This window comes from Balaenoptera borealis (genome assembly GCF_965194805.1).
Source record: "Balaenoptera borealis genome assembly, chromosome: 6".
NCBI classification, from domain to species: Eukaryota; Metazoa; Chordata; class Mammalia; order Artiodactyla; family Balaenopteridae; genus Balaenoptera; species Balaenoptera borealis.
Genome location: NC_138863.1, coordinates 66,126,145 through 66,332,499, shown reverse-complemented (window position 1 = coordinate 66,332,499; position 206,355 = coordinate 66,126,145). Strand labels below are relative to the sequence as shown.

At 36.2% G+C, this 206,355-nt stretch overlaps 2 protein-coding genes across 3 annotated transcripts; both read right to left on the bottom strand.

Annotated features, from left to right (window-relative positions):
* Positions 1–4,958: 4,958 nt before the first annotated feature.
* Positions 4,959–75,074, bottom strand: LOC309630242 (sodium channel protein type 1 subunit alpha; the record flags this gene model as incomplete). Of its 2 annotated transcripts, XM_082395216.1 has the most annotated exons (24): positions 4,959–8,211; positions 10,411–10,681; positions 12,255–12,359; positions 14,291–14,428; positions 15,967–16,020; positions 18,588–18,869; positions 25,743–25,865; positions 29,289–29,462; positions 31,219–31,373; positions 33,497–33,617; positions 53,924–54,406; positions 55,943–56,299; positions 57,882–58,055; positions 59,452–59,690; positions 60,499–60,631; positions 61,919–62,266; positions 63,235–63,519; positions 65,060–65,266; positions 65,929–66,070; positions 66,607–66,670; positions 69,911–70,180; positions 71,226–71,317; positions 73,344–73,472; positions 74,995–75,074. In XM_082395216.1, 24 exons carry the CDS (start codon positions 75,072–75,074, stop codon positions 7,034–7,036), a joined length of 5,604 nt encoding a protein of 1,867 aa, XP_082251342.1. In that variant the 3' UTR covers positions 4,959–7,033. The 2 variants fall into 2 exon arrangements, with proteins under 2 accessions (XP_082251342.1, XP_082251343.1); XM_082395217.1 differs by lacking the exon at positions 18,588–18,869.
* A 2,089-nt stretch (positions 75,075–77,163) lies between these two features.
* Positions 77,164–172,883, bottom strand: LOC309630280 (sodium channel protein type 1 subunit alpha-like). The gene is made up of 3 exons (XM_082395380.1): positions 159,118–172,883; positions 90,960–91,272; positions 77,164–77,319 (listed from the first exon to the last, which is right to left on the bottom strand). Exons 2-3 carry the CDS (start codon positions 91,221–91,223, stop codon positions 77,167–77,169), a joined length of 417 nt encoding a protein of 138 aa, XP_082251506.1. The 5' UTR covers positions 91,224–91,272; positions 159,118–172,883; the 3' UTR covers positions 77,164–77,166.
* Between the last annotated feature and the right edge of the window lie 33,472 nt (positions 172,884–206,355).

Below are 206,355 nucleotides of genomic sequence, written 5' to 3'. Positions count from 1 at the left end.
TCTATAACAACATATTTTTAATGAAGAATTTATACTTCAAAATATAATTGAAATATAATTTCCTATAAATTTATTTTAAGAACTTTCTGGTCTCCACACCGTCATAAATAAAAGCTACATTCCTGGAAGACAAACAAACAAAATGCTGCAGTTAACAATTGAATAGCTCTGTGAACATCTTACCCTTCTAAGTAAACATTAAACAGAGGAGGTATTCATGATAACCAGATACAGAGTATATACAGCTCTCCTCCACATGGTTAATGTTCCTTGTTCCTATATTCACCGTTTGAAAATATTTTCCAGTCTTTTCCTCATAATGTTATTGAGAAGAATAATAGCCAGCACAGTATTTTGAAAACACAATGTGCTTATATCAACAAGATTATTTACAGCCAAGTTTTCTCATCAATATCATTGAGACCTATATTTCATTTAATTTTAACCAAGAGTGAAAGTGTTGAGTACAGAACCCTGATTTTAGAAGGTAATTTTTATTTATTTTTTTAAAGATTTTGTTATGATGTGGACCATTTTTAAAGTCTTTATTGAATTTGTTACAATATTGCTTCTGTTTTATGTTTTCTGGTTTTTGTCCACGAGGTATGTGGGATCTTAGCTCCCCAACCAGGGATTGAACCCGACCCCCTGCGTTGGAAGGTGAAGTCTCAACCACTGGACTGCCAGCGAAGTCCCTAGAAGGTAATTTTTAAAAGGAAAGAGATAATGGGACAGTGAACAAAGATGCATCACAGTTGAGAAAAGTTAATTTTCAAAATTAGAAGAAACAATTTTGAAAGTGTGAAGCTGGACAGAAAGAATCAATCATGAAGGAGAGAATAAAGACACAAGAGAAGGTGAATAACTCATGGAGCAAGGTATCAGAGTATGTAGAAATGAATGCGGGAAAATGATCCCTGGAAAGATATGAAGGTAGGGAATAGAGGGAGGTAGAGGGGGAAAGGGAAAGGGAGAAAAGCAAAGAGGGGGCAAGGCAGGAAAGGGGAGGGAAGCAGAGGGGAGGGAAGCAGAGGGAAGGGAAGGAAGACATTTTTCATTGCAGAGGAAAGAAGCTGAGGAAGTTCATGATAATGTCCTCATGTTTCTTGGTGGGGTAAGAGGCAGCGTTATTTGCAAATATGAGTGTTCTGAGAAGGTAGTAAGGGACTTGAGCAACACTGAGTACTCAGTGGACACTGAAGATTATCTACTAGTGATGTCAAGAATTTCTTGGTGATGCATCTTCCCCAACAATACTTGACTGCCTGTAATATTTTTCTCCTCTAGTGCCTTTGCTGCCACACTGGTTGAATCAATGTTAATTGACAACCTTGGAGAATATTCCCATGTTCCAGGAAGGACAGTACTATGAGTAGTATAGTACATGATAGAAGCAATAATATTTCTTGACTATGAACATTTTGATAAATTTGTAGTGACTCAGAAACATTTATCTTCTTACATAATAATATGAAATTCTAATGCACACATGATAGAATACACAATTACAGGACAAATTTGTAGACTTTAATACAGGTTATACAGTTCTAATGTCTGAACCTGTTGGTACACACATACAAACATATTAACCTATAAGGTTAAGTAGTGATTGTCTATCCCACTGGTTCCTGGACTCTTGATTTCATGTACCAGTTAAATAAAATGAGAGGACCAACACAGGGTCACCAATTTTTTTTTTTTTTTTTTTTGGCCACGTTGGGTCATCGTTGCTGCATGTGGGCTTTCTCTAGTTGCGGTGAGCAGGGGCTACTCTTCTTTGTGGTGCGCGGACTTCTCATTGCGGTGGCTTCTCTTGTTGTGGAGCACAGGCTCTGGGCGCAGGGGCTTCAGTAGTTGTGGCACACGGGCTTAGTTGCTCCTCAGCATGTGGGATCTTCCCGGACCAGGGCTCGAATCCGTGTCCCCTGAACTGGCAGGTGGATTCTTAACCACTGCGCCACCAGGGAAGTCCAGGGTCGCCAATTTTTAATTTGGCCAAATAAAGTATTAAAACAACCCATTATCATTTATTCCCACCATCATTTCAAAAAGAGGATGTTAACATAAAATGCTTTTAGTCTTTGGAATTAAAAAAAAAATAAAGTCACACTTTTACAATAAAGTTCTTTAAATTGAATATGTTTAGCTTTATAAATATTTGTGACATTATTCTTAATTTCCTAGGTTAACTGCAAGCATATGAAACCCTTGCCATGTGGGTGCTGGTCTGTGGAAATATGTTTGGGGTTATTGATTGACACAATGTTCGTACCCAAACTCATATAGCCAATAAGCCACCTTCTGTTATGATATGGGCAGAATCCCCAGAGTTTAGATCAAAAGGCCCCGATTTAGATCTGTCTAGCTTCAAATACTGAGGTCTTAACCACTAAGCCACAGATCTCTCCTAAAATATTCTCATTTTTAGTACTATAAGGATTATCATGAAGGGCAAGGAATGTAATCATTTGTCTCTTCAGAAAGATGACTTCCAGGGAACAAGAATAGTAGTTAAAATACAGGGTTCTTTGAAGTAATTAGAGCTAGTACACCTAATTTTAAGGGTAGAATCATAAATTCCAGGACACAAAAAACAGGTGATACAATGAATACACACACACACACACACACTTCAATAACACAAGGGCAAAAAAAACCCTTCCCATCCCCAAAGACACACACACATATCTATATCAACCTTTATATACACATATAATTTATTTTCCTTTGATCTCATTCAAAAGTCAGTTGCAGACATCATCGCACTCATCCCTAAATACTTTAATGTGCATTTTCCGAGAACAAGGGTATTACCTTTAATTATGTAATAGTCACATTTAGACTTTCTAAAATTAAGGAAATTAATACTTTTATAATGCTAATAATCAACAGTCTATATTCAAATTTAGCCAGTTTTCCCAGTAATATCCATAATTATTACTATTTTCCCAGTCTAGTATTCAATCCAGAATCACACATTGTGTTTAGTTTTCATAGCTCTTCAACTTCAAGCCATTCCTTAGCCTCTTTGTTTTTCATGATATTTTTGAAGAGTTCAGTCCAGTTATTTCATAGAAAGTCCTCAATTTGATTTTCGTTATGATTAAGTTCTGGTTATGCCATTTTGACTGGATACCAAGAAGTGATGTGTCTCCTTCAGTAAAGTTGTTCCCATAATTGATGATGTTATCTTTGAAGGTAGTGTCTGCTAGTTTTCTCCACTGTAAGCTTTCTTATTTAAAAAAAATTTTTAATTAATACAGAATACTTTGAGACAATGTAAATGTCCTATTCCTCATCAAACTTTCACCCATGAGTTTTAGTATTCGTTGATTATTCTTGCATGAATCAGTTGTAATTATGATGGTTGCCAAGTGATAATTTTCTAACTTCATTATTTCTTCTACATTTGTTCGTTAACATTCAACTGTAAGGAAGAGATTTTTCCTTTTCTCCATTTATTTATGTCAGTATATACTTGTGAATTCTTATTTTATTCAATGGGTTAAAGCTGTAACTATCATTATTTGCTATGCAAAAAATACCAAAATGAACATGGTGATTTATATGATTATGTTTTGTATTTGGAAAGGTACCAGTGAGTACTGGTATGGATGTGGAATACAAAAAAAAATCTGTAGGGATTATCCTATAACCCTTATTTTTGTTGGTTAGAGATGGGAAATTCTTTTCACACACTAGTAAATCAGAATTAGTTGTTGTGGTGTTTTAGGGAGATGATGTCATGAAGAGACAAGGTCAGGAAGTTGAAGGATGGGGAGAAGCACTGTGTGTGACCTCTCCTCTTTCCATCAAGTTCACGTTCCTGTTTCAGGCTTCAAAACTGATGTTGTGCTACTCTGATGACAAGTGAGGGCTTCTCTTTACTCATAAATTTAGATGTTTCTTTAACTGTCACTTTCACTGTCTGGACCACTGCAGTAACCTCTCCATGGTCTCTGTGAATTCTGTGCTTGACTTCACTGTATTTTCGTCAGTTCCTGTTTATCTACCAAAGCTGGTTAGATTAAGCCTCCAAGCTAACCCAAGGCAAATCTTTGCCTTGTGCCCACTTTCACGAGATATTTAATCACTGTATCATCCAGGCAGGAGACAGATGGCATGCTGAAATGAGGCAACAGAGAATGTTTTTATGAAGGGGCCATTTAAAAAGTTGTCAGCAAGGTAAGGGGAAAATGACAAGGAATAGGGAAGTCCAGCCACAGGTCTTAAGGAGCAAGGTGGAGAGTGATGACCGGACCCTCAACAAAGTAGCTCGCATTGTAGGAGGGGGCTATCTGACTGCAAGTATGACTATGTTGATGAATGGAGCACTGCCAACCCAGAGCAACCTAGCAAAGAAGACACTGGGAAATAAACACCCAATTTCACTGTTCTCCCACTGGTGTTTTCCTGATGGTATTTTCCTTCTGGGGCTGCCCACTGGCCAAACCGATTGTGATCTAGAGGGTAAGAGAGCCCACTGATGCAATTTATAAGACCACCCTCACACAGAGCAGGATGGAGGAGCATGAAGAGTGGTTCTGGAGGAGCAAACAAAATACCGGACTCACACATTGCAACTTTTACTATTTTAATACAGTTCTGAGGGATTCTCTTTGTACCTCAAGGGGCCATCCACCATAGCTCCGGTTCCCATATCCTTCTTTTCCTTCTGGAGCCACCAGCTTATGCTCTAGCATCAGTCCTTTCTCCTAACAGAGACCACACCCTACTGCCTGTAACCCCTGGTAGGTCACTTCCCCCAGTCCCATTCCTACCACAGATTTTCTTGCTGTCAGCCCAGGTATACCTCTGTGTGTGTGTGTGTGTGTGTGTGTGTGTGTGTGTGTGTGTGTGTGTGTGTGTGTGTGTTTAGCTCCCCTTCTACCCCAATTTGTACAATAAAAACATCTTCATCTTGTTACGCAACACCGTTAACTAAAAGTAACTGGGCAAACAATAAAATAAAAAATGTAATCTTTATTAGTTTTGCATATTTTTAATGTTGGTTAGCATCATTTAGGGTAATAGTAGCATTTTCCAGCATGCAGTTCACGAATACAGTTTAAGTAGTTTTAAGAAAAAGTGTTGCCTATAGTTTGCTTCTGTAAGAAACACAAAATGTCCTGATATAACTGACTACGTAAGTTCACTACTCTCTGTTCTTCCAGAAAAAAAAAAGTTGTGAAACCCACATTATATTTAGAGCAATCTAGAGCGGCATGACTCCAAAGAAATGAAAACATAAACAGAAGTTAAGAAAAAGAGGACAAAAATGAAAAATAAGCACTATCTTCAATCAGTTAATGTAGGAACTACCAAAAATGTAAATAAAAATTTATACCTTTTTCCAATTGCAAAGCATAATTTGGATGTGAGTTGTGAACCTATTTTTGCCCCTTAAAATTATGAAATAATCTAAAAGTAGCAAATGTAATAAAAAAGCAGAAATCTACAACTACCCCATCTTGTTTTCATTTCTTATTTAGCAAATTTCTTCCCTGAAAAAGTACGGTGGACAGAAAGTAAGAAAGTGATTGTGATATCAATCTTAAGATAATTTCCTCTTCATATTTATGTACATAATGCTGAAAAATAAAATAAAAATGACTTTTTACAGTACTTATATTTGCTTATAAAACTCTAAACACATTTTAACAGGTTAAGCAGTGCTTTTTTTTAAAACATGTCTGTACAGTCAGGCTATACAACATATGTTATCCACTTAAAATTTAAAAATAACCAAAAAGCTGTTAAAGTGCTGCAAACTATTGCTTAATGACTTAAAGAAATGAGATCTGTTGAGCAATTTCTTTGACTTTACCAGTGACATACGGTTTCTCATAAATGAGATTCTGAGCAGTGGGAGAAACCAGATACAGCAGCATGGTAATAGAAACATGCATTCATAGTATCCAAACTATCTATAATGGTACAGAATACATTATGTTACCTGTGTAAAGCTTGCACTCTACATTTCTTGTGGTACATATTTGATGCAATAAATACTGTGCTTAGGTCATTATTTGTTTGCTCAAACGTGCACCACCGGGTAAAATGACTATTTACATAATAAATAGCATTTCATTAACATATACATTGTCAACCTTGCTGAGCTGAAGATGGCTAAACAAAGTGCAGGATTAAGCAGAAATTCATAAAGCGTTCTTTTTGTCAATTCCGTCTTTAGGGGGGAAGCAATACTTATTCAGTTTTTTAAATACAATAAACAGAAACATAACACTTATGACTCCAGACATTTGAGTGAAGTTTTCCCCTGCTAAGATTTCATGGGCTATCCCCCCAAAATGATATAATTGGTCTAGGGGCTGGATTTGACAAGGTCAGCAAAGCACCTCCAATTTTCACCTAATTACCCCTCCCAGAAACATGGATGGAATTTAAGAATTCATTGTTTTCCTCGTGACTTTTTTCATGCATGATCTCTGAGTGTAGCATGCCCTCATGCAAACCACATCTCTGTGCAGATGGGAGGCCGTGCAATTACCATAACCTCTGGTGGCATACCTGTTAGAGAGGTCCTTTAGTCTATTTCCCAACAGAAACCCCGTTTACAAAAATAGTCACATATAATAAACAACATATGGACTAAAAAAAAGATGAATCCACTAACAGATTTTGTAAAAATGTGACAAATGTGGCAGTCGAAATGCAAAGAGTGGATACAATTACTACACTAAAGTGTTTCATGTTAAACAACCCCCGAATTATAGGTTTGCACCCCTTTGAACTGGTCCCTACAGTCTGAGTAGCCATTTTGTCTCTTGTCTTCAGCAGTGTCAGCTGGTAGTGAGAACAGTAATCTCCTGTCAAGGTCATCTCCCCTTTTCACAGAGTCACAGTTTTCCGACAAGGGGTCACTGTCTGATTGTAGGCACTGACCTTAAGTAGATTTGTGTAAAAACAGTCAGTTTGTCATTGACCTCCTAAAGGAGTCCTGTTGACCAGAATACATCACCTTCACAGGCTGTAAACAATTTGTCACCCAGTGATTTTGATTTATTTTTGTTTATTTCCCTTTGGCTTTCTCATCTTTGCCTTCTTGCTCGTGTTTTTCCACGATTGGCTTTGTTACCCGATCGTAGGAGGGTGGACAAGCTGCTGTGGACATGGTCAGATCAGTTTTTTCTGTAACTGAGTTTTCATGTATTCTGTCAATTACCATGTCTTCTTTTATAAGAAGATTAGCCCCACCTTTGATTTTATTTTTGTTATATGTAAATGAGGCTTGCTTTACAGTTCGCTTTAAAAGGTGGCGCCTGTACGCACGCTGAATAATAATAGCAGACACCTCCTCTTGTTTTCGTTTTAAAGTCGTAGTTATTGGCTGATAGGAGACCTTTGATGGGTTGGAAGCCATGAATCGCTCTTCCATCTGTATTCGGAGAGCATCCATCTCTCCACTCTCCCCCAGAACCCGCTTCGTAAAAGCAAATAAGATGTCAAGACAGTGGATCCGGTCCCCACTGACCATGGGCAGATCCATGGCAATGAGCTGGATTTTGTTCGGTTGTGGCAAATTGAGGGGAGGTTCAAGAGCAGCTGCAAACTGAGAGAGTTTTTCAAATTCCATGAACTGGGTGGCATTGGGATCAAACTTCTCCCAAACCTCGTAGAACATCTCAAAGTCATCCTCGCTCAGGGGCTCTGCACTTTCTTCAGTAGCAACACTGAAGTTCTCCAGGATGACAGCAATGTACATGTTCACCACGACCAGAAATGATATGATGATGTAACTGACAAAAAAGAAGATCCCCACAGATGGGTTCCCACAGTCTCCCTTAACTGAGCTGCCAGGGTTAACTTTATTAGGGTCACAATCGGGTGGTTTACTGTTGAGAATAGGTGCTAGCAATCCATCCCAGCCACCAGAGGTGGTAATCTGGAACAGGCAGATCATGCTGTTGCCAAAGGTCTCAAAGTTGAACATGTCATCAATTCCAACCTCCCTCTTAACATAGGCGAAGTTGGACATTCCAAAGATGGCGTAGATGAACATGACCAGGAAGAGCAGGAGGCCGATGTTAAACAACGCAGGAAGGGACATCATCAAAGCAAAGAGCAGCGTGCGGATCCCCTTGGCCCCTTTGATCAGACGCAGGATTCGGCCAATCCTGGCAAGACGGATCACTCGGAACAGGGTAGGGGACACAAAATATTTCTCTATCAGCTCAGCCAGAAACATACCTATGGATAAAAGATCAGAGTATCGACCAGTGAAGAAGTTATCCATTAAAATAATATTTAAATTTCTGTTAAGGCTCCCAGGTAAAGTTCACAGTACTGAAATTCAGTTACTTAATCTTCAATGTTACATACAGACAATACATACATATATTATAGATAAACCTTAATTTCGGCATTCAGCATTAAATTCAACTCAGTATTTGCTGTGGACTAAATTCTGTCCTACCCCCCACACACCCACCACCCTACCAACAAATTCATACATTACAGCCCTAACCCCCCAAGGTGGTGGTATTTGAAGATAGGGCCTTTGGGAGATAATTAAGTTTAGATGACGTCATAAGGTTGGAACCCTCATGATAGGATTAGTGCCTTTATGAGAACAGACAATAGAGAGCTTGCTCTCTCTTTCTCCCTGCCACCTGAGGACACAGTGAGAAGACAGCCATCTACCAGCCTGGAAGAGAGCTCTCACCAGAAACCCATCATGCTGGCACCTTGACTTGGACTTCTGGCTTCCAGAACTCTGAGAAAATAAGTTTCTCTTGTTTAAGCCACCCAGTCTGTGGTAATTATTATGGCAGTCCAAGGTGACTATGACAATATTCAGTTCAATAAGGATTTTATAGCACCTTTTGTCTTTGAGGGATATCTATAGACCAGTTTTAGCTTATACAAAATCCCAAGACTGAATCTAAAAAATCAAATTAAAAATTCTCAAGTCCATCTTAAGAGCAGTAGCCAACAGTATACGTACACGTTTATAAGAATCCAATGATTTTTTTCTGAAAATGCCAAATCATATATACCCTCTATTCAGTCCTTCCCCATCTAAAAGTATCTGCAGTTTTTTTTTTTTATCTGCAGTTTTTAATGCTGTTTTCATCTCTCCATGAACTTGATGTTTCCCTAAGTTTCTACTATAATATTCATATATATATATATATATATATATATATATATATATATATATATATATATATATATATGATCTGGCACATTTCTAAAACGGTTTAAGCTGATGCTCTTTCTGGTTTCCTGTGTCTGACACTGGTCTCTCAGCTCTCTTCCTTAAAGCTTCTTTCTCCATTTGCCTTTTAAATAATGAAATAGTGATTGAGCTGAAGAGGAGCTCAAGAAATTAAGTACCTTTGAGTTACACTACCTCATTCTGTAAAGAGTAAGTAAGCATGTGTGTGTGTGTGTGTGTGTGTGTGTGTGTGTGTGTGTGTGTATGTATATGAGTGAGAGAGAGGGAAAGAGAGAAAGAGAGGTAAATACAACTAAGTACCCTATCCACAACTAATTACACCACAGATTACTGTGGGAATCAAAGGCTACATACAACATATGAGTTGGATAGAAGATCAACTTCTTCAGAGCGGGGAATGGCATAAAAATCTGCCCAACGGAGGCGCCCCCTATTGGATCATAAAATATTGACCCAATCATATTATTATCTGGTTTAGGAAAGAATGAATACTTCAGGCCCACAGGCAGACTTCTTCACTTTACTGGAGCTAGAGTTGTATCTTGAATGAGATGAGCTATTGGTCACGTGACCTGTTTAACATTCCAGGCTTTGAAGTGTATGACTGATGAAATGATGTTCCATGCCACATCACTTCTTTTGTGCATCATTACTGTAAATTTCAAGGTAATCTACAAAATATCCCATACCCTGCATTAAAGAACTTACCATCTGCAATTGCTGACATTTTGTTCTTAGCTTTATTCTCTTTTCACTCTATGTTCTTCCTTATTTGCCACCAGCTTCCACTCCTGTATACATGCTAATGACTCTGTGTCTATGTCTCTGATGCACTGTCTCTCCTGAGTACCAGACTAAATTTCTAGTCCTCTCTTCAACAGAGTTATTTATATATTGTATAGACTATTCAATCTCAACAAGTCAAAAACATTTCAATCTTAGTTAACAGCACATTTCTGGTTCAAATGAATGAGACTTTGCTATATTGACAAATAATATACCTAGTCTAAAATGGACAGAATAGGATACAATACTCTATGCATAGTAGGAGCCTCATTTTGTAAGAAAGAGAAACACAGCAGTATGAAATACATCAAAATTTTCACAGTGGTTTTCTCTGAGTGGTCAGATGACCTCTAATTGAAACTTGATTAGTCTAACTTTTACTTTTATTGAGCTGAACTTTAGAGACCTGAAATAATTCTTACCTACAATGGAGAGAATGACAACCACAAAATCAAAAATATTCCAGCCTATGGTAAAATAATAATGGCGGAGGGAGACGAGCTTCAGCACACATTCTCCAGTGAACAGCACAATGAACACCAGGTTGATACGTGACAAAATGTTAGTCACATATTCACTCTGATCGTCAGTTTCCACCATCATTGTGACCATGTTGAGACAGATGAGAATCATGATGCTTATGTCAAAAACTTGTCTGGTTACGAAGTCAAAGACCATTCCTTGAAATTTGTTCTGTAGAGAATCAGAAATGATTTTAGCAACAGAGGAGTTTTCCTGTACACATTAGTTTCTACATAAGTACTTTCTGCACTAACTGACTGTCTAGTATTATACCTAGGAACCACTGGCCCTGAATTTTGTAAAAGATGGTTTATAGCACATTGTTTTTTAATTTAGTTACCTAAATTGCTATTTACCAAAATGTATTCCACAGAATAACAATCCCTTGTCAAAAGGGGATTTCTGATAAGAAACACTGCATACTATACACTTCTCTGAGAGGCACAAAATGCGTATTGATGTATTAAAATTATGAGACGTTAAGAAACCTGCTTAATTTTGTTATACCAGAATTTCCCATGATCAGTTGGACCATGAAGCAGTTTCAAAATATAGTATCTATTAACATTCCACTTGCCTTATTCTCAAAGAATTGTTAGAGGGAACTTGTCATTTTCATGACACACCTATAACATTATGCATTTAAAGTCCACGTGTGGCAATACTGATGCTCTTCCACCAAACAGTCTTTGCTGACATTGTCACACACAGAATGCTGAGTCTACACAGGGATAATCAGGCCAGAATGACATTCCTTATGGTTTGATGTCACAAATTCATGTCTCTTGTCACTGATCCATAGATCTGCTCCCTGGTTCTGCCACTGTCATTCACTACAGGCTATTGTCTGGCCCATTTTCCTAGGCCACTGAGGAACTTCGAGGACATCGTCTATCTTACATTTTTCCTACACATAGTTGACTCATTTTTACTTCCAGTGTTAAGGCTTAACAGAGGACAGTATATGTTTTTCATCATTCTCAAGAAGGCACGTTTTGGCTAGCACAATATGAATATGAATGTTCACTAGCATTTTATTCCCTAAAGCACCCCAGGAGTTGTTTTAACCTCACAGATCATCATCATAAAAATCAGTACAATGTGGGATAAGGCTCCTCCATTTCACGGCAGTTGTTTCATTGGTTCATCATGGAAACATGACATTTGGTTATTTATCATCATGAATTGTACTTATTGACTCTGACTTCTGTAGACATTAGTAATTTCTAACTTTATAGCCTTATATATGAATATTAGATACTAGAGTCTTTCCTTCTCCAAAACACCTGGTACCTCTAATGAAAAATAAAATGGAAGTAAGGTGTTATTTCACTCAACAATTCATCAACTTGTTAATCTATCAGAAAACTGCATGTTTTTTAACCCCATCCAAGATTACTCTTCTCTCTAACATTACTTGGCAATTATTCTTGAGTTATATGATCAAATTCCTTGTACATATCACACTGCCTATGTGTCCTTTGCCATTTTGTTTGGATTCTAGTTGTGTAATTCTAAATGCCTTGAAGATAAGGGTGCATTTTCTGTTTCTTCTTTTTCCTTTTGGTCTCTCCCTTTAAAAAATCATTTTTACCATTACCATAAAAGGTATGAATTAATGATGCTCTAAAAGTGGGAGAAATCTTTGCTGCTGGAAATGTTAGCTTCTATCTCTTCTGTGAGAAAACCCATGAAAGTTTTTGTTTTTGTATTTTTTTCCCCCATATCATTTGGTATTTCTTACCCTTGGTCGAGGTATAGGCTTTTGAGGCTTTTTTGATCCTAATTTTTTCATTGCATTATAGTATTTCTTCTGTTCTTCTGTCATAAAGATGTCTTGACCTCCAAAGTATAGAAAAGAAAAATCAAAACTGGTTAAAACTGTGTCCCTCTGTACATAGTTTTTTAATGTTAAACTTAAAATAGGAAAGGGGCAATTAAAAAAGGAAATGCAAAATTCAACCAATTAGCATAATTATGCCTGGGATTTTAAATTTGAAAAATTAAAATTAGTTTTTAGATACTATAGTCTTATTTATTTCTCACAATCATACAAAATTGACTTTATTATTTTCACTATTATTTTATGGAGGAAAAATTCCCAGAATCTGAGAGGTTAAGTATTTTACCCAAGACCGTAAACTCAGGAAGTAGTACAATTTGGTTCACTGAGACACTAAATACGTGGTTCCGTTCACTACACACACTGCCTTTCAGAAGTTAAAGACAATGATTTTCTTATTCATATGTAGCAAAGTGTTAGAGTAGGTATATTGCATGATGGTTTAGAGTTACTCATAAAAAGCCACTTTCACTCTGCCAAGAATTGGAGCAAAAGGATAGAAAGGAAACTGGCCAAATCGGTAGATGACTTAGGGGAAAAGTCAGAGGTCATATGTATGGCAGGTATGTGATATGATAGGCCAGTAGGTACAGAGGATTAGAGCTCAGGCTAATAAGTGAAACGAAATAGCTTGATAATGATAACAGAGTAATATCAGTAATAATAAAGGGGGCTAAGGGACAGAAATGTTCCATAAGTGAAAGAGTCTCATACAATGAAAGCACTCATATAATAAGAAAACAGACTGAGCAAGTGAGGTGAAGGATCAGTACACAAAGGAAGAAAAATAAATGGCAAAAAAAAGGCCTCGAAAACATATTCAAACCTACTAGTCATAAAAGACATGAAAATTAAAATTAAATACAATTTTTACTTTTCAAATATCAAGTACCAAAAAACAGAGAGAATGTCTGATGCCAGTGAAACAGCAGTGACCTGAGCACATCCATACGCTATTATTGGGAGTATGAGTGGGCATGTTATCTGGGGAAAGCAAAACACTTTACTCTGGGAATTTATCTTAAAGAAATCATTAAAGGCTCAAATTTTTTTGGCACAAAGACTTTTGACCAGGCACTATTTAAATTATTAAAGATTAGAAACAACCTAAATCATTAATCTATTGGAAAATGGTTAAGAAAATTATGATAATATATATATGAAGACTTAACAAAATGGGGAAATACTTATGTTAAGTCAAAAAAATTTTATAATTATAGATCAAATAATTTCAGTAACAAGGATATGTGTAGAAAAAGTCTGAACAGAAAAACATAAAATGTGAATAGTGGTTACTCCTGAGTAATGATATTTCTTCACTTTCTGTGTTTTTGATAACATGCATATATAACTGGGATGATAAAATGGGCTTCATAAGTGATAATAATTAATAAAGAACTGTTCAATTCAAGGCTGGAACTGATAGTTTGTAATTAACATCAGGGAGAATGAAGTGGGAATACATAAAATGAGCCAAAAAAGAATTTTAAAATGTGAAAAGAAACACTAGAAGAAGCTTACCTCTCATGCCTAATTTACTGCAAAGATTTTAAACGTTTTTGCTGGAAAATATATTTCAAGGAGGGAAGTTGTAAAGATAAAACAACAGGTTGACTCTGGGAAACAGGTATATGCCTGGGTTCTCTTCTAGTTCTTTTTTTAATTATTTTTCAAAAGAGAAAATGTGGTACCTGAGTATTTTTTCTTTAAAGAGGAGAGAGATTTTGTGAACCTATGCACAGGAGAATGGAATACAGTCATTCTTGGCTTTTTATACCATGAAAGATATGGGCAGTGAATGGCAGAGGGGGAGGATGCAAAAATAGATTTTAATATATAATCCCATTTGGTTTCTGAGTTAAAGTACTCATTTGGTGTTGAAAACCCTTCAAATAATTTATTATCTCAGTGGGAGAGAAAATATTAGAAATACTTATCTTCTTCTTTTGCTGGTTGAAATTATCTATGATGACACCAATAAACAGGTTCAAGGTGAAGAAGGACCCAAAGATGATGAAAATAACAAAGTAAAGATACATGTATAGACTTTCCTCATACTTAGGCTGGAGTTCCACCTACAAAAGGAGAATATTTTGTAAGATATTACAATACATTTGATGCTGGTAGTCACTGGTGTTTTTCATGAGAATAGGAAAGAAAATTTCTAGTAACACTTAAGCAGTACTTTTCTTTATTTCCTCTAAATCAGCTACCTCTAAAAAAAAAATCTCTGAAATTAGCCTTTAGGATAATTTTTTATGTGAAAAACAGAGTGTTCTCATGTGAAAAATACAGTATGATGATTTTGAAATGTATTTTTTTCTAACTATAAATACAACTAATATCTTGCCATTTGGACAGTAGTGTACTAAATTTGGGGATTTTTTAAGGTATTGTATTTTAATAATTTTAAAATTAATAGTGAAAAAAATTTTACATCAGTAAATATGCATAGACTATGTTTAGAAATAATCATTCCTGATGCATGAATTTATTTAGCAAACAAGAATTGAGTTACTTATTTCGATGTTTGGCATCCTGCCTATAACATTATAACATTCATTGAATTTTTCAGATTGAGTAGACATAACTGGACATGCCATCTGCTAAATCCTCAACTGATAATTTAATCTCTAGATTGTACTCATAATAAATAAGCATTTGAGCTTTTACTTAGCACTTAGTAAAGAGGTAAAGGAGTCACTATAGATAGTGCCCTAATAGATTCATGTCCTCCTAAAGATAACAGAGTTAAAAACCAACCAAACACACAACACAAAAATAATAAGTAACAAAGTGAAATAACTCATCTCTGGAGGATATCAGGAAAGTACTCAACACAAAACTAAAGCCACTTATGGGAAATGCACATCAAGAAAGATAAAAGTGTGCTTATCAGATCAGTTTAAAGATTACAGGGGCAAAGTTCATTCTTCATGATTATAGAAGATGGGACTTCAGAATGGAAAGATAAAGAGAAAATACTAAATTTTACAAATTTTGAAGAGCAGAGTTGGAATGGGCATGGATTTCAATTCTCTTCTTGAAGCCTGAAAAAGACTATTATAGGAGAAATCAAAAAAGTAGGTCTTAGGTGATAGAAACTTAAAGGAAACTGTTGATCACAGAAATGATAACAGTATCTGTAAAGGTTCCAGTAAATTTATGGATGCTATAATCATATAAAAGAATGGATTTTAAAGTGACTATTACAGAAATCTAAGGCTACCTAGGCAACATCCCTAACTTGTCTAATATGGAGGGTAAACTACTGATAGTAACCATGTATTTCTTCATATTTGCTCCAGCATGCCAAACTTATTATTGATTATATAATTGGTAGATAAAAAGGAAACAAAATAGAAAAATAGTTAATAGACGGATATTTGTTAGTTATGAAATATACTCATGTGTTACTTTAGCTTGACTTCCATTTTGATATATCTTACTAAGATCTTTCTGATAAATACTACTATACTTGAGTATTAACTTGAGTCATACTTTTCCCTTTTTAAAAATTCATTGTAGAATCATTCCATTTAGCTGCTATGCTCTGTTAATTTTAGTGCCTAATCAATATTGTGAAAAGACTTAGGATGTAAAGAATACTTACATTTCTGGAATCAACTGCTGCATACATTATATTCATCCATCCCTTAAATGTGGCCTATTAAAAAGGACATGCATGTTTTACTTTGGAGTAAAAATAATTCAGACCTGATGTTTAATAAATATTCTTCCTGATATATTTCTTTAAAAGGAACATTTTTAAAAGACATCTCAAAACAAATTTTACATGGATTTTGGACCAACAATATCTCAGTAAGTCTCTTCATTTCTAGACCATATAATAAACAGAATGGTCATTTGATATATCTTCCTGCTTGATAACCAACTCACAAATACTTCTCAGTTCTTTAGAGTTAATGGAACCATGCAATATAAAGTCCTATCAAGATTTGGTGGAATACTTTTAGAAAGCTTTACAAATGCCAACACATTTGTCAATGTTTGTAGCAGCAAAACAACTACAACTTAGACCTGACGATCATCCACTAAACTCTATCTACAAGGTGATCAAAGCGACTGAAATTTTATGATTTCTCTTGATTGTAACTCTCTAAGGATCATACAGGTATACAAAAAGTCAGTTGCAACTAACATTTTAAGAATTTTAAAGCATAACATCTAGAAATAATGCTATATTCCACTTTCCTCTCTGTAATTTTTTAAAAATAATACTCCTTGTTTTTTTTTTTTTTCTGTTCATTTGTTTTGTTTTGTTTTTTGGGGGTTTTTTTGGCCATGCCTTGTGGCATGTGGGATCTTAGTTCCCCAACCAGGGACTGAACCCTCGCCACCTGCGTTGGAAGCGTGGAGTCTTAACCACTGGACCGCCAGGGAGTCCCTCTTCTCTGTAATTTTTGATGAGAGTGAGTTAATTTGGGTAAGAAAAGTGAAAAAGAGTACACTTGGTATTCCAAGTGTCATAACTTACAGTAATTTGTTACTTGCCCTAGGACATGAATTTTGAGCCCTATGGGCCTGAGAGGATTATTCCTTAGTGAGCAAGTCTAGCAAAAAGCTTTCAGCATCTGTATCTCAACACATCTTTGTTTTTATAACACTAACACTTGTGAAGTGGTAGATGTCATGGGAAGAAAGCCAAGTAAGGGTGCTTGTGATGGCAGTGAAGAGAAAGTAAAGATTCTTAGCTAGAAAATAGAACTTATTTGTCTATCAAAGAGGGAAATGTTGAATGTGTCAATGGCTGAGGTCAATGATAGAACAAGTTCCTCACACACTAGGTACAGGAACAGAAAAAAGTGATTCAAGGAACCATTTCAATGAATTGCTAATCAACAGAGAGATGATTCTGTATAAAGCCAAGTATAAATCAGTACTTCAGTAGCAGAGTTTATTTAATGGCTTCATACAGGATCTTTACCCCTTGTTTAGCATTTTAAGGGATTGCTTGAAATTTTCCATTTTTCTTTCTCAATTTTATGGAGGAAGTGATATAAATTAGTGATATTTATAAGTGTGGTTATTAGTTAAGCGTTAGGATAAGGGCCCAAGGAAATATCATCATGTGTCTACTATAATATTTAAAGAAATCATACTTGCCAGATTATAAAAATCTCTATTTTAATTGCATAAGCATTCAGAGTAAGTCAGAAACATCTACAAGAGAAATAAGAATTTCTAACAAGAAGGTGGAAAGAACTTGTAAAAGAATCACAGTACTGACACCTCTGAAAGAGATGCAGAAGGATTTTGACCAGTCCAGGTTTGTTTGCTTGCTTAATCTCCTGGCTGAACAATTGAAAACACAACCCTGGTGAAACAAAATAGATTTCTTCCCTAAAGATTCTGCAGAACCACAGGAAAGAACTTATGCAGTTTTTTTTTTTTAAGATGAGTTTTCAGTGGCCAAAATAGAAATTTTTTTTTTACAATGTTTTTCAAACGATCTAGACTCTGTTTTTACCCACTGCTCTCTTGTGATGCAGCTGCAGTCAGAAGCAGCATCAAATGAAAATGTTTAAGAGGCCACCATCTTTTACATTTTTATAAATTGTGAACTATTTTTCAGTCTTAAAGACCCAGTAGTGAAAACATCAATATTTAGAGAAAAAAAAAAAGACTTAAGTAATTGTACTGAAGGCCATTTGGGGTGAGACAACAGCTGCTTGTGTTCGATTTCTGTGTCTGAGTGTTACCTGGCATTATTTCATTTCGCTCTGAGGATCTAAACCTAAAACCTAAATATCATTCCCCAATCTTCAATCCAAATGATACAACTCAGTAGCAGTTAATTTAATTCCCACCAATTTGTTACAATCCAATCAGGTGTGTTAAGGGTGTATGTTTGGGGGGAGGGGGTGATCTATCAGTGAAACAAGCTTTCCAATTGCAATAGGAAAAATAATAGCAAATTTATTGATTTATTAATCAACTTGTTCACATGGGACGAGAGAGTAATATGAGAAGAAAGAAAAGACCTTTGGAATGAACTAAAATACCTGGCCACTATCAACTATGTCTGCACTGTTTAAATATACTGACATTTCCACCCATCTGGGCTCATGAACTTGTACTAATAAATCAAAATTAGAAAAAAGGAAATATGTTATAAACTTTCTTCTTAGTAACTAAATAATAGCTGTATGTCATTACTTTGTTATTATTCCAAACAATAAACACATTTCAGAGAAAAGAGTGTTCACTTACAACTTGAAGCAAAGAGAGATACCCAAATCCTACATTATCAAAGTTTACTTTCACATTTTTCCATCGGGCAGTCTCATTTCTTTCTATTAGTATTAGGCAATCAGAATGATTATTCACTTCGCTGATGTCAAACATGTCACCAGTTGTGGTGTTAACACAGTGGTAGAATTTGCCAGCAAACAAATTTACGCCCATGATGCTGAAAATTAGCCAGAATATAAGACAAACCAGAAGCACATTCATGATGGATGGAATTGCTCCTAAAAGGGCATTCACAACCACCTAATACACAAATGGAAAAAAAGAAAAGTCAGAATTCTTGTTGGTTAAAAGAAAAGACATTCCCTTAGTAATCTTTAGTCATTCTTTTTTTTTTTTTTTTTACTATCAAAATTATTCTAAGATATTTAAAAGCAAAGTAAAAATGTCTTAAAACGAAATGCATTCTTTCATAAGCAATACATTTAGGGAAATGAATTTAGATAATATATCAAAGATAAAAAAATTTTTAAAAAGAGAGGAGAAAGTACTGAAAGTTTAAAGGGAAAACAAAATCAGAGGAATTTGCTGTCAGATGAAGTCAGAAAATTTTTTATTAGAAAAAGTAAGAATTCCTAACAGAAAATTAACTCATTAAAAAAGGCAATATATTAAAGAATGAAACTAAAATGTTGGGACAAGAGTTGATTTGACTGATATATTTTAGTAAACTAAAAATTCAGATGTATAAATATAAAAAATTATTAAATACCTAATATAATTTTGTCCTTAATTATTCATGCATTGCTATGACTAATAATAATTTTTGCATAAGAAGCAAGACAATTTAGCATTATGTATTTCATTAGATCATCACATCGTTTATTTCAAGCTCCAGTCATATCAGTTGTTTCATTTACTGAGTTTAATTTGATAAACTTATTTTAAATGAAACATAGTAGAAATCAGTTTCTTAGGAAAATAAGAAAAGGAGGGATGCCATTTTGGGGATGATAGCTCCTAAATCTGATGTGATTATATCAAGTTCTGTGCTAAATAATTATCTACTTTTTTTTTTTAATGGAACCATTTTTGCCCCTCTTATCTTTATTCCTGGACCACAAATTAAAACTCTGAGTTTTTATATTTAGCAACACTGGAGGGAGAACTGTCCTTGCTTCCTTCTCTACAGTTCCCATTGGAGATGCACATGAGTAGCTAAGAGAGAGATAAAGACAGGCCCTAAAATGTTCCTAAGTGGCAGATGATGCCTCAGACTTGAACATTCATAGCTAAGTTGAATTCTACCTTTGTACCTCTATGATTCTTGTCAATCTGAAAGTGGGCCAAAGGAAATAATAAAACCATTAATGACAAAGAGGGGAATGAGAATGAAAAAATGAAGTCAGTTGAATTATCTAGGCAGATCCAGATGATGTGAGCTATGCAGCCTACCAAGCTGACACATGGCACCTCACCTTTATCTCATGTGGCCGTCTGCATTAATACAACTGAATGAATAAGTCTTTATTTTATACTTCATTTTAAATGTGTGGATACACTTAGATTTCTTTGGATTCAAGATATGAAAGCTGAAATCAAGTTATTATTTATTTCCCTCCTTTTCCAAACATTTTGCCTACCATCCAGATTAAAAAGCTGTTTCTACTGTGTATACACAAAGCACATGGTAAAATGCGTTTATTTGTTTGTTTTTTTACCTACAACACTCAATTTAGCCCATGAGCAGAACACTGGCTACCTACGCCTATTTCTTGAATTCTTTTCACATCAATCTGTAGGTCTCACACTTTTTTCCTCAAAGCCTTTCTCACCTCTATCACTTCTCCATTTTCATGATCGCCACCCTAGTTCTGACATCTGTTAGTACATACTTGTACCATTTTCAGAGTCTTCCAATTTCCTCCTTCCTTTAATTCGTATAAGATGAATTAATCTCCAACTCTCATTTAAAATTATTCAATGGATTCCCACTGATTATCAAACATTTCCCTTACCTTGATGTTCAAACCACTCCTCAATCTACATTTCTAGTTTTAACTTCCCTAGCCACCTAGCCTTCATGCCAATCCAACTAATGTAATTACCATGTGCTAATAACATTACCAGAGAATTGAGATGCCCTTTCCTTTGAAATTCCTTGTCCAATACCTCCCCTTCTGAAACACTCTCTCTTCTCACAAGCTGTAGTTCAAGCAGCACTTCTGTCATGGAGCCTCACTTCACCTCTCAGTTTAGCCTCCAAAATAGAGATGAGTGTTTCCTCTTTTGAATTCAAAAATCAGAATTCCAGCACTGGACAGGACTATAGAGGTACTTTACTACTGCATTCCCATTTGGCAAATGAGAAAAATGAGCTAAGCTAGGTTAAGTTCAGAACGTAGACTAGAAATGGCATCTCGTGTTCCTTCTACTCGACCTCACTAATTTTCCTTAGAGTCACTCGTACTTATCCGGTACCCAGATTGCTCTGTATTAGAGTTAATGAATGGCATTCCCGTAATCTTGACAGATGGTAGCCTTTTTATTTTTTTTTAATTAAAGATGAAAAAATATATTTGTGAATTCTCCAAGCCTTTGAGTGCCTTGAATACAGGAATATAGCAGGTGCTTTGAATACAGGACTACAAAAATGGTGATTGAATGAATGAATGAAGTAAAGGTTAGCTTAGCATTTATTGATCAAAACATAATTTTTAAATGCTATTTCTGGATATGGGATGAGAATAAAGAGCTGAACACAAAATAATTTGGGGTTAGCTAATAAGTCTGAGGGGTTTCTTTTGAAACTGGGGATTGGATTTGCACTAAAATTAACTCTATGTAATTCATGATATAAGCAGCAGTGCCTTTCAAGATACATTTACAATGTTGGCATACATTTGGCCCAGAGAAAACGTTTATTTTTATGAAGGTAAAAGGATTTACTATACAAAGGTCCATTCATATTTAAAATCTCATTAAATTAGGCAATAAAGGATGAGAGAAACGATTGTCTTTTCCCATGAGCCCCAAGCCCTTCCTTGGTTCAGCACAGAGCGAGGGGTATTAACTCCTTTCTGGCTCTAGGGAACTGCAGTAATTGGTTCCCAGGTTGTGAAGGCACTAGACAGAACTGGACTAAACAAGTTGGAAAGAACAAATTGAGGTTTCAGGCTGCATAAAAGGAAGTTCTAAGAAAGGAACTATCTTAATGAATTAATACTAGAGGTTGCTTCTCACAAATGTTTTGCAAAACGTCATCAAAATAGAATTTCTGTATTCTAGCACACAACTCACTCTTACAGAAACTCTTTCTGTCTCTGGTTCATTATCTGCTTCTTAAGTAAATCAACATGAAATGAGGGATTGACAATTAAATATGCAAATTAATGTTGGGAATTTTGATACATGCAGAAATGTCCTCTTGTCTGAATGAATTGTCTTTGAACTTCAAATCAATACTACTCATGGATTGCAATGTTTCTTTAATCAAAATACTGAAAAACTATGTGAATAAAAATCAAAAGTAGGCAAAGTAGAAATCACACATTTTAAAGTATGAAGAAGAGTAATAGAATCTTTTTAAAATCTAATGTCTGCATTTGTGTTGTGGGATTTAATTACGGTAATTATTTTTGAAAGATATGATACATTAATTATCCAAACAAAAATTCCAACTTTTTCTCTCCCTCAAAAATAAAAACTGTCCTCCTTGCACATGATTCCCAAACTTTAAGAATAAACAAAATGTAGATTCATTTTTATTTATGTTTTCACTATGATATCTTCTAAGATACTAAGAGGTTAGTTGGGAGTGATGTAGTCTACAAAGTAAGTTTATACATTAAATTCTATCTTAATACACATAATAAGATGTTTTATTTCTAGGTGGGTGTTCTAGTCTGTATAATTCAAATAAGTGGATCCTTTCATATTTACTTTTCTTTATTTAAAACACAGATCACATATGCTCACTCAACTCTATCTTAATATATTTTTGCTTTGTTATATTTGAAGAATAACCCCTATAAACTTACACTTAATAAAACATGAGAATGATCACACAATCAATACCAGTTTTATGAAACCTGGAATACTGCACCCTAGCATCTGCTCACACATGCCAACAAGGCAAGGAAGCCACTGCTGGTATCTTGATGTCAATTTTCAGGCCCCAGACCAAAGTAGAAAATAGCAAGTGTTCTTTTAAATGCCTCAAACAGCATCATCATCTTGATAAGTTAAAAACTTCACGCAACCATTCTAAACCAGGGTCCCCCACCCTCACCAATCAGATAACCTCCCCATAAATGGATAACTCAGTATACACACATCTAAATCATATTGAGTGAAACTTAATAAAGATATCAGCAGTTGAGGTTCAAATCCACAGAGTGTAAATTCACAAAAGGTATTTTTCTCAAAAGAAAATTTAAGACAATTGAAAATAGGGGATTAGAATGTAAATACTGTATTTTCCTTACTGTGGTGTGATAGTACCCTTCCCAAGCCCTCCCTCATCCCACTAACACAAAGTCACAGTGAAAGGATGAAAGGAAGCAAAAGGGGTAATACAGTACCCATAATAAAGGGCTGAGGGGCGGAACCAGCGCTCCACCCCATCCAAGTTGGAGCAAGATTATCCTATATAAAATAGAAATATATAGTTTGTTATTAGTTAGAAATCTGATATGACAGAACATTTGGCGTTACTTTTTGTATATGATGCTCTCTGTCTGTTTACCTATCAATCAAGGCTTGAGTTCTTTTGAAAAAGAAGGTATTTAAGATTTCCTAGACAAGGAAATTAAAAATACAAAATTTATTTTACTTAAGTTATCCATGACATCAATTCACTCAGTTCAGTTTTACAAGTTGAAAATTTGGACTGGAAATTTGAAATACAATAAATGTTTCAAAGCTGTCAGCCAGAAATGTGCATAAAACATGCAAAACATAAAGGGCAAAGTGATGATAATTTATTTCTTACTTTCTAACTTCTTATCAAGCACTGTACAACATGCTTTATTTGGTAATGTTGCACTAAAGCACATGCTTTGAAAAAGTGACAAAACAAAAATAAAATGAGCCTGATTTACGCTTTGACATAGCTATTGTGATTTTATGCTGCTAAGGAAGAGAATAAAATGAGAGTTTCTGAATATATTCAAAGCTAACTTCCCAAATATAATCATCATTATTATTTCCATCCTCACCATCATCCATGATTATATTGTTTACAAAGTCAAAAATTCCAAATACCAGAAACAAAGAAACAAAAATAGAATCAGTAATCAGGTTATTTTGTCTCTACAATGCCAAATACATGTTGAAATCACCAGCCGTTTTAGGGTTGTATATATGCTGTCATTAAGAGGCAAGGACCATATTCATAGATCTGACAATTTAAACGATTAGTTCATCTCCTATCAGCATCTATAAGGATTTTGATTTTAAAACTCCAAGTTTCAAAAATTAGTCTCTCCTTATAATATAAAAAGCATTATTGATCAAAATTATAGATAAGGTTATTTCTGTAAAAATTAAAGGCCCACAGGGTCAATATTATTATGGAAATAAGGTGTTAAATATGAAAATATCTGGCCATTTGACTCATGGATTTAATAAACTTCCAAAAGGTCAAATTTGAAATAATTACAATAGCTTCAAATGTTTAGCATTGTTCAGATTTCAGAAAACTTTTCGAATGTATTACTTTGATTCAGCAGAATCAATCAAATGTTTTCCAAAAAAATCAAAAAATGTTTAAGTAGAATGTATAAAAATTATATTTTTCTCCAGAACTGAAACTACCAGTCTAAAACAAAAGTGACATTTTTATTGGAAAATAAACTTAATTTTCACATATCCTGAAGAGAATTTCCAATAACATTTTAGTAAACTGTGAGGATCTCTGTGAGAAATAAAATAAGACCATATTATATTGTGTTAAATTGTTTTCTAGTGAGGAAACATTTTTTATATATGTTAGGGAAATTGCAGAAGTCTTCAATTGAAGATTTCATAAGAAAGTCTTATGTTCTTAAAAGGTGACATTTATAACAAATTTTATTTTAGAAGAACACATAAGGCTATCAACAAACTAGAAAACGCAAATGTAAGTCTACAATACAGCTTGGTTTCTATAAACATAACGAAATCTTAGGCAGCAAAAGAGCAATGTTTTTTCTGTTGGAACCACACTTAGTTCAGCAGCTTTGTTTTAGTAAAAGGAAATTTGATTAAAACAAAGAAACTAAATTTTTATGTTATACATCTTATACATTAATACTTCATATTTTTAAAAAGGCATGGAAAGTAACAAGTCAATAATGGCAAATTTTTTAACCTGTTATGAATCATAGGGAATGCCTTAATATTTCCTTAAAAGGAGTAATATAAAATTTTCTGTGACTCATATAAATGATATTTAAGTTATGGTTAATTTATGAATCATCTATGGTAATGAGTCAAAATTATATTTTCTATTCATTATGTTATAAAAGTTTAAATTCATTTTCATGAAAAATTGTGTAGATTTATATATAGTCTTTAAGTTGATATTGCTATTTATATAAATTAAGAAGATTAATGCAGTTATAAATGGAAGCTATATTAACATAACTTTAAAAAAATTTTAAATTCACTTAATATTTAATATCTACCCTTTAATACATTCAAATAATGCAAACTTTGGCATTGTACAGACAAAATTTTGACAATTAAAAATTTTTTTCCTTTACACTTATATTTAGGCACATGTATGATTCATATTGTTTTCAATAAAACTCATTAAGTACAGTTTAGACTACCACAAATGAGAAGCACATGATGTAGAATTCACTTTAGTTGATTATTATCATCATCATTACACATAGTACTTTAATAGCGCATCTGTTTTTTTGTGTACAGGTTTGTAAGGAAACTCCCAAAATGGATTAGGAAATAAGGTCATTTTAATGAGCACTGCAGATAAATGATATTATATCATTTCAAGGGAGGCCTAAGTTCTCTTGCATATCACCTAGAAGTAAATATGCAACAGATAAAAGGAAAAAGTAGCAATTTGCAAGGATTTGCCATTCCTTTTGCATGCATGAGTTTTCCTTTTTTAAAATTTACTTTAATAATTTTGGCTCTATACAATACTTCAGGTTCTTTCATTTTCCTTACCCTCATCCCTTCAAAACGTGATAAGGCTCTTAGAGGTCTCAGAGCTCTTAGTGTCCTGAGAGATTTGATGGCGCCAAGTTCTGAGTAACCCAAGGCATTTGCTGTTAAACTGACCAATGAAACCTGCACACACACAAAAGTAAATAAATAGAATCATTTTCATTCAATTTGCAGTTACTATGTAATACAATAATTACAATTTTAAAAAATTTTATTTTATTGAAGTATAGTTATTTACAACATTGTGGTAATTACAATTTTTGTTTATAATTACTCAGAAGATGAATGGCTACATATTTTCAGTAAACCTTTTAAAATTTTAAGGAAATATTTTTAGTTGGATGCAAAGAAAGTAGCTTTCATGATGTTAATTAAAAACTAGTTGAATAAAAAAATTAAATGTCATGTGATTTATTAATTATTCAGTTAGCTAGAAAACTTAAGTAAAAATTGATTTTAAAAAGGAAGAAGTCCAGGTATAGGAAAATGTCATTGATTATTCTTCCTTTATTTTATTAAATTGCTGCTGAATTTAGGGCTTTGCCAATGGTTAGTAATAAAATATAAAAACTGCTATTGTACCAGAAAAAGCAAGAAATATCTATCCTGTGTTGGTATTTTCAACTAATTATAATTGATACCCACAGAAATTAATGCGCTGTCATATTAATTTTGAGGTTGATTTTTTAGAAGATGAATTTTTGTTGTCTTGCTAATACTTTGTGTTTTCACTTATCTAAAGTTTATTCCTATGTAAATAATGTAACTAAAAAGTAATTCCATCATGAAACTTACTCAAAATTTTTATACTAATCTAGAGCTTCTGCCATGGTACCTGGCCCAAAATCGCCAGTCAATAAATGTTTACCAAATAAAGAAATAAATAAACTAACTTCATTTGCATGAAATATGCAACTAAAACTAAGAAATAAAAATTTTAGATGTGTAATTCTCTAAATAAAGACCAAAACTCTGTATCCAGAGTTAGAATTTCTTTGGTTTGAGAATAGCTGGTATTGGATAGTTCCAAATACACTGGATACTACTTTTGCAAAATTTTCTATGTTTAAGTGTATTAAGTTGGCTTATGTTTAATATGCTTTTTAGTTTACTTGAGATGTGCTATAATTCCTTTTGTCCTTTTTAGAGTGATACGCTGATCCTTATGACATAATTAAAATAGAACCGTGAAAAATAAAAGTATTATTGCAAAACTATAAAATTCCCTTCAGAATTATTTTCCTAAAATATTTCGGAAATGGCTATTAAAAACCAACTCGTAATAATAAATAAAATCATCATTCTTCCACTAAAAAATTCAGACATGGAATAAGCATAATAGAGAAAAGCAAAGCTCAGGAATTTTCAAAAGGATTAAATTATATTTAGATTTAAAGCCTAGTGTGAAAAATTATGAGCAGTTGAAATATGATATAACTTCTAATGCTTGAAATCTCAAATATTAGAAACTTTTTCTCTTTGTGACATGCTGAAGCAATTATTCTTTTGAGGTTTCTTTCTTTTTTTTATTGAGGTATATTTGATTTACAATATTATATTAGTTTTAGCTGTACAACATAATAGTTCAAAATTTTTATAGATTATACTCCATTTAAAGTTATTATAAATATTGGCTATATTCCCTGTGTTGTATAATACATCCCTGTAGCTTATTTATTTCATACATAGTAGTTTGTACCTTTTAGTCCCCTACCTCTATTGTGTCCCTCCCCCATTCCCTCTCCTCACTGATAAGCACTAGTGTGTTCTCTATATCTGTGAGTCTGTTTCTGTTTTGTTATATTGACTAGTTTGCTTTACTCTTAGATTCCACATATAAGTGATAACATACAGTATTTGTCTTTTCCTGCCTGACTTATTTCAGGTCCATCTGTGTTGTTGCATATGGGAAAATTTCATTCTTTTCTATGGCTGAGTAGCATTCTATTGTGTATATATGTGTATATATATATATATATACACATATATATCACATCTTCTTTACCCATTCATCTGTTGATGGACACTTAGGTTGCTTCCATATCTTGGCTTCCATATCTTTATATTATTATTAATAATACTGCTGTGAACATTGGGGTGCATGTACCTTTTCAAATTAGTGTTTTCATTTTCTCCGGATATATACCCAGGAGCGGAATTGCTGGATCATATGATAGTTCTATTTTTAGCTTTTTTAGAAACCTCCATACTGTTTTCCATAGTGGCTGCACCAATTTATATTCCCACCAACAGTGTACAATGGTTCCCTTTTCTCTACATCCTCACCAATATTTGTTATTTGTGGTCTTTTTGAAGATAGCCATTCTGAAAGGTGTGAGGTGATACTTCATTGTGGTTTTGATTTTCATTTCCCTGATGATTAGCAATGTTGAGCATCTTTTCATGTGCCTATTGGCCATCTGCATTTTCTCCTTGGAAAAATTTCTATTCAGTTCTGCCCATTTTTAATTTAGCTGCTTGTTTGTTTGATGCTGAGTTGTATGAGCTGTTTGTATATGTTGGATATGAACCCCTTATCACTCTTTTGAGGCTTTTTTCAATTCACTCATTTCATAGTAACACTGTTAAGCTTTTCAAATATCTCTGGGTTTGCCTTTTTTCAGAATTAAAGAGATATAATATATATGCATGACCCTTAGTTCTAGAAATACTTTCCATAAGAAATCTGCATAGTTCTGCTGGATTATCATCTTTGGGTAATAAAACTGTTGCCTATGAAGTTTGTAATATTTTGAACACACTTTTCCAAAACTGAAATTATGCCAAACTTATAACATATAACATGATGTTTACCTTTAACAAATCTCAAAGGCAGCCACTTGTTTTGGGTAGAAGAAATATTAATCATTAGGTTTACAAACTCTGTGAAGGGCTGTTGGTACATTACGGGCTTGCTGCAAATCTATAGTTACACTGGGGAAACTCCCCATCACAGGATGAAGTAGAGTTTTTCACTACACCCCGTACATCTTACTTCCTATAATGGAGTTATAATCTATATAATCTACTCTTTAAACATATCCTTTAAAAACTTTGAGAAGATCAAAAAGAATTTTTAAAAATTGACATTAGCTTCCACCATCATCACTGTTTATTGAATGTCTTTAACTCTGTATGCACTAACATCATCATTTTACAGAGCCAAAAGTCAAGTAAGTTACTCAGTGGCACACAACCAATCAGTGGTGGGGCTGGGATTCAAACTCGATTCTGTCTGATTCACAACGGTAAGTAATTTAAACAACATACCCTATTTCACCACTCTCCCTACAAAGTTCTGATACGTTTTTTCCCAGCTTTTTATTCTAGATAACCACCACAAATCCCATCTCCCCATGCTAAATCAGTACTAAATTAGCTTATTTCTTACAAAAACTACACTATTATTCAGTGAATTAGTTTAGTGTCTATTAAGTAGCATATCCTGTCAACATAACAGAGTGATCAAAGATTCACTATTTTAGAATTAGTTTATAGATAAGACAAATTACCTTGAATGGAAGACGAAGATAGGAGGATACTTACATCAACAATTAAGAAGTCTAGCCAACACCAGGCATTGGTGAAATATGTCTGATAGCCATATGCCACCCATTTTAGAAGCATTTCCAGAATGAAAATGTAAGTGAAAACCTTATCAGCATATTCCAACATTGTCTTGATCGTCTTTCGCTGATCAATATATATATCCTCAAATGCCTATAAAGAAAAGTTATGTATTTTAGCTTTCTGAAACTATTATAATATTACAACTATTATAAGCTATTTTTTCTGACCACATATAAATATCTTTTCCTGATTTTATATATATGACACTTCATTGGAATAGGAGGGCAGAGGAAGAGCAGCTATCGCTGTCTTTTCTTTCTCTCAAAGATCTTTTAATGAATCAGGAGAAAAGTTATGCTCTCTATTGATATAACTGGAAGGAAGAAGTAAAAGCATAACTCTAATGAATTAATTTGACTTGTTCAGGAAATAGTTCTTGATGTCACATCTTGATGCTGCTACCCTAACTTGAAGTTATTTATTCCTTTTGTTTCATATCTTTTGCTTCCTCCTGTTGGCTTTTTTTATTTTTATTTTTTGCCATAGAAAGGAGGTTGAAGAAATAAAAAGTGAAGGCTTATATTTTTCATAAAGCAGAAATTGTAATTGATCATCACATTGCCTAATTTTACTATACAGTTGAGTTCATTTGTCCCCTTCATTTTGTTGATAGTTTATATTTCTCAGCAAAGATATGGTGTGACAAGGATGGTAAGATGAAATTACTTCTCATTTAGACTCTAATACGTATTCTTCTTCTAATATGAACCTCACTTGCTATTTTATATCTAAGTATATATTCATTTAAATGGTGAAAAACTATTTCTAGTCTAAAGTGGCATGTAGATAAAATTTATTTCATCAGAGAAATATGCAGAAAAATATAGGCCTGTGTTAGAATTATACACTTTTAAGTTAAAGAAACCTAAGCAATTGCGTTTCAATCAGGCAAGTTCTATCATCTTTCCATCCTTTATCTACCTATCTATCTATCTATCTATCTACCTATCTATCTATCTATCTACATCTATCTTATGGCTTAAGTAGTCTATTTGTGTCAGCATTTTTCTAAAATGCTATCTATATGCTATCATTTATATTTTTGTAAACGATTTTCATATAAATAGAAATTGATTCTGATGAACACTTTTATATAGAGAGAAACCAGTCCTTAAATGATCCCTTAGGCACGCTGCCCAATATTTATTGTTACCAATATCCATTGTTCTCTGAGTAGCATGAGAACAGTGGACACAATTCAAAACGGACAGAGAAGTGGTTCCTAAGGACTTATTGACTGTCCATAAAGAGATAATAATAATATCATTCATAAACAAAATTCATCAGAACTTAGAAGTTATATCCCCCAATCACAGGACTTTACTGTAGTTGCCATGCTTACTTTCTTGTTAAAATATGAGTAATAAAATACTCATGTTCTTTGGTTATAATGAATAAACTAGAGAGACAAATTTGGGGGGTTACTTAATAATAAGCAAAAATTAATAAATAGCTTGTTAGAAGTATATGTATACATAATAAAAGTAAATCCAGAACTGCATAGTTATACATTGTATATAGTCTGTAAGAATGAAGTGGGGTAATTAAAGATACAATGGAGATGGGTAGAAGGGTGGGTGTGTGGGTATATGGGTGTATGGGTGTATGGATGGATGGATATAGCAAACCACGTATGTTTAAGGAAGAAGTCATAAATGGAGATAACAGTTTGGGGGTTATCAAACAGAGGTGATGGCTGATTCCATGGAAATGGATGTAGAATGAGGGTTCAGGAAAAATAATGCATTGGATAATAAAACAATGCTACAGAAAGGATTAATAAGTCATTAGTATTAGGTGATTCTAAGACTTGGCATTATAGCACGTTTGCTTAATATTCACTCACCAGAGCACCACTACTAAGGAGAATCATGAAAACAATGAAGGTCTCAAACCAGTTATGTTCAACTATTCGGAAACACGTTCTTCTCAGGTTCCACCATTGTTTTCCTCTCCCTTCCTCCACGCTAATTTGACAACATTTGAATCTTTGTACACAGCCTGCAAGTATAATGTTCAAACAGGAGGAGGTAAATAACTTCTGCTGCTTCAATGATACCCTTTGGCGTGTCCCGGATTCATCTTCTCATTGCTACTGCCATCTCTATCTTGCTAGGATAACTCTCTAAGCCTGGAGTAGTAAGAGCACATCCATTAGCAGATTGAAGTTGTGAATATTATTCAGCCTCTTTAAACGGTTCCCTGGATAATACCTGTTTTTTCTGACCCAACTGCTATTGTCCAAGAAAGAACGTTGTAAAGTACAAGTACATGTTAAGTAGCTTTGCCTTGTACTATATCATCCTATTGCACTTTGTTGAAGTCACTCTAGGAAAGGACTTCAAAGTGAAAATTAATAATAAGCAGAAAACGTCCCTTTTAAAGAGGATGCAGAGTAATAATAAAGTTCTCAGCCAACAATGCTGCTTATTACTGTTTAGGTTCTCTTGTGGTGCTTCTAGAAGAGCTTATATAATTTTCAAGATTAATTTAGTCCACTAAAATGTGATTTGCATAGTCCTGCTTTGATTTGGTGTTGCCTTCCCTATACTGCTTTCACTCACTCTAACAAGAATTAAATCAACAGGAACCATAATGGAAAAGAATATAAAAAAGAATGTATATATATAAAGCTGAATCACTTTGTTGTACAGCAGAAATTAACACAACATTGTAAATCAACTATACTCCAATAAAAAAAATAAAATCAAAAAAATAATTAAATCAACAGAAATTTGTGAGCACCTTTGTAATCACCATAGAGGATATTAAAAAAAAGAAAAGAAAAAGAGAAAAAAAGTAAAAAGGTACAGAACATGGACTTGCCCCCAAGAAACCTACAATCTGGTTTAAGAACAGATATAAACAAAAGAACCCTGCCTCAAGTCAAAAAAGAATCAGGTATGCTTGAAGAAAAGGGAGAAAGGAGGGGAAGGGAAAGAAGGCAAGGAAGGAAGGAAAGGAGGAAGGGAGGAAGAAAGCCAGTAAAGATACATATAACGGTTCAAAAGAGAAAGAGAAGAACCCTCATAAGATAATATATGATTAGTTATCAGGTGAATTAAAGAATATCTTTATTTATAGCTATTCAGAGGAATAAGAAGTTTTTTCCACCATGGTCAGATGAAGGTAGTTTTGAGGACTTTGAGTGATGTGTATAATTTATACAGGAAAAGAGGGAGAAAATATATATCAGGCCTATGAGGAAAAAAAATCACAAAATAGAGAATATGCAAGTATATTCATATCTTCAAAACTCAAATTCCCAAGAAACTCAGACCATGGGAAATATTAATCATGGAGAAAACAAAGCTCTTAGACTATTGTCCATATTGTGTCAGACTCAACTAGATACTGTGCAAGGATCAGGTATCGGGCAGTGCTTATTTCCTGTTTCACCCAGCAAGCATTGGAAAATAATGATTTTGTTAAAAAAATACATTTGAGCATTTGCAACTCATTTGACTTTAACAGTTAAAAAATTATTTTTAAAGTAACTTTTGTGTATGAGAATTTTGACTAGTGTTTAAGATGCCAACTTATTCCGAAATCACCATTTTATTTGAAATATTATAAATTAGTCATTAGTTTTGGTTACATTAAAACATCTTTTCTCCATGTTCATGGTCCCTCACACATAATGGGCAGATATAACCAAAACATAACATGAGATTTTAAATCTGTTAGCATATAAGAGGTAATTGAAATAGATTGACTACCAAGTTCTATTCTGAGTGGTCCATTTTGGGTGATCAACAGCTAAAAAAAAACTGCACGGGGGTGGGGTGAGATGTGACAGGGTAAGAGAGTGTCATGGACATATATACACTACCAAATGTAAAATAGATAGCTAGTGGGAAGCAGCCGCATAGCACAGGGAGATCAGCTCGGTGCTTTGTGACCACCTAGAGGGGTGGGATGGGGAGGGTGGGAGGGAGGGAGATGCAAGAGGGAAGAGATATGGGAACATATTGTATATGTATAACTGATTCACTTTGTTATAAAGCAGAAGCTAACACACCATTGTAAGGCAATTATACTTCAATAAAGATGTTTAAAAAAAAAAACAAAAAAAAAACTGCACTCTATAAATGGAAGATTAACATGAAGATCATGTTCTTTACCTTCAGTGAAACAGGCTTCAGGTTCAAGGGTTTCCTCAGGTTCCACTACAGGCTGTTCCTCGGCAGGTGTTCCAATGTCTACAGTGCTGCCTTCGGATGAGCTACTGCTTTCATTAAGTTTCTGAGCATGAGATGGACATAAAAAGTAAATCACTTTAATTTTGGTACCTAAGAAATAGCCTAGCGAGAAAGGATTAGTACAATGAACTGATTCTGGATTCTCCTTGAAATGAAGAGATTTTAAGATTAGAGCAAAAGAATGATTGAATTAGAAGGGGAAATAAGGAAATCATCTATGGAAACTCCTTTACCATAATTTGCAATGTATGTAGTCAGATTGCTATGTTATGAAGTTACAAACGGCCATCAAAAACATGTACTAAGCAAACCACTGTCCTATGAATTAGAGAAGCCCCAGAGGGAGGGGTGGGAGAGGGGAAGTTAGTGATAATCGTTATCACTTTACAAATGATAAAATTAAGGTTTAGACAGGTTAAGTAACTTGTCTAATGTCATATAACCAACAAGTGAGAAAGCCAAGATTTGAGAGAATTATTCCTGAGCCCAAAGCCCATGCTCTAACTTCTGTGCAACCACCCTGTTTCTGAAATAAAAGAAACAGTGTATTCACATGCTTATCATTCTTCCATCAATTTAAAAGCAGAAATAATCCATAGAAAAACTATCAAGATGAGTCTAACAGATGAAGAGACTCTACCATTCAATCTTGAAGTGAAACACAAAAACAAAAACAAAGACACCTTGTTTATAACGTAAACCAATAATGGAATTTTACATAATACATATATTCAGTGTCTTCATGAAATTCTTTCATCAGATGCAAAAAACTAACTTTTGGGTAGGTGTAGACATGAGTTCTATTTAACCTTTGTTTACAGTAATTATGCCAAACTAATTATATACTTGTTATAAAACAAATGTCATAATAGTAACTTAAGCACCAGCAATAATAAAACATTTTGGTATAATATTACTTTAACTCACAGAGAAATTTTTTTAAAATACTGTTTGAAATGTCTTTAAAATTTCTGGACAAATCCAGCTTTTGCTTATCACAGTTGTTCACACATAGTGCTAAATATCAGGCTCCATATCAAACTTTGTATCCATTACTAAACAACATTATTGGTCACCCAGATTTCAGTTTTCCAGTTAGCAACTGTGAGTACTGATGTGAACCTAAAATAATATAAAATTAATTTGTTTATGTCTACTTATTTCCTCCCTAAATATCCTCCCCTGATGTGGCTTGCCTAGATGATGATAAAATAATGTATAGTTACTCCAGGTCTTACTGGGTCAGACTTTCTCCAGATGAGAGCTGTTGCCAATATATCCAACTTTATTCTTAAGAATATTCTTTAAAATTATCTATTCTCGTCTTATAACCCAACTTTGTAATAGGTTACCAGTTACTATACTTCTAAGCATATTTTCCCTTTAATGCATACAGTTGGGAGTCAATCTACATTTTAGAAATTTTAAAAGGATATAAAAGATGATTAAATGCCCATTATTAGTACTCAGTTGGAAGATGTGCTCCTGGAAAGTTCCCAGGTATAGACAAGTGATCCTCTAGATGTTTACAAATTAATTTCCAAACACATCTTAAGCAATGTAAGTATATTCCATGATCTGCCTGGACTATGGCAGGACAGTAGAAGTGTGCCTAGTGTCACTTAAACTCAGCATGCTCTTAATTAAAGACATGTCTTTTTGTTTTGTTTTTTTTTTCTATCCTAAACCTACTTTTTAAACCAAGTTCCTGATTCCGATTCTTTGCAATATCATTCTTTCAGCACCTAGACTCAAATCTCCTTGTCTTATTCACTTCAAATATTGACAGTGAAGTCATTTAATTCTACCTTTGAAATAACTCTTCTCTCAGTTTCATCTTCCAAATTCTTATGAACTCTCTGTTCACTACTGTCACTTCTTTTTTGGACAGCTATAAATAATAAGTTCATCCTTATTCTAGCCTCACCTAATTCTAGACCTTTGTGGACCACAAAGCCTGACTTATGCTACATGCCCAATAAATGTTTGGTGAATGAATGAATACCTCTGTTTCAGATATTACTACCAAATGAAATTTCTGTCTCCAACTTAGCTTTCTAACCAAATTTCCCAAATCTATCTTTCACAGAAGCTGTCCTTTAGTCAAGGTGAACTTCTTAATGTTCTCTGGCTTTTGCTTATAGTGGTTTTTGCCCATCATTGTGGAAGAAGAATAATTACTCTCTCATCTTCACCACTTTATCTGCACAATTCTTTCGGCACATACTTCTTTTTATTTAGCCCACCTCCATACTAACTGACTTACCAAGCTAACGATGCTTGGCATTTTCTCTGTAGAACACAATGACTGATGCCGGTGGTGTGCTGATATTTTCTCAGGAGGTTGGCTACACTCTAGTACACCTGTGCATCTCTGCTTCTGCCTGGTGAGTTGTGTACTTATCAAGAATAAGTTATGTTTGTGTTCAAATCAACCTGTACTATTGTAAATTAATGTAATTATAGAATTTACTCTTGCATAATTTGATAAAAGGTGTTTGAAAACAAAGTTAGTTATTGTATTCATAAAAACTAAGTTGAAATCATTGCATAAACTTAATAAAGACAAATCTCTCATACATATACAAACATATAAAAAAAACATTGTAAAATTAGCCGTGAATAATTATTTTTAAAAAGGGGTATCTAGGGACTTCCCTGGTGGTCTAGTGGGGGGCACAGGTTCAATCCCTGGTTGGGGAGCTAAGATTCCGCATGCCCTGGGCATGGCCAAAAAATGGGGGCGGTATCTGGGATATAAATTTCTGGAAGGATGCTAAATTCAGGTTGCCTTATAAGGTTCTTTAAAATCTTTGTCCTCTTTGAAAAACCTAAACTGGACTCATAGATGATGAATTACAGGTGTGGCTCATGCTAAAGTGATGATGCAGAACTGCAAACAATGAACCCGGACTGGAACAAGAGGCCCAAAGGCACATTTTAATGTAGGTATGTATCAGTTTTCAAAATGAAGCAGTTTAATGTTTGGGATTGGAAGGAGTTTGTATACATTTCAGGAATGGTACATGATTACAGATTCGATTTTTAAATTTAGTATTCATATCTGGTTTAAATAACTCCCTAAAGCAACATTTTGCAAAAGAAGCCTGGTAAACCACATCCTGGCTGACCCCCTTGCTGGACCCTGATTCTCACACTAGCGAGGGAAACTTGCCTCACCTTTGTCATACTGACATCAGATAAAATGACAAGTGAATGTTAGAAAGACCAAACCACAGGGCTTCCCTGGTGGCACAGTGGTTGAGAATCCGCCTGCCAATGCAGGGGACACGGGTTCGAGCCCTGGTCTGGGAAGATCCCACATGCCGCGGAGCAACTAAGCCCGTGAGCCACAACTACTGAGCCTGCGCGTCTGGAGCCTGTGCTCCGCAACGGGAGAGGCCGCGAGGAGAGGCCCGCGCACCGCGATGAAGAGTGGCCCCCGCTCGCTACAGCTGGAGAAAGCCCTCTCACAGAAACGAAGACCCAACACAGCCAAAAATAAATAAGTAAATTTATAAAAAAAAAAAAAAAAAAAAAAAAAAGACCAAACCACAGGCAAGTAGGCTCAGGCCAGTTAATATACTCTAGATAAATTATGCTAACCAGAGAAAAAAGTTAGTGTTTTTTCTATAAGTTCATACATAATGTAAATAAATAGCATTAGTGTGAAAAAGAAAAAAAAAAACACACAAAATGAAACAGATACAGAAGTGACTGAGCTGAAGTGTTCCTAGGCAATGCACAGGAGGCAACAAGGGTTTTGACTGATGAGCTAAATAAAGAACATTAATAAGTAAATTTAAAATTGAATAATAAATGTATTAAATAAAATAGATTAAAATACATAAAAAATTAATAAATTGAACTCTAGCTTATTGAGTCATTGGCATCATCTTAGGATTCTGCTGACAACACTAAAGTTTGTGTGTTTTATTGATTTTTTTTCCCTAAGAACCACGTGCTATACTAATATCATCTGCTACATTGATAATTCATTAATTTCTCTTTATTTATGTTCCCTTTGTTTTGTTGTTCTTTTTCTAATTTCTCAAACTAAGTTCTTTATCATGTTCTTTCATCCTTTCTTGATCATCCTTGTTAATAGTAAGACATTCAATGACTGCTTGGTCCAATTTCATAGATTTTGGAAGAAAAAGTTCTTATTGTTTGGGAGGATATTTTAAATTTTTCAAGTGGTTATATTTTTTCTATCATTTTGTTATTAATTTCTCATTTAACTGCATTGTGATTAGCTAATAACCCTATATGATATCTTCTATCTTGAATTTATTGGTATAATAGCCCTACAATGTCTGCTTGTTTGAATTTATTGAGACTTACTTTGAAATTTGTATAAATATGTCAATATCATGGGCCATTGAAAATAAGAATTCTCTGTACATATAATTTTTGAGATAACATACATTTATAACATTTTTGCTATTTATATTATTCAAATTATCAATGTCCTTATTTAATTTTTCTTTGATTCATCACAGACTAAAAGAATTGTATTAAAACTCTCACAACCAATATACTTTCATTAATATATTCTTATATTTCTCATTGTTGAAATCAAAGATGATGCGGTTCTGAGTTCTTTATTTGGTTGGAGTAATAACACTATTACTCAAAATGGGAAGAATTTTTGGATGTATGGAAAGAGTCCATCTCTATATTAGCACATGAGATATGAATTCAGATAAAATACTAAATAAATTGGATAACAGCAAAACTAAAACATTCTCAAATAAGTACTTGTATTGATTTAAAAACCAATAAGGACAATTAGTTTTTCCTTCTTTTGTTCTTACATTGAAATTTAATTTTATTTTGAAATTCACCATTCACATAATAAAGCAATTGGTTCTCATGGTCTTTGAGATTAATAGACTATTTAAATATCTATTTTAATGTTTATTAAGCCATTAATCAACCTTTAATTTACTAATTTCCAAACAAGCTAGTTCATTTAAAAATATGTATATTTTCACATGTAAATCTCAATAGCTCAATTTCTGTAAGGACTTACATTGTCCGTGTAATTTTGGCAGGCTGACAATAAGTGAGCAGAGAGAATGCAGGAACCACAGCGTATCTGCAGCATCCGCTTTGCCTTGTACATCAGGGCATTCAATAACCACTTAATAACTACAACCCTGATGGGAAGAGCATTTTTCCTCCTCAATGGATTTGTGCAACATTTCGTGCTTTTAAAAAATGTTCTGTACTATAGTAAATGATTTTGACCTTGAGGGTGAAGCAAAACAAAGGAAAGCAAAGAGTACACTCCACAATATTTCTGAGTAAGTGATTAAATGGTTTTTTTTGTTGTTGCTCTCTGACTTGATCTTAGGATGCTTATGCTTTTATTTTAGACTTGGTTTGTTACAGGGAGCTTATTTATAGGGTTTACTAGAAGTTCAATTTATAATGTGATAAAAATATATTAAAAATACATCTGGAATTTAAGGGTCAAAAGGATACAGAATATGTGTGTATATATATGTGTATACACATATATATTTTTTATTTCTGAAAAAATACATATTTTAAAAGCTAGGCATATACTATTTTAAAGGTGGAAATTTTACTGTTGTTATATATATATACCTATTAACATATATGTTTAAGATATATATCTTAAATCATACATAGTTGAGATGCTCAACAACCTTAAAAATATTAGTATTAATATTTCATTGTGTACACTGTGCATTAGTAAATATTTCTAGTGTACACTAAGCATATTAAAAATTAAAATGACTTCTATTAAAAACTCTCAGCAAGGCAACAATATAATATCAAAGGAACAGACTCTGTATTGAGATTTAGCATTTCCACAGAGCAGTTAGAAAAGTCAAATATTAACTCATTAATTCCCATATCATCCCTACAACTCAGATGATTTCTTCATCGAGCTTTACATTGGAAGGACAATCTTTGGTGGATTATTCATATTTAATAAATATAAAATCTTCTTATTAATTGTGAAATCTACTGTTATTCAAACACTTGCCTAAGGTAGGGGTAAAGGTGAAGAAATACAGCTCTGATATACTCTGAATTCTGCTTTAAAGTATGTCAAAAGTGAATTTTTATATAGGTGATTAGCTATAAAGGAACAAAGGAGGTATAACCTCTCATCACATAATGGGCCAAGAGAAAATTATTGTGATTGCAAATGAATTAGAAGCAAAAAATTGCAAAATTGCATTTATAATTCCCAAGCTAGAAAGCAAAATTGTAAACCAAATAATTTCCATTGTTAAATTTATTTTGCTGAATGAGTGCAGAATCTCTAATATTCTTTTGACATTAATTTTTAATGTTAAATGATAACATATTTAACAAATATTTTTTACATGTCTACTGGATAGGGGAACTGTATAACTACAGTGAAAGGGTGAAGAGTTCTCTTTTGAGTCAGACAAGCTTGGGTTTGAATCACAATGACTGGTTTTATGGACTTTAGGCAATTATCTTGACCTCCATAAGCTGTAGTTTCTAATTTGTAAAATGATCCCTACTTTACATGGTTGTCATAAGGACTGAACAAGATAACACATGGAATAACTCAGTCTAAGAAGAACAGGGTAGAAAAAAGTGACATTTGAGGCCAGAAGGATGAGTTGGGGTGGGAGTGATTCAGGTGAAGAAATATGGGGTAGGAGAATATCCCAGATAGAGGGAACAGGAATGAAGATCAGAACCTGATAAAGCATGAGGAGTTTTAGGAAACAAAAGATCAGTGTAGTTGGCTGGGGAGGGGTGGGAAGTACTATTACATGAGGCAGGAAAGGTCAGTAATGGTCACTTTTGCAGAGACTTGTAGGCCATGTTAAGAAGTATAGACTGGGAGCAATGGGCAGCTCCTGAAAGGTTAGAAAGCCGAAAGAGCTATGGCCAGATTTACCTTTTAGAAAGACCACTTATCATTATGTGGGAACTGGACTAGTGAGGAGAATATGAATGTGGGAGCCCTTTTTGGAGGCTGTAGCAGTAAAACTGAGAGATGATGGAGGTCTGACATTGGGTGGAGGTGGTGGGGATGCAGAGTAGACAAAGACAAGGTAGAATTGGTGATACCTGGTGATCAATTAGGTGTAATAAGGGAGAGGGAGTTTGGGTATCCGTTGGCTAGATGGTAGTACTCTTCATGGAGAGTAGTTGCCATCTCATAGGGATCATGGTCCTGAGGAACTATATAGCTCAAGACAAGGAAATAGGCAAGGGCTGAAGGGACACTCCCAGTCAATACCCAGATGGGACTCTACAAAGTGTTCCCTGAGCATCTGTCAGGCAATGATACGAAAATTCTGACTGTTTTCTTTTCTCCTCCATCTTCCTTCCTCCCTGCCCTCTCCCCAGGGAGGAGAAGCTTCATTAAAGAGTAAGCTGCTAACTTAATTTGACTTAGGAATAGTCTTGCTTAGTTTATTCTATCTGTACACTTTCAAAAAATATAACTGATAAAAATGTATTCAGGAAAAGTGAGATTAACTTACATGATGCCAATTAACATTGATCAAGCACCTCATTTGTGCCAGGTACAGTGCTAGTTACTAGAAATACAAAGGTGTATATGACCACAGTTCTTGTTCTCAAGTTGCTCACAAGATTAGTAAGTAGGATAGACAGATACACAACAGAGAAATAGAGTGCAGTATAGACATTTCATGTTATGCAGGTAGTAATTCTACTTAGGGGAGTCTCAGAGCCTTGCCCAGAATAAGAATTGCTAGGTATCATGAGCAACAAACAACAATATGTTTGAGTGAATAAATTGACAGTGTCTTGAAAGACAACTCAAAGTTCCTTTTTTTGTTTTGCTAGATTTTGCAGAGAATGACAGGGATAAGAAGAGAATTTCTAATAAGAAATTATGGAGTCAAAAGGTATAATCTTCATGGAACTATGTGACTAGAACTGAAATAAGTCATGAGATATTAGACTGGTGAAATAGATCTTCTCAAGACCATCAAGTTGCTCATGATAAAGACTGCCCTTCTCCCCCCCCATGGAAATGTGTTTCAGATGGTAATTCTATTGATATTGGTGAAATAATAGGATGAGGAGTGGGGGGATGGTCAAGATTGGAGACGGATTTAAGAGATAAAATCTACAGGATTTGGCAGTAAATTTGATGAGGGGCTTCCAATTAGAGAAGTTGAGAAGGACTTCAGGCTTCTTGTAATCTATTTGAGAAGGAGATCATATGGTTGGGAGGAAAGTAGCTTGGACTTTTGTAAGCCAGGGAATGACGACTCTTAAAGAATTAGGAAATGATGCAGATATCAAGTAAAATAGAGCCACTGAACTTGGCAATTAAGAGAACACTGGTGATTTTTGAGAGAGAAAAGTAAAGGTGGATACCAGAGATGATGCTTTAAGATGACTGAGCAGTGGAAATGGGAGACAGCGAGCACAAGTTATCTCTTTTTTTTTTTAAGTTATCTTTTAAAGAAGATCAGCAATGAATTCAAGGAAGAAATTACAAAAGAAACTTAAGAAAGGGAAAAAAATCAAAGGAATAACTTTTAAAATTTACATGATTTTATTTTATTTTAGAATGAGAGAGTCTTGACCATTTAAACAAGCTTGTGGTAAGGGCCTAGAAAGAAGAAGAAACTGTAATACAAGATGGAGGCAAAACGTGCTGTATCAGAGACCATGAGGTAAAGAGACAGTATAGATAAAAAAGTGTGGAGGCATATATACCTATCTCCCAGTAGATTCTTAATATCCCCAGATATGTTGTCTGACATTTTTCTACAGGGAAAATTGTTATCGTGATGTTCGTAAATTTGGATATTTGCAAAAGTCTCGGTATATATCCATTTGATTCCAGATTAATCAAAGACTTCCTATTCTTATTTCTTTATTTAACACACATTTACTTACTATATGCTAGGCACTGTGATGAATGTGGGCCATACTGTGTTATATGAAATAAGCTTAATTCCTGCTCTTATGCACATTTTAAAACTGACTATTGTTCACATAAGGCATTCACTGTAGACCTTTATGTGGTAGCACAAATTTAATTTGCTGATATTCAGCAATGTACAACAGGTTGAAAGTTATCATGTGTTCTTCAATCTATATCATGTTCAGTAAAGATAACAGTATTAAATGAGAAAATATCGGCAAAGCAGTAAGTAAATATTATTTTAACACAGGTAATATCATTGGGAGGACAAATGGGATCTAGAATTAACTGTTCGTTACGCATTTATTCATTCATTTAATAAACATTTTTTATGTGCTGTGGACTTAAGGTGAGTAAGACATGTTTGGTGTTTCCCCTGTTCTCAAAGACTTTATAAGCTAATGATGTAACCACAGAAGTGCTTCCTAATTATTTGGAAGATTCTTATAGGTAGAATTAAACTCAGAAGGGTATCTTCCTAAAGTACAACTTTGAGTAACCATAGTTTCTGAGAATAAGCGCTCTGTAATTAGGAGAACTCCACAGGTCAGAAGCAGATCAGTCTAAATTACAGGCCAGCAGAGGAGGGAAAGGTCCCTCCAGGACTGAGGGAGACTGAAATCCTCCTGGCTATATTATTAACCTGTGTCCAGTGATGAGGGCTTGGTAGTCAACACCAACTCTACAGTGGGTACCTATTCTTAGGTCTTCAATAAACAGTGTCATTCATTTCAAATAGAGGTCAGAGATAGTACCTTTTTAGACATTGTTAAGGAAATTTAATGTAATGGTTCAGAACATAGACTGTAACTGACAGCCTGGATTCTAGGTCAGGATCAATCCTTAATATTTGTGTGACTTTGGCAAGCTACTTAAACTCTTTGAGTTCAATTTCCTTATCTGTAAGTTTGGAATAATAGTATCTGTCTCATGGTGTGAAGATTGAATGACATAACACTACATGTAAAGCCCTATAAACAGTGCTTTGTCCATGGTAAGCATCCAACAAATGACACCTGTTACTAACAAGAACTGTATACAAAGACTCGAATGACATTTTTACTCACTCTGCAGCTCACTCATTGCAAAGACATGCGTACTTTTTCCTAACTACTTTAATAATATGTTGTTTTTATTCCAAAGAGGCCTAAGTTTAATAATTCATTTTAAAAGTATTTATTTAAACAGATTAGAATAGTAATTTTGCTATCAGTAGCTATCACTACCTTATGTTTTTTGAGTCCTTTTAACTTCTAAACGGCTTTTAGATCCTCATAACATTCCTATAAGCACCACAGAACAGATGTACTCCTATTATAAATTAGGAAACTGGATAATATAGAGTTAGTGATTGCCCATAATAGAGTTAAGGCCACCAGACTCTTAGTCTAGTATTCATAAAAATCAGCCCAAACTCAAAAAGATATTGAGCCCTTATTATGCACCCAACATTACAGGAGGTGCTTCAGAGGATTAAAATTATATAAAACACAATTCATTGCCAAAACAACTTACTTTCTAATTGGGGAGATATGACTTTATTTGTCTTTTGAATAGTCTCAGCGATTTTGCCCAGCTTTCAAAACTCCTCAAAATCTGTCCAAGCCTCCATTCTTTACTATTATTTTTCAGTAAAAACCCATATTTCTAGCTATTTATTTCCATGAGTCAAGAAACTTTCTGAGGTTTTAAAAACAATGCTTTAGGTTATTTGAATGTTCTTTGAAGGTTGAGGTCCATTGGGACTTAAAAAGGTGAGGAAATGTGACCCATGCTATGCCTTTTCTGCTTTTGGGGACCAAAAGGGGGAAAGTATAGAAAAGATAGTTCTCAAATTTGTCCTGGAATGGGGGACAGTGATGCATGAGTATGTACATTATGGAGGAAGTAAAACAAGTACCAGCCTCCATTTTACAGTGTTTCTTCATATCAGTCTATTTTTGGTTTCCTGGAAACAGAATATCCGCTCCTTGCTTATGCCTCTACTTTCATCTAGATTTTATGTCCCAGCAACAGCAAACTGCTAATTATTTCTAAACACACTCTATGCTTCATAGCTCTAGGTTTTTGCTCATTTATTCTTTCTTACTGGAATGCCCTTCAGAAAAATAGTTTTTTAAAAATATTTTAAATGAGTTAACCATTATCAAGAATTTAATGAAAACAGTTTAAAAATTAGACAGAAAATACAAAATTTATCACTCTCTCCAGATAAACATGTAAAACAGTTTATGACAGAGGGCAGAAGGCAAACAATAAAAAAGGACAAAGAGTAGAATATGTTACTAGTAATTCTTAATAGAAAACTTACCAGGAACAGAGTGTTGAGAATGCTACTAGTAATAATAATAATAATTTATTGAATACGTACAATTTGCTAGACACTGTACTAAGTCCTTTACATTTACTATCTCATTTAATAATATTCCCCCAAAAGTAGGTGATTTTATTCCCATTTTTTTTTTATCCCCATTTTTGAGATGAGGAAATTGAGGATTGGATAGTCAAGTAAGGTCACACAGTATGTGGCTAAAATAGAATTATATAACCCAGTATTTGACTTCAGAGAATACTCCATTACCAACAACTTTATAATTACAGCCTCACATGTCTAAAAACAAATGCTTCAAAAATGGATAATAAACTATGAGCACCAGTAATTTTAACCCAAGGCACTAATGTAATTTCAATAATGCCCATTGTAGATAAGACTCATTATTGAAATTCAGGAATGGAAACATTAATATATTAAAATGGAATAGGTCAAACAGAGGTCATGAAAGGTAATATTTGTAGTCAATAAGGTATGTCCCAGTATGGAAATGCATATTTAAAGGTTGAAAGTTATCTTTCTAAAATGCAAATGTATGTATATGTGTGGATACGTGTATATATGTATTTGTATACATATATATTTACAAAGAGAGTCATGTTTCTAAATGCATATATGTATATATATATAAGCAGAATCATGGCTCATTTGTATCCTTCATTATCTAATACATTCCTTAGCACATGGTAACTGTTGAATAAATTAAGGTAGGCAAAAGAATAAAGACCAAAACAGAAAAATCAAAATGGCAAAGTTACTTTAACGTATTATAGGCTGCATTCCTAATGTAGAATAAAGAATCTTCATCTTTTGAGGTATCTATTTTCAGTTTAATTCCACTAAAAGCAGAGCATCTCATGATTTGTGCCTTGCTTTGATGAAGCGAGTACTATTTAAGACTAGGGGAGCAATGAAGAGAAACAATTTTGTATGGGTTTATTTCTAACCAAAAAGGAAGACATGGTAAAGAAAAGTGCATGGTAAAGGAAAATTGGGACAATATAGTAATCTATAAAAGAATATTTATAGAAAGCCAGATTCAAAAATGAATGAAAGAAATTGAAATGTAATGGGGATGAATAGAAGTTTCAGTATTTAATATAAAAATATCAACTGGATGAGAAACAACTGTATTTCAACAGCAATTCATGGGAAAAAGATAAGGGATTATTACTTTCCTTGAAGCCCAATATAAATTGACAAGGTGAAATGTTTAACAAAGATAAAAACAACGAAGTTCAATATTGGATTGAATCAAGAGAAAAATGGAGTCTGGATGATGGGAAATAAAACTATATTTTCAAGAATGCTCTCATCAGAGTAACTGTGATGAATACCTTCAAACTGCTTCTATTAAAAAGAGTTAAATGAGCTGGAAAATTTTGATTTGAGTGCCTACTTCTTACCAAAAATGTACAAGTATATACGTCGCAACATAAAAGGAGAGACATACATGCATATCAGTGGTTATAATAAAATAATATGATACTTTGTAAGATGCATGAGCCTAGAGCATGAGTTGTTTATTACCCACACTTTGTGCCTTATATCTCTGGGAACCAAAAAAGAAGCCACACATTCTGCCTAGGGTCAGGAAGGCTCCATGATCACTACCTTTAAAGAGCTGAAACAGTGTTTCCTCACACTTAAGAACTCCTGAACTTCAGGCCCTACACCCATGGACCTAGTGGTTATACTCTATTAGAAAAGCAGTGCATTATAGTTCAGCACAGGCAACAAAAGCTTCACTCACTAGTTCTTCCTAAATGTGCAATGTGCTCTGATATCATTATTTTATTAAATTAAAAAAATTTTTAAATTAGTGGTACAATAAATTTGTTTATCAACTCTTACTGGGTTATGACTCATAATTTGAGAAATAGTGCATTAAATTATCTCTAAAGTTTCTACTAAACATTAAATTTTCAATTAATGCAGTGTTTGAAGATATAAAATGACAGAGTATGAAGAAATAGAACTTTCTCCAGTGGTTCAGTGGATGATCACTGCTTAATAAAGAGATCAGTGTTCTTGTTAGCCCTGATCAATACAAATAAAAATGTATGAGTATAAATTATGTCAAATTTTTGCAGAAAAGTATTCATTATGGATGGTTTTTGTAATAAAATAGTTTTGAGTAATGAAAATCTCGCAACAAACAAAAGTCCAGGACCAGATGACTTCACAGGTGAATTCTACCAAACATTTAGAGGAGAGTTTACATCTATCCTTTTCAAACTATTCCAAAATATTGCAGAAGAAGGAACACTTCCAAACTCATTCTATGAGGCTAGCGTCACCCTGCTACCAAAACCAGACAAAGATATTACTGATGAACATAGATGTAAAAATCCTCAACAAAATACTAGCAAACCAAATCTAACAATACATTAAAAGGATCACACACCATGCAAGTGGGATTTATCCCAGGGATGCAAGGATTTTTCAATATCTGCAAATCAATCAATGTGATACACTACATTAACAAATTGAAGAGTAAAAACAATATGATCATCTCAGTAGATGAAGAAAAAGCTTTTGATAAAATTCAACATCTATTTATGATAAACCCACTTTGTGGAGAGTTAACACATCTCAACATAATAAAGGCCATATATGACAAACCCACCGCTGACATCATACTTAATGGTGAAAAGCTGAAAGCATTTCCTTTAAGATCAGGAACAAGACAATGATGTCCACTCTTACCACTTTTATTTAACACAGTTTTGGAAGTCCTAACCACGGTAATCAAAGAAGAAAAAGAAATAAAAAGAATCCAAATTGGAAAGAAGTGAAATTGTCACTGTTTGCAGATGACATGATACAATACATAGAAAATCCTAAAGACACCACCAGAAAACTACTAGAGCTCATCAATGAATTTGGTACAGTTGCAGGATACAAAATTAATATACAGAAATCTGTTGCATTCCTATACACTAACAACAAACTATCAGGAAGAGAAATTAAGAAAACAATCCCATTTACCATTGCATCAAAAAGTATAAAATACTTAGGAATAAATCTACCTAAGGAGGCAAAAGACCTGTACTTGGAAAAATAAACTGAAGAAATTGAAGATAACATAAACAGATGGAAATATATACCATGTTCTTGGATTGGAAGAATCGATATTATTAAAATGATCATCTTACACAAGGCAACCTACAGATTCAATGCAATCCCTATCAAAATACCAATGGCATTTTTCACAGAACTAGAACAAATAATTTTAAAATTTATATGGAAACCCAAAAGATCCCAAATAGACAAAACAATCTTGAGAAAGAAAAATGGAGCTGGAGGAATCATGCTTCCTGATTTCAGATTATACTACAAAGTTACAGTAATCAAAAAGTATGGTACTGGCACAAAAGCAGACACATAGATCAATGGATAGAGAGCCCAGAAATAAACCCACACACTTATGGTCAATTAATCTATGACAAAGGAGGCAAGAATATACAATGGAGAAAAGACAGTCTCTCCAATAAGTGATGCTGTGAAAACTGGACAGCTACATGTAAAGAATGAAATTAGAAGATTCTCTAACACCATATACAAAAACAAACTCAAAATGGATTAAAGAGCTGAATGTAAGACCGGATACTATAAAACTCCTAGAGGAAAACATAGGCAGAACACTCTTTGACATAAATTATAGCAATATTTTTTTGGATCTGTCTCCTAAAGCAAAGGAAATAAAAGCAAAAGTGAACAAATGGGACCTAATTAAACTTAAAAGCTTTTGCACAGCAAAGGATACCATTGACAAAATAAAAAGACAACCTACTGAATGGGAGAAAATATTTGCAAATGATATGACCAGTAAGGGGTTACTATCTAACATATATAAACAGGTCATGTAACTCAACATCAAAAAATACAAAAACAAAAAACAAAAAACCAACCAGATTAAAAAATGGGCAGAAGAGCTGAATAGACATTTTCCAAAGAGGAAATGCAAATGGCCAATAGGCACATGAAAAGATGCTCAACATCACTAAATCATCAGCGAAATGCAAATCAAAACCACAATGAGATATCACCTCACATCTGTCAGAATGGCTATCATCAAAAAGAATACACATAACAAATGTTGGTGAGGATGTGGAGAAAAGGGAACCCTTGTACACTGTTGGTGGGTATATAAATTGGTGCAGCCATGTGGTATGGAGGTATGGAGGTTCCTCAAAAAACTAACATTAGAACTACCATATGACCCAGCAATTCCATTCCCAGGAATATATCTGAAAACAACAACAACAAAAAACTAATTTGAAAAGATACATGCACCCCAATGTTCATAGTAGCATTATTTACAATTGCCAAGATATGGAAGCAACCTAAGTGTCTGTCAACAGATGAACGGATAAAGAAGATGTGGCATATACATACAATGGAGTACTACTCAGTCATAAAAAAGAATGAAATTTTGCCATTTGCAGCAACATGGATGGACTTGGAGGGCATTATGCTAAGTGAAATAAGTCAGACAGAGAAAGACAAATACTGTATTTTATCACTTATATGTGGTATCTAAAAAATACAAAAAAACTAGTGAATAAATGAAAAAGAAGCAGACTCACAGATATAAAGAACAAACTAGTGGTTACCAGCGAGGAGAGGGAAGAGGGGAGGGGCAATATAGGGGTAAGGGAGTAAGAAGTACAAACTATTAGTCAGAAAATAAGCTACAAGGAAATACTGGACAATACAGGAAATACAGCCAATATTTTATAATAACTATAAATGTAGTATAACCATTAACAATTGCGAATCACTATTATATTGTACACCTGTAACTTATATAATATTGTCCATCAACTATACTTCAGTAGAAAAAGAAAAACATGTTCTAATGCAACAGATAGCATGTAGTAGTTATTAGTCTTCATCAAATATTAAATAAAGGTATGAAGATTCAAGACAAAGAAAATCAGACTAGGAAGAATACTGCCAAATTTAACAGAACTTCAGAACCAATTCTGTAAATATAAAGATAACAACTTAAAAAATCAGCCTCCATCAGATTCTTTAGCAAAACTCAAGTTTTTAATGAACAAAGTTTGAACTGAAATAATATTCAAATTAAAAATCCTGAAAAAATTTCACAATGCTTTGCAAAAATGATCTGTAATTTTTATCTCCCAAATCCATTTCCATAGACATGTGAAATGTAATGAGGATCTACCCACAATTACATCTCTACATGCTTTCTCTCCCCCTATCATTACACAAATCTGATTTACCTAAGGAAGCCCACAGGCTGGGGTCAAGGCAGCAGCTTCCAGCTCTGATATTAGCTCCACTCTGAAGAGTAGTGGATGACTTAGCCTATTCAGAGACTTATTATAAAAGCTCAAAACATCTTTAAAGGGACATAAGCAATAATTCACATGCTTATGATATCTTACTTGAACAACTGTCAAAATGCATTACCTTGGACATGGTAATATTCTAGTAGAACTTAATCCCTAATAAAATATCGTTGATAGTATTTGATCCTCTGAATATTTTAAATATTTAGTATTTAAAGTATTTTAAAATATTTAGACTATATGAATTAATGTAATCCATCACATCAATAGTCTAAAGAAGAAACATCACACGATGATATCAGTGGACGCAGAGGAAACATTTGACAACAAATAGCACCCATTCATGATAAAAATCTCTCAGTAAACTAGGAATAGAGAGAAACTTTCTTAACTTGATAAAGACCATCTACAAAAAACCTACAGCTAACATTGTACTTAATAATGAGAAACTAAAAGCTTTCCTACTAAGATCAGGAACAAGACAAGTATATCCCTTCTCACCACTCCTTTTCAACACTGTACTGGAAGTCATAACTAATGCAATTAGACAAGAAAAGGAAACAAAAAGTATACTGATTAGGAAGCAAGAAGTAAAACTGTCTTTGTTGGCAGATGACATTATTGTTTATGTAGAAAATCCAAAGAATATACAAAACATAAAAAAACAAAAACAAAAACCAAAACCTCCTGGAACTAATAAGTGATTATAACAAGGTTGCAGATTACAAAGTTAATACACAAAAGTTCATCACTTTCTTATGGACTAACATTTAACAAGTGGGGTTTGAAATGAAAAAATACCGTTATGTTAGTACCCCATAAATAAAATACTTAGGTATAAATCTAATGTGTACAAGATCTATATGAGGAAAACTATAAAACTCTAATGAAAGAAACAACTAAATAAAGTGGGAGATATTCTATGTTCATGAATAGGAAGACTCAATATTGTCAAGATGTCAGTTTTTCCCAACTTTATCTATATTGATCTATTGATCAATGCAATCTGAATCAAACTCCTAACAAGTTATTTTGGCAATATCTACAAACTTATTCTAAAGTGTATATGAAGAGGCAAAAGACCTAGAATAGCTAACACAATACCAAAGGAAAAGGACAAAGTCAGGATTGCCACTACCTGACTTCAAGACATACTATAAAGCTATATTAATCAAGACAGTGCAGTATGGGTGAAAGAACAGACAAACAGATCAACAGAATAGAATAGAAACCCCAGAAATATACCCACATGAATATAGTCAACAGATCTTTGGTAAAGGAGCAAAGGCAATATTATGGAGCAAAGAGAGTCTTTTCCAACAAATGGTACTGGAACTACTGGACATCTACAGGCAAAAAATGAATCTAGACACAGACCTTATACCCTTCACAGAAATTAATTCAAAATGGATCACAGATCTAAATGTAAACATGCAAAGCTATAAATCTCCTAGAAGATAACAGGAGAAAATATAATGATCTTGGACAAGGTGATGACTTTTTAGATACGATACCAAAAGCACAATACATGACAGAGAGAGTTAATAAACTGGATTTAATTAAAATTAAAAATATCTGCTCTGTGAAAGACATTGTCAAGAGAATAAGAAGACAAGCCACATTAGGAGAAAATATTTGCAAAAACAAAGCTGATAAAGGACTGTTATTCAAAATGTACAAAGAATTCTCAAAACTTAACAATAAGAAAGCAAACAACTTGATCAAAAAACAGGTCAAAGCTCTTAAAAGATACCTCATCAAAGAAGACATACAGATGACAAAGAAGCATATAAAAAGATGCTCCACATCATATGTCATCATAAAATGTAAATTAAAAAACAATGGGGTACCACTATACATCTATTAGAATGGCCAAAATCCAGAACACTGCTAACACCAAATGCTGTCAGGCAACAGGAGCTCTCATTCATTGCTAGTGGCTGTACAAAACTATACAGCCACTTTGGAACACAGTTTGGCAATTTCTTACAAAACAAAACACTTAGCATACCATCCAGAAATTGCCATCCCTGGTACTTAACCAAATGAGCTGAAAACTTATACCCACACAGAAACCTGCACATGGATGTTTACAGCAGCTTTATTCACATTTGCCAAAACTTGGAAGCAACCAAGATGTCCTTCAGTGGGTGAATGGATAATTAAACATCCAGACGACAAAATATTACTTAGCACTGAAAGAAATGAACTATCAAGCCATAAAAAGGCACAGAAGAAACTTAAATGTGTATTACTAAATAAAGGAAGCCAGTGTGAAAAGGCTACATATTATTTGACTCCAACTATATAACATTCTGGAAAAGGCAAAAACAGTTACAGATCAGTGACTGTCAGGGGTTAGCGTAGAGGGAAGGATGAATAGGCATAGCACAGAGTGTTTATAGACCCATGAAACTTCTCTGTGTGATACTATAAGGGTGGATAAATGTCTTTATACGTTTGTCCAAACTCATAAAATGGACAATACCAAGAGTGAACCCAAATGTAAACTATGGACTTTGGGTGATAATGACACATCAATGTAGATTCTGCAACTGTAACAAATATACCACTCTGGTAGGGTATGGTGATAATGGGGGAGGTTATATATGTGTGGGGGGCAGGGAGTATGTGGAAATTTTTCTGCCTTCCTCTCAATTTTTATGTAAACCTAAAACTGTTCTAAAACATAGTCTTTAAATAAATATTTAAAAATTTGGACTGTGTAACCTAAGGCACCTTACCATTTTGGGGACTTCCACACAATAAGTGGGAAATGAAGGTGGTTTGTTCTAGACTTCTTTGGAATTATCTTTTATATCCATTAGAGTTTTAGCTTAATATTTCTAAGTCAGTTGCTATGGACTGAATTGTGTTCCCTCAAAATTAATATTTTGAAGCCCTAACTCCCAATGTGACTCTATTTGGAGATATGGCCTGTGAAGTAGTGATAAAGGTTAAGTGAGGTCATAAGGGTGCAATCCTAATCCAGCAGGGCTGGTGCTCTTATAAGAAGAAGAGAGACCAGAGCTATTTATCCATGCCCATGCATTGAGGAACGGCCAAATGAGGACACAGAAGGCAGCTATCCGCACCCCAAGGTGAGAGCTCTCCCCAGACACTGACCCTCCTAGCACCATAACCTTGGACTTTCCAGTCTCCAGAAATGTGAGAAAATACATTTTGATTGTTTCAGCCACCCAGTGTGTGGTACATTGTTATGGCAGCCTGGAAGATTAATATGCAGATCAGTGTAATTTTAATCGGAGGAATGACATAGACTATTTCTTGTTGCTCAGTTCTCTTCCATGTAAGTGAGCTAATGAGTATGGTGTCAGATAAACAGAATGCATAAACAAAGATTATGAATTCAATTCTCAGCTATACCCCTCGTTAGCTACATGATCTTGAACTTCCTAAGCTAGTTTTCTTATCCGAAAAGTTAGAAAAATAACACATACTTTTGAGGTTATTACAAGGATTAAATCTGATGATGTTTGTTCATTTCTTGGATCATTCATTCATTCATTATCTAACAAATATCCATTACTTAGGATGAGAAAACTTACGCATATACTATATTATTCTTCAATTTATTAATCACCTCACTGAGCTTAAACCTTTGGTTCTTCAATGAAAAAGTATTTTATATGATGGCAAAAATATTCTACATGGAGAATATATAATCATAAATACAGGCAATACAATACAAGTATACACATATACATTTATACCCACCCACATCTATAAAATCTTACCTCTTTGCTTTCTTCCAGATCTGATTCACTACTAAAGTCCTCTGTGTTTAAATTTTCAAAGTCAGACTCTCCTACAGCAATCGGTACAGTCACAGTAAGACTGGGATTGTTTATGAACGACATGTAATCACTTTCATCGATAATGTATTTTTCAACACTGCTGCCAGTTCCTATTCCACTTGTGGTTCCATTTACATCTTTAAGATAGTCAAGATCTTTCCCAATTTCTGTTGTATGATTGGACATACAGCTGTCTTTCTTGTTGTTTAGATCATCAAGTGGTTTAATTTCATCTAAAATCTTTTGTTTTCTAATGAAGGACTGTTGAATAAATTCATATATTTTTCTCTTCACATAAGCTATTCCCTTGTGCATCCTATCCACAGCAATTTGGAGATTGTTCATTTCATTATCATCATCAGTGGCTGCAAGGTTGTCTGCACTAAATGAGCTCAGGAGCAAGGCCAAAAAGAGGTTCAGGACCTTAAAAATAATACAAACATCATTATAATCTCACCCCAATGTGAAGAAGAGCAGATTGAGATCACTTATTTCTCGAAGTGTGGAGGAAACTATAAATTCTAACAACTAGACAAGAAAGAAACACCACAGCATAGTGATCAGAAGTTGGGTGATCTAGGGACTTCCCTGGTGGCGCAGTGATTAAGAATCTGCCTGCCAATGCAGGGGACATGGGTTCGATCCCTGGTCCGGGAAGATCCCACATGCCGTGGAGCAACTAAGCCCGTGTGCCACAACTACTGAAGCCCGTGTGCCTAGAGCCCATGCTCCGCAACAAGAGAAGCCACTGCAAGGAGAAGCTCGTGCACTGCAACGAAGAGTAGCCCCCGTTAGCTGCAACTATAGAAAGCCTGTGCACAGAAACGAAGACCCAACGCAGCCAAAATAAATAAATTAATTAATTAAAAAAAAAAAAAAAAGAAATTGGGTGATCTGAGTTTGTGGTCTGGCTCGATAGCTACTTCACTATTCATCCATGGGCAAAGACATGATTTCTGTTGGTCTCAAGTTCCCCTACTTATAAAATGAAGATGCTAAATGAGCTGACCTATGGTTTTACTAAATTTAAAATTGTATGATTATAAGAGACAAGATTTATACGTGTTCTATATAAGAGTTCTAAACTTAAAATTCATTTGTGTTTAAAATTATGCATTTAAATGCATTTTATAGTTTCTTTTTTGATGAAGAGAGGTATTAAATTGGATATTAATTGAAAAATAACCATTATGACCCAGAATGAGAATTATGAGCTTAACATAGGCATCAACATATGTTTTCTTGATCTACTGTATTTCTCATACCCCACTGTTCACTAATTAGGCAACTGTTCATAATCAGTCGCTAATATTTCCATGAGACTGTAATATAAATGTACATATCCTTTGGAGTATATTATATATTTCTATACTATAACAGTAATGTTCCAAACTTAAGAGAGAGGATTGATCAGTTACTCCATTTAGGTAATCTCAGGCATCATTAGCCAACTTTTGTTTGGTTAATAGAGCCACTAAAGGATTGGTTAATCCAGGTTGGTTCATGCATCTGCCATATGACATAGAGTGACTGAATGCTATCTACCATGAATGGGCAAGGAAAAGGTGAAATAACTAGGAACATTTAAAGGCACCACTTTTTAGTCCTATACTGGCAAGTAAGATTGGGCTTTCTCTAAGTTTATTCTTCAGACTTCTCCCTTCCTTGGATCTGAATTTATGAAATGTTCCCAACATTTCCTACTAGACCTGTCTTCAATATGATACTCTATTGGAATTCACATAATAAACGTGATAAAATGATTGACAAAATGGAGTTGAGTATAAATATTGTATGGTCACTGCTATATGGTTGTGTTGTCAAAGTGAGGCTGTAAGTGTATCAAAGGTAAGAGACTTTTAAAATTAATGATCATAGTCTTTGTTTTGGACAAAATGGTCATCATTTCATTATGCTCTTAATGTATTTCTGAAACACACTTCTTAAATGGGTACATACCACCAGGTTTCCAATGACCATGACCATCATGAAGACAGTAAGGCACATGGCTTGACCGGCGACCTCCATGCAGTCCCACATGGTCTCTATCCACTCTCCACACAGCACTCGGAACACAATCAGGAAGGAGTGGAAGAAGTCATTCATGTGCCAGCGTGGGAGTTCACAATCACTGGAAATCTTGCAGACACAATCTTTGTAGCTTTTACCAAAGAGTTGCATGCCGACCACAGCAAAAATGAAGACGATGATGGCCAACACCAAGGTTAGATTTCCCAGAGCCCCCACTGAATTGCCGATGATCTTTATTAGCATATTTAACGTTGGCCAAGATTTTGCCAACTTGAAAACTCGAAGCTGGAAAATAAAAAAAATAATGTATATTATTATGATCAATCTTTAAAAGCATTACATATATTGAGGTTTACTAAGAAGTGATTAAAATTGAATTTCTTACAACATCTGCTATGCAGATGTTATAACTAAGCATGGTGATGGATGTTAACTGGACTTACTGTAGTGATCATTTTGCAATATATACAAATATTGGATCATATGTTGTATACCTGAAACTAATATAACGTTATATCAATTATACCTCAATAAGAAAGATATATCTATAACAAAAGACATTAAAAAAAAAAAGCTAGTGGATATCCTGGACCACTACTGATTGCAGAACTTACAATCTACCAATCTTCACTGGGGAAATATGCAAGAGCCACCTTGCATTCTTGCACTTTGCTTTCCAAACTTTTAAATCTGTCCACCTCTGGACCTTAACCAATTAGAAATGACCTGGGGCCACTGCACTGTCATAGCACCACTCTCCTAAGCAAAAGGCATGGAGAGCAGGCTGTCTGGATGTCTTTGTGGCAGTGCTTGTCTTAACTCCAAGACACATTTCCTAATCTATCAAGGACAGAGAGCTGTGAGCAAATGTTGCACTTTACCAAATAAGAAGTAAAGGTTGTCCCATAGGGAGCTTCTTATCTAAAAACAAAACAAAACAAACAAAAAAACCAAAACAAAAAGACTCTCTTACAACATCTGCCCTGCCCTTGATCACTTTCAGGTGCATGGCTAATTTTTGGACCCCCCTAGGAAGAATCTGATTCTTCCATATTTTAACCCTGAGATCATTTTCCCTGAGAGTGAATTTTTAATGATTACTTGGGGACCAACTGTCCTTAATTTGTTTTGTGAAGGTGGTTGTAAGGCATACCAGGTCTGAAACTAATACTAACATCTGATCTCGATGATCTCTGCTCAAAGATACTCATTTGTCAATAGCATGCAAAGTAACATCACATTGAGCCCTGCTATAAGTAGAGAAAAGTGTTTATTATTCATAATGTTCCTTTGGAGCACTGACATAGCTAGATGCACCTGCATTTAAAACCCTGGAATACTTCCCATGACTTTATAATTCTTTCCCTGATTTGCAAGGACATATATGTGAATCAGTGGACATAGCAAGTAATCCTACAGATTTCTCTTGTCTGATTTTGGGAAGGAGCATATTTTCCAGAGGTAGAATTAGGAAGAATTTCTACATGCACATCTTATATCTGATTGCCATCCACCACTATAAAAGGGTGTTTATATTTTCAAAGCACTATTAAAATGTGGTACATTTTCATTAAAATATTTTCTTAGATCCAGAAATATTAACTGTAGTCATCTCTAGAAATAATACTTAGTCAGAATGGTAACTAAGCAATATATGAAACTTTATGTGACTAGGATTTTTGCAATAAAGTTTTTTCTAAATAAGTGGGAACAATTTTTTTTCCATTTAGGGACTGTTTTTGACAATGCAAATGTTACACAAAAACTTTAAATGTTAATGGTGTGTGGTAAAACCTATGATGCAAAACCTATGATGCTTGTTGGAAAGGTTTTTGTCTTTGTGCTGTTTTGTTTTGTTTTGCTTTACCAATCGGAATGAACGGAGAACTGATAATCCTTCCACGTTGGCCAGGCCAAGTTCTACCAGGCTAAGCGTTACAATAAAACCATCAAAGATATTCCAGCCTTCTTGGAAATAATAGTAAGGATCCATGGCAATAATTTTCAGAAACATTTCTGCTGTAAAGATCCCAGTGAAAACCTAAGATCAAAACAAAGTTACTCTAATTCCATCAGATAATGATAAAGTAGAATGACATAATATTTGCTCTTAGAACAAAATGTTTATACTAGTAATGATTATATTACTAGCTTACATTTGCATAGTAATTTATAGTTGATGAAAAGCTCTCATATAAGTTATTTCATTTTATCCTCAACAGAAACGCTATTAAACACGTAATGCAGGTATTATAACCATGACTTTACAGATGAGGAAACAGGTCTTCAGATGGGTGCAATGACTTGCCGAATATCAGCTAGAAAACGGCAAAACTAGGATCGAGAGCAAATCTATTTTTAACCACTGTTCTTTCCATCACATCAAACTGCATTTTCCTTCAGACTTCATACAGCACAGCTACTGACAAGATTTTCCCATAAACAGTTTTACGTATCTATAAGCTTATTCACATTTCCCTCTAATCAGATAGTTGTCATTATACATATGTATCTATATTATAATATGTGCATTACTATTATCAGTATTTGTTATACACATGAAAAAAATTAATTTACTTCCATAGTATTGGGTTGGCCAATCCTCTTACGTAACATCTTACGGAAAAATCCGAACAAACTTTTTGGTTAAACTTATATAAATACTAAAGCTTAAAAAATAGAAATACTGTAATTCAGGATGCTTTACATGATTTGCTTTCCACCATCAAAAACCTTAAACCCTAAAACAAATATTATGGAAAATGCATACATTATTTTAGAGACCATTCTTTCAGCAAATAAAAGCTAATATTCCTATGTTGAGTCAACAGACAAACACTTTATGTTTTTTAAGCACAGAAGAGAAAGAATTTAGTGGCAACCTTCACCAAAAGTGGCGCTGTTAATCATATAATACACAAAATGTACTGGACGTTTTCAATATTTTATGGTTTTGATCTAAAATAGATGGATTAAACAATGCATGGTCTACCTAGATCCTGGAAGCGGAAAAGCTGGAGACATTTTTGAGTTGTTAAACTATTGCTTATAATGATGATGACTAAGCAAGATAAAAAGATCTGCAATTTTATTTTAGCCTTCTACAGGTAGGGAAACTGTGATAACATCATTTCAGAAAGTGTGTCCTTAAACTATGGACTGCTTCTGTACCTTGAAATAGTTATAAATATCAATATTGACTTTTCAAGTAGTACTGCAGGCCTGTGCCTATTACTCTCTTTCTCAGTTTCTGCTTTGATCTTAAGGGCTGTTATTTTTGGCAAAAGTAGGATATATCCAGCTAGATATAATTCCCATCTTTTGGGAGCCAGGAAGTAGAAAGGGTGGTGGAAAGACTGCTATAAGCTATTAAATGTAAAGAGTTTCTCAAACAGAAAGTTTGAAGACTGAACACATTTACCTTCCAATATGCTTACCAAGTTTCCTACTGTAAGCACATTATTGAAATGGTCCGTCATGGGATAGTGCTCCATGGCCATGAACAGAGTATTTAAGACAATACAGATGGTGATGGCCAGGTCAACAAATGGGTCCATCACAACCAGGTTGACAATATGTTTCACTTTTAACCAATATGGCGAACAGTCCCAGATTAAGAACATGTTGGAAAATTTATACCAACAGGGTGGGCATTTCTGCCTGGATTCTTCAAGTTCTAGATTTAAAAAAAATAAATTAAAAACAACCACCAAAAGATATTTTTACACACATATATTCCTTTCAAATCCACTAGACTTCTTTTTAGTAACCAACGCATTTCCATTTGTGACAGTCAACCTCTTTTATACTTGATTTTTAAAAAACTATACAATTTAATCTTTAGACGGCCCAAAATATTTCTTCACACATAAACATAGAACAGAGGTAGCAAAGAATGGTTTTCTTCTCTTATGCATTGATACTGTGGTTCCACACTTTGCCTTAAGTTAAGTGAATGGTCTTTTAAATAAAGTCTCAATAGGAATATGGGTTGGAGTAGTGTAGACAGTGTGTAATCCTATGTTAATGTCTGGCTATGGTGTCATCCTCAGGCTATAAGAGATAGGACAGAGAGATAGGGTAGAGCCAAGAATCATCTTTTTAATTTGTTTTTATTTTGTGAGAATGACCCACTCCTCCCCTCCAATCTTGAGAGTATTTAGGAAGTCCTACGCTAAGTGGAACAGAAGAGAGGAACACCATGGCTAATGGGATTAGAAACCCCTAACAGAAATGCTTTAGTCTGCATTTTCAAGGAGTTGCCACACACAGGATACATTCTTTAGTTTCAATCTCACAGAATTTAAGTAACTTTTTAAAAAGCTTCTAGAATACAGGAGTAGGTATAACAAATAACTCTTAAATAAGACCTATTATGTTCTCTTTAGAATACACTGCTTCCAACTCACAGAGACATTCGTTTCGAATGAGACGATATAAGCTCAGTGAAAACAACTGAAACGGAAATGGAATTTGTTACAAACCTTCTACTGTATTTGTTAAAATGCTGGCTATGCTCATTGCTCTTTGCCTTTGAGTAGGATCTTCTAGAAAGTCCATGGAAACATGAAAAGAACTTGACCTTCTCTTTCTCATTTCAGTTTCAGTGGTTGTTCCCTGTAAAGAAAATGCTAATGTATTAAATGATTAACTTGAGCAATATGATAAGTGAACAACCAATGTGACACTGTGAAATTCATGAAACACATGCGACATGCACGTTCATATTTAATTGGTGATGGCAGATATTGCTGACTTATTGTATCATTAGCCTGGAATGTCCAAACTGTTAACCATTTACTCATACAGCAAAAACTGAGGGGTTTTTTTTTAACCCTCTGATTTCATAATTTTATGAGACATAATGTAATTTGTATATGATTGATAAATTTGTGAGAGACATATTTAACAATTTCCTTATTTCTGAACTAATAGTAAAAAGTAGTAACTTGAAATGACATCTAAATGATCAAGGCATTTTATGTTGAGAAGGTAGCCCTTTATTTTTAAAGAAATACAAATAATTACGACACTCGTAGCTGCCATCTCATTTTCTGGACACAAGACATAGATGATCATTGACAACACAAACTGTAGGTTAAAAAAACAACAACACATGCTGCATGGACAACAGTTTCATCCAGGGTACCAAAGCAATAAGTCACCTAATTCTGACTTAGTCATGCCTCACCATGCTGATATATTTCCAAGTCTAATAAGAGGCAGCATGTGTTTAGAAATTCCTCATCTGGGTATACATTCACAAACACATAACTTACCTTTGTACACAGACAATTCTTTTATCTGCCTGTATTAATATTTTTTTGTGTCTCTTCATTTAGATTAGTTTTGAGAAGACCTATATCAGCATTTTTCTTTTAGTAAGACAAATATGAGTACTAGAAATTTTAAGATAATATTGAAGCTATCTATTCAGGCACAGTGTTCTTGAAAATCTTCTAAACTAAAGCAGAGCTATATTGAAGAATTCGTTTGAAAGATTTATTATACACCCGTTACAGTTAAACATAAGAATCGTTCATTTACTCTTACACCAGAGCTTTAGAGGATGTCCTGCTGTCTAAGTTCAGCATGGGTATATAGCAAATCCTCCAACTGGAAGCAGTCATTTCCTATTGTGTTTAATTTATCCTTAGCACGTTTAATAAGTAAATGCATTCAGGTGTTATGCAAGAAGGTGCTGAGGCCTTAAGTTTTAGGTGGATACTCTCTTAAAGATATTAAAAGATGCAGGTGCATTCACAGCTTGACCAACCAGGAATCATTCTCAAGGGGTTCCCTTCTGTAGAAACACTGGCTGGGGCAGCAATAATGGGCCAGCCATGCCTGAACTATTTAAAACTTCCTTACATTGTCATCAGTAGCTGGCTTATCTATTATCACCTCTGGTAGAAGCTGTCCAACAGGCGATGTAGGAACTGAAGGTCCACCAACCAAGGAAACCACACCATTGCAATCCACAGTGCTGTGCATCTTCCCATTGGCTGGAAACACGGCCAGCATCCGGGATGACCTACTGGTCTGACTCAGGTTACTGTTGCGTCGCTCTCCATGTCGTCGGGGCACAAATAAGGAGTCTCTGCGGCTTTCATTATCCTCGAAGGTGCTGTGTTCGTCATCAGCAAAGTCATTCTCTGATCCCACATCCTTTGCTCGCCCTCTGAAGCTGAAAAGGCTTGTTCTGCTATTTCGCCTTGGAGAAAATAAGGAGCCACGGATGCTCAACAAAGACTAAAAGTTTGAAACCAAAAAAAATAAAATAAAATAAAATCATATTAATATGGCCATTTGGAATGTGCTTTTATTTTGCAAGATTAAGTTGAAGGGGACTTCAGCATTCAAAACAGAATGTGACTCATTCTTTTTTGATTAACATTCTCATTTTATGTGCATTCGGATTAAATTAAATTACTTTTCTAAGAGACGGTTTCTAGCCCTTGAGATTAATGACTGGGGAGACAGATCGCAACTTAAAGATATTGAAAAACAAAACCCTGAACCACCATATTTCATATTCAAAAGCAAGCATCTTTAGTACCTTACTATGGACATTGTAAACACTCAATAAATATCAGTAGCATGACCTTAACAGGGGCACATTTGTTTCCGTTGCTCTTTCCCTTCAAGAAATTCTAACACTTTTCACAAATTGTTTTAGTCCGTCTTTCTAAAATCACTTTAAATTAATTATTGTTCTTGTTGCAGCTAAAAGGCACAGTGTTGTTGGAACTTGAAGACTTCTGAAATTCAGAGTGATGTGCTTTTTGATAAAGTATACCGTGACTAATATTTTCAGAAGCATGCATGATAGTTTATAAAGTAGTCAGAGGTAAAAAAATATATAAAATAACCAAAAAGACATTACTGATCAGTTATCTACATTTTTTTTTCTCATTAAAAAGGCTGCAAACCAGAAAGATGAAATGTCATTAGTTACAACAAGTACCAGCAGACAGGTTCAGGTGAGAATCCGGGTCTCCTGACTTTCAATGCAGTGTTATCTCAACTACACCCCGCTGTAGATTTACGTGTGCAAACTAAGATTTTCTCATAACTATGTACAGAAAGGATAGGTTTAAATATAATAAACACAGCAGTCAATTCAGTTGATAAAAATTCATAAGTTGTGTTTAATTCCTCCCCCTCTCTTCCGTGTTCTAATTTCCATCCATGCATCATTTAACTCAGCAGTGCCATACCTGGTGTGGGGAGGAGTACCTCTTTTCGTACGTCAACCGATTCCCTTCTATGGAGAAGCGAAACCCTTTCCTCCTGATGCTGTCTTCGGATTCAGATTTATGGAATTCATCGTCATCTTTCTCTTCTCCACCAGACTGCTCTTTCTGTTTTCTTTTCTTTCTCCGATTTCTTCTTTCCTTTGCACTCTTGGAACTCAACTTGGAGGCTTCAGAGGAGCTGTCTGAGAGCCCGCCTGCTGCACTAGGGTCCCTGGAACGCACTGAGGCAGTTACAGCCGCTGCCTGCTACATTGAGGAGAAATGGTCTTAGCATGGAGCTAGAGAAGACTTCACCTTTAAAAAAATAGCTAAAGCATTTGCAAAGCATTTTAAAAATAATTTAGCTGACTCCAGCTAATCTTACATCGAAGAAACTCTGCAAGTATAAAAGAGAATTTTTTTTCTTTCCATCTAATAAAGGCTTTTAGAGTTAATTTGGTTTCCTTTGTGCTAACATTGATTACATTTGTATGATGTTTTACAGACTGCGTATTCAAAAGGATCCATCAGACAATGACAAGAACACAAATTCATATTACTTTTGGGATTTGATTTACTCTAAAAATTGGTATCTAATTAGCACTGTTTTTTTTTTTTTTTTTTTCACTGAAAAAAAACTGGAGCATGGAAGAAAAGCTGATCAGTAACTTGGGGTCTAATCCAAAGATAGGAGGAATGAGATAAAGAGCTGAGATCCTCTTTCCAGTTATTGAAACAGGGTTGTCCAATACTCTCACAATATTATCAATCAAATTTATGGAAGGTGATAAAATCCCTTCCTTACCCCCTCCACAATACTCTATTCAGAAGACTGGAGAAGGGAGGGTCAGAAGTTTCGGCTAAGCAAGACAAGACGTTCAGTTCTCCAAAGACCATCCCCAGCTTCTTTAAGTCGGCACTGGTTCTTGCTGGCCACATGGTCATGGGATGAAAGCAATGCTTTTTGATCACAACTTGTACTAGCCCTAGGCTGGCACTTTTTGATTATTGTCATTGTTCCAAGAGTACTCTCAATACAAGGACTCTTGCAAATAAATTAATACTCCCCAAACAACTTTCTTCTTTAGTAAAGACAGTGAGTTTCGATGCTGAACGGAAAGAGTAAGGAAAGATGGAAGTGATAAGAAGGGCATTTTGTTGTACTGTGAGTACTGACACCTCACGACAAGAACAAGTAATTCTTAGGTTCCCTGATCTCCATAAAATTGGTGACTTTCATATGCCTATTGGATACTGCTGTATCAGAGAACATTACATTATTTGATCACTTTCTTATTTATGTAAGAAAGGCAATTAAGCAACCACATTACAAGACAATATATTTTTGGTTAAAGAAAGTAATAGACAATCTTCTAAGAACCACATGAACATCTTTTTATATAATAACCAATAAAATTTTTTCTAAGAAAAGATGATTTCTTAGGATTTTCTTCTAATGCCAGTATACTCATTCAGTAAGTGTCTCACCTGAGAAGACCCCAAAATCACATTTTCCCTTGTATTCTAAAATTTTAAGATGATTAAAATAGCATGAGAGAGTTCTATTGTGGTCCATATCGTAAACATCTTAGAATAATTAAACTAAATGACTTAAAGATGATCAAAACAATGTAGAAATCCTTACTAATCCCCTATACTACCAGCTTCTCTTAAGTACAAACAATTATCTGTCTCTCACTTTCTCTCCAGTATTTTTGTAACAACCAAAACAATAAAGAAGGTTTGTACCATGAGACAGGACATATTTGATTTGGTGAATTTACCTGAGTTGATTTGGTGAATTTACCTGAGCTGCTTCCTGTTGCTTTTTAAGCTGTTCAAGCATCTGCTGAAATTCAGCCTCTTTCTGTTCTGCCTCTTCTAAGGTGGCCTGATTCTGTTCCTCATAGGCCATGGCTACCACAGCCAGGATCAAATTTATTAGATAGAATGAGCCCAAGAAAATGACCAGCACAAAAAATATCATGTATGTTTTTCCAGCAGCACGTAATGTCTGAAAATAAGAACACCAGAATTATTTTTTTCAATATTATTTCACTAACGGGTGGCTTTACCTGTCTCCAACTTACTGTGTGTCTTATAGGACTCTGATATAAATAATAATTATGACGTTCACAGCCCCTCCTACCTCGTTGACTGTCTGTTTCTTTAACATCATCCTCTTCCTTCTCCCCTAACTCATGCATTCAACATTCTGATGTGTAGGAGGGAATTCTTGGATTTATCAGGAATAAAGCAGAGTCAAATAAAGTACCATGGAGATCTCCATCAAAGAGCTGAGGCTTTGAATAAAGTTAAGGAAGAGACCAAAGTTATCCTTCTACATCTGCTTATTCATTTTCATCACCTGCCACCTGAAGGATGATACTTGAGCGGGTAAACAGAGTTGAGGGGAATATATGCCTTCTGTTTAGGAGGATCTGTGTCTGGGAAGGGTGGGAAATAGGTTTTGAGCCAAGGGGAACTGAGAGAGAATTGCTGCTCCTGGCATTGCTATGCTTAATGTGTGTTATAATCAATAGGGTAAAGAAAGTCAAATCTGATTTTAAGCTCCGCTCTTTCCATTATATTATGGTGTGGTTTGGATTTCATAACTAAGCTGGTTTTCTTATATACTTCCAATTAAACACAATATGTGTCTCTTTAGGTTCTCACCAGTTGGTAAAGATTTTCCCAGAAGTCCTGAGTCATCAGTCGAAACAGGGACAAAAAAGCCCAACTGAAGGTATCGAAGCTTGTGTAGCCGTAATTGGGATTTCTACCAGCTTTCACACACATGTATCCTTCTGGACATTGGCTGTAAACGTGGCAAAAGAAAGTATTATAAGAAGTTCTGCTGTCTTTTTATTCTGGTAGCGTGCTATACTTATGATATTGTCTAGCCAGGAAGATTTGCTATTTCAAGGGATAAAAGTATGATAAATAAGCAATTAATACATTTCCCAACTTTTGACTTAACATAATTTTACTATCCACTTGACATCATCATTAAAATATTGCATAGCATTTCTAGTGATATTTTACAAAACTATTTTCTGTTGGTAATTAGTGTGTTAACATATGTCTAGTTCATTTTCCTACCGTGGATAATCCAGAGTCATCTCATAGCTCAAACGTACTCATCTAAGGGAAACAGCATTAGAGCTAAAGTATAACTTCTTGTTTTATGAAACATGAAAGCTTGTCTAATATCTAAATAATCCCTCACCTTATAAATAACTTTAATTATAGCAAATTAGTATGAATAAAGTTAGTTGGCTGTTACCTGTCAGTTTGTACAAAAAAAGAGAAAATATATATACACACACACACACACACAAATGATTGTCTTACCCAGCATCTGAGCTATTGCCACACAGTAGTGCATCTGAAAAACCCTCCAGAAAATAATGATATCCTGTTTAGGAAAAAAAGTCACATGATGAATATTTGCATGACGTTGCAAAATGAGAATAAGATCAGGCCGCTCTTTTAAAGTTCATAATTTAAGTACATTATTATAATTTTAAATACATTATTATAGTTTTAAATACATTATATAATTTATTCAAAGGCACAAGTATTATTCCCTCTAAATATTAGATATTATATTAAGGAGATTGGATACTTAGTTAATAGTACAAAGCATTTGTTCTTTATGAATGTAAAATTAGTGATAATCACAGGTACTAACATAGTATTTTAAAAGGTATCAGTGTTTTTTTTACCCTCCTCAGGAAAAATAAAAATTTCATTCTGTAAAAGTAGATAAGAATGGCAGGGATTTCTTTGCTTTCTCAAAACAGCTACATATTTCAAAATAAAGGGATTTTAACTTTTCTGAACTGTCTTCTGTATTTTTTAACACTTTATAAATGACTAATAATTAATTATAATTTACATTCTACCAACTTATAGAATATATCATAGGCAGCTTATAGTAAAAGATGCATAAATCATGTCAACTGCTAAAACAAGTGAAATAAAAAATAATTTTAAATATTGTACTAAAGCTAAAATAATTATTATAGGCGAATATTTCACTATCTCAAAGTTTTCTGTCTCTGGCAAATTCGTTAGATTCTTTCAATGTCCTGTTGAAGTGTCACTTCCTCTGTGAATTATTTCTTGATAGCTTCTACTTTCTTCCCACTTAAAGATTGGCAAAATTAAGAAATCCTCTCACTGTGCTACCAGTAACATGTACAGCCATTATTATTACATTCACTGTCTTATATTGTGATTATTTGCTTACAAATACTGTTCCTCCTTGAAAAAAATGTCTAATCATTAATTATTTCCATATTACTAGTGTTTGGGACCTAGTAGCCTTTCAATAAAGTTTATTGAATGAATAAGTAAAGGGATGACAAAAAGAGAAACACATGGAATTAAAGAGTCATTTTGTAAAAAGGACAATTTTGGATTTTGTAGGAAAAATATTTTCTAGATGCTAAATCTTCTGAGAAATTTACATATAGTTCTGTAAGAGATACAAAAATACATAATGGAACTATTTTAATTTTCAATGTCTTTACTTCTCTGAACATAAGAAAATTAAGATACAATTTCTTAACTTTTAAATGAAATTAAACAATGTGAAAGGAATATGACAGTTTCTGGATAAATTTTTTTTTAATTTATTTATTTTTGGCTGTGTTGGGTCTTCGTTGCTGCACGCAGGCTTTCTCTAGTTGCGGCTAGCGGGGGCTACACTTTGTTGAGGTGCGCAGGCTTCTCATTGCGGTGGCTTCTCTTGTTGCAGAGCACGGGCTCTAGATGTGTGGGCTTCAGTAGTTGTGGCTCGCTGGCTTCAGCAGTTGTGGCTCGGGGGCTCTAGAGCACAGGCTCAGTAGTTGTGGTGCACGGGCTTAGTTACTCCTCAGCATGTGGGATCTTCCCGGACCAGGGCTCGAACCCGTGTCCCCTGCATTGGCAGGCGGATTCTTAACCACTGCGTCACCAGGGAAGCCTTGGACAAATTTTTGGTACCAGATATTTATAAGTGAAGTTTTGTCCATTAAACTCACTGATCTAGAAGTTTAATCTGGAGAAAATATAACTTTCAGTCATAATGTTTATCTTTAATTTTAATAAATTTAATTTTCTATTACTTTCAAAAGTAAACCATTTTATTTATATTTGCATTTAGTTTAAAATAATCTTTGTTCAACAAATGGAATATTATTAGAGAAAATGATAAGAAACAGATTTTTAGGGCTGAAAATAGCCTCAGATATTCTTGACTTCTTTTATTTTGAATGTAACAAAAATGGAGTCCAATAAATTTTCCCTAGAGTGAATAAATCCTAAGTGACATCCTCATAATCAGTTCCTTGATCTTAGATTAAAACAACAACAACAAAAAAAGCAGATTTCAGGGAGTTGGTGACAGCAGTGGGCTTATAAGGATCATGTGAAGTGAATAAGGGACATTTCATGTATTCCTCTGACATGTATTTTTCTTAAGGCATTTCTCTTAATCCAGCGATTTACAATTATTTGCAAATTATTTGTTGGCATGTCACTAACATCATGGAAGTGTTCATCTGTATCAACCAAGGTATTTTCCAGATCTATAACTATAAAAAGACACTGATTAGTTTTTTTTATTATGCTATCATTACTTTAAGAATTATCAAACCACCAGTAAGTAAACTTTATGACTAATCCTACTTCTTCCACATAACCAGTCACTAAGACTTTCTTTCTTCTTTGATTTTTTTCTAAGAATTACTCATCACCTTAAAATAATAGATACAGCTATATTTAAGCACATCTAGAGTCTAAGTCTTACATATTTAATATTTTCCTTTAAAAGGACATTCCCTTTCATGAGTCATGTTCTTTCTCTGTGCTTTTGAAATATTGCTACTGGCAGATACTAAAATTATATGATAGAAAAAGAAATTGTTAATTTTATTGTCACTTTAAAAAGAGGATATCAGACCAATTATTTTTTCAACCTTCTAGAGTAGACTATTTAAACGTTTGACTATTTCGTCTAAACTCTTGAAATAAAGATAAACTGATTCTCATAACTTCACAGTTTTATGACATTTTAAATTTCTCTCTCCTAAATGTTGACTCTCATTTTCTTCTCTTTGATGTAGTACTACTTTTAACTCTTATTCTACAAATGTAAGAATAACGTTAACCTTTAGGTCTCACTTGCTTTCCATAACACAACAATAAAAATAACCTGGTAAACTATAAGCACCCTGGAATCATGTGCCATCACCATTATTTTCCCAGCATCCTGTGCACTTTCTGGTACATAAAACACATTCTGCAATTAGTGTTTAATGGGTTACATTTGCGTAATACTTTGGAGTTTACAAAGGGTTTTCAAATACTTTATGTCATTTGATTGTCTCAAGTGAGACAATATACAGCATTGTACACTGTGAAGAGAAGAATGTACAGCAATCCAATATCCTAAGAAAATTTCTTTCTAGCTGAATTTTTCAGCCTCCCATAGGGTTATCAATAAAATAGTTATCATAGTTATCAATAAAATAATTAAATGTATGTGCAAACCATTATAAGGTGATTAAGAGATCACAACCTGTTATGCAATCATTTAAAAAATTTTCCATGCCTAGATGGAAAGACGATCAACAATGAAAAAATAAACCTACATCACAGTAATTCTTACTTGAATCTTGAATATATGACTTCCAGTCAAACTCAATGAGAGTTTCATTTACAAGTGTGCCATTGTAATTCACAGTTATATTCTTCTCTACACTATGTTCCTCCAGGGAAGCATTGGTGGGAGGCCATTGTACACATTTATTCCGCAGGTTGCCCATAAAGAGCTGCAGCCCAATCAGTGCAAACACGCTCAGACAGAACACAGTCAGGATCATGACATCTGAGAGCTTCTTCACAGACTGGATCAGGGCCCCTACGATGGTCTTCAGGCCTGAAAGAAAGAAGGTTATTACTATGAAGACTTAGAATGTCTGAAATACCAAAAGCTTCACACAATTTTCTTGAAAACATACACTCCATGAATAAGTCTGAAAATGATTGCAATGCTAGTGGGAGAGCAACACTTCATGGAAGGCTGAAGTGCTTATGGAAATAAACTCTGGAAATGTAAAAAAATCTAAACCATGAAATGAAGATCCACATCCCATTAGGTTGGGAGAAAATAGCTGGAAGTTCATGGTCTTCACAAAGCCTATATTAAGGTCTTGTATTTCTCCATTTTGCTAATGAAACTTGCCCCATACTTTCTTTCATTGGGGTCAGTTGTCAGTTTTATAACAAATTACGTGAATAAAAATATTTTAAAATTCCTATTCATAAGTAGGAAAGGTTTTGCTATAAAACTGGAAGTGGTTTGGAGTATAATTGCACTTTAGGATAATAACTCCTTGGGGAGTTCCCTGGCTGTCCAGTGGTTAGGACTAGGCGCTTTCACTGCCGTGGCCCAAGTTCAATCCTTGGTTGGAGAACTAAGATCCTGCAAGCTGCATGGCACGGCCAAAAAAAAAAAATGATAATAATAATAATAATCCTCCATGCAGACCCATGCTACTCTTTATTATCTTATTCCCTTGTCTTTTTAAGCAATATTAAGATTTACATTGTATATACATTGTCACCAATGCCTAAAATGAACAAGAAATTACAGATCGGTACATTTGATATGGAACAAATCCTTGGTATGACTGATGTGGAGAAAAAACCCAGCACATCTCTAAGTGCAAATCACATAGACTGTATATTACAGTGTCTCATGCAAGAAGTTGTTAAGCTCCAAGGATGATGAAAAATGTGAAAACATAAAATTTTATGTTCAAATAATAAGAGTCATTTTCTGAATAATACCCAATTTTGATAGTTACGATTTTGATGATTTTAATGATGATGACCCCTGATTTTCTGTAATGCTGAATGTCAAGAAAAGAGACAGTTGCTGAAAAAAACATGATGGGTGAGCCTCAGTGTTTAACCCTCACCTGGAATGACTGAAATTGTTTTCAGTGCTCGGAGAACTCTGAATGTTCTCAAGGCGGAGACATTGCCCAGGTCCACAAACTCTGTCACATATCTGTAATAGGGAGTTCACATACAAACACAATAACAGAATACAAAGAAAGAGCTGTAGGTGCAAGGATCCTTATGCTTTACACTGATCACTTCTTACCTGGAATTACAGAAATAGTTTTCAAAGCTCTCAAGACTCTGAAAGTGCGAAGAGCTGAAAAATTGCCTAGGCTTACAAATTCAGTTACATACCTGTAGAATTAAATAAGAGTTATTCAAGATTTAAGCAGGATTTATATTATTTGCTTGGGTCTTTTATAAAGACCTTCTTGGTGATTTTGAATGATAATATTGTAAGTAACAATTTAGAAATTAGGGTCTATCACTATGGTTTTCTTTACTCAGATAATTTAAGGCTGTTAACTAGATGTAAACTTCATAACGCACACAATCCTGTTGCCATTTCAAAAAGCAATACAATCAATATCATGTGTAATTTAGGAGAATTAAGTAGAAAGAAAATAATCATGAAATCATGAAATCAGGGCTTCCCTGGTGGTGCAGTGGTTGAGAATCTGCCTGCCAATGCAGGGGACACGGGTTCGAGCCCTGGTCTGGGAAGATCTCACATGCCGCGGAGCAACTGGGCCCGTGAGCCACAGTTACTGAGCCTGCGCGTCTGGAGCCTGTGCTCCGCAACAAGAGAGGCCGCGATAGTGAGAGGCCCGTGCACCGCGATGAAGAGTGGCCCCCCTTCGCCGCAACTAGAGAAAGCCCTCGCACAGAAACGAAGACCCAACACAGCCATAAATAAATAAATAAAATAAAAAAAAACAAAAACCAAATGGGTAATAGCATAAAATATTCTTATAAAAAAAAAATCATGAAATCATCCAAGAGAAATTTAGACAGATTGACTTACTGCCTATCTGTATGTGATCAGGATTTCCTAGTGTAACTCTTAAGTGAAAGCTAGGCAAATTAAGAACAATATTTTATGGGGGCCCAATGGTTACTCCTGCCATTACTGCTATTTTATTCTCAAGAAACAGTAGCCCCAATATGCCTTCTTCTGAGCTGTGGCCAGAGGGAATGGTGAAGAATCATCCTGACTAGATATGGAATTAAGATGAGATAGGCAACATCCGGAGCTGTGAGAATATCAGCACCATTTCTCCTCTGCCCATCCATCCACCTCCTTACACCTGTAAGAGGCCAAGAATGTCAGCTCCTGAAGGATGAGAGTGAACTGTATTGGTCCACCTTCCTCCACACTCTAATTTTACCTACTGCTGAGTGGCCTTCTGTTACTTTTCTGAGTGTCTTCTTCTTCGGGGAAGTATATCACTAGACCAAAAAAAAAAAAAAAAAGCAGGACTGCAGAAATTGTGCATAATACTGAGTGTATCTGGATGGGAAATAAGGATAAGAAGGTTAATATAAAGAAAAAGATGAAGAAAATTATAAAGGGAAAGAAGAGAGGAAGAAAGGAAAAGGATCAGGTAAGATATAGGAAGAGGCAGAGAGAGTGTGTTTGTTTATATGTCTTAATTATCAATTGACTGATGAAATAACAATTTAATATTAAATACATAATATATTAACTACCTTATTTTTTCTATTAGTGTGATTTGTCAGAATGTTTTGATGTTTATTTTCTATTATTCTACCAAAGAAGCTGGGGAGAGTGTGTGACGTGGGTAAGGTCAATGGAAATCTGTAGGGTCAGCCGAATTGTTTCTGGCTGTAATTTTAAAAAGCCGTTTTCACAGATGTATTATGAATACATTTATGCTTTCATATTAGGGTGTGTGTGTGTGTGTGTGCACCTGTTGAAAAAGCAGCATGTATGAAATTTGCTGACAGATGTTTGTTACATGTGAAAATTGTAATTTCAATTACTGCAAAGCCTTTATGCCAAAGTGAAATGCCACTTTGACCTCTGTTGCGCTAAATTAAAATCCAGAGCTTAAATATATAAATCACACTGAAATATTCTACAGTTAAAGCAAGCTTATTCTTCAAAAGCATGAGCACTTATAGAAGACAAAATATAGTTCTCTTTTGAAGCTTCCAAGAAAGGCACTTACGCAAATGTAATGACAGTGAAGTCGAGCCAGTTCCATGGGTCCCGAAGGAAGGTAAAATCTTCTAAACAGAAGCCCCTTGCAATAATTTTTATAAGTGATTCAAAAGTATATATTCCTGTGAAAGTGTACCTGGAGACAAGTATCCAAAAAGAATGGATAAACTAATCATTTTCTTTCACAGCAATTTCAATTACTTGTCACTCCATTAAGGGAATAGACGAATATTATAAAACGAATCTAAGCAAGTTAATATTATTTTCAGGGAAATAAAACATAGCTGTAAATTTAAATTCAACTCCTTAACACATGAAGAGTTGGCTTTAAGTTGTCCTAAGAGTAGGGTGAGAACCATATACTGTATAAAGTGTATCTGAAATGTCTTAGTATTGACATACATGAAGAGATCCTCTGAGAATTACCCAGTACATTCACATGACGGAGTAGCTGATCAACAATATTGCAGAAGCATAAAATGATTTTCCTTTAGAAAGTAAAAAAACTCAATTTCAACCATGTTTTATGAATGAGGGAACATTGACAAATTAGTCTCAAGTTTTTCTCTTTCTTTAAGATAAGCTAGATTAACTTACTTGGAAAAAAGAATTTTGTTAACATCAAAAGTGGGTAAGTTTAAGGTCACAAGAGGTGAAAATTTAGAATAAAATACTGAGTCTTAGACTGGAAACTTAGATGTTTCCAAAATTTAAATCTTCTACTCAGTTTAAATGAGCAGAAATTTAGATATTTCTGAGTAGAAACTTAGATGTTTCCAAAGTTTTAATCTTCGACTCAGAAGTTGGAGAATGAAATCACGGCAACTAGGGCAACTTGAGACCTGTGGGCCTCACATGGTAGCTTTAATACTTTAGAAATCCTTTGTATATAAATTTTTTATTTTCTTCAGAATCTTTATCCCTTTTTTGATTGGGTCCAACCTGGAAGTTTCCAGGAAGGGAAAAAGCCCTTGGAAACACCCCCGTGGTGGTTGTTTTAAGGGTCAGCAGGCACAGAGCAATACTGGCTACCACGCCGGCCATGCAAGCGGACCCAGCAGCACTTATCACACATCTGGCCTCTCTGTCCTCAAAAGTATCCCAGAACAGAGCCCATCAATACAACTAGTAACGCATCTGGTTTCTGAAAATCCTACCCTAACTTTCCCTTCGGTTAGCTTAGCCCTCAGTCAATTAAATTTTCAAGTTTGAAAATCTCAAATTTTGTGGGCTTTTTTTTTTTTCAGCGAATTTTTTGGTGACCACATTTGAAACTGATATAGGCCTGGCATGGAGTGGATGTGTCTGATGGAAGTGAAAACTTTGTGAGGCTCTATATTATCCTTTTAGGGCAAGTGTAAGACTCACTGAATTCATCTGGAAATGAACTGGAACCAAGGTCTACCATATTGGTTCCTTTCTGTGAGTACTTTCATCACATTTGCTTTGGTCACTGTAGATCCTACAGGAAAAGTGGCGAGTGTCCAAGAATGATGGGCTTCTGGTAACCACCAAGTACACGTGAAGGAGAGAGATTAAATACTAAATACATATATATAGATATAGATATATGTCTATATGTCTGTATGGCTATTCATCTATACACACACACATATACATACTCACGTAGGTCGCTTAAAACGTTAAGTTGAACTTACTCTACATTCTTTGTCCAGTCAGGAGGGTTACTCATTGTCATAAACACACAGTTCGTCAAAATAGTGCACATAATTAGCATGCTGAATAATGTAGGTCATTGTTAAGGAACACACAAAAGAAAACCCAAATCCATGTATCATATTACATAAAACTAACATTGAAAAGCTCAATCTGCAGTTTGGCCAGGACTCAGGGCCAAATACCCTATGGGCAAGTCATCTAATCTCTTTAAATTTCATTTTTGTTATCCATAAAACTTGGATAATAATATCACCCTCACAGAGTAGTTGTATAGATTAAGTGAGATAATGTATGAGAAAGCTTTATAAGAGTATAAAGTGCGGCTTTTGTTACTATTATTAAATCAATCTATTTACCTCCCAGAAGACTTTAGGGGGAAAACAGTGGGCACTTTGGAGTGGTCCAGTTTTTGAGCAGAGAGCACTGACTTGAACTAATTTAGTTGATTAAAATAGTAAATTGTTGAGGAAGGCACATCCCTGCAGAATTGTAATTTCTTAAATACATGTGATACAATATAGTTGAATACATTAAAATTTATATAGTTAAAGTACAGCATGGTGTTAAGGGTCGGGTTGCTCTATTTCAACTGAGTTTGTAAACATGTAGCAGCATTGGATAAGACTGAAAGTGAATATTCTTCAAGGCCATGACTTAACATGATGTGAATGTAATTAAAATTCAACATAAAGGTGATCTTAGCAACATAAAAGTGACTTGGGCAAGTCACTCAGCCTCTCTGTGCCACGGAAGCTTCTTGTGTCTCTACTGAATTTTATGCAGTGGAGCTAATCAGGTATGGAACTCATCAGTTTGAGGTACAGATTAAATGGGTTAATATGTGTGAAGTACTTGGAACAGGTCTGTATGTTAGTAGACATGATCTAAGTGTTAGCTAAAACCAATGACTAACTATGACATAACAGAATTATGGAGCTGAAAGGGACCTTAAAAAACAACTGTTTAATCCCTATATTTTAGAAATCAGAGAAATAATGCGTAAGCTCTAAAGAAATTAGATAACTTGGCCACAGATTAAAACACAGGTTTCTTACTTTCACATCCAATATTCTTTCCACCACGGTTTACTGCCAAAGCAAAAATTTTCCGTATGTGAAAAAGAAAGTTTTCATCAAATGACCACATGATGGCACTAGGAACACAAACTAGGATGAGGAAACCTCCATAAATGTAAAAACTCTGAACATATAAATTTTGTGTTTCAAATCTTTGATTTTTAATAATGCCGTATTTATACCATAAGGAATCTCTTGTTATCAGTTTAGAAATAGAACGGATTTTTAGGTTTTAAAATCTTTTTTCAAAAAATCAGGTAGTGTAAGTTTATGATCATTATAACAGTATTTCTATATTTATTATTGCCAAAGCCACCAAATGAGACATAATCAGAAGTGAAGGTTTTTGCCAATGAATATGAACAGATGAATTTAGTTGCAGAATCCTTTTTTAACACCAATGAGAATCTCAAAGCCAAATCCCTAAAGACCACTTGGAAATACAATCTCAGCGTCTTTCATTAACTTCCAAAGCCCTTACTAAGCAATCAGTTTTGCATGGCAGAGTCATAATTCAATGACTTAAATTTGCAATTAAGCCAATATTCCAGTACTTCCTCACAGATTTCATTAGGAAAGTTCAAAAACTAGCTAAATATTGGCCAAAGCCCCCTGATCTTCTCCCATGGAAAATATGCTTAAAGGTTAATTCTAAGGTACACTAAAATGCTTTGTATTATAGACAGCTCTATATTGGCTCTGGATGTAAATTTTTTGCTATTATATCATTATTCACTGCAAATTCTAGAAAATCAGAAACTTTGTACAATATCTTAAAAATAAATATGGCTATTTTACACTAGATTTGTAGGACTTGATACATATAAGTGTTTTTAGAAAGATATGTATAATGTTAAAGACTTTGATGTATAATATATATTTGAAAGATATATATATATAGTATATATATAATATTAAAGATGATGTAAGTTTCAGTGACATCTATGTAATAAATTTTAAGAATAAGGCTTTTATGACCAAAGAAAATACAAAATGAGAGTGATAAAACCACAGAATATGGACATTTCCCAAGTTAATTTTACATTTAGCTACAAAGCATTTATAGATTATGTACTAATAGCTAATACTGATCGCATGAAAAGGATATGAATGTACCAAAATCTTAATAGCTATTTTCCTAAGAGGATTGAAGGGAGTTAAAATGTACAGGGCAGAGGTGGCACTGAACCGGAAGATGGCCTTCCCTTTATTCAATACTATAAAAGTCTGTAAGATAGGAACACATAGAAGCATAAAAGTATAAACCATTTAAACTCTATTACCCACCTTCTATCACTTGTCAAAATGAATTATTCCAATGTTGCAACTTTGGATTCGCACTGTGAAGACCAACTGTTACTGGATCTCTTCTTAACTAGAGACAACATCCAATGGTATAACTCACCTTTAACCTGATACTTACCTGCAATTTTATCGTATATAAGACAGTTAGCCAAGGTAATTTATTTATTTTCTTAATATTTTAAATATCTGAGTTAAAGGAAAAAGTCTCAAATGGGTGCACGTTATCATTTCATTCTACAGATCTTAGGACACTACATTCCTTTTACAGCGATTTCAGCTTTTCCATTTCAAATATCTTGAAAATTAATGCTCTGGAATGCAAAATCATTCAGTAAAACAAATAATATTTTTGAAATAAATATTCTTTTACCATTTCTGCTTATAAAATAAACATTATCACTCTATTTGTAATAGGAAATAAAAACAGCCACCATCAGACCCAGTCTTGGGTTAGATGGATGTAATCCAATAATTGATTTCTGGAGGCCAAGCTCCCTGGAGAGTATCCGTTGGCCAGGAGTGCTAAATTCTGTATTGGGATTTCTGAGTTAGCTGACACACTGAATTCTAGTCCCAACTGGCTGCCTGTTTCATGTAGTGCTTTCTTAGAGGAAAAGCTCAAAGCCCCTGCAGAATCTAGGATCCATGGATGTGAATGGAACTGGCATTCTAAAAATTAGACATATTTGAGCACAATTAGCAGTGTGTAGAAACAAACAAACAAACAAACAAACAACAACAAAAAACAAAGCAGCAACATACAATCGTGTATCAAGGATTCTGACTCAGTGTTTCCTAAGACCTTTATGTACATTCAGACTGGGGGGAGTGGAACCTATTTCTCTATGAAGAACATATCTTGAGAAGGGAACTCCAAATCTTTTAAATTTAAACCTCATTCTTCAAAAATACTGTTTTTCTGACTAAGGACACGTATCTGGGTAGATCACATTACGACATAGCAAGCATTAACCTTATGTTTACTTTCTACTAAAAATCTTTGACAAGGGTTTATTCTCTACATTTAGTCTTCAGGTCATTTATAGATTTCTCATTTCTTTTCTCCTCTACCTTCAGGGTTTTCTAAATTGAAATAGAGTAATTACTCCAAAACATTTACTGAGTTGCTGTTTGAAAATAGCACTTCCTGGCTGGTATATGTAAGAGTGCCCTAAATCAGGGCTGTGAAAATGGTCCCCCAACCAGTGCTGGTCTCCAAGTTGTTCCTGATCTGTGACAAGATTTGAGAATAAGTATTTAGAAACTTGTAAGGCAATTCGACAGACTAATTTTACATCTGTTGAATGTAATAATAAAAAGACAGGGTGTATTTTGCAGGTCTGTTTTTCATTTCAACTTTCTGGAAATTAATTTTATTGTATTTTATAGAATAGCAACCTCACCTTCACAACAGAGAGTTTGAGATGCATTGCTCTACGTCTAACTTTGACTCCATATTTCCACTTTCATCTTTGATGGACTGTGGGTCCAGAGTACAAAGAAAACTGTGTCACAATGTCCATTTGTAGGAGGGGAGAGTTTCACCTGTGCCTATTGGAGGAGCAGTCACCCGTGTCTACAAGACTTAGTGCTCTTTTGCTCTGATTCATTCAGTGCCCCTGTCCCTAAATGGCATTGTGAGATCATCATAAAATGTGCACAGACTTGTGCAATGCAAATGCCTTTGCCCTAGGGAGTACACACATGCAAGGACACAGAAAGGCTCTGAGTGAGCTAAATCAGGACTGAATATGGTCCACCTTGCAAACCAACTGCCTATGCTTCCTTTCCCCAAAATTATGCTGAGTAAAACCTGATGGAAATATTGTGGTCTGGGAGTGGGAGAGCCAGTAAAAACATAACATAGAATATATCTTTTTAAAATAAGAATTCCCTCATTTCAAATAATATTACAAACCTAATTTTGGAAAAGAAGTTACAGCCCATACGGGGCCTAAATCATGGGCTGGAGGAAGAGGGGGATGAAGATGGTACTGATTGTCGCTCAGTGGATAAGAATAATAATCCAGCTCATCCTGAGGAGATGAGACCACGTGCAGAAGAGATCACCTGTGTCTTTGACTCTGTGGCCACCCCCCAACCCAAACCATGAGCAAACCTAACAAAAAAAGAAGTAGAAGAGATGGAGGAAGAGGGTGATGAAACCAAAGGCAAAGCTGCAGAGGCCAAAAGAAAGGGGTGGAGAGAGAAAGAAATTCTGCCCTAAAGACCAAGAAGAAAAAGAAACAAGACTCAGAAGCTGAACCAAGAGGAACCCAAAAAGGCAGGGCAAAGGGCCAGAACTCAGCAGGGTAAAGCTAACGAAAGCCACGGCACCCTGATGCTGATAAATAATCCTCAATCTAAAAGTCCTTTCACATAGAGGAATTAATATTTTGATACAAAAGTTAAAGGCAAAAGGACAAAATTCCCAATTGTTCAAGCCTTAGATGGAAACTTTTACTGATTTTAGGGTATATTCTCTTTATTTATTTAAAAAATTCAAAGAATGTATTTTAACTTCATATTTATAAGAAGTATGTGTACAGTGTGTAAGTGCTTACAATTAGAATGTATAATGGAATTAATGAGGTTTTCCTGTACAGCAATATTTGTTCTCCTTTAATTTTTCACAAGCCGTATAGATAGATAAGACATCTTTGATAGAGCTCCTGGGAAGCTGATGATAACACCGGCACTAAGGGACTATTTCAGAGGGTTTCTTCTGTGAGGACTTTGCTGTTCCCAGGTTGAAACATATATTTACATACAAACTACACAAATGTTGCTTTAAAGTGTTTATGGATTCATTTTAAACAGCTGAATTATAGAGCAATCCAATATTAGAATCTTGACTCTGTTACCATTTTTATGTCAGTAAGTTCCATTTAGAACTTCAAATTTGCTATTTGTAACTGATCTTGTATCTATTTCCTCATCTATCTGTATCCATCCTCCTTATATTTACTTGCACAGAGAAGAAGCCAAACATTTAGTTTCTAAGTGTTGAGGATTAATGAAAGGATACTTGCCCCTAAAGACTCTCAAATACATGTTTCCCCAAATAATGGTATTGATAGTATTGAAGGGAGAAGAGAGTCAGAAGGGAACACTGTTTACTTACAAGTGGTCAAGTAACTTTAGAATTTTCAAACATAAAGATATTTGCCTTCCTCATTTCACAGATAAGAGAGGGATCAAAAAGGAAAGAATTAAAAGACTAGCCAAGATGTTACTATTACCCCTGCCCCATTTTTTTTTTATTGTGGTAGAATACACATAACATAAAATTTACCATCTGGTCCATTCTAAGTGTACAAGTTCAGTGTTGACATTTTCAAAGAATGTACTGAATGGCTTATTAGAGGAAAGTATTTTAGCATCCTTTAAATCTAACTAGTTTAATACAAATTTCATTAACATAACTACTCAGGACAATTTTTATTGCATTAAGTCACTTCAATAGAAAAGAAAAACTTCAAAATTGATGGTGGAGGAGAAATGGCTGATATAGTAGTATCCAGCTTGAAAAAGGCTTTTTTTTTTTTTTTTTTTTTTTTTAACAGCTCAAGGCTGTAGGAAACTCATGAAATCATTTTAACCTGAGAATAATACTGTGCCTCAGAACCAATTTCAAAACAGCATTTTGACTGAATTAGAGATGAGATTCTATATATAAAATATCACTTTAAAGACACATTTGTAGGAATGTAACTCTCTTCACATACTAGATGTTGATCAGGCTTGTCACTTATCTCTTCATGTATAGCTACCAAACTCAAGTAGCATTTATGAAGTCCCTATATGATAAGCTGTTAATATGTATGAGCGTGGTGGACACCTGGAAAGCAGCCTGGACCTCATTCTCAGTTCAATCGTTAATTCAACTGACTTCAATGCAGAAGATTTGTGTTAGTTGTTTAGCACAATATTTGCAAAGCTCTGTGCTAAAGTTTATAGGGAAAACAAAGACCCCAAGTAGTTTGGGGTAAATAGTAAGTTATGACCCCAAGAAGCTTGAAAACTAGTAAATGTTCAACTATCTATACTAACAGAAATCTAGAAGGGTAAGTGAAGGTTTACTTAGACCGGAGCTGCCCAATAGAAATATCACATGAACTACAAATCTAAGCCACACATGTGATTTTAAATATTCTAGTAGCCATGTTTAGAAAAAGAAAAAGAAGCAGATGAAATTAATTTGAATAATGTTTTCTTTAACCCAATATATCCCGTAAATTATCATTTGGGGATGAAGTCAGTATTAAAAATTATTGAGATAGTTTACATCCTCTTGTCATACCAACTGTATGTCTTCAGAAACTTGAACTCGCCACATTTCAAGTACATTTCAAGTATAATAGCCATACATGACTTATGTCCACTGAATTGGGCAGCGCAGACCTAGGCGTAAACCATTCATTGTACTGCTAGTTTATACTGTCTTCAGCAAGACTTGCCAGGTAAAAGTCAATTCTAGCTTTAAAGAAAACAACAACAACGAAAACCCAAACAGGTAAACACCCCTGATAATCAAAGCTTAATAGTCTGGAAAGCAAATTAGAAAAACATAAGTAGGATTTGTTTTAACTTACGTATTTATTGAGTGCAGACTCTGGAGTTGGATGCCTGGCTCAAAATCTGGCTGTGTTGCCTTCCAGCACTGAGATCCTGGACAAGTTACTAACTTTTCTGTGACTCATTTGCCTCTTTTGAAAAATGGGAATAAGTACACTAAGTTCACAGAGGTGTTGTGATTCCAATTCAGTAGGTCAGATTCTGATGCCTAGTATTCTGTACTTTTAATAAGTAACTCAGGTGAGTCTGCAATAGGAGAGCTGTGAATCTGTTTTTATTAACAGTTCTCATGTTGTGTACCTGGAGTAAAATCCTTCCCCATTATCTAACTGCATAGTCAATAAGGAAACACTTAGGTTATAACAGTTTGGTAGGATTGCTATTTATGAATCTGTACCCGTTACTATTTAGTAGTCTTTTTTTGTCTCTGGGTTTTTAGAAAGTGTTTGCTTATTATTTTACTCAGGTTGGACACTGAATTTAACAAGCCATAGTTTTCCAGTTCCCTTTTAAAAATATGTCCATTATCTTAACTTTTCTTTCACTCTAGGGGTCTTGTTCCTTAAATAGTTTAAACCTAATGCTCAGCTTTGTGTTTATCTAAACATTATTGAAAAATTGCTAAATCACAGGATTGACTCCAAATTTACTGCAATTTTACTGCTCTAAAAGTAAATGTATTGGCAAAAGCAAGAAATAACAGAGGAAGGTGAGCAATGATCATGAACAATAGAAAAATGCAGAATATACTATTGGTTGATTCCACTTATGCCTTAGCCTCAAAATTTAAAGAGGCAATTTTCAACTTGTACTTACACTGTGATCCAAAAATGTGTTTGGAGGTCAATTGTTTGGAACTTCGAACATATTTTCCCAAAGAAAGGAGATACATATATATATATGTATTTTTTTTTTTACACATAGATTCAAAAACCTACATAATTCCTAATTAAATAGAATTCTGTATAATGACAATGTGAAACTTTATCCCTGTGTATAAGCAAGTGTGACTCTGAAAATGGTAACAGACTTCTAAGTTGGGTTGCAAGGTATACCTCTCTCCCCTTGATGTTGCCCTGGCATTCAAACTAGGGAAATTCCCTGACGCTATCTTCTGCCAGAAGTGGGGTCAACTTTTTCTAGCTCTAAGCTGCTGGCTTGAGAAGAGGTTCCATCGGGAAAAGGCAGAATGAGACCACATGGCAGGAGGAGGGATGCTGCAGAGCTTTGGGTGTAAAGAATTGCATAGACAGTCAAGAGATTCCGATTAGTACACATCTCTGGGGACATCTCTTGTTCTGGGCCAATTCCAAGGCATCTAATTCTTTTTTCTTTTTTTTCCTGTGAGCTCTCTAAATGGTCTCACCTACTTCCTTGCCTATCTTTTTTTTTTAGTAACCTGTGGATTCAGGCCAAGATTTTCCTCCTTTTCTGGCTCACTGAGGGATGGAAAGCTTTCTCACAGGTTCTTTACCTGACTCTGAAGTTAGTGTGCAATATTTTTAAAAATGTTTTCTCTCCCAATCTCATTCTGTCTTACCCCTTATATGCGGGATAATCATCCTAAAGAACAACTTGTGGACTTGTGCCTCCTGTGGCCCACCAAGCGTTAATATCCAGCCCTCATCTAATTGCACAGGGGTCTTGAAGCCAGGGATCACAAACCAAAACCCCCCACAGAGGCTAGGCAGTGTGAGAGACCTGCCAATTTTGGGCATGCAAATCAGTGATGCCAGATCTGATACTGTATGAGAAATCCTAAATATGCAAAATTATACATGTGTGTGTGCAATCTTCTGCTTTATAAATCTCAGACACTAATTCAGAATTGTAAACAATATTGCATGAGGCAAACAAAAATGTGTCTGGGGGCTCAAGGCATTATAGTTTTTTTCTCTTTGCTTTAAGTTCATGCAAAAGAGAAAAATTTGTACCCAGAAAAGAGTCTGTAAAATTGCTTGTCCCTAGGCTTTAGCTGGGTAGAACAGTTGCAGTGGGGCCAGTGCTGGAGAGTTCCCAGCTGGGCTCCTATCAGCCAGGGTTACAGATGCTTCTGCCTCTATCTCAGACAGAGAGAAAAAATTATGACCACAGGGTGAAATGATAAAATCTGGGGGTCAAATATTTCTCATCCCTGTTATCTTCAGTCCATAGCATGGGTGTGGTACACTATTATATGCTCAGCTAATTTTTCATTGACAGAAAAGGACTAATTGGCCCAGTTTTATTGCAGCCTTTTCTGTGTGAGAACTTTGGGCAAACTCTTCCATGTCAATTTCTACATCTGAATGAAGATTATAATAATACTAACCTCAGGGTTGTTTAAAGAATGAAATGAAACAAAATGAAATAAAACATGTGAATCCCCTTAATGAATTCAAAGTGCCATATACACTCAAGGATTAAAGGATTAAAAATGTGTGTCTCTCTGGTTCTCAAATATATACACATACAAACACTTGTGTACTTGAAAGCAATGCCAATTCTCACATTGGAACTTTGCCGCTCATTTTCCTTCCTCCCAAATTTCATATTCAGAAAACAATGCCATCCATTTGTTCCCATCTGTTAAGCATTACACCTCCAAAATAGATTCTGATCCCATCCATTATTGTCTTCATTGTCAAAAATCTAGACCAAGCCTCCATAAAGACTCCCAGTTTGATCTTTAAAAATGTGAAGCGGGGACTTTCCTGGTGGTGTAGTGGTTAAGAATCTGCCTGCCAACGCAGGGGACACGGGTTCGAGCCCTAGCCCGGGAAGATCCCACATGCCGTGGAGCAACTAATCCCGTGCGCGCCAGCTACTGAGCCCGCGTGCCACAACTACTGAAGCCCACGCACCTAGAGCCCGTGCTCCGCAACAAGAGAAGCCACCACAATAAGAAGTCCATGCACCGCAATGAAGAGTAGCCCCCGCTCGCTGCAACTAGAGAAAGCCCGGGTGCAGCAACGAAGACCCAACACAGCCAAAAATAAATAAATTTATTAAAAAAGAAAAAATGTGAAGTGGACATTGTCACTTCTCTACCCAAAGTCTTCGGAGAATTCATTTTGCCCTTAAACTTCGAACTCTTTAAGATGTCGTAAAAGGTGCCTTGATCTAGCCCCAGGCCCACCTCCCCAATCACATCTTACTCGCCTTTTACTTATTACAGTCCTGCTATATTACATGTCTTCTTATGGGCTATTCCCTTTCCCTGGAAGTCTTCTCTCCCTTCTTTCTACCTTTGAGATCCCAATATAAATGCCATTTCTTTACAGAGGCATACAACTTAAGTTTCCTGAATCTGTCCTCTTTGAAAAAAAGGTGCTTATCACCCTATTAGAATCTGGTGGGAAATGTACTTCTCTAATTATTTTAGAAGCTGATCCAGACCCCCTGAGTCTCAAAGATTTTAGTTTTTATAAAGGCAGGGGATGCCCCTGATTGAGCAGAAGTAGTAAAGCAATAAGTCAGGTTTGGGAAATATTGCCAGCCTAAGAGATGAGGAGTACAGCTGGCAAAGTGGCATAAGTGGAGGGGCAGGAAAAGCAGTGACAGGCTTATTTAGAGTCTATCAATCACTGACTTCTCTTCTCCACTGGTATCATTAGTGTGACAACTGCAAACCCAGAGTAGCATGGTGATGAGCCACGGAAGCTGATGGATCTGTTACTTAATAGCTTTATGATCTTAGGAAAATTAACTTTATCTCAGTTTCATCATTTTATTTTATTTTATTTTTTTAGTCATCAATTTTATACACATCAGTGTATACACGTCAATCCCAATCGCCCAATTCATCACACCACCTTCCCCACCCCCCTGTGGCTTTCCTCCCTTGGCAGCCATACGTTTGTTCTCTACATCTGTGTCTCAATTTCTGCCCTGTAAACCGGTTCATCTGTACCATTTTTCTACGTTCCACATACATGCATTAATATACGATATTTGTTTTTCTCTTTCTGACTTCCTTCACTCTGTATGACAGTCTCTAGATCCATCCACGTCTCAACAAATGACCCAGTTTCGTTCCTTTTTATGGCTGAGTAATATTGCATTGTAGATATGTACCACATCTTCTTTCATCATTTTAAAACAAAGATAAGAATTATCTTGGAAGGACATGTCAGTTAATTAAGAACTGTAAATTTCCTAATGCACAGTGCATAGGGCAGAGCTACTGTTTTTGCTTGCCTAGCACACCTTCTTCAAAGTCTCCATCTCTTCCTTTTAGAGAAAACCTCTGCCTCATTGTCTGGCCATGTGGCTTGGATGGAGCTGACCCACCCCTTGGCAACACTGGTCAACATATGATGCTGATCTGGCCAATGAGAGCATCACAAACCCTTGGTTACAGTGATTGGTTCAGAAGCGGCCATGTGACCTAATTAGACTGAATTTCAGGACTTTTGCAAGAAATTTTGAAGAAAAAGAGAGCTCTTTTTCTTGGGGTTACTAGGCTGTAGGATGTTAGTTTCATGCTACTGGTGGCTATTTCTATCATCTTGTGGGAAGAGCCAGCCTGTGAATGCAGCCAGCATAGGTGAAAGTAGAACCAAAAATGGAAAAGGACTGTGTCCTGATGATGTTGTTTTAGGTACTGGATCCTTTGATATTAAGACCAGATTTACCCCACACATACATTTACTTGTTTGTTGCTTAGTTTGTTTTCAAAAACTAGTTTCTGTTGGTTTTTGGTCACTTTCACTTGAAGGGAAACTTATTAATATGGCAGGTACTTAATAAATGCAGTCATTATTTTACTACCATCCTCATCACTTTGGGATTGTTTCTGAGGCAGAGAAGGGGAGGTGACAAAGAAGAAAGGAACATAAGGAAGAAATAATGAATGGGTAAGAGAAAGATTTGGAAGTAAACTGTAGTGCCTTGCAAGTAAGGGAGAGCCTGGGTGACTGGTAATTCTAGAAGAGCTAATGATATACAAAGAAAAATCATGAATATGACAATTCATGGAATCCTGAGCTTTTACCATCTACTTTTATGATTTTCTTTTAAACTCCTTTTCCAAGAAAAACTCCCTAATCCCAATTAAAAACAAAACAAACAACTCTCCCTACCCCATGTAACAATTAAAAACTCCTGTGGAATGACAAACCAGGCATGAATTTAAAATCACAAGTTCCTGTATGATTCTTCATGCAGCCCCAGTAAAGAGGGAGCATGCATCTCTTTAGAAGAGCTGATAAAAAGGGAGAATAAATTGTCTTTAAACGTCGAAGAGACAATCAAGGAAAGAGCACATTTTTAAATGGATACATTTCTACATTCCATAATTAACAAACATGCATTTTCACTACAGATCTAACATACCTCATTCTATTTCCAGTACCCTGTCACACTGTCAAAAGGATATTTTCTTCCATGGTACTAATGAGTCATCTGTAATTTTAAGAGAACATGAGAAGGAAGAAGTTTTCTGCAATAAAGAGTGGGTGAAGAATTTGAATGTATAGCCAAATGGTGCAAAATCAACCAAAGCTATGAAAGGAAACTGTGAAAAAAAAAATCCCATGAGGAAATAAAGGTGTGTTCACAAGCTAAAATGTGCCTTGTCACACTGCTAAAGTAAATAAACAAACAAAGGAACCCAACCTGGAATCATGTTCTGAAGATCACGGGACTAGAGCTAACATCGTATGGAAAATTCTGTGACTCTCCTCTGATAGCACTGTTATTTTACTCCTTAGTTCTTACCTCAGACTCCTGAAGGCTTAAAACATCTGAGGGTCTGGAAGTGCTTCTATGAACCACGAGTGTTCACGAGATGGTTGCTACTATTTCTCGAGTTACTACCACAATATCACTGACCATGGATTAAATTATTTTAACAATTTCAACAGAAAATTTGAACATTATATAATTTGTACATTTTAAGCTAGGGCAAAGAAGATAAAAATATGTGGGCATGTGCCATCTGAAAATATACCATCAGCAGTGACATTTTCATAAGCTCACTGACATTGTCTTCGCAGAAGATCACAGAGAGCTTCACTGGGGTTGGCATCCTTTCTATTCCTTACATGTAGATTCGTTATATATATGCACCACTGTACTTTAACCTAAAACTTAACATAGATTCTGCAACCATTTTTTGTAATAAGCTTGCTTTGTTTATTCTATATATTTTTAAGAAAGAAACCAGAGACTTGGTATATACATACAAAGGACATATTAAGTATTGTGCTTGAGTTAAGCCTTAGGGGAGTCACTAGTCTGATTAATATTTGCATATTACAACCCACTCAGGCAATAAAATGCACATCCCCAATATCAGTGATGGTGGGAAATTTCATCCTAAGAAGCATTTTCCCCAGTGACATTTCCATCATTAGACCCTTTATCTATGCTGGGAGTACTGTGCATGTGTACTGCCATCCTCAGATACTCAAGTCACTAAAGTGAAATTGGTCATCAAGTAGCAAAAGAAATATTCATTATTTTTAAAAGGTTATTATTTTTCTAAGGATTCCAGCTTCAATCAGAGGAAGCTAATTCAGAATTTAAGACTATTCCTCCATACTGAAATAATCCAATTATGAAGGAAAATTTAAGACTAGAAAGAGTGTACACACAACCATAGAAAGTTATAAAACATGAAAATGCAAAAGAAGGAAATTTCCAACACATAGCTCAATCATGTCCTAAGCATGCCATGTTAGTTTTTAAGGATTTCAGTCCTGCAAAAAGTTTCACTTGTATTTCTGTTGAATGACTTACATTTGGAGACTTGCTGGATGTCAGCTCAATGTGAAAGCAATGGATGTGCCTCACTTTGGGGAAACCTCCTTCCTGATAACAATATTTCTCTTATCAGGTTGTGCTACTTTCACTCTGTGATTTGTTCCAAAATACCAAAATATTTTTCCTTCCTCACACAATGTGCATTTGAAGATAAGGACAGAAGATGCTAAAGGCAAGTTTGAATGTGAAGCTAACAAAGTTTATAAGGGTTACTTCAGCACAAGAATCTGAATAGTCATTCCTTCAGGATTGGTCTTTTACCCTCAGTTTTAAGACCTTTCTTTTAACTATTTGGATGGGTTTGCATCATTTTGTTTTCCATCTGCCTTTATATCCTTTGTTATATCTCATTCATTATAAACCAATTGTGGACGGCTTTGTTTGGGAACATTCCCTCTAGATGACAACTTTTATCAGTCTAAAAACTCTTTAATTTAAAGGAAAAGATTAATTGGATGATCTCGTTTCTACTTGAAGAATAGCTGCCCTTGTCAACACGCATCAGTTTGGTCTTTCTCAATGTATGCATTTATTGTTTTATAGATAAGGACACAGCACAGGAGATGGGATGCTAGACTTCAGCCCTGTTTGATGAAGTGGTAGACTCTGGGTGGCTTTAATAATTTTTAGATGGTGATTACTACTGGAGAGGTGGGGGCTGGATATCTGGGGGCAGTAAAATGCCTGCTGAGCATGGAGCCCACTAACCCACTGTAATAGCAGCTCTAAATAGATTGGCTATGTCCAATGGCTATAAATAAAGTAACATACTTTAGTGTTAATGAATTTCTGCCTAGAACACATCAGAGTCATTATTCAATAATAGAGTAATTTTAAATAAGTTAAAACGTATGAATAGTTGGATTATCCACATTTTTACTTTTTTTATACAAATAAACCCCTCGTAGTCTGCTTAATTTGGGTTTTAGCTTTTCAGATATCATATTAAATTAATTTCCAAAGGAGTGATTTAATGATAAAATTCAATTTTTCTCATAACTTAAATGGAAGTTATAAAACAGATAATGGCTTACCTACTAAGATTTAATAATACAATGTTAATAAGCAAAGTTAAATAAAAGATAATGAATCTATGGAAAATTATTAATCTCTTCCTTCACAGTAAAATGGTCAAATCAGTTTTTAAAAAGGAAAAGTGTGTTACACTTAAGCTGGCTATATCCTGAAAAGTTTTTTAAAAAAATCTGAACATAATGAGGTTTTTACCTCTGAAAGTTGTAGTAGTCAATGAGAATGTATTTACAAAACTGTCTCGAATCCAAATACTAAAATTCCAAACTTATGCACTTGATAAAAACTAACACGATAACTGTGCCAGCAACCAAAAACATCCCTAAACGTTTTGGGGGTATTTTTAAGGCCCATGTTTAACTAAAAGATTTCATTTGCTTAATTACAATCTTTGTGCTGTACCTTTCCACCGAGTTCACAAACATATTGTTCTAGGTGAAAAGGATAATAAAATATTGCAAATTAACTAGTCATAAATTTAATCTAAAATCAATACAGTAATCTTTTTTGATTTTATCTTTTTCTACACTTTTCTTCTTGGTTTGGTGAAATCATGGTCATAATGAAAGGCTGGGTGCTTACTATTTTCATTTCAAGCATGGATATTCAAATATCATTTATATGCTCTTCAGAATACTACACTTTTGGTCATCCTTACCAATATCAATATATTTCCACCAAAAGATTAAATAAATTTTTAAACTATAGTTTGTATAGGAATGTTTTTTCCCAATGAAAAAAAGTTTATTCAGGAAGTTAACTGATATATTATATATAACATAGTATTTATATATAATATAGAAACTGAAAACGCTTGTGGCATCAAATTTCGTTCCATGAGAAATGAATACCAATATTTTTGAGGTCTTTATAATTTGTGATAATTTCAAGATTTTCAAGTACAGAAAACCCATAAACTGTAAATACAATCTCTGGGGAGAAGTTTTTAATTTGTTAAGTTAGCTGCCTACAACATACATTTATTTTTAGGTATCTATCGTGGTGCATTTGGGACAGCTCCATCTGTTATGATATAATCAACTTATTTGTCATGTATATGCATAAAACATATGCAAATGTGTTTTATTTCCTAAACAGAAGGATACTTAGGCTTTGTGCTAACTTAGCATGTGTTGGTGCTATAACAGTCCAAGGTATACTGTAAGGCAATTAGCAGCAAAATATGCCAGATAAAACACACTCACTTTTTTATTGATATAGTACGGGTCCAGGTCCTCCAGCGGCTCTGACACCATCCCTGGAGGGATGTCTCCATAAATAAAAGGAAGGTTCTTTCCAGCTTCCAAGTCACTATTTGGCTTTGGGCCATGTTCGTGATCATCTTTCTTGTCTGGTTTGGGATTCTTAGCCTTTTCTTCTGCAATGCGTCTTTCAATAGCTGCAAGAGATTCTCTGGTGAAGAAGCTGAAGCTGTCAGGTCCTGGTGGTACAAGCACTGTTTGCTCCATCTTGTCATCCTGCACATTTTAATCACCATTTACTCTGCATATGAAAGTCCTAAAAAAAAAATACAGATATTTTAAGGAGATTAAGAGATCTTAATATCTACAAACTCCTGTCATGAAATAAGAGCTAGAGGATTGAAATGTTCGTTTCCAATTAAATCCAAATGGAATTACTAAATATAAATTCTTTTTTTGTAGTAAGAACATTTAACTTGAGATCCTTAACATGACACTTTTAACAAATTTTTAAGTATGCAAGACAGTATTGTCAACTATAGGCACGAAGTCGTACAGCAGCTCTCTAGAATTTATTCATCTTACATAACTGAAACTTTATGCCCAATAAATAGCAACTCTCCATTTCCCCCTTCCCCAGCTTCTGGCAAACACCATTCTACTTTCTGCCTCTATGAGTTTGGCTTAACAAACATGTTTTCTATCTCGGGTTTGTTAAATGTCCCATGTTTATTAATTCTTGTGCTTTGCCGAGACAGGAACTGTGCCATAACTTAAGAAAGTAGTTCAAGTATAGCCTTAATTAAAGTACATTAGCTAAATACCACCCTGTCCCAAATGGGCTGTTCACTCTGTGAGCCACCCAGAAGATGAGGATGTAGCCCCACAGAGACCATGGTTAGCTCATCAACAGGCTGAAGTGGAAAGGGAGTTGTCTCTGAGAGGATATAAAATCCAACCCTCTAATCCGCACAAATGGCTCCTGGCCAAGCCGGTCAGAACAGTTTGCTGCAGCCAGACTTAATGACCAGTCAAACAGCCACTGCTGTCCTGATTGAGCCTTCATCTATTCTGAGATACAGACAACTGGAACTGTGACCTGTCACATCATCAGCCATGCTAGGGTTGGCTTACTTAAACGCGTACAGAAAGAGACGGTCCAAGGTTAGACAGATGCCATTTAGATGACTAAGAATGAGAGAAAGGCGAGGCTGGGAAGAAATTACTAGATTGGGCTGCAGGTGGGAGAAGATAGCTGTAGGTGCAGGAGATAGCAGGATTCTCTTATTTCAGGAAAATAAAATAATCGGAAAGAAGACAGTTCCGTAAGTTAAATAGGAACTGAGGTTTTCCTTCACTAAAGCAATAATGATATTCTTGCTGATTCTATAGTCCTATAGTGAGAAACATATGAGGACCCGAGGCAAAACACTCGACTCTGTGTAGCAGTCAGACTTGATCTGATGCCCGAGGCCAAATCCCAAATGTATTGTTTTAAGGCATATTTAATATCAGCTCAAATTTCACAGATATTACTGAGCCAAAACTTCTCAGAGCCTAAGCTATCATTTGGCCACACGTTTTATTTGGACACTGCATTAACTCATTAAAGTCAGCAAGCTGGGACTTCCCTGGTGGCGCAGTGGTTAAGAATCCGCCTGCCAATGCAGGGGACACAGGTTCGATGCCTGGTCCGGGAAGATCCCACGTGCTGTGGAGCAACTAAGCCTGCATGCCACAATTACTGAGCCTGTGCGCCTAGAGGCCGTGCTCTGCAACAAGAGAAGCCACTGCAGTGAGAAGCCACTGCAATGAGAAGCCCGAGCACCGCAACAAAGAGTAGTCCCCACTCACCACAACTAGAGAAAGCTGCACAGCAACGAAGACCCAAAGCAGCCAAAAAATAATAATAATAATAATAAAGTCAGCAAGCTATGATACAGTTAATTGCAGCTTTGGTGTATATGAACTGCAATAATAAAACTGCTGCCATAACTATCTTTTGAGAGGTCTTATAGGTATCTCAAATTTCAATGAAGGAGATTCCCATTGCTGTGAGGTTTATGACCATATTTTTTAGGGGGTGACCAGAAACAAGGAGGTATGGAAGTCTAAATTTGTATTCTCCATCCATTAAGTGAACTAATAAAACTTTCAGAGTTTCTTACAATCTACCTGCAATTCGGCTTAGGGCCTAGAAGAATAGAAAAATTAAACCAGTAAATTTAAGTCAATGGAAAAAGAATATTTTGCCTTAAAATTTTACTGCTCCCATAAGGCATCAGAAAAATACTGGCATTTATTTATTTGGAAGTAAAAGTTTAGGGATAACAAGCATGGTGCATTTTCTAAGGGAAGTTTTATAACATCAATGTATGTATGTTTTTATTTTTAACTAATTAGTTTTTTGATAAAAAGCATGTGTAAATGATATAAATTCAAAACATTAAAAAAAAAGCAGTGTAAATTTTCCCTTCCATGTTGTTCTCCAACAATCAATTCTTGGTCCCAGCGGTAACCACTGTTATCTGTCTACATATATTTTTCCAGATATGTAATAGGTATGTGCTAATCACATGGGTGTATGTATACTCACACATTTTCTGTTTAAAAACACATATATAGGGCTTCCCTGGTGGCGCAGTGGTTAAGAATCCACCTGCCAATGCAGGCAACATGGGTTAGAGCCCTGGTCTGGGAAGATCCCACATGCCGCGGAGCAACTAGGCCCGTGAGCCACAACTACTGAGCCTGCGCGTCTGGAGCCTGTGCTCCACAACAAGAGAGGCCACGACAGTGAGGCCCGCGCACCGCGATGAAGAGTGGTCCCCGCTCGCCGCAACTAGAGAAAGCCCTCGCACAGATACGAAGACCCAACACAGCCAAAAATAAATAAAGAAAGAAAGAAAGAAGCTTTAAAAAACAAAAACAAAAACAAAAAAGCACATACATAGAATATCTTGCAATACAAACTTTTCTGCACCCTGCATTTTTCACTTAAAATATATATTAGAGTTCATTCCTTATCAGTTTTCATAGATTCAACTCTTTTTATCAGCTGCATGGTTTTCCATTTTTTGTACATACTATAATTTATTGAATCAATTACCTAGTTATGGGTATTCAGGTTGTTTTCAGTCTTTTGTTATTATAAATAGAGCTGCAATTAATATATTTTAAACACATACTTTCACATATATGTGAATATATTTACGTTATCAATTTCTAAAGTTGGAATTTGTGCAAAAAGTGAATCTTTAATTTTGATATTATCACAAAATAACTCTCTCTGAAGGTTGAACCAATTGATTCTCCTGACAACAATGTAACACAGTGCCTGCTCATCTCCATTCTCACCACATAATGTGTTATCATACTTTCAATACGTTCAACCTGACTGAGGCAAAAATGAGGTCATATAATTGTTTTAATTTGCATTTGTCTTAAAATGAGAAAAGTTGAACTTATATGGGCATATGTTTAAGAGCTATATTTTCTTTTCTGTGACTGCCTAGTTAAATAACGGTCCATGTTTTCATTTTCATTTTCTTTTCCTTTTTAATCTATAGCACCTTTTAAATACAACATGAACCATTTAATTTTGGGATATGGGGGCTTTTAAAAAACATACAGTGTATGTATTTTGACTTTATGGTGTTTTATGCTACAGATTAAAAACATTTTAATTAAAAAATGTTTAATGTTATGTGATGATCAAACTCTAATTCTTCTTTGGTTTCTAGATTTTGTGTCATGCTCAGGAAAGCATCCATGTCCCTGGAAGTGTGGAGGGACATATCACATATCATGTTTTCTTCTTGAATTTTTGTCATTTTTATGGCTTAGTTTTATAAATTTAAATCTTTGATCTATTTGGAATTTGTTTTCTATCTGGAGTGAGGTAGAGATGCATTTTTTCTAGTTGTCCAAACATTAATTACTGAATAAGCTAACTTCTCCACTAATGCACTATATATATATATATATATATATATATATATATATATATATATAAAACCCCCAAAATCAACAACAAACTTTACAAACCCTAGATATATTTTCATTAAAGTTAAGAAAAAAATCAACACTATACAAACAAATCCAATTAGATATGAGAAACAATTATACTATTTAATAAGGATGAAGGAAGTAAAATACAGTTATTTGCATATTATATGATTGTATGCCTAGAAAACTCAATAGAAACATATGAAAAATTCCTAAAAGTGGTGAAAGAATTGAGGTGTTTGAGTTCAAAGGTAACAAAAAACTCAATAGATTTTCTTTATAGGAAAAACACAAGTTTAAAAATACAATAGAAGAAACTAGAAGCTTTCCCACTCAGATTAGAAACATGGCAAGGATGTACCCTCTCACCACTTTTCAACATCATACTGGAAGTCCTAGTTAATGCAATAAGCCAAGAAAAGGAAGTAAAAGGTATACAGATTGAGAAGAAAGAAATAAAAATGTCTTTGTTTGCTGATCACACAATTGTCTATATAGAAAAATCCAAAAGAATTAACAAAAGAACTCCTAGAACTAATAAGCAATTATAGCAAGGTTGCAGGATAGAAGGTTAATATACAAAAGTCAATCACTTTCCTATATACCAGCAATGAACAAGTGGAATTAGAAATTAAAAACACAAAACCATTCAGATTAGCACTCCCCTCAAAGAAATACTTAGGTATAAATTTAACAGATTACGTTCAAGGTCTAGATGAGGAAAAATATAAAACTGGTCAAAGAAATCACAGTACTAACTAGATAAATGGAGATATTCCTGTTCATGAGTAGAAAGATTCAATATTATAAAGATGTCAATTCTTCCCAAATTGATCTCTATTTGTCCATTGATCTACTGATCAATGAAATCTCAGTCAAATTATTTTGTGGATACTGACAAACTGATTCGCAAATTTATATGGAGAAGCAAAAGACCCAAAATAGACAATAAAATAGTGAAGGAGAACAAAAATGTTGGATAATTGACAGTATCTGACTTCAAGAAGCTACAGCTTCACATCAAGAAAGTGTGGTATTGGTTAAAGACTAGATAAATAGATCAACAGAACAGAACAGAAAGCCCAGAAATAGACCAACATGAATACAGTCAACTGATCTTTGATAAAGGAGCAAAGGCAATACAATGGAGAAAAGATAATTATTTCCAACAAATGGTGCTGGAACAATTGGACATCCACATGCAAAAAAAAAAAAAAAAGAATCTAGACACAGACCATATACCCTTCACAAAAATTAACCTAAAATGGATCACAGACCTAAATGTAAAATGCAAAACTATACAATGCCTAGCAGATAACATAGAAGAAAAAGTAGATAATCTTGGGCAAGGTAATGACTTTTTAAATAAACACAAAAAGCATGATCTATGAAAAAAATAATTGATAAGCTGTACTTCCTTAGAATTAAAAACTTCTGCTCTATGAAAGACAATATCAAGAAAATGAGAAGGCAATCCACAGACTGGGAGAAAATATCTGCAAAAGACAAAAGCTGATAAAGGACTGTTATCCACAATATACAAAGAACTCTTAAAGCTCAACAATAAGAAAACAAGCAACTTAATTTAAAAATGGGTCAAAGACCTTAACAAACACCTCACTAAAGAAGGAATACGGATGGCAAATAAGCATATGAAAAGATGCTCCATATCATGTATCATCAGGGAAGTGTAAATTAAAACAATGATGAGATACAACTACCTACCTATTAGAATGGCCAAAATCCAGAACACTGACAACACAAAATGCTGGCAAGGATGTGGAATGACAGGAACTCTCAGTCATTGCTATTTGGAATGCCAAATTGTACAGTTTGGAAGAAATTTTGTCAATTTATTACAAAACAAAACTTACTCTTCGCATATGATCCAGCAGTTGTCTTCCTTGGTGTTTACCCAAATGAGCTGAAATCTTACGTCCATACAAATGCCTACACATGGCTGCTTAGAGCAGCTCTATTCATACTTGCCAAAATGTGGACACAACCAGTAGGTGAACGAATAAATAAACTGTGGTACATCTAGACAATGGAATATCATTTAGCACTGAAAAGAAATGAGCTATCAAGCCATGAAATAACATGGAAGAAACTTAAATGCATGTATTATTAAGTGGAAGAAGCCAGTCTGAAAAGGTTACATACTGTATGATTCCAAATATATAGCAATTTGGAAAAGGCAAAACTATGAAGACAGTAAAAAGCTCAGTGGTTGCCAGGGGTTAGAGGGAAAGGAAAGTTGAATAGGTAGAGCACAGAGGATTTTTAGGGTAGCGAAACTGCTCTGTATGATATTATAATGATGGGTAAATGTCATTATACATTTGTCCAAACTCATAGAATTTTCAACACCAAGGGTGAAGCCTAATGTAAACTAGACTTTGGGTGATAATGATGTGTCAATGTAGGCTCATCAATTGTAACAAATGTACCACTCTGGTGTGGGATGTTGCTAGTGAACAGTGCTTGTGTGGGAGCTGGGCATATATAGGAACTCTACTTCCTGCTCAGTTTTGCTGTGGACCTAAAAAATAGTCTATTTAAAAGGAGGAAAATACAATTGATGAAAATTTCCTAAGTACTGTGTAAGAATTTCTTAAAAACTTTGAATAAACCTAGAAAGAAATACAAATGGGTAGGAAAGCATATCCTATTCTTGGATAGGAATACTATATAATAAAGATACAAAAATTCCCTAAATTAATAAGGTAAATGCAACCCCCACAAAAATAACAAGAAAATTTTAGAATTATACAAATTTCTTTGAAAATTTATATGGAAAAATAAACACACAAAAATAACCAGAAAATTCTTAAAATGAACTTCAGTTTCAAATTCCTCTTTACTGTGAGAGCTGTGGAAGATAAAGTGCTTAAAATTTCCAAATGATAGATTTTTTTCAGTAATTTGTTTATTTGTGTTTAGTTTAATTGCATTATAATCCAATAATGTAGCTTGTATCATTTTTGTCTGTTGGAATATATGAGATTTCCTTTTTGTTGTAATAAAGGTTATTTTTTAAGTGACTTCACCAAGAACACAGAAAACAAGCTTATTCTTTGTTTTAAAGCTATAGAGTTCAACATATCTCAGTTAAGTTTACCTTTATTCTTACTTATTTAGACTTTCTATATGCACATGTTTTTGTTCTAGTTGATCTATTAAGAGTTGTGAAAGGTGAATTAAAGTCTATTTTTAATGTGTTTCTATTCTGCTTATAGTTCCTGTAATTTTTGTTCTATGAATTTTAATGCTATATTATTTGATGTGTAGACATTGGTTATAATCCAATCTTTGCAGTGGGTTGAAGCCTTTATTACCTTAAATAGTCCTCATCTCACTTGAATTTCTTTCCCTCTGAAGACATCTTTGTCTGATATCATGTCATGGCTCCTACTTTTTTCTCATCTGCATTTATCTGGTATGTCTTTGCCCATACATTTGGTTTCATCCATTTCACTGCTTTAACACTTTCCTTAATGTGTATATGTTTAGGTTTTGTCTATAGATGTATTTTAAATATATATGACCATTTTGGCCAACCACTGCCTTTCAGAGGGAGTGCCATATTAGAGATCATTGTCCGTGAAGTGTGTGGATAGAACAAAACAGTGACTAAAACCTTCCTCTTCTCCAGAAATAGTCCATTTGAGAAAAGCCCTCCAGGAAAATCTCCCTGATTACTGGCTGTTAGTGCTAACCGGAGAAGTAAACAACCAGGAAGATAGAAGAAAAGCATTTTACACTGACAAATATGATCACTTCAAATGCATTACATAAAATTACAAATTAGCTTAGACACTGGAATTACATTTATATATGAGCAATTTAACCCATATTATAATGACATCATGCTGAGGTTAATGAAATTGTTTCTTCAACTCTAAGTAGACCTTATATTCAAATATTATCTTAAAAATTTTTATATTACATTAATTACAAGAATAAAAGACATTTTAAAAATTATAATCTATCCCATAAGTTTACTTATGGAATATCTAAAAACTGCCAAATATAATTAAATATTAATATTTTATCAGTAACATTATAGAAAAAGTTCTAAATCATATTTGGAATCTGTACATACTTTACTAAAAAATAGAGAAATAAATCATGAGTTTTTCATTTACCCTTGAAAGGGAACTTCACTCTTCAGTGTAAACATTTATAACTGAATACTTCAAATGGTCCTAATTTATGAAATTATACCTCATCAGATATGGGGGTGGGAACTCACAAAATCTGTGGTTGTAGTTTTAGCTTACACTTTTCTCTTTACATGAGAACCAGCATTTAAATACGTCTTTGGGTTGACAGAGGAGCTCTTTCTCCTTTCAAAGGAGACAAAACAATATAACTTTCTTGGTGAGAAAAGACTTTGAAGAGACATAAATATTTTCAAAATGAATATGAATATGCATTTAGACAAAATGAAAAAGAGAACTAAAGAAGAGAGAGAGAAATAACTAAGTAACCACAGCTGGGAACAAAAACAACCAGGAAGTGTATTACAACAGATAGCAAATCTGAAAGAATTTTTTAAAAGTTGGGAATAAGTAGTGTAGCGGGCAATAGAAAAATGGAAGAAGAAGAATTCTTTAGGAAGACAAGCAAAACAAAAGTAGAAGCCAATTAGATATGAAATCCTAAAGAAGATAAGAAAAAAAAAATCCAAAAGAAAATAAATGGAAACCAGAGGCTGTGAAACAAAAAAGGTTGTAAAAAAGCAAAGTAGAATTTGTGAGTGGAAAGAAATAGTCAAGTAATAGCAATAGCATAAATGATATTAATTAATGTGGGCGAAAGAAGAATAAGGGGAAAATTTATTAGAATGTACAAGTATAAATGAAAGAAATGATACATCCTGATGACTCCAAACTGATATAAAAATCCAAACTGATATAAAAAGGGGGAGCTAAATCAAAAGCATTAGAATTACATTTTAGTGAAATATTACACATTCTTGGAGGCCTTTGTAAGATTAGAGAGTTAATGATGATAATATTCTGTACTGTTTCTAAGATTTTCCTAATTCATTACATATATTATTATAATAAGTTTTATTACCAGATGAGGTTTTGCTTCTTGACGCTTCATATCTCTCTTCCCCTTAGAAGATTACACATGCATTGCATATTGGACTTGAGTAAGCATTTATCACAGCCAACATATTTTCCTGAGATAGCTTGGACTGGTGACCAATATGGTTTTGGTTAGCTGCATAGTACAGATAGAGGAGCTTCAATTAAAATAAACTTAACTCATGACGTCTCACAGTTCAGACATCTTTGGGCATCTGAATTTTTCCACCCAAAGAGAAATATCTACAATAACTCATATCAAGCATTTCATTTTCAGTGTGGCATTTCACATAAAAGTCTTAAACATGAAGGCAACCTTATCAATGCTTTGTACTTGAAGAAATTTGGCCTTTTATAAGTTAATTACTATGCAACTTCTTTTGGGGAGCACCTCTGTCCGTGACTACACAGCTATGCCCTCCAAACAAACTTCTATGAAGCTATAAGGTGATATTTTATCACTTATCTTTCTTAGTCCACTGCTAATTTTTCTCTTTGGTTCAGAATCTGGGTGAGAAAAAGAGATGTTATTTAATGTTCCCCTTAAAAGATTCCCAACTTCCACAACTTTTCATTCTGATGCGATTGTGGATTTAGGTGAGGAATAATATAAATGAGGTAACTTCTCATGGAATTTTTTTGGTTCAACAACGGCCTTAAATTCCATGTTGTTTTTAACGCCTAAAAATAATTCGCCTCTCCACTTGCTGTGCCCCCTCGCCCCAACGTGGTAAGAAAATTTTCTCACCTTTTCCTCCAAATTTCTACTGCTGCCATTATGATCTATTAGAATAATTACTATTATTTTATACCTTATCTGACCCTGGAAGAGATTTACAGGGGAAAAAAATCAATTGACTAATTGATAAGTAAACTAAACATACAGTCTGATGTTTTCTCAGGTTGTCACTTTTAAGTTTTTCCTGACAGACAAGTGTACATACTATATGTAATCCTTCATATAATCATATTTTAATGTTGATGTGGAAGAGGTCCCTCGAGTTTACAGGACAGGCTTTCAGGCAGAGGAGAATTAGTTTGCCTCAACCTCTGAACTTCTGAAAGGTTAAGTAAGTTACTTTAAGACAATCAAAGACAAGTAAATCATAAAATCAAGAAATAGCAAACGTTGAAAGGAAAGTTAGAAATCATCTAATCCATCCCTCTCATTTAATAGAAAACAAACTGCATCAAAGGCAAATTGACATTTCTTTGTTTAGATTTTGCGTGCTTCTTACTTCCAAAATAAATATATGATTTGTCCAGGGTCACTAGGTTATTAATGAACTGGATTCAGAAGTTTATTTCCTGATTTCCAAACCAGTGCCTGCCCATTTCTAATAGTTACGAGATGATTTTCAAGAATATACATGATTTTAAACTTAAATAAAATGTATGCAAATATAATACAAGTAGCCATGTTAAACTAGTATTCATTCAATGAATTACATTTCTTGGAAAAACCCAAAACAAATCTAGTAAATGAAGTATTTTGGCAGAAATGGAAACTGTCTTTAAAAATCTGAAAAACACAAGACACCAAAAAAAGGTGATCATAATATTTAAATTTAGAAATTGTATTATGCAGGTTTGAAACCTGATGAATTATCTTTCCACAGTCAATTTATATTTTACTTCTGTAACTTTTTTATGTTTTGCTAAACCTATATCTATTTACCACTGAGCAGATCACTTTGTGTAATTCATCAGCCCCAATCAAAGGTTTTCTAACCAAAATTATAACATAACTATCCAACATTATGTGGATAGTTGATGTGCCTTGACCACCTTACACTATATAATATGAAGTGGGGAAAATTCATATATTTGCAATTCTGTCTTTAAAATGGTTTGATTCTCAAACTGAGGAGAAACCAAACAGACGCTTGCCAAAATTACTGCCAGCTCCTTACAGCGTCCCATTACTATTCTGGGGACATAATCCATCTGGGCGTGGCAGTTCGTGAGGAAGTGTTTCAGTTGATTTTTGTGGTGTTTCTGCCACCCACTTTACAAGAGAATGTTACTGCCAATAATAATAAAAATAACTAGGCAAAATGTTATTCTTATGGTTGTGATCTCACATCATTATTTCTTAACACCCAAGAAAGAAACTGCTTTTACATAGAATTTCACAAGCCTAGGAAATATTGTTTTATGAATTTATTTTCTAGAAATAATTGGGTTTGGTATGTTTATAATTAAAGTCTTTATTTCATGTGTTTTTTAATAAGACCAATTTTTAGTATTACAACTGGGATTAACTACACAACATATTTCATCTGCGTGTTTAAAACATTTACATTCTTTCAAAACTTTATTAACCACCCCTAAATTTTCATGCTATATGCAGATTACATTTAAAACAAGGTCACATACCTAACATATGTCTACATGTACATTCATTCATTTCAAGAGTATTTTTCAGAACACCCTAATAATGAACTACAAGCTACAAAATTCAGTAAATTCCCTAGTGCCTTTGTTGATCCAATATCAATAAACTACTTTGTTCAAACTGACAACATCATTTCTTGCTGTGTTGAATATTTTCTATGTTTCTATCTTTACTTCAGATGCTAATGCAAAGTTAACACAAAGAGTGCAATTAACATGTGCTATATGTTGAACTAAAATAAAACACTGTATTCTAGGCATGTTTGGAATCAAGAAATAGATAACCATCACTTTTTATTAATAAAATTGTGCAATTATTGGGCATCTTTTGCCTTGAATTAACATTGAATTAAACATTGTTTAATTAATTAATGTTTAATTCTAAACATTTAATTAAATGTTTAGAAAAACAAAAAACAAGACCTCATATCACATCAGTTGGAGTTAACTTTGAATGTAATACCAGTTTGGCAATATGTGTGAAGCAGCATTTGATAAATTTAAAAAAATACATAGACTCATTCGTGTCAGTTCCCATAATGTGCTTGACCATGCATATACTCCTGTAGCCCCCAGGCTTATGCTCTTGCCCCACAGAGAACTCACCTACTCAAATTTAGCTCTAATAGACATCATCCTGTCTTTAATCCTATCTTTCTTTGCTCAGTGGAAAATTTTATTTGGCAAAATAATTAATTGGGTCTAGTCTCATAAGCAATTGCTATTTCTGGACTATGCCTTTATACCATTAATTTGTTTCCTGAACTCCAGAAACCACTACCTAGTATAAGACATATCTTGCACTTAGTGGATTCCTGAGTAACAAGATGCTTTAACAGTACGAAGTGCTGAAATGTATGTGTCCTAGACTTGGGCTGAGAGCCTTAGTCCTTAGAAAACTCATTATGTGATGGCATAGTTTAGTGAAATATAAGTTTGTGTGTTCTGTTTATACATTGTTCTTTCTCTATCATTTCAAGCAAATTGAACTGTGAGGTCTTTATTACCTCAGGAATTTTAGTAGAGCAGTAAATAGGAGCTGCATAAAGTCCATGCTCTTGGTAAAATCTTAAAGTCTCGTGGTAAAATCTTAAATGCGTTGTAGACAAGAGGTTAGAAGTTCCAGAGCAGAGGAGACAGGGGAGAGAGTTGTACAGGTGAGTTGTGAGAGTCTCTAGACAGGGAAGAGGATGGCAGTGCCCCAGGCAGGTGATACAATCTCAGAGGGGACAGCTGGGAGGTTAGATCCTTGGCAGGGAGGCTCTTGGTCTTACCAAAAACTCCTGTACTAAGCATGGCACAGAGTAGCAGATTTTATGAACTTGAAGGGGTGATTTGGGCACCATGATGGTATTTAATTATGGTAAGGGGATTATACATCTCCACCAGCTGCCATGTTGCCTTCAGTCCCTTCCAGTAGGTGGGGCTCCTGGAATGTACTTCTTTGCCCCATTGTCCATTTGATCATGTGACTTGCTTTGGCCAAAGGAACGTGAGACAAAAACATAGACTTCAATCAAACAGAAGTTTTCACGGCAATGTTGTGGTCAGCCCAGATTCTTATTCTTTTCCCTCTGCCCTGAGACTGCCCTGAGTCTCAGACAGGGGCTGCTCCTTCAGCCTGGGTCCTGGGATTGGAGGACACATCCCAGAACCGCCAGAGCCAACCTGCAGCCACTAACAAGTCTGTAAATCACTGAGACTTCGGGGTTGTTTAACACAGCAAAGTTAACTAACCTGTCTGTGAAGGCCGCTAATCAATGACCAGATTGCTAAATTGATTAAACAAATAATAAAGAAACATGGTATCTCTTAAACAACTTTTAACTGAGATTCAGCTTATCAGGCTCTCTACCTGTAGTTCTGTCATGAAGGACGTAAGTATCATTAGGATGCTTTTTTTTTTTCTTCCTCTCAGAGATGCCAGTTATAAAAAGTCAGATGGCAGATAGCCCAGATTACAAACCTTGTGAAATTCAGGTTCTCTTTTGGATAATCCTACTCAGAATAACTGAAGGGAATTCTTTGGCACAGCTTTGATTCATTTGTATTAAGAATACAGTAACAGCCCTAATTATGAACAAATTATTTAAGTTAAAATTTCCATGTCTTCCATGTTAGAAGTAATCTTATTTTGGTGGGTGAGGGATCTGGTCACAGAGATTTGGGAGGATACAGAGTAGAAGACTCATAGCTCACAGCTGTGTCTGTCGTTACAGATTTGGACAGACTGTGAGGTGAAGGGCCCTAAGAGCCTAATGTGGGCCTCCCAGCCCTGCTTAACTGGGAATGGCGGAGGCACACCTCGATCCAGGCTACACACAGCAGGTTTTGAACAGAGGGGATTTGTTGGAGCACAGAAGTGCAGAGGCCGGTCCCGTTCTTTTGCTCACTCTTCCCTTTCTCATCGCTCATCTTTTCTGTCCCAACTCTCCTTGATTCCCCATCACCTTCCTTTTCCTCAACCCCCATCTCACTTCTGTTGCTCATCTTCCCCACCCTCCCCCTCCTCTTCAGAAATGTCAGGAGTCCACTCAATTTTTTTTTGAAAACCACCATCAAAAAGTAATTTAATATAAACCCCACAAAGATACAGACAGAATGAATGTCATTATTCTTGTTGCTCTCTCTCAGGCAGTGCAAGCCATTTGTGCTGAGAGCCCTCATCAAAGTGGGAGTTCTGTAGCTATAAGTAGCAGCCAGGGGACATGGTGCTAGAGTCGGCATTTGTCCTTTTATGGCTATGGGACAATAATGGGAGGAAAAAAAAATCAGGCTTACTTGGTATGATTCCCTTTGAAGGAAAGTAGAAGCTGGCTCTAGCATTTTAACACAAGATGTCAGGGGCGGGGAGGGTGGGGGAACGGTTACATTCCCTCTTTGCAAATATCTACCTTGATCATCATTTCAGTGAAAGAATGCAATATTTTCAATCAGTATGTAAACACTTTCAGGACTCATAGCACACATGATTAGACTCTGCTCCTCAGAGAAATAGAGTCCATCTCTTTGGTCGCATCTTTACTGAATGTCTAGGTGTTCTTAAGAATTCATAGTTATGTTTATTTTTATTTTGGGAGGACTTCCACCCTTTACTCTTAGGAGTGTTGCCTGACAGCTCAGGGTATGAAATAGTTCAAGAGAAGTCCCAGAGCTGCTGCAGCCAGAAGGGTGTGGAAATGGTGTCACACAGGAAGTAGCCTGGAGGGTGGAATTCTGCCCAGGGGGCTCCTCTTTAGCATGAACTCAATCTGAAGTTACTCTTCCTGCTCAGAGAATTTGTATGGCACCATCTCTTCAGAAAGCAACACTGCCAAGGGCAGAGTAGCTATATTGAGAAATATAGCACAGAACTGAGGGGCGGCTGGGTAGAGGCGGGATGGAACTGCAGGGGGAAGAAAAAGATGGCGGAGGAGGGAGCGAAGAGTGCTGCACACAAATGAATGGCCCTGGGGCAGGAGGATCTGCTGATGGACACTTTCACTTTTCCGAACGGCTTGAAGACGAAGGGAACCTCCCTGTGTTTTGAGGAACCGAGACCAGGAGTATCAGAGCTGCCGAAATTCAGTTGAAAGAGATTCTGTATATATAAAATTTGAACATTGAACACTTATAGACAAAGTAATAACATTATGTGCAGTTATTACTATGGACTCTTTGTTCAAAGAAAAACCCTACCAGTACAGGGTAAGCTGAAAGAACTTACAGAAAATAGATCTTGAAAGATGAAAGATGGGGATGATTTCCTGATTCAAGGGTTCACTATATTAGATTTTCTTTACATGTTATTTCTCATCTGTGACATACAATTATGATTCACTTATTTTATATACAATTATACTTACGTTAGTTGCTTTACCTTTCAGTCTGTGGTGTGAGTTCAGTTATTCTCACTACAATTACTTCTGTAGTGTACTGGTCTGGGTTAAAGTGACCCTCTAGCTATTGCTATAGCTTTGTCTAGATTGAGTGCCCACCAGCTGATGATTAGCACAGATTTGTATAGAGTGGATATGACCAGATGTCCAGAACATCTGTCACAGCAGAGCCTTGCCGGGACTATTCCTGTCTCTCTGTGCAACACATGATATGTGCAATGAATTTTGTTCATTCTTCAAATGTTTATTCAATGTATACCAGGTACAAGGCACTGAGCAGGGCTGTGAAGGATATAAGTTCGCAAGTGGAAAAGAACAATATTGGGAATACTGGAAGGTAAGTAAATTCCCTTTATAAGCTGCTTTATGAAATAGACTTTAGGCCACTTGGCCCTTGACTTGAGAATTAAGCATTTTTTGACCTTACTGAATTCACTTTTTTAGTCCCAGGGTGGAGGGTAACATGTTGAACATTGAAGCACTAAAAACTGGACATCTCTCCCAACCCCACAAGTCAAGAGACTCTGTGTGTGTGTGTGTGGGGGGGCAGTGAGCTGCAAAGCTGTTCTGAATTATTACTGATAAACCATGTTTTAATAATTGGACAACCATTGTGCCATCTGTATTCACAGTCTCACACAAAATTATCAGGCCAGAGTGATTTTTCTCTAATCTAGATGTCCATTTTAACACTCATTTCATTTAAAGATATTTTTGGTACATCAAACTGAATGTTAATAAACCTGTGAGACAAGAAAACAAAGTTCAATGCATGTCCTGCATTCTTTCTACCTAACCATTTTCGTGGTGCCAATGCCTTTTATCCAGGTGTCAGTGAAGAGATAGTTAAAACAAAAATTCCTAAAGGAAAGAAAAAAGCATGCTTTTTGGATCCATTTCTGTTCTTGCATCTCAATATATTTTCTAACATTTAAGTGCTGAGAAAAATTTCCCTTTTTGTTACCCTCCATAGCAGGTGGCAGCTGAAGTTGTTCAATTGTATGCTTTGTTAAATAAAACCTTGTAAATAATGTAAAGACTATTATTATATTCAACTAAAGCTTACACTCAAATTATTTTTCCTTCTGCTTCAGTTCCCAAATACTTTTCACCTGCTACTTCACCCCCAGCCCCAGTAAAGTCCCAAAGCCCCTGGACTAGGCAGGGTATGATTGTTTTTTAAAAGTTATAGGGTTGGTCTAGATGAGTGCTTGACTTGTTGAGAAAATTGCTGCACTTTTCTGGGTAGAGTGTTGGGTGGAGGAAACATAATGGTGTTCAAAGATCAAGTCATCACTGGGGCTGGGCTGGCAGATTGGGGTAGGGAGAGCCAGGGCCAGCTTAAGCCATGGTGAATACTAGTAGCCGCCATGATGATTTAAGGAATCTGAATAGGGCTGACAGAAAGAATATGTGACACCCAGTTAAATCTGAACCTCAGATAAACAACAGATTCTCTTTTTCAGTATAAGCATACCCCATACAATATTTGGGGCATACTTCTACTAAAAAATTATCCATTGCTTATCTGAAATTCAAATGTAACTGGGTATCCCATATTTTTATTTGTTAAATCTGGCAACCCTAAATCCAAAGAAAGTCTTCTCTGCTAAAACTTCTTTTCACATTGCCTAACATTCAATTAATTAACATTTTTGGGTCAGTTAACAAGCATTCTCTTTTAAAAGACCAATATCTCTGTGAAGTATATGAGTCGTTCATATGCCACTGTGAATTAATTTAAAGAGACTGCTTACTTCTCAATGTCTAGCTCATTTCTCTGAATCAGAATGGGTCAATCAGTCAGACTGAGGGGCCGGGAATTCTTTTTCTGGTGGGAAGAGGTCAAGTGTGTGGTTGGGCAGATACTGTTACTTTCAGTGGGAGTATACTTATGGATGAACCAGTTTTAGTGGGGATTTTCTGACAGAATTATCAAATGCCAGGGAGAGACTATATAAAAGGATGAAATGGGGCTAAGAGTATAAAGTAGTAGTACCAGAGAAAGCCCATTTATTCTAGAATTTTTCCTGAAAACAGTGCTTAACTCCTGAGAGGAATCAGTCATGGGATTTATTTTTCAAAAGTGGATAATGATTAACAATAATGTTATTTAATTAATAATAATGTTAAAACCAGTGGCAAGTAGATTTTCACAAATGGTGAAGAGATGGCAATAAAAATAAAATCGCAAGACAGATCAAGTTAACTAATTTCATTGTGGCCTCAATATGTGTAAATAATGATGGTTATATTAAAAACATTGGCTTCCATTATAAGCGGACTTCTCAAATAGAAGGTTCTGAAAACCCAGCTTTTGGTGTGGATGATATCTGCTTCCTCACATCCTGTATAGTCAGATCTCTAAGGATGAAACCAATAAACCTGAACAGCCATAATAACAAGGAGAAAAATGCTCTTACACACTTGCGTGAGGCATAAACCTATAAACTTTTGAGAGATAAAGCAATTATATACTCCCTTCTACCTTAGATGTGGGACAATACATTCCTAGCAAAAATCAAAGGATAATATGAATTTGGCAACATTTAGCTCTTCTTAAAAAGAGTCTAGGCCATAAAGCCTTCCCCAGTCACCAGCGTTCACAGCCTGTAGAGTCTTTACCACTCACTGGTCACAAGACAGATATTTTCTTATAAAATGTAGCTAATATGTTATACTTTTACCATTGTTACAAATCCCTTTCACTTCCCATAACACCCAGAAGAGTAATATGTACCTAACAGCCTTCCAAATTTTTTGATTAATTGAAAAATTGTTCATTAAATTTCATATTTTAAAGTGAAATCCTCCATATTCTAAATTCCAAAATCTAATATTTTATATTATCTATTGGTTTATTCATACTGCTATTTGTTACTTGTAACCAAATAATCCAAGTTTAAAATTTCATTTCCCGAAGATTTGTGTTTTAAAATAATGCAATTTACCAAAACTAATTCAGACTACAATTACATTCTATTTCAATTACTAGCATGTTATTGTACCACAATCTGCATGAAACAGATGTCAGAACATAGTGGTCTATCCTGCATTGGGGTTTTTGTTTTTTGCCCCCTCTTGAACAATGACTTTTGTGGGAAACACAGTGAACCAGCTGTCTGGCTGACGGGGAAAGGTATACAATGCACAGCTTTGCAACACTGCACTAATGCAGTACAGAGACGCTGCAAAGAGACTGGAAGTAAAATCATTTCTTTCTGGAGCACCACTGCTGGCTCTCAGCTGAGATGAAAAAGAGATTTGCTTTTCCTTTCTTTCTTTTTTAGAATTCACATAACTAATCTAACAGTAATTCCTGTAAACACTGGCTACAAGGAAAGAAAATTGTTTGACAATTTTTAGAAACTAGAGACACAGCAGTTTTAAATACTTTTATCTATCTGGTAACCAAAGCAGAGGGTCATTACAAGAAGGACTTAGACGCTACTGATTTGAATAAAGGAAAAAAATGGATAAATTTATTGTATGCTTTATTTAGTTTGAGCTTCATTTCGAGCCTAGAAACAGGATTATAAAAACATCAAGGATTCAACAGCACTGGTAGAGGACATTAACTGAGCTGTAGGGATGGAGTTGACAGGTCTGATGCAAGTGCAGGCTTTCTTCAGCAGTCCGGGTATCTTTATAACCTGACAAATCTTGTTGGCTGCGTAGATAAGTCAAGACCTTTTTTGCTACTGCTCAATTGTTGTTTTTTCTTTTTTCCACCAAAGAGAAAGGCAGAAAAGGCAACTTCAGCATTAAGGAAAAAGGCAAATTGCTCAAACATCCAATAAGACCTAAATCTCTTGGATCCTATGTTTTCTCCCAACTCTCCTAGAGGCATAAGCAAAATCATTCTATCTGATATATGGGAGAACCAAAATGTGTGCCATTTACTGCGTTCAGTAAATGTTTTCTTGAATGAATGAATAAATGAATGAATTCAGAATCAGAGGCTGACCTCAGGCCATCTGCTCAGTCATAGGTCATTAGAAGGGCAACGCTACTGTCCTTCTCCCACATCTCATTCTAACATATATGTCATCACCAAACTAAGGGAACTCAAACATGGAGCGATAATAAAAATTTTCAGAGCTTCATTCATTCTCCTTTCTACAAAATTTAAGAATGTAACATTAAAGTTTAATTAAGTACAGATTTTTTAATTTGTGGAGAACTAAAATAATATGGCATATTGCTTATGTATCAAATAGACATTGAACCTTGAGGATATATATGATTTTATTCATAAAAATCACCCGGGGAAGCTTTTTGAAAACACAAGTCCAAGGCCCACCCCAAGATTTTGTTTCAGAGGTCTGAAGTTGGGCCTGGAATCTGTTTTTAAACCACCCGTCCAGGTGATTAAGATGGAGGGCTTATACTTAATCAAAGGGCAAGTGTTGAGAAACATTGATATGGATGAATGGACTAGGTCAGGCATACTTTATAAATATCAAAAGCAAGCATTTGGCACCTAAGGAATTAAGTTAATTCATGCGAGTATCTGTTTATTGATTAGAGAGGAATCCATGATTCAATAATTTAAATGGAGGAAGGGTCATTTATAACCTGGAGGTTTATTTTGTCAACCATGAAAGTTTTGTGGTGAGATCACAGGACCTAGAATGAGGATATCTCAGTTCAAATTTTGGTTCTAACCCTTAATAAGACTGTGACATTAAAAATAGTTTCATGACCTCCTTCAGTTCAATTCCATCACTTATAAAATGTGAATAATTCTTATAATAACACAGTTGGGGTGCTTACTCAGCCCCATGTGTAACCTGGGCTGAAAGATGAACCTAGACAAACATGTTTGCACCACATGACTTTCCCATCCCTTCCGCACGGCCATAGCCTAGTAGGTGAAATGATCCCCCACTGATCACAGGGGGATCAATCCATAAGCTTAACTGAGCAGATAGGATTCTCTTTCTGGAGAATGATTAGATTGGAGTGGACTGAGTGAGTCGGAACATTATGGGAACCTGAACGGAGTGATACAGAGTTGAGGCTGGGAAGTACTATCTGGCCACGAGCAAGCTGGACACGAGCAAGAGGACAGCAGCCAAAGCAGCAAAAGACAGAGAAGCAGAGACAAAAGTAAGCGTGCAAACACCGAGAAAGAGGGAGCTGTTGTGATCTGGCTCCTGACTTCTCAGTTCAGTTCAGTCTCTTTATGGCTTAGCTGTATTTTGGTCTATGGGATTTTCAGTAAATAACCCATTTGACTTACACTACCTTGAATGTGTTTTTATTCCTTGAAAACAAGTGTTCCCTGACCCACCCCCCCTACCAAAAAAAAAAAACATGTAAAAACACTTTGCACATAACAGATTCTTAAAATTTTAACTATCTACCTTATAAAGGAGAAAATGAAGGCCCAATGAAGTTAAGTATCACATATAATGGGGTGACTAGCCCCAGTCAGAGAGTTTGTAGGACGTTTGAGATTTGAATCTGGGTCTACTGTTTCATAGTTCAATGTTCTTGTTATAAAACCAGAAATTTAGGCAACAGGGCTGATATTTGGTTAGAAACATTTATTGTCTCAACATGTTTTCTCAGTGAGAAATTGAGCCATCCTAACTTTTCTTAAAAGTAGACTAAAAAAAAAAAAAAAAGTAGACTAAAAGAATCCTTCCAGGCCAAATCTTCCTCAAAACATGGTCTAACATAATTTCAAGCACTTGGACAAATGCCTATTTGGGATATCAGATCTCTATGTTATAAAGAATGGATAAAAATCTTGACCAGAAGAAAAAAGGCTGCCATTATTACTATACTTTAAACATTATAAAAGAAAGAAAAGAATGCCACTTAGAGAATGACTGATTTTGAAGAGACGTTTATCCTGATAGGTCTGTTAGAAGGGGTTACCTGCAAATGGCATCTCTGGGTCACTTAATGACTTGAGTGGTTGAAAGTGTCCTTTTAACAGTTTTTTTTTTTTTTTAAATTAATTAATTTATTTATTTATGGCTGTGTTGGGTCTTTGTTTCTGTGCGAGGGCTTTCTCTAGTTGTGGCAAGTGGGGGCCACTCTTCATCGCAGTGCGCGGGCCTCTCACTGTCGCGGCCTCTCTTGTTGCGGAGCACAGGCTCCAGACGCGCAGGCTCAGTAATTGTGGCTCACGGGCCCAGTTGCTCCGCGGCATGTGGGATCCTCCCAGACCAGGGCCCGAACCCGCGTCCCCTGCACCGGCAGGCAGACTCTCAACCACTGCGCCACCAGGGAAGCCCGAAAGTGTCCTTTTAAATGATCAATTTAGACCTTGTAGAATGAATATCTGTCAGAATAAGTTTTAGTGCAGGTGACACTAAGTTGTGCCCAGCATATTAAATTGAGCCAAATTCATTTTCCAAATTAAGTCTCAGTTTTATATGTTATTATATAATCTTTTGGCAGAAATAAGGAACAACATCCAGAATGTTGCACTTCAGAATTCAAAGAATCCTAGTACAAAAATATCTAGTGTTTTAGATGTTTCAAACTAGGGCCAAATGCAGAAAATAAGTTGGAGATGATAAAAATACCAGAAATTTCTATTCAGTTGGCATAGACATACTAGGCATACTAGGCTAGGCATATAGTAGAATGGAATTCAACAACAATAAGAAAGATCACTAAATACCAATCGACCAATTAATCAAACACCAAAGAAAGTATTAAACTACCACCATGCTCAGTTACATACTAGACAATGTAGGGCTAGCAGAGATTTGCAGTGGGCTCCCTTTTATTAACTTTCCGGTGTAGACACAGGGGTTTATCTGTGAACCCATTATAACCCTCCACCCTTCCCCTTTAACTATTAGAAGCACAAAGCTAAGTTGAGAACCAAGTAAAAATCATTATAACACTTCAGGGTTTGGGAACATCTAATTCACCACTCCTTTTAGCTTGTTTGGTCTTTACTATTTTGATTTATATTGTATTTGATTTTGTAAGTCAGATCAAATCACTTTTGAAAGTAGAAAAGAAATAAACAAATGAAGTTCTCCCTTGCTACAGTTTATGTCCATTTCCAGTGATTTATCTTTCCACAGATATAAAAAAATCCAATCACATCTCCTTGTGACAAAGCTACATATATTTGAAGACAGTTACCATGTCTCCCTTTAGTTTTCTCTTCAAACTGAAAAATTTTCAATCTTTTAAGCCCCTATCATGGATACTACGTAATCATTGGCATTGTTCATTTGCTCCTTTCCAATTTCTGTCCAACTTCACTGATCTGCTTAGAGACTCTAAAGGAATAATAGTCATAAGAATAGCATAAAAATTATTCCTGACTTTTGCATACATTTTCTTTACAAATTACTGGGTCAAGTGTTTCAGTAATAGGGTATCTTTATTCACTTAGCCTGTATCTTTTTCTTTTTTTTTTTAATTAATTAATTTATTTATTTATTTTTGGCTGTGCTGGGTCTTCGTTTCTGTGCAAGGGCTTTCTCCAGTTGCGGCAAGCGGGGTCCACTCCTTCATCGCGGTGTGCGGGCCTCTCACCATCGCGGCCCCTCCCATTGCAGAGCACAGGCTCCAGACGCACAGGCCCAGTAGCTGTGGCTCACGGGCCCAGTCGCTCCGCGGCATGTGGGATCCTCCCAGACCAGGGCCCGAACCCATGTCCCCCGCACCGGCAGGCAGACTCCCAACCACTACGCCACCAGGGAAGCCCACTTAGCCTGTATCTTGCACAAATCAATTTGACATTAAAAAAAAGGACTGAAAAAATAAAATTGATCTTTAGATATAAAAATATCCTATGATCCTCTTCCTGCTATTAATCAGCAAAAACAAATATTTACTGACTTCCTGTTAAACGTAAGGGTCTTGATTCCACCAACTTGTGACTAGTTTTCCTACCATCTTGTCATTTGTATAGTTTGTTCTTGAATCACAAAATATTACACCTTGGCTGAACTTTACACTAGAATCTGTCTTGCTTTAATCAACCAGTTTCTAAAAGTTTCAAGGTTATTCTGTGTCCTATTCCTGTATCCCTCAGAGCTATTAATATGATTTACTATATACCATTTAAACTTTTATTCCCAATTTCAACATTGAGGTCAGTGAAAAGTTATTAAACAGTAATAATCTCTGGATTGATTTCAATAGTGTAATTAATATATTTCTCCCTGATATCATGGATTCATTCTTAACCATCTTGAATCACTTGAACATTACCCTAACAATTAACTTTAAATTAAATTAGATTAATAAGGCAATAATTGCAGGAAAGCAGATTCAGAGTTATTCTAAAGATTCTAAGACTCTATAATGCCCACCCTGGCTTTTGATTCATGCTGAATACATGCCGTGTACACATTCATACCATAATCTCTTTTAATTGTATAATTGTATATGGTAGTACTTAATAAAATATAAATTCTTTCATAGATGTCTTTTTTGACAGTCAAAGTGTATTGTTACCATCAACAGACACTGAAAGTTCAACTTCTTTCATGTGGTGGTCCTTCATAATTCTTATACAAACGTTGGAAATTAATGATAAAAGATCATGTACAGATATACAAAAGCCTCCCTGAAGCACAGATAAGAGATATCTATTATTTTTGCCTTAATCAACATGACTTTTTACTTTGTCACAGAAGGAAATTAAATTGGTCTGACATAATTTCTATTCACAAGGCATCAGTTGTTTTTTTTTTTTAATTTTATTTATTTATTTATGGCTGTGTTGGGTCTTCGTTTCTGCGCGAGGGCTTTCTCTAGTTGCGGCAAGTGGGGGCCACTCTTCATCGCGGTGTGCGGGCCTCTCACTATCGCGGCCTCTCTTGTTGCGGAGCACAGGCTCCAGACGCGCAGGCTCAGTAATTGTGGCTCACGGGCCTAGCTGCTCCGCGGCATGTGTGATCTTCCCAGACCAGGGCTCGAATCCGTGTCCCCTGCATTGGCAGGCAGATTCTCAACCACTGGGCCACCAGAGAAGCCTGCATCAGTTGTTTTTATCTGTATTATTCTAGGTGACTATCAATTTTAATATATGTGTGATTTTTATTGTTCTGTTTTCTCATTTTTTAAGGCTATCTCAAGATATTGAGTTAAGATGAAGGTCCTAAAGTTCATTAATCACTTTTCTCAAACACCCCCAAATTTGCCCTTTCACAGAATTAATGAAATACTCTATGTATTCACCATTACTGATGGAAATCTTCTAAAAATATTATATACTTTTTCTCTTTTTATTTAAGAGTTTATAAATATATGGTAATTACACTTTGTTTCTGCTTTTAACTTCTCTCCCCTTCTTGCCTGGAAGGGAATGCCTAATTCTGGATATCTCCATCTCTACTTCCTCCTCTAGTCCCTATTAATTTGTTCTTTCCAAATGCCAGGGTTTGAAAGAACTGTTTTAAATAGGTGTCTATTAAAAAATTTTTATATGTGAGGCCATGTAGACTTCAATTTGAAGCAAAAGATATGAAAAGATATTTGGAATGTTCAAAAGCCTATATATTCAATTGGAAGTTGAGTTCTAGAGGTTTGGAGAATTAGAGAACTTATATCCAGATAAATGGAGTTAATTGTAGAAATATTTATGTGCAATCTGCATTATTTAGATTGTTTTCTTCTCAAGTGCATATAAACAATTCTCAAGAAATATATATGTATGTATATATCTGTGTATATGTGTGTATGTACACTGAAATTAATATTAAAGCAGAGAATTACATCCTTTGAGTTAGTAATGTGGATGTGAGATTTGTAAGCCATTTACTAATTAAAGTTACATGAAAGAGAAATCTTATTTAACCTTTCTCATTTATAATTACAAGAGCCAGTAAGTAAATTTATATTTTGAATATTAAAACTATTTGCCAACCAGAACTTCCCTGGTGGTCCAGTGGTAAAGAATACGCCTTGCAATGTAGGGGACGCCAGTTCGATCCCTGGTGGGGGAACTAAGATCCCACATGCTGCGGGGCAACTAAGCCCACGCCACAACTATTGAGCTCAGGCACCTCAAAGAGAGAGCCCGCGTGCCGCAAACTACAGAGCCCATGCGCTCTGCAGCCCACGCGCCACAACTAGAGAAGAGAAAAAAACCCGCACTCCACAACTAGAGAGAAACCCGTGCGCCACAATGAAGGGCCCGCACGCCACAATGAAAGATCCCACATCCCTCAGTGAAGATCCCGAGGGCTGCAACTAAGACCTGATGCAACCAAATAAATAAATAAAAAATATTTTTAAAAAAACTATTTGCCAACCAAACATCTTTTCCATTTCTATATTTTAGAATACTGACATTTCAAAAGTTTTATATTGGCACATTACATAAAATAATAACAAAAATGTATCATATTAATATTCAAAATGAGAATGACTACATGCCTAAACAGCAATCTGGCTGGCCAATCCTTAACTTGGCATATATGTTAAAAGCTAAGAAAATATTGCCTGAAATTTAAAACAGTGATATAAATAATAAATATTTGAGCTTTAAAAAGTACAAAAAATGATGAAATAATCTTACTGTATTCATCTAAATCAATGCTTAAAAAAAAAAACCTCACTTTTAGACTGAAGACTTATATTTTTGTATTACTTTGCTAATTTAAAGACAAAGTTTGAACATTTTAATGATAGTTATCTTTAAGAAAAGTATGTAAAACACTTATTCATAATGCAAAACATATATATTTGTATTCAGAAGACACAATTAAAAAAACAAATTTTTTGCTAAATATATGCAGAACTATTTAGATAATGTAATAATTATAAATATATTATATCTCATTATTCAGGTAGAGAGAAAATATTCAACAAATAAAACATCAGTAATTTTTTGATGTTATTTTGTGTATAAAGCAAGACTTTTGAACCTTAAGGCGTGGTTCAATTCTATTTAAGAATAATTAATTCTTGGGTTGCCTAACAAGTTCCAAGTCTGATTTCGAGTTTAGGATACACATATGAAAGAATGGCTTCTGTTCCAGAGGAGCACACAGTCTACCAGCAGAAGTATAACAGAAAAGTTATGTAAGTTGTGTAAGTATAATAGGAAATTATCTATGGGACACAGAGGAAGCACAGATGAGGCTTCTTTGATCAATTCTTTCAGGATAGGGGTAGGAGCAGAAACATTGCTAAGAGAAGTTTCCCAAGTAGGTGAGAGCTGAAATGAGTTTTCTAAAATAAGAGGAAATTTGCCAGGAAGACAAAGGAAAAGGGCTAAGAACATGTAAGGCATTTAAAATTACTATGGTCTTTTGATCACTTAGAAAGAAGTACAAAGTAGAATGCTAATGGTGATTAAAAGCATCTATCTATTAAGTCGTGCTATGTACTTGACAAACATGAACTTTAGACTTTAGGAGACAATTTGCAGATATGCATTAGTATCATACTTTATAAATGAGAAAAGTCAGAAAAATAAACCTTAATCAAATTGATACAATATACAACTAGAGCTGGGATATGAATAGTGACTCATCTGAGTCCAGCCCCTCGGTTCCTTCCACAGTACCGTATTTGCTGGAAATATATCTCTGTTTGTGGCATAGTGCCTAGCACTATGCTTATAAATATCTGCTGAGTGAAAGAATGAATGAATGATTTGATATCAAACTCAATTTAGTCAGTTAATTTTATCAGTGATACTTATGGGTAGTAGAGAGAAGAACTGAGCAGAAAGACGAGAGCCATAAACAGGTTGGTTGCAACTTTCTAAGGAAAATGATGAAACTAGACATTAGTAAAACAGGAATGTTTTCATTCTTAAAATGCAACAGTTAATTTTTACATAAAACAAAAGGAGTAATCCCCATTTTCTAGACGAGGAAACCGGGGAAGAGAGACAGTGATCGACATTGTTTAATGTTATAGCATAATCTAGTAAAATAAGAACAGAAAAAAGTTCATTGGATTATCAGCATGGTTGTCCTTAGGCATCTTAGTGAACATATAAAAGTTCTAGAGTGCTAGAAATATAAAAACGATTGTGGTGGTTTAAAAAGTAAATGGGCAATGAGAAATGGAGACACTGACTGAGTCTCTCTTCAAGAAGCTCAACTATGAATAGGACAAGATGTTACTATAGCAAGAGGGAGAAGGAGCGTTTTGATAAGAAGGGAAATACATCTTATATGCTGGAGAAAAAGAGCTAAGTAGAGGATCAAGACCTCTGAGAATGTAGGTGTGGAGAAGACAGGGGAATTGGGAGGTTTATATAGAAGAAGAAGAGATGGTTCAAAATTCAGATCTTTATTTTGGAGAGCAGAGATACATCATTTCACCTCTCCTAATTTCTTCTTCATCTACAAAATGTGGGGTTGGACTATACAGGACAAGAGACTTTCATAAAATGAAGGGTTGGATCAGATCATCTCTAAGACTCCATTTAACACCCATGTCCTTTTAACATTTTTTATTTCTCCCCCTTAGGATAAGCCCTTTTGAAAGTGAATTAAGGTGCATTTTACGTTTGGGATCTTTAACTGATGTTTCTTGGTCAACAGCCCTTAACAGAAAAGTTTCTTTATCTTTAAAGTGAATTGGTCACTTTGTCTTGCCAGCCTGCTCTTCATAAGAAAGCTCAGGGCTGCTTATGAGAAAGGAAACAATCAATATCATGGTCCTGAGAAAGTAATTCCTCTGGGATTAAAAATAACAGAAAATACTTTATCTTTGGTGAACACTTCTAAAAGGAAATGAAACAATTTCTTGATTTATTTCTGACATGTTTCAAAGAACTTCAGTTAAGTCCTGAGTAGAATATCTTTTATCTTCTATCTGATTTTTTAGGAGTTTTGCTATAGAGGAAAGAATATGAAGTTTCGTTAATTTAATGTTTTGTACATATTTGCTTGGTGTACCTCACCCCTGAGATAGTGGACATTCTTTAGAAAATGGTAAATATTTTCACTTTTAAAAGATCCCAGAGTTAATGAAATTGTAGTCTGGCTATTATTGTTTTTGGTTGTTTTTAAAATCTTTGAGGTATGGCCATTTGTGAGTTAAAAGAAATCAATCATAAAAATTTAAAAACTGCTTTATCCAGGGTTTCCCCCTTTTGCCAAAGGATCATAAAGTTAAGAACGAGGGACTCCATTTAGTTATTAACATGGCTAACACCAGGCCTGAATGTAAATCAAGGCTCTGGCAATTAACAAATGATTTTGTGAACTACAGATATCATGTATTTTAAAACTTCTACATACATAGTTATGCATTATTGAAAGCCTTTACATTAAAATAATCATCACATACATGACCATAAGAAAATAGTTTAAAATCTATCTCTTTTGGTTTACTTTGGCCAAAATAGTCAATCCCTACAAAATCTGTTATATGGATAACTCAGTTTGAAACCAAGCACTTACTTGAACTGGAAATAGGATCAACAACACTTGATTTGGTCAATGAATGCCTAATATTTATTTATGAACGGGATGCTAGAACATATCCAATATTCACTAGTGAAAAAGCCATCTTCCATGATGCCATGTGAGGAGATACGTCACACCTGTCTAATTCTTTTTCAGGGATAGTGGTGTGAAATTAAGCTTTTATCACTCCTAAGGAACTGAGGAACTGGAAAATCAATAATATGAACTGAGCAAAAGATCTTATAGCAATAGGTACCAGTTGGGGAGCCAATCAAGAGACAGAAACCACATACAAATCTAAACAGGAAAACTTTAATATGAAGGATTATTAAGTTATTATAGCAGAGTAACTATAAAGATGCAAGAACAGTCTAAAGAGTATTCTAGGGATGAGGGAGAGCACCCAAAGGAAGATAAACAGAGGAGCGTTCCCCTTCTTAAGGTTGTGGTTCAGACCTCATTGGAAAAGGGGTAGCTGAGGCCCTCTTCTGTACGGCAGCATAGTTTGCTGAGGTGTTCAGGCCAGGGCTGGGCCATAGTTGTCAGGCAAGCAAGAACAACGCTCCAGAGCTCAGCCAAGTTTGGTCGATGGGCCCTCACAGCTGTAAGCGTGAGTCCAGGAGCAAGTGGCCTCTGTGTTGGGAGGGCTGGGGCTAGGTGGTCACTGAGCCCTCATATGGGCTCTGAAGTCATCACGGACTGCCCCAGCTGGGCTGTGGCTGGGGAAGAGTATCACTACATGTCACCATACATGCACATGTCTAATAGGTCATGCACCAGGAGCAAGTAAAAACAAAATGTAGCGGGGAGAGCAGCCCCTCCCTCCTGCAGTGTTCCTTTTAGCGCCCTCTACTGACAAAGCGGAACATCATGCTCACTGTACAGGACAAATGCTTAAGGAGCCCAATGCACAATCACTGGCTAGGTTCCAAAGGGTGAACTTGGAGCTGAGGGACAACAAACAGGTAACTGGCATGTCATGTACAATGATTATTATTATTTGTAATTATTTTTATCACAGGCCATATTTCTTAATAGCTACATGTATTTCATTTATATTCATCAGTCATATACTTAGTGCTTATTCTTTGTGATCCCCTTAACTATTTTTATAGGCCACTGTAGAGCCAAATTTGCTGTCACATAGACTGTTAATCCCTTTATCCACCAGCACTTCTCCAAAATAAATAGCAAGTCATCTTTAAATTCCCATAAACATTTATCTGCAATTCTCACATTACTTGCCAACTTCTACTTCTTATTATATTTACTTGCAAATGTCTCATTTTCTGTCTTACTTCATAAACACCTTGAGAACAGCATCCATCTCTGCATTCTTCACTATACTATGCAAAGTGCTTTACTTGTGAGAGGCACACAATAAATAGTTTCTGAATTAATCAGTAAAGTAATTGGAATAATAATGCCATTTCCCAAGAGTGAGAGGTGCAAGCACAATAGTTAAAAATTCAAAACCTATAACAAAAATCAAAACCTAAAATACAGAACATTTTATAGTAAAGAACACTGTACGGTGAAATCTATGATTTATTGGAAGGTCTCATAAAGTTACCAAATAGTTTTCTTAATATATAGACATCTGATATATATAAAGTAAGTAGCAATGGTTTTTATTCTGATTCACTCTTGAATAAATAAGAAGAGAACACAACTTTAATAAAAATTGTTATCAATTCAGCTTTTGATTAGCAACTAATAGGACTTTGGCCAATTGATTTTTGAAAAAGACGCCATGACAATTTGATTGGAAAAGAATAATTTTTTCAACAATTGGTGCTGGAAAAACTAGATACCCAAGTGCAAAAGGAAGAATTTGGAACCATGCATAGCACCATACAAAAATTAATTGAAAATGAATCATAGATATAAATGTTAGAGCTAAAACTGTAAAATTGTTTGAGAAATACGAGTAATTCTTCATGACCTTAGATGAGGTAATGATTTCTTAGATATAACACCAAAAGCACAAGCAATCAAAGAAAAAAAATTGATAAATTTTACTACATAAAAAATTATTTGTAGTTCAAAAGACAACATCAAGAAAGTAAAAATAAGCTAAAGAATGGGAAAAATCATTCACAAATTATATAGCAGATAAGGAATTATATGCAGAATATATTTTTAAAAACCTCTTACAAGTCAATAATAAAAAGACAGAAAACCCAATATAAAAATAAGCAGAGGATTTGGATAGACGTTTGTTCAAAGAAGGTACATGAACCAATAAGCACACCAAAAGATGTTCAGCATCCTTAGCCATGAGGGAAATGCAAACCAAAACCACAGTGAGATACCACATCACACCCACTAGGATAGGTATAATCAAAAAGACAGATAATAACGAGTGTTGCTGAGGACGTAGAAAAACTGGAATCCCCATATATTGCTGGTGGGAAAGTAAAATGATACATTTTGGAAAACACTTTGGCAGTGTCTCACAATGCTAAACATAGATAAATTATATGACCCAGTAATTTCACCCCAAGGTATCTAAGCAAGGGAAATGGAAACAAACATGCATACAAAAACTTTCATGGGAACATTCATAGCAGCCTTATCATAATAGCCAAAAAGTATAAAGCTCCCAAATGTCCATTAACTGGTGAATGAATAAACAAAGTATGGTATATGCATACGATGATACTGATACATGCTGCAACATGGATGAACCTCAAAGATAGCATGTTAAGTGAAAGAAGCAAGACACAAAAGATAATGGATTGCATTATTCCTTTCATATCAAATGTCTAAAAAAGGCAAATGTACAGAGACAGAAAGTAAATGGTGGTTACCTAGGATTGAGAATGGAAGTGGGAAGTGATTACAAATGGACATTAGGTTTCTTTTCAGCTCAATGGAAATGTTATAAAATTAAGTTGTAGTAATGATTGCACAAATCAGTAAATATACTGAAAACACTGAATTATGAAAGAAGTTCATACCACAGTGATAATCATGTAAGCAGTGATAATTATTGATTCCCTTTCTTTTCTGTTTACAAATCAGAAGGTCTCGATCATTTCTTTATCTTTTACTCCTCTAAAGGAGTTCAAGAAGAATTTTATAGAAACAATAACTACAATATTTGAATGATAAATATATTTGTTTACATAATTTTCTTTTCACCTAAAGTCAAAAATGATTGTTCCTCATAGAATGTCTATTAATTACCTTTGGTGTTGTGTTGCTATTACAACAGAGAAAAATCTTTGTTCAAAATTTAAGCTGAAATTTTGAATCCCATTATGACCAATCAAGGCAAATGTAGAGACAGAAAGTAAACGGTGGTACTGAATTTGCATTAAAAGAGTAGTACCTATAAATAAGAATATTGATTTTCTTAATATCAGTAATATTGAGGTTTAGAGATGGTATGCAATATGTTCAGAGTCTCAAAGAAGCAATGAATTCTATGTTTTTAAAATAATTTTTATATACCCAGTTTATATTTCTTACTTAGAATCCAAAAACTTAAAAGACAGTATCTTGAAACCTAGTGTTATACATAGTAGGTCCTCAACACATATTTGTTAAGTGACTGAATAATAAATGAGCGAATGAATGATTGAGAAAATTATTTCTTGCTCTGACCAACTTCCTGACTATTCTACTCCAAGGCCCAATAACTGTGAATTCTAAAACATTTAGCATTTACAATGCTAAGACAGTGTTACTCTCTCATTTGTCTATCAAATTGAGCAATCAGTATAGATGTTAATCATAAATATAATATGGAATTGATTTACTATAATTTTAAATAACTTCAGACAGTACTATAAAACATTACATTTTATATGCTAACCAGACCACTGTTTTGGGGGGTTTTTTGGGGGATTTTTGGTTAGGGAGTTTTTGGCTTCAAGATGTCTTAAACTAAGGAAGTCCATAGGAAGAGAAGCCTTCAGGGTTGGTTCATTCAAAAATTTCACCAAGGACCCAAGCTCTGTTCAAGCCTCTATTCCACCACCCTCAGTGATGGTTGAGTAAGGAGGTCTGCAGCAGCTAAGGGTGTCACATCAAGAGAGGCAACACCCAGAGGAAGAAGAAAGACCATCTTTTGTTGTGGCTTTTTCTTAGGTGAGAAGTGAGTTTTCTTAGAAGCCCACTGGTGGATGTCCCTTATATCTCATTAGTATGAGATAATGAGCCCATTGCTAAACCAACCATTGGCAATGGCAATGGGATCACCCTTAGGCCAATCAGCCCACCCCTAGAACTGGGTGAAGAATTAGGAGAGATCAGTTTCCCCTGACCCTTGAATGTCCTGGGGAGAGTGGCACCTGCACAGAATTAGAGTTGTGCTAAGAAGAAAGAAGGTAATTACGTGTCTATTACCACTACCAAATTCCGGAGAAAAAATAAATTTTTCTCAGGTCATTTTGAGTGACCTTGAAAATAACAACTACTTTCAAATCTCTGACGTGTAGATTATGCTCTGAGAACTAGATGCATACACTGAGGTTTATTGCTAGAGGATATAAATTACTAGACTTTAAGACAAAATGAGTTGTTTTTAACACTGTAATGCTACCCTGGTTTGGGGATATAATGTGATTCTTCCATATCATGGAAGATATTAATGATTCTTTCTTAGATAATATCAAACCTATAACTACATATATTTGAAGAAAAAATGTGAACTGTAAAACCATTACCATTTCCTTACCTCCCTTCTAAATCTCATATTATTCAATATGCTCGTTAAAGACATATTTTAAGGGACATTTTAAATCTCTTTAAAACTGTATCTGGATGTCTAAGAAGAGTGTTATTTGCTACTGGAAAGTGGTAGAAAAATCAGAAACCAGTTAGACAATGCAATGGTTTTTGTATAGTTGTTCAATGTTAATATTTAAATTATTTTGTCTCTATTTCTAAAAGTAGGGAAAAGTTTGGGAAAATTAATAAACTAATGCAAAAGGATATATTTTGAACAAATCGTGAGAGGAGGAGTGAATAAAAGTAGTGAGCCAAGTCCTATTTTCAACCTCTACTCTCAGTGGGGACCAGGAAGAACCAAAGGTGAAAGCTAAGGAGCCCACTGCACAAAACCACACACCTGAAATTGTCCCACACGTGTTAGTTGACTGTACCTTCTTCTTGTGTGTACTATGTGGACATTGTGGGAGTTCTGTTTCCTAATCAAGAAAAGCATACGTTTTTGGCTCTGTTTTATACAACAAAAGATCTAATGACTACTAATAGAAATGTAAAATGCTTGGTATTTTTAATGTTTTATTTAAGTTTACCTCAAAAGTAATTATCCAATTAGAAAGAAACTAAATTTCTATGACAGTTGGAATAATGAAACAAATATAAAACGCTATGATGGAATATTATGGAGCCATTAAAATTATCTTTTTGAATTATTTCTGACAGCATGAAAAAGATATTCAAGATATAACACCTGATAGGTTAAAAATTGCAAACCACCATAGGAAGCCCAAGAAACAACAAAAGAAAAACCCAAAAAACAACAACAAAAAAAATTATTTAGAGGAAATTATTAAATATCAAAAGCAATACCTTATTATTCTTATGGGCAAAACATCACATAAAAGATTATAAGATTGCAAATATTATTTTTTTATACTTTTAAAATATTCTAAGTTCTCTGTAATAACTATTACTAATTTTTATAACTATAAAAAGATAATACTTGGATAATTTTTTTAAAAATTTGACTCAAGCAAAAACCAAAGTATGACTCCAAATGATTAAAAGAGAAGTAACAGAATTTCTCAGAATTGAATCATCATAACATCTAAAGTTAAAAATAAGAAAAAAAAACCATATTCAGAATTACTTTGAAAAGGAGTGTTTAACAATAGCATAAATGAGCTCTGTGATAGGAGTTTGGAATTTGCATAAAAATATTAAAATTATTATGTGCTTCTTAAGCATATTTTTACAAAAATGGTATTTGCAAAACCATCATTTAAAGTATAGAATTGTCAGCTATTAAAGGTTACCCTAAAATGTTTTTGTTTTGTTTCATTTTCACTTAGCAAACATCTATTGAGTACTTAGGTGCCTCCCAAACTGAACTAGGCAGTGATGATGATCGTCAGTCACATCAGAAAATAGATGGCACCGTATTGCAGAGAAGGCACAGTACAGCTTAGGGAGGCTGAGAAATAAGCACAGTAAAGTGCAGTCGGTGCAACGATCTAAGTATGTACTGGGCACAGCCATAGCACAGAAAGGAAATGAATCATTCTTGAGGGAAGAAGAGATCGTGGCTTTTCAGGCAGAGAAAGAAACAGGCTTAGAGACAGAAGCAGCTTCAGATATGCACAGAAACACAATTATTTCTGCAAGACTAATAGTAGAGTAGATAGACCATGGGGAAGACATAAATCTCAACAGCTCACAGAAGCCAGCCATCCTGAAGAAACTAGGCTTTTACCCCTGGATATCTCTTATAAACAGTGGAGATCTGATGTGCCTGTTAGGTCACTCGTGACTGTGTGGATGGCAGATTCTAAGAAGGAAAGGTGGGTACTTGTAAAAAGACCAATAGAAAAATTTTACATTGTTTTAGTTGAGGGATGATGAAAATCCAAACAAGAGTATTGGAACATTTATCTTTTATAATATCTGATTTGCTTTGCAACACTTTTTACTTACTTTTACTAGAACTTACTGAGTTAAACTGATATGTGCAGCTCATATTACAGTAATGGAAAACACACGAGTATAATATGATAAATATTTTCCTTATTCAGCATAACTTCAAGGGACTCAGTTACCTGCATTATAATAATTTCAACTAAGGCATGTCCATATTGTAACAGACATAAGTGTACCACAGAATAAGATGAATTATCAAATTCGTCCTTGTCATATAAATTTTTGGTCTCAGGACCTCTTTATATTGTTAATATTATTGAGGACCCCCAAAAGCTTTTGTTTATATGGGTTAAGTTTATTAACATGTACTATATTAGAAATTAAAATAGAGAAATCATGAAAATATTTATTAATTAATTTATAAATAACAATAAGAAAGCAATAGCATGTTAAAATAATATTTTAAGTGAAAAATAATCATAGCCCTAAAAGAAAAAATCTACTGAGATTTTAAAAATATTTTTTATTTATTTTATTACTTTGCTATTCTTTATTTTATAAATTTTTAAATCTCTTTAATATCTGGCTTAATGTCTAGATTCTTAAATTTGCTTCTGAATTCAATGTTATAATTTACATTTGGATGAAGAAAATCTGGCCTCACAAGGATATGTAGTTGAAAAATTTTAACAGCCTTTCCAATATATGTTCAATATATTGAATATATTCAATATATATTTCAATACATATTCAATAGTAGCCTTGTGAATAGTCTTCTTTGATAGTCTAGCAAAACTAGGCAAATGGAATCCAAAACCATATCAATGAACTTGTACTCTGCTACATTAAAATCTGTTGCTTTACCTTGCACTTTGAATGGATCTATTATCCATGTGTGATTTTGTATCATTATACACTGCTCATTTGTAAAATATTGGTTGACTGAGTTATGCAGATCTTTGAAATGTTTGTTAATATCACCACTCATCACACCAGAAAATCCTTTAAATTTTGAGAAGTTGTTGAACTTATGGTGGCAGATACAAGTTTTCCAAAGTTCTAATTTTTCTCTTGAATGTTCAAATGTTGTCCTTGGTAACAAATATTCTCAGTTATTTTTCTTGAAATGACAGGCTCACTTCACTCAATTTCAAAAATTCATCTGCCAGATATCCAAGTCTAAATAACCACAATTTGTCTGTCAGTCATTTTTTCAAGGAAAAATGGTGTTCCATAGAAAACTGGCTAATTCAGCTTGCAACTCAAATAATTGCACAAGTACTTTTTTTTTGAGTCAATCATCATCATACCTTGGTTTGTGGAAGCTACTTTTTATGCGTACTTCCCAGTTCAGCACACAGAACACTTAAAACAAGTGTACTTATGTGTCTAGATGAAATAGAATTAATACTTTTTCCTGCTTCATGTTTAGTAAAACTGGCTTTTAATTTTACTTATGTATTTACTTACTTATTTTTACTGGGGGTGAATGGTAATGAAGAATACAACAACGACTAGGACAGTTTGGTGCCATTGTCTTGATAAGTGTTAAGGCTAAGAGTTTTAATTGCTCTTGCACCCTAAGTGCAAACGTCAATACGGTGAAAAGGGCAAAAAATGTTTTTTCTTATGAAAATACTCTTGTCCTGAGGGACACCCTAAAAGGTTTCAAGAGAACTCAAGGAGGTCTATGGACCATACTTTGAAAATAACTGCTGAAATCGTGTTAATAATTTTTCTATTTTTTGGACTACATTCTATATGCATCAAAGGTTCTGACCACACTGAGAACACTACTGTGGAAATATTTTCACATAACCCACTGAATGGAGGGAGGGTCAGAAATGAAATGCAAAATCCGAGGATAAAACAAAATGCCTAGTAATGAAAAAAAAAAATGAGAGTAAGGGAGAGCAAGATAAATTTTGGCTCCAGAGAAGAGAAATCTGAGATTCCATTCTTTGTCCTCTTATAGAGAGTTTTATGGAGCTCACCCTCTTCTTTTCTTTGCTTACTGATTTCTATTTAACTTTTTTACTATGTCCAAACTTCCTTTTCGGAATTTCTTCAAAGGACACTCTTGTCTTCATTCATACAGGTTGATCTATAGTCCTCTGAATGCCTTAAATATTGGTGTGCAATCTTCCAGACTCCTCAAATCACCCAAAACGTGAAACACCAAGGGCCAGGCAGCACAGAAATTATGGTATTCTACACCTGAAACCAGTCTGTTGCCTCTTTGGTTTTGTACCAACACACTGACATATATAGCCCAAAATATCTGGCCTTTGTAAATGGCATATCACATTCCAGGGTAATATCAAAACTGCTGCCTGGGAACATCTGTCAAGTCTCAAAGTAACTCTTTCCAGGATTTTCAAATCCACTGAATTTCTTAGATTGAAATATTTCATGTGACAGAATTCTCTTAGTTTTCCCTCCTCTTTGAATATATACTCAGAAACACTGAACTCTAGTTCCTTTTTATTCAATATTTGTCTTTAATTTTTAAATTATTAATATGTGCTTTAAAATAATCTAGATAGTCCCGAGCTGAGGTGTTGGCTCTGCCATTTAACGAGGAACTCTGATCTGAAGGACCAATAGCAAGGCCTCTGCATGGGGCCAGCTCTGAGCTAGTGAAACAGACCAAGCACAAAGGGAAAAAAGGTGGATGGGCTAGGCCTGAAGTGAGATTGCCAGATTTATGACCTTTCCAGATGAAATGTGGATCCACTAGCAACAGGAGGTGTGAAGAGAGAGGACCTTCAAGATGGCAGAGGAGTAAGATGTGGAGATCACCCTCCTCCCCACAAATACATCAAAAATACATCTAGATGTGGAACAACTCCTACAGAACACCGACTGAATGCTGGCAGAAGACCTCAGACTTCCCAAAAGCCGTGTGGCTGACAGGGTCTTTGTGTTCTGCTGGCTGTCAGCCCTGGGCCTCTGAGGTGGGAGAGCCAAGTTCAGGACATTGGTCCACAAGAGACCTCCCAGCCCCATGAAATATCAATCGGCGAGAGCTTTCCCAGAGATCTCTGTCTCAATGCTAAGACCCAGCACCACTCAATGACCAACAAGTTCCAGTGCTGGACACCCCATGCCAAACAACTGGCAAGACAGGAACACAAGCCCACCCATTAGCAGAGAGGCTGCCTAAAATCATAATAAGTTCACAGACACCCCAAAACACATCACCAGATGCGGTCCTGCCCACCAGAAAGACAAGATCCAGCCTCATCCACCAGAACAAAGGCAACAGTCCCCTGCACCAGGAAGCCTACACAACCCACTGAACCAACCTTACCCACTGGGGGCAGACACCAAAAACAATGGGAACTACAAACTTGCAACCTGTAAAAAGGAAACCCCAAACACAGTAAGTTAAGCAAAATGAGAAGATAGAGAAATATGCAGCAGATGAAGGAGCAAGGTAAAAACCCACCAGACCAAACAAATGAAGAGGAAACAGGCAGTCTACCTGAAAAAGAATTCGGAGTAACGATAGTAAAGATGATCCAAAATCTTGGAAATAGAATGGAGAAAATACAAGAAACGTTTAATAAGGACCTAGAAGAACTAAACAGCAAACAAACTATGATGAACAACATAATAGATGAAATTAAAAATTCTCTAGAAGGAATCAATAGCAGAATAACTGAGGCAGAAGAATGGGTAAGTGACCTGGAAGATAAAATAGTGGAAATAACTACCACAGAGCAGAATAAAGAATAAAAAGAATTGAGGACAGTCTCACAGACATCGGGAGCAACATTAAATGCACCAACATTCGAATTATAGGGGTCTCAGAAAAAGAAGAGAAAAAAGAAAGGGACTGAGAAAATATTTGAAGAGATTATAGTTGAAAACTTCCCTAATATGGAAAAGGAAATAGTCAATCAAGTCCAGGAAGTGCAGAGAGTCCCATACAGGATAAATCCAAGGAGAAACACAACAAGACACATATTAATCAAACTATCAAAAATTCAATACAAAGAAAAAATATTGAAAGCAGCAAGGGAAAGGCAACAAATAACATACAATGAAATCTCCATAAGGTTGACAGCTGATCTTTCAGCAGAAACTATGCAAGCCAGAATGGAGTGGCAGGACATATTTAAACTGATGCAAGGGAAAAACCTACAACCAAGATTACTCTACCCAGCAAGGATCTCATTCAGATTTGATGGAGAAATTAAAACCTTTACAGACAAGCAAAAGCTAAGAGAATTCAGCACCACCAAAAGAGCTTTACAACAAATGCTAAAGGAACTTCTCTAGGCAGGAAACACAAAAGAAGAAAAAGACCCACAGAAACAAACCCATAGCAATTAAGAAAATGGTAATCAGGACATACATATTGATAATTACCTTAAATATAAATGGATTAAATCCTCCAACCAAAAGACATAGACTGACTGAATGGATATAAAAACAAGACCTGTATATATGCTGTCTACAAGAGACCCACTTCAGACCTAGGGACACATACAGACTGAAAGTCCGGGGATGGAAAAAGATATTCCATGCAAATGGAAATCAAAAGAAAGCTGAGTAGCAATTCTCATATCAGACAAAATAGACTTTAAAATAAAGACTATTACAAGAGACAAAGAAGGACACTACATAATGATCAAGGGATCGATTCAAGAAGAAGATATAACAATTGTAAATATTTATGCACCCAATATAGCAGCACCTCATTACATAAGGCAAATGCTAACAGCCATAAAAGTCGAAATCGACAGTAACACAATCATAGTAGGGGACTTTAACACCCCACTTTCACCAATGGACAGATCAACCAAAATGAAAATAAATAAGGAAACACCAGCTTTAAATGAGATATTAAACAAGATGGATTTAATTGATATTATAGGACATTCCATCCAAAAACAACAGATTACACTTTCTTCTCAAGTGCTCATGTAGCATTCTCCAGGATAGATCCTATCTTGGGTCACAAATCAAACCTCGGTAAATTTAAGAAAATTAAAATCGTATCAAGCACCTTTTCCAACCACAACGCTATGAGACTAGATATCCATTACAGGAAAAAAATAAATACATGTAATAAAAACAAACACGTGGAGGCTAAACAATATGCTATTAAATAACCAAGAGATCACTGAAGAAACCAAAGAGGAAATCAAAAAATACCTAGAAACAAATGACAATGAAAACACGATGACCCAAAACCTATGGGATGCAGCAAAAGCCATTCTAAGAGGGAAGTTTATAGCAGTACAATCCTACCTCAAGAAACAAGAAAAATCTCAAATGAACAACCTAACCTTACACCTGAAGCAATTAGAGACAGAAGAACAATAAAACCCCAAAGTTAGCAGAAGGAAAGAAATCAAAAAGATCAGATCAGAAATAAATGAAAAAGAAATGAAGGAAACGATAAAACTAAAAGCTGGTTCTGTGAGAAGATAAACAAAATTGATAAGCTATTAGCCAGACTCATCAAGAAAAAAGCAAGAAGACTCAAATCAACAGAATTAGAAATGAAGAAGGAGAAGTAACAACTGACACTGCAGAAACACAAAGGATCATGAGAGATTACTACAAGCAACTATATGCCAATAAAATGGACAACCTGGAAGAAATGGACAAATTCTTAGAAAAGCACAATCTTCCGAGACTGAACCAGGGAAAAATAGAAAATATAAGCAGACCAATCACAAGCACTGAAATTGAAACTGTGATTAAAAATCTTCCAACAAACAAAAGCCCAGGACAGATGGCCTCACAGGCGAATTTTATCAAGCATTTAGAGAAGAGCTAACACCTAATATAGATCAATGGAATGGGCCAGAAAGCCCAGAGGTAAACTCACGTACATATGGTCACCTTGTCTTTGATAAAGGAGGCAAGAATATACAATGGAGAAAAGACAGCCTCTTCAATAAGTGGTGCTGGGAAAACTGGACAGCTACATGTCAAAGAATGAAATTAGAACACTCCACTTCCTAACACCATACACAAAAATAAACTCAAAATGGATTAAATACCTAAATGTAAGGCCAGACACTATAAAACTCTTAGAGGAAAACATAGGCAGAACACTCTATGACATAAATCACAGCAAGATCCTTTATGACCCACCTCCTAGAGAAATGGAAATAAAAACAAAAACGAGCAAATGGGACCTAATGAAACTTAAAAGCTTTTGCACAGCAAAGGAAACCATAAATAAGACGAAAATACAACCCTCAGAATGGGAAAAAATATTTGCAAACGAAGCAACTGACAAAGGATTAATCTCCAAAATATACAAGCAGCTCATGCAGCCTAATATGAAAAAAACAAACAACCCAATCCAAAAATGGGCAGAAGACCTAAATAGACATTTCTCCAAAGACGATATACAGATTGTCAACAAACACATGAAAGGATGCTCAACATCACTAATCATTAGAGAAATGCAAATCAAAACTACAATGAGGTATCACCTCACACCAGTCAGAATGGCCATCATCAAAAAATCTATAAACAATAAATGCTGGAGAGGGTGTGGAGAAAAGGGAACCCTTCTACACTGTTGGTGGGAATGTAAATTGATACAGCCACTATGGAGAACAGTATGGAGGTTCCTTAAAAAATCTAAAAATAGAACTACCATATGACCCAGCAATCCCACTACTGGGCATATACCCTGAGAAAACCATAACTCAAAAGAGTCATGTATCACAATTTTCATTGCAGCACTATTTATAATAGCCAGGACATAGAAGCAACCTAAGTGTCCATCAACAGATGGATGGATAAAGAAGATGTGGCACATTTATACAATGGAATATTACTCTGCTATAAAAAGAAACGAAACCGAGTTGTTTGTAGTGAGATGGATAGACCTAGAATCTGTCATACAGAGTGAAGGAAGTCAGAAAGAGAAAAACAAATACCATATGCTAACACATATATATGGAACCTTAAAAAAAAAGTGGTTCTGAAGAACCTAGGGGCAGGACAGGAATAAAGACGCAGACCTAGAGAGTGGACTTAAGGACATGGGGAGGGGAAAGGGTAAGCTGGGACGAAGTGAGAGAGTGGCATTGACATATATGCATTACCAAATGTAAAATAGATAGCTAGCGGGAAGCAGCTGCATAGCACCGGGAGATTAGCTTGGTGCTCTGTGACCACCTAGAGGGGTGGGATAGGGTAGGAGGGAGATGCAAGAGGGAGGGGGTATGGGTATATTTGTATACGTATAGCTGATTCACTTTGTTATACAGCAGCAACTAACACAACAATGTAAAGCAATTATCCTCCAATAAAGATGTTAAAAAAAAAATCTGATATTGTCACCTAAGACTTGTCATTAACCATCTCTTCCTCTTCACACAGATCCCTCCCACTACACCTTCAACACAAATAACTTCACATCTCCAAATGCAACAAATACTAATAATTACCTTCATTGCTCCATCCTGCCACCTCCGGCTCAATAGTGTAAAGTGCTAATTTACTCTTGTCATCATTCTATTTGGTAATGATGATAACCTTATAACTTGATTTTCTCAGTTTGAGAAGTTTTATTCTAAATAGGTAAAAATTTATGTACATACTTGTCAATATTTACAGGGATTTTTGTTTGTTTGTTCTTAGTTCTCAATCTGAGGTCAGTTCTTACTAAAACAATCCATTGCAAATAGTAGATGCTCCAAGAATATAAGATGACTTTCCCCAAATTTTGCTGAATTCTAAAGGGAGAAGTTATATTACCAAATTACACAATTTTCTGGACAACACCCTTTTGACACTTCAAAACTAACTTTATGTTAGATCCTTTCCCAAAAGTAATCTATTTGTTATAAATTTTTCAAAAATACTATATTATATATAGTATAAAGAGGAGTTTTGGGCTGATGAAATATTCAAATACTCAACTGTTCCCTAAATAACTTTGAGTTTACTATTTTGGTTAGAGATACAATAAACATCTTTGTACAAAATAGACTAACCCACTTCCATTTGAAAAATAATGTATGCTAACTTTTATGCTGATTTTGAAAGCAATACATGTTTATTTTAGAGAATTCGTACAAAAATACTTTGTTATATAAAATAAATTATTACCACTGATAATTTTGCATTGTAGGGGTCATTTTATCATTTATTCTTTAATACTTTCTTTTTTGCTTTATGTAATTAGCATGTATTAATTTGTTATTAGAAAAATAAGATGTAATATTTTATTTTCTTAAAAGAAAATTGAAATTGCAATCCCATAAACTGGAGATAACTATCACATTATTGCAAGTTTTTTTTTTTCTAGGCAAATATACTTTTTTTGTTTTTCATTGAAATCATACTAGATAGCTATGTTTTTATGGTACTTTTTTATGTACCATTATATCCTGAATAATTTTGCATGGAAGTAAATACTCCTTGAAATATGGAAGCTCTATAAGATCTCACTATTTGCATGGATGATGATTTATTTAACCTTTCTTCTAACATTGTGTATGTAGATTGTTTTCAGTTTTGTTTGGTGGAATTACTCTTTCCAAATGGGGCATAGTTTGGTGGGACTGTCAGTCAAGGGACCCAGTTCACCCTTAACTAAAGGGACAGAGTCACAACTAACCGTGACCAATCAGATGGTCACTTCCTGGAATTTTAATCTTAAACCTGAATGTTTAAAAAAAAAAAAAAGCCTGAAAACAGTTGAACTGATTCATTCCAGAAGATAACAGCTTGTTGCAGAAACCACCAAAAAGTCCAAAATCTGGGCTACCTGACTGTCATAGTTTTCCCTACTCCTGTCATTTCCAGTGTCTAGATTTTAGCTATCCCTCAAGTATGTGAGCTGTAGTAACTTTACAAGACATTACTCGTATACTTAAATTAACCTCAGTCTCAGAGTCTTAGGTGTGTCCCAAATGAAACTGAGGTTAATTGAAACACTTTGAAATTAATTATTTTATTTATGTTTCTCCTGAATACCTAATATTTTATATCACTTTTTGTCACTTTTCTCATTGAAACAAATAAGAGCCTTAGCTTAGTAAACTTACCATAGATTGTGAAAATGAACATGACATTGTAGGCATACAAGTGGAATCAATGTCACTGCCATTTTGCTTCTGTGGACTTTATTATTCATCTTGTCTCTTTAAATGCAAACCTCATTAATTGCCTTTATTTGACTATTAACAAATACACAGACAACTCCGTATTATCCAGTGGGAAGAAGGCATGAATAATGAAAGACTACCATTAACAACAACAATTTCATTGACAATAAAAAATGACTTATCAGTTTCAATCATCTTTGCTCATTATTTTAGCAGTCGTAAGTATAGCCAAAGACGACTGCTATTGGCTGAACTGTGACCCCTTCAAAATTCATGTGTTGAAGCCCTAACCCCTAGAACCTCAGAATGTGACTGTATTGGGAGATAGGGCCTTTAAAGAGGGGATTAAATTAAAATGTATTAGGATGGCTTCTATTACAATCTTACTGGTGCCCTGATAAGAAGAAATCTGGATACAAAAAAAGACACTAGGAATGCCCACACACGCACGCACACGCGCGCGCACACACACACGAAACAATATGAGGACCCAGCGAGAAGGCTGCCATCCACAAGTCAAGGAGAAAGACTTCAGAAAGAAAAAACAAAGCCTGCAGACACCTTATCTTGAACTTCTAACCTCCAGAAATGTGAGAAATAAATTTCTGTTGTTTAAGATATCAGGTCTGTGGTACTTCGTTATGGAAGCCTCGACAAACTCATACAACAACTCACCCTATTTGAAAGGCACACCTCCACCTCAAGTTCAACGTTTTCCCCTCAATGGTGCTTAGAAAGCAAGAGCAGACTAGCAACATATATTATACAGATAACATTTGTATGAGTTTGGGACAGCACGTGCAATACAGTAGAGATTTTCTTAAAAATAATTAGTAAGTAATCTTTCTCCCAAAATGTTAGCTCATTACTGAACTCTATACCATCTCCTTACATTTCCAGTAGAGTCATTAATGAGTATGCTTTCAATTATAATTTTAAAAGTTGACATGAAGTTAGGTCAAAAAGCATTTAACAGTTAAAGGCATATGGGACAATTGTTTCATGCTTTAAAGTTATATGGATTCTCCAGAAGGGAGAATCTTACTGCTCATTTTTAAAGAAAAAAGTCACCCCTAGTACCCAGCATATGAAATTATTGCTAATAGTAACATGCTAAAAACACAGATGCACTTAAATATGGCATGGCCAACAAGATAAACAAGACAATTCAATGGGGAAAGAATAGTCTTTTCAACAAATGGTGCTGGGACAATTGGATGTCAACGTGCAAAAGAATGAAGTTGGACCCCTACCTCATATTACATATGAAATCTGACTTGAAATAGATCACAGCCCTAAATGTAAGAGATAAAACTGTAAAACTCATAGAGAAAAAAGAGAAGTAAATTTTCATGACGCTGGATTAGGCAATGGTTTCTTATATATGACATCAAAAACACAAGTGACAGAAGAAAAAAATTAAAGCCAAAGATTATAGACACTTCATCAAAATTAAAGACGAGGTTGTAGGTGGAGCATCAAAGGAGGAAGAGGCCATATGAGAGGCAAGGACTTTTCACCATTTACAGGGATAAACTAAGAAGCGAGGTTTATTCTAAGTTAGAAGAGAAACTCACATTTGCTAGAAAGGAACTACAGTGTTAGCAGGTGACTGAGAGAGTGGGAGCAAATAGCCAGGCAATAAAAAGATAAACCATTAGAATGTGAATTTTGAAACAGAAATATAACAACAAAAGGTTTAATATAGATAAAAACGAGAGCTGATGCTTGTGTTTTACCATATTGTTTTTAAATCACATTAATATGAATTCACTTGCAAAAATATGATTTGTTCAAACCCTCTCAACACCTACTGTGTTGTGACCCCTCTAGACTGGTTTCCATCCTTAATGTCCACTCCCAGCCCACACCTCCTCAGTTTGGTCATTTCAGGGGGAAAGTCCTCAAGTGCAAGCAAGACTGACTGGGTGACAGGGGCTGCTTTTTATTTTAACTGATAGTTTATAGCAATCTAACCAATGACCTCATTCAAACTGGTTTTTTTATTTTTTCCACCAAAGAGTGTCTTTTAACTACTTTTAAGCCACTTTCACTGCATACCAGGAACTACAACATTTTTCACAGAACTTTACAAATTGTTAAAACGTTGTGTATGTGTGAAAATGACTTGGTTTAGGTGTTTTTTCTTTTTTTTAACCTAGTAACTTATCATTAAATATGGGACTTAAATTGACTTGACATTGTTCCTGGATATGTTTTTTATAAACGCCAGGGAAATTAGAGTCCTAAGCACACTCACTGAGACTCCACAGATCTGGCCCCATTTCCTGCCATTTCTTCTGCTATCGTGATCACTCATGAGGCAGGTGCCATTCCTTATACCTGTCAGACACTGTGCCCTTTGGGACTTGTGTTTTCTCCCTTCCCTCTTCCCAGAATGCTCTTCTCTCACCTCATTCAGATAAAAATTACTTTCTGCACCTCTTGAACACTGTTTTATCTCTCTGCAGGCCCCTTTCATCCTCGCTATTGCCTCATGCTGCCGTATTTTTCTTCAAAAAACATGTATTCACTATTATTTCATTACACATTGATTCGTCTACCAACTCCATCTTTAGACTGAAAGCACCACGTGGGCAGGAATTTTGTTTTATTTACCATATTCCAGCACCTAGAACAGGGACTCTCCAATAGTACAGAAAGGCACATTTTTAAAAAATGAATAAATCAAGCAGATATAGAGAATCATTCTAAACCAAAGTATTTTGAAATTTTGGCATGTAAAGGAGCAGATGAATTATAGCTGCCATGTACAGATGGCACCAATCTGAGTCTTTACTATCTGGGCTAAGCCATTGCTCTACCACCACACAGGTGATAAGGAATAGTCAAGAGCACAGACTCTGCAGCCAGACAGCCTGGGTTCAAGTTTGGGCTCTGCCACCTACAAACTGTAACTAAGGGCAAGTTAACTTGCTGTGCTTCCTTGGTTTCCTCATCCATAAAGTGTGACTAATAATAGTACCTACCTCACAGAATTAAATGAGAAAATATTTGTAAGGTGCTGCTTAGAATAGTGGCTGGCACAGAGTAAATGCTATATATCTTTGTTAAATAAAATAATTAATAAATGGGAACCTGGACAAAAGAAAAATTTGGAAAAGCACAGTTTGGGACAGTTTGGGAAAATTTGGCTTCATTTATTTTTTCTGACCACAGTTGCTCTGAGAATCGATCTCTTCCCCACCCCTACCCTAGAGCAGTATCATCTAAATTGATCTGTGAAACATGCTTAATTGACTAATCAGAATTTCAAAGGGAAGTGATTACTTCACAGATCCCAGCCCCAAATAGCTGGGATTGTCACTCTGCCTCCACCCTCCCTATAATCTCTTCCTGCATCCCCCTACCTCCGCTTCACAGGTCGCTGGGAGATCTGGCCTATGCTCTTGGTATTTACAGGGAGGGAATGATGGGTTAGGCCTCTCCAACTACCCAGGAGGAAAATAATACCTTGTATGGGACCCCAGGCTAAAATTTGCAGGGACACGTCCCTGTGTGAGCTCATACAAATATAAACCCGTGAGGAGTGCTTTGTCTGTAACATCCTAGAGGTAACTCCAAAAGAACCCCCAATTTTTCCCTTCCTTGTCTGCAACACCCAGAGAAGATGCTCTTCCGTTTTCCCTCTCTGAATCAGTGCCCTCTACACAAGGAACTAGAATGTTTCTTACTGGACTCCTCTTGTGAGATTCCAGAGTTTTCATTCCCTGTGTTGGTGGCAATAGTTTACTTCTGGGTCTCTGGCCTGTCCGTTTGCCCCTGGTATCGCTGGTTGGTAAAGCCGAATCCTGGCTGAGATCCCCCAGTGCCTTCTTGGATACTGTATAATTAATTAGGCCTCCAATTGTGCCTTCCCCTCCCCTCCCATACATGGAGAAAACCTCTCAACCATGCCTTAAAGGGAAACTGCCCTAATAAATGAGTCTCCAGATACCAGATTTCCCAGCAGGAGGGGGCCATGTAAACGGAGACTATTAGTATTGGCAGCAAAATCCAACATATTATTTTTACCAGTATGAGCATTCCGGACATACTGGCCACCTAGAGAGATATTTGAAAAAACAGACCAACAATGTGAAGAGGGAAGAAAGAAAAAAAAGCCATACACATGAGCTACAGTGAGTTTCTTGGAAACTAATTCCCTTGCTCAGTTCATGTGATATAACCAGCCACTGCTGCTCTGTGCTGGTGGTTTATAACGTTACCTCACCCTCTCCACGAAATTGTTTTCCTGTAAATCTCAGTGGCCATCCATTCCTGTCTACACATTATGTTCCTAAAATAGACACCATCTAAAAATCTCTTCAAGGAGCTTTGTGGAGGAAGGCCTAAATTACAACACTGCTCAAGAGGGATGCAGTGGCTTGACAGCAATTACAAAAGCAGCGGCCACAAAGGAGAGGCTTAAAAGTTTTTCACCGGAGTTGTTCAGCTTCCCAAATGCACAAATGAGGGGAAAGAAAAGTGTCAGACACTGGTGAACGTGCAGGAGCTCCAAGTTGCATCACCCTGGCGTGCCAGGTATTGCAGCAAACAGGAAAGGTAAGCGACCTGCCGACTGGACTGGACAAACGAAAGCAGGGATCACCAACCTCAGCATGGAATTTTCCGATTTCTGTTTGGCATCAGCCTCTTGGGATGACTGAAAGTGCTTAATGGAGAAATATGTTCTGTTACTACACTAGCACATCAGAAATACCACGTGAACCTGGAAATCTATAGAAAAAAGAAGCCACATTTTATAGATGTGATAGCAACAGCATTCGGCAATTTGCAAGTTTGCTACTGCACCTGAGAAATATTTAGTCACATGCACATATGGAGAGAATGTTACCCTGCTTTGGCTTTAATCATTTCATGGGACATGTGAAAAAGCACCTACCGCCACTCTTTTTGGACTGATTTGCTAAAGAGGAGCGACAATTGTCATGAAGTCACTGAAGGGAACAAAAAGAAATGAGGGAAGTAAAGGCGGCGGGGGAAGGGGGAGTGCCTTTAAACAAATACCTCAAACAGGTAGGAGAGAGGGGATCCGTGGCAACAAAGACCTCTGAAAAAGCCTCACGTCCACCCAGAGACATTTTTTTTTTGTGCTGTTTGGAAAAGCAGGACGGTTCACACTGGGAACTGAACAGCATCTGCAGTATTACCGCGGACAGTGACCTCTGTGCAATTAACAGTAATTCAACCTTTCCCATTTGGCATTCCAGGAACAACGGATTCTTTCCCACTACCCTCCAGCTCCTTTGTTAGCCTGCTCAATCGGAGTTACAGAGATTAAATCATTGTCCCCTTCTGGCCCAAGGCATGAGGCTTTCCTTCTCAAAAGCCCAGCCTCTGCCGGAGGAGCCTCAAACCCCTGCAGTGCTCCGGCCCCAGCAGCTGTCCCGCTGCCTTCCTTCTTCCTGTGGGGTTAACACTGAGATCTAATTTTTGCTCCATCCTTAGGAATACTACGACCTCTATTCACAGCTCGGCTAGTCCAGTTCTAAAGCACCAGTGAAGGAGGAGGGGGCGTCAAAAGGAGACCTTGAATAGGATGGAGGCAAGCAAAGGCAAGAACTGGCCAGGTGCCAAGCTATTTCAGGCCAAAGAATCCCATCTCGTATCAAAATGCTGAACTGCAAAACAAACCTGATTTCAGTTCGTGGAAGGTGGAGAGAGGAGGGGGAAGGGGAAGGGGAGGAGAAGAGAGGGAGGAGGGGGACCCGTTGGTCCGAATTCACATGCAAAAATGGACTTCCTGCTCTGCCCAAACTGTATTTCCACGGGCTCTTTTTTTCCAAAATAACCGGAACGAACGTGCCTAAGATCGTGACGAAACAACCAGACGGCTTACCTGATAAAAAGGAAAATTACCCATCTGCAATGAGGAAGAGCATCTCCCAAAGACCAGATGATAACAACGTGCCTTCAGTTGCAATTGTTCAGATCCTTCTTGCAAAAGGTGACCAAGTATTTACAAGGGCTGCAGTCTCACAGGGGCAGGACACACATACACAAACACACACACGCACACATACACACATGCACCAGAGACCTCTGCAGTATCCTCTCGGCTTCATCCTCGCCTCACTCTATGGTACCTAATACAAATCAGCAAATAGCTTGTTTTTAAAAAAAAAAAAAAAAAAAAGGTCGAAGTAGCACCTTACATTACATCGCCATCTAGTGGCCAAACATTAAATATTTTCTCACCAGCCGGATTTCTGTGTTATTTCTCAACCTCTTTTCTCTCTCAGCCTCATCATTTCCCTCTGCCTTTTGACTCTCTCACTATGGCTTCCTCTGTTTCCCCTTCATTCCTAATTGCTCTATCATATCAAATACCTAATGACTGAAAGATGAAAACGTTTAAAACTAAATATAGCTATTTTCAAGTATAGCAAATAACTTTAGTGTTGTTTTTGAATTTTATTTTTGTTAAAAAGTATTACTTTATTCCTACTATGAATCATTATTATCTTTACAAATTATAGAGCTTGTGAATAAAACTTTGTCTTTTTTATTCCACCAGAAGAAAATTGGGAGGCCCTTTATGACAGATCAATGGCTTTCCATTGGGAATCTACTTGAAATTTTTCTCATTTTTAATATTGTTTTTTAATAGCAGATTGTTTGTTATAGTGAAGAACCCAGAGTGAGAAGATGTGAGTTTTACTTCAGCACTCATGAGCATGTGCCTTTGAGCAAGTCACTGAACTCTTCTGTGAGAACTTACATTTCCCCACCTTCATCTGTGATTAGAGGTTAAACAAGATTATATTCCCACTCTGTCAATGGTTCTATTATCTTTAACTGCAATATATTTCCCCATTTTGTGGACACAACCTACAGCTTAGTTATAATAACATGTTTTAGTAAGCAAATATGTATTTTGACTCCAATTAAGTATTACCTATCGATAGAATTATGAAAGGCATGTGTATCAGGTTTTCCTAAAACAATGGAGAATTCATGCTAAACTATTTATAACTCCAGGAGATGAGAGTGCAGCTTTCTGTGTTACACACTGTACTTTAAAACTGAAGCAGTCTTTAGCATTTGGTCCTGCATATGCTCACAATTAACTATGTGTAGATTAATCATGTGGCATACTTTGCAGTAAATATTTCATCCTGGTTGTCTTCCATCTAACCCACTTATTGTTGATAACTATCTTGCCTGTGCTTTACCATTTATTAAATGACATCACCTTCAATATTTAATTGTTCTATTCCTTACTATAGGACAGTGTGATAGATACTATTAATATTATTATAATTATTCCCATGATACAGTTGGGAATACTGAGGGTTTTCAGAGCCTTATTGAGATTTATTCAAGGCCACACCTTGCTTGCAAAGCAATAAAACTAAGGCTCTTGGTCCATTTGTTCTTTACAACATACTCAAAAGTTCTCCTTTCTTTCTCTGTTCTAGAATCACAGGAATGTAATTTGCATGTCTCTGTTCGAAAACCATCTACTAACCCTTATTTATAAATTACTCATGGGCCCATCTCCTTATCTATAAAAGAAAAAAATTAAGTAAGATCATTTCCTGTGCCAGCTCAAAAATCCTATACGTCCACAAAAGCTAGCCAAGGTAGCATGAACACTTAAAGCTATTCAGGGAATTTCCTGGTGGTCCAGTGGTTAGGACTCAGTGCTTTCACTGCTGGGGCCCAGGGTCAATCCCTGGTCGGAGATCTAAGATCCCGCAAGTCGTGAGGTGCAGGTAAATAGTGTTCTTTAGTCTCTGGTAGAGTCTAGGCAATGTTGAAAGGAGCTGGAGAGACAGGTGACCAATGCACCAATGTTTGGTAAATAATTACCAGGATGTTAGAGATGAAGAGGAAGTGGGAAATATGTGAACTAACAGGCAGTACTTTTTTAAATTTTAGACTAACATGTTACATATGAATGGTCCTTATAGTTTAGAGAAAATAAGAACACCCCTGACCACATGCTTTCATGCCTTCTAATCACTTATTACAGAGGTCAATTTTTTGAGTGTCTGCTCATAACAGTCCTCCCAACAGCTCTCCCTACCTGATCCCCAGAGGTGAACCTGTGCTCCTGGCTACAGAGGACCAGGACAGGGAAGGGTGCGACATGTGATTCTGACAGCTGTGGGCGCCACTTCGCCCTCCCAATGCAGACTCAGGACCAAGTGGGCCAGGGCACTGAGAGAAAGGAATCATGCAGGTGTGGAAGAGGAAATAGTGACAAAAGACAGAGCCAGAATCATCAAAAAGTCTACAAATGACAAATGTTGGTGAGGATGTGGAGAAAAGGGAACCCTTGTACTCTGTTGGTGGGAATGTAAATTGGTGCAGGCACTGTGGAAAACAGTATGGAGGTTTCTCAAAAAAACAAAAATAGAACTACCATATGACCCAACAATACCACTCCTGGGTATATATCCAAAAAAAACAAAAACACTAATCTGAAAAGATACACGCACACCAACGTTCATAGCAGCATTATTTACGACCACCAAGACATGCAAGCAAGCTACGTGTCCATCAACGGATGGATAAAGATGAGAGATATATGTATACTCAGCCATAAAAAAGAATGAAATTTTGCTATTTGCAGCAACATGGATGGACTTGAAGGGCATTATGCTAAGTGAAGTAACTCAGACAGAGAAAGATAAATACTGTATGATATTGCTTATACGTGGAATCTAAAAATACAACAAACTAGTGAATATAACACAAAAAGAAGCAGACCCACAGACATGGAAAACAAAATAGTGGTTACCAGTGGGGAGAGGGGGAGTGGGAGGTACAAACTGTTGGTTGTAAGACAGACTCAAGGATGTACTACTGTACAACACAGGGAATACAGCCAATATTTTGTCATAACTGTAAATGGAAAGTAACCTTTAAAAATTGTATAAAACAATTTTTTTAATAAATAAATAATTTTTTAAAAAGAGCCAGCAAACTCCTGATGACTTCCTGTTTCTGGCTCTAGTCTTTCCCCAAATCGAGATACTTTCCTGATTTGGGGTGTCATGATAGTCACAAATAAACTCCATTGCTGCTTAGTTGAGCTTGGTTTCTGTTCCTCTACAGAATCCTAGTCAGTTCCCTCACACTGCAGGAATCCAAATGCCTTAGCCCTTGAGAGCTCTCAAATACTGCTCATAGTTTGGGCATCTGACACCTCACCTACTCACTTCTTCAAGCACCAGCTAGAAGCCAGGCACATTTCCAGATACAGAAGTTACATCAGTGAACAAACCAGATCAAATTCCTTTACTAGTTGAGTTTCTTTACTCTGACACATCAGATAAATGGAAAGCCATGCTGTTTTCAGTGCACACATCACCCTTCCACCTCTGTATCTTTGTTCATAATCTTCACTTGACAGAGCTTCCTTCCATCTGTTCATGGAAAATTCTACCAATGTTTTAGGTCACGTATTCTTTTTTCTCTGTCTTTCTTGTTTTCTCAGTAGGTAGAATCTCTTTTCTTTTGTTAATTACAGAACAACTTCATGTTTTATTTTGCAGAATGTGGTTATTTGTTAACTTGAAAGCATTGGGAGTAAGAGAATAAATGCCTATTTTGACAAACTCTGGGGAAAAAAAGGCTGGCATCACACCCATTGTACAATGAGTATATTTAATGAGTAGCTTGTCATTCTGTACACAAGACATTTCATTCATCAGAGCTGAGCCAATTTAACAACAATGGTAACCTTAAATATTCCTTATATTAGGCCTGGCATAAAGGCAAAGTATGAGATTTTTACTAAATTAGTGTAGTATACACTTAAACTCACATATCCCTAAAAGTTGGCAAAAGATAAATTAAAATGAGTCTTTATCTGTGTTCTCTTATAACACTACTGCTCTTGTCCCTTTTGGCTTCATGGGAGAGTTTTATGTACATATTTGCCTCCCAGATTCTAAACTCCCTGTGGAACCAGTCCTGTATTTTATTTACCTTTGAGTGGAAGTTAATTTACTGAGATATAATTTACTCTTTCCCACTATTATGTTTCCAGTTTCAAAGAATGAGCAAGTAATTTCCCCCCCTTTTCTTCCCACCCTGAATGTTAGCCATTCCAGGAGATCCTCTGTAATTTCATCTTAGAAGGTGGAAAGAAAGTACTGGCCCTTTCCTATGTGACAATACTTCTTAAACCTGTGAATACATGGACTTACTAAACTGGCTAAAAGGCTTGGGCTGTGCCTTTCCTATGAGAGAATTCCTAACAAGGCAAAGAGAATGAAAGCATAAGATGCCCTGTAGTCTTTGAAGCATTCTCTCTGCCATGAGGATTGGATTGTTCCTTCGGCACAGCTTTGATGAGGGCTAGGGGCAGCAATTCACTGCTCAGTGCCCAATACAGAAAGGGAATATTGTAATGGGACATCATCACTGTCAATAAATCTTAGGTGTTAAAGAGGAGGAGAAGTCACTCAGGTGGAAAAAGCCATGCCATGTCTTTTTGCCTGTCAGTACTGAGACAGCCTGGAGAAACTCCTGCTGCAGTGAGAACTCTGAAAGAGTTCAAGGAGAGAGCTCAACATCAGAAGGCTGAAGAATCAGTACAATTATTATTAATATTTATTAAATAGTATTTATTGAATATTATTTAATATTTTCTTGCGTAGAAAATAAAGGGAATTTGTTATCAAAACATGCTGCCTGATGTCCAGCTCTTGGAGTTCTGAACATTTTACTTAGCTGCCTTACAAAAAGAGTTAATTAACTCTTAAATTAACTTGAGGCCTGGCGGGAAGAAGGGGATCATCCTTGATCTTTGGCCAAAAATTTCCCTAAGTAATGGTCAAATCATTATGTCTTGAATTTTGGATTCCCTTGTTCAGAGTTATAAATGACATTAGAGTTTTAAGGCAGAAAGTATTTCTAGATCCTCCTGTAATTTGTTTGGGAATCTAGGCTCACTGAGCTGGTTTCCTTCTTGAAGGAAAGGGATCAGGATGCTGGTGTCTGGAGTTGAACCTGGACAGTGGTCTGACCTTGGGATGGTGTCCCCTAGATATAGTGGTGACGCCACACGGGCTGTGGGTGGTGACAGGCCTCCTGATGGAGTGAGTTAACGATTCCAACATGGATAGAAAATACCAGAGTCAGAATATGAACCCAGACTTTATGATTCTAAATTCACAGGACCACTGTGTTATTACCTGGCTTCAAATCCTGGCTTTGCCCCCTGTGACTGAAAAATGGAACTCAGCTAAAGCACAGTACTAATGTGATACCATGGTAAACATCATTTTCCACTCCAGGGCTTTGCTTTTATAGGTATGAGTTTCCCAGTCCTTTTTTTGAACATGCAGCATTCTGCAAAGATTTACTACCAATTCCTTGCTCTCTCCCAAGCATTCACTAACACAGTGCCTTTAGCAGCCACTGTTTTAGAAATAGAAATCACTTCCTAGCAGAAAATATGAACTCTTATCTTTACTTTTCAGGTAAATTTATCCTTTTTGAAAACGAGCCAGAAATAAATGTGGAATTTACTGACTATTAGATAAATAAATAAAGAAACTGCAATTAAGAACACTCTTTTAGGAAGACTAGAGCCAATGAGTTTTTCAGCAAGTTTAAAGTTACAATTTCTTAACAACACAAAATAGGCCTTTGGTTTCAGAACATTTTGTAGGTACTAGAAGGTAAACATTTAACACTGTAGTAAAGTCCATACTTCCCACTAGGAAAAAAAATCAACTATTTTTTCAAACATGATACCAAAATATTTGAGGGCCCGCCATTTGAATTTACTGAATCAAAGCTGTATGGGCTTGTGATTTCCCACTCATAGACTGTCATTTTTTAAAATCACCTACTATATATTGACCTTATATAATTGGAATTGTTTTTATTACCAATTTTATTCTAAGATGTTTCTCAAATGTCTTATAGAATCGATATAAGAATCTTATAGAATCGTGTTTGTGGGCACACGAAATTTTATTAAAAGTTTCTAAAAAATTGTTAAAATTACCCCCAACTCTCCCTCTGGTAGTGGAGGAAAATGAACAGTAAGGGTTTTTCTTACCTCACCACAATGTTGTATTTTAAAGTGAGAAAGAGAGGGAGGGGATTATGATGGAGATCATCAGATTCTCCCAGATCACCAGATTCTCCACTCCTTCCCTGCTATTCCATCCAAAGCAATGAAAGCCAGAATTTAATCATAAATCCACAGAGGATCATTCCCAGGGTGGCAGTTACTTGTTGGAAGATTCACTGCAATTTCCTTTCAGTCACATAGGTAGCCATTGGTGGTGGAGAAGGAAATGATGGTATTCCCACACCAAATAAACAGGTTTTATGGACAAGACATAATAATGCACAAACCTGATTTCTCAAAGGGAAATTAAATATATAAATATAAAGCATCTGATGAGATCAGCATTGCAATATTGTTTCAAGATGGGTATTAAATTACAAAACTACTTTTTATCATTTCATATAATATTATTCTTCCTCTGTTATACAACCATCCAAGCAACACTCTTAAAATAACTCCATCATTTTACATTATATACATATATCAAACCATTATGTTGTATACCTAAAACTAATACAATGTTATACGTCAGTTACATCCCAATGAAAAAAATCACTCTAGTGTTCCATGTAAATGTCAATTTACAATCTTTTATTATTTGGGGGCCTGGTTTATTTTTGGTCTTTTTTTTCAGCTAAAGTGTAAGAGTATGCTATCAATATTTACTGAGGACAACCTCAATGTCATTTTTCGTAACAACAAACTCTTTGCCTTTCCCTAAATAAGCCAGGAGCCATCACATCTTCAATACTTTGCTTCCTTCCTTTCCTCTGCTTGGAGACCTCCTCTTCTCTGCCCACAACCCCTCCCTCTTTTATCTGTGCACGTCCTCATTGACCCTACCCCATAATCTCTTTGAGAGCAAGAACTATGTTTTGTTTATTATTTTATTTCCTAAACATATCTCAGTGACTGTGGTTGAATGAAGGCATTTTCTGAAGATGAACTGATGGTATCTGCTGACTACTGACGAATCAAAATTCCAGAATGAAACGCCACTACAATTTACAGGTAGGATAAAATAACGTTTTCAAACCTTATAAAACAGAATGTCAACTGACATAAATATTATCTTCACCACTTCTCTACAGAGATGATAATTTTTGAGGAAGTGTGGAGTTGGAAAGTTCTTAAAGATTACTCAGACAAGGGATTTTACTTTAGATATGAGGAATGATGCCAAGAGAAGTGATGTGACTTGACCAAGGTCACCTAGCTAGTTTTATCCCACAAGAGTCCATTCAATTTTTTTCCACAGTCTAACTATGAAGGAAATTAATATTGAGTAGGTGCATCAGCATATAAGAAGCAAAATGGAAGTGAGTGGAGTATTTCTAGATACGCCACAATTGATGTTCACTCATGTTTTGACAGATGGATGTGATGAAGTGTATAATTGCAGTTATTGTTTAAGAAGGTGACAGACTAACCAACATTGGTTTTAGCAAAGGATAAAGAAAGTGACCGCCCTTCAGTCTAGCTCCACATACTGATCATAAATACTAACCACAAGATGTTCAAGTTCACGTGCGTGAGTATCAGGTACTCAGAGTGTAACATTGACAGCTTTCAGAAATGCAGACCCAAAAAGAGTGCCAGGAAATATCCAGGAAGCAAATGGTCTTGAAGCTGTATAATTTATATGAAAAGCCAAAATGTAATCTAAAAATATATTGTCTGTTTCTTTAGGCTGATAAACCATATATATATGGCAGTTATCTTTCATATATGAAAACAAAATTTAATGTTTCACATGCTTAAGCTTTATGCCTCTTTCTCTAAATATATAAAGGCTTCATAAAGCTTTGGTTCTTGAAATAAGATCAAAGATCACAATATTTAAAGCATTATGTCCAGATCTACTGCCACAGGAGATTAAAGAGAGAAAAGAAATATCAGTGTAAATTAAGAAAATGCATGAACAGTTATAAAAAATTAGGTTACTGTGCTGGATTCTCTTCTGTCTCGTTCCCATCCTCTTAAGTCAATTAAACATTATGCTTGGTTTTTGCCTGATCTATTTCATGCAGCAATTTCCCCCTTTGTAAAGATGAGTCAGTTAAAGCTAGTGCTAAGAAAAATATGCTTGATTACTTATTGGAACCAAAACAGGTTTGCCATTTTAATATATCTTTAAATCAACCACATCACTTTATTTATTGAAGAGGTTTAATTAGATTTTTTTTATAAAGAGGACTTTATTTAAACTAAAGGAAATAGCTGATATTTATGAAGACAACTCTTTATTTACAGAATAAAACTGAACTTTGCCATAACTTAGCATAAGCAAACATGTAGTTCCTGTCCCCCTAAAGGATTCTTACTAACATCTTTTTCCTTTCATGTTCAAAGGCGGAAAGCCACTGACTTTACCAAAGAGCATAGCAAAGCTATTCATAATGTATGCATGTCATTAGGATTAGGTGCTGCCCTGTTTCTCTGGGAAATTTACACCTTTCACACAGTCCTAAGCAGTTCTGATCTTTAGAAATCCATTCACAAATGCACACAAATCACATACGATTACATCTCTCCTCCTCCCTTCCCTTGGGAAATGCAAGAATTCCACCTTAGGCCACATAATGGACAGAGGTTCTTCAGGGCCCACTTCAGGGCTTCACACTCTTTAGAATAGATTGGCGAGTGAGTGGGGGAGAAGGCACATGAAAGACCAGATGGTAATTACATTTAGTCTAGTCTTCCTAGAATGCCTAGAAATTTTGCAGCTCATGAACTGAGTTACTACTCTTGGGATGGTCCCTATTCATATCAGATAGCACAGCACCGGACACCTGGGATCCTTTGGGTCTCAGGTGTGGGAGAGAGGTGCTGGGGCGCTGTACTCCCATGCCTATGTGCAGACTCCCGTACCTGGTTGTCTACAGTTGGATTAAAGACAACCAGATTCATCTACTCATTATGGGATGCTAAAATGACAGAATCACTTTGTCTCAGTGTTTTCCATGGCACTTGATACATAAGGAAGCTCAAAGACTGACACACTTGTTTCCATGTTCCATTCAGTCTCTTTGAAAGTCTTATATTCTGGTTGTTATCATTACCTCACAGAAACCTGTATTCCTCCTCTCTGTAGGGAAGAACAAGCTGAATAAGCAGGAAAGCGCTCCTTCTGGGTCTGCACCTCTTTAATTAACATATATGGGATGTGACCATTTACATTTACATTTCTGCTCCCCTTAGTTTTGCTGCAACTAAGCAAATACAGAATGTGGATCTTTCCATGACTTCAGCAATGATAAAACTCAGAAAACCATTTGCCCTACTTCACATGGTAGTTGCTGCCCCACAAGACAGCAGTACCTTTATCCATAATTTCACCTGCCCAGATTCTCCTCTCCAGGGTGTCACAACAGAGCTACACTTCCGTGAAACATCTATTGCTTTAAAATTGCACCTTTGATTTAGTCAGGATCTTGGCAGAAAATAGAGTCTACACTCAAAAGGGGCTGAATGAATACAATTTAATGGAAAAAAATGCTAAGTAGGTTCAGATGGTTGATGAAGCACGCAGGAACCAAGAGTGGAGAGAGCCAGACACCCCTGGGTCTTAACAGGCAAGGAGGTGAAAGCAGCTCTTTTGCCCTTTTCCTGTTTGCCCATTTAACGATTCACTGAGATTCTTCTCCCATTTTTCCCTTTAAAAACTGCTGAGCAGAATCTTAGGAGTTGGTCTTGGGACATAAGTCCAGCTTCTCCCCAGATTGCCAACTTTTCTGGTTAAGGAATCTTTGCTGTCTATTGACACTTGCCTCTTGAATTATTGGCTTTTGAATGGCAAGCAGCTGAACCCGAGTTCAATAACAGAGGAAATGGAAGCCCCAGCTCCCAGTGAGAGCTGGAGCTTTGGCAGACCTCAGCAGGAGGTTTACCAGAGGAGAATGCAGCCACCTAGACTAGAAAGTAGGGGGTGGTGGGGGCAATCCCTCAACTTTCTATCAATGCCTTCCTTGGGCTAAACCCAAAAGAACCCAGAAGACTAGGGCTCCCAGATTATGTCTAACCATGGAAAGTAGCCTTTGGGGATTGAGGGTCTTTCCGGAGACTCGCCCCTTGTTTGACTTCTACCTGACATTTCACCACTCTCACCATTCCCTTCTCTGGACTTTGCATTCTACAGCTGCTGCCAGGGCTCCAGCTCTTGCTGGGCTCTGGAAATGCTGCTCTCTCCATTTGCATATTTAGTCCTCCCCACTGGTGCATGTCCCTGGGCCTCATCATCTTGTTTTGGTCCCTTGAACCTACTCTGTATATAGTCCTTTCATTCACATGCTCCTGATTAAAACTTCCATTCCTTTGCATGCACAGCAAGGATGACTTGCAAGTTCCACAGATGTGAAGGGCTGGTGGGAAGCGGGGAAATAACAATGTGTCCCGTCATATCTCTAAAAAACACTTCTTTCTCTTTGCGTACAAAACAAATGAAATTAAACTATTTTAAGGAAATGAATAAAATCTTCAGGATAAGAGATTCTGTTTAATACCCTAACCCTTAGCACAGTGCCTACTATATGGTAGGTACTTAGACGTTAGTATTTTCAAATCAATTCTGATAATGATTTAAGAGGAATAATAATGAATATATGCCAGGACCTTGAAAACTCACAGCACTCTCATGAAATAGGTACTATTATTATTATCATTATTTTATAGATGAGGAAGCTAAGTTTTTGTTTTGTTTTGTTACTACTTCAAACAGTGCTGGTGCAAACATCACTTTACAAATGGTTTTCCCACTCGTACCCATTTTTCTGTAGATACATTCTCAAGAAATGGCTCTGCTGAGTGGAAGGGAATGTGCCTTTTAACTTTGGTGGATATAACTAGATTTTCCTCCAAAGGCATGGCAACATTTTATACTCCAGCAGCAGCGTAAAAGACCTGTTTCCCACACCTTTGCCCTCATTAGGAATTATCAAACTTCTTACTTTGTTAACCAGGAAGTGAAATCTAGGCCAAGTCTTGACTTTGCCTGAGAGTTTCCTATAGGACTTTACTAGGAGAAACACAAAGATGTGTGGAGGAGAAAGAGAAAATGTGTTCTAAGAAGAGGAAATATTGTGTACAGACAGATTTCAGGTTGGGACTGTGGAAATGGTTAGAGTTTGGGTAGGTGGGTAGATGCCAGATCACATAGTGCCCAGCACACCTGCTACAGAAGGAAAGATGGAACCATGTTCACAAGGAAACCAGGAGAGTATGATGCTGAAATGCTAAAACAAAGTATTTTGTTTTTTCTTTCCACCAGTTTGAGGGAGCCATCTCTTTCCTGTCAGAACACTGACAATACTAGTAGTCCTTATAATTGGCTTATTTGCTACTAAAACCACTTAAGACAAGGTGGATGTGAGTATGAGAGGGCTGACTAATTGTCAGGAGGACAATGGTTAGAAAATCTGGAGACCAAAACATTTCTTTTCCTTCTGATGTCCTGATCGTGCTAATATAAAGTTTTCTCTAGTGCTTTTACTAGAAACTGCACATTTCCCTTATCCCAGTATTATATAATCACAGTAATATTCTTTAGAAAATTTCATACAGAAGATTGATACCTCTTCTATTTTCCTTGTATCCCCAAATGAGACAATCCCAATGAAACATTGACAACTCTTTCAGATATCCTATTTCACTACTTCACTTTTTGGACATAAAATATAATGTCACTTTATCAGAAAACCATAATTTCATTTTAAAAAACAAGAAGGATTAATTTTTCACAAATCAGCATATTTATCAGACAAATTCCAGATCATGAGACATATGTGATTAGTGATGCATTATAGGATAAATGATTAAAATGGCAGCATTGAGTCACTTATTTTTCTTTAATTATTAATGGATATATGAAATGGGTCTATTAAATCTAATCATCTTGGATTTGGTTGATATTTGGATGCTCATATTCCAGAGTTAAATTCCTTTACACAGAATATTAGAATTAGAAAAAAATCTGAGGAATTATTTAATTTATGCTCTCAATTGTCAAAGAATTTAACTTAGCTTGGTAGAAATTTTGTTTGGCTTTATCTTTAGGTCCAAACCATTTCTCAAAATAAATTAAGTAAATCAGTGGAATTTTAAGTTTCTTTTCCAGTCATAGGTACTTTCTCCCCATAGTTGTTCCTTCTACTCTGAAGAAAAATTTCTACACTTCCTAGGCTTTTCAAATCTCTCAAAGGATTATAATCCTGATAATATAATTATATAATTATGTAATTATTATATAATTAAATCATATGTAATTATATATAATACAATGATTGTATTATATTATTCAGTATATTATAATAATATATGATTATATGTAATATAATGATTATTACCCTGATAATATAATTTTGAAAGAATAGGGGCTGACATATTAGAAAAAACAAGTAAAAATACTAGACATAGGGTTGGCTAGTTATCTTGGGATACTGCATTTTTAAAACTATCTTTAGGGGCAAGGTGAGAGAGTCCAGGTAACCGTCCATCCTTGGTTATCCTTGTCCCACCTAATCTCCAGTTCCTGATGCCTCAGTTCTTTGAACATTTGTCCTTGAATCTAGCATCTTTTGAGTCCCAGATCCTGATATTGATATAAATGTCCTCTTTGCTCAGAAGATATTATACTAGGAGGACACCCTGGGACAGCTTGATATGTTTGGGACTGTCTGATGCCAAATATTATTATAAACGATTATTTTCTGAACACGTTTAATATGTGAAAGACACTGCAATAAACCACTTGACATACATTATCTCTTTTGAATTCTTACAAGGGGATAGTACCATTCCCACCTGGCAGCTAAAGGGATTTTCAGAGAGGTTAAATAAATTGTCCGTGGTCACAGAGCTAACCAGTGATAAGGAAGGGGATTGTCTGACAAGACATTTATACCCCTAACTCTACTGGGGTAGGGTGTAGCTTGAGAACTTCCACTCTCAACAGAAGACTCTAATATTGAGCTGAGTCACAGCTTCAGAAAAAATAGAATTCACATATACTACCAGTTCATTTGAAATTCATTGTATTTAATATATATTTAAATTATTCTCTATTATTGTATAATTTTCCCCTGAATTAATATTCCAAAATGGAATAAAAGATCTTTTAAGTTCTTCTCGGGTATTTACTTTAAGATCAAATAAAGCTGGAAGTGACTGTGTGATCCTGGTGTTGGGAAACGAGTCATTTAAAAGAAGAATTTATATTTGATGTTGGGAATAATTTTTCATGTTGTAAATCTGAGAAACTCTGTGTATCAAACCCAAAAGATTTTTGCTCAAGGTAAATAAAGAAAGCAACATGAATGATTGAGAGTTGCAAAGAGTTCCAAATGTATTGCAGCCATAAGTGAACCACTTCTTCCTTTTGGAATTTGATTTTTTCCTTCTAGATCTCATTGGCAAGTTGCCATTTAATTGACCTGAGTGAATAGAGCTATATAAAGTCCAAAATACAAAGGAACTAGGTAGCATTAAGTGACATAATGCAGGTGACTATGATGAGTATAATAAATGGTGTGTTGAAATCATTCCATAAGCACTTTAGTAATACATATGAAGAACAATCAGTTAAGCATATTATACAAATAAATGTATGATAAATTGGGGAAAATGTATTAATCCTAGAAACCAAAACAAAAAATTGGTAGTACATCTCAGTCCTTATACTGAGTGCTTTGGAGCAGGAAGACCCTTGAAATAGGTTTTCATCAGAAAACACTTAGAAATTATACTCACCAATATGTTGAAACTACATACACTAGGGAGTCTTGCCTTGTAGAATAGCAGAAAGAGAAGTAGATTTGACATCTGGAGATACTGAGCTTTTACTTTCCTCTCTGTAAAGTGAAAACACTAATGGGACCAATCTTATAGGGTGGCTGTGGGTCTGAGAAAGGACCATGTCTATAAAATTACTTGGAAATACAGACACAATCATTCAAACATAAGATATTATTATTTTGATTAATCAAAATATAGTTACCTGGTATATTTTTATATCTACGTTTTAGATTAAGTCCCTTATTTCACAGATATCTTAGAATAACACAATTTGAATTTTTAGTACAATACATTTTGAAAAGAATTTCTAACTCTTGGGGGGAAAATGTGTGTGTGTGTGTGTGTGTGTGTGTGTGTGTGTGGCTTATCTATTTCCACCACGCATATCAGCTCCAGAAGATGCCTGGACTAAATTGCTGAACAGTTTGAGGTAACAATTCATGGGCAGATATAATTTAAAATTCTGAAACTCTAGTATGCAAATGTATAATTTTATGGGCCAAGAGCAATCATTCAGTATCACTTCTAAAGACATGTAAATGAACTTAAGTTCGATACCTGTTCCAGCCCCATGACTTTATGATTTTGTGATTATAGAACATGACCTCAACTGCCTTCCATGAAGGGGAGAAAGTCCTAAACTGAAGGGCCTTAATCTTCTAAATTCTTTGATGGGTTTGGGCATTTACATCCAGATATAAGAGCTGTGGAAAGCTGGACTACCAGGCACACTAGAAGGAAAAGAATTTGCAGTTCTCAGAACATCTTGCAGGGAGGGGGTGGGGAGCAGAGATGGTAGAGAAAGGAAAGAGAATAAGGGGAAGAGCAGCCCAAATCCTTAGTGAAATCTATTTAACTCAAAAGATGATTGGTATGCATAAATCCCTGGTAGAAACTAGTGACAGATGGAATCTGGGTCACTTTTTTAGAGTGGTGAGTATACATGGAGCTAGGACTCCAGGACATAGAGGAGGATGCAAGATTTTAAGTCCCTGAGAAAGTGCAGAAGGGTTTGGGACCTCCGCAGACTATGGAACTGGTAGGGATTTGAGACAGTTATGCCTAACTCTTCAAGGGGACAAAGAGCTTAGAGCTGAGTTATACAAGTAAGACATATATCTATTTATTCATTTGGAATTTTTAACCTGCCTGCTTCCAAAAGGAGAAATTATACATTGTTTTATTATTTAGTATAATAGAACTTTATGTAGAGGAGTTAACAATGGTTCTCAAACATGGGGAGGGGATGATTAGGACGTGAGGAGGTAGGAGGGGCAATTTTGCCCTTAGGAGAGACGTGTTCATGTCTGAAAGTATTTTCGATTGTCATAACTGGGGGTTGTTACTGGCACCTTTTGGGTAGAGGCCAGGGTTGCTGCCCCACATTATGTGATGTACAGGACACACCCCACAGTGAAATGTCAGTCGTGCTGAGCTGAGAAGCCCTGACTATGCCGACCTATCATTTTACAGATAAAAAACTGAACATCAGAGTGGGTCAGTGACATAGACCAAGTCACACAGCAAGCCAGCAGAAGAGATAGGCCCTCTAGTGTTTTTCCCATCACACTACGTAACTTCTGAAAGCTAAAAATGGAACTGTTGGAAAATAAAGCTTCTTATGAACAAATTTAGGTTGAAGATGTACTAAGTAAATGCATAAATCTTTAAAACAGAGTACTGCTTACACCGGGAAATCTGGGCCACCAGGGAAATAGAAAATTTAATTATGTAACATATCTTTGAAATATATTCAATAATATAAAAAGGACCTATTCGAAATATATTATAGTAAGAACTATTTTTTATGAGATTTAACCAAAGTCCTGCCCAGCGTAGCGGTTCTCAGCCTTTAGCAGCTTCACAGTCACCTGGAAGGCTTGTTAAAAGACAAATTGCCCCACCCCAAGCCCAGAGGTTCTGACTCAGGAAATCTGGAACAAGGCCTGAGGATCTGCATTCCTAACAAGTTCCCAGGTGATGTTGCTGCTGCTATTGTTCAGGAGATAACACTTTGAGGTACCACTGGCCTAGCATTTGGTAGGTACTCAATTGGCCTAGTATTGTAGGTATTTAAAAAACATAACCTCACCAAAAGATGTCATCTCACTTTAGCATAGATTAATTAATAGGGCTAATTCACATTTAGAAGAATATATCCCACTGATGGCCGAACCGAAACTAACTTTAGACCTCACTTAACTCAAATACCTTACTTTAGAAATGAAGAAATGAATATAACTTTTAAGCTACGTTACCAGAAAGAATTCCTTTTAACAATAGCCAATAGAAATGGTATTAAACAAAAATCATTTATAAACAATTTGAGTACTGACAGTGTTATCCTAAAGATATATAAAGTAAAAGACTGTAAGTACAACTAAATATGTATGCGTTATTGTTAACATTATGTTTATGAGGAGTATTCTCAATGCCAAGCTAAGTAAAACCCGGTCTGATGGGGCCCTTATGCCAAGCTAAGTCTATGGGGAAAATGCCTATTGAACATCAATAATACACAGTCAGGCCCTGAGGGACCATAACTGTCTCTTTAAATTATTTAGAAAAACATGTACATGTCTAATCAATTAAATATAGCATAAGATGATAAGCAGTATATTCCCATCATAAATAATCAATGTGCCACTGTTAATCTTGATTAATAGAATGAAAAGAACTCTCAAAGAAATTCATTTTAGTAACACTCATTTTCATTCCATTCATTTAATTAAAAGAATGCAACAAATTTTAGATACTTAAAAACTACCTGTGTACCTGGTTAGTGCGCTCCAATTAACCTGCCTCATGCCGGTCTTCACTTAGAAACACCCAATGACTGAGAAGTCAGCATCCTCTTTATCTCTTTAAAATCACGAAGGCAGTTTACACAGCCTTTATTTTCCTAATCATGACATCCTGTCCAAGGCACTGAACTTTGCTTGCCAAGGGCACACAGGAAGCCAAACCCTCTCAAATGTGCTGTATCTATCTTCAACTTTTAAAATAACCACCTATCCTTTAAATCAGGTGCCATTGTTGTCTCATAATCTCTGGTTAAATTTTATTAAAGATTTTTTCCCCAATATCACACTGCTGCCACAATCTTACCAGGCTTTTCTGCAGCATTCAATAAGAGTCTCCCATTTTAACTAATTCCCGTACCAGGACACAGTGTGAGAGTCTAAAACAGAATCAGCATGATATTCGTTCTACTTTTGCTCAGAGAATAAATAAGTGTTCATGCTAAACCTGGGATAATGCTTCCAAGCACCCCATACACAGCAGTGTGAACGAATGCAGTTAACCCAACACTAGTCAGGCTTGTATCAAATGGCGCTCCTACTGCAGTATTCACCTTGGAATAAGTAGGCAGGATTTATTATTTGTTGAAGTCACATAACTGCCAGGTTATGCAGGCTCCGTTCTCATACTATCACAAACAATCACAACAGAAGACAAATACAGGAAAACATAAAGCTCATTTACAAGGGAAGCAAATTTGCAATCAGACAAGGGCAATGTAACAGCCAAGAACTGCAGTAAATCTCTTACAGCTAATAGCCTCATCTAATAATGCTCTCCTTCAATGCCTCTGAGTAAATGGATTGCATTCAGTTTAAACAATCAAATCCAACATGCATTCCTCGATAGTTAGAGATGATGCTTGATAAGCAAACTCTAATTTACGATTCATTTACTCTTTAAGTGTCTTAAAGCTAGGATTGCTAGAAGACATCCTATGCTTATTCAAGCATGCTGACAGAACTGAAATCTCTTAGTAATTTCTCTCTACACCTCTCAGCATGGCTGACAGGCATCTGCCAAGACTATAGCACATAAACCACTGATTCATGCAAAAAATATTTACCCCCGAAAGATGTAGTAAAAGCTCAGCTTCCTCCAGCTTCCATAGCCCCTGAAGTGTTAATCTGAAGGAAGAGTTCCATGAGTTTTCACAGGCCAGCAGTGTGTCTCCTACACTTGACCTAGACAGCCTTACATAACGAAGCATCGGATCTGGGGAGCTTGCTGAATGTCATCACCAGCAAGAGTGAGGAGTATTGGCAGCAGCAGGCAGGCGGGCAGGCTGGGAGTTTGCATGGAAATCAAGAAGTCTTGTCTTTCTCTTTTCAAATGTTTTGGAAGGACAGTTAAGAATAGCTCAGAAACTGGTCTCGTTCTTTTTTGTGGGGAGAATGACCAGAAGCATAAAAGCTAAATCTTCCAGCAAGTACAAGATACCTCTTTCAGGGTTTGCAGTAAACCTAACAGAATGACTGGCTGTCTGTAAAGGACTGTGCCATGACGCCTCAAATGAAGGGAATGGTAAAGCAAAGTAACGACTCAAAGGCTACCACGGAGCTTTTGTCTACCTTTAACTCATTGTGGTAAGTATAGGGGAATATGTGTATTTGTAATAGAGGAATACTTGCAGGTATGAGTTGGTTTGCAGGTGTGAGTTGGTTTGCAGGACGATAACTAAAGGATTTGTAAAGAGTGTTCATGTCCCTTGAACATCTTATTGTAAGCAAGATGATAGCATTTATAATCCTGTGTATCAAATTCAGAATGCGGTGGGTTAAACAGGTTGTGCTTAATGTATTTCACTTTCAGATATTTTCATGAAAGTAGTAACAGAAGCAGGTACCTCTTTGTGGTGGTTTGCAGATAACTGTCAAATGTGTTAATTACTTCTACTGTCTATACTAAAAGGATTTGAATTTCAGCATTCAGATTTTGCGTATAATGAATCTTTTTTTAGACTTTGAAAGCAATTTCTCAGAATGAGGCAAGAGGATCACTGTGCTTTTAAATAAGCTTTCTTAGACTCACGCCTGGATATCTGGGGGATACTTTTGAACAACAAATTAAAAACAATGTACTCTACATCTAATTTTCATTCAATTACCTCAAATGCGTACAATACAAGTTAGGTCCTTAAAACCTGGAAATAATAAAACCAGTCCTATATTCTGATGCTGAGTAAAGTGATATGGTATTATTAATATGATATTATATTGTTTAATTATATATAGAACTGTGGTTTTGTATGGGATATGGGCTAAGATATATAATTCCCAAGGCAACAGAAACAGAAGAGAAGCCATGCATCTTTTAAAAATAATCTTAATGTGCTGCTCTTAGTCAGGAAACTTGTCTACTAATGCATCCCACTGAGACTAGAGGAGGGAAATAAGAGAAGCTTAGGTCTACGAAACAACACAATAGTTTAATTCCACCCCATCATGTAACCCCTAAGGAAACAGAGGTAGAAAGAAGTTAAATGATGGGCTGATGGTGACACAAAGGAAGAAGTGAGTAGAAAGGGGTTTTCTTGACAGTCACCGGTATTTTGCTGACCATACCACAGTGAATAATTGTCCTTTAGTATTGGTATAAAGGCCTGATGTACAATAATTTTTTTATCATAGGAATGACAGAGAACAAAGTGGAATAGCATTAAATATCTGCTTCTAGCAGTATTCTGATTTTTGAAAAACAAGTTTTGTAGTGGACAGAATGAGAAATTTTCTTCAATTATTTCTCACAACTGTAATGAACATACTGGTATGATAGTTAACTAAAATTTCAAATTATGAAATAGTATTCTGAACATTTAGCACTGGATACCATGTTGGTGGTTCAAATTCTTTTATTTTGTTAATGTTGATTGTGGTGCTAGGCTTATCCATCTCTTGGAGAGCTAATGTACGTGAAATAACCCATAGGAAGCAAAGGACTGGAAAAGAGAATGTTTCAAAAGAGATTTTGTCCTGTTACTTTCAAGCAAACTGAGCCTTTTGTAGTCAGGCACTTGTTTTTCATTTTTGCATCCCTGCCCACAGCACAGGGGTTACTGTGCCCTCAATAAATGTTTGCTGAATAAATAAATGGAGGGGTGAAATGCATCCATATTGACCCTTCTATGAGAGTTGCATATGTTATTGCCAAGTAGAATTCCTTGGAGGAGTCATTTTAAGGAATGTATAAGAATGATTTACAAATGTATCTCTTAAATAAGTGCCAAAGTAAATGAATGCTTCTGAAATACTTGTTTAGAAACTGTTCTTACAAATTTTTTTTTAGTGTATTCCTTGCCACCTAATTAGATCAACTTGGTATAGGTTTGACAGCCCATAAGAGATAATCCAACTTTCACTAGGTTAACCAAATAGAGGTTTTGTTTTACTCAAGTGACATTAAGTTGAAATAAGTGACATTAAGTTAGGATTTCACAGTCCTGGCAGACCCACAGTCCTCACGGCTCTAAGCTCATTTTTCCTTCCACTTGGCCATCCTTAGTATGTGGCCTTTATCCTCTGATTTGTTGCCCTGTGGTCTCAGAATGGCTCCCTCACCTCCTGCATCCTGACTACATTCTAGGCAGGAGGACAGAAAGTGCAAAAGGCAAAAGGCAAAAGGCAAGTGCCAGCTGGATCAGCTTTCTCCAAGAGCTTTCCCAGAAGAGACTTTGACTTATGTCTTCTGGGTTGTAACTGTAAAAAATGCCACCCCTCCTGGGGGTGGGAGGACTCTGGAATAATTGTGTTTTTAGCTGATCTCATTGCCACCCCCAACAGAGCTGGGGTTCTGTTTTTAAGGCAAAGTGAGGTGCTTCCCAACATCCATTCTCCCTTAGCATACAGTTTTGGTGATTCTGGGAAAATCCTAAAGTGTAATCATTTAGTCTAAGCTGATTTATCTTCCAAAAGAAGGAAAAGTTTTCTCATTTTATATCTGGCTCTTCTATGGAAAAAATTATCCTACTTTTGCAATAGAATGTTACCTGGGAAACAATGGATTTATAACTACACCATAGTCAAACAGATACAAAGAGAAAGCTGGAGATAAACTTTTCAGAATGAAAAAGGGAAAATAATCCCATCTGCCATTTCACCTCATACTCAACCCATAATCACAATCAAGGTTGTCTAAAGCTGTTTCTTTCTGGAAAGATTCTATAAAAGATTAAATGGACACTGAATTAAAGCTCTAACCCTTAAAATTTATGCAACTACTAAGTAAAATGGTGTCTCACTAATTTAGAAAAGAGGCTTTTCTTCATTTGTTTCAGTTTCGTCTGTTGTCTTGTTGGAATCAGCTAGACTGAAAAGCACATGGCGCCTCCCGCTGAGCCATGGAAAACTTTATCAGATAACCCAACTAGGTCACAAGAGCGCCTCTCTAAACCAGAAGCTGTTCTTTATATGGTCTGGAATAATACTGACATCTTTTAAAAAACCTGGAACAAAATGAACCCTCAAGCCAAAAGTTTTACTTTAAACTTATAGAGGGTTCCTGGGCACAGAAGAATAGAAGCTCTCTAATTTTAGAGGAAAAAAATGATGGCATTCATAGTTTCTACCAAACTTAACTTTTAAAGGAAGATAGTTGACTTCTGAACCCAAGTCACAATCACCTTGAAATAACCTATTCGGAAAAAAATTGAATATTGCAGTAGCTTCTACTTCACTGAATAGCCATGAGGAGCATGGTATTTATTTCACTTTCTTACAGAAATAAATGAGGAAATTCTTTGCAGAACACCAAGACTATTCCCAGCTTAACTGGAAACAGCAAAAATAAAATATGTTTAGTACCTGGCAGGTATGAGTTTTACAAGTCGCAAACTCAAGGGAGAACAAAATTGCAACTTTCTTCATTTCCCTATAAATTAATTTAATTTCTATTTTACTGTCCCATTTTTGCCTAACGGCAGAAAACGTAATTATTTCTAGGTCAGCTCAATCACTTTAATACTTTTTCGGTTATCTCAGGTTTAGCTCAGTAAAATGTGAGGTTTTAATTTTTGCCCTTTATATTAATTAGAGTAACACTAGCTTCGGCAACAAATACATCCAAAAGTCTTGGTAGCTTAGTACAATGAAACTGTATTTCTTACTCACACAAAGATCTATGTGGTTGTTCCTGGTTGGCAGGTGGTCTTCCGCGTGATGATTCATGGATCCTTCTTGCGGCTCCTCCTGCCTCTAGAGTAAGCTAACAGACAAAAAGAGATCATGAAGAATTACACATACCTCTTCAGCCCAGAAGAGGTACACATGACTGGCTTATATTTAAATGGAGAGGAATAGTCACATAGCTCCTCCTAGATGCAATGGAAGGCTGAGAAATGTTGTCCCTGGCTGGGCAGCCATTTCTCAGAAGGGAGCATAAGTTCTTGTGGTCATCAAGCTCTCTCTGCCTACTTTTCATCTTTGCAGTTGAAGCATCTTTTGAAAATATATCATCTTTTGCCAATTATTGTCTTTTGAGATTAAATTAGAGAACTGAGAGGATTTAACAGTGGGCGTAGGGGATGTCTTCTTGTGTTGGTGGCATGAGTGATTATATTTTGCACCTGGAAATGGGATCGCATCCTTTTCCTTCCACCTACAGAGATTGGAGAAACTTTAGTACAGGTATTCAAATGTTTACATTATAGTACCTGAAATTCAGGTTTATAGTTTTACATTTTAAATAAAGTACCCCAAATTGGAACAGTTCCACATGCTATGAGAAACATGGCTTGTCTATATGAATTTTGAAAGAACAGTTTCTAAATCCATTCTGAACATAACATCCAGCTAATGCTTGGATATCACTTTGGCATTTCAGGCAGGATGTAAGAAAATATGAGGAAGGGTTAGAACCTGTATCAGGAAAGCGAATTTCTCAGAAATCCTCAGCAGACTTCTTCATGGGTCTCACTGGCTAGAATTGTTATATGGCCACTTATAGTGGCAAGAGAAGAAGCCGGGAAAGATAGCTTTCAAGTTGGATTGTTAGATGTTTCAAACAAAACTGGGGTTCTCTTAATAAGGAAGAAGGAGAAAAAGAATAACTATATCTGTCTCAACACTAATAGCTCAATTAATCAGCCTGAGGTGATTATAAACTTCTTTTACACTTTCCAGAGGGCTTAGTACAAGTGGTGTGTATGCGGGTGGGTGGCGGAAGGGCGGAGAGAGAGAGAAAGAGAAAGAGAGGGAGAGGGAGAGGGAGAAGAGAGAAAGGGACACAGAGAGAGACATAGAGAGAGAACATGGAACTGAATGAAAGTGACTTGATATTATAAGAAAACTGGGGTGGTAAAGACAAAGATTCAGCTCTAGAAAAAGAAAATTCTAGAGACCTCTGAGATAAACCCTAAATAGTTAAAAGGCTATTCTGTAATAATTAAGAAGTAGACTAGGTATCAGCAGAAACACAGGGAAGTGGTCTGAAAAATATATTATTGATACATACCTGGAGCAGGTATGTTTAAATTAGTGCCCTTGAGTCTGTGTTGGAATTGACAAGGATGAGGCTCACTCAGTCCGTGTGGTAGTGGCCCGAGGAATCTGGTTATTTTAAGTGATCTCTTTCCTTAGGGAGCTGGGGAAAAGCAACTGCACATCAGTGATGCCACAATCCAAAGTCCAATTTGTCCATCTAAACATGTGGACAATAAGACAGGCCAGCTAATGTGGTGACTAACGTGAATGGTGACCAGCGCTGATGAGGTTTTCTTAAGCTCATTGTTGGGGTTTTGTATCTATTGCTGTTCTGCACTGCATCTGTTGCTCTGAATCAGACGACTTCCAGCAGGAGAAAAGGAGGAGAGAAGGAGAGAAGGAGGGAGGAAGGAGACAGAGACAAAGAGAAAGAGAGACAGAGAGATTGGGGGAGAGAGAGAGAGAATGAATACATTGATTGGTGCTGAGGATGAATCCCTAGGCAATCCAGAGACTGCTTTCATTTAAATTTGCTCTGCAATCAGTGGCTAATGAACCAGGGTGTTTGTAGATTTATAATTTTGCCTTTCCATATTTTCAGTCTTGGATTCTCTTCTAAACCTGCTAGAATATATTCAAAGCAGGTGTTCTTCTTAAACTAGAAAGAGGCACCCTTCAAAAAAAAGCTTTATTTTCTCCTTCCCGGTTGCCATTCTTCATTAAACACACACACACACCCCGGAATACCTAAGCTTTTAGATAAAAAGGAGAATCATCCAGGTTGGAATATGTGTGTGGATGGGAGGATGTGGGGAGAGGGGTACCTGGGAAGAAGGAAGAGACATGCTCAATTTTTGTCCTTTCTGGTATTTTCTCGTTTCCAAGTTGGTTTCCTGGGTGGCACCTCAGCACGCGCAGCCCTGGTTCTTCATCAATATGTCAGGTTACCTCTGTTGTAGCCCTAAAGGGCTGCCATGACTACACTGTCCTGTCTTTCCCAGAATCCCCACATTCTAATACCAATCCACCTCCACATAGTTAGCATTACTCAGGAATTTCCTTCCAGATCTATGAATAGTTCTCAGATCAAATCAAAAGAAACAGTTTACTTTCCTTCTCACTTATTTTGGCCAGTGTTTCAGTCTCACTGAAACTTGCAGGTATGAGAAATCTTTATGCTATTTCATGACTCTACCAATTTGCTCAGGTTGTTCCTTCTGTTGGGGTCACTTTTTTCCCCTCACCCAACATCCCTGGTTTTGCCTTTCCCATCATCAGTGAAACCTATTAGGTTTAAGGACCAGTTTTTTTCAAGCAGCATTTCGGATACCTCTACCCCATCCAAGTAGAAAATATTACTGACTGTTGGGATATTACTGTGACCTATAAAGCCCTAGTGTGTTTATATGACACTTTAATAAATATGTTTGCTTCTATACCACTTCGCTCAACTAACTGGTCAACTACTTAAGAACCAGTACTGGGTTTTATTCATTTTTGAATTTCCAGCACCTAAAATGAAGCCTTCCTGGGAAACACTATGCATTTAATAACCGTTCCATGCAATAAAAATTGTGATTATTAATAATAAAGATGAGGGGCAGAGTCAAGATGGTGGTGTGAAAAGAAATGGAGTTTGTGTCTCCCCACAACTAGGGCACCTGCCGGATGCTAGTGGGGGACCCCGACACTCAAGGGGATGGGAGGAACCCCCAAGTGAACCGGTAGGATGTGGGGAGGACTGAGGAGGGAGGAGAGGTGGAGGCCGGACAGGACCAGAGCCCCTGAGGGGTGGCTGAGAGGAGGGAGGGGTTCCCATAGGTGGAGGGACCCTTGGGGGGCTCGGATCAGAGGGGAGTGGGACTGCGCCCAGCGTTTCCCCTGCCCAATCGCCGGGGAAGTCTGCCTGGCTCTCAGGCCAGGTCCTACACCCTCAGAGGGCCCCTCTGGTCTGGGTTGGTCCTAAGGTGTAGGAGGGAGGACAGGAGAGAACAGGAGAGGCAGGCGGGGGGAGAGTGGAAGGCATGTGCCCCATCCACTCGGGCATGGGGAACCTGCTGAGCTCCCAGGCCAATCTCCTGCCCTCCAAAGCCCACTCCAGGCTACGTGGGTCCTGGGGGCATAGGAGGGAGGCTGGGGAGATCAGGAGAGGTGGGCGGGAGGGGACCTCCAGGACCAAAGAACCTCAGACCCCAGGGAATATTCATCAGAGTGAGGTCTCCTGGAGGTCCTCATCTCAGCACCAAGACCCAGCTCTACGCAACAGCCTACAAACTCCATTGCTGGAAGCCACAGGCCAAATGACGAGTAAGATAGGAACATAATCCCACTTGTAAAAAAAAAAAAAAGAGAGAGACAGCAAAAAAATATGTCACAGATGAAGGAGCAAGGTAAAAACCTACAAGACCAAATAAATGAAGAGGAAACAGGCAGTCTACCTGAAAAAGAATTCAGAGTAATGATAATAAAGATGATACAGAATCTAGGAAATAGAATGGAGGCACGGATTGAGAAAATACAAGAAATGTTTAACAAAGATCTAGAAGAACTAAAGAACAAACAAACAGAGATGAACAACACAATAAATGATAAGAAAAATACACGAGAAGCAATCAATAACAGAATAACTGAGGCAGAAGAACAAATAAGTGAGCTGGAAGACAAAATTGTGGAAATAACTGCCGAGGAGCAGAATAAAGAAAAAAGAATGAAAAGAATTGAAGACAATCTCAGAGACCTCTGGGACAACACTAAACACACCAACATTCAAATTATAGGGGTCCCAGAAGAAGAAGAGAAAAAGAAAGGGTCTGAGAAAATATTTGAAGAGATTACAGTGGAAAACTTCCCTAACATGGGAAAGGAAATAGTCACCCAAGTCCAGAAGGAACAGAGAGTCCCATACAGGATAAACCCTAGGAGAAACACACCAAGACACATATTAGTCAAACTAACAAAAATTAAATTGAAAGAAAAAATATTAAAAACAACAAGGGAAAAACACAAAATACCATAGAAAGGAATCCCCATAAGGTTATCAGCTGATTTTTCAGCAGAAACTCTGCAGGCCAGAAGGGAGTGGCAGGATATACTTAAAGTGATGAAAGAGAAAAGCCTACAACCAAGATTACTCTACCCAGTAAGGATCTTATTCAGAATCAACGGAGAAATCAAAAGCTTTTCAGACAAGCAAAAGCCAAGAGAATTCAGCACCACCAAACCAGCTTTACAACAAATGCTAAAGAAACTTCTCTAGGCGGGAAACACAGAGAAGAAAAAGACCCACAGAAACAAACCCAGAACAATTAAGAAAATGGTAACAGGAACATACATGTTGATAATAACCTTGAATGTAAATAGATTAAATGACCCAACTAAAAGACACAGACTGGCTGAATGGATACAAAAACGAGACCCATATACATGCTGTTTACAAGAGACCCACTTCAGACCTAGGGGCACATACAGACTGAAAGTGAGGGTTGGAAAAAGATATTCCATGCAAATGGAAATCAAAAAAAAGCTGGAGTAGCAATACTTGGATCAGACAAAATAGACTTTAAAATAAAGAATGTTACAAGAGACAAGGAAGGACACTACATAATGATTAAGGGATCAATCCAAGAAGAAGATATAACAATTATAAATATATATGCACCCAACATAGGAGCACCTCAATACATAAGGCAAATGCTAACAACAGTGAAAGGGGAAATCGACAGTAACACAATAATAGTAGGGGACTTTAACACCTCACTTACACCAATGGACAGATCATCTAAAATGAAAATAAATAAGGAAACACAAGCTTTAAATGACACAATAGACCAGATAGATTTAATTGATATTTATAGAACATTCCACCTGAAAGTGACAGAATACACTTTCTTCTCAAGTGCACATGGAACATTCTCCAGGATAGATCACATCTTGGGTCACAAATCAAGCCTCAGAAAATTTAAGAAAATTGAAACTGTAACAAGCATCTTTTCAGACCACAATGCTATGACATTGCAAATCAATTACAGGAAAAAAACTGTAAAAGCCACAGATGGAGGCTAAACAGTGTGCTACTAAATCACCAAGAGATCACTGAAGAAGTCAAAGAAGAAATTAAAAAATACCTAGAAATAAATGACAACAAAACATGATGACACAAAACCTATGGGATGCAGCGAAAGCAGTTCTAACAGGGAACTTTATAGCAATTCAATCTCACCTCAAGAAACAAGAAAAATCTCAAATAAACAATCTAACCTGACACCTAAAGCAACCAGAGAAAGAAGAACAAAGAAAACCCAAAGTCAATAGAAAGAAAGAGATCATAAAGATCAGAGCAGAAATAAATGAAATAGAAATGAAAAAAAACAATAGCAAAGATCAATGAAACTAAAAGGTGGTTCTTTGAGAAGATAAATGAAATTGATAAACCCTTAGCCAGACTCAACAAGGAAAAAAGGGAGAGGACGCAAACCAATAAAATTAGAAATGAAAAAGGAGAAATCACAACTGACACCATAGAAATACAAAAGGTTATAAGAGACTACTACAAACAACTATATGCCAATAAAATGGACAACCACGAAGAAATGGACAAATTCTTGGAAAAGTACAATTTTCCAAGACTGAACCAGGAAGAATTAGAAAATATAAACAGACCTATCACAAGTAATGAAATTGAAACTGTAATTTAAAATCTTCCAACAAACAAAAGCCCAGGACCAGATGGCTTCACAGGTGAATTCTATCAAACATTTAGAGAATAGCTAACACCCATCCTTCTCAAACTCTACCAAAAAATTGCAGAGGGAAGAGCACTCCGAAATTCATTCTACAAAGCCACCATCACCCTGATACCAAAACGAGAAAAAGATATCACAAAAAAGAAAATTATAGACCAATATCACTGATGAACATAGATGCAAAAATCCTAAACAAAATAATAGCAAACATAATCCAACAACATATAAAAAGGATTATACACCATGATCAAGTGGGATTTATCCCAGAGATGCAAGGATTCTTCAATAGACGCAAATCAATCAATGTGATACACCATATTAACAAATTAAGGAATAAACACCATATGATAATCTCAATAGATGCAGAAAAAGCTTTGGACAAAATTCAACACCCATTTATGATGAAAACCCTCAGGAAAATGGGCATAGAGGGAACTTACCTCAACATAATAAAGGCCATATATGACAAACCCACAGCAAACGTCATACTCAATGGTGAAAAACTGAAAGCATTTCCACTAAGATCAGGAACAAGACAAAGATGTCCACTCTCGCCACTATTATTCAACATAGTTTTGGAAGTCCTAGCCACAGCAATCAAAGAAAAAGAAATAAAAGGAGGGCTTCCCTGGTGGCGCAGTGGTTGAGAATCTGCCTGCCAATGCAGGGGACACGGGTTCGAGCCCTGGTCTGGGAAGATCCCACATGCTGCAGAGCGACTAAGCCCGTGAGCCACAATTGCTGAGCCTGCACGTCTGGAGCCTGTGCTCTGCAACGGGAGAGGCCATGATAGTGAGAGGCCCACGCACCGCGATGAAGAGTGGCCCCCACTTGCCGCAACTGGAGAAAGCCCTCACACAGAAACGAAGACCCAACACAGCCATAAATAAATAAATAAATAAAATTAAAACAAAAAAAAGGGCCATTATAGGGTCATTATTTAAAAAAAAAAAAAAAAAGCAAAGAAAAGAAATAAAAGGAATCCAAATTGGAAAAGAAGCAGTAAAACTGTCACTGTTTGCAGATGACATGATACTATACATAGAAAATCCTAAAAATGCCACCAGAAAACTACTAGAATTAATCAATGAATTTGGTAAGGTTGGAGAATACAAAATTAATGCACAGAAATCTCTGGCATTCCTATACACTAACAGTGAAAAATCAGAAAGAGAAATTAAGGAAACAATCCCATTTATCATCCCAACAAAAAGAATAAAATACCTAGGAATAAACCTACCTAAGTAGGCAAAAGACTTGTATTCAGAAAACTATGAAACACTGATGAGAGAAATCAAAATGACATAAACAGATGGAGAAATATACCATGTTCTTGGATTGGAAGAATCAACATTGTGAAAATGACTGTACTACCCAAAGCAATCTACAGATTCAATGCAATCCCTGTCAAACTACCAATGGCATTCTTCACAGAATTAGAACAGAAAATTTTACAATTCGTATGGAAACACAGAAGACCTCAAATAGCCAAAGCAATCTTGAGAAAGAAAAACAGAGCTGGAGGAATCAGGCTCCCTGACTTCAAACTATACTACAAAGCTGCAGAAGTCAAGACGGCATAGTACTGGCACAAAAATAGAAATATAGATCAATGGAACAGGATAGAAAGCCCAGAGATAAACCCAAGCACCTATGGTCACATAATCTATGACAAAGGAGGCAAGAATATACAATGGAGAAAAGACACTCTCTTCAATAAGCGGTGCTTGGATAACTGGACAGTTGTATGTAAAAGAATGAAATTAGAACACTCCTAACACCATACACAAAAATAAACTCCAAATGGATTAAAGGCCTAAATGTAAGACCAGGCACTATAAAACTCTCAGAGGAAAATATAGGAAAAACACTCTTTGACATAAATCACAGCAAGATCTTTTTTGACCCATCTCCTAGAGTAATGAAAATAAAAACAAAAATAAACAAATGAGACCTAATTAAACTTAAAAGATTTGCACAGCAAAGGAAACCATAAACAAGACAAAAAAACAACCCTCAGAATGGGAGAAAATATTTGCAAATGAAACAATGGACAAAGGATTAATTTCCAAAGTATACAAACAGCTCATGGAGGTCAATATCAAAAGAACAAATAATTCAATTAAAAAAGGGGCAGAAGACCTAAATAGACATTTCTCCAAGGAAGACATACAGATGGCCAAGAGGCACATGAAAAGATTCTCAACAACACTAATTATTAGAGAAATGCAAATCAAAACTACAGTGAGGTATCACCTCACACCAGTCAGAATGGCCATTATCAAAAAATCTAGAAGCAAGAAATGCTGGAAAGGGTGTGGTGAAAAGGGAACCCTCCTGCACTGCTGGTGGGAATGTAAATTGATGCAAACACTATGGAGAACAGTATGGAGGTTCCTTAAAAAACTAAAAATAGAACTACCATATGACCCAGCAATCCCACTATTGGGCATATACCCTGAGAGAACCGTAATTCAAAAAGAGTCATGTACCACAACATTCACTACAGCACTATTTACAGTAGCCAGGACATGGAAGCAACCTAAATGTCCCTCAACAGATGAATGGATAAAGAAAATGTGGCACATACATACAATAGAATATTACTCAGCCATAAAAAGAAACAAAATTGAGTTATTTGTAGTGAGGTGGATGGACCTAGAGTCTGTCATACAGAGTGAAGTAAGTCAGAAAGAGAAAAACAAATACCGTATGTTAACACATATATATGGAATCTAAAAAAAAAAAAAAAAATGGTACTGATGAACCTAGTGGCAGGGCAGGAATAAAGACATAGACATAGAGAATGGACTTGAGGACACGGGGTGGGAGGGGGAAGCTGGGGTGAAGTGAGAGTAGCATCGACATATATACACTACCGAATGTAAAATAGCTAGCTAGTGGGAAGCAGCAGCATAACACAGGGAGATCAGCTCGGTGCTTTGTGACCACCTAGAGGGGTGGGATAGGGATGGTGGGAGGGAGGCTCAAGAGGGAGGGGATATGGGGATATATGTATGCATATGGCTGATTCACTTTGATGTACAACAGAAACAAACACAGTATTGTGAAGCAATTATACTCCAATAAAGATCTGTTAAAAAAATAATAATAAAGATGAACTCCCTCTACTTTAAGAAGCCAAACATATACAAATCCAGACATATGAAATAGAAAATACTAGGAATAATGATACAGCCTTTAAAAAGATGCTTCACTATGTAAGACAGCACCAAATTTTCACTGAAAATGTCATTTAATAGTTGTCTTTACATTCAGTTTTTCCAGGAAAAATATATATTTCTTAAAATAAGCAATATCTGTACTTCAAAAGTCCAACTGCAGGCAATGGCTTGATTTAAAAAAAATTTTAAAACCTGGCTATAGTAGCAGCTGTACTTTGACTGTTCTCTTCATGCTTTATTAAAACCATATGTAAGAATTACAAAATACTTCTCTCTTTTGAGAAGCTAGATATTGGAAGTCTATTTGAAAACACTCCAAAAATTATAAAAAATGATATCTATTATTAATAGAGTTTAAATTTCATATTTGGCCCAATATTATATAAGATGTTCTAGTTTCCCTAAACTCTCACATTTGGTTTACTATTTTATTCTTATAATAACCCTGTGATAGGTGTTAAACAGATTTCAACACTCTACCCTACACTATTTATTTATTTATTTATTTATTTATTTATTTATTTATTTATTTATTTATGGCTGTGTTGGGTCTTCGTTTCTGTGTGAGGGCTTTCTCTAGTTGCGGCAAGTGGGGACCACTCTTCATCGCGGTGCGCGGGCCTCTCACTATCGTGGCCTCTCCCGTTGCGGAGAACAGGCTCCAGACGCACAGGCTCAGCAATTGTGGCTCACGGGCTTAGTCGCTCCGCGGCATGTGGGATCTTCCCAGACCAGGGCTCGAACCCGTGTCCCCTGCATTGGCAGGCAGATTCTCAACCACTGCGCCACCAGGGAAGTCCTACCCTACCTTTTTTATTAAAAAAAAATGATGGAGAAAGTACACATACTCTTCCAAGTTTCCTTCTAATTAATTTACTTTTGGAATTTATGTTTTCTCAGGATGGGCCTCAGTTCTGTTCAATAAAAATTTTTAGTGTATCAGCAAATCAAGAAGTCAACATACATTTCTTGTGTGCCACCCTTTATTACTTCTGCCAAGTCCTCAGGCATTTTTAGTCAGAATTCCAAATTAAGCTATTGTATTTGGAACACAGTTTTAGAAATGCTGTCTTCAAATAGCAAGTCTTGATCCTCTCACACATTTTGATGTGAACATCTGTGAGTATATAGAACTCTAAACCAGCAGAGCTCCCTTTGTTTAAGGCCAGAGTTCTCCTGGAGGTGGAAAATTCAGGCTGTTGATGCTGACCTGGCTATCCCAGACCCATTTGTTTGTTCCTTCTGCCTCATCTCTTTCCTACTTCCCAACTTTTCAGTTCGAAAAAGATTTGAAAAAAATTAGATAACTTGCCTGAGGCCACATGGCTAGTTGTCTCTAAGGCTTGGCCAACATATAGGGTTTCTTGACTAGGGTCAAATAAATGAAAAATCAATTATTGAAATGAAAAATAAACAACCCAGGCTCTTTTGGCAGATATAGCCTGATTATAAAAAAATTTTAAACGTGTTCCATTTAGCAAAACCTCTAAACATGTTCTTCATAGTGACGTTACATATGCTGACCCATCCTCTTCTTCTCCCCCCCCCCCGCCCTTTTTTTTTAAATAACTGAAGAAATTGAGAATGTTGGGCTAATGACAGTTAAATGTTAATCATAATTTATAGTTGTATGAACGTGCCTAATACTTTTAAGGAGTGTTTATAACTTTATTCCCTAGAGACCTAGATGCTTACCAGATCTACATGAGGTCTGTAAGGCAGTCACTTATCTGATGCCTTGCTTCTGTTAAGATGGAGCCCAGATGCATTCCAGGTCGTGGAACTCAGCATGCAGTGCTCTTTGCAGCTCATCACACTGCAGGATTCTGCTAATCAAGTATAGGGCCTCCTGGATGTGAGGTGGAAAATGTGAATGAGGAATGTGCAACCCTAACCCCACTCCTGCCAGAGAGAATCTCTGTTATTCAAGCCTCTACTTGGATTTTGGTTGAGAAGCTCAGGATTTCAGAGATGGGCTCAGAAGACTTGTGAAATCCAGTGATGAAAAGATCTTCAGAAGTGTCAAGCTATATTATTAGTCTGAGTAGCAATTAGTCCCCAGATGATTTTTATTTTGGGGAAGAAAATCTCAGAAGTGATGAGTCAACTAGCCCAACAGCTGCAAATGTCTTCAGATTTGAAAACATTTCCTTCTTTGCAGAGGACCGGCAGTAGGGCTCCAAATGCAAGCAAATTCCACATATACAAGGAACTACTCTGTCAGCAAGCTTAATTGGGTAGAAAAAGTTTGCCTCTAATTCCACTATTAAAGAACATTATAAATCAACCAATCATAGGATTTGGAGGTTGGAGGAAACCCTAGTTTTGCTATTGCTCCACATGGCTAGCTTGACAAATACAGAAGCAGATGAAATTTGACTGATTAGTGCTCTTTTTTAAAGAAAAAATATTTCTAGAACACATTCCAACCCACAATCTTTCTTTACTAGTATAAGACAGTTTTTTAATGTAATATGTTGTTTGATATTTAATTTTTAAGCCCTAATTATTCTTTAATAAGCAATAACATTTGATATATACTAATGAGTGATAAAAGCACTTAAGCTATTTCATTTCTTAACATAAATTTATTTTGTAAAACAAAGCAGAGGACATATTACCTGCATGAAATGTCACATCTTGACCACATTCTCTCTGTAATCCTGGTTCCTGAGCATTCAGGGCAAACTTTGTAGGGGGGAAAATGGGAATAACAATGTCTCACAGGATTGTCGCAAATTTTAGTGGGAAAATATATGTTAGTCACTGGGCATGGGATGAGTGGTCGGTAGTGTTTACTTCTATCCCTCTTGCTTCTCTCAGGTAAAGATGGGAATTTTGATCTCTGGTCAGCCAAAGGAAGACTATTTTTAACCAAGTAAACCTTCAGATTACACTACATTGAAAATCTTCTCTTTGACTTTTAAAAATTCCTTTTTTATTCTCACTTTTCTCTAACAGGAAAGGTGGGCGGGCTGGAAGTGTCCCTTCTTCCTAGGGAAAGCTCACTTTTAGTATGTGTGTTAACCAATGATCCACTGATTGAATTTTTAAAGTATCCTAGCTTCTGATGTATTGATACTTAGCCATTTATTGTGTATTCAGTCTATTGGCAAGGAATATTTATTGACTCCCTAGCCCACACCTGTCTTCTAAGACTATACAACTCAATCCTTTTGGAATGTTTAAAGTCTGGGGAATATATGCTGATATTACACTGTATGATCAGTGTTAAGTGCTGGATGTATCAAGTATGTTGAAATTCAAAGGAGAACAAAATCGCTTCCTCCTTTGGTGGTCTGAGATAGCTTCTTGGGGGAAAGTAGGATTTGGTTGGAGAAGTGGAGGTGGGATTACCACAGGGAAGAATACAGAGAGGGTAGAAGTGGTTGTTTTTGAAGAAAAAAGAGGAGGGGAATATTCCAGAAAGAAGGAATAGGCCTGTTTATCTGGACCTGACGGTTTGTGTACCATTATGATTAATCACAGGAACGGTTGCCAAGCTTTCACCATAAAAATATTCTCCAGGAGAATTCACCAAGTTCTATGGCCTATTAATTCCTGTCGATGCATTTTATTTTGCATATTCAATGACAGGTGACAATTTTTTTTTAAAGGAATGAAGGCAATAAGATGAAGTTCATTAGAGGACTGGTTTATGTGTGATATTTTAAAACTGAGCAATGTCACTACCCCAAGCAAATTATGGGTCTTTAGTTTTAGCATGTTTTCAGTGTCTTTGAAATTTCTAAATGTATGACTTGACATTTTTACTTAGTACATATAAATTTATATTTATCAAGAAATTATGAAACAAGGCAGTGTAGTGCTGCGGCACGTGTTTTGATTTGGAATAAAAACAACTTGGTTTATAGTCCTACTTTTACCATTAAATAGTCTTTTCTTGTATGAACTTGAATATATTTCCCATCTGTGAATCTGTGTAATCATGTACAAAATAAGTGAGACTAAACTTAAGTGCATTTTAATCCCAAGTTTTATAACTGTATAACATTTTTTTTTAAAAAACCACAATCCTCTTTTATTTTTATGACTTTAAAAAACCACATTCATGATAAATGGGATCTGCACATTTCAAATGTTTTTCTTCTTGGGTAGCAAGATAATTTTTCAAGGGCTACATGGCAGCTTTTAGCCCAGTTATATCTTAATGTCAAAGCCAACATCCTAAAGAAACTTAGAGATAAAGGACAATTTTAAAAGGAGTTCTTCTTTCTGTTCCTGGTAGGGGCTTGCAAGGAATTCTGAAATACGTGTAATTTAACATTAATTATAGCACTTTATGAGGTTTTACAGTTTTAAACTGTATCCACTCATACAACTGAACTTGACCTTAATGACCTTTTATGAAAGATAATAATGTATTTAAGGCTCACCACTGGAACTGGTGAGGGGATGCCAACCTTATGAAAAGTGCATGCTATGTGGAAGATGTATCCACAGGAGGCCAAGAGCTGATGGACGGCTGTCCCACTTATGAGTATAGTCCCAAGGTCCCTGTGGTACCATTACTACCTCTCTCAGTTCCCCAGCAGGAACACTATGCTCCCACTCTCTGTGTGTTAGAGAAGACATCTGCAGGTTATCAACCAGCATAGAGCACTGATTAAGCATTGCTGATGCATCTCTATCAACAGAAACCATGGGGCTGGGGGTGTGCTCAGAACCCCTGCAAGAAAGCCCAGGATACGCTTCTGCATAGACACAGTTTCTCACAACCCTGAGAAACCCTTTCAGACATTTTCATAAGCCTGGGTCCTATATGGGCATGTAATTCTAGCTTACACATAAATAAATAACATCAGTGCTAACAGTACGTGCATTTTTGTTGTGAGGTAAATTTGTCCTAAATGCCTATTGCTATACATTTTTAATTCTCTTCAGAATAAATAGAAGCTTTTCTGTACAAAGTGGTTAATGAAAGATAAAGCCCTTTTCTGTTGTTTTTCTATCTGATGAGAAAAAATGTCTACATCTTTTTTAAGTTTTGAGAACATAGGAGACCCGATGTTTATTCCCCAAAGCAGATTTGAATTGTCTAGTTTTACTTTTTAATGTTTAAATGCTAGCATATTGTATCAACCAAAATAAGACTATGATTATAAAAACTATAATTCACAATAAACCTGCATTATATGATCATTTGAAGTTAGCCTTGGTTTAGTGTAAAAATAATAGCAAAACACAGGCAGACCAGGATTGAGCTTCTGGCTCCATTAATTGATAGTGTTGTGACTTCTGGAAGTTGTTTAAATTTTTTGAGCCTTTGCTCTCATCTGTTTAATGGGGATGATAATCCAAAATCATAGGGTTGTAAAATAAGATAGTGAGATAATGTGTTTGCCATAACAAAGGTATTAGAAAAATACTACCCTTTTCTCACCTCTCCTTCTTAATCAAATTGAAAGCACAGGGTAAGAATTTAATGAATGCTTCATTGAAAAAGAAAAATCAAGACCTCATGATTTTATCCTAGGCCTTCTGTTTTCCTTACTGTATACACCTTCCTGAGCCATCTGGATCTCTTTGTTGGCCACAGTTACCACCTCTATGCTGATGGCCCCCATATATCTGTTTCTGGTCCAAATCACTTTCCTGTGGTCCAGACCCTTTTATCTATATGCTTTTTAGTAATCTCACATACATGCCCCTGTTAAACTCTACATTTTCTAAACTGAGTTTAGCATCGCCCTCCTACCATTAAAAAAATGCAATAACAATCAAACAATTGCATTCTCTTGCTCTGTTTCCTATCACGTGTACCTAAGCTACAAATGTGGGTTATAGCCTGGATTCTTCTCTAACTTTTTCACAACCAATTGCCAAGTCTTTCCCCTTCTACTTAAGTATCTTTGAGATCCATCAACAACTCTCCATTCTTACTGCCACCACCCTACCTCAGGCCACTGTCACCTTTTGCCTGAATTTTTGCAACCAACTTTCAACTGGTCTCTCTGTTCCTAGTCATGCCTCTCTCCAATCTGTTGCTCATCTTACAGACAGAAAAACCTTTCTAAATATACATCATATTGCATCTCTTCTGTGCTTAAAACCCACACTTACCATCCTTCTAATAGTTTAGTCAATGCATCCTTAGTATACTTTATTTACAATGTGGTTCACTCCCTAGGCCCCCTTGAAAACTCAAGCATTTGTTGTAGTGTTGCAGCTAACAGCTCTCAATTCTGTCCCTCCCTGGGACTTTCCCTCAGCTGAAGAGAACCTACATGCACAAGGTCATACCCTCCCCAGAGCAGCCGGTATCCAATGACGGCTCCATTCAGAGGCATAAAATTCCACCCCCCTGAATCCAATCAGAGACAACTCTGAAGGTCCATCCCAATTTCAGAGCTCCCTGTGGGATTGGCTAAAGACTTTGTAGTGACCATATAACAACCCAACTTCTTCCACGTACAGGGAGAGAGAGAAGTTGGGCAGTGGAATGCCTTCACTGACTCACAGGGGTTGATATTGAAACCTCTCCCCAGTAAACTTCCTGCATGAAGACCTCAGCATTGGAGCCAATTTCCAAGAGAACCCAATATTTGGCACAAGACTCTCCTGTGGACTATTTAGCATTTTGGCCTCATATTGTATGACTTCTTCCCTTTGCACTCTATTTTTTATCTGGTCTAACCTAATTTCAGTTCTTCAACTATATAGTGCTCTTTGAGCCTTGGCACTTGTCCTTTCCTCTGAGCTCTCTCCTCCCTCATTCTTTTGGTCTTTGTTTAAGTGTCACTTCTTTCAGGAGGCTTTTCTGATCCAGATTTTAGTTAAGTGCATTTCCTTTGTGTTCTCCTGGTATTGGGTTGGCCAAAAAGTTCATTCAGGTTTTTCTGTATGCTCTTATGGAATGAACTTTTTGGCCAACCCACCATTTCCTTCCTTACAACATTCATCACTTCCACGTTGTGTTGTTACAGCCCATGACCACATCTAGTCCATATTGTTGACTGGCTATAGGCTCTGTGAGGAAAGGGAATTGTCACCATTTTATCCCAGCACATTTTACGTTAGTCTCTCAAACATTACTTAATGAGTAAAAGAACAAGGTAATGAATGAACTGCTTTAAAATTTAAGTAAATATATACACATACATATACATATATTCTTAAAAATCTGCAAGCAGGCTAACTTTTTTCCCCTAATAAGTAATTCTTAAAACAGTTTCCTTTACCTCTCAGAGACAAGGATACCGTCTATTTTGGCAAAAGCGGAGAAGCCCTTTGGGATGGACAAACTTGGCCATGTGGTCTTCTCTTTTCCCCAGGTCCCACCTGCCAGAGCTAGAGCTGAGCCACATGATAGGCCCTTAGTAACAAGAGTGAGTGTCCAGCCAGTGTGAAGGCAACCAGACATTCAGCCTATCAACCATGGGCCTGGAGACTTTCATACTCTCTGGAGAGCAAAGAATTGTCCAACTACTTTCTAGTTTAGCAATTGATGTGCTAAGTTTCTCAGTCAGTATTTAGTAGCGATTTGCATGTATTTTTAGTTTGACCTACATGATCTCATTTAAAATCCTTTCTAAACTTAAAGCTAATTTTCACTTCAGATTTTTTGCCTTCTCTTCTGTCCCAAAGATACATATTTAGATGATCTTTGGTTTTAAACTACAACTGTTTGGTCAGCCTGTTAACAAACACGGGTGGTGGTTTCAGCTGCAGCCTCTTATGATTCTACATCATTAAAAACAATGTGATTATAAACAAATCAAACCTTCACTGGATCTCTCTAGAATCTGACCATTGTGTGCTTCTATCGAGTTCCTATGCTTGATGAAAAAACTATATGGTCTCTCTGTTCACCACATCTGGTCTCTATAAAGCATTGTGCTACAGGGGTGGGAAGAGTCTTTAGGAGACAAATATTGACCAGGGGCTGACAGGAGAGATGAAGGAGCTAACAGGTAGATTTCTTTTCCTTTTCCTCCTCTTATAGACAGTTCCAAAACATGGTGCTGTATGTAGCCTATCCAGAGAGACATCCCACATGGCTGAGTGACCAGTTGTGTCTCTTGATGAAGCAGGCCACAGCCATAGTGTACCACTTGAGTTTACTCCCCTATCCTCCCAACTCACTGCCATCTCTCTCTCAGTTGCTCTTCTTTGATTCCATGATGGCCTCAGGCTGTTTTCTAGTCAACCTTGGCTAAGACTAGAGCATAATCCCTTACCTACTGCTTGATGAAATAATTATGAAACACTGTAAGTTCCAACCAACACTCCTAACTCCAGCTTAATACTTCTTTTTAGGCTTTATTGTCACTAAGAAAATAGTAGCTATAAGCAAGAGAAAAATCAGGAAGGCTTAATTGAAAAGTAGTAACAATGGTTTTCATTGGTAAGTTTATTGGAGATTTCTAGTTTCTGGTTTGTTTTCTTTTTTTTGTATATTTCTATTTTCATTTTTTTCTGAAGTGCAGGTATTTACGCAGTTAAAGGACTATTAAGAGAAAGCAAATAAAAATATTTTATATTTTATTTTAAAATACTATAGTTATTATTTTTTTAATCTACTTTTAAGTATTAGTCTAAATTCTCCAGAAAGTGGGCAGAGAGGGAACATACCTTAACACAATAAAGGCTGTATACAACAAACCCTCAGTTAACATCATCCTTAACCGCGAAAAGCTGAAAGCATTTCCTCTAAGGTCAGGAAAAAGACAAGGATGCCCACTCTTACCAATTTTATTCAACATAGTTTTAGAAGTCCTAGACACAGCAATCAGAGGAGAAAAAGAAATAAAAAGAATCCAAATTGGAAAGGAAGAAATAAAACTGTCACTGTGGATGACATGATACTATACATAGAAAATCCTAAAGATGACACCAGAAAATTACTAGAGTTCATCAATGAATTTGGTAAAGTTGCAGGATACAAAATTAATATACAAAAGTCTGTTGTGTTTCTATACACTAACAATGAACTATCAGAAAAAGAAATTAAGGAAACAATCGCATTTACCATAACAGCAAAAAGAATAAAATACCTAGGAATAAATTTACTTAAGTAGGCAAAAACCTGTACTCAGAAAACATCTAAGATGCTGATGAAAGAAATTAAAGACAACACAAACAGATGGAAAGATACACTGTGTTCTTGGATTGGAAGAATCAATATTGTTAAAATGATCATACTACCCAAGGCAATCGACAGATTCAATGCAATCCCTATCAAATTACCAATGGTATTTTTCACAGAACTAGAACTAATAATTTTAAAATTTGTATGGAAACACAAAAGACCCTGAAGAGCCAAAACAGTCTTGAGAAAGAAGAACAGAGCTGGAGGAATCACGTTCCCTGACTTCAGACTATACTACAAAATTACAGTAAGCAAAACAGTAAGGTATTTGCACAGAAACAGACACATAGATCAATGGAACAGGATAGAGAGCCCAGAAATAAACCCACACACTTATGGTCAATTAATCTATGACAAAGGAGGCAAGAATATACAATGGAGAAAAGACAGTCTGTTCAACAAGAGGTGCTGGGAAAACTGAACAGCTACTGTTCAGCTACTGAAGAGTTCTAATTAAATTAGAACATTCTCTAACACCATATACAAAAATAACTCAAAATGGATTAAAGACCAGAATGTAAGACTGGATTCTATAAAACTCCAGAGGAAAACATAGGAAGAACACTCTTTAACATAAATTGCAGCAATATTTTTTTGGATCCATCTCCTAAAGTACAGGAAATAAAAGCAAAAAAAAAAAAAAAAGAGGGGGACCTAATTAAACTTAAAAGCTTTTGCACAGCAAAGGAAACCATTGATAAAATGAAAAGACAACCTGCCAAATGGGAGAAAATATTTGCAAATGATATGACCAATAAGGGATTAATATCCAACATATATAAACACCTCATACAACTCAACATAAAAAAAGAAACCTGATTATAAATGGGCAGAAGAACTGAACAGACAATTTTCCGAAGAGGAAATGCAGATGGCCAACAGGCACATGAAAAGATGCTCAGTGTCACTAATCATCAGGGAAATATAAATCAAAACCACAATGAGGTATCATCTCACACCTGTGAGAATGGCTGTTATAAAAAAGAAAACAAATAAATGTTAGCAAGGGTGTGGAGAAAATGGGACCCCTGTACACCATTGGTGGGAATATAAATTGGTGCAGCCACTGGGGAAAACATTATGGAGGTTTCTCAAAAAACTAAAAATAGAACTATCGTATGATCCAGCAATTCCACCCTTGGGTATATAACCCCCCCCAAAAAAACACACACTAATTTGAAAGATACATGCACCACAATGTTCATAGCAGCATTATTTACAAACGTCAAGATATGGAAGCAACCTAAGTGTCCATCAAAAGATGAATGGATAAACAAGATGTGATGTATATATTTATTGATACAATGGAATATTACTCAGCCTTAAAATAGAATAAAATTTTGCCATTGTCAGCAACATTGATGGACCTGGAGGGCATTATGCTAAGTGAACTAAGTCAGAGAAAGGCAAATACTGTATGGTATCACTTATACGTGGAATCTTAAAAATACAACAAACTAGTGAATATAAAAAAAAGAAGCAGAACACAGATATAGAGAACAAACTAGTGGTTACTACCAGGGAAAGGGGGGGGCAATATAGGAGTAGGAGAGTAAAAGTTACAGACTTATGTATAAAATGAACTATAAGGATATATTGTACAACACGGGGAATAAAACCAGCATTTTATAACTTTAAATGGAGCATAACCTTTAAAAATCGTGAGTCACTATATTGTACACCTGTAACATATATTATACAGCAACTACACTTCAATAAAAAAATAATGATTAAAAATAATAGTATAGGGCTATTAAGTAGCCGATACTTGAATTATTTCTAGACTTTGGTTCCAGAGTCCACGCTCAATAAATACTTGTTGAACTAAGGAATCAATAAAAGAATGAATGAATTTTTTAAAAAGTTCTTTCATCTTAGAAATGTTATTCTGAAACCTCAGGCAGCTTTAATTTGTATCCAGTGAAGGAAAAACAAGCAAATGAAATACTTCCTTGATCAGAGTGCTCCACAAAGACTTCATATTCAACTACTAATTTTGCAAAATTGGGTAAGGGATAGGAAAATCCTTAGGAAGAACTAACTGTTCACTGCTTAAAACCCTCATATTGTGTTACCACTTGCTATCCTTTTTAAAAAGTGTGTTATAATCTTTCTGAAATTTTAAAATGCATTAGTGTTTCCACATTTTTGTAGTTGATGTTTTCTATGTCTAATAGAAGTACACAAGTCTTCAAGTTGAGATGATTCCAGTTTTGCTTTTCTTGCAGGCAAATACTTGAGGTATTTCCCTGCAGAATTTAAGACTGGGATTCCCCAAAGCAATTTCTTCTAGTTAATTGCTTCACTGTGATCTGAAAGACCTTTCTCTCCACTGCTGCTAGAATCTTGACATAATCAGATAGTGAAGCAAGAGGTACTGACAACTGAGGCCGAGTGATGGCCTCAGCCTTGTCTTGGCACCTTTGTATGAAACAGGCTCTAACTACCAGCTGACAAAGAAGTCAGAGAGGTTGCTGCCACCAGAAAGCCCTTCCTGGAGTTAAAAATCTCAGGTCAGTAATCTCCAAGAGCTTTGGAAGCTACATTGAGATTTCAGTCTCTTCTACACTCATTCCCCCAAAACACACACTTTTATGCACCCCCAAAAAGTAATATGAAAGGTATATATATGTGTGTGTGTGTGTGTATAGAACATACACACACTAATCAAAATACATCCTAGTACCACATACATCCTAGTTCATTGTCCTGGGGATAGGGTATAAGAACATTTTTCTTAGAAGAAAGGACGATATATTTTAAAAGACATCCCCATAGAACTTTATTTTTGTAACATGTTTTCATTATTTTCCTGAGGTAGAAAGGACACTGTAGAGAACCAATAAAATTGCTAACATCCACATTGGTTTAATGTCTGCAGAGGGGATTAAAAACACTTTAATGTGCCCTCCAGTGCAATGTTACCACTTCCTGGCCATGTTTAAACTGGGTTTAAGTGCTTCGATGTCTGCCAATAGCAATATCCATGTTAAACAGTGATTGTGAGGCACATAAAATGGTTCACCAATGTTTTTGTCTGAAGTCTCCCAGGCTGTCTTTATAGAGAGGAACTAAGTACAAGATATTGGATATTTTCTGTGCACAATGGATGAAATATTTAAATATAGTTGTTGCTGGGAAGGTGTAACATTCAGATGTCTTAACTGCTCTGTATTTTTCTCTTTTATTTGTACACAACTATGGTGAGCTTCACTTTGCAGTAGAACACATCTCTTAATTTCCTTTTATTTCATGGCTAATTGGTAGAAAGGAAAGGGCAGATGTGAATCGATCTCCCTATTTAATCCTTAGAGCATCATAAAAATGAAAACTTCTCAGTCTTACTTTGTAGTCCCTTTGATCCAAGAAGTAAAATAATTGCACACATTAAATCACTCCTCCACAAGTGGTTAAAAGGTATGAGTATCATTTTTTTTAGAAATCAAGCTCTAAATATTTAATAACAGATTCAAAGATGTCTCATCAGTTTAGTTAGCTATTCTCTAACTGAAGTACCATATTTACCTATGAAAAATGGGACTGATTTATTGTCTTATTTCTTGTGTTATAAAAAATATCAAGCAACTATTCACTGGTTCTTGACTCTGTTCCACATGCTAAGAAAATGAAATGTTGATTTTTCTCTTCTCTACTTCTTTATGTTCCAATCGTCCTCTTTTTCTGTCTAGGTTTATTAAACTCACTAGTAAAATAAAATATCTTGCTCAGTTCTGATAGTATGTGTGACCAGAATCATTCCTTAAAGCATGTTCATACTGAGACTAGCTCTTCTTACTCTAAATGAATCTTATTTTCTCAATGAATTTTTTTGTGTGTCCAAGAAGACACAAGAGCTTTGGGATGCACTGCTAAGAGTAGAATAATTAAAGTCATCTTACAAAGTAAGCTTTGTACTCACTATTCCTTAAGATAATAGAAGCAGTTAAAACTAATACAAATATGAGAAACACACACTGTAGAAAAATTATCCTTTTTTTAAACTTCATACAATTTGTGGTTTATTTATTCTCAGGTTTAAGGTATTATTCTTTTTCCAAGATAAAATTATTTGATAAATGTTTTGAAAATTTATGAGTACATCCAAATACTAAATGAAAAAAAAAACAAAACAGCAGTTCTAATATCTTTGTGTTTGGAGATACCTGATGAATAAGTGGGCAGCTTTTCTCACTCACTGTCTGTGTCCTTAAATACAATTCCATGCAACCTAGATGCCACTTGGGCACTAGAGATCCGTGTCAGGTACAGCATTGCTATATTTTGTTAATTTTTCCCTTTTCCCCTTTACCGTGAAACAATTACCTTTCACATATAAAGCTCTCATTAAATGTAAACCAGTTAGAATGATTACCAACATGACCTTAAAGGAGTATCCAAGCAGACAGTGAGGCCTGGATCCTGAAAGCATCCTCACCTGGCAACTTGCCCACTCTCTGCACTGACCTGATTGAGCTTCCAATCCAAAAGCTCATACTTATACTATGGGGTCAAGTCTGCCTCAAGGTTAAAGCCTCAGTACAGTATTCCAATTTTAAATAACCTCTTTGCTCCGTGTTCATTTCACCTGCTTTATGTCGAAACTGATTATAAAATTCATTCACTAGAATGAACCTTGTTCTACAAAACCTCACCATTATATTCACTGGACTATAATGTACATCAGTTCTACCAGCTGTTCTTTATTTGGAAGCCTAGTTTCCATTATTCTTCTTTTGGTAAGAATGCCAGGATTCACTTTGGGCAAATAACCTCTCCTCATTTTTGTGCAGTCAAGGCATCTTGTCAAGAGGAAGAGTGAATGACTCAGGTTGGGCCAACTGGGTTTTCTCTCTTTAGATTTGTAACCTTGAGCAGGCTGAACACAAGGACAGAAAAAGTAGTCAGAGTCTGTTTATTTTGGGAATGGTACTCTGATGGTACCAAAGTGGTATTTTGGCCCTTTAGAGTCTTGTTCATAGCTTTTTCTCTGAGTCCTCTTTCTTTAGCCTTCCTGTGAATTTTGAACTACAAAATATCCTTATAATACATTATTTTCTCCTTAAGTTAGCCATCGCTGATTTTGTTGCTTATAACCAAAAGCTTCTAGCTGAAATATGTTGCTTTCTTGAGTGTAAGTCTGAACTGCATCTATATTCCTTATGGATTTCATCAACATAATTATTTCTGAATGTACACTTTTGGGAAAAGTTTGACAGTTTTAGAAATGGTTTCAGAGAGGACAGGATACCAGCTTGCATTTTAGGCCTAGTTAAAGATAAGAGTAAATTAAAATATAAGATTCCTGGTCATGTAATAAGTATTTGTTTGGGTGCCTATAAAGAGCATATTTCTATGTTGGTTTAAGACGGGGATATAAAATAAGAAAAGATCCATATCTCCATACTGAAGGAAGATTTAATTTAACAGTCTAATGAGGTTGTATTAGACATAATTACAGAAAGTTAAACAAAAATGTAAAATATCTTAAATAAAAATTAAACCACAATACAAAAAATGTCATAAGGCAATCACAGGATTCATTGCCAAATGAGAGATAGAGACAACAAGTGCTGTGATGTCAGAGGAAGGTGAGATACCTATGCTTCAAGGGAGCTAAGAAAGTTTCATAGAGGCCTGGAGGAGACTGGGTTGAACTGGACGAAGAAGAATAGGGTATCCAGTAGAGGAGTATTGTTAATTCAAGGGTATCCCTCAACTCTGCAAAGCATGCCAAACCACAAGAGAGGACAGCAGTAGAGGATACATAATAATTCCCAAACTGGCCTCTGGCACACTGATACCTCACTCCTTTTACATCCTCCAGCTCAACTCTCACATTAGCTTTCTGACTTTCTGTTTGCTCAGATCATCTGACTTGGCAACTCCTTTGATCAAATCTCAGGGCCCCCCACTTTACTCGAAGGTTGAAAATTGCCTCCTTCCTCCAGTATTGATTTTGGAGTGTCCTCTTGGTGATGCCCTTCTTCCAACTGGCTCCTCTCCTGATAGAAAACTGTCCTTTAGAGTAGCACCTCCTGGGTTCGTGCCAAGCTCCTCTCCTTTACAGTCCCCATAGGCTGTACTCAAAAACTGTGAGGAGTTGGAGAGGCTGAGGGAAAGAGACTCCAGAGTGATAAAGTACAGGCAAAATAGCATGAGGCCAAGGGCAGAGGTAGAAAAGTTTATGATGTATTCAGGGGAACAGCTCTGACTAATTGAGGTGACAGGATTGAATGGGAGAATCGTGAAAAATTAAAATGATATAACGGGTTGGAGCTGATAACGGTGATGGAACCAGAATAATCAGTATGGATTTTATCTGTAGGTAATGGGAACACACCAATTGTTTTTAAGCAGCACCATCTATATAAACATTGACTGGATTTTAGAAAGATTAATTTGGGAAGGTTATGACTGCTAGATTGAAAACAAGATACTCTTGCAATAATCTAGATATGAAGAGATGAGTCCTTGGCTTGATGGTGACAGCAGATATGGAAATAAGTGACTGACATGAGAGGCATAATAATGTTCCTAAGACCCCAAATGGTTTTTATCATGCTGGGCTTATGCAGAATAAATTACCAGTGATTATTCTACAGACTTCAGAGCAAGCCATGATAATAAGAAAAAAATGATTCTTACTATTTCATCCAGATTGGTTGTCAACAATAGACTGATCTTCAAAATTCTTCTACTTGAGAGGCACAGACATAAAATAATAAGTATTGTTACCAAAATGGTGGCCTAGGAGACCCCAGCCTCCATCCTCCCACAAAGGTCAACCATGAGACAACTATCCATGAACAAAAACAGCTTTGGGAGAGCTCAGGAGCCCACTTAAGAAACTTCAGCAACACAGTAGAACAAAAAACCTGAGAACACAAAATTGGAAAGAAGAACAGTTTTATTTTGTCTGCATTATTCCAACCCCCAGGCTGGCACTGTTCAGCACCAAGAGGGAACTCCCCAGCTAGAAAGATTTTCCTTCCCTGGGAAAGGGTGAATGGGGTGAGCGACCTGCTTCCCCAGCCTTTTGGGGCACTGCATGAAGGACCCGCATTAGTTTCATAGAAGAGACCAGTAAAGCTGAGATGTATGGAGATGGCTAGAAACAAGGAAGGAGAGCCGGGGCTATCAATGTCAGCCCTGTAATGGGAACAACCAAGGCTCCCAGTGACCTGCCCTGGAGAGGACCCTTGTAGCTTTTGCCACTGAAGAAACCAATGGCTAGCATAGGCACTGCAGATCTCCTGCAGATTTCACTAGTTTTTGTCCCACAGGTATTAGCATCTGCATACACCCGCTGCCTGAGTCCCTTCCTGTCTCCTCTTCCCTGACCCTGCTAGAGCCCAGGATCTTCCCCAGCAGCCATCCTAGGCTTCTGCATCTGTGCGAGTGCAGGATGCCAGCCTAGATCCCCCACAGCTGACTTCCACCATCATGCCCTCACTCGAGGCTAGCCTCTAGCTGGGCTCCTGCACCTCGTTGGCCTGATGCTTGTCACAGGCTGTGTTTGTCTCTGTGGTGAGACCCTGTAGCCATGGAAGTGCATACCAACAGCCAAGGCCACCAGAGCTGTGTGTGGGCTCAGTTTTGGTCTTATCTCCTATTATTGGCCTGCACCACTGAGCTCAGCCGCAGCTAGCCTATCCAGCCAGGCACCTGCATGACCCCTGCCCAAATCCTGCCATTGGCCTTCACTGCTGTGCAAGTGCCTGGGGTGAAATCCTGCAGTCACAGGAGTACACACAGATAGCCAGGGCCCCCACAGCTGCCAGTAGGCCCCCAGTGACCCTGGCTCTTGCGGCTGACCCTGGTCCCACCACTATGTGCAAGTCTGCCACCAGTCCTACTACTAGTCAGGTTCTTGCAGCTAGGCTCCACAGCTGAGTGTGTACACACCACCTGCTCCAGCCACCACCACTGATTGCCATAGTCCCTCGCCGCTGGACCTATAGGTGCTGCCGAGGACCCTGACAGTCCTAGCAAATGCTGCAGACCCCCCCCCCCCCCGCAGTGCTCATCAAAGACCACAAATTTGTCAAAGCTGTGGAACCCAGCAGCCTGAGCTGAGCTGATAGTAAGACATCACATCCTCCCATACTTGAAGCTGCCACATGCTCCAGCACTTGGTGCCCTGCACCTCTAGACCTGGGGTCACAGCATGCTCCAGCATGCCTCCACTTACAGGTAAAGGTCTTTTCTTACTGAAGTTAAATCCATAAAGTCTGAAAGAAATGATTTCTTCAAATGCACAGACACCCACACAAAACTATAGGGATCACAGTGAATCAAGGAAACATGACACCACCAAAGGAGTACAGTAAATTTCCAGCAACTGACACCAAACAAATGGAGATAGATGAATTGCCTGACAAAGATTTCAAAATAAAAACTGAGCCCAAATTTACCAGAAGCAGGGATATAACAAAGATCAGAGGAGAAATAAACAAAATAGAGAACAGAAAAACAATAGAAAAGATCAACAAAACTAATAAGAGTTGTTTTTTGGAAAGAAACAAAATTGACAAACCTTTAGCTAAAAAAAGGAGAGAAAGAACTCAAGTAAAATTATGAGTGAAAGCATAGACATTACAACTGATACCACAAAAAACCACAAAGAATAACTATACACCAAAAATTTGGACAGCTTGTAAGACATGGATAAATACCCAGACACATACAACCTACCAAGTCTGAATTGTGAAGAAATAGAAAATCTGAATAGACCAATAACAAGTAAGAGATTGAATCAGTAATCAAAACCCTTACAACAAAGAAAAGCCCAGGACCAGATGGTTTCACTGGTGAATTCCACTAAACACTTAAAGAAGAATTAATACCAATTCTTCTCAAACTCTTCCAAAAAATGAAAGAGGCAGGAACACTGACAATCTCACTTTTACAAGGCCAACATTACCCTAATACCAAACCCAGATAAAGGTACTAAAAGAATAGAAAGGTAAGGCCACTATCCCTGATAAATATAGGTGCAAAATTTCTCAACAAAATACTACCAAACTGAATTCAAGAGCCTTTAAAAGAGTAATACAACATAAGTAAGTGAGATTTATCCCTGGGATGCAAGGATGGTCCAACATTCACAAATCAATAAATGGGATATATCACATTAATAGAATGAAAGGCAAAAATCATATGATTATCTCAATAGATGCAGAAAACTCATTTGACAAAATTCAACATCCTTTCATGATAAAATCTCAACTAATTGGGTATAGAAGGAACATAACTAAACATAATAAAGGCCATATATTATAAATCCATAGGTAACATCATACTTAACATTGAAAGATTAAAGGTTTTCCTCTAATATCAGGAACAAAACAAGGATGCCCATTCTCATCACTCCTATTATAGTATTAGATGCCCTAGTCAGAGCAGTTAGACAAGAAAAAGAAAGAAAAGGCATCCAAATACAAAAGGAAGGAATAAAATTGTTCTGTTTGCTGATGACATGATCTTGCATATAGAAAATCCTGGACTTCACCAAAAATCTGTTGGAACTAATAAAGAATTTAGTAATGCAGGATACAAAATCAACATACAAAAATTAGTTGTATTTCTATACATTAAAAATGAACTATCTGAAGAAAAAATAAAACTCCAATAGCATCAAAAATGATACTTAGGAATAAATTTAACCAAGGAAGTGAAAAATCTATACACTGAAAATGACAAGACATTGATGAAAGAAAATGAAGACTCAAATCAATGGAAAGATATCCATGTTCACAGATCAAAAGAGTTAAAACTATTAAAATGGCTTTACTTCCCAAAGCCATCTATAGATTCAATGCATTTCTATCAAAATTTCAATGGCATTTTTCACAGAAATAGAAAGAATAATCCTAAAATTCACATGAAACCACAGAAGACCCCAAACAGACAAAACAATCTTGAGAAAGAGCAAAGCTGGAGGCATCAATATATTACAAAATTATAGTAATCAAAAGAGAATTATATTGCCTTAAAAAAGACACACAGACCAATGGAACAGAATCGAGAGCCCAGAAATAAACCCATGCACATATGGTCAACTAATATTTGACAATGGAGCCAAGGATACTGAAAGGAGAAAGGATAGTTTCTTCAATAACTGGTGCTGAGAAAACTGGGTATTCACTTGCAAAAGAATGAAATTGAATCCCTATCTTACACGACTTACATAATTGTCTTGAAATGGATTAAGGACTTAAATATAAGACCTGTAATCATAAAACTCCTAAAAGAAAATATAGGAGGTAAGCCCCTTGACATAGGTTTTGGCAATAATTTTTTGGACATGACACCAAAAGCAGAAGCAACAAAAGCATAAATCAGAAAGTAGGAGTACAGCAAACTAAAAGCCTTCTGCACAGCAAAAGAAACAATCAACAAAATGCAAAGGTAACCTACAGAATGAGAGAAAATACTTGCAAACTATGTATCTGATAAAGAGTTAATATCCAAAATATGTAAGGAACTAATAATTCAATGGCAAAAAATCCCCAAAACATCTGATTTAAAAATGGGCAGAGTATTTGGACAGACATTTTTCTAAAAAACACATGAATGACAAACAAGTATGTGAAAAGTTGCTTAACATCACTAATCATTAGGAAAATGCAATGTAAACCACAATAAGATATCACCTCATAACTGTTAGAATGGCTATTATCAAAAAGAAAAGAAAAAATGAATTCTGATGAGGATGTGGAGAAAAGGGAATACTGTTGCCTTGCTGGATGGGAATGTAAATTGGTGCAGCCCCTCTAGAAAACAGTATTGAGGTTCCTCAAAAAATTAAAAGTAAAACTCTCATATGATCCAGCAAATTCACTTCTGGGTGTATCTCCAAAGAAAATGAAATCACTATCTCAAAGAGATATCTGTACTTCCATGTTTAATGCAGCACTATTCACAACAGCCAAGACATGGAAACAACCTAAGTGTCAACTGATGGATGAATGGATAAAGAAAACATGGCAAATATATCTATAACAGAATATTATACAGCCATAAAAAGAAGGAAACCTGCCATTTACAACAGCATGGATGGACTTTGAAAGCATTATGCTAAGTGAAATGAATCAGAGAGAGAAAGACAAATACTGTATAATCTCGTGTGTGAAATCTGAAAACACTGAACTCATAGAAATTAGAATGGTGGTTGCCAAGGGCTGAGGGGTAGGGGAAATGAGAAGATGTTGGTCAAATGCTACAAGCTTTCAGTTAAAAGATGAAAAGTTCTGGTGATCTAATGTACAGTATGGCAATTATAGTTAATCATACTATATTCTATACTTAAAGGTTGCTATGAGAGTAGAGTTTTAATATTCTCACCATAAAAACAACTACAAAATGGTAATCATGTGAGGTGAAGGATGCGTTTACTAACCTTATCTGGTAAACATTTCTCAGTATACACACACAACACACACACACACACACACACACGTGCGCGTATCAAATCGCCTCATTGCCCACCTAAATTTACTCATTGTTATATGTCAATTATATTTTAGTATAGCTGAGAAAAAAGAATAATCAGTACTGTAATATTATAGTAACTCACATTCTAAAGTCTACTTAATGAAGTTTTCTTCCAGACAGGAATATTTTCTCCAATTTTAATATAGTTTGAAGCATTTTCGTATAGCCTTGGCCTCTGTAGAGGGCAGTTTGGTATTACTTTTTAATGATTAAGAATACATAGTCTTCAAGTATCTTCAGGAATGTGATATGAATCGGGTAGGATGCTACTTACCTAGTCATGTTGTAGTTTTGATTAAAGCTTTTCCAGATCCATTGATGGAGGCAAGGAAATCACGTAAGTCTCTGAAGTGAGCCTTGGAAAACAAGGTATTATTCACGTTGCTGCCATATTCAGAAAGACAAATGCCATATCATTTTCTATGAATCATTTGAATTGTTCCCGAGCAGGTGACACATGGCAAATAAGCCTTACTCCATAGGAGAGGCCTGTGTTTGCTCCTCCGTGTCCTGGTATCACCGCCCTCCACTTCCCACTTACTGGGGCATAGACACAAATGCGGCCAGGGCAAGTGCTTTGCTGAATTAATCACTTAAAACTTTTTGTTTTGTTTTATTTTTAAAATAAACTAGAAAATATCTTTTTTATGCTGATAACAGTAACTCATATTTCATTTTTTAAAAATTCAAGCTAAAGGTGAAATTCATAAAAGTACAAAAATTCAGAAAGCACATCCAAATACCAACACTTAGAGACACTAGTGTATGATGTATATGCTTCTACACATTTTTATGAATTTACACACACATGAACTTATAAGAGTTTTAAAGAGTTGAAAAATGGTTAAAATAAGTAGAAATGTTTTCAAACACACTCCCCTTTTTGGTATTTTCAAACACATACACATACACCCATTCCAACTGTGATTATAAGAACAATACATGAATAGATATGGGAGGGTGCTTATGATGAAAATTTTGACTCTCATAGGGGTCTGCCCCAGGACCAGAGGCTGATTTAGTAAATGTTTGTAACTGAAGGTTTCTATACACATTTTATTTAAAAGTGCTCCCCTAGGTAGATTAATATTTGGAAGCAAGGCTGTTGATAATTTTGTCTTTGCTACCACTAAGAAGCAGCACACAAAATCCAGCTTCAACCCTCTGTCCACTGGAGTCAAGTAAATCAAATAGTATAGCTTCCATACGTGGGAGCAAGGAGTGGGGACTCTTCACCAGCATCCGTGCCTTCACTGCTGAGAGAGAGAAAGAAAGAGAGAGAGGCATGCAGAGATAACAGAGACACAAAAGACAGAGATGGAGAGACAAAGAAAATCAGAGAAAGCTCTATAAGACGAACCAAACATAGCACTGAGCTGCCAGCTGACAGATTTAAGAAATAAATGCTCTTAGATTACTCTGTAACACATGACCCTATCCAGAATACATAAAAACACAAAAATCAACTTTACCTACATAGAAAAAAATGACTGGGAAGAAATGTATCATAATACAATAATTGTTTATTTCAAGAGACTATGACTTTACAGAAGTCCCCTACATCCGAACCTTCAAGTTGTGAACTTTCAAAGATGCTAACTTGCATTCACACGTCCAGTCACCTAAGTTAGTTCACGTGTCTGGCATACACTGTCACGTGCGTGCATCCTCTACAAGTGGTTGTGCTTTTGTGTATTTTACTGTATAGTACTGTAGAGAGTACAGTAGTACAGCATCTTTATTTCAAGCCCAGGATGTCTGGAAGCAAGCATAAAAGCAGCGGTGATGTAGCTGGTGCTGCTAAGAAGCACCAAGCAGTAACGATGGAAACAAAAGTGAAAATAAATGAGAGTGAAGCGAGGTGAAAAGATGGTAGACATCGCTCATTCTTATAACATGAATCATTCAACCATCAGCACGATTCTAAAGAACAAGGACAAGATTATGGAACATGTGAAGTCTGCTGTGCCAATGATGTCGACAACAATATTGAAGAAGTGTGGAAAAGTGATGGAGGAGATGAAGAAACTTCTCAGTGTGTGGATGCAGGATGAGCATCAGTGTCAAGTACCGCTCAGCTTAATGCTGATTCAAGAGAAAGCTAAAAGCCTTTAGGAAGTCTTTTTTTTTTTTTTTTTTTTAACATCTTTATTGGAGTATAATTGCTTTACAATGGTGTGTTAGTTTCTGCTTTATAACAAAGTGAATCAGTTATACATATGTTCGCATATCTCTTCCCTCTTGTGTCTCCCTCCCTCCCACCCTCCCTATCCCACCCCTCTAAGTGGTCACAAAGCAACGAGCTGATCTCCCTGTGCTATGCGGCTGCTTCCCACTAGCTATCTGTTTTACATTTGGTAGTGTATATATGTCCATGCCACTCTCTCACTTTGTCACAGCTTACCCTTCCCTCTCCCCATATCCCCAAGTCCATTCTCTAGTAGGTCTGTGTCTTTATTCCCGCCTTGCCCCTAGGTTCTTCATGACCTTTTTTTTTTTTCTTCTTAGATTCCATATATATGTATTAGCATACAGTATTTGTTTTTCTCTTTCTGACTTACTTCACTCTGTATGACAGACTCTAGGTCCATCCACCTCACTACAAATAACTCAATTTCGTTTCTTTTTATGGCTGAGTAATATTCCATTGTATATATGTGCCACATCTTTATCCATTCATCTGTTGATGGACACTTAGGTTGCTTCCATGTCCTAGCTATTGTAAATAGAGCTGCAATGAACATTGTGGTACATGACTCTGGTTTTTTAATTTTTATTTTATCAGGTTTCTAATTTCACTTTCAGATTTTTCATCATTAGTGTATAGGTATGCTAGAGATTTCTGTGCACTAATTTTGTATCCTGCTACTTTACCAAATTCATTGATTAGCTCTAGTAGTTTTCTGGTAGCATCTTTAGGATTCTCTATGTATAGTATCATGTCATCTGCAAACAGTGACAGCTTTACTTCTTTGTTTCCGATTTGGATTCCTTTTATTTCTTTTTCTTCTCTGATTGCTGTGGCTAAAACTTCCAAAACTATGTTGAATAACAGTGGTGAGAGTGGGCAACCTTGTCTTGTTCCTGATCTTAGTGGAAATGGTTTCAGTTTTCTACCATTGAGGGAGATGTTGGCTGTGGGTTTGTCATATATGGCCTTTAGAGGAAAGTTCCCTCTATGCCTACTTTCTGGAGGGTTTTTATCATAAATGGGTGTTGAATTTTGTTGAAAGCTTTCTCTGCATCTATTGAGATGATCATATGGTTTTTCTCCTTCAATTTGTTAATATGGTGTATCACATTGATTGATCTGTGTATATTGAAGAATCCTTGCATTCCTGGGATAAACCCCACTTGATCATGGTGTATGATCCTTTTAATGTGCTGTTGGATTTTGTTTGCTAGTATTTTTTTGAGGATTTTTGCATCTATGTTCATCAGTGATATTGGCCTGTAGTTTTCTTTCTTTCCTTTTTTTAGTTTTTTTTAGTTTTCTTTCTTTGTGACATCTTTGTCTGGTTTCGGTATCAGGGTGATGGTGGTCTCGTAGAATGAGTTTGGGAGTGTTCCTCCCTCTGCTATATTTTGGAAGAGTTAGAGAAGGATAGGTGTTAGCTCTTCTCTAAATGTTTGATAGAATTCGCCTGTGAAGCCATCTGGTCCTGGGCTTTTGTTTGTTGGAAGATTTTTAATCACAGTTTCAATTTCAGTGCTTGTGATTGGTCTGTTCATATTTTCTATTTCTTCCTGGTTCAGTCTCGGAAGGTTGTGCATTTCTAAGAATTTGTCCATTTCTTTCAGGTTGTCCATTTTATTGGCATAGAGTTGCTTGTCTTAATCTCTCATGATCCTTTGTATTTCTGCAGTGTCAGTGGTTACTTCTCCTTTTTCATTTCTAATTCTATTGATTTGAGTCTTCTGCCTTTTTTTCTTGATGAGTCTGGCTAATGGTTTACCAATTTTGTTTATCTTCTCAGAGAACCAGCTTTTAGTTTTATTGATCTTTGTTATCATTTCCTTCATTTCTTTTTCATTTATTTCTGATCTGATCTTTATGATTTCTTTCCTTCTGCTAACTTTGGGGGTTTTTTGTTCTTCTTTCTCTAATTGCTTTAGGTGTAAGGTTAGGTTGTTTATTTGAGATGTTTCTTGTTTCTTAAAGTAGGATTGTATTGCTATAAACTTCCCTCTTAGAACTGCTTTTGCTACATCCCATAGGTTTTGGGTCATCGTGTTTTCATTGTAATTTGTTTCTAGGTATTTTTTTATTTCCTCTTTGATTTCTTCAGTGATCTCTTGGTTATTAAGTAGTGTATTGTTTAGCCTCCATGTGCTTGTATTTTTTACAGATTTTTTCCTGTAATTGATATCTAGTCTCATAGCATTGTGGTCAGAAAAGATACTTGATATGATTTCAGTTTTCTTAAATTTACCAAGGCTTGATTTATGACCCAAGATATGATCTATCCTGGAGAATGTTCCATGAGCATTTGAAAGAATGTGTATTCTGTTGCTTTTGGATAGAATGTCCTATAAATATCAGTTAAGTCCATCTTGTTTAATGTATCATTTAAAGCTTGTGTTTCCTTATTTATTTTCATTTTGGGTGATCTCTCCATTGGTGAAAGTGGGGTGTTAAAGTCCCCTACTATGATTGTGTTACTGTCGATTTCCCCTTTTATGGCTGTTAGTATTTGCCTTATGTATTGAGCTGCTCCTCTGTTGGGTGCATAAATATTTATAATTGTTATATCTTCTTCTTGGATCGATCCCTTGATCATTATGTAGTGACCTTCTTTGTCTCTTGTAATAGTCTTTATTTTAAAGTCTATTTTGTCTGATATGAGAACTGCTACTCCAGCTTTCTTTTGATTTCCATTTGCATGGAATATCTTTTTCCATCTCCTCACTTTCAGTCTGTAGGTGTCCCTAGGTCTGAAGTGGGTCTCTTGTAGACAGCCTATATATGGGTCTTGTTTTTGTATCCATTCAGCCAGTCTATGTCTTTTGGTTGGAGCATTTAATCCATTTACATTTAAGGTAATTATCGATATGTATGTTCCTATTCCCATTTTCTTAATTGTTTTGGGTTTGTTATTGTAGGCCTTTTCCTTCTCTTGTGTTTCCTGCCTAGAGAAGTTCCTTTAGCATTTGTTGTAACGCTGGTTTGGTGGTGCTGAATTCTCTTAGCTTTTGCTTATCTGTAAAGGTTTTAATTTCTCCATCAAATCTGAATGAGATCCTTGCTGGGTAGAGTAATCTTGGTTGTAGGTTTTTCTCCTTCATCACTTTAAATATGTCCCACCACTCCCTTCTGGCTTGCAGAGTTTCTGCCGAAATATCAGCTGTTAACCTTATGGGGATTCCCTTGTATGTTATTTGTTGTTTTTCCCTTGCTGCTTTTAATATTTTTTCTTTGTATTTAATTTTTGATAGTTTGATTAATATGTTTCTTGGCATGTTTCTCCTTGGATTTATCCTGTATAGGACTCTCTGTGCTTCCTGGACTTGATTAACTATTTCCTTTCCCATATTAGGGAAGTTTTCAACTATAATCTCCTCAAATATTTTCTCAGTCCCTTTCTTTTTCTCTTCTTCTTCTGGGACCCCTATAGTTTGAATGTTGCTGCATTTAATGTTGTCCCAGAGGTCTCTGAGACTGTCCTCAGTTCTTTTCATTCCTTTTTCTTTATTCTGCTCTGCAGTAGTTATTTCCACTATTTTAATTTCCAGGTCACTTATCCGTTCTTCTGCCTCAGTTATTCTGCTATTGATCCCTTCTAGAGAATTTTTAATTCCACTTATTGTGTTGTTCATCATTGTTTGTTCGCTCTTTAGTTCTTCTAGTTCCTTGTTAAACGTTTCTTGTATTTTCTCCATTCTATTTCTAAGATTTTGGATCATCTTTACTATCATTATTCTGAATTCTTTTTCAGGTAGACTGCCTATTTCCTCTTCATTTGTTAGGTCTGGTGGGTTTTTGCCTTGCTCCTTCATCTGCTGTGTGTTTTTCTGTCTTCTCATTTTGCTTAACTTACTGTGTTTGGGGTCTCCTTTTCGCAGGCTACAGGTTCATAGTTCTCGTTGTTTTTGGTGTCTGTCCCCAGTGGCTAAGGTTGGTTCAGTGGGTTGTGTAGGCTTCCTGGTCGAGGGGACTAGTGCCTGTGTTCTGGTGGATGAGGCTGGATCTTGTCTTTCTGGTGGGCAGGTTCACGTCTGGTGGTGTGTTTTGGGGTGTCTGTGGCCTTATTATGATTTTAGGCAGCCTCTCTGCTAATGGATGGGGTTGTGTTCCTGTCTTGCTAGTTGTTTGGCATAGGGTGTCCAGCACTGTAGCTTGCTGGTCGTTGAGTGAAGCTGGGTCTTGGCATTGAGATGGAGATCTCTGAGAAATTTTCACCATTTGATATTACGTGGAGCTGGGAGGTCTCTTGTGGACCAGTGTCCTGAAGTTGGCTCTCCCACCTCAGAGGCACAGCCCTGACGCCTGGCTGGAGTACCAAGAACCTTTCATCCACACGGAAAAAGAGAAAAAGGTTAAAAATATATATATCTTTGCTCCCAAAGTCCACCTCCTCAATTTGGGATGATTCGTTGTCTATTCAGGTATTCCACAGATGCAGGTACATCAAGTTGATTGTGGAGAGTTAATCCTCTGGTCCTGAAGCTGCTGGGAGAAATTTCCCTTTCTCTTCTTTGTTCGCACAGCTTCCGGGGTTCAGCTTTGGATTTGGACCCGCCTCTGCATGTAGGTCGCCTGAGGGCATCTGTTCTTCGCTCAGACAGGATGGGGTTAAAGGAGCAGCTGATTCGTGGGCTCTGGCTCACTCAGGCCGGGGAGAGGGAGGGGTAGGGATGTGGGGCGAGCCTGCAGGCGGCAGAGGCCGCCATGATGTTGCCACAGCCTGAGGCGCGCCGTGCGTTCTCCCGGGGAACTTGTCCCTGGATCACGGGACCTTGGCAGTGGCGGGCTGCACAGGCTCCCGGGAGGGGCGGTGTGGAGAGTGACCTGTGCTCGCACACAGGCTTCTTGGTGGCGGCAGCAGCAGCCTTAGCGTCTCATGCCCGTCTCTGGAGCTCCTTTAAGCAGCGCTCTTAATCCCCTCTCCTCGCGCACCAGGAAACAAAGAGGCAAGAAAAAGTCTTTTGCCTCTTCGGCAGCTGCAGACCTTTTCCCGGACTCCCTCCCGGCTAGCTGTGGTGCGCTAACCCCTTCAGGCTGTGTTCACGCCGCCAGCCCCAGTCCTCTCCCTGCGATCCGACCGAAGCCCGAGCCTCAGCTCCCAGCCCCGCCCGCCCCGGCGGGTGAGCAGACAAGCCTCTCGGGCTGGTGAGCGCTGCTCGGCGCCGAGCCTCTGTGTGGGAATCTCTCCGCTTTGCCCTCCGCACCCCTGTGGCTGCGCTCTCCTCCGTGGCTCCGAAGCTTCCCGCCTCCGCCACCCGCAGTCTCCACCCGCGAAGGGGCTTCTAGTGTGTGGAAACCTTTCCTCCTTCACAGCTCCCTCCCACTAGTGCAGGCCCCGTCCCTATTCTTTTGTCTCTGTTTTTTCTTTTTTCTTTTGCCCTACCCAGGTATGTGGGGAGTTTCTTGCCTTTTGGGAGGTCTGAGGTCTTCTGCCAGCGTTCAATAGGTGTTCTGTAGGAGCTGTTCCACATGTAGATGTATTTCTGATGTATTTGTGGAGAGGAAGGTTATCTCCGCGTCTTACTCTTCCGCCATCTTGAAGCTCCTCCCCTATGAAGTCTTGAAGAAGAAAATGGCAAAGAATCAGAGGTGCATCTTTTAATGCCAGCCATGGCTGGTTTCATCGGTTCAAGGCTAGAACCAAACTTCACAACGTAAAAGTAAGTGGTGAGGCAGCAAGTGCAGATACGGTATCTGCTGGGGAATTTCCAGAAATGCTTCGAGAAATATTGATGAAGGCGTATATTTACACGAGCAGGTTTTTAATGTGGATGAGACAGGACTGTACTGGAAGAGAATGCCAGACCAAAGTTACATCAGTAAGGAGGAAAAGTTGATGCCAGGCTATAAAGCAGCAGAGGATAGGCTAACTCTGTTGTTTGGTGGCAATGCTTCCGGAGATATGAAGCTGAAGCCTCTCTTAGTTTGTCATTCAGTGAACCCAAGAGTACTTAAAAACAGCCAAGGGCTCTCTTCCTGGTGTGTGGAAGAGTAACCCCAAAGCCTGGGTTACACAGGCCATTTTCCAGAACTGTTTTTTCCACCACTTTATCCCGGAGGTAGAGAAATATTGCTTGGAGAAGGATGTCCCGTTCAATATTCTTTTGCTGCTTTACAGTGCTCCAGGCCACACCCCGTTCATGGACAACTTTCATCCCAATGTCAAAGTACTGCATCTGCCACCAAATACTATGTTGCTCATCCAACCTATGGACCAGGGAGTTATAGCGACTTTTAAGAAATATTATTTACGTCATACTTTTCATCAGGCAGTAAAGGCGAGTAATGAGTCAGGAACAACCTTGCAACTATTTTGAAAGGCATATAACATCTATAAGGCCATAAAAAACATTGACTTTGCTTGGCGTGAGGTTACGGCCATCACCATGAATAGGGTTTGGAAGAAGCTTTGCCTGCAGTTTATTCATAATTTTCGTGGATTTGAAAAGGTGGATAAGGAGTCCAAAGAGGTCTTCAGCAACTTAGTGACCCTCAGCAAGAAGCTGGAGCTAGATCTGCAAGAGGACGACTTCACTGAACTCCTTGCTGTGCAACACAAGGAGCTTACTGATGAAGACCTGATGGAATTGGAGGCCCAGAGAAAGGACGAAGAGAGACAAGAGGAAGAAGAAGTAACTGAAGAACCGAAGAGATTCACAACGTAGAAAATGGCAAGGGGATTTTGTTTATCTGAGGAGGCACTGTTAGTTTTTGAGGCACAGGACCCGAACTAGGCCGGTACACAAAGGTTGCAGCAGTCGTTCAGAATGCAATCCAGTGCTACCGTGTCATCTATGACGAGGAAAAAAGAGCTGCTACCCAGACATCACTGGATCGTTTATTTCAAGAGGGTAGATAGAATTGAATCCAGCAAGGAAGGGGAACCTGTGCCGTCAACGTCAGGCGTGGGTGAAATTGCAGCTTGCCCTCCGTCTCCTATCATTGATGATCCTTCAGCTCTACCATCTCCCACCTCCTCTCCCTCCTCCAGTCAGTAACTCTTCTTGCCTGTTCACTCCATGCCAGCTCCTGTATGCCAGCTGTTGTTCTGTACTACTGTACTTTTCAAGGTACTGTACTGCAAGATTTTTAATGTTTTCTTTATTTTTGTGTTTATTTTTTATGTATTATTTGTGTGAAAAGTATTATAAACCTATTACAGTACAGTACTATATAGCTGACTATGTTAGCTGGGTACCTAGGCTAACTTTGTTGGACTTAATGAGCAAACTGGACTTACGAACACGCTCTCAGAACAGAACTCATTCATATGTAGGGGACTTACTATATTTTTTTCCTTATTTTGGGGTTTCTATGTTTTTTCCAGTTTCTACAAAGAACATGTTATTTTTGCAATCTGAGGGGTGAAAAGATTTTAAGGAAATAATAAATGTGTATTTCTATAGTGCAATGTGTTCCCCCAGTACATCAGGCAACGCAGACCCCTTTGAAGTGACCGGCCTGGTGCAATGTGGTCAAGCAGCCTACCTGCGCTGACCAGACTACACAGAACTGGTCTGTGATCGGTGACTAGTGAATGTATACTCAGACTCAGTTCACGGTTGTTGTCATTTTAGTTTATACCAAATTAGCAGCAAGTGGTGCAAAGATTAAAAACCAAATATTAAAAAACAGACACGAATGAGTGAGTGGATGCAGCTCCCCAGAGACCTCCCCCCTTCAGAGGAACACCCAAAGAGAGCTAGCTATAAGCAGAGTGAGCAAGCTGTAAGGTCACAGGAATCCAGAGCTGTGGGCTGGCTGTCTTTCATATCTTCGGAGGCCACGTCACAGTTTAAGACTTACCTACTACCAAACAGGGCATGCCTTGCTGTCCACAAGTTCACTTTCTGGATCCATTTCTTACCATTAATCCTGCAGGGGGAGGCTTTTACAGTGATATCTATGCAACCTGTAGTTGTCTACTGAGGTGTTCCTGACCCGTTTTCCCTCACTGTTCTAGCTTGCTTGTTCCATGCCTTACTTTTCTTTTCTTAGTTCTCTTGACTCTTCGGGCCACTTAAGTGGGACCATGATATGAGGCCTATTTTAAGTATAGATCCCAATACTGTGTTAGTACTTCATAAAGATGAAACAAAATCCCCAGAAAGCTGAGTACTCCTCAGGGCTGTCCTAACAACCTGCGGTGAGGAGGAGAATCCAGGCACATGACATTTATAACAGAACCACGCTAATCCTCAGCCCCCTCCCTACCCCCAAAGCTCCTTTCTACCATATTGCTCAGAATGAACTCGGATTGTTGTGATTTTTTTTTTTTTAAACTACAAATGAGGGGAGTGAAGGATAATGAAGAAAAGACGGGGACAAGAAGAAATTTGTTATAAATATTAATTGAGGGATAAATTAGATGAATAGATCATGCAGGATCTGGTGTAATTATGCCCAACTACTACTAGCTATTGTTACTGTTGTTATTATTATTAAAGACTGAAACTGTTTTCTGTTTTGTTCACTCCTTTTTTCCCCCAGTGCCTAGAATAGTATCTAACAAAGATGGCAGTCAATAAATATCTATTGAATTAGTTATCCTACCAAAAAATCATTGGTTATTTCTTTTCCTTGTACATTTCATATCAGAGAATGTAAGACCTTATTAGTGAGTTAGTGAAAATACTGTGTCCATTGGAGGTTCACAAGAGACTCAGTGATTATTTTGCTATTAGAGCATTTAACATCTTAACCCTTTATTCTTCTTTAGTTTCTTTACTATACTTTTGAGGTAATTTTCGTATCCTTTCATTTCAATAAAACCACTTAAAATATCTCAACACTAAAGTATTAGAAGAGACTAAGTTTTTCACAAAGTTTCATATTTGTAGGATGAAACAGTAGCAGAAGTTTTATACTTCTTATAGAGCAGTTACAGAGCAAAAAGTATGGTACTTCTCCCCAACACTTTTCTTTTACTATTCAACTAACTGCTTGCACCCACTTTATCCCAAGAGACATATTAATAGACTCAATATGTGTTGGTGTAAATAATATCCTATTAGACTCAATATGTCTGGATGTGAATAATATCTACTGTGGCCCAGAACATTCCAATGCATACAAAAATAAATCACAATTTCCATAAAATAAATATAAAAAGTAAAAATATAATTTCTATTCAAGTATGTCCCTGTCTCCCTATCCTAAGAAAAGATTGTGTTCCTCTTAATAAAAAGCAAAACAACAGCTATAATGACAATAGGCTCATACTGGATTTCTAAAATACTAACCTAGCTGTGAATATTAATATTCAGTTATATTGAACCAGTAAGTTATATTTGCTAAGGCTCAGATAGACATTGAAATACAATTTAAAATGGTCTACTATTTTACTGTATTGTATTAACTAAAGAATATGGATAACTTGTGCTATATTTGCCATCAAATACACTGGGCACAGGGAGAGTAAAACATTTCCATGAGATTTATATCCAAACAGTAAGTGGGTTCATAGGGTTTTTTTTTTTTCCATTCAAGTACACATCTTTTCTATTCATTTAAAATTAATCTCACTTTTCAATAGGTCTTCATTCCTACTAAGCTAAGCCCATAAGCCCCCAAAGATCTCTTATACTTATTGGATCTAGATCTGCTATTGAGAATCTTTCTTTCTGCTAGATATTCCATCTCTAGGAACCACACTTTGTTCACGGGTCAGTTATCCATACTTTCTCATTGCTATTTTAGCATAAATTTCATACAGTTTCTTCCCAATTAGAATGAAAGGTTGGGTACAGAGCATGAAACATCAAGCCTGCCTGAAGTATCAGGGGTAGCAGCAGGACTGGGTGCCAGAAGAAGATGTACCAAGAGGGAAGGATGGGGAACAATGACGAAGGAAATCAGAGGGAAATATGCAAATACAACACCGTTCACTTTTACATAGCAGTGTTACAGAGATTGGGCTTGATTCAAACAATAAACAAAGTAAAATTCTCAAGGAAGGGATTAAATCAAGTTTGTGGAAGCTTTCTAAATAAAAAGTCACCTTATTCTTTTCCTGACTCAGACTAAACTAGTTAATTTGTGGAGCATGAAACCTGACTGCATTTTGGAGCCTGAAAACTCTTTATTTCATTGACCAGAAGATGGAGCCATTATATAAAGAATTTTTAAAACTTGCCAGCCAAAATGGAACCACAAATTCTCTCTTTACTATATTATTATTTTAAACCATTTTATGCAATCTGAGTTGGCTGAATGTCATTTTGTTCTTAACAATGGAAAGGAGGTAACATGTTTTAACCTCCCATATGCAGAGAAATAATATATTATTATATTATTATTTTCCAAGTTTTTTTTAATATACTGCTCACTATTATCTATACCTAAGAACAGGAGACAAAATAGAGAAATTAAATGTCATATTCAACTAAGTAAGGTCACACATTCAGTAAGTAGCAGAGACTGAGACCCAAAGGAGAGCTTCCTAACTCATAGCTCAGGCACAGTCTACTGGATCTCCCAGCTGGCACTCCAGCTTATACCAATCAACACACACTTGAAACAAGCCAGGACACTGAGGGAATGAATGTTTTTCTTATGGGTCAGTTTTAGGAGGAAACACTGAGAATCATGTGCAAAGAATATAGCATCCATGGATTAAAGTTCAGAGCAACTTCTACTGGTTTTCAAACTTAGATGTGCATTAGAATCACCTGTGGAGTTCTTAACATTCCCAGCACCAAAGCTGCACTCCAGACTAATTAAAGCAGAATCTCTGGGCTGGGACCTAGGCATTTGTTTTAAAGTCCCCAGGTGATTGCAATGTGCAGTGAAGTTTGAGAAGAAGGGATCTTTACCAGTGCTTTCCATCTGTAATGTGTACACAAATTACCGGTTATCTGAAGCATCCCGCTCTAACTGTGGTCACTGGATGAAAAACCTCAGCATCATCTGGGAACCTGTTAGAAATGCAAATTTGGGGCCCTACCTTAGATCTAGTGAATCAGAAACTGGTCGTGCAACTCAGTGATCTGTGGTGATCTGACACGTACTAACATCTGAGAATCACTGGTCTAACTTGGGACCAATCTTCTTCTCTTTTTATTCCTGACAGGTGAAGACTCAATCTCCCAAAGGGGTGGAACTCCTTCACTACCTCATTGATATTTTTACCATTGAAACTGATCCATTTTTTGTTTTTCACCAGAATT

What these genes read in the sequence shown, in the direction of transcription:
- LOC309630280 (XM_082395380.1), bottom strand. Translation starts at nt 91,223, where the DNA reads ATGGAGCAAACAGTGCTTGTACCACCAGGACCTGACAGCTTCAGCTTC. An exon ending in CGTACTATATCAATAAAAAA is followed by an intron (nt 77,320 to 90,959) that starts GTGAGTGTGTTT and finishes CCTATCTTACAG; the next exon opens with ACTTTTATAGTATTGAATAA.